The sequence below is a fragment of the Canis lupus genome, chromosome 38 (genome assembly GCF_003254725.2).
Source record: "Canis lupus dingo isolate Sandy chromosome 38, ASM325472v2, whole genome shotgun sequence".
Taxonomy (NCBI): Eukaryota; Metazoa; Chordata; class Mammalia; order Carnivora; family Canidae; genus Canis; species Canis lupus.
Window position 1 is genome coordinate 15,868,190 of NC_064280.1, and position 247,203 is coordinate 16,115,392.

A 247,203-nucleotide genomic window follows, 5' to 3' on the forward strand; every position below is an offset into this window, starting at 1 on the left:
CAGAGACAGACCAGGCTCTCGGAGGTGCGCAGCCTCCGAAGCTTCCATTCCCGGGCCAGTCACCGAGCTGAGTGTGGGCTCGCCTGGCACCCAAAGGCGACTCCTGCGGGGCAGCGAGGAGAAGAGAGCCAAGCTCTCAGTGATGGGGGAGCGGGCAGGCTGGATCGGAATCTGGCAGCGCCCGGACAAAAGCACGCGCAGCGCTCAGCCCCGTGCTTGCCCCCCTTCCCCTGCGCAGGGGGCGCGCAGACAGGAGGGAGCATCCCGGCCCCCGGAGCATCCCGCACAGTGGTCCAGCCCCAGCCCGGCCGGAGCCGCACCCTGAGGCTGTGCTCCCAGCCCGCCCACCCACTGGGTGCCGACAAGATCCAGGCCTCCGGGCCCTTGACCCTGGTGGCCTAGGAGTTGGGGTGTGGGACTAACCGGGGGCGAACTCACCGGGGCCGCGGGCGGGCCCAGGCCGGCTCGCTGCACCTGCTGGGCTCCCGAGTCAGCCCCTGGCGGTAGCCCCAGCCCGGGAACACTTGGTCTCTCTGGGAAAGGGAAAGCCAAATTTCGGAAGAGACTTCAGAATTCAAGAGAAACTATTCATAGAGGATACCTGGTTTATGATTGTACCAAATCTCAGCCGTAGCATCCTTCGAGGGGGATCCCGTGGTTTTTGCTGTGTCTGCCTGGACTCTTCGCTCTTTAGCTTTGGTGAAGAAACCCAAGCCCCGAAGGGAAATAAAAATGTCATGTGCCGGGCAGCCTGGGTGGCTCAGCCGCTTAAGCACTTGACTTCGTCCCAGGGTCTGATCCTGGAGTCCTGGGATGGGGTCCCATGTCGGGGTCTCTGCATGGGGCCTGCTTCTCCCTCTGCCTGTGTCTCTGCCCCTCTCTGTGTGTCTATCATGAATAATTAAATAGATAAAATCTTTTTTTTTTTAAATGTGCCTTAAATTCCCAATTTTGGGGCTCCTGGGTAGCTCAGTGGTTGAGAGTCTGCCTTTGGCTCAGGTCATGATCCCGGAGTCCTGGGATCGAGTTCAGCATCGGGATCCCCCCAGGGAGCCTGCTTCTCCCTCTGCCTGTGTCTCTGCCTCTCTCTATGTGTCTCTCATGAATAAATAAATAAAATCTTTAAAAATAAAATCCCCCCCCCAAAATTTAATTATTTAAAAATTCCCAATTTTGCATCCTGTGGGCTCTGCACAATAACCACAGGTAGATATTTTTAAAGAAAATACTTTAAAACATGAATGTGGGAATCCCCGGTGGCTCAGCAGTTGAGCGCCTGCCTTTGGCCTAGGGCGTGATCCTGGAGTCCTGGGATCGAGTCCCACGTCAGGCTCCCTGCATGGAGCCTGCTTCCCCCTCTGCTTGTGTCTCTGCCTCTCTCTCTCTCTCTCTGTGTCTCTCATGAATAAATAAATAAAATCTTTTAAAAAAATAAAATAAAATAAAATAAAACATGAATGCAGACGTTAAATTTCTCCCTTCTGTTATGTCATTTATTTTTATCACCTTTTGAATTACAAAATATTTAACATAGAAGACTTCAAATTAAAAATAATCTTGAAAGAAATGAAATAAATAAAAAAATAAAAATAGTAAAAATAATCTTGAAAACATGTTTTTTAACCTTAGAAGAGGTGGAGGTTGACCATCCTCCCTTCTTGAGCAGCTCAAGAACTGAGACATGGCTGAAATTCCTGCACTGTTTCAAGTTCAGTCCTTGGAAAATTAAACTTGTTACATCTGTTTCATGGTTTCTAACCAGTTATTATCTGCTCCAGAGATATATTTCTTTTTTTCAAAAGATTTATTTATTTTATTTTAGAGATCAAGAGAGCACAAGCAGAGAGGGGGAGCAGCAGAGGGAGGAGAGAGATTCCTTGGGCAGACTCTCCACTGAGCGCAGAGCCCGACATGCAGCTTGATCCCAGGACCCTGAGATCATGACTTGAGCTGAAATCAAGAGGTGGATGCTGGGGTACCTGGGTGGCTCAGTGGTTGAGCATCTGCCTTTGGCTCAGGTCGTGATTCTGGGGTCCTGGGATCAAGTCCGCACTGGGGACCCTGCTTCTGTCTCTGCCTCTCTCCCTCTGTCTCTCATGATTAATAAGTAAAATATATTTCTAAGATTTTATTTATTTATTCATGAGAGACACAGAGAGGCAGAGACACAGGCAGAAGGAGAAGCAGGCTCCCTGCAGGGAGCCCGATGTGGGACTCAATCCCTGGTCTCCAGGGTCACGCCCTGGGCTGAAAGCAGGTGCTAAACCGCTGAGCCACCCAAGCATCCCAATAAGTAAAATATTTTTTAAAAAGAGTTGGATGCTTAACCTACGGAACCACCCAGGTGCCCCCAGACATACATTTCTTCTCGAGCCTAAGCTTTTTTTGTAAAAATAAACCAAGGGTTTTTAACAACTTGGATTCGTAAAACTTTAGGTCTATACAGATTCCATCCCCCTCTATTTTCTTTCTTTCTAAATTCACACATGCATTACAAAAGATTAAAACAAAGTATTAAAAAAATAAAATAAAATAAAACAAAGTCTTTATATGTCGACAAATGGAAACTTTGTTTTCAGTTAAATATCTTGCAATTTATTCCAAATATGCAGTTATTTTTTTTTAATTTTTTTAAATTTATTTATGATAGTCACAGAGAGAGAGAGAGAGAGAGGCAGAGACACAAGCAGAGGGAGAAGCAGGCTCCATGCACCGGGAGCCTGATGTGGGATTCGATCCCGGGTCTCCAGGAACGCGCCCTGGGCCAAAGGCAGGCACCAAACCGCTGCGCCACCCAGGGATCCCTTTTTAAATTTTTTTTTAATTTTTATTTATTTATGTTTGGCGCCATGTTCCAGAGTGTTTTGAGCACTAGAGGGAACTTGGCAAGTTATAATCAGGTGCACCCTGGAAAGCTCTGGAAGGCAGAGTGGGGTGAAAGCTGTGTTTCTGCTATTTTTGCTGTTCTGATAGCACAATCCTGCAGGTGTTGGGTTTTTCTGTGCCAGAGACCAGTGTCTGGCACAGAGACAGGTGTGTGGGGGGGGTGTGTCCGTGGTTGGAGCCGGAGCTCCCCGTGGGGGGTGAGGTGTCCTTGCAGCCAACAGCTCACAGATGGCTTCCTGCTGCCCCGGCTCCTTGACAGTGCACAAGTGACAGCTCTGTTCTAGCAGTTACTCTGGAAGTGGCCCAGCATATAGCCTGCTCTCCCAGCCCTTCTGGTCATTTGGAAGCCCTGAATTCCCTCTGCTGCATTCTGTCCCATGTGGCCATCCAGACGGGCACACGGTGGGTGGGAAAGCCGGAGACGAACCACAGGACTCCTGGGGCTTGAGGAGGGAGTGGGCAGTGGGGGCCTAGAGGGCACCTGCTGGGCCTGGAGAAGCAGAATAGAATGGTCCCAGTGAGGGCTCCTGCAGAACTAAGGGAAGAACGGAGAACACCTGCCAGGCCCAGAGGGCGGAGACAGCAGCGTGGGCACGTGCCAGGGAAGGAATTTTTCTGTTCTCTTCTCTGTGTTGGCCTAGGAAGGGTCAGGAACCAGTCTGCAAGCTTGGGGAGCTCAGTGGCATTAGGTGGGGGAAACAAAAGAGAAACTTAATGCTTCCTCACTCCCCTTTACGCACACGTGTGCGCACACACACACACACACACACACGCAGAGCCTCTATCAGGTCTGAAGGAGGAGAAGGGATGAACTTTAAATCAAGTTCAAGGTGGGGCGCCTGGTTGGCTCAATCAGTTGGTTAAGCATCTCACTCTTGATTTCAGTTCGGGTCCAGAGCTTGAGATTGAGTCCAGCAGGGAGCCAGCCTGAGGTTCTCTCTCTCTCCCTCTCCCACTGCCCCTCCCTCTGCTTGCGTGTACAAGTGTGCACACAGTCTCTCTAAATAAATGGATAAAATCTTTAAAACAAAATTCAAGGTCAAGGCTCTGAGTATTACGTGGCATTGAACATTGTAAGATTTAAAATTATGTAAACCAAGGGGCACCTGGCTGGCTCAGTCAGAGGAGCATGTAATTCTTGACCTCTGGGTCACGAGTTCAAGCCTCATGTAGGGCATAAACCCTACTTAATAATAAATAAATAAATAAAATTATATAAATCAAGACCACGTTTGCAACCTTGGAACTTTTTGTTACCACTGTGTGATCAAAAAACCTAAAAGACTGCCTAACTTCTCACCCAGGAGCAAAGGAAGCACTTTCCATACTGAATAACCTCTAAAGAGACGATGGCAAGCAACGTAAAGATGGTTTCTGACTACACCTCTTCAAGTCCTGCTTGCTCACTGGTTGTAGAGATTTACTTGTGGATCAATTTTCAGTTATTCCAGTGTTTTCCTTTAACAGGCAAGCTAAATGTTGTGGTATTTGAAAGGTAAAAATGAATTTTGGGGACTTCATCAAGATAAAAAGCTTCTGTACAACAAAGGAAGCAATTAACAAAACTAAAAGGCAGCCTACAGGGGATCCCTGGGTGGCTCAGGGGTTTAGTGCCTGCCTTTGGCCCAGGGCGTGATCCTGGAGTCCCGGGATCGAGTCCCATGTTGGGCTCCCTGCATGGAGCCTGCTTCTCCCTCTGCCTGTGTCTCTGCTTCTCTCTCTCTCTCTCTCTCTCTCTCTCTCTGTGTGTGTGTCTATCATGAATAAATAAATAAAATCTTAAAAAAAAATAAAAGGCAGCCTACAGAATGGGAGAAGATATCTGCAAATGATGTAGCTGATAAAGGGTTAGTATCCAAAATATATGAAGAACTTATCAAAATCAACACCCAAAAAAACAAATAATCCAATTAAATAGGGCTGAAGACATGAATAGATAGACATTTTTCCCGAGAAGACACACACATGGCCAACAGACGCATGAAAAGGTGCTGGACATCGCTCACCATCAAATCAAAACTACAATGAGATATCACCTCACACCTGTCAGAATGGCTAAAATCAACAACACAAGAAATAACAGGGATTGGGAAGGATGCGGATGGAGAAAGGGGAGCCCTCTTGCACTGTTGGTGGGAATGCAAACTGGGACAGCCACTCTGGAAAACGGTATGGAGGTTCCTCAAAAAGTTAAAAATAGAGCTACCCTATGATCCAGCAATTGCATTGCTAGGTATTTACCCAAAGGATGCAGAAATACAGATTTGAAAACAAACTGAGGGTCACTGGAGGGGAGAAGAGTAGGGGGTTGGGGTGACTGGTGATGGGCATTAAGGAGGGCACATGACGTAATGAGCATGGGGGATTATGTAAGACTGATGAATTACTGACCTCTACCTCTGAACCCTATAATACATTATACGTTAATTAATTGAATTTAAATAAAATTTTTTAAAATACAGATTTGAAGGGGTATGTGTACCCCAATGTTTATAGCAACATTATTAACAATAGCCAAATTATGGAAAGAGCCCAAAAGCCCAACAACTGATGAATGGAGGGACGCCTGGGTGGCTCAGTGGTTGAGCATCTGCCTTTGACACAGGGCATGATCCTGGAGACCTGGGATCGAGTCCCACGTCGGGCTCCCTGCATGGAGCCTGCTTCTCCCTCTGCCTGTGTCTCTGCCTCTCTCTGTCTCTCATGAATAAATAAATAAAATCTTTTAAAGAAAACTGATGAATGCATAACGAAGAGGTGTTATATATATATACAATGGAATATTACTCAGCTGTCAAAAAGAATTAAATCTTGCCATTTGCAATGACATGGATGGAACTATGTTTTATACAAAGCAAAATAGAGAAAGACAAACATCGTAGGATTTCACTCATGTGGAATTTATGAAACAAAACAGATGAACATATGGGAGGAAGGTGGGAAACCCTAAGAGACTCCCCCCCCCCCCGCTTTTTTTAAGATCTATCCCATTTATTTGAGAGACAGAAAGCACATGAGTGGTGGGAGGGGCAGAAAGAGAGGGAGAGAAATCTTCAAGCGGACTTCACACTGAGACCGAGACCTGACCTGGGGCTTGATCACGGACCCCTAGATCATGAGCTGAGCTGAAATCAAGAGTCAGCTGCTTAACTAACTAACAGGTACCCCCAAACCAGCAGAGACTCTTAATGATAGAAAACAAACTGAGGGCAGCCTGGGTGGCTCAGCGGTTTAGTGCTGCTTTCGGCCCAGGGCCTGATCCTGGAGATGCAGGATCGAGTCCGACGTCAGGCTCCCTGCATGGAGCCTGCTTCTCCCTCTGCCTGTGTCTCTGCCTCTCTCTCTCTCTGTGTCTCTCATGAATAGATAAATAAAATCTTAAAAAATAATAATAATAATAAAAAAAACAAACTGAGGGTTGATGGAGGGAGGTGGGTGGGGGATGGGCCAGGTGGGGGATGGGTATTAAGGAGGGCACTTGATGTGATGAGCACTGGGTGTGGTATATAAGTGATGAACCACTCCTGAAACCAACATTATACTTTATGTTAACTAGCTAGGATTTAAATTAAAATTTGGAAGAAAAAAAAAGGAAATGTTGTGATATTTGAATAGTATTTCGTATGAACAAAAACCTTGCATATTTTACCTTTGTATTTGATATGCAGTCTGTGGGGAGAGGGGCTTCTGAAGTCAAGTTTTTGTTTGTTTGTTTGTTTGTTTGTTTTTTAAGTAATCTCTAAACACTCAGTGTGGGGCTAGAACTCACCAAGAGTTGCATGCTCCACTGACTAAGCCACCCAGGCACCCCTGAAGTCAGTTTTATACTCAGAAAAAGGACTGTTAAGACCTCTTTCTTTTGTATATATAAATTAATAGTTACTTTAGTTAAAAAAAAATCCACAAATCTAGCTTCCCTTAACCTTTGTTTTATTTACTAACCTAATTACTGTAAGGAGGATTTTTACCATTCACCCAATTTAATTATCTTAAACATTTTAAATGACTTTTACAAGCTTAATATATTTAATTTTCAAGTATTTCAGCTATGTATACAAGGCTATGTCCTTCTTACAAATATAGTTAATTAAATTTATTTTTTAAAATATTTTATTTATTTATTTGACAGAGAGCACAAGCCAGGGGAGCAGCTGACGGAGAGGGAGAAGCAGGCTCCCCGTGGAGCAGGGAGCCAGATGGCTTGTGGGGCTCCATCCCATGACCTAGGGATCATGACCTGAGCCACCCAGGTGCCCCTAGTAAATTAAATCTACTTTTATGATCCTTTGAATGCAAACGTGTAGCTCTAAATCAATTACTTGATTATACATTTTAAGTTGGAATCATAAAACTAGTATTTGAATATCCCTATAAGCTAAATTGTAAATATTTTATGTAGTTATAGCAACATATCCAAATCATTCTTAAATGTATCATGCACTTGAATACTATTAAAATATTAATGAAATAAAGAACCCATATTATTTTATACTTAATTCTTATTTTCTAAGCATTAAAAGATATTTACTGGCAGAGAGGGCCCCTGGGTGGCTCTTGATCTCAGCTCAGGTCTTGATCCCAGGGTGGGAAGTTCAAGGACCGCCTTGAGCTCCTGGCTGTGCATGGAACCGACTTTTAAAAAGAGAGCTTTTATTGGCATAAAACAGTAAGGCTTTCCCCAGAAGTTTAAGATTCACCGTGAAGGGGCGCCTGGGTGGCTCAGCGGTTTGGTGCCTGCCTTTGGCCCGGAGCATGACCCTGGAGTCCCAGGATCGAGTCCCGAGGAGACGCAGAGAGAGGCAGAGAGAGAAGCAGGCTCCATGCAGGGAGCCCGATGCGGGACTCGATTCTGGGACTCCAGGGTCACGCCCTGGGCTACAGGCGGCGCTAAACCACTGAGCCACTCGGGGATCCTCCCTTTCTTTCATTTCTTTATTTCTTTTATTTCTTTCCTTCTTTTTCTTTTTTTTAAGATTTAATTTATTCATTCCTGAGAGACACAAAGAGAGAAGCTGAGACATAGCCAGAGGGAGAAGCAGGCTCCATGCAGGGAGCCCGAGGGGGACTCGATTCTGGGACTCCAGGGTCACGCCCCGGGCTGCAGGCGGCGCTAAACCACTTTTCTTTCTTTTCTTTTCTTTTTCTTTCTTTTCTTTTCTTTTCTTTTCTTTTCTTTCTTTTCTTTTCTTTTTCTTTCTTTCTTCTTTCTTTCTTTCTTTCTTTCTTTTTCTTTCTTTCTTTCCTTCTTTCTTTCTTTCCTTCTTCTTTCTTTCCTTCTTTCCTTTCTTTCTTCTTTTTCTTTCTTCTTTCTTTTATTTCTTTCCTCTTTTCTTTTTTTTAAGATTTAATTTATTCATTCCTGAGAGACACAAGAGAGAAGCAGAGACATAGCCAGAGGGAGAAGCAGGCTCCATGCAGGAGCCCGGAGGCGGGACTCGATTCTGGGACTCCAGGGTCACGCCCCGGGCTGCAGGCGGCGCTAAACACTTTCTTTTCTTTCTTTCTTTCTTTCTTTTCTTCTTTCTTTCTTCTTTCTTTCTTTCTTTCTTTCTTCTTACTTTCTTTCTTTCTTTTCTTTCTTCTTTCCTTCTTTCTTTCTTTCTTCTTCTTTCTTTCTTTCCTTCTTCTTTTCTTTCTTTCTTCTTTTTCTTTCTTCTTTCTTTTATTTCTTTCCTTCTTTTTCTTTTTTTTAAGATTTAATTTATTCATTCCTGAGAGACACAAAGAGAGAAGCAGAGACACAGGCAGAGGGAGAAGCAGGCTCCATGCAGGGAGCCCGAGGCGGGACTCGATCCCGAGACTCCAGGATCATGCCGTGAGCCGAAGGCAGGCGCTAAACCGCTGAGCCAGCCAGGCGTTCTTTTCTTTTCTTTCTTTTCTTTTCTTCTTTTTTTCTTTTCTTCTTTCCTTTCTTTTCCTTTCCTTTTTTCTTTCTTTCTTTTTTCTTTCTCTTTTTTCTTTTCTTTCCCTTTCCTTTTCCCTTTTTTTTCCTTTTTCCTTTTTCCTTTTCCTTTCCTTTTCCTTTCCTTTCCTTTTTCCTTTTTCCTTTCCTTTTTTCTTTTTCCTTCCCTTTTTTTCCCTTTTCCCTTTTCCTTTTCCTTTCCTTTTCCGTGTGTATAATTTCCGACCGCCTTCCCCGAAGTCCGTCCCGGTGCGCACCCCGCGCATAGCGCGCCCTCACCAGCGCCCCACCACGGCCTCGGCGGCCCCCCTCTTCTTCCCACCGCCTCTGCCGACCCGAACGTGGCAAACGACGCCTCGTTATTTGGAGGGCGGGGTCGGCGTGTCGGGCACTTGGCTGCGCGCCCCGCCTTCGGGGTCCCCCGCTGGGGTCTCCAGGTGCGGGGGGTGGGGCGCGGCGGGGGCGCAGCTCCGAGCCCCGCGGCCTGGGGGCGCTGCCCCCGCGTTCCCCGTCTGTCCGTCCGTCCGTCCGGGCGGCGGCGCAGCTCCGAGCCCCGCGGCCAGAGGGCGCTGCCCCCCGCGTTCCCCCCACCGCGTCCGTCCGTCGGTCCGTCCGTCCGGGCGGGGGCGGGGCGCGGAGCCCGGCGTCTTCTCGCCGCGCCCTGGGCCGCAGCGGCCGCAGCATCATGACGGCGGGAGCCCGGCTGCGGGGCAAGGCGGCGAGCGGCTTCCTGCGCCGCGGGCCCCGGGGCCGAGCGCGGACGCCGGCGGACGAGGAGGCGGCCGCCCTCCTGGAGCCGCCCGAGCGCGGGGCCGAGGGGCGGGCGGGGCCCGGGGCGCGCGCGCGGTGCACCTGGCGGCGCTGCCCGAGCGCTACGAGCCGCTGGAGGAGCCGGCGCCCGGCGGGAGGCCCGCGAGGAGGTACCGGCAGAAGCTGAAGAAGTGTGGCAAGGTGGGGCCGCGGGGCCGGGGCCGGGGCCGGGGTCGGGGCCGGGGCGGGGTCGGGGCCGGGGTCCGGGCCGGGGCGGGGTCGGGGCCGGGGTCGCGTCCCCCGCCGGCGGTCGTCCCCGCGCACCGAGGAGGGCCCGTCCCGCGCCGGGAGGTGACGGGGCAGCAAGTCCAGGTAGGGAGAGGAGCCAAACCAGAGCCCGGGGGGGGGGGGGGGGTGCCCGGGAGCCGGCCCCCTGGGACATTCCCAGCAAGCCCCCGCGAGCCCCCCCCCCCCCCCAGGTGCACTAGGTGGGACAGAAAGCCGCGTCCCTATTTTACAGCTGGGAGCACGGAGGCATTCGAGCGGTTGGGTGACCCAGCTGGGAAGCAGGAGCAGCTGCAGGCCGGTCCCGTCGGGTCCCCGGGTCTCCGGCGACAGCCTCTCCAGGGTATCCCACCCGCCCGGAGCCGTGTGGGTTATTCTCCCCCCAAGCGCGTTCCCCGAGGTTATTTCCAGGGCCTGGGAGCTCAGCAAATACACAGAGAGGCGCTTGTTGGATCTACTTTTCCCTCTGGCAGCTGGCTGTCGGGGTGCTCTGGGACCTGCAACGTCCTTGCAAGGCCTTTTGCCTTGGAGCATGGGGGGCGAGGGGGGATGTAGAGGGGGGCGAGAGAGAATATGAATATGGGCTCAAAGGACAGTGTCCTTCGCAGGGATCAAAGCCCAAGGCAGTGCCCAGGTCCCTCTGCCTGGAATCGCTGGAGGCTACTTCTGGCCCCGCTCCCTGGGGCCTTGAACAAGGCCACCCAGAAGATCACAGAACTCATTGTGTCCTGGCCAAAGGCCTCATCTGATTCAGTTCTCCTTATCTGTGTCCATCAGTGGCCTCTCTTATCCTATCTGAAACCATCCAGTCTCCACGCCTAGAAAATTCCATGCATCATCCCCCATAAAAGCACATCAGCAGCTCTGGGCGCAATATACGGCCCCGGCAGTGATGCAGTCTATTAGTGGCAACTCCGAAGTGGGGACTTCCAGGCTCAGGGTCATGCTGGAAGTGACCATCCTCTTCCTGGTCTCAGTGGAGCACAGATGCCACCGTTGGCCTCTTGGCCAGGTGAACCAGTAAAGGTGGACGTCTCAGGTCAGGGGCTGACACCTGAAGACGGGTTTCAAGTGCTCAGTTCGAGCAGGGATTGTGCTAACAGCTCGGGGTAGAAAAACAGATGGAATGCCACCTGCCCTAGTGAAGTCCACGCCTCCCGGGGAGCTCCTGGCATAGCCGGGGCACCCCACAGAGCCCCATAGTCCAGAGTCCTGAGGAATGAGGGTTTAAAGTCAGGAGCATTTTGAAATCAATGGTGACATGAAACTTGGCAGAGAGGATTGAGGTTTCACAGGTAAATGACAAGGTATTACTCACACTCACTAGGATGGCTGCTATTTAAAAAATAACAAATGGGGCAGCCCGGGTGGCTCAGGGGTTAAGCACCTGCCTTCAGCCCAGGGCATGATCCTGGAGACCCGGGATCCAGTCCCACGTCGGGCCCCTCTGCCTGTGTCTCTGCCTCTCTCTCTCTCTCTCTCTCTCTCTCTCTCTCTCTTCTCTGTCTCATAAATAAACAAATAAAATCTTAAAAAGAATAAATGTTGGCAAGGATATGGAGAAATTGGAATTCTGTGAATTCCATTGCTAATGGAAATGCAAGATGGTACAGCTGCTGCGGTAAACCGTTTGGAGGTTCCTCAAAAAAGTACGCATAGAACTGCCATGATTCAGCAACTCCACTCCTAGGTATACACCCCAAATAATCGGAAAGAAGCACTGATGTATACACACATATATTCGAGAGAGAGAACATATCGAACAGTCCCATGATCATAGCAGCGTTACCCAGAGTAACCAAAAGATGGGAACCACCCATATGTCCATCCGCTGATAAATGATGAACAAAATGTGGTGTGTGCATAGGATGGAATGCTATTCGGCCGTAAAAAGGAATGAACTACTGTTCTGTGCCACAGCGTGGGTGAGAGGCAGGCTGGCTGGGTCCAAGGAGTGTCCTTGGCTCTGTGCAGGATGACACTCAACACCCGAGCCAAGAAGAGTCGTGAGAGCAGAGGGTTGTTTTTTTTTTTTTTAAGATTTTATTTATTTATTCACGAGAGACAGAGAGAGGTAGAGACACAGGCAGAGAGAGAACCAGGCTCCATGCAGGGAGCCCGATGTGGGACTCGATCCCAGGACCCCAGGATCACGCCCTTAGCCAAAGGCAGATGCTTAACCGCTGAGCCACCCAGTCGTCCCCAGAGCAGAGTTTATTGAAGATGGAGAGAATATAGATAAATACAGAGTGTCTTGGAGACCCGGGAAGAAAAAGGAGTTTTGTCTGTGCTTGGGGCCTGGAGCCTGAGGATAATGGTCTGGTGCAAGTGTCTTCTCAGTAATCCAGGAACAAACAGGTGTGTTTGTGTGTCCTCCTCCGTTAGACAGGTAGACCCTGGAGCCAGGGATCTCGATGAGTCAGTGGTCTTGGTCGGGTCCCTCCTTAGGTGTTACCTGTTGTGCTGGAAGACTCCAAAGCAATGATTAAATGCTTGCCCTTTACAGGGACGACATACAATATCTGTTCTATAAGGTGTGTGTAGGGCGAGGGTGTGGGCCTGGCGAAGATAGAAGCGGGAAAAATAAAGAACACTTTTTCATGGGACCCCTTTATTTCCCTGTCTCATACGAACCTTTAAACATTATGCTAAGTGAAAGAAACCAGACACACGAGATCATACTGTGTGTGTGTAGGATTCCGTTTATATAGAAGATCCAAAATTGGTTAAGTGCAGAGGGAGGGAAGGAGATGGGTGGTTGCCAGGGACTGGGGAGAAGCAAAAATGATGGGCAAGTGGGTAACAGGTGTGTGCGGCTCTTCCTTTTGGGCTGATGGAAATGTTTCCGAAGTAGGTAAAGTGCTGGTCACACAACACGGTCCATGTGCTGGATGCCACTGAATTTTTCACTTTAAAATGGCTAATTTTTGTTTTGTGAAATTTTTTTTTTTTTTTTAGTTTAAAAGATTTTATTTATTTGAGAGTGAGAGAAAGAAGCACAAGCAGGGGCGAGGGGCAGAGAGAGAGGGAGAAGCGGGCTCCCTGCAGGAGCCTGATGCGGGACTCGATCCCAGGATCCCGGGGTCACGACCTGAGCCAACGGCAGACGCCCAACCACTGAGGCACCCAGGCGCCCCTCCGCGTTCTTGGAGGTGTCGGGGAAGGTACCCGGTTAGGTTCCAACAGGGAGGAAGGAAATAGCCCACCCCTCTTTGCTGAAAATCCAGGGGAACCGCCAAGCCTCCCTAGCAGTGTGGGGAGGTGAGTCTTTCCCTTTCGGGGCCCAGTGGAATAAGGAGTGACTCAAAGGCTCCCCATTGTTAACGAGTGGCTTTTCCTTCAAGGAAGGGGGTTTGCAGTTCCTATTCATGTGTTAACCGTTCAAGTCCTGCGCCCAAGTCCCTTCCTGCGTCTGTTTAAAGAAAGGCATTTGGCCTTTGTGGGCCACAAAAGGATTTCTTCTCTCCTGCTGCCCAGGGGTCCCAGCCCGTCCCTGTGTCCTGCAGCTCCAGCCTCGGGAAGGAGGCTGGGGGCTCAGGGGCTGTGTCCTGGCCTCTGGCTCATCCGTCTGAGTTCCCTGGGGACTTGTCAGGAATGACACTAGTGTTCACCTGGTGCTTTCACTGTCGTGGAAGTGCCATTTTCTGGGAGGAGGGAAGGGAAGGGAGCAGATGTTTGCTGTTCTGCTTCAGCATGCCAGGTGCTCTGCTGCACATTGTGTGGGACCTCTGAAGTGTCCCTAAAACCTTGGAAAGCTGGGAGGGTGAGGCAGGAGTCTCGCCTGGCACTGCCTGTGCAGGAGCACATGGGTTGAGGCGACTCACCCCCAAAACTTAGCTTAAGAGGAGAGCTGGCTTTTCCCAGGCACCCCTGAGAGCCACAGGGGCAGTGTGGATAAGGGAAGTAAGTAAATTTTGTTCCTCAGGCAGCTAGGAGGGGGTGAGGGGGGGATACAATGTGTGGAATAATAGCCTTTAGCTCAAGAGGGAGAAAAATTGTCCGCATGTCCTCAGTTGGTGGCAGCAGGAAAGGCCAGGAGCGCTGGAGCCAGGCCGCCCGGCTCAAGCCCCGTCCTGCTGCCTGTTGCTTTTGTGACCTTGTTCTGGGCCCACGTCTTTGCCTCCATTTCCTCATCTGAGACATGGGCTAAAACTAGGGTTCCGGGCAGGAGCAAGCGGGTTCGTGCACACAGAGATCTCCGAGCTCACCTGGCTCGTGCCAAGGCCTTTGTGACTGTTTGGCTGTTGTCCCAGGGGGTGAAGGAGAGACCTCTCAGGACGGCTGATTTTCTGATTCGTTTTTTAATCAGGCCTCAGCAGCTCAGAGCAAAACCTCGGTCTGTAGCCCACCGCCGAGCTCAGCTTTGTGCCTGCGTCCTGCCCACATCTCAGAACCCAAGACGTGATCTTCATATTCAGGCGGAAGCGATCCTTCCCCCTGTGGATGGGTTTTGGTTTGGGTTTTTGTTTTATTTTTTAAATATTTTATTTATTTTGAGAGAGAGAGAGAGAGCACGAGCAGGGGAGGGGCAGAGGGACAAGGAGAAGCTGACTCCCCTCTGAGCAGGGAGCCCGACTCTGGGCCCCCTCCCAGGACCCCGGATTCATGACCTGAGCCAAAGGCAGATGCTTCACGGACAGAATCACCCAGGCATTTTTGGTTTTGGCTTTTCTGAAACTGGAGAGGGCAGGGAATCCCTGGCTTCCCTGGGGGTTAGTTGAATACAGAGGACCCCCAGAAAGTGTGACATCCTGTGACAGCTGTGACAGATTACCGCCAACACAGTGGTTTTAGGACACCAGCAGTTGCACATGTCTGGAGGCCAGAAGTCCGAAATCCATATCCCCCCTGCTGACGTCAGCAGGCCGGTTCCCATGGAGGCCCAGGGAAAAACCAGTTTTGTTGCTCTTTCTTGCTTCCCGAGGTCCCCATCCTCCAGCATCACCGCCAGCCGCGTCGATCTGCAGATCTTTCCCTCTGCTTCTGTCGTGACATTGCCTCCTGTCTGACTCCTCTTAGAAGGACAGTTGTGCTCCTTCGGATCCGTGTAAATATATAGGAGGCCCACCTGCATGATCCAGGAGCATCTCCCCATCTTAAGACCCTTAGTTTTTTCTTAAATCGTAAGCTATCCATTATTACTTTTCATTCTTTTTTTAAAAATTGTTTAAAGATTTTATTTATTTGAGAGAAAGAGAGAGCAGAGGGAGAGGGAGAAGCAGGCTCCCCACTGAGCAGGGAACCCGAGAGGGACTCCATCCCAGGACCCCGGGATCACGACACCTGAGCTGAAGGCAGATGCTTAACCAGCTGAGCCACCCAGGCGTCCCCTTAAGACTCTTAATTCAGTCACATCTGCAAAATCCCTTTTGCCATATAAAGCCACGTATTTATAGGTTCTTGGGATTGGGGGGGCATTCTTCAGCCTCCCACGCTCCCCTGCGTCCCCCACTGCTTCTCTGACAGATTATTTGGTCTGAAAACTTGACTCCCATCAAATAATTCAAAACCTCCCTCAAAGGACACAGAGATGGCCTTTGATGGACATCTCACATTTCTTTCTATCACTTTTCTCGAACCTGCGTTCTTCTGACAGTGTTCCAGCTAATGAGCTATTTTAGTAGCTTTTTTCTAAATTGCAAAGATGAAGTGACTCACAGCTTTTGAAAATATCACGCTGGGGAAAATGGATGTACAAATGCCAAAAATGTCAAGTTTAACGCAGGCCATCCGTGACTCCGGCGGTACTGCTTATACAGGACTGTAAAGCGTAACAGTACTTGCTCCCAGAGAACGGTCTTTTGTTATTGTTACTTCAAGGAGGTAAGTAAAATTCTCCCACTGAATCTTCCTACACATTTATAGACATGTCTCTCGGCAACATCATACTCCCCCCGCCCCCCCCACCCTCCGCATGCACCCTAATACCCCACTGAGAAGTTGACAGGCCACGTGCCAGGAGTCAGGGTTTGGAGAAGCCATAGATGTTACCTGGCTCTCTCCCAGGTTTGGTTTCTTACTTAGCCTGAGAGTTTCCAATGGAAAGTCCCAGGCCCTTTCTGGGTGCTAGGGATACAGTAGTGAGCCCAAGAAAGTCCCTCCGTCCAGGAGAGGGGGAGGGTCAGCCTACTAGACAGACAGGTTTGCTGGGCAGTGGTGGCTCTGAGGGTTGTGATCATGGTCAGGGATTGTAAGTGAAACCAGGGATGCTAGGTGCTTGTCGGAGTTGGAGAAGTCGGGGGGCTGAGAGACAAGGTGTGTGGTCAGCCTGCAGGGATGTCGACATTGAGAATGACGATGGGAGTTAGGGGTGGGAAGAGGAAGGAGGGTTGAGTGGGCAGCAGCACGGCTGCTATTGGTGGGATGGTGGTCTCGAGTCTTCTGTTGCTGTTCCATTTGAACCTCGTGGATGCCCCCCCCCCCCTCCAGAGCCAGGCCATGCAGAAAAGGAGTGGGTAGCAAGAAAGCACAGTGGAGGCCTCAGCCTTCAGGAGTTTATACTTGTGCTGGAGGACGCAGCAATCAGAGAACAGCGGGAGCCTCTAGAGCCAAACATGCCTTTTGGACCCGAGTCCGTCCTGGGAGATGGAGGGACGGCAGGGTGGGCTTTCGGATAAGGTCAAGGAGGGGACCCTTGACCCCCCTTCAGATGATGCAGTGACTTGGCTGGAACAGAGAAGAGGAGTAGGCTTTGGTTTAAAAATAAAACCAAGGGTACCCAGCTGGCTCAGTCACTAGAGCATGTGACTCTTGATCTCAGGGTCACAAGTTCAAGCCCCATGTTGGGCATGGAGCCTATTGTGAAAACAGCAAAAAGACACAACTGGCTTGGTTTTAGAGCTAGCACCCTCACCACTGTTCCCAGGATGTCCCAACTACCTGGACATAGGCAGTGCTTGAAAGGACTTCGCAGCGGGGCACCTGGTGGCCCAGTGGGTTACGCGTCTGCCTTTGGCTCAGCTCATGGTCCCGGGGTCCTGGGATCCAGCCTCGCATCGGGGCGCCCTGCTCAGAGGGGAGTATCCCTCTCTCCCCTCTCTCTCCTTCCCTCTCAAATAAATAAAATCTTTAAAAAAAAAGAAAGAAGAAAGAAAGAAAGAAAGAAAGAGTACTTTGCAAGATGGTAATGTGTCTTCTGAACCCCCACATGTTCTCGAAGTGGGGGTGGATGTGGGAACATGTGCTAATTTGCCCTGAGAGGCTGAGGGGGAATGGTCCTTTGTGCAGGGATCAGAGTTGCCTCACCCGGCCCTTTGCTTTTCTCTTGTCTTCTCAAAAATAGAACGTCGGGAAGGTGGTCATCAAAGGCTGCCGCTACGTGGTCCTGGGCCTGCAGGGCTTCGCTGCTGCCTACTCCGCCCCATTCGGGGTGGCCACCAGCGTGGTCTCGTTCGTCCGCTAATGGAGCTGCGCCCGGGCCCCGACGTACCCTGAGGATGGGAGCCCCGCGGATCCAGGACCATCTCCAACCTGAACCCACCAAATCCTCGCAGGAAAACCATGTCTCTCTTTGCTGAACTTGGATGAGTGCTATGAACGGGACGTCCCTGCCCATCCGCTGAGCTTTGCACGACGCCAGGACACAGGTGGCTCCGACGGACAATCCCGCAGAGAGTTAGGCCCCTAATTCTGGTTTGGTAGCACCGGAGCCTTCAGGGGGTGGGAGGGTGGGGGGTGGGCATCGAGGCAGACACCTGACAGATGGGAGCACTCTGGGGGGGGGGTCGCCGAGCGGTGCTTACAAGCGGGGAGAAGGGATTTAGACCTGGACTAAGATGATCTGTTATGTTCTGGAAAGATCACGGGCTGATACAGTGCTCAGCACTCCTGGCCCCCGGCTGCCTCGGTTCTGGGGGCAGCAACAGAGCTGCTCGTCTGTCGTGCGCCCCATCTCCTTCCTCCACCCCGTTGTCGCCAGGAGTTTAATTATGGGCTTGAGAAGAAGGAAGGAAGGAAAATCTCTTTGAAGGTTGTGATGCCTTGAAAACTGTTGATGACACCATGTGACTGTGGAAAGCAGATAAAGCTTGTGATTCCCACCCCGACCCGGGCCCCGAATGTGCAGCTGGCGGTGAGGGAAGCAGGGAGCTCAGGCGCAGGCTGCTGGGCTGGAGAGGGTGCTTGGAGGAGTCGCCCCCGTCGTGCCCAGTCCGGCCCAGTCCGGCCCAGTCTGGCTGGGGGTTGGGAGCTGCCCGCCTGTGGCTGGCTGCTGGGGGGGCCACTGTCGCCTGCTCCTGCCAGCTGTTGGCCGCCTCTCCACCAAGCCACCAAAGGTGCTCTGTCTTGGGAGAGAGGGAGACACTATGTCTGGCAAGGAGAGTGTGTGATTTAGAGAAGGACCCAGTAAGTAGGAGATTGAGGTGCTGGAAGTTGAAACGAGAAAGTTGATGGGAGGAGAAGAGGAAGTATAAACCAGGCCTGGTTTATCAGCCCTGGAAACTCTTAGGTGACTGGGTTTTTGGCTCCGGGTGGGGACCAGGGATGCTGGGTGGCTGCAGGTGACATGGCTGGTGCTTAAAACCCCCCTGAGGCCCATGAGCTCTCACTGGCTGCCTTGGTGGCATCCTTCCTCTTTGGGGCTGCCAACCTTTGTCCACATCTCACTTGGATTCAGAGGCTGGCGCCTCATGGGTCCTGGGCTGGATGCTCCCCCGCAGATGACCCAGGGACTGCCACCGGACCGTTCGTTGGCAAGGGAGGTGAAAGAACGAGGGGGCTCCTCTTACCACACCCCTCCGCCAACCCCCGTGAGAGGCCCCGTCCCCCCGTTTCCAGAATATCCAGAAGTCTGGATAGTCGTTGCTGATCAGTCTGCAGGGTAGGTGGCAACACCTGCGTGTTGCCCCAAGAAGTTTCCCGGGCCTTGCCCAGGAGGCCTCAGGGCTGCTGCCTTGCTGGTCAGGCCAACCAGCTGGCACCAGGGAGTGGAGAAGGTAGGAAAGACAGACAGATGGACAAGAAAAAGGCACCCCCCGTGTAGGAGAAGGTGGTAGCGAGGCGCTCTGGAGGCCCATGTCGAAGATGAACTTGGATCCCGTTCTGCATCATTAATATTTGTGAGGAAAAGAGAAAACAGATGGTCTTATTTTAACTCAAATGATCAAAGTTGATAGTGGCACATTTTCACAAGATAATTACAGATTGCCTGGTCACACTGGGACTTGGGGGGGCGGGGGGTGTCGGAAAGAGACCTCAGTGGAAGAAAAAGCCAAGCATAGTTTAGTGGGAGAGCAGGGCCTGGGCAGCCACCGGAGATGGGAGACGGGAGATGGGAGGAAGGGGCTCAGGGTGGGCTTGGAGGACGATGCAGTCCCGCCCCGGAGAAGCCCCCCTGAGTCCCCAGAGGGATGGAAAAGTGACCAGGGAAGAGACTGGAGCTGCCAAGGCCTGGCCCACGGAGACCTTCCCCACCCCACCCCCAAATTGGAGACACTACCAGGCCCTAAAACCCGAGTAGTCTGATTAGGAATTAACCTAGAAGTTTCACCAGTCGGAGCCTTGCGGGGATTGTCCCGGGAGCCAGATTCACATGTACAGTGATGAGCTTGTCCGCAGGGTCACCGGGTGCTTGCTTCCCCGCCGACAGGACCTGCAGGTTGCAGATTACCTTTTTGCTTTTTTCTCTGTCTTCAGTTTTGATTTTTTAAAAATGTCCGGATCCACGCCCTACTGAGGATTGAGGTTTAGAGCTTTGCCTTTAGCGCTTGACCAAGAGGCTCCTTTTGTATCCTTTGCTTGCCCTATGATGTAAATAAAACCCTTAATTTGTACAATGTTTCTGTGTGTGCAGAGTTTTTCTCCAGCCTTGCCCAAGAGATGTCTGCAGCCTCCAGTGAGGCGGACCTTGTTGGGCAGGAGAGGTCAGGGACCTCCTTGGAGCACCTGTGCCACCCCGGGGCCCAGGGGGAGGAAGAGAGGCCCAGATTCCTCTAGAACTCGGCTGAGGTGTCAAGGTAGGGGGTGGAGAGTTCTCTAGAAACCCTTCGGCGTGCAGGAGGAGCCTCAGCTCACGCATCGGTTGAAAGTGAAAAAAAATTTTTTTTCCATATCATTATTTTTAATGTCCAACGTTTATAATATGAGGGCCAGGGCTTTCTCCTCAACTCAAGTTTATAAATTTTTGATTGGCTTGTGAGGCCAATAGGGATACTTCTTCTTGTCTAATTTGGTTTCTGGGAAGACTTCATTCAGGTCCTCAATGGTCATCTGATCAAATGGAATTATGTTCTTCATCTTCTCTAGCTCTTTTTCATATTCTTCAATCCTGGCCTTTGAGAGGGATGAAAACTCAGCACAGCTTTTCACATCTTCTTTTTCCCCAGCATCCACCTGGACAGTGTATTTATCTCTGGCACAGGAACCTTCAGGGCATTAAACTTCTTCTCAAAGTCATCTACCAAGCCAGCCTTTGCCACATTGGCCTTGTAGTAAGCCCAGTCGATAGCAGGTGGTTTCTCAGGAAGAGTAGCCAACCTGGAGGTAAGCATCTCATTCCAGGATTTCAGGGAGTTGGCAATGACCTTCTGGTTTCGGGGTATGATCTCCCCAAAAGCTACCCAGTCAATGGTTTTTAGAGCAAGTTTTCGCCCAGCCATCTTGAGATCCTTCACGGACCCCAGCGGCCCACAGTCCTGAAAGTGAAAATTGCTAGAACCTCCAATTGTTGAAAAAACCGCCCTCTGTGCTCTGGAGCCAAAAAAAAAAAAAAAAAAAAAAAAAAAATGCAACTCGAAGACCAAGTCTGGGTGGAAAGAAGGAAGATAGTGTATCACTTTGCTGGGGGAAGGAGGCTGCAGCTGGCTGGTGCCTCCCAGACCCCACGCCCACCCAGAGTAGAAAGGCTGAGGGGTTTTTAGAGGAAAATACAGGATCTGGGCAGATTTGATAGGAACCTGGGCCGTGCTCTGAGCCGTGGTCACCAGGTCTCCAGGTGGCCTGGCGACTGGCACTGGCTCTGACCATGGGGTGTTGTTACCAACTCTCAACGTCTATCCCAATCCCGAGCTCTTGGAACAAAGGATTTTACAGAAAAACTGTGAGGGGGAAGGGGGAGAGGCTTCAGGAACAAGGAAGAGAAAGACTGGTTCAATTTAAAGTCCAGGGGATCCCTGGTGGCTCAGCAGTTTAGCGCCTGCCTTTGCCCTGGGGTGTGATCCTGGAGACCCGGGATCAAGTCCCACACCGGGCTCCCTGCGTGGAGCCTGCTTCTGCCTCTGCCTGTGTCTCTGCCTCTCTCTCTCTGTGTCTTTCATGAATAAATAAAATCTTAAAAAAATATTTAACAAAAATAATAATAAAGTCGAGCTTTATGTCCCTATTGCAGGGTTTTGATTGAGAGCCTCCTGTGGGACCAGGAAGCTGCGCTTTTCACTCGTGGCTTAGGAGGTGGTGAAGCACCTGTTCCTTCTCTCTGAGTTGGGAAATGCTGGCCCTTGGGGTGGGAGGTGGGGGGTGCTGCAGGTTGCAACTGCCAGTAGACTCCCCAGGTGGGAGTCTCAGGTCTGGGGGGGGTGGTGGCTGGCAGGTGCGGGTCCCATGTAGGGCATCTGTAACTTGCCCTTTGACTGAGTCCCCACAGAAACGGTGGGAAAGGGCTTGCAGTAGAACAAGTACTTCTTTTTTTTTTTTTTTTTTTGAGATTTTATTTATTTATTCATGAGAGACACACAGAGAGACCGAGGCAGAGACACAGGCAGAGGGAGAAGCAGGCTCCATGCAGGGAGCCTGATGTGGGACTTGAACCTGGGTCTCCAGGATCACGCCCTGGGCTGAAGGCGGCACTAAACTCCTGCACACAGTTGTGCTGTGAGTCTTCCGATGCCACCAAGCAGGTGTCTGACACCGGTTGGGTGTTCAGCAGTTTAATTCCGTTTAACACCGTTCCCAGGAGAGAGCATCGGATCCCACAGATTGAAGGGCTTAGTCCTCCTACCAGACGGACCCCCACTTCAGACCCCACTAGCAAGTCCAAGTTGCCAGCTGTGCTTTTGGTTGACCAGCTGCAGATCGGAGGTTCCCACGACACCTTCCTTGGCTTCCGTTAATTTGCTAGTGGGGCTCACAGAACTCAGAGAAACATTTTACTCACTAGTACCTGTTTATTATAAAAGGATATGACTCCGTTATAAAAGGACATAACTGGATGGAAGAGATGCACAGGGCAAGGTCTGAGGAGAGGGTACGGGGCTCCCAAGCCTCTTTCCCCAAATCTCCAGTGTGTCCACCCACCTGGGAAGTCCCTCGAACCCTGTTTTCATGGACACTTTGTTATGTAGGATGATTAAGTCAGTGCCCATTGCTAATAGAATTCAATCTCCAGGGGATCCCTGGGTGGCTCAGCGGTTTAGCACCTGCTTTGGCCCAGGGCGTGATCCTGGAGTCCCTGGATCGAGTCCCACGTCAGGTTCCCAGCATGGAGCCTGCTTCTCCCTCCTCCTATGTCTCTGCCTCTCTCTCTCTATGTCTATCATAAATAAATAAATAAATAAATAAATCTATCTTTAAAAAAAAAAAAAGAATTCAATCTCCATCCCGTCTGTCTGCCCTCCCAGGAGGGAAGTTCCAAACCTCTAATCACAGGGTGGCCTCTCCTGCCAACCTGGTGGCCTGCCTCGTTAGCATAACAAGACACCTTGGCTCTCCTCTGGAGTTAGAAATTCCGAAGGGGTTTTTTGGGAGCTTGTGCCAGCATCAAGGACCAACACCGACTATGTGCTTCTTATTATAAATCACGATGGCCCAGGCAGGTGAAGAGAAGCCTCTGGACTCCCCTCCCCGCAGGGGGGGGGGGCACCTGTGTCCACCTGCTGTTGGGCCTAGAGCAAGGCAGCCCATGGGAGACCTTGATGTCTTCAGCCACTTGGGAATCGCCCCCGCTGTCCCCCTCTGCCTGGCACCTGCACTTGGTCAGAGGACCAGGAAGCCTCCAGAAGCAGGACTAGAGCTCAGGCCGCCTGCACCTCGTCGTCCTCCTGGGCTTGGCTGCGAAACCCTCCCAGCAGGTTCAGCTTCAGGGAGCTGCTGCTGCTATGGGGTTTGCCCCCACAATGTCTTTTTTTTTCCACTCCTGACTCTGCAGGAGCCCCGATAAACCGATGTAACTCTGTGATGCCATCATCCCCAAACTGTTTTTGAAAACTTTATAGATCTCTCCGTAAATGTATTTTCTAATACAAATTATATAGAGTTATAGGGGGCGCGGGGAATGCCCTCAGCATCCGTGTGACGGCTGTATTTGAGAAATTCTGTGGTTTGGCTAAAAGCCTGAGGGTGGGGGGAATCTCAAACTCCCTTGACCCCTCGTGGGTAAATGTGGGGAAAAAATAATACATGAGATTTTTTTTTTTTTTAAGAGCCAAGTTTTTGAGCCAAACCACTCCACCCACTGAACTTCATAACCAAGGGGAAAGGAGGTCTCTTCAGATTTTCTAGAAGCCTCAGTGCCAGAGCCTGGTAGGTATGAAAGCCACGAAGGGGCAGGGCTGGGAGGGGTCAGGGAAGGGCAGGACAAAGATTTGGTTGCGTGGGGGGGATGTGCCAGGCCCAATCTCCCTGCGGGGGTGCTCGGGAGTGCTCGGCACCTTGCACCCTACAGCTCCACCCAGGACGCAAATTAGGGGCAGAATTCAACACCTCCAGGACTGGCTCTGCTGTGTTTTGCTGCAGGCGGTTTTCAGGTGATTCACTTGCATAACCTGTTGACAAGGCCCTAAACAAGTGCGTCTGGCTCAAAGCTGACAGAGAAATGAGGCCAAAAGTACAGACCAGGGTCAGAGCGTGCCCCTCCTTTCACTTGCTCTTTAACTCCACGCAGATCCCTTCCATGCAGACCCGCTTTCTTCGCCCAAAATGGGGGGAAACAATTCGTGTCTGTTCCCCTTCCTACAAGAGGTGGTTAGAATCACTGCTGGAGTAGCAAGTAGCACCTTTCCTTTAAAAAAAAAAAAAAAAGGATTTTATTTATTTATTCATGAGAGACACAGAGAGAGAGAGAGAGAGGCAGAGACACAGGCTGAGGGAGAAGCAGGCCCCATGCAGGGAGCCCGACGTGGGACTTGATCCCCGGACTCCAGGATCAGGCCCTGAACCAAAGGCAGATGCAAAACCACTGAGCCACCCAGGTGTCCCATGACTCAGGTTTTATTAGACGGTAATAAGTGACCTGTTTCCAACAATAGCTAGGACCCCCTCAAGGTCCTGGAAACTTTGCTTCCAAAATTCCTTAGAGAATAAGGAATCCTTATTCTCAGTCCTCAAACCCCTCCCAGCTCCCAGGGGTGTAATCAGCCACCCATCAAGGCAGCCGCTCTTCCTGCCCAGGGATCCTGTCCCCGAGGCTTTAATAAAACCACCACTTTGCACCAAAAATGTCTCAAGAATTCTTTCTTGGTCGTCGGCTCCGGACCTCCCCCCACCAGACGTCGCCTCATTCCAAAACTTCATCAATCCTGTGGCCCGGAGGCCCCGCCACCAGGGCCCAGGCTGTGCTTTCAGCCACTTCCAGCTGCCGCTCGCTGCCCTCTGGGCCTGTTACCCCCGAGGGACCACGAGGGAGAGGGAACTAGCACCATAATCACAGCCCACATGCACCCCTGAGCCCCTAACACGATCAGGCGGGGAGCTAGAAGCCCCCAGGGAAAGTCTCAGCGGGGCCACCAGCCGTCATACCATGGATGTCTGAGATGCTGAGATTACTTAGCTGCTGCTTTACCACAGCCAAGGCACAGGATGTACAGACTGCTTCTAGTCTATTCCTTATTTTATTTTATTTTATTTTATTTTATTTTATTTTATTTATTTTATTTTATTTATTTTATTTATTATTTTTAAGATTTTATTTATTTATTCATGAGAGACACAGAGAGAGGCAGAGACACAGGCAGAGGGAGCAGCAGGCCCCATGCAGGGAGCCCGATGAGGGACTCGATCCCAGGACCCCAAGATCACCACCTGAGCCCTCTGATCCCTTGGTGTATCCCACAAGCTTCTCTTTTATTCTGCATTGGGTGAATCACTCCACCGCCTGTGCCACCAGCCCCCACCCAATCAGGATGCCCCCCACCTGATCTCAGCACCCCACACCGAGGGCAGGACATGCAGCTGGGCCGGGGAAGGGATCCGGGACCCCAGGTCAGTGTGGTTGAATTTACTGTCTGTTGCCACACTTCCTTCGTGGGATTCCTGCAGCCATCGTCGCTGTTCCCACCGTGTTTCCCCCCAGCGCCCAGGGCCCGTGTACCCGAGCCCCCAGGCTAGCAGGAAGCCGCCCTGCATGACGGCACTGGCATCCGACCACCTGGCTTCCCGTCCTCCAGCCCCGTGACCTCGGACAAGTTCCACAGCCCCTTGGAATCTTAGGGTTTGCTTTCTTTTGTCGAGTCGAGGGAGTAGGGGCACCTGGGTGGCTCAGTCGGTTGAGCATCTGCCTTGGGCTCACATCGTGACCCTGGGGTCCTGGGATCGAGTCCCACATCGGGCTCCCTGCTCAGTGGAGAGTCTAGTCTGCTTCTCCCTCTGCCTCTGCCCCAACTGCTCTCTCTCTCAAATAAATAAAATCTTAAAAAAAAAAAAAAAAGTAGAGGAAATAGTGTCTATTTCAGAGGCCTATTTAGAAGATCAAATATGTTAAGACCTGAGCGTGCAGGAATTGACTAGCGTCCTTAGGATGGTCTCTGCCCCCAGTTGAAAGTCAGCTAGTTGTCCCAGAACTGGACCTGGGGGGACATGTGCCTGGGTGTGTGTGTGGGGGGGGAGACCCGGGGCCAGCAGGGGTGGGGATGCAAGAGGAGCTTCAGCTGCTTGCGTTTTGATTTAGTTCGGTTCTGGTTTCCAGCTTGTCTGGGCTCAGGAGCAAGACCCTGTGGGCAAAGCATCCCCTGATGGGAACCCAAACTGTCCCCTCAACTGGCAGGGAGAGGGTCGGCCCTGAGCCAGCAAGACCCCACCCACCCGGGATTCACCCCCAGTCAACGATGTAACTGTCACTGCCTACCTACACGTGGGTGGCACCCACCTCTGCCCCACGTTTTCCTTCCATAAACCTAGAACTATTTTTGGTCTTTTGGAAAGTCTTTGAAATGCTAGTCGAGGGGCGCCTGGGTGGCTAGGATGGTGAGGCGCCTGCCTTCAGCTCAGATCGTGATCCCTGGGTCCTGGGATCGAGCCCCACGTTGGGCTTCCTGCTCAGTGGGGAGTCTTTCTCCCTCTGCCCCCTCTCCGCCCCCCATACTCTCTCTCAGATAAATAAATACAGTCTTAAAAAAAAATGCTAGCCCACTGTCTTCCCTGGGGTGGCCTCACTGAAATAAATTCCTCTCTTGTTTCACCAGCGCTCCTCTCTCCGCCTCTGGATTTTGTCAGCGGCCAGTGGCCCCACCTGGTCTGTTTGGACACTCCCCTTCCCCAGCCAGGTGTTCCCGCACCCCAACCTGCTACAGGGGCGGGTGGGGGGCACACAGCCTGCTCGGCCTCCACTCTTAGTAGTTCTCTCTCCCCCTCAACTCCTCCTTTACCTGCCGGAATGCCTTCCAGCTACCTGGTGGGAGCAGAGCCCCACCTTCCCTTTGCTTAGAACAAAGGAGCTGCCGCAGAGCCGGCGTGGGGGCAGGGGCTCCTGAGCAGCTGACCCAGGCAGGTGGCTGGAGGTGGCCGGAAAAGGTTTGTTGTAGCTCCCGGGCTTTCCCAGCCCTTCCAGGTGGGGAAGGACTCTGCACTTTCACCCTGAACTCCATCAGGTTTGCAGCTGGCTGTTTCCCAACACCCAGACTGGTCTTATTTGTGGCCTGGGGGGGAGGTGCAGGAGTCTGTCAACTCCTTGGCACAGTGTTCCAAGGACACACACCGGGAATGCAGCTCAGGGCTCTCAGGAGGGTGCCAGGGGCCCTGCAAATTCACTAATAACAACCATGAGGCCCCGCAGAGCAAGTATGCACTTTCATCAATCACCCAAGGAGCCTCCTCATTTGTGTTCTGCTCACGTATTCAGCAAATCAGCTCTGTGCACCTGCCGTGTGCCCGCACCGTGCTGGGTGGCCCGGCTGCTCCACTGGGAGGGGGTGGTTGTGGCTGTGTGTCCTGGTGTCACACTGTCCCGGGCTGGAGGCTTACATGCTGGTGGCGGTGAGGAGGTTGTAGAGAGCAAGATGGAGTGACTCATGTCAAGCAGGGGCCTGTGCCGAGCAGTGACACAAGGAGTAAAGGGTACGGGAGCGACACCAGCACCAGCTGACGACACACCCAGGCCCAGATTGACCCCAATCCCTCCCAAAGAGGAGCACGTTTGCAGTAAACCGTCATGCTCTTCGGACGTGACCTCGGTCAAAAAGGCAGCTGCGGCCAAAGGCTCTGCCCCAGGGATCTGCGAACAGAACCCAGAACCTTCCCTGCTCAAGCACGAGATGCGGGAAGAGGCCGGAGCTGACCCGGACTGGACCGAGGCCTGGTCTCCACCGAGCCCCCAGACTGACTTCACGTTGGGTTCTTGAACTTTCTGAACCCCTTTTATCTCGTTTCTTGTGTGACTTGCCTTATGCTCTGCTCTGCGTGCTGCCCCAGAAGGCAAGTCTTTGGACTTGGAATCCTGGACCCGCTTTGTGATGATGTCACCCCAGCCTTGGACCCAACTCCGCCGACGCTGCGGAAAGACCCAGCTCGGGCGTGGTGCTTGGAGCTGGCTCACGCATGACAGGGGCGCCGTGGGATCAGCCCCCCAGGAGAAGGAGGCAGGACCAGGCAGCAGATGCAGAGCCACAGTGGGGGCCCGGCCCCAGGACGGCCAGGCCTCTGTACCCGCGCTGGCCCGTCTGTGGATGTGGGCTGCCCTCTGCGCAAGGTGCCTCTCCAGAGCTCAGGCGGGGCTTCAAGGTGCTCGGAGCTGGGGCAGCCCTGGTGGCTGGACGGTTTGGCGCGGCCTTCGGCCCAGGGCCTGATCCTGGAGCCCCGGGTTCAAGTCCCACGTCAGGCTCCCTGCATGGAGCCTGCTTCTCCCTCTGCCTGTGCCTCTGCCCCTCTCTCTCTCTGTGTGTCTCTCATGCATAGATAAATAAAATATTTTTAAAAAATAAATAAATAAAGTGCTCGGAGCTGACAAGCCCTCTGCAGACACCGCAGCAGGTGGGGCTGAATCCCCCCAGGAAGGCGGATCTGGGCAGTAGCACATCTGCGTGTCCACCGCACTGAGTCCGCATCTCGCTCCCTGCGTGGCCTTGGGCAGGAGGCTCAGCCTCTCTGAAGGACAGTTTGCCTATCTGACAAGAGGGGGTGATAATACCCACCTCGGGAGGATAGGAATTCCTACCATAGCAAAACCCGTAGACCGAGCTCAGTAGGTCGTTGTTTCTGGAAATCATTAAAAAAAGAAGTAAGGTCTGCACTTGAGGGAACTTCTGTTCACTTCCGTAGTTCCAGCCCATGCTGATCCGGTGTGAGGAGTGCAAGCCTCGGGAGACCAAGCGGCCCCTCAGCGGCGGCCCCTGGCCCTATCTCGGGAAGGCTCCCCCGAAGGTAAGGGACCCTCAAAGCTGGGACCTGCGCCAGGAGCGGGAGCTGTCTCGGCAGAGGGGGAAGAGAGGGTGGGAAGGAGGGAGGGTTTCAGGTGATGGGAGAACATGTGCAAAGGCCCAGAGGGGAGAGAAAAGTGAGTGGTGGTGTGGCGGGCCAGGGGCCTCCAGGGGGTGGTGGGGAGAGGGCAGCAGCCCCCCGCTTGGGGCCTTTGCAGAGGAGGCGGTTTCTGCTACAAGCAGGGCCCGGCCTGTTCTCCTGGCCGCGGGTGTCCAGGGCCCTGAAGGTGGGGGCTGCTGCTGGCCAGAGAAGTGCTGTGACTTCCAAGGCCAGGAGGTCCTGGGCCACGAGGTCTTCCTGGGCCCTTGGGCAGGGGATGTCCTGCCTGGCTGGGACCTGGGCGGCACCCTCTGCTAACACAGAACTTCGGAGGGAGAAGGGATCTGGGTCTTCCTCTGCGCTTGCTCTCAGCCCCAGAAGTAATCAGAGCACTGTACAGAGAGTCCAGAAGGCAATCGGCTCTGTGGCTTTGACCCAGTCACTTCACCACTCTGGACCCGGGGCTGACAGTGTGCGTTATTAGGATCCCGCTGCTCTGGGGCCCTGAGTCTGAGGGATTTTCTTGCAGCTTTCCTCTGACAAAATCCTGTCTCGTTTACTTTGATCTTGCTTATCTTTTCTTTCTCCAGCCCCTTCCTATTCTTCCTCCCTCTCGACCTCCTAAGGAGCTCTCAAGGCCACTCTGACAATCGGCCTGCCTGCCGGCTCCTCTGCACGCCCCCCTCCCCCAGAAGGAAACAGAAACAATAGGAATCGCTTCCCCAGCAGCCTGTGTCCCAGGTCAAGAAGAGGGATCAAGTTGTTTTCTGGCACTGCTGGTGCTTTCCCCAACCCCACCACACCCTCTGTCCTGCCTCCCTCGTGACTTGGCTTCCCCACTAGCAGAGGCCGAGGCCTGGCCTTTGCCCCAGGCCTTCTGTCAACCACCCAGCCCTGTCCTTGGAATCTTGCTTCTCAGCGCAAGGCCTCCTCCTCCAGGAGACTTTCCCTGATCTCAGCAACATCCTGCAGGTCCTGTGTCTTAGCCTCCATTTAATTCTGCTCTGGGAGAGCATGAGAATGGGTTGTTAACACGTGTGACTCCCCATGCTGTGACTCCCCAGCCTGATGTCTGCACATAGTGGGTGCTGGATACGTGGGGGGCAGAAAAAGAAGGAAGAAAAGAAAGGAAACAGCATGAATCTTTTTTTTAAAAAGATTTTATTTATTTATTCATGAGAGACACACAGAGAGAGGCAGAGACACAGGCAGAGGGAGACACAGACTCCATGCAGGGAGCCCGATGCGGGACTCGATCCCGGGACCCCGGGATCACGCCCTGAGCCGAAGGCAGATGCTCAACCGCTGAGCCACCCGGGCGCCCCCGCCTGAATCTTTATAGGAATCTTTGTGGTGTGTCTAGAGCAAAGCTGGTCCCTATTTATTGTTTTATGTCCAACAAAAAAATCACAAAACATACATCCCTGGAGCGCGTGTGAGCCCGACGACCTGACAGGCCTGCTGGGGACCAAGGAAGAAAGCTCCTAACGAGGCCTCCCTGGGCGACTGTTGCCCAGCACTGGCCACTTGGAAGGAGGCTGCTGCCGCGCTCGGCTGCCCCTGGTGCGCAGGGTATGGAGTGCGTGCGGGTGGCAGGGAGCGGGGACACCGACCAGGCAGCTCGGGGGGTCTGGGCGCGGGGCCTCCCAGGAATGATCTAGAAGTGAATGGAGTTTGGCCCGAGTGCGGCCTGGCCTGGATGAGGAGCAGTGGGCCGGCGGGGCGCAGGGGGAGAGGGGCGGCATGTGGGGGGTCAGGCCTTCCTGCAGCCCGGGCCTGGGGCCTGGTGATGACACGCTGTCACTCGGACCGAGTGAGGCGCCACTGAGGCTGCCGACCACGAGGGCCAGTGAGGGGCTGTCATCAGCCCCCTTCCCGGATGAGGAGGCTGTCTCAGGGAAGGTGAGGAACCCCCCCCGCCCACCGTGGGAGGACGGGACTCCCTCCTGGCCCGGACCCTGCCGGCCACTCTGTAGTTCTGGGCACCTGCTGGCTGAGGCCCCCCACCCCCGGGAGGTAGGCTCCGCGGCCACAGGACTGTGGTTCGCAGGGTCACCCTAGTGCCTCGCCCGGTGCCAGTTACATAGCAGGAGCTCAGTGAACCTTTGCTGATGAGCAGACGGAGGCCCAGACAGCCAGGGCGGGGACAGAGGCCCAGACTGCCCAGGGGGAGGTGGGGACAGAGACCCAGATCACCCAGGGGGGGACAGAGGCCCAGATCTCCCTGGGGGGAGAGGGGGATAGAGACCCAGACCACCTGGGGTGGGGGACAGAGACCCAGACCGCCTGGGGTGGGGGGGCAGAGACCCAGACCGCCTGGGGGGGGGCGGACAGAGACCCAGACCGCCTGGGGTGGGGGGACAGAGACCCAGACCGCCTGGGGGGGGGGATAGAGGCCCAGACTGCCTGGGGTGGGGGACAGAGGCCCAGATCACCCTGGGGGGAGGGGGGTGCAGAGACCCAGACTGCCCGGGGGCGGGACAGAGACCCAGACCATCCAGGCTGCAGGCACTGCTCTGCTGGGTGATGAGCTGGGTGGTGAGCTGGGTGATGAGCTCAAGGATCCCTGAGGTATTCCTGGGGCTCCCCCACCAGCCTGAGGTCACATGTGTGAGTCTCTGCTTGGGACCTTTGCTGCCCCTGTGCTGTATCTAAGGAAGTCTGAGCAGGGTGCCTGGCTGCATGGTGTCTTTCATTTATCAATTTCTTCCTCTTTTTTTTTTTATTTTATTTATTTGAGACAGAGAGAGAGCATGAGTGGTGAGGGGAGGGGCAGGGGGAGCAGGAGAAGCAGGCTCTGCATGGAGCAGGGAGCCTGACTCAGGACTCGATCCCAGGACTGATCATGACCTGAGCTGCAGGCAGGCACTTCACCAACTGAACCCCCCAGATGCCCCCAGTTTCTTCCTTCTTTCACAGGCCCAGTCACCCGTGGCTGTCCAGCAGGGGTTCCCTGAGCTTCACTCTGTGCCTGACACGGGGCTGGGATGGCACGCTAGGGGCTAACACGGTGGCGCCCGCTCCCATGGATGTCGGCAATGAGGGTAAATGAAGGGGAAACTCCTGATGGGTTCTTAGTCTGGGGTGAGGGAGTGGCATTGGGGTCCACTCCACAGTGAAAAGTCCCCCCGAGCCGCCGTGGGGACAGAGTGGGCCTGGGGTGGGCATCACTGCCTCTTGCCTGGGCCATGAGAGGAAAAGAGAAGGAGGGAGGGGAAGAGAGGAATCAAAGGATTCCCTCGGATTCTGGCCTGAACAACGGGGAAGGGGAAGGCACGGCTGGGGGGAGAAGCCTAAGAATGCCAAAAGTCTTTTGAGTTCAAGGCCAAGACTGTTTATTTGTTGAATTTCTACAATGCCTCTTTGCCGGGCCAGAAAATACAAAGTGCAAGGCCAGGCCCCGGGGTTTTCTGCTGCAGCCTTGGCATTTCCTGCAACGTTGTTGTCATTTTTACCCTGGAACCCAGGGGTCACGTGACTCCCCAGTCCCTGACCTTGGCCTCCTGGGGCAGGCCGGGACTCACTGTATGCACTCTCCCTGCTGGTGTCTCCTGGCACTGGGGTCTGCTGAAGGGCACGTCCCAGGCCCTCCAGGCGGGGGTGTGTGGCGGGAGCCTCCTGTGCACGCACATGAAGCAGGGCTGTGCAGAGAAGAGTAACGCGCTGCCTTAGTAAATGCTTGCCCTGCTAGGTGTTTATTTTATTTTTTATTTTTTATTTTTTTTGCTAGGTGTTTAATATCACAGGCATTTAATTCTCAGAACAGCCCAAGACAGATATCCCCACTATTTAAACAGGAAAACAGAGGCCGAGAGGCCTCGCCACGTGCAGAAAGCCTTGAGGAGACTGTTCAGAGGTAGAATCCTAACCCTCCCTCCTTGGTTGTGTTTTTCTTTCCAGGGGAACCTGAAACACTTTTTCTGCTCTGGTCCCCCACCCCCACCCCACATATCTAATTCTGATTATCCAAGTGGACTTTACGCCAGATAGCCCTGAACCAGTACCTGTCTTCCCCTTGGAGGGTCACTGGGTCCTCCGTGTCGGTTTTTCCCAATCTTAAGCCAGAAGCTTGCAAAGTGACAATTGGCTCTTGCACCTGAGCAACAAAATGTCTATGCTGTGGTTAACATCACCTGCCATGTCCAGATTTACTCGCTTAGGTTTCATGTTAGGTCACTGAGCAAGCCACTTGCCTTAAAAGGGTGTGATGCTTTCAGTGGGGTCTTTGATAGGTGTGGGTCTCAGGACCATGGCTCTGAAGTTCACCCCAAATATTGGGAATTACCCTGCTTATAGTTATCGTAATCATCTCCCTGGTGCATTGTATCCTCTCGAAAAACTTTCAGTGCCTGTTTGCAGCCGCTAAGTACCAAGCAGGTGATCTCCCCAGCCTGGAATGTCAGAGAAGTGAAGGAAGCAGCTGACAAGGTGTGTGAGGTTGTGGCCTGTGAATATCACAGAGAACCAGCAAAAAACATCATAACCTGTGAATATCACACAGAGGATCCATAAAAGCTGTGAGAACCACAGGGTGTAGCTGAAAGTGGCTCCAGTGCCTTCAATTTTGATCACATCTCTCCATTATGTGGAGAATCTGATCAAAGGGGGGAAATCGTTAAAAAGAATACGACAGGCCCCCAAATGGCATTGCTTGGGCCAAGTCACCAAACCAGGGTTTACTACCCAACCTAACTGCAGTTTCAACCTTCCCCAGAAATTTAAGGATCCTCTCCACCCCCCCCCAAAGGAAGACAAAGTAATCTGCATGGTAAGACCCCCTGCACCTTCCTCATGGGAAAGAGAGGCTGCCTGGGGTAAACCTTCACTAATGTAACTCCTTGTCCCACCTCTGGGATTCCGTTTCGGATGTGGTACGCATATATAGTGGAATGGTACTCGGCCATCAAAAGGAATGAAATCTTGCCATTTGCATCGATGTAGATGGAACTAGAGGGTATTGTGCTAAGCAAAATTAGTCAGAGAAAGGCAAATATCCTATTATTTCACTCATATGTGTAATTTAGGAAACAGAACAAATGAATGTGTGGGAGGGGGGAAAGAAAAGGAGAGAGAGAGAAAGGCAAACCATGAGATTTTTTAAAAACATTTTTTAAAAGATTTATTTACTTATTTTTGAGAGAGACAGACAGACAGAGAGAGAGAGAGAGAGAGGGAAAGGATGGGCAGAGGGAGAGAAAGAATCTCAAGTGACTCCCTGCTGAGCATGGAGCCCGATCGGGGCTTGATCCTATGGCCCTGAGATCATGACCTGAGCTGAAACCAAAGGTTGGATGCTCAACCGACTATTGCCAAAGACTCTTACTTACAGGAAACAAATGGAGGCTTGATGGTGGGAGGTGGGCCTGGGAGTGGGCTAGATGGGTGATGGGTATTAGGGAGGGCACTTGATGTGATGAGCACTGGGTGTTAAATATAAGTGAGGGATCATTAAATTCTACTCCTAAGACCAATATTACACTACATGTTAACTAACTAGAATTTAAATAAAAATTTGGAAGTAAAGAACAAAAATAAAATCTTTCCATTTTATACAGCTCCTCAGACCACTGCCTGCTAACTTGCTAGATGGGATGCTACCCAATTCATGAATTGCTCAATAGAGCCAATTAGAGGGTTTTTTTTAAGTTTTAACAATAAAGCCAATTAGATGTTAAAATTTACTTGGTTGAATTTTGGTTTTTGTTGTTTTCTTTTTGTTTTGTTTTGTTTTGGTTTTTTGTTTTACAAAGGACAGCCAAGGAATTTCTACTTGTTTTACTTTAGTAGAATCTTGTTTATAAATTAAGGTTTATAAAATCTCCCATGAGTTTCACCAGAACTCAGAGAGATAATAATTCTTGGAAAAGCATCCACCTCATGGAAGTCACATAATGTTTGCTGCAATATGTTTTTTTTTTTAATTTATTTATGATAGTCATACAGAGAGAGAGAGAGAGAGGCAGAGACATAGGCAGAGGGAGAAGCAGGCTCCATGCACCGGGAGCCCGACGTGGGATTCGATCCCGGGTCTCCAGGATCGCTCCCTGGGCCAAAGGCCGGCGCCAAACCGCTGCGCCACCCAGGGATCCCCTGCAATATGTTTTAAAATTTCTGCTCTATGGTTTAATCATAGAGTATGTGCATAATACGTTTGATGATTGACGAAAATATTCTTGTTGTTAACCTTAATCCCTTGGTAACTAGTGTTGGGAAATGGATAAAGGGGAAGAGAAGAGGGGTTGATTTTGACACTTCTCTTCTGTGTCCTTATGGGCTTTTAGGATTTTCTCATTAATAGTCCTAATGATGTGGGGTTGCTGAGCGTAATGATCAAGAAAGAATTCTTGAGATGTTTTATGGTGCAAAAAGGGGCCTTTATGATAGCACAGGGGCAGGACCCATGGGCAGAAGGAGATGCACTGTGATTGTGAGGTGGGACTGATTATATATGTTTAAGCTGGGGGAGTAAAGAGAATGGAAGTCTCTGAAGGGATTTCTGTATGTTAAAGATTACAGGATTCTGGAGGTCTGGCTATTGTCAAGCTAAGGTTGCTTTTAGTTTCTAGCAAAGCATTAACATTAAGGCGGCTATGAGCTCCTTGAGGAATGCCAGGTATTTATCCATGGGCTGCCAGTTGTGAGGAAATTTAATTTTATCTACATTTCTCTTGGCTTTGTTCTCCATATCACTAATAATTGGCTAGAAAGGTCCCAGTCTCTAGACTTACGGGCTCCCAGCATGACACTTGAAATCCACAAGGCTTTCCCCACAGAATATTAAAATCCTAAGGTACATACATCACTATATATATATGAATGGAGAAAATGGGTCTTTTTCTCATTGTTCTTAAACATTAAAACAAATTGCAAGAACTCTGAACTCGAAGGAAATATCTAGACGCAATGTATTTAGATTAGGAGAAAAGCAGGATGTGAGAGTGTTTGTTATCATGGCGGCTTTTAATTAGGGGAATGAGTTGGATGGAAGATGGGCTTTCAGGCCTTAAAATATAATTATTCCTCCAGCAAAAGGAAGTAAACAAGGTCTAGATGTGGCAAGGTCATCTAACTGGGTATCCTAACCAGATCACCCCAATTCTGACTGGGCATTTCCTCCTTACACAGCTCTTAATAGCTATCCTGGTACCATGGTGAGCTCCCCATTCCGAAGTATGCTTTTTGGAGGCCTTTCTCAACAAGGAAGGACTCTTTCTCTCAGCTCCAGGCAAAAGTTAATTCTCCTTTCTCTGAATCTTCACGTCACTAGACTATTCCAACTTCCCACAGGGCCTTTTTCACTTTTCACCTTATACGTATTTGCTTGTAGATTTATTTATACTGTAAAAAACCCAAACAATCCCAGAGGCCCAAGATGGAGTCACTTATGCCAGGCCCAGAATGCCTCCCAGTTTGTTTTGTCAACCTAGGGAGTTTGGCAGGTAATAAATGCTCAGTCGTAATTCATACGTATCAAGATAACAGGTTACGGTGAGCAGACGACACTAGAAGGGGTAAGTGCATGGTGTAGGGTTGGGCTGGGCATTACTAAATCTGCTTGTTCCCCATCCTGGTTATTGAAGGAGAGACCGACAAAGGAAAATGTTTTTCACACTGTCAAAGGCCACAATGGTTTATCCAAAGCAAGAGAGTTTATTTGGTTTTTCCATTTGTCGTGAAAAGCTTTAAATAGCAGCAATTGTGGAATTTGGTTATAAAGACGTGTTCTCCACCCAAGAGCATTCCTTCCCCAGAGCTTCTCTGTTAGAAGTTTTCATCTAAAATCAGTCAGAAAAAAAAATAAAATAAAATAAAAATAAAAATAAAACCAGCCAGGATTCCTTCTGTTTATGTCAACAACTCTTTTAGCACATCATCCAGATGAATTTGTTTCCTGTTGTGGGAGGGAGGATCGAGTTCAGGCCCAGATGGTTGACTCCCCACCTAGTGTTTCGTGATCTGTATGTATCCATGAAAACAGACACCTCTGGCCTACATTTCAATAGACAAGCTGTGCTGTGTGTGACTTCTCTGTTACCCGGTTGGGTTGATGGGATCTCTATAGCAGGACTTGGTGAACCCAATTTATTTTATAAATTAGTTAATGATATCAGGGTTGTGCTTCATTGTCTACTCTGACAGGAACACGACAAAAGTTCTAGAGAAAGATTCCGCGCCACCACCACCCCCAACACTCTTCCTCATTTTGTCTGAGCAAACTGCTCCCAGGTTCTTCTGGCTTGACTAGCCTCAACCTTGGCCTAGAAAGACATGAACGAGCACTAGCAGTTTGTAACAGCTCAGAGCTACATCTCTTGGATGATCCTCACTCCCCTTAAAGTGCCTGCCTGAGGAAACTCAAGGGTGGCAGAAGAACTTGCTGTTTGTTCCCACCAAGGCAGAAAGACAGGGCCCCTGCCTTGCAGCAGCTATCGTGGGAGCCTAACTCGATGAGCTCAGGTAGTGAACTCAGGGGGTTTCGTAGGGATCAATCCCCTTTCCCACTTGGTTGTACTTTCTCACTTCCCTGACCAGTGGTCTAGCATTCTCCCCTAAAGGCCCACTCACGGGGTGCCTGGGGTGGGGGGCTCAGTCCATGAAGCACCTGCCTTCTGCTCAAGTCATGATCCCAGGATCCTGGGATCGAGTCCTTCACTGGGCTCCCTGCTCAGCGGGGAGTCCACTTCTCCCTCTCCCTCTGCCACTCTCCCTGTTTATGCTCTCTACCAAATAAATAAATATTTTTTTTAAAAAAATGACCACTCAAAATAAAATAAAAATAAAATGACCACTCACTTCTGTGCAGATTGAAGTTGAGGTCAGTTATGCTGGACTCTCTTCCTTATTGCAATAGTTGCTACTGATTAAAATCTGTCCTTACCAGTCAGTGTCCTTTGGTGTCTGATTTTATTGAACATCTTTATTTTTTTTATTTTTTAAAAGATTTTATTTATTTATTCATGAGAGACACAGACTCAACCATTGAACCACCCAGGCGTCCCTAAACCTTCAGTTTTAAGGTAAACATGTTGTGCGGATATCATGGACAGTATGGCAATTATAGTCAACCCTACTATAGCGTATATTTGAAAGTTGTTAAGAGAGTAGACCTTAAAGGTGTTCATCACAAGAAAGAAGAAAATTCTATGTGAGGTGATTTTTTTTATGTGAGGTGATTGACGTTAACTTATTGTGATCATTTCAGAATACATACATAAATCATTATGTGGTCTACCTTAAATGAATACATTGTTTTGTTTTTTTTTAAAGATTTTATTTATTTATTCATGAGAGAGAGAGAGGCAGAGACACAGGCAGAGGGAGAAGCAGGCTCCACGCAGAGAGCCCGATGTGGGACTCGATCCAGGGCCTCCAGGATCATGCCCTGGGCTGCAGGCGGCACTAAACCGCTGAGCCACCCAGGCTGCCCAAATGAATACATTGTTATATGTCAAGTATATCTTGATAAAACTGGGGGAAAATGGGAGGGATCGCACACATTGCTGGTGGGAATGTAAAATGGGGCAGCCACTGTGGAAAAGACTTGGCAAGTCCTCAAAACCATTAAATGTAGAGTGACATAGGACCCACTCCAGCATATACCCAAGAGCATCAAAGACATATACTGGGGCAGCGCGGGGGGCTCAGCGGTTTAGCCACCTTCAGCCCGGGATGTGATCCTGGAGTCGCAGGATTGAGTCCCGCATGGGGCTCCCTGTGTGGAGTCTGCTTCTCCCTCTGCCTGTGTCTCTGCCTCTTTGTCTCTCTCTCTCTGTGTCTCTCATAAATAAATAAATAAATCTTAAAAAAAAAAAAAAACATATGCTGTCACAAAACTGACACACAAATGCTTACGGCAGCATGATTTATAATATAATACCCCAAAGTGGAAGCTGATGAATGGACAGACAAAATGTGGGATATCCATACACTGGAATATTATTCCTCCACAGGAAGGAATAAAGTACTGACGCACACCACACCAGAGAAGGACCCTGAAAACATTCCACTAAATGAAATAAAGCAAACACAGAAGCCACGTGTTGTATGATTCCATGAATACAGAATGTCAAAAACAAACAAACAAACCAGCAAAAAAACAAAAACGAATGCCCAGAATAGCTAAATCCATGAGGATGGAAAGCAGACTAGTGGTTGCCAGGGAATGAGGGCCGGGGAGAGGTGGGGGGCTTCTCTTTGCAGTGATGGAAATGTTCTGGAATGCGGTAGAGGTAAGGATTGCACCATACAGCGAAGATACTAAAACCCACTGGGTTGCACACTGTATTTACTTTTTTATTTATTTTTGTAAAAAGATTTTTATTTATTTATTCATGAAAGACAGAGAGAGAGAGAGAGAGAGAGAGGCAGAGACACAGGCAGAGGGAGAAGCAAGCTCCATGCAGGGAGCCCTATGAGGGACTCGATCCTGGGTTTCCAGGATCCCGCCCTGGGCTGAAGGCGGCACTAAACTGCTGAGCCACCAGGGCTGCCCCATTTACTTTTTAAAAAGATTTTATTTATTATTTATTTGAGAGAGAGAGTGAATGAGCGAGAGTGAGAGCGAGAGAGAGCACGCACAAGCAGGGCGAGAAGCAGGCTCCCCGCTGAGCAAGGACCCAGACCCGGGGCTCCATCCCAGGACCCTGAGATCACAACCTGAGCCACAGGCAGACACTTCACCGACTGAGCCACCCGGGCGTCCCTGGATTGCACACTTTAAAATGGCAAACTTTAGGGCACCCCGGGTGGCTCAGCGGTTTAGCACTGCCTTCAGCCCAGGGTGTGATCCTGGAGTCCCCGGATCGAGTCCCACATCAGGCTCCCTGGAGCCTGCTTCTCCCTCTGCCTGTGTCTTTGCCTCTTTCTCTCTCTCTGTGTGTCTCTAGTGAGTAAATAAATAAAATCTTAAAAAAATAAAATGGCAAACTTTATGTTATATGAATTGCATCTTAATTTAAAAAAAAAAAAACAAGACTGTGCTTGCAACCCAAGTGTTGGAGAGTACTCACACCTGTGCCACTATTTTCCGGCCATACTTACTAAAAGTGTTCAAGACTTTTGCAGTTTAAATAAATACACAGAATGAAAGGCATCCTGGGAAAGAGAGGTTATTTTGAGGCTAACCCCGGGTAAGGAGCCCGCTCGCCTAATCTTTTTCTTGGGGCAGTGAGTGGAGAGAGGGAGGTGAGGGCGATGGCTTTCTAGGGGCTGCGATTGGGTTTGCAGAGGAGGCCCCAGCAAGGCCAGTCTCTCCCCTTCCCCCGAGGGCTGTATCCTGCTGTAGGGCTGTATCCTGCTGTAGCCTTCGGCCCTCACTCGGACCAGGGCACATGCTGCTCAGATGAGAAGCAAATCTGCCCACAGCAGCCAAAGAAAACAAACGCAGAGAGAAAGCAACGGAAAACAGAGAGGAAGTAGGATTCGGCATCCTGGCTGATGACATCCACAGGATCAGAGCCGCAGAGACACGCGGCCCTGGCCACCAAGGCTGCCCGGGGACTTGGGGGACACCCAGGACCAGACTGGCCAGACGCGAGGGGGGCCCTGGTCCTCGGTGTCCTCGGCCCAACCCCCCAGCTTTGCCCTTGACCGCAAAGGGACATCGGTGTCCTTCCTGTATAGGGGTAGAGGCCAACTCACCCCTTGGGTCGTCTCTTTTTATAAAATATACACTGAGATTTCACTGGGCCCAAGAGACACAGGTGGTCCCCCAAGTCCCGGCTGGTGGAAAGCCACCTGACTAGGAGTAAGGCGGGAAACAACGGCAGAAGGAAATGCAGATAAAAATTAAATGTCCCTGGAGCACCTGGGTGGCTCCGTGCTTGAGCATCTGGCTTTGGCTCAGGTCATGATTCCAAGGTCCTGGGATCGAGTCCCGCATGGGGCTCCCTGCATGGAGCCTGCTTCTCCCTCAGCCTGTGTTTCTGCCTCTCTCTCTCTCTGTCTCTCATAAATAAATACATAAAATCTTTAAAAAAAAAAAAAAAATACTTGGCCTGCAGCTGGCTCTTAGTCCCGACCCTTCACTGTGCTGCGCCAAGGGAAGTTGTGCCTTAGCACTTACCCTCCAGGAAGGAAAGGAGGGCCTCCTTCCATTGCCTGCAGAACCTGCTCCAAGCACTTCCTCCCCACCCTGCTCTCCAAAACGCTGATCACACTGCCCCCTGGTGGAACCTCTGGCAGATCCAGGGCAACCCCAAAGACCCAGAGGGGCTGGGGTGAACCCCGCAAGCCTGGGACCCGGGGGTGATGCCTGAAGCGACAGGCTCACAGTCAGGTCCCGCTGATGGTTGTCATGCAGAACACAGACTCCACATTACCTGCTATTTCAATGTTTGAAGACAAGCTAGAAGCTGTCCTATTGGAAAACCAAAACTAAAACTGGAAACCAACGGTGTAAGCCAAAGAAAACAAGCAGTGGGAGAGTTTGGGCTGCAAACCAACAGGAAGCCTTGATTTCTGTGGAAGAGACCAAACATCCATAACAATTAATTCCAATACGTAAACAAAGAACAATCTTGGTAATGGAAATATCGTCCATAAAATATAAAAATCAAAACCATGAGCATATTTCACAAGGGGAAAAAAAAACCAAACTTATTCACCTGCTTCTGAATTTTTCCCATATATTTGCTCATTACACCAATTTTTTTTACTTCTTATATTAACCAACAGAAACTAGGTTTCTTTTTTTTTTTTTTTAAGATTTTATTTATTTATTTATTTATGAGACACACACAGAGAGAGGCAGAGACACAGAGGGAGAAGCAGGCTCCACTCAGGGAGCCCTACATGGGACTCGATCCCAGGACTCCAGGGTCACGCCATGGGCCGAAGACAGGCGCTAAACTGCTGGGCCACCCGGGCTGCCCAGAAACTAGGTTTCAGTAAAAATTATGGGAGGACAAATACAAGATAGAAAAAATTATTCTTTTTAAAAAATATTTTATTTATTTGATGGAGAGAGGGAGGGAGCATAAGCAGAGGGAGAGGGAGAAGCAGGCTCCCTGCCGAGCAGTGAGTCCGCAGTAGGACTCGATTCCAGGACCCTGGGATCATGACCTGAGCTAAGCTTAACCAACAGAGCCACCCAGGTACCCAGAAAAAATAATTTCCATAAGTTATCTTTTCCTGCTATTTGGGTGGGGGGAAGTCAATTCATCCTCACATACTCTTTTTTTTTTCTCATTTAAAATCACATACTCTTTCCTGTGCTGCCCTGATCATCACACCAAACTGTTTCTTTCCTCCGAAAGCATTGCAGGGCTTTTCAGGACTTTCTATTCCTCTTGGGGGTCTTCCTCTCTTTTCTGTTTGGTAAAGCTCCTGTGCATTCTTCAAGACCCCGTTTACATGTAGCCTCCCACCAAAACCCAGATGACGGGATGTGTCCGCAAGTTTTCAGGCCATCACAGGCTCATCGCCCCCCAAGCTGTGCTTTCAACGTTCCAAACCCCCATCTCTAGTATAACAATCATTTTGCTCGGATTGTAATGATTTGTTTGCACATCTTTTGACGTGGGGAATCCACCCAGAGGTGGGCTGTGTCTCGGATGAGGCACAGAGCTTTGAAAACCCTTTCTAGGTTAGAAGCTGGTAGGGGCCGTTTGCCGTCCGTTTTGCTTCCCCAGAGCCTAGTACACAGCCAGACTCATCTAAGTGGGGGGATTTCAAAATATACTGTAAAAACACTTTTACTTTTGAATTTTTGGAATTTTTTTGAGTACTTACTCAAAGTGCTTTTCATGGCTCAGAGGGCAAAAGGTGTAAATGTCCATACAAGTGAAGTTTCCACCTCTCCCTTGTTTCCAGCCGCTCAGTTTCTCTTCTTATCAGTAAATAGTTAACTCATTTTTAAATATCTTCTGGATGAAGTTCATGTTCTTTGACACAGTGAAATTCTTTCTGCCACCTGGGCTTGTTTGCCTTCCCAGCCCTCTCCCTGCACCCAGCTTTTGCCCTCTCCTCTCCAGCCTGCACTAAATTTAGTTCCTCAGAATGCTGTGATCTCTGTCACCCCGTCTTGCCACCCTTTCTGTCATTAGCAGAACGTTTCTGGTCAGCCCGGCCTCAGCCTCTCTGTCGCAGTGCGGACCCCGTGTCCCGAGGGCTCCAGGAGCCCCCATCCCTCCAGTTCTGATTGCCTGTTTCCTTTCTTTTCTTTTCTTTTCTTTTCTTTTTTTAAGATTATTTATTAGAGACACACACACAAGGGAGGAGGGCAGAGGGAGAGAAGCAGGCTCCCCATGGAGTGTGGAGACCAATGTGGGGCTCGATCCCAAGCACCCGGATGATGACCTGAGCCCAAGGCAGACCCTTAACTCATTGAGCCCCCCAGGTGCCCCAGATTGCCTGTTCCTAATGTGTGTTCCTAGCAGGCTCCTGGGCCTGGAGGTCTAAGACTCCTTAGTCATTATTAAAAACTAAAGACCAAGGGTGTCAAATAAATAAATAAAATCTTTGAAAATAAGTGAAGATTAAAGACCAGAATCTGGGGCCCCTGGGTGGTTCAGTAGATTGGGCCTCTGACTCTTGGTTTTGGCTCAGGTCATGGTCTCTGGGTTATGGGATTGGGCCTCACATCGTGCTCTGAGCTCAGCTCAGAGTCTGCTTGTCCCTTGCCCTCTGCTCCTCCTCCTGCCCACCCCCCCCTTCTCTCAAATAAGTAAATAGAATCTTAAAAAAAATAAAAATAAAAAAAATAAAGACCAGAGTCTAGCACACTGCAGGGCTGGAATGAAGGTTGCTGTCTCCTGGGCAACAATTGGCCATTGTCCTTGTTCTGGAAACCTCCTGACCGCTCAGCCTCAGGAAGTTCTGGGACTTGGGTTTGGCAAGCGAAGCATAACCTTGCCGGGGTCCATCCCAAACCATCGGGTCACATCAGTGTGCACGCTCGTGGGCACGAGGCCCTATTTCTTAGGATGAATGAGAAAAGCAGCGCAGACGTTTTCGTTATCGGCCTGCTGTGACTCTCAGCAGCAGAGGTCAGGGTCCCCGAGTCCAGTCACCCCATGGACACAGCGGAGTTAGACTTTCTACTCTAAAAAGCTACAAGGCAGAGATTCTGAACCTTGATCAATCCTCCTGATGTAATTTTTTAAAAAAAAATATTTCGTTTATTTATTCATGAGAGACACAGGCAGAGGGAGCAGCAGGCTCCATGAGGAGGCCTGATGTGGGCCTTGATCCTGGGACTCCAGGATCACGCCCTGGGCTGCAGGGAGGCACCAGACTGCTAAGCCACCCAGGGGTCCCTTGATGTAGTTTTTGAATGTGGGTGAGGTCCAGAGCCTACAGCCAAGAAAGAATTCTTGAGATGTCTTTGGTGCAAAATGGTAATATTATGAGAGCTCGGGGACAGGACCCGTGGGCAGGAAGAGCTGCTGCCTTGGGGTTGTGAGGAATGGTTGATTATACACTATGGGGGCGGGGGGGGGGGGGGCGGGGGGGGTGGTAAAGAGAAGGGAGGTGCCCTGAAGGACTTTCCTATGTTGATGGAGCACTCAGGATCCTGGGCCTGGCTATTCTGAGGCTAAGATTGTTTTTCCCTCTAGCAAAGCATTAACATCAAGATGGTAAGACTTCTGGGGCACCTGGGTGGCTCAGTGGTTGAGCGTCTGCCTTCAGCTCAGGGCGTGATCCCGGGTTCCTGGGATCGAGTCCCTGCAGGGAGCCTGCTTCTCCCTCTGCCTGTGTCTCTGCCTCTCTCTGTGTCTCTCATGAATAAATAAATACAATCTTAGGAAAAAAAAAAAAAGAGAGAGCTGGAAGTTTCCTGGAGGAAGGTCACACAAATCCCACCCAAGAGTTGGTGGGGTGGTTGTGGGGTGGCAGCTTGTGCTTTGTCCTCGGCTTGCCTTCTGCTCCCTCATTGCTCTCAGTGGGGACGTTGCAGATGGACAACCCGCTATGTCCAGAGTCTTCGCCACTCCCCCAGCCTTTCCAGCGGAAGGTACAGCTTTCTCTCAAACTTCAGCCCCTACACTGAATGCCAAATTATTCCATAGGATTGTGAGTCCTGTAAAATGCAAGGTGTTATGAACATTTACCATTATTATTATTATCATTACTCAGACTTTTTTTTAAGATTTTATTCATTTATTCATGAGACACACAGAGGGAGAGACAGAGACACGGCAGAGGGAGAAGCAGGCTCCTCATGGGGAGCCCGATGTGGGACTCGATCCCAGGACCCCAGGATCACGACCTAAGCTGAAGGCAGATGCTCAACCACTGAGCCACCCAGGCGTCCCTATTATTACTCAGATTCTTACACAAAACTTACACATAGTAACTCTAGGATGTCACAAAAGTCCACCTATGTATATATTTTGTACAAGGACCCAAAAGTACTAAAAAGAGGCTACTTTGTGTGTGTGTTTAATTATCATTTTATTTACTTAAGTTTCAAGTTCAAAAATTTCCTTAAACTTTTTATTTTTAAGATTTTTTTACTATTAAGTAATCTCTACACCCAATGTGAGGCTTGAACTCGCATCTCCTGATCTCAGGGTTGTGGTCTCAGGGTTGTGAGTTCGGCTTCCATAGCCTCTGAGCTCAGTGTGGGGTCCGCTGGAGATTTTCTCTCCTTCTCCCTCTGCCTCTTTCCCCACTTGCACGCGCTCTCTCTCTCTCTCTGTCTCTCAAAATAAATAAATAAATCTTTAAAAAAAAGTCACCCACTGAGCCAGGCAGGCACCCCAAAAATCACCTTTTAAACTCACTCTACATGGTTTATTATTCTTCATCATTCTTTGTTTTTTAACAATCACTTTTACATAGCCTTTGATTAATGTTTAGCCTTAAAGACTTCTAAATTGCATTGGTAAATTTAATGTTTTTCTTCTAAATTCTTCAATTATTTGACTAACAAAGTCAACTTTCCAATGATTTCAAAAAGTTCTTATAATCTAATAAATGAAAAATATTAATATGGAGATTTTTAAGTTCCCAATAGGATTATTTACAAACTCAGGACATTTTTTACTTATGATGTTTAGTCACCCAAAAAAAAAATCTAAGTCAAGTAAGCAATTACGTAACTTAATTGGAATCTCAAGGTTAATCTTTTAGAAATTCTTTTTTCCCCCAAGTTTTTATTTACAGTCCAGCTAGTTAGCCCACATAACAGATGTAGAATTCAGGTGTAGATTTTTTTTTTCAGGTGTAGAATTTAGTGATTCATCATTTCCATGCAACCCCTGGTGCTCATCACAAGTGCCTTCCCTAACGCCTATCACCTATTTCAGCCATTGCCTCACCCACCTCCCCTAATCTTTAAGATATTTTAATATTTCCCACTATTTTCTAATATATTAAACTCTCTTAAGTGTTACAAATACTTGAGATACCAAGTATATGAATATTCCTCTGATTAACACTAGTATAATAACTCACTACTGCATTATGTCCCGGATAAATTCTAAGTCTTCCTGTTTTTTTTTTTTTTTTTATGATACTCAGAGAGAGAGAGAGAGAGAGAGGAGCAGGCTCCATGCACCGGGACCCCGACGTGGGATTCGATCCCAGGTCTCCAGGATCGCGCCCTAGGCTAAAGGCAGGCGCTAAACCGCTGCGCCACCCAGGGATCCCCTAAGTCTTTCTGTTATTTCATTGAGTAAGTTTGAGTTTTGGAGTTCTTATTGCAGGTGAATGAGATTTTAAGTTGAACAATCATTTTGATTAAGATACGGGGCTCTGGAGCTGTGGCCACCCGCAGACTAGCAGGTGGAGTCCTTTAACCAGCTATTATGCCAGTAAAGAACTTCAAGTACATGCCCTATTTTTTTTTAAAGATTTTATTTATTTATTCATGACAGACACAGAGAGAGAGGCAGAGACACAGGCAGAGGGAGAAGCAGGCTCCCCGCAGGGAACCCAATGCGGGACTCCATCCCTGGTCCCCAAGATCACACCCCAGGCCAAAGGCGGCCCTAAACCGCTGGGCCACCGGGGCTGCCCAAGTATATATCCTATTAATAGGGTAGTAGCCTCTTCCCCTGTTCCTCAGGATTCAAGGTGTGTAATAGCTGATTCTTACTACTGATGATTTTGTAATTTCAGCCAGGTTGCCCCAGTGCTTGATTGATCTCAAGCAATCAGTGTACTGCTTCATTCCATTTTTTATTCTTTTAGGGGCACCTGTCTGGCTCAGTCAGTAGAGCATGTGACTCTTGATCTTGGGGTTGTAAGTTCAAGCCCCATGTTGGGTGTAGAGATTACTTAAAAATAAAATATAAAGGGCACCTGGGTGGCTCAGTTTGTTAAGCGTCCAACTCTTGGTGTTAGTTCAGGTCTTCATTTCAGGGTTGGGAGTTCAGGTCCCCCATCGGGCTCCATGCTGGGCATGGAGCATGCTGGAAAAAATATAATAAAATAAAATCTTTAAAAAAAAAGTGAGCTTAGAATAACTTGTGCTAGAAAGCAAGAAAGTGCTCCAAGATTAATGAGGTCATAGAATCCATACTGAGAGGCCTTCTACTGGTTAACCCTGGACAATTTTATTTTTTTATTTTTTATTTTTTTAAACATTTTATTTTATTTTATTTTATTTATTTATTTATTTATTTTTTTATGATAGTCACATAGAGAGAGAGAGAGAGAGAGAGAGAGGCAGAGACACAGGCAGAGGGAGAAGCAGGCTCCATGCACCGGGAGCCCGACGTGGGATTCCATCCCGGGTCTCCAGGATCGCGCCCTGGGCCAAAGGCAGGCGCCAAACCGCTGCGCCACCCAGGGATCCCTAAACATTTTATTTATTCATAGAGACACACACACACACAGAGAGAGAGAGAGAGAGAGGCAGAGACACAGGCAGAGGGAGAAGCAGGCTCCATGCAGGGAGCCCGACGTGGGACTCGATCCCAGGTCTCCGGGATCACGCCCCAGGCTGGAGGTGGTGCTAAACCCGCTGAGCCATAAGGGCTGCCCACCCTGGACAATTTTAGCATCAAAAATATTAATGGTACTTTGAAAGTAATCCATGAGTCAATAATGATACCAGAAATAGAAATGGGGGAGGGGAACCTGCTCTTTACAGAGAACATGCCAGTTATAAATGTGGAAGTGATGTTTTAAAAATCACTGTTTTATAATCATCAACATAATTCTTGTTACAGCATGGATCATGGATGGATGGTACACAATCAAGTGAAAGTTTTCTGTAATACAAAGAAATTTAGTTAAAATGTCCATTTACAAATTCTTTCATAATTATATAGATAATTAACAAACTTAAGCATTTGACCAACTTTAGCATCCCTATAATTGGACAAAATAATCTTAGATGTCTCCTAATGTGTTGCAATGAAAAGTGCAAAATTTCCCCTGTGTGTTCCTCTTACAAAATGTTTCGCCTGAATCTAATCATGGAGAAACAAATCACACCGATGCAGATTATGGAACATTTCATGAAAGAATGACCCGGACACTTCAAAAACATAAATGTCAAAAGAGACAAAAAAGGAAAAGAAAAGGAAAAAATTGTGCAGGTGAAAGAGTCTATTTTAAAGGAGACTATAGACATGGGAACCAAATACAATGTATAATCCTTGATTGATTCTGAATTTTAAAAAATATCTATAAAAGTCCGGTAATATTTGGAGACAGATATGGGCTGTATATTAGATAATATTATATTAATGTCAAATTTCTTAAATGTGATGATGGTTTTTTGATCATGTAGGAGCATGTCCTAATTCTTATGAGATACTAGAATACTTAAAAGTGAGTGTCATGATGTCTGCAACCCATTTTCAAATGCTTCAGGAAATATATATACATACATGAAGGGAAAGAGAGATAAAGAGAAACAAATGTGGCAAAAGTTAAACATTTATAATTTAGATGAAGGATGTATAGGTAGGTGTTGTATCCTATTTCTAACTTTTCTGTAGGTTATTTTTTTAGTTCTCTCTACTCCCAACATGGGGCTCAAATCACAACCCCAAGATCAAGAGCCCCACATTCCACGGACTGAGCCAGCCAGGTGCCCCTTCTCTGTGGGTTTGAAATATTTATAAATTGTAAATCACTGATCATCAGGGCAAATATAACTATGGGGTCCTATAGAAACAGAACAGGGAAGAGAGAGACATGTCCTTTGGGGTGCATGGCGGCTTGGTAAGGAGCAATTCAGGGCATTGTGAAGAAGGAAGGCAGGGTTGCATGGAGTAGTGAGTGAGGGGGTGAGGAAGTGTTCATAGACAGTCTGTAGACAAGCAATTCGAAAGTGTGATTGTAAAGGGGAAGAGAAGGGACGGGTCAAGGAATGTTTGTAAAAGATGGACAACCCTTCACTGTGGTTAAATGTATTTTAGTCAGTGGGAGAAAGAGTTTGAAGGTTCAGGAGAGAAAGGAGGGGATGTGCTAAGTCAGTAGATCCCAAGGCAGGAATGGGATCCTGAGGACAAAAGGCTGGTAAGTCTCAGGCAGAGAGTAGGACATTCTACTCACAGAGCAGGAGGAAAGAGAAAAGCTTGCACCAAAGGAGTTCATGAAAATGTGTGCACTTAGGAGCAGGGGAGTGAGGAAGCCTTTCCTGGTGCCTTCTATTGCTTCAAATCTGGAGGCCAGGTCATCTTCGCACGGAGAGACAGGGAGGTGGATGGAGGAAGATTCGAGCAGAGTGGAATGTAGAAAGCCGGAGAAATGACTGCTAAGAAACATGGGGCTGCTGGGGATTGTTCCGTGAGTCTCCTTTCCTGTGTGCACATCCCACTTATAATTTCTTCGAGTTGGGATCCCTGGGTGGCGCAGCGGTTTGGCGCCTGCCTTTGGCCCAGGGCACGATCCTGGAGACCCGGGATCGAATCCCACATCGGGCTCCCGGTGCATGGAGCCTGCTTCTCCCTCTGCCTATGTCTCTGCCTCTCTCTCTCTCTGTGACTATTATAAAATAAAAAATAAATAAATAAAAATTAAAAAAAATATAATTTCTTCGAGTTCTAATTTGGCTACACACAAATAAATTCAAAATGGATTAAAGACCTAAATGTCAGACCCAAATCAAAGTCATGGAGAAGAACACAGGCAGTAAACTTCCTTGACACTGGCCATAGCAACTTCTTTCTAGGCATGTCTCCTAAGGCAAAGGAAATAAAAGCAAAAATAAACTCTTGGGACTACATCAAAATAAAAAGCTTCTGCACAGAAAGGACACAATCAACAAAACTAGAAGGCAACCTACAGAATGGGAAAGGTATTTTCAAATGACATGTCTGATAATGGGTTAGTATCCAAAATCAACACCCAAAACCCAAATAATCCAACTAAAAATGGGCAGAAGACACAGACATATTTCCAAAGAAGACACACAGATGGCCAAGTGACACATGGAAGGTCACTCACCATCAGGAAAATACAAATCGGGACGCCTGGGTGGCTCAGTGGTTGAGCACCTGGCTTTGGCCCAGGGCGTGATCCTGGAGTCCCGGGATCGAGTCCCACATCGGGCTCTCCGTATGGAGCCTGCTTCTCCCTCTGCCTGTGTCTCTGCCTCTCTCTCTGTGTCTCTCATGAATAAATAAAAAACACCTTTTTTTTTTTTTTTAAAGGAAAATACAAATCAAAACTACCATGGGATATCACCTCACACCTGTCAGAATGGCTAAAATCAACAACACTAGAAATAACAGGGATTGGCAAGGATGTGGATGGAGAAAGGGGAACCCTCTTGCACTGTTGGTGGGAATGCAAACTGGTGCAGCCACTCTGGAAAACGGTATGAAGGTTCCTCAAAAAGTTAAAAATAGAGCTACCCCAAGATCCATCAATTGCACTGCTAAGTATTTACCCAAAGAATATAAAAATACCAATTCAAACATGCACCCTGATGTATGTATGTATGTATGTATGTATTTATTTATTTATGTATATTTTTTTATTTTTAATTTTTTTGCACCCTGATGTTTATAGCAGCATTATCTACAATCAACCAGTCATAGAAACAGCCTAAGGGTCCTTCAACTGACAGATAAAGATGTGGTGTCTATACACAATGGAATATTACTCAGCCATAAAGTGAATGAAATCTTTCCATTTGCAATGCCATGGATGGAGCTAGACTATATTACGCTAAGCAAAGTAAGTCAGTCAGAAAAAGGCAAATATCCTACGATTTCACTCATATGAGGAATTTAAAAACAAAACAAATGAACAAAGAGAAAAGAGAGAGAGGGGCAAACCCAGAAACAGACTCTTAACTACAGAGAAAAAACTGCAAGTCACCCAAAGAGGTTGTGCAGGAATGGGTGAAATAGGTGATGGGGGTTAAGGAGTGCCCTTGCCGTGATGTGCACTGCGTGACCTATGGAAGTGTTGAATCACTAGATTATACACCTGAAACCAATACTACACCGTATTTTTTTAAAAGATTTTATTTATTTATTCGTGAGAGACACAGAGAGAGAGGCAGAGACATAGGCCGAGAGAGAAGCAGGCTGTCTGTGGGGAACCCAATGTGGGACTGGATCCCAGGACCCTGGGATCATGACCTGAGCCAAAGGCAGACACTCAACCACTGAGCCACCCAGGTGCCCATATTACACTGTACCGTTAAGTAACTGGAATTTAAACAAAAACTTTATTTTTTATTTATTTATTTATTTTTTAATATGATAGGCACACAGTGAGAGAGAGAGAGAGAGAGGCAGAGACACAGGCAGAGGGAGAAGCAGGCTCCATGCACCGGGAGCCCGACGTGGGATTCGATCCCAGGTCTCCAGGATCGCGCCCTGGGCCAAAGGCAGGCGCCAAACCGCTGCGCCACCCAGGGATCCCTAAACAAAAACTTTAAAAAAAGAAAATCTAATTGGGCCACTTTGTACTATCCAATATGGATTTTTCCTATTAAATAAGATTTTGGATTGAGTTGCTTCATAGATGTTCAGTTCCCTTGTTGTTACTTCTGGTTTCACACCAGGGTAGTGAAGATGGATTTGTACAACCCAGGAATATAACAGCACAGTTTTACAGGAATAACCCCGAGGGGCTTTGCTCAGAAAGGGCTCTCGGTGTGGCACCAGCAGGAGAAGAGATGGCTAGCACTGTCAGTGCCAGATTCTCCTCTGCTTGCTGGGGACAGATAGACTAGATTTCGTATCCCTTCTCCTCTCTTATGCAGCCACAGAACGTCTCACATGACCAGCATCCAGCGTCTCTTGACCTCTCCCCACATGTGGCTCTGTGGTTGGCTTCTGGCTAACGGCAGTAAGTAGGTGGGCCGGGCACCACTTCCAGGACCACTCAGTATAAATCTCCCACGCAAGAGGTCTCTCTCCCTCTGTCCCTCCTCCTCCTTGTGCTCTCTCTCTCTCTCAGATAAATACAATCTTTTTTTTTTTTAAAGATTTTATTTATTTATTCATGAAAGAGAGAGAGGCAGAGACACAGGCAGAGGGAGAAGCAGGCTCCATGCAGGGAGCCCGACGTGGGACTCGATCCCGGGACTCCAGGGCCAAAGGTAGGTGCTAAACCATTGAGCCACCCAGGGATCCCATATAAATAAAATCTTAAAAAAAACCCAACCAACCCACAAAGGTCAAGTTACCTGTCCAGGTAACCATTCCTTCTTTGATGTCTCACAAATAACCCACACTCATGGTCTACAACATCATCCTTCTTCCCAGATCAGCTTCTTCCCTTGAATTTTTTGATCTCAGAGAATGACTAGCCCCACCTGTACCCGGACAGCCAGGCCAGAGAGTTGGGAGTCACGGGGGACTCCTTCTCTCCCCCGACCTCACTGTTCTGTCTGTCACCACCTCTTGAGAAGGGTCTCCCCGCTATCTCTCCTGTCCACGTCCCCGTCTCCCCCCCACTGTGATTTCCCCTGATTCGGGATCGCTTAGGCCCAAACGCCAGCATTTGCTTCTCATCCACCCACTTCTGCGGTTGCCCCTTCCCAGAGTGGTCAGTGTCGCCTTCTAGCACCCAAGTCGGACCATGCCCCATGCTGTTCAGAATTCCGATGTGTCTCCACATTAAGATGAGACAAGGAGCATCTCGATTTGGCCCCCGCCCAGCCGTCCTGCCTCGACTCCTGCCACCTGCTGCATCCACAGGGACAAGCTCATAGAGCTCAACAGCTGGTGGTCACACCTTCCTCATGCTCCTTCCGTTTCTCCGTGCATTGCACACGCCTCTCCTTTGGCCCAGCATTCCCTTGTCTGCCCCTCTCCCAACCCTCCATGTGTTCCAGTCTCAGCCCAAAGCTCCCTCCCCTGAAGATACCACTGTCCTGAGTTACAGCTGCTCTTTTGTCTCTACTTCAGTGCCTCTTGTCCAGGCCTGCGCTGTCATTCTCCTGGTAGGGGATCCCTAAGCTCCTGGGTGCTGGGCAGCTTCTTTGAAATTTTGCATACCTGGTGGCCAGTCTAGGGCAAAGCCCGGCGGATGACCAATAAATGTGTGAAAGAACAATGTTAATAAGGAACATTTTTCCCTGTCTGGGAGCTCCCGTCAAGCGAGGAGGATGGACTTACAGACAAATCCACCTTACAGTAGACTCCTGCTGGACGGAGGGCTCTGACCCTCTTGGAGAGTCTGGAGAGGAGGAGGAATCAGGTGCCTTCCGCATTCGCAGCACCGCGCTGGAAAAATAAATCTGAGGCTTGGCCACTGAGCATGATGAGAACGTGTGGTTACTGAAGAGGCTGATTCCACTGGGCTGGGATATCATTCTTTTTTTTTTTTTTTTTAAGATTTTATTTATTTATTCATGACAGACACAGACATGGGCAGAGGGAGAAGCAGGCTCCCTGCGGGGAGCCCCATGCAGGGCTGGATCCCAGGACCCCGGGATCACGACCTGAGCCAGAGGCAGATGCTCAGCCACTGAGGCACCCTTCTCAAACGTTCCCAGAACAGCGTCACAATTTAAGGAACGGTGTTTTGAAAAATAAACAACCTGAAACCTGAACTTGTCTAAGAAAAGCCCCTGTTCACCCAACAGCCTGCGTGATGGCAGCCGGGAAAGGTGAGCACAGCCCTGAGAACAAATTGTATCCGGTAAGCGGGCGGCTGGAGGGGCAAGAAAGAGCCGGGCTCGGTCCCATCTGTGCAGAGGTGACCGGCCCGTTAAAGGGACGATGTGTGCAGGTGGGGAGCTCAGGGGAGCACCGACCACAGATTGGTCCCTAGAAACGCGGTCGGGCCCCTATGCCCGCTGGCTGGCGACTACACAAGCCTGGATTGGGATCCCTGGGTGGCTCAGCGGTTTGGCGCCTGCCTTTGGCCTAGGGCGCGATCCTGGGGTCCTGGGATCGAGTCCCGTGTCGGGCTCCCGGCGTGGAGCCTGCTTCTCCCTCCTCCTGTGTCTCTGCTTCTGTCTCCATCATGAATAAATAAATTAAAAAAAAAAAATTAGAAGCCAGGATGGCAGCCTCCCGCGGAGAGGTGGGGACAGGCCCCGGCTCTCGGCTCTCAGTCCGGGAAAGGCGTTTCTGCAGGAGATACGCGCCTCAGAGCACAGAGGAGGGACCCCTAACGCCGCAGCCCCCCGCCCCCCGCCCCAGGGCGAGCTCTGGAAGGTGGGGGCCCAGCCTCAGCCGAGGCCCGGAGGGTGTTTATGGCAGGTGGGGTGCGGGGCACTGGGGGGCACTGCGGAGGGGCTGAGGTCGTCCCCTCAGGGGCCGGAAGTCACAGCCGCCCTCGGGGCTTGTCTTTTTTTTTTTTTAAGATTTTATTCATGAGAGACACAGACACAGGCCGAGGGAGAAGCAGGCTCCCTGCAGGGAGCCCGACGCGGGACCGATCCCAGGTCTCCAGGGTCACGCCCTGGGCCACAGCCAGGCGCTCAGCCGCTGGGCCACCTGGGCACCCGGGCTGCCCTCGGGGCTTGTCTCTCCGCAGACGCTTCCACCCGGGGCGCGAGAACGCTGCGTCCGTCCAGCAAGCAGCTCCCGCCTTGTAAAGCCTCCGGGTCCGCCGCCCGCCGGCCGCTTCCCGGGCTGGGTCCCGAGCGCCCCATCCGGGCCCCGAGGCGGGGCGGCCTCCGCACCGGTTCTCGCGCGGGAGCAGGCGGCGGAGGGGCCGCGTTAGAAACGGGGTTAGGGCAGCCCCGGTGGCTCAGCGGTTAGCGCCGCCTGCAGCCCAGGGCGTGATCCTGGAGACCCGGGATCGAGTCCCACGTCGGGCTCCCTGCGTGGAGCCTGCTTCTCCCTCTGCCTGTCTCTGCCTCTCATTCTCTCTCTGTGTTTCTATGAATAAATAAAAATCTTTAAAAAAAAGAAAGAAAAAAGAAACGGGGTTAAGGGGGGGCCGGGGGAGGAGTAGGGGTAGGGGGCGGGGCGGGGGGGGAGGTAGTGGGGGGCAGAGGGGAGAGCGAGTGGGAGGGCCGGGGACGGGGGGGTGGGAGGGAGCGGAGGGGCGGGAGGAGTGGGGCGGGGACGGGGGGAGGGAGGAGACCGGGGGAGGGAGTGGGGGCGGGGCGGAGGGGAGAGCGAGTGGGAGGGCCGGGGACGGGGGGGGGAGGGAGCGGAGGGGCGGGAGGAGTGGGGCGGGGACGGGGGGGAGGGAGTGGGAGGCTTGGGGGCGGGGCCGGAGGGAAGGGCCGGCGGGGGGAGGGGGCGGGGGCGGGGCCGGGGCCGGTGCCGGGAGGCGGGGGAGGGGTGGGGGATGGGGCTGGAGCCCGCGTGGGGCGCGGCCGGGGACGGGGCTGGCAGGGGGAGTGGCGGAGGCGGGGGTAGGGAGTAGGGGGCCTGGGGGCGGAGCCGGGGCAGAGGGGCGGAGCCTGCGGGGCGTGGCCCGATGGGGGCGTGGCCGGGGGCGTGGCCGGGGGCGTGGCCGGGGCCGGGGCCTGTCCTGCGCGGGGGGCGGGCGCAGCGAGGGGCCGGCGACCAACCCCGGGAGAGCGGGCGGGGAGGGGGCGGCGGGCGCGGGCCTTCCCGCTCACGTCCGGTGACGGCGCGGGCCGCAGGGAGCGCAGGGCCAGCCCCGAGCCGCCGCGCCCGCCCCCCGCCCCCGCCCTCCGCGCGCCCCCCGCGCCCCCGCGCCCCCGCGCCCCGGCCGGAGCTGCAGGCGTCGCGCGCCGCGCGCTGGGCCATGGGCGCCGCCGGCTCGTGGGCCCCGCGCCGCCTGGGCCTCCCCGCGCCCTCCCGGCCCGCCTGGCTGGCGGGGGCGGCGCTCGGCCTGGCCGCCGCGGCGCTGGGGACGGTGGCCTGGCGGCGCGCGCGGTCCCGGCGGCGCGGGCGGCTGCGGCAGGTGGGCACCGTGGCGCAGCTCTGGATCTACCCGGTCAAGTCGTGCAAGGGCGTGCGGGTGAGCGCGGCGGAGTGCACGGCCCTGGGGCTGCGCTGCGGGCACCTGCGGGACAGGTAGGCCGGGCTGCGCGGGACCCGCGGGGCGGGGGTGGGGGCCGCAGCTCGCGGGAAGGGGTCTCGAGGTCGGCCGCTTGCGTCTCCTGGGCTGCTGGTTGGACGCTTGGTCTTGGAGCCTTCAGCGGGGAAGGTCAGCTCGGGTCTGGTTCAGATTTGGAAAGGTAGGTGGGGGCCGACCCCTGCCCCTGTCTAGAGAGGTTCCACCTGCGCAGAGGGGCAGGGGCGACCTGGTTATTTCCAAGGTTGCCCCTCCGAGTCTCCTGCTCCTTCTAAACTTTCTGATTGTCTCTTAGGCCACAGCACAATAGTAGGACATAAAAATGCCGTGAGCCCTCGTGGCGGACAGGAGCAACGCTGAACCGGGTCTCGTTCAAGGACACTGGCTTCGGTCTTGCTGGGGCTTGTTCCTCCCACGTCCCCAGTCCCGGAGCAGGTGCCTCAGGTCCTGACCCAGGAGGTGGGGAGACTTGATCCACTTTCATAAGTAACGAGCAGAGTGAAGTTTTGTGTTGGGAAGACGGGGTGTCTGGGGCACTGCAGATGTAATATTTGCCATTAAGGAAATAGTGTGTCCCCTCTCCCCAGAGGCAGAGAGGTTCTTAGTGAAGGACTCTGGCTAAAGTCTCTACCCACATAAGGCCTGGTGTATGCAAATTCCACCCCCCCCTCCCCAAGAGAAGAGGTGTCCTGTCATTTAACTCATCCCAAAGGTGAGGCTGGAGACACTCACGGACACAGAATTGTGCAGCCAGATATCGGGGAGGTTCACTTGATGGTGAAGGCTGCTAAACTCTAGAAAGAGCAACAGATTCCCCTTCTTTGGTTCATTAGGGATAAGATGCCTTCCCCTCTGGCTGGGGTGGTTTTGTTCCTTTACATAGAGGGAGGGGAGGGTTGTTTGCACGTTGGTCACTCAAGGAATCTTCTAGCAGAGGCTGCCTGCTGCCCAGATTTCATTCCAGGACACACGTATTCACTCTTCACTGCGGTCTTCTTTAAAAAATGTGGACTCGGGGCAGCCCTGGTGGCGCAGTGGTTTGGCGCCGCCTGCAGCCTGGGGTGTGATCCTGGGGACCCTGGATCGAGTCCCACATCGGGCTCCCTGCACGGAGCCTGCTTCTCCCTCTGCCTGTGTCTCTGCCTCTCTCACTCTGTGTCTATGAATAAATAAATAAAATATTTAAAAAAAATAAAAATAAAAAATGTGGACTCAAAAAAAAAAAAAGTGGACTCACAGCTTTGAAAAAACTTCAATTTGTTTTAGAGAAATGCTGTGTATGCAGATCATGTAACTCTCGAGGATTTTCCATCCTCCTTCACCCCTGATTTCTAATCCCGGAGAGATTTTTGTGTTCTGTTTTTATTTTTAGTAATCTCTACCCCCAGCGTGGGGCTAGTACTTAGAACCCTGACACATCCGGAGTCACATGCTGTACCAGTGGAGCCAGCCAGGCACCCATAATCCCGGAGAGGTTTTTATTTTCACTCACTCATTCATTTATTTATTTAAATCTGTATTTTATTCAGATTTCCTTGGTTTTCACTTAATGTCTTTCTTTTCCTATCTTCAGATCTCAGCCAGGATACATTTATAATTATATTTAGATGTCGGGACTCCTGGGCTTCTCTAGACTGTAGTAGTTTCTCAGGTTCTTATTGTTTTTTGAGAGCTTGAGAGTTTTGAGGAATCCCAAGCGGGCATTTTGTAGAGAGTCCTTCAGTTTGGGTTTATCTGATGTTTTTCTTGTGGTTGACAGGGATTATGGATTTTTGGGAGGAAGAGCAGAAAGTTCCATTCTCCTTGTGTCACATCAAGGGTGCACAACTTATCAACAGAACTTAAAAAAATTATTTAAATTCCAGTTAACGTACAGTGCAGTATAAATTTCAGGTGTACAGTGTAGTGATTCAACACCTCTATACAACATCCAGTGCTCATGACAAGTGGGCTCCTTCATCCCCATCCAACCAACCGTCCACTTCCCCTCTGGTACCTGTCACTGAGTCTGTTTCTTGGTTTGTCTGTCTGTGTCTTTTTCCCTTTGCTCATTTGTTCTGTTTCTTAAATCCCACCTATGAGTGAAACCCTACAGAATTTGTCTCTGTCATATTTCAGGAGAGGAGTGAGTCACCTGAGGAACCGTAACATTTAAAGAGCCACTGGAAAGATTTTTAAAACTTAAAAAAAACCAAAAAAAACCAAAAACCCTACTTTAATTTTGGGGATGTCTGGGTGGCTCAGTAGTTGAGCATCTGCCTTCGGCCCAGGGCGTGATCCTGGAGTCCCGGGATCAAGTCACACATTGGGCTCCTGGCAGGGAACCTACTTCTCCCTCTGCCTGTGTCTCTGCTTCTCTCTCTCTCTCTCTGTGTCTCTCATGAATAAATAAATAAATAATCTTAAAAAAAAATAAAACTTTAATTTTTCCTGAGAGTCCCATCCCAGACCTATGGAATCAGAATCACCAAGAGCTGGGGCGCTTGGGTGGCTTAGTCAGTTGAGTGTCTGCCTTCAGCTCAGGTCTTGATCTCAGAGTCCTGAGATCGAGCCCCTGAAGTGGCTCCCTACTCAGCGGGTGCCTGCTTTTCCCTCTCCCCCTGCCTGCTGCTCCTCCTGCTTGTGCTCTCATTCTTTCTCTCTCTGTCAAATAAGTAGATAAAATCTTAAAAAAAAAAAAAGTCATCAAGTGTGAAGACAATGCATGTAGTGTTAAAATCTCCCCAGGTGAACCTGATGCTATAATTAAAAGACTATATCTGGGGTCATTTAAGACAGAGAAGAGCATGTTCAGAGCTTATTCAAGTATGAAGGATTAGAAAAGCCTTCTTACTGCTGGGAAAACTTTAGGCACAGTGGACCTGGACACCCTCCAGAAACTGGAAGAAGCAAAGACTCATGGTGCACAGTTAGAGAAAGTGGCCTTGTGCTACTTCCCCACTTGAAGCACTGAAGTTGTTTCTCAGACAGATTTCCAGCTCTTATCTGTCTCTCTTCTGATCATCTGAATGACTGTTTCCCCACTTCTCGTCACGACTTTGCTGTGATGATTGCTCTTGAGGAACAAAAGGATTTGTCTTTGGCTTTTCTGCTCCTGTGGGTATCTTACAATAAATGGAACTGTATCAGTGTCCCCTTTCCCCTTGTTTTGAAAAATAACTGCTTGGGATGGGGAAGGTGAGGTGTGCACCTCCTGGGAGGGGGTGGGACAAGGCCTGGTTCAAATCCATGGATTTGGTGCATCATGTGCCTGGGACATCGAGCTGAATCCTGTCCCATAGACGATCTTACACAAGCCTCGGCACAGTCATGAGGCCTCGATACGATCTCCACTCTGCAAGTAAAAAACAACAGTATCAGAAAGGATGAGTGTCTAACCCAGGGCAGTTGTGTGCTAGAGGGATGTGAACTCAGTCTCTGGGGGCACAGCAATCATGCACACTTTTTTCAATGTGATTTAAAAGAGCGAGGATTGCACAGAGGATCAAGAGACCCGCACACAATCATCTAAACTTTCCCAGCCTCATTTTTTTTATTTACAAAAGAAAGGGGTTGGACTTCATGATCTCAAAGACCCTAATTAATCGAGGTTCTGTTTATATTTTTATTTTTTAAAAGATTTTATTTATTTATTCATGAGAAAGAGGGAGACACAGAGACACAGGCAGAGGGAGAAGCAGGCTCCATGCAGGGAGCGCGACGTGGGACTTGATTTGGGATCTTCAGGATCATGCCCTGAGCTGAAGGTGGCGCTAAACCGCTGAGCCACCCGGGCTGCCCTAGGTTCTGTTTTTTAATTTTTTTATTTTATTTTTTTTTAATTTATGATAGTCACAGAGAGAGAGAGAGAGAGAGAGAGAGAGAGAGGCAGAGACATAGGCAGAGGGAGAAGCAGGCTCCATGCACCGGGAGCCCGACGTGGGATTCGATCCAGGGTCTCCAGGATCGCGCCCCGGGCCAAAGGCAGGCGCTAAACCGCTGCGCCACCCAGGGATCCCTAGGTTCTGTTTTTTAAAGGGTAATTGAAACTCGGAAGCAAGCTAGAAAGAACTTTGCTAAATGACTGCTATTCTCTCAACTTAAGACTTTAATAATAATGAAACTGCAAACAGTCTAGAAGGCAGGAAGAGGCCTCTTGGATTTAATTCCATTTTTTAAAAATATTTTATTTATTTATTCATGAGAGACAGGCAGAGACATAGGCAGAGGGAGAAGCAGGGTCCATGCTGGGAGCCCAATGTGGGTCTCGGTCTCGATCCTGGGACTCTGGGATCATGTCTGGGCTGAAGGCAGATGCTCAACCACTGAGCCACCCAGGTGTCCCTAATTCCATTTTGAACCTACATCTTTGGAACCATTCTAGGAAGCTGGGCTCTTCCTCCATTAGGGCTTTTGTCTTCAGATTTCTAAAACTATTTGGTCCAAAGCTCGTTCGTTCGTTCGTCTTTTCTTTTCTTTTTTCTTTTCTTTTCTTTTCTTTTCTTTTCTTTTCTTTTCTTTTCTTTTCTTTTCTTTTCTTTCTTTCTTTTCTTTTCTTTTCTTTTCTTTTCTTTTCTTTTCTTTTCTTTTCTTTTCTTTCTTTTCTTTATTTTTTTCTTTTTTTTCTATTTATTTATTCATGAGAGACAGAGAGAAGGAGGCAGAGACATAGGCAGAGGGAGAAGCAACCTCCCTGTGGGGAGCCTGATGCGGGATTTGATCCCAGGACCCTGGGATCATAACCCGAGCCTGCTGAGCCACCCAGAGGTCCCTTGTTCAAAGCTCTTAACACATTTGTGAATGTTTGGCGTGGGCACCCTGGACTTTGAGCTGGTTCAAAGTCCACCTCGCAGAGCAGAGCTCTGGCATGGCCTGATTGGCACAGAAGGTGGGAGGGTTGGTTGCCCTCTTTGACCTTGTAAATCCCGCTCTCCTTGGTGGGTACATATGACTCAGTCGGTCCTAAATCTTCGCTGGCCCTTCTGAAGCCAGCCTTTGATGTTTTCTGCACAGACTGTGATCTCCTGGAGAAATGCGCTCTCTATGCTTATCATCCTGGGTGTCTTTACCTCTTGCCTGCCCCCTCTGCCCCCCTTTTCAGGCACTTCTGCTTCCCAGTTCACTTTCTAAGTTTAGCCATGAGGTGTTCCAGCTGTCCTGGGCTCTGCTCCCCCCACCTCTGTGATCACTCACTGTTGTTCTTCTGGAGAATCTGAGCTCTGGCCTCCACACTGATCCTCACACTGCACACTCCTGTTTTAGGTGGAAAAGAAGGTGTTAGTTTGGGGACAGCTCGGTCATGAAAAATCCACCCGTCAGACTTACTCCTTAATTTCAGATCTGTCAGAACAGAGATACTTATTCACTGGGCATCATTTGAGTGCAAGCGGTGACAAATGTCATTACCCCAATAGACAGGGTAATGAGGGTGGTCGGGGTATGTTACAGGCAGCAACTTTTTATTCTTTTTTTTTTTTTAAGATTTTATTCATTTATTCATGAGAGAGAGAGAGAGAGAGAGAGGGGCAGAGACACAGGCAGAGGGAGAAGCAGGCTCCATGCAGGGAGCCCAATGTGGGACTCGATCCCGGGACTCCAGGATCACACCGTGGGCTGACGGCAGGCGCTAAACCACTGAGCCACCCAGGGATCCCTATTTTTTGTCTTTTATTGGAGTCTCTGTCCTATCCTGGCATTTGATTTTCTGCAAGCCACCACCTGACTTTCCCTTTGCAGCAGGTAGCACAAAATGTCCAGCCCCCACTTCTCCCGGTTAACGCCCAGGGGAGGTTGGAGCAGGTTGGAGGTTACAGCAGGTTGGAGCTCAGGGTGGGGCTGGTGAGCCCGAGTGAGGGCTGAGGTGGAGGTGGGTAGAAGCCCAGGAGACTTAGCCCAGGGAGGGCCTGGCCTCACTGTCAGAAATGAAGTGCAGACTCCTGCTGGGACAAGTGTCTGGCTGTGTGTAGATCTCGGAAGGAGTCCTGTTTGGTGCCAAGGCACGCTGGAAGTTTAAGGTAAAGGCTTTGGTAGGATTAAACAGCAGGGTCATCCAGAGCTCTGCACCCCAGGATGAGGCTGGAGATAGGAGCAGGGCCCAGCCTCGAGGGAATGGAACTGCAGCAAAGTAGCAGGGATCCCCTTGGTCACAGAGCCCCGTAGCTGAGCTGCCACACAACCCTGGGAGCCAAAGACATCTGAAAGGAATAAGGTGGCTTCTCAGGAGGCTGGGGGCCTGCTGCTGCCCAGCATCCCAGCTCTTGGATGGGAAGAGCCAAGACAACTCCTCAGATGCCTTTGCACTGTCATACCCCCACTGCCATACCCTGACGCCAGGTGGCAGGCACAGGTGGCAGCCAGCGTGCTGCTGGGCTGCAGGGAAGGGACACCTCCTGGGGTCAGGTGAGGGCCGAGATGGACCTGCCTGCACTCTGAAATCAGGTTTCCTCATCAGGGCATTGCAGGCATTCCCATTTGGTTCCAGTCATATTTGGAAATGTCTTCCTTAGAGGAGCCGCCCCTCATTCTGGAAGAGGCTGTCCTTTTTATCCTGCTCACATTTGGAAAGCCCGAGCTTTCAGCTGCTGCTCATAACTCAGGGCCTGTGGACATCCCCACGCACCGCACTTGTGTTCTGTCTCAGACAGGTGGTATTGAGCTTCCTTTCTCTAGGGGACAGAATGCTTTTTTAAAAGATTTCATTTATTCATTCATGAGAGACACACACAGAGAGAGGCAGAGACACAGGCAGAGGGAGAAGCAGGCTCCACGCAGGGAGCCCGACACGGGACTCGATCCCCGGACCCCAGGATCAGGCCCTGAGCCAAAGGCGGCGCTAAACCACTGAGCCACCCAGGCTGCCCTTTAAATATCTTTTCAGAATCAGGGATCCCTGGGTGGCGCAGCGGTTTAGCGCCTGCCTTTGGCCCAGGGCGCGATCCTGGAGACCCGGGATCGAATCCCACGTCGGGCTCCTGGTGCATGGAGCCTGCTTCTCCCTCTGCCTCTCTCTCTCTCTCTCTCTCTCTCTCTCTCTCTCTCTGTGACTATCATAAATAAATAAAAAAATTAAAAAAAAAGACTTAAAAAAAATATCTTTTCAGAATCAAATTGTTTGTGTGGTGTAACCCCAACCATACGCTCTGTTATAGATAAAAGCATAACCGACGTACCCAGGCCAGCCTCCCTTCCCCTTTCTAGGAAAGGTTAGCTGATCTCCCCACTAGATAGGATGCAGCGTGAAAACCCATCTAGAACCATGGGCTCTCCAGAGGTAAGTGGAGTTCTGAGCTAAGTCATGTTCGTGGGAATCTTCATTCTCTGAATCAGAACCTGCATACGAAGAGGAGAGGCTGCTTGGGGGTCTCCCGATGTCAGACCCCAGTGCCACCGCAGGTTAAACAGAGTGGAGGCCTGTCTGGATCCTTTGGAATCCCGAACATCACAAGACCCTGTCTAGAGTTGTAGTTCACTTGGGCCGGTGGTTTGGGTCCCATCGTGTTCCACAGCAAAAACACCTGGAAGACATTCGCTTCGACTGGGAGTGTTTAAGGAGTGTGGGGAAGTTTATGTCCAAAGCAAAGCCCCAAAAGGAGGCACCAAGATTACCTAAGAGGAGAGGAGGGAAGCTCCCTCAGCCCATCTCATTTTCTGGATTTGCAGAATCAGGGATTTTCACACATTGGCCAGATAGTCTCTCCCAGGGCTGTTTCTTCCAAGCAAGGTGCTTTTTGGGGGCACCCACATTGGGATCCAAAGAATTTGACCAGGTCAGGATAATTATCCAGAGAAAATTTGCTGGATCCGGAGTCTGAGCAGGGGGAAAGTTTTGATGAAACAGAAAGCTGGCAGGGGGGGTGGGGGGGGCGGATGGGGGGGGGAAGCCTCTGAGAGGGTGGAGGAGGCTTTCCTGAGCATGTTCCTGTGTGTTTTTTGGCAGGTTTTGGCTGGTGATTAAGGAAGATGGGCACATGGTCACCGCCCGGCAGGAGCCTCGCCTGGTGCTGGTGTCCATCACCTGTGAGGGCGAGTGCCTGATGCTCAAGGCTCCGGGCATGGACCAGCTGGTTTTGCCGAGCAAGCTGCCTCCCTCAAACAAGGTCCACGATTGCAGGTGCTCTCCTTGGGGCCCCTGGGGTGCTGCGAGGGACGTGATTGTCCTGTAGACTCCCCGTCCCTGCACGCTGTCTGGCTACAGTTTGTATAGTAGGTGATGGGTTTGGTGAAGGAAAAATTTAAGAGAAGCCTGGCCGGGCCTGGGATCGAGCCAGTGGTCAGGCATGAGTGGGTGAGGCAGAGTGCTGTTTTAGGGGGTCCCCGGGATTTGTTTCTTAATTTTAAAATTATTTTATTTTTTAAACTTAAATTGCCAACGTAAAGTATGACACCCAGCGCTCATCACATCACATGGCCTCCTCAGTGCCCGTCACCCAGTTACCCCCTACCCCCACCTACCTCGCCTTCCACAACCCTGTTTCCCAGAGTCAGGAGTCTCTCATAGTTTGTCCTCCTCTCTGATTTTCCCCCACTCAGTTTCCCTCCTTTCCCTTATGGTCCCTTGCACTAGTCCTTATATTCTGCATATGAGTGAGACCAGATGATAACTGTCTTTCTCTGATTGACTTATTTTACTCAGCATAATACCCTCTGGCCTGGGATTTGTTTTAATCAGGTATGGTAAGGCATGCAGAGGTGCAAATGACCGTGATGAAGAAAGAAGTTTTTTTTTTTTTTTTAAGATTTTATTTGTTTATTTGAGAGAGATCGAGAATGAGCACAAGCAGAGGGAGAGGGAGACGCAGACTCCCCGCTGAGCAGGGAGCCAGACATGGGCTCAATCCCAGGACCTTAGGATCATGATCTGAGCTGAAGGCGGACGCTTAACAGACTGAGCCAAACAGATGCCCTGAAGAAAAGAAGTTCTCTGTACTCACAATCCCTGGAAATAGGGGGCTTGCATGTCATGCAGGGCCACACCGAGGAGCACCAGGCTTGGTCAGGAGGTGGGCTGGGGTACGGTGCAGGGTTGGGGGACAGGAGCGAGAGCCTTTACTGTCGTTTCCACAGGAAGTACCAGGTGAGACGACGTAGACAGCCTCAGGATTGGCTAGTTTGAGTAATTTCATTGTGGGGCGGAGAGGCTGTCTCTGGGTGTCTGATACCAGGCCCTGGGTGATTAGGGCTGGGGACAGTGGGCCTGAGTGAAAGAGCCCATAGAGGAGGCAGTTGGGGCGGAGGCTCTGCATTGCTTGGCATGCATGCAGAAGGTGAGTGGTTTCCTACCTGTAGGATTGGACTAGCCTGGGAGGGGCAGTGCTTTCCACATGAGCAAGGCCCCAGGATGCCAAAGCATCAAAAATACAGGAAATCCAAAAGCATGGTTGATACCTGTAGAGAGGGGCTGCAAAGGGCCAATCTTTAGAGTTTGTCTCTGTTTATTCAAGTTGGGTGGACTTCTGTTCAGCATTGGCAGCCCCCCAGCCAGGCAGACAGGAGGATTAGTGGACTCTAGCAGCCGTATTTCAGGGTTGGGTGACAAGGGTGCTAGAGCTTTCGAGGTGACTGCAGCCTCTCAGGTCTCTGCAGCGGTCAGGTGTAGGAGATTCCCACCTCTGGCCTAGATAGGCCTCAGGCCTGGGCTTCCCTTCAGTCTATAGGACTCCTGCAGGGCGGTCACATTCTAGGCCTCATGGGGGCCTTGGCCTGTGCAACCAGGAAGTCCTAGAAGCTCGGGTACTCCTCATGGGGTGCTCTGGATCCCTTTGTAACACCTGAGCATTTTCAGCTTGTGGAAATTGGGGTTGTCCAATGGTCCCAAGGCTCAGGGGAAAGAGTATCTGAGCTGAAAACCATCATTCAAGGTTCTGAAATTTCAAGGGTCTGAAGTAATAATTCATTGAGTGTAAAATTTAGTTAATTAACAAGTATTTTGGGGGTGCCTGGGTGGCTCAGTCAGTTAAGTGTCTGACTTTTGGTCTTGGCCCTGGTCCCGATCTTAGGGTTGTGAGTTCAGCCCATGTTGGGCTCCAAGCTGGGCATGGAGCCTTCTTAAATAAAAAAAAAAAAATTTTAATGAATTATGAGCAACAGTTTGATTAGTGGCTTACGAGGTAGATATCATTAATTCTGCTTCACACGAGGAAGACAGGACTCCTATCCTTGTCACACAAGGCAGAGCTGGAATTTGAACCCACTTGCCTCCTAGCATTTGCTCTTAACGCCTCTGCACAGGGAGGGGAAATGCTTTGCTGTATAGGATTTGATTAGTTTTTGTTTTTTGATTATGGGAAGAACTTTCCCATAAAACTGTTTTTTTTTTTTTTTTTTGTAAAAATCCATTCACAGGGGCGCCTGGGTGGCTCAGTTGACTTAAGCATGGGACTCTTGGTTTCAGCTCAGATCATGATCTCAGGGTCGTGCTGAGCTCAGGGCTCTGTGGGGAGTGTGTTTCTTTCCCTTTCCCTCTGCCTTTCTCTTTCTCTCTCTCTCACAATAAATAAGTCAATCTTTTTTTTTTTTTTTAAATTTATGAGAGAGACACAGGCAGAGGGAAAAGCAGGCTCCATGCAGGGAGCCCGAGGTGGGACTTGATCCTGGGTCTCCAAGCTCACACCCCGGGCTGAAGGCGGCACTAAACCACTGAGCCACCCAAGGCTTCCCAATAAGTCAATCTTTAAAAAGAATCCACTTGGGGGTGCCTGGGTGGCTCAGTGGTTGGGCGTCTGCCTTTGGCCTAGGTTGTGATCGCAGTAACAGAGATAAAAATAGTTTGCAAGTCAACTCACCATCCTATGAGGGGTACGTAGCTTTTAAACGTTTGGTTCGTGGTTCCCAGGCAGACAGCCTGCTGTGTTACCCCAGGCCCTGCCCACCTGTGAGTGGGTGCTGTATCACCCTCTCCAGGTCACAGCTGCAGACCAGGGTCAGGGCACTGTGTGAGGTCACAGGCTAGAGAACGGTGGGCATTCCAGTCTGAACCAGTTCTAGCAGACTCTACGCTCAGGCTGCATCTACCACACGGTCGCCCTGCCCCCTTCTGAAAGCCTCGTGAATCCTCGCTACTCCAGGTGTGGCCCAAGGACCCGCAGCTTAGGCATCCAGAAGCTTCTCAGGCAGGTGGCATCTCTGGCTCCAGCCAGGCCTTCCGAAGCACAGTCTGCATCTTTTTTTTTTTTTTTTTTAAGATTTTATTTAGTTATTCATGAGAGAGACAGAGAAAGAGGGGGGCAGAGACATAGAGAAGAAGCAGGCTCCATGCAGGGAGCCTGATGTGGGACTCGATCCCAGGACCCCAGGATCACGCCCTGGGCTGAAGGCGGCCCTAAACTGCTGAGCCACCCAGGGATCCCGCACAGTCTGCATCTTAACACGATCACAGGGATTTGTAGGCATATTAGGGTTGAGAAGCTCCTCCCTGGAGCACCTTCTGCTCTTTCCCCTTCTGTGTCTGCCCAGCCTCGGCCCCGGGCCTGAGGACCCCCTCCTGGCCCCCTGGGGTGGTCATGGTCAGGTCCCAGCCGTCCAGCTGTTGCGGCTTGGACGCCATCCGTCAGCATGTCAGGGCAGGACAGTAACCCTGGCGCTCTCTTGTGACCCTTCCAGGCTGTTCGGCATGGACATTAAGGGCAGGGATTGTGGCGACGAGGCAGCTCAGTGGTTCACCAGCTTCTTGAAAACAGAAGCTTTCAGGCTGGTTCAGTTTGAGAAGCACATGAAGGGAAGACCGTCGAAGGAAATTTTCTCTCCTGTGGTACCGAATTACCAGGTGAGCTCCCAGAGCGCTGCCCTCCTGCCAGTGGCCTGTCACCCCCGTGTGTCCGGCTTCCTTCTTGACCCACAAAGGGCCTTGCTTGGGACCCCAGTTAAGAAAGTGCAGGACTGGCCCAGGTGAGGGGGGCCGAGGGTACGTCCTGGGCAGGTATTGGGGTTGGAGAGGGAAGTGGCTCCAGGTGGAGTGTGTTCTTCAGCAGGTGTGGGGTGTAGAAGGTGTCAGGTCCTGTGGAGGGAGAAGCCAGGGGTGACCCCCAGGGACACGGGGCTCGGGAGGCATTCAGATTGGGAAGGTGAAGTGAGAAGTCCATTTGGGGCTGAGCCAAGTTTCCTGAAATCACCGAAGCAGACTTCCTCCTGGGTTCCCTTTGCCATCAGTGTGGTCTGGTCATTTGAGGCACTGAAAAGGCGCTTTCTGAGGAAGCCAGGCCTCTGGGCCAGCTCCAGCCCAGACACCAAAGCCTTTGATTCTGCAGCGAGCTAGGGTTTAACATGCAAGCGCCTCAGGTGGCTCCTGCTTCCTCCCTGAACTATGAGCTCTTGGATCGCAGGGGTTTTTATCTGCTTGTTCCCTGCTGTTTGCCTGCCTAGAACAGTGCCTGGTACGGAGCAGCTGCTCCATAAATGCTTGTTGAGTGAGTGGGTGTCGTCCGAGGAAATTGGGACCAGAGCGTAGCTGATCGGCAGCAGATCCTTCCCCTGTTTGATGAGGATGTTGTGGGAAGGGGTTAGTGCTGGGCGCTCGAGGGAAGAACGGGGTGAGTCCTGGGAGGTGATGATGGCTCTGAGCCTTGCCTGCTGCCTTCTGTGTGGTGGGGGGACCCCCAGCGAGGCCCCGCCGTGGGAGCCGGCCTGGCCCTGACTTGTCCGGTTCCAAGACCGCGGTGTCCCCTCTCCTCCCGGAACACCACTGGCCCTCTGCACTGCACGCCCTCTGCGCACCACTTCTGGACTTGGCTTCGCTTTCGGTTGGGCTGAGGCGTTTCATGGGGCAGGGAGGCCTGATGGCACCGTGTTCTTGGCTCAGGTGGCCTACCCAGACTGCAGCCCCATCATGATCCTCTCCGAAGCCTCCCTGGCGGATCTGAATACCAGGCTGGAGAAGAAAGTGAAAATGGACCAGTTCAGACCCAATATTGTGGTGACAGGCTGTGATGCTTTCGAGGAGGTAAGAGGCTCACTGCTCTTGTGCAGTAAGCTCAGGTGTGCTGTTCAAGATGCTAACGGAACGGCTGTTCCCTTCATGTAGCACCAATGCAGACCCTCCACGGTCAGCTGCGAGGAAGACTCTCCTCTCCCAAGAGCCACCTTAACCTGGTGGAGTTGCCCACTTACTGCTGCCACCATCACCTCGCTGGCCTCAGGGGGGCGCTGCTCACCCTTTCATGCTTAGGCCCCAAAACAAGCAGTCAGAACTTGGAGTTGTATCAAGTCCAGAACCAGGCTAGAATGTATCCTTATAGCCCAGAGATAACTAAAAGAAAATGAAGATGAGGAGAACAGCTAGGAGTGCAAGGATTTGAGAGTCACGAAAGGCCCAGCCCCCAAAGTGGAGGCCACGAGGAATCAGGAGATGTGCCTGTGAACAGGGCCCGGGTTCAGTCCCAGAGGATCCGCATGCTCTCCTGTGTGGCTCAGAGCAGGAATTTCCACCCTCTCCAGGCAGAGCCCCTTGTCGCCCTAACAGGTCAGCCACACCAAAACCCAGTTGTCCTGTGATCTGTACAGAAATACATGGCTGGGTGTTGCTTTGTGCTAAGAGACATGGGCAGTCCTATTAAACATCGGGGATGGGCTAAACCTCATGAGCCCTGGAAGCAGCGATGACAAATCCATTTGTTGGGTGTTTTCTGGGTATCAGGCACTGAACTAATGTCTTATGTCATACGAATTACTCTGCATGATCCTGACGACAATCCTGTGAGGTCTGTATTACTGTCTCCTTTTGATAAGGGCATTGGAGCCGGAGGGCCTTATATACTTGTAGGACATGTGATTGTAAGTTCTGGCCTGAAAACCTCAGACTTGGACCTGCAGCTCCTGAGATAGTGAGGTCATGCTTCCAAGATAGAAATCCCAAGTAGCTAACTCCGAGGGGAAAGGCTCTTCGTTCTTTGTTCCCTTGAGTGGCCACATTTCCTTTTGTGTGAGTAAAATGTGCCCCTATTTGCTGGTAAGTGTTTTCCTTTATTTATTTTTTATTTTTATTAAAAAAATTATTTGATAGAGCACAAGCAGGCAGAGGGAGAAGCAGGCTTCCTGCTGAGCAGAGAGCCCGATGCAGCGCTCAATCCCAGGACCCCAGGATCACAACTGAGCCAAATGCAGACACTTTTTAAAAAAAAAATATTTTATTTATTTATTCATGAGAGACACAGAGAGAGAGGCAGAGACATAGGCAGAGGGAGAAGCAAGCTCCCTGCGGGGAGACTGATGTGGGACTCGATCCCAGGGCAACCACACCCTGAGCCCAAGGAAGATGCTCAACCACTAAGCCACCCAGGCATCCCAAGTACTGTCCTTTATTTTTTAATTTATTTTTATTTTATTTTTTTAGTACTGTCCTTTAGAATAAACCTTTGCAGGGGCACCCAGGTGGCTCAGTTGGTTAAGAATCAGACTCTTTGTATCAGCTCAGGTTGTGATCTTGGGGTCGTGAAATCAAGCCCTGCATCAGGCTCTGGGCTCAGCGGGAGCCTGCTTGAGGATTCTCTCTCTCTCTCCCTCTTCTTTTACCCCTCCTCTCACTCATTCTCTCTCTCTCTCTCTCTCTCTCCCCAAATAAATAAAATCTTAGAAAAATAACCACAAACCTTTGCACCAAGCCTAGAACAAATCTTCACACGTGTAGGCACTTATTATCTTTTTATTTTTTATTTTTTGGCACTTATTTGGTAATTTAAAAAATAGCAGTGTTCACAGAAGTTGTCTCCTTGTTGATGCTATCCCGTTGTTTGTTATGTTTTCTATAATTCCTCTTCATATTCATTAAAAATATATTTTTTTAATTGATAATCTATACTGGGCCAGGCACTATGTCTAGGAGCCCTGGATACAGAGGTGAAAAGATACAGGTCCTGCCCTTTGGGATTCCCTGATCTGAGAGGAAGAGCCGAAGGACGACAGCCCAGGGCCAGAAGCGCTGTGATGCACACGCTTAGCAGGTGCACAAGGATGCTTAGAAGCAGAAGTGCCTCAATCTGCCTGGAGAAGGGAGTGTGAGGGTGGAGAGGGGTCAGATCATGCCACCCAGAAGCCGTGCTGGGGTATGTGGGTAGTTATGTGTGCTGTGTGTGCCAGCGAGGGTGAGCGAAGGTCACTGTGGGTATCAGAGGCAGCCCACTGAAGACCTCAAAGCACAAGAGGCCGTGACTTTAAGGGGTGCCCGGGAGCCTTTCAGAATTGCAGGAGATCCAGGGGCAAATAAGAAGTGGCAGGAAGAAGCTGGACCCAGAGCTGGCTGGAGCTCACCAAGGCCGAGGAGTTTGGATTTGATATTGTGGATATTGAAGAGCAGGTCATGATTTTGAGCAAGGAGGTCGTTAAGGTTTGCATTCATCCAGCAAATATTACTGATGCGCACAGCGTGCCAGGCACAGTATTACTCTGGCAGTTCTCTAGGACGTGCACTGAGAGGGAGGGACACGTGGGGCAGAAACACCAGCGCCAGGCTCCATCACCAGAAGGTCTCCTTGAAAAGCTGCAGCTGAGCCAGGCCTTGTGTGAAACCTGCATCAGGTTCGAGACCAGGCGGGTGACGGGCTCGGCGGCACCATCCCGTGTCTCCGGCGGCGCTTGGAGAAGCCCTGGCTACAGAGGGCAGGACAGGCCGGGGCCCTGACATCCTGGGGCTGTCAGTGCCTTGAGGAAGAGACCCAATTTTTCTCCCCAGGAGTAAATCCAGATTTGGTGGGACTTCAAGTTTATACAATGTGGGGGGGCCTCCTTCAATAAAGACGATAGCAGGTGCAGAGCCTAGAAGGGGACTAGCCTGCCTGTGTCCCCGCTGCGGGCCAGGACTGTGCACAAGCGTGGAGTCAGTCCTTAGACACTCGCGAAACACCCATGAAATCCATGCTCGGTGTTGATGCAAGCGGCTGAGATTCAGATTAGAAATTAGTCCACGAAGCAAAAACTCTTTCACAAGAATCCTGTAATTGCACCATTATTTTCTGAGAAATTTTCTTTTAGGGAGTACCATTGCTCCCACATGGTCTCCACTGAAGGTACTCATTTAAGTAGGATTTTGAACCAAGAGGAATGAGAAGGAAAGATCCTCCCTAGCCACATTCCTGGCTAAAGAATTTTTGCTTTCCTGCAATTTTCCAACTAAGGAGTTTTGCTCTTCTGGGACTTATCAAAGTGAACCTGAGGTGATTGTTCTCTTAGGCAATTTGAATGGGTGGAGTCTTTTTAAATTTAATTTTATTTTTATTATTTTTATTATTTTTTAAAAATATTTTATTTATTTATTCATGAGAAACACACAGAGACACAGGCAGAGGGAGAAGCAGGCTCCATGCAGGGAGCCCGATGTGGGACTCGGTCCTGGGACTCCAGGATCACACCCTGGGCCAAAGCAGGTGCTAAGACTTTTGTTTATCTGGTGTGTGTGTGTGTGTGTGTGTGTGTGTGTGTGTGTTGTGTGGGTGTGAAAGAACATTGGGTGGCTCAGTGGTTGGGCACTTGCCTTCAGCCCAGGGCGTGATCCTGGAAACCCGGGATCAAGTCCCTCATCGGGCTCCCTGCATGGAGCCTGCTTCTCTCTCTGCCTGTGTCTCTCCCTCTCTCCCTCTCTGTGTCTCTCATGAATAAATAAATAAAATCTTTTAAAAAAATTAAAAAAAAACAAAAACCCTTAGTTTTTTTTTTTTTTAAATAAAAACTCTTAGTATAAAACGATGCTGACGTTACTGATTTATTCTCCCTGAAATTAGGAAGGCTAATAGTTATGGGCCTGATGCATTAACCTGTCTACCTGGCACTGTTGCACAACCATCACCTTTTCAATTAGTGGGACTCTATTAAATATTGATGTAAAATGATGACGTACATAAATATTTAATAGAGCAACTAATAATAAAAAAGAGCAAATCTAAGCATGGTGCAAAAAGTCAGGCCATTTTTTATTGCAAAAATATAGAGCAATAGTAGAATGCATTGTGCAACATTTACACTTTGTGACCCAGAGTACTTTATACTTTTTCCATGTAACTCAGAATGTTACGCAAGTTTTAAAAGGTGGCCTCCCTTGGGCCGGTGTGGTGTGTGTGAGTTCTGGGAATGTGGAGCAGTGGAATTTAAAAATAATACAGTTGACCGATGCTTCTTGTCTGTGTGCTTGGCCATTGCTAGTAGAGTCAGGGGTCAGGGGTCAGGTGTTTCCTGAACTTTGCTCACTTTCCTGGTAAGCAGGACTTGACTCTTTTTTTCTCTTCCTTCCCTTCCCTTCCCTTCCCTTCCCTTCCCTTCCCTTCCCTTCCCTTCCCTTCCCTTCCCTTCCCTTCCCTTCCTTTCCCTTCTTTCCCTTCTTTCCTTTCTTTCCTTTCTTTCTTCTTTTTTTGCAATCTTTTGTTTGTATCATTTCTTACCCTGCAGTATGAAAGAACTATGGAGAAGCTTGCAGAAAACCTTTGGTGTATTGTCACTCAGGAAGTGATTCTTCAAGAAGCTTCTAGACAGGTGGTAGATCTTGAAGCCAGGCAGCTGTGGTTGGACTCGAAGTCCCATCACTCACTGGTTGTGTGAATAGGGTCCTCTCTGTACTATCCTTTGCAGCTGTTGAGAAGCAAAGATTTTATAAACCATCATCACCAAAATTTCAGTCCCTCAAATCTAAGTGGGGACGACTTAGGATTTTACTTGGGAGCTTAGATTAGAAATGTCTGTCCTGAGGGCACCTGGGTGGCTCAGTCCATTAAGCATCTGCCTTTGGCTCTGGTCATGATTCCAGCCAGAGTCCTGGGATCGAGTCTTGAGCCCAGCTCCCCACGCAGCGGGAGGTCTGCTTCTCCCCATCCTCTGCCCCTCCCCCTGATTGTGCGCGCTCTCTCTCTCTTAAATAAATAAAATCTTAAAAAAAAAAAAAAAAAGTTCTCTGTCCTGGAATAAGAATATCCTATCTGTCTGGCTTTGGGGATTTCTGAAGAAGCAATGCCAACAGCAGCATATAGAACAATAACAAAGTAACAGTAACAACCTAGTCTCCCAGTTATCAAATGTGCATTATGTCCCAGACACTGTGCCAGGCATTTCATGTGCTGGATCTGACTTAATCCCCCTACTTTCCAAAGTGCAAGTCATAACCCATTATTGGGTTATAATTTCAGTTTCAAGGACCCTGACTAGCATTAAAAAAAAGAAAAAAAAAAAGACTAAACAGGATAAAAGATATTGGAGTAGACTATACACAGTAAGGTTAAGGATTGATTTGTGAGCGGCTGGCTGGCTCAGTCCTAGAGCAGGAGACTCTTGATCTCAGGATTGTGAGTTCAAGCCCCACACCGGGTGTGGAGCCTACTTAAAACAATTGTTTTGTAAGACTTTTGTTTATCTGGTGTGTGTGTGTGTGTATGTGTGTGTGTTGTGTGGGTGTGAAAGAACATTGGAAAACAATGTAAAATGTAATTTTTAAAAAGTACTTTATTGGGGCATCTGGGGGGTTCAGTTGGCTAAGCGTCTGCCTTGGGCTCAGGTCACGTTCCCAAGGTCCTGGGATCGGCCCCCACATCAGGCTCCCTGCCCAGTAGGGAGTCCACTTCTCCCTCTCCCTCTTTGTGCAGGCTCCCTCCTTCACTCTCAATCTCTCTCTCTCTCTCACACTCAAATAAATAAATACATACATACATACATACATACATATTTAAAAATAAATAAAAAAAGACTTGATTTTTTTTTTTTTTTTTTTTTACAGCAAGTAGAGGTTTGCAATAAAATTGAGATGACAGTACAGAGATTTCCCATCAGCTCTGGTGTGCGCAGCCCCCCTTCATCAGCACATCGCTCGCCAGAGTGGTATGTTCCCAAGGGTAAACCTATGCTGACACGTCACGGTCACCCACAGTCCATAGTTTACCTGAAGGTTCGCTGTGTTGTCCATTCTGTGGGTTGGGGCAGATGTCTGAGGACACATCCAACATTGTAGCATGGTGCAGAGTATTTTCACTGCCCTAAAGGTCCCCTCTGCTCTGCCTTCTGCCTCCACCTTCACCTCCTCTCCAACCCCCACCCCTCTGACAATTTTACAGTCTCCATAGTTTTGCCTTTTCTAGAATGTCTTCTGTTTGGAACCATACGGTGTGTAGATTTCTCACATTGGCTTCTTTCAGTTGGTAATACACGCATTTGAGTTTCCTCCACGTCTTTTCATGATTTAATAGCTCGTTTCTTTTTAGCACTGAATAATTTTCTGTTGACTGGATGTGCCGCAGTTTAATTTATCCATTCGCCTACTGAAGGGTATCTTGGTTGCTTCCAAGTTTGGGCAAATTATAAAAGGTAATGTTTTACTGTGGTTCGTTGAGAAGTGTCTGGTAGTCATTGAAGCGAATGGTGTTTTCACCTCCCTCCATAGCTGTGGAAGCTCAGGGAGGTTGAGTTACTTGCCTAACGTCACACAGCTGGTGTGTGGCCAGGCTCTCTGGGTGTCTGAAGTCCATGAAGTCCAGCCATTTACAGGGCTATCCCTTGTTTATTTTTTTTATATTATTTTATTTTTTTTTAAAGATTTTATTTATTTATTTACGAGAGACACACACACAGAGAGAGAGAGAGAGGCAGAGATACAGGCAGAGGGAGAAGCAGGCTCCATGCAGAGGGCCCGATGTGGGACTCGATCCCAGGTCTCCAGGATCAGGCCCTGGGCTGAAGGCAGGGCTAAACTGCTGAGCCACCCGGGCTGCCCCTATCCCTTGTTTAAACCACTGCTGGGCCATATAGCAAAAACCATATTGGGTCCTCAGTCACCATGTGGTCAAGGGGAAGAGGTATGTGCTTCTGGAAGAAACAAGACAGAACAAGCATCAGGTTTGGCATCATGAAGATAAGCCCAAATTTCATGTTCATTGACTTTGCTAGAAGGAAGCTGAAGGCATCTAAGAGTCATTTTTCTTTCAAATGAATGAAAAGCACCAAGAAGAGGTCTATCCTAGGCATATATAGTCCTCCTTTCAAGTAAGGGCTCCCCTGTGCTCATCTGGGGAGCTTTGCTGACAGGCACATTTTGTTAGGAGCCTTAGCCAAGTCTGTCCTTGTTTAGAAAAGCCAAAATGATGAAAGCACGGGAGACAGGACTGCTGGGTGGAGGGGAATAGTAACACACTCATGTTCCTTTTTTTTCTATTTTTTATTTTCATTTTTTAAGATTTTATTTATTTGAGAGAGAGAAAGAGAAGGACCAGGGGTAGGGGCAGAGGGAGAGGGAGAGGGAGAGGGAGAAGCAGGCTCCCCACTAAGCAGGGAGCCTGGAAGTGGGGCTCCATCCCAGGACCCTGGGATCATGACCTGAGCCAAAGGCAGATGCTCCAACTACCTGAGCCACCCAGGTACCCCCCACACTCATGTTTCTAAAGTTGAGGGACGCCCGGGTGCCTCAGTGGTTGAGCATCTGCCTTCGGCTCTGGGCATGATCCTAGGGTCCTGGGATCGAGTCCCAAATCAGGCTCGCAGGGAGCCTGCTTCTCCCTCTGCCTGTGTTTCTGCCTGTCTCATGAATAAATAAATAAAATCTTAAAAAAAATAAAGTTGACAGGTTTTATCTATCTATCTATTTATTCATTTTTTAAGCTGACAGCTTTTACTAAAGGATTTTAAAGGTTCTTTGCAGCCCTACAGTAATATAATTCCTTTTGTCTTTTTCTTCTGTTAATATGTATGTGTGTGTTCAATAGAGAGTTTATCACAAATCTCTCTCAGACTCTCTCTCCGATATGACCTCTTGGTTAGCTTTTCTTTCTTTTTTTCCTTTCTTTTCCTTTCTTTTCCTTTCTTTTCTTTTCTTTTCTTTTCTTTTCTTTCTTTCTTTCTTTCTTTCTTTCTTTCTTTCTTTCTTTCTTTCTTTCTTTCTTTCTAACAAACACTTCAGTTGTACAGTCTATGTCCTGATTTATTTATTTATTATTTTTTTATATGTCCTGATTTAAAAAAATAAAATAAAATAAATTACTTTCATACTGTGTTCCTTACAGTAAGTAGCTTCCAGGGAGTGGAAGCTAGCTTTGCAAAAGCCTGAGGCTTCTGTCCTTCCCTTTTGCCTGGATTTTTCTCAAACAACAAATTCCTCCTGGCACATTTATTATGCACTTGGGTTTACAGAAATGTGCCTCCTGTGATTCTGTAGGAACACACACACCAGCCACTGTGTGATGGGAGGAGATTGACACTTTTTTTTTTTTTAAGATTTTTATTTATTTATTCATGAGAGACACACAGAGAGAGGCAGAGACACAGGCAGAGGGAGAAGCAGGCTCCATGCAGGGAGCCGGATGCAGGACTCGATCCCAGGTCCCCAGGATCACACACTGGGCTGATGGTGGCACTAAACCGCTAAGCCACCAGGGCTGCCTGAGACTGACACTTTAAGGATAAAGTTTACTGCTTCTCTACACGGTGTTGCCCAAGCTCAGGGTCATGAGAAAGCCACGAGAGAGAAGTGGACACCAGGGCTGCAGAGATGTGGCAAGCTTTTGAATGATTCAATTCAAGAATCTTTCAGATAAAGTTAATTTTTTCAATTATAAAAGTAATTTTTTGAAGTACCACTTCCCCTGTGCAAAGAAAAACTTGAATAAAAATCCTTCCCCATCCTACCATCAAAGAATAACCTATGATAACATTATATTGTGTTTCCAGTATTATTTATATGATCCTGTATGGGTGGTATCGAATCCCACCATTTTTGCGTAATGGTACGTGGCGAACACAGCTCTTGTCTTTACAAATTCTTCATTAGGATATTTTTTTGTGGTTCTGTATTAGTCCATTTTGAACTGTGCCATAACAGTATAATCGAGCATGTAGGCCATTTCCCTTTAATAATGAACAGCTTGGTAAACCAGTCTTTTTTTTTTTTAAAGATTTTATTTATTTATTCATTATGAGAGACACAGAGAGAGGCAGAGACACAGGCAGAGGGAGAAGCAGGCTCTATGCAGGGAGCCCGACATGGGACTCGATCCTGGGTCTCCAGGATCACGCCCTGGGCCAAAGGCAGACGCTAAACTGCTGAGCCACCCAAGGATCCCCTGGTAAACCAGTCTTTATCTGCACTTCTCAACTTAAGAAGTGCAAAGTCAAGGACGCCTGGGTGGCTCAGCAGTTAAGCGTCTGCCTTCGGCCCAAGGCATGATTCTGGGGTCCTGGGATCGAGTCTCACATCAGGATCCCTGTATGGAGCCTGTTTCTTCCCTTTGCCAGTGTCTCTGCCTCTCTCTCTCTCTCTGTCTGTCTTTTGTGAATAAATAAAATCTTAAAAAAAAGAAGTGCAAAGTCAGAATCGTAAGGGCTTGTCATATATATTGCCAAGTTGCTTTGCAGAAACCTCGTACCAATTTCAGTTGCCACCAGTTGAGCAGAAGCGCACCCTTGTCTTTGTACGCCTGCCAGCATCGATGCCTGTAATCTTTACGAAAATCCGATTAAGTGCAAAGTCATGTCTCCTGTACATTGGTAATTCTTAGTGAAAGGAATCTTGTGTTCTAGTCAGTCTGTGAAGGAAGTTTGGCCATGAGATAGAGTTTTACTTCAGCTGAGGAAAATGATTTTCTGCAAGTCTATACATTGGCCAAGGTTCCGGAGGCTCATGCCTGCAACAGATGTTTACTGAGAATTCGCTGGGTGCTCACCTCTGAGAGAGATGCTAACCTTGCAGAAATGAACTCCCTGTGTTTGCCTGCAAGGGTCTCATGATGAAGCAGGATCCGAGGGCTCAGCAGCTGGAGGGTTGAGGGACGTGACATTGCGCATAGGAGACCAGAGAAAGAAACACTTAGCACAGAGTATGTGTGTGTTTGTAGGAAGGTTGCTACAGGGTTTCTTGAGAGGGAGAGCCTTTAAATAGTGCAACAGGGCATTAAAGAATATTGTTTTGCATGTATATCTTAAAAACAAAATTTTTGGTTTGAGATAGTTGTACTGTGTGGTGTAATGGGAAATATGTACTTGGCGTTTGTTCCCTAAAACAACTCCTAAAACCCTTGGCATTTCCTGAGTGATAGAAGTGATAGGAACACTTTTTTTTTTTTTAAGGTTTTATTTATTTACTCATGAGAGACACACAGAGAGAGGCAGAGACATAGGCAGAGGGAGAAGCAGGCTCCACTCAGGGAGCCCAATGCAGGATTCGATCCCAGAACCCCGGGATCACGATCTAAGCCGAAGGCAGACGCTCAACCACTGAGCCACCCATACACCCTTGAGTCAGGCAGTTGATTATGAATTCCTTCAAGTTTTCTTTTTTTAATTATTATTTCTAATTTAAACAAAGCAAAGCAAAAAAAAAAAATTTAAACAAAGCAAATGGAAAATGTATATTTTGATGCGCTAGGGTGTTAATTTTTTTTGAAAGTCAGCTGAAGGATGATTAGCACAGCGAAGGCTGCTAAATGCACTGAACCCCTAGAATGTGATTTTTGTTACTTTTCTATGTGTGTGGGGGGGCTTTTTGTTTTTGTTTCAGTAGACTTCAAATTTGGTGGTTTGGAGGAATGAACATCATTGTTTTATTCTGGAGGGAAGTTCTTTGATGGTGTTTCTTTCCCCCAAAATTGACCTAGATAGTAAAATTTTGTGCTTATAAGAAAGAGTTAAAAAATGAAGAGCAATGCTTCGATTAAAATTGTGAATGAGAAAAAAAATGACCGAAATGATTTTAAAAATGTGTTGTTGAGATGATAATGCTTCTCAGAAAAAATAACACAAAAAAGGGAAATGAAAAAGTTAAAAACTCATTATAAAAATACTGTTTAAACTTGAGGGGCCTGGGGAATCCCTGGGTGGCTCAGCGGTTTAGCGCCTGCCTTCATCCCAGGGTGTGATTCTGGAGACCCGGGATCGAGTCCCACGTCGGGCTCCCTGCATGGAGCCTGCTTCTCCCTCTGCCTGTGTCTCTGCCTCTCTCTCTCTGTGTCTCTCTTTTGAATGAATAAATAAAATCTTTTAAAAAAATAAGTGAACTTGAGGAGCCTTCCAAAATATTGCTATAAATATATATATTTACATACACCTATATATACACATGGCTGTACCTACAGGGTTTTTTTTCTTTTTTTTATCACATAAGCGGACTTATCCTATGTATGGTATCTATACGGATGTGCTTTCTTCACTCAGTAACATCCTGCACATGAGTCAGTTGCTAGAGACTCACATCGTCCTTTCCACTGCCCAGTGATCATCCTATAACGGGCCACATGTAGCCAGTCCCTTGTTCGTGGCTTCCCCAGCTCGCTGTGCACTTGTGGCATCGTTGATACCAAACCAGAAAAACAGCTAAGGATTTCTAAACCACAAATTTGTTTCTTTACTCATTCATCTTTACTCATATTTCTAATTTCTAATTTGAAGCAATTAGAAATTGCTTCTAATAACCGAATGTGTGACATAAGCTACTAAACTTAGGAGTAGCAGTTAGAGAATCAGGAGCAGGGTATGAACAGGCACCGATCTTGTGACTGAGGTTCAGGAGGTAGAAGGTTCGGGAGCTGTCCTGGGACCAGCGGAGACCCCGGCTGGAGGTGTAAGTGCCCGGAAGCTCTGTAGCTGTTGGTTGGGTAGACTTGCTGATCCAACCTGTGTTCTTCAGGATAGTTCTTTGGATGACCCATGGCAACAGCGGAGCACTCAGGCTTTTGTCACCTGGCTTTCCATCTTACTCTCAGATGTCTTCTTGTCCATCTCTGGTGCCTGGATATTTAAGAGCCCATGTTGGCCTCCCTTCTCGCCTGGTGCTCCCCCACCCCACACGTGTGTGTATGTGTATATTGTGTCTGTGTGTGTGTGTGTATACGCACATATATACAACGTGTAGAATATATACACAAATATGGGATAGATGTATTGTTTTCTCTCTTTAAATATATGTGTGTAGCTGTGTGTGTGTGTGCGTTGTGTGTATGCACAGAGAGAGAAGGAAACGGAAGGAAAGAGAGGAGGGATTAGAAGCTCTTGTCATACATTTATTTATTTTAGAAGATTTTTATTTGAGGCACCTGGGTGGCTCAGTGGTTGAGCGTCTGCCTTTGGCTCTGGTAGTGATCCCAGAGTTCCGGGATTGGTCCTGCATCCGGCTCCCTGCGGGGAGCCTGCTTCTCCCTCTGTCTGTGTCTCTGCTTCTCTCTCTGTGTCTCTCAGGAATAAATACATAAAACCTTAAAAAGAAAAAACCTACCCATTAAAAAATAAAAGATTTTATTCATTTATTTGAGAGGGAGCACAAGCAGGGGGAGCTGCAGAGGGAGAGAAGCAGGCTCCCCGCTGAGCAGGGAGCCCAATGCGGGGTTGGATCCCAGGACCCCGGGGATCATGACCTGAGCCAAAGGCAGACACTTAACCCCCTGAGCCACGCAGGCGCCCCTCCTGTCATACATGTGATTTTTTGCTCAGCAAGTGCCTCTGTGGGCTCTAGTGAAGATCTCAAAGAAGCAGACCCCCTCCCCTGCACATCTGTCCCATGTGCCCCACAATAATTACCCCGAACCTTAATTTATGTCTTTGGGTGCCACTTGTCCCAGGACACCATGTAATCCTAATTTAGGGTTTACAAATGTGAACTGCAAATTCAGGGTAAAATCTCAGGCTGACTCCACAGAGCCCATTGTGTGCAGAACCCCCCCCCCCCCCCGCCGCCTTTCTCTCTCCCTTTCTTTTCTTCCACCTCAAAAGCCCCATGGTTTGTCCCTTCATCGTAAGTAAATGTGTAAGTAACTGTCCGAGGGGCCTGGGTTTTGCCAGACTGCACAGAGGCAGCCCGCCCCAGGGGGAGCAGCGGGCTCTCCGGGCTGTGTCCGGGGTGGAGGGAAGGCCCTGGGACCCCGCGCGTACCCGGCAGAACGTAATGGAGGATGCGCGAACCCGGTAGAACGTAATGGAGGATGCGCCTATCCACTAGAACGTAATGGAAGATGCGCGTACCCGGTAGAACGCAATGGAAGATGCGCCTATCCGGTAGAACGTAATGGAGGATGCGCCTATCCACTAGAACGTAATGGAAGATGCGCGTACCCGGTAGAACGCAATGGAAGATGCTCTATCCGGTAGAACGTAATGGAAGATGCGCTATCCGGTAGAACGTAATGGAGGATGTGCCTATCCGGTAGAACGTAATGGAAGATGCGCTATCCGGTAGAACGTAATGGAAGATGCGCCTATCCGGTAGAACGTAATGGAAGATCCACGTACCCGGTAGAACGCAATGGAAGATGCGCCTATCCGGTAGAACGTAATGGAGGATGCGCTATCCGGTAGAACGTAATGGAGGATGCGCTATCCGGTAGAACGTAATGGAGGATGTGCCTATCCGGTAGAACGTAATGGAAGATGCGCTATCCGGTAGAACGTAATGGAAGATGCGCCTATCCGGTAGAACGTAATGGAAGATCCACGTACCCGGTAGAACGCAATGGAAGATGCGCCTATCCGGTAGAACGTAATGGAGGATGCGCTATCCGGTAGAACGTAATGGAGGATGCGCTATCCGGTAGAACGTAATGGAGGATGCGCTATCCAGTAGAACGCAATGGAAGATGCGCCTATCCGGTAGAACGTAATGGAGGATGCGCGTCCCCGGTAGAACGCAATGGAAGATGCTGGTACCCGGTAGAACGTAATGGAGGATTTAATTTCATGCATTCTTAATTCAGGTTAACTTTTAATAACTTAAGGTCTTTCATTATTTTCATCTAATAACTGAAAACTGAATAATTACATTAAAACAATTCTCTTGGTGGTTGTTTTTTGTTTACTGCAAATAATGGTCTGCACTCAAATGCCAGCCGTGATCAGAGTAGGGTGAGTGATGTTATGATATAAACTGATTAATGTTTCCAGAGGTAATTAGAGCTGGCATTTGGGGAGCTTAAGACAATTTCTATGAAGGCAGACAGTTTGTTATTCCAAACTGGGTAGTGCAGTTCTCAAGAGTGGAAGAGCAGATGAAATCTGTTTTATTTATTTTCTGCTAAAGATTTCTAGTTATTTATTCATGAGAGACGTAGCAAGTGAGAGGGGCAGAGACACAGGCTGAGGGAGAGGCAGGCTCCATGCAGGGAGCCCAATGGGGGACTCGATCCTGGAACTCCAGGATCATGCCCTGGGCTGAAGGCAGACGCTCAACCACAGAGCCACCCAGGCGTCTCAAAATCTTTTATTAAGCTGGGAAACCTAATTGAACTTTTTAGACTTTCCTGCTTCATGCCGTAGCCACAGGGCAGAGTTTCCACAGATCTGTGGCTTCCAAATATGAAATTCTGGACGCCTGGGTGGCTGGTTTGCTAAATCACCCCTGTTGGCCCTCGGGGGTAAGCATACTCTGGAAGAGAACCAGAGCGTGACTGGAGGCTGGTCATCAGTGGTTGGAGGGGAAACACTGTGTTAGCCTCCCGCAGAAACAGAGTGGGCTCTCATGCCCCCTGGGAGGTGGGCAGGAGGTGGGGGGAGTCAAGGACCAGGTGCCTTATGTCCTCACTTGGTAACTGACTTCTCATCAAATCCCTTAGACCCAAGGCCTCCAAACCTCATCTGAGCTGAGGTCAGAAAACAATTTTTCTTTCTTTTCTTCTTCTTCTTTTTTTTTTTATATAAACGATTTTATTTATTTATTCATGAGAGACACAGAGAGAGGCAGAGACACAGGCAGAAGGAGAACCAGGCTCGCTGTGGGGAGCCTGATGCTAAACTTAATCCCAGGCCCCCGGGGGTCATGCCCCGAGCCAAAGGCAGATGCTCAACCGCTGAGCCACCCAGGTGCACCAGGAAACACTTTTTCAAGGGACATACTTATTGCATCTGATTACAGATACTGTTGTTGGTTTCTGGAGCCTGTAGTGAAGTGCCTCCTCTACTGCCTCTCACCTGCCCCCCTGAGGCCCGGACAGAGGGTTGTCCTGGGAAATGCAAACTCCACAGGTAGCTTCCCTATCAGCAATAGAGTCCTATAATACACCCTCGTTATATACATGTGTGTGTGTCTGTGCAGAGATGTGTGTGAATATGTACCTCAAGGCATATATAACATCATCTATATAATCTCCATATGTGTGTGTATATGTGTGTGTGTGTAGACAGATAAATAGAGATGGAGATAAATTTAAGAGCTGGGTGGTTAGAAGTCCTCCCTTCAGAATCTGAACTTTTTGAACCTAGCTGCTGCGACCCTGAGAAAATTTTGCAATCCCTCCAGGTCTTCATTTCTTTGTGCAAAACGGGGGACATAATAGTAACTTCTTCAAAGTCGTGAAGACTTATTGAAGCCCTGAGGCGGATGTTGGCGGTGCCCACGGTTCAAGGGTGGGAAAGCAGAGCAGGGCCAGTGGCTGGAATGCCAGGCCCCAGGGGCAGGCTGCCTCTCTGGAGATGGGAGTGCTGATTGAGAGTCTCACAGCTGACTTCCCCTGCGTGGCGTCCCATTAATCAAACAACTGTCAGATCTTAACTTGGCTTCCATCGTGGCTTAGCTCTAAGGACAAAGTGGGCTTGTCTTGCAAGCTGTACATTCCTCATTATATGTCAGTACATTGGCCTGTAGTTAATGTGTGATTCTCATGGCAAACTGGCCCCCGAGAAGGTCTGCTCTTGCGGTGCTGACAACCAGGCTTCTGAGACCGTGCGTCAAGGGGTGAATGGTTCCGGGACCCACCAATGTGCCATCTCTCTTTGTGTCCCTTTGGGAGATGCTTCTTGGTGTCTGGCTCTGCTTTCTTCTGCTAGCTTCATAGTTAGTACCAGCCAAAGATTAAACGGCTTTAAAGACTAATGAAGCCTTGATTCAAAAGATAACTTTTCTTTTTCTCTTAGGACACCTGGGATGAGCTCCTCATTGGCAACGTAGAAATGAAAAAGGTTTTGTCTTGCCCCAGGTAAGGATCCTCTTGAGTGTCAACCTCTGGGGTCTGTTCATTGGTTCCTAACACCACCTAACTGCTGGTCCTTGAATGGCAGGTGCATCTTGACCACCGTAGACCCAGATACTGGAATCATAGACAGGAAGGAGCCCCTGGAAACCCTGAAGAGGTAAACAGCAGTGTGTCCAGTGTATTTTTAATATCAGCCCCATCCCAGAGCTACCTGCAGGTGTAGTGCCCTGTCCGAGCACTTCTCATTCTGCCTTCTGCTTGGCATGGGTCTGTTGGTAAGTTGCTTCCTCTTTTTTTATGGATGGATCTTTAAGTGCTTTTCTTTCTTTCATTTTTTTTTTAAAGACTTTATTTATTCACGAGAGACACACAGAGAGAGGCAGAGACACAGGCAGAGGGAGAAGCAGGCTCCCACAGGGAGCCTGATGCGGGACTCGATCCCGGGACCCCAGGATGACGACCTGAGCCAAAGGCAGATGCTCAACCACTGAGCCACCCAGGTGTCCCCTTCGAGTGCTTTTGTTAGATTTTTCATTGTTTAATCCTGTGTTTTGAAATTTTCATATCTCTCACATCGAATTTTAAGGTCATTCACGTGTGTATTTCCAAATTAATACCTCAAATACTGTAATTATTTTTATTGCAGCTTACATTTCTTTATTAGACTTAACATCAAGGATGATGAGACTCATTGAAGTTGTGTAATGAAATATTAGAAAAATAGAAATGTAACGAGTTGTCAGGAGTTGGTTCATTCAGGAGCTTCTTTGGTGCCAGGGTGGTTTTCTTTTGTTCTGTTATTAGCCGACTTTAGTTATCAACTAAATGTGTTTTTAAAACTAAGTCAAAACTAAGTCAACATTTTGGGGAGGATATATTCTTTTTTGTTTCCCTTTTCTCTGTTATTTGTTTCCAATGGTTTTAAGTTAGAGAAGAGGTTATTTCTTGAAGTCTTCAGATATGCAGTTCTGTTTTTTGATTTTTGAGATGTGGCGAAGTTAATTTTTTTTTTCTTTAGACAGGGCTTTTGAAAAAGATTAGCTTCATCAGTAGTCCAGCCCCATGCCAGTTGCATCTGTATCTTCATTTTTGTTCACCAAAGAAGCTCAGCTTTGGGCTTGTAAACCTGACGGGGTGGAAAGCAGATTACCTACATGCGTTGAACGGAAGGCTTAGAGGGGCATCTGGGTGGCTCAGTCGGTTACGCATCTGACTCTTGATTTCAGCTCAGGTCATGATCTTGGGGTCTGGGATTGAGCCTCTCCTTGGGCTTCCTGCTCAGCAGGGAGCCTGCGTGTCTCCCTCTCCCTCTGCTCACTTTCTTTCTCTCAAATAAATAAATAAAATCTTAAAAAAAAAGTTTTGGAGAGTTCCGGCAGTTCCATTTTGAGATTGTACGAGCATTTATTTGTTTCAGGGAATTGTGAAGTGGGAGGTATACATGCAAACATACCACCTATTTTTTTTTTTTTTTTTTTTTTTTTGGAAACATGGCACTCATTTTGAGTAACACTTAAAGTTTTTTCAAACTGAAGCCATGGAAAAATTGTATGGATTCTCAGGATGCTTCTAGAAAAGGCAGGATTTTGTGCAGTTTGACTCCTTGCCCACAGAGTTCTCTGTCCATGTTGTAGAAAAGGTGTGCTAAGAAGGTAATTTATAGGTAATCTGAGAATGAAAACTTGAGTCTATGGAGAGCACTTGGATTCTTATTTCCCTTTTGTGCCTGATGGTAAATTTTTGCCTCTTTCAGTTACCGCCTGTGTGATCCTTCGGAGAAGCAAATATACAAGTCATCCCCACTCTTTGGGATCTATTATTCAGTGGAGAAAATTGGCAGCTTGCAAGTTGGTGACCCGGTGTATCGGATGGTTCCATGACGTGGTATGGTGAGCAGCATACTCAAGTCAGCAGCTTTGCTGCTGGAATGCATTGCCTCCAAGCCACTGCCACATTTCTTGTGCTGAGATGTTATGTTTTGCTGCTTTAAATCTTAGGAGAAGGAGCGGTTTGTGTTCTGCTCTTTGGAGTTGGAAAATGCCTTTTAGTTTTCTTTCCCCAACAGTCTGATTTATTCCACCTCGGGTTCTCTCCCACTTCCCATTCAGTTATAAAATGCTGATGCAGGAGCCCCGGCAAAAGATAGGTAGATGTTCTCAGTTCATTAAGGAATAAGGAAATTGAGCAGGAAGGTGAGCAGCTCTCAAGAGTTCTGTATTGATTTTTTCCTGTCTCTGATAGAAAAGTGAGGGGAAATGTTTAAATTATTCAAAATCAACTTGAGAAAAACATTGAATACTTTTTATAAAATTTATTTTTAAGAGATGCCTGGGTTGCTCAGTGGTTGAGCATCTGCCTTCAGCTCAGGCTGTGATCCCGGGGTCCTGGGATCGAGTCTTGCACTGGGCTCCCTGTGGGGAACCTGCTTCTCCCTCTGCCTGTGTCTTTGCCTCTCTCTGTGTGTTTATTCTCATGAATAAATACATAAAATCTTTTTAAAATTTTTTTTAAAAATACGATTTAACGTTTGAAAAATATTAGGGCATTAAGGCACCTGGATTCTGAGTCATAAGGTAGAAAGTAATGTTCTCACACTGATTTCACTGGGCTAAATAAAATCCTGATGCCTGGAGCATAAGGCCTAATCCTGAAATTATAGAAATAAAGTCATTTGGAAGAAATAAAGTCATTTGGAAGACTTCAAATTGAGCCTTTTAAGCAACTCTTCTCCTAAAATCTATAACCCAGTCTGAAAGTCCCCTCATGTCTGAAGAATTTTTTTTTTACACTTGATTCCCAGACCCACAATCACACCCTGTGCTGTAGGCTGACGCTCAACTGCTGAGCCACCCAGGTGTCCCCAAATTTACATTGTTGAGTTAAAAAGGTTCTCCCAATGGGGTTTCGTTGTTCAGGATTCACTACTTTTGACAGGTCCCTGTTTCCCTAGTTAGGAATAAATGTAAACGAGGCTAATTTCTGGGGCGCCTGGGTGACTCAGTCAGTGAAGTGTCCGACTCTTGATTTCAGCTCAGGTCATGATCTCAGTGGTGAGATTGAGCACTGCGTCTGGCTCCATGCTGAACGTGGAACCTGCTTAAGAGTCTCTCCCTTTCCCTCTGCTCCTCCCCTGCTAGTCTTCACTCCTGGTTCATGCTTATGCTCAAGCACATTTTCTCTCTCTCTCTAAAAAAATAAAAATAAAAAAAATAAAAAAAGGCTAATTTCTTAATTCTTTTTTTAAAGACTTTATTTATTTATTCATGAGAGACACAGAGAGAAAGAGAGAGGCAGAGACACAGGCAGAGGGAGAAGCAGGCTCCATGCAGAAGCCTGACGTGGGACTCCAGGACCACACCCTGGGCCAAAGGCAGGCGCTAAACCACTGAGCCACCCAGGGATCCCCTAATTTCTTAATTCTTAAAATTATTACAGAATCTTCTGCTTAAGCGATAGCTTCTCAATGAAGATCCTTAGAGTTTCTGCCAAAGTAGCTCTTGATAAGAAGGCAGCTCTTGAGTATCTTTGAGCTGAGCAAGGAGGTGTCTGGCTGTGGCCACCACCACCTGCTGTACCTGGATTGACAGTTCTGGGGAAACTAAAACTCAGTTACCTACGATCATTGAGCAAGCCACTCGGCTTAACGGGTGACCCCTTCTGTGGGGGTCTTTCTTTGACTTATTTGATTTTGATTGGTTTGGGTTTGGGGCACCAAAGTTTCACAGTGAACTGCAAACCCTGGGGATTATCCTGCTTGTAGTGATTATAAGAATCTTCCTGGTGCATTGTATCCTCCCCAAAACTTTAATTGCCTGATTGAAATCCCTAACCACCAAGCAATTGATCTCACTGAGATTACAACAGAAAAGGAACAGAAGACGACGGCCTTAAGGAAGGCAGATATTGAGTTGTAACCCGTGAATTTCACAGAAATAAAGAAAACCTCATGACCTGTGAGTTGCATTCACAGGATCAACAGGAGCTGTGAGCACCACAGGGCATAGCGGAGAGGGGCACGGATGCCTTAAGTTTTGAGCACAACTCTCAGTTTAGCAGAAAGTCTTACTCAAAGGGGGGAAATTGTTAACAAGAAAACCACAGCCCTTGGGATGCCTGGGTGGCTCAGCGGTTGAGCCTTTGGCTCAGGGCGTGATCCAAGATCCTGGGATCGAGTCCCACATCTGGCTCTCTGCATGGAGCCTGCTTCTCCCTCTGCCTGTGTCTCTGTCTCTCTGTGTGTGTCTCTCATGAATAAATAAATAAAATCTTAAAAAAAAAAAAAAAAAAAAACCACAGCCCTAAAATGACTTCACTTAAGGCTTCAGGTCGGTAAACCAAGACTTAATACCTAATTTAACTGCTGTTTGATTTCATCAGGAATGTAACCTTTAATCAGGCAACATGGAATTTCCTGATGGATTGACCACTCCTTGGAGGAGGGCAACCTTGCCTAAACGGTGCATTCCAGCCTAATAAAGTCTCTTTCTTCCTTTCTTTCTTTCTCTTTCTTTCTTTCTTTCTTTCTTTCTTTCTTTCTTTCTTTCTTTCTTTCTTTTTTCTTTCTTTCTTTCTTTCTTTCTTTCTTTCTTTCTTTCTCTCTCTCTCTCTCTCTCTCTTTCTTTCTTTCTTTCTTTCTTTCTTTTCTTTCTTTCTGTCTTCTCTCTGCCTTTCAAAGCCTTTCTTTTGTTTAGCTCAGTGGAGCTTGCTAGATGGGATGCTGCACGATTCATGAATCATTTAATAAAGTCAATGAGATCTTTCAAGTTACTCAGTTAAATTTTGCTTTTTAACACATGCGTGGGATGGACTAGAGCTGAGAGGGGACGTGAAAGGCCAGGTGGGTTGGCTACGTGTGTCATAAGCAAGGTTCAAGATATGGGTGTGGTGAGGGATGTGAGTGCCCCTGGGCCCTGAGCCTCCCTTTCAGCTTTATTTTTTATTTCTTAAAAGATTTTATTTATTTATCCATGAGAGACACAAAGAGATCCCGAGAGAGAGGTAGAGACACAAGCAGAGGAAGAAGCAGGACTTGGGACTCGATCCCAGGTCTCCAGGATCACGCCCATGAAGGGAGCCCGACTTGGGACTCGGTCCCAGGTCTCCAGGATCACGCCCTGGGCTGAAAGTGGTGCCAAACCACTGAGCCACCTGGGCTGCCCTACCCTTTCAGCTTTATTATCCAGCATTCCCCGACACAAACCCAGGGCGCTTGTCCTGCCGCCCATCCCCTAGAAGCATGGAGAACTTTCCCCTCTAGTGGGCGTTTCTGTTGCACTTTAAAAATAACAGTAATGTTACTCATCTACATTGTGAGCCTACTCTAGTTCCTGCATTTTGGATTCTTCATGTGACAGGTTGAGTAAAGCCTTACAAAGATAGCAGTTAATAGTTGCACTGGGGTTACTTATCCATTTAAAATTTAAATTTTAATTATGTAAAAGTTCATCTGTTCCATGATAGATGCAGTCCATGTTCCTCACGGTGAATTTAGAAAATGCCAGCAAAGTTGGGGAAAGAAATCACCCATTGTCACTGTGTACAAATTTTATTGTGATTGGATTTTTTGTTTAATGTAGCCAGGATCTGTATGATATATATATATTATGTACATATATAATGATATAAAATATATATCATCCAGATATATGTTGTATATCATATGATATATATGCAGATATATATATCATCCATATATCATATGGTAAATATATGCAGAAGTATGTATCATACACACTTTCATAGACCTCCGATCTTTCCAAAGGTCATTTCTGATGGCTTCATAACATTACGTGTAGAAAAAAAAAAAAAAAAAAAAAAAAAACATTACGTGTAGACATAGACGACATGTTCTTTTTTTTTTTTTTTTTTTTTTTTTTTTTTAGACGACATGTTCTAAACACCATTTTATAGTATTTGACACTTGGGATATATTCCTTTTTTTTTTTTTTTTTCCTATTTGAATAAGATTAAGTATATATCTTTGTATGCAGAATCATGTTATTTTATTTATTATTTTATTTTTTAAAAAAATATTTTATTTATTAGAGAGAGAGAGAGCATAAGCAGGGGGAGGGGGAGAGGGAGAGAGAGAAGCAGGCGCCCAGCTGATCAGAGAGCCCAATGAGGGGCTCGATCCCAGGACCCTGAGATCATGACCCGAACCAAAGGCAGATGCCCAAGCAACTGAATTACCCAGGTGCCCCCCCTATTTATTATTTTTTAAAAATATTTTATTTATTCATTTGATAGAACACCAGCGAAGGAGGGGGGCAGAGGGAATGGAACAAGCAGACTCCCTGCTGAGTGGGGAGCGTGTGGGGGGACTCGATTCCAGGACCCCAAGACCACAACCCAAGGTGAAGTCAGATGCTTAATCAACTGAGCCACCAGGTGCCCCCAGAGCCATCTTATAATTAAGTCTTTTCCTGTAAGTTAGATTGTTAAAGTGGAATTATTGATGCGTGGGATCCAGGCATATTTATTAGCATCGTTGGCCAATGGCTTTTAAAAGCGTTCTTCCCCTGTGTCTCTGTCGTGTCATGTGGGAGAGATCTGGGCTCTGGGCTCTTGCCAGGCCTGGTGGGATGCTCAGTCTTAACAGGCTGCTTTTTCCCCTCTAGGGTAATTTGGTGCAGGACGTAGTTTAGGTTTCCTGCATTTTAACCCCATCAAGTGACTGCTTTGAGTGCTTGAGGTATTTATGACTTGTAGGAGAAATAACCAAATAATCAGAGGTCCTTGTCATTTATTCAGGTTTCAGCGTCCGGGAGGCTTTCATTAGGACTTTTGCCGAAAGCAGCAACACCAACCACCTCGGCGCCGCCTTGCTAACCAGCCTTTGGCCACCTTCACCCCAGAAATGAATCTCTGTTTTTAATTTTTTGAAATTACTCATGCTCCCAGTTAATGCAGAGAATTAGAGGTGATCCAGAAATAAGAAGGTATATAGATTTTAGGTAATGAGAACTTTTGAAATAAAACTGCCTATGAAATTATTGTGAATGTTACTACAGCGATCATACTTCTCAATGCCTGATGTTAATGTTGATGAGTAAAGAAAGCTTAAATAATCAGTTAAAAAGCTGCAAAATTTTTTCTGACTTTATATTTGATTACCTGTCATTCATGTTTTTAGGGGAAATGGGAAACGAGATTACTGTTTTCTAGTTTGCTTTTTACATGTAAACAGATTCCTGTTGTTGATCTTTACATGACTGTTGAATCCTATAACTTTTTTTTTTGCTCATATGTTTTGGGATCAGGTTATACTTGAGTATGGAAGTTATTTTTTAGATCTTGTTTTTATGTTCGATTAAACTTCTATTAAGCCATATGGAAGTAATCTGTGTGTAACTGCCAGATACGCCAACTGGAATTCCAAGTATGATGAAGAAAAAATGAGATTTTAAAAAGAATGGAATTTTGAGAGCAGGAGGGAGAAGGATGAAAGCACGGGAGCATTTTTTTAAGTGCAAATAATTTTTTTTTTTTTTTTTTTTGTAACCAAGAGCAATGAGCTATTTTGGTATGACTAAACAAAAATCCTCACTGAAGAAATACATGGATGAATTAACCCACTTCTAATTTTTGTGGTTTCTTTAATATCAATAAATGTGAATCTCAATTGTACTTTTTCTGTAGTATTTATGAGTCTGCTTTGGGGCTTTTTTCATTTTATATCAGAACTTGGATCACTGTCATTCATTATTTTTTTACTTTTTTCTAGTCGCCTAGCAGAGGGCTTCCCTCTGGAGATCCAAGTGGACTCCGCAAACATTACCTCCCATGGTTGGTGGGGCCAGCGGGGGTGGGGGCACCGTGAACTGCACAGGTGGCCCACTGAGGCAGGATGGCCAGTGACTGTGAGGAGACTGTCCAGTGACCAGTGAGGAATAGCTGTTCCTTTGCTGGCTTCTGGGACTAAAATCAACCTCCACTGCTAGCTCCCTGTGAGGTGCAAGGGCTCAGTTAACTTGATCCCTGGGTAAGTTTTAGAAATGTTGAAATTGAAAAATCCTGCTAGCTTTGAAGCCAGCCATTGGAATAGAGAAGGAGATTTTTCCTTTTAAATTTCTGAAGAGAGCGGCCCCTGGCTGGCTCAGCCAGAAGAGCAAGTGACTCTTGATCTCGGGATTGTGAGTTCGAGCCTCACGTTGGGTTGGGTGTAGAGATGACGTAAATGAATACGTAAAAAAACCCCTAAATTTCTGAAGAGAAATTAGGGAGAGAAACAGTAATACACAAAATGTAGGGCCATGAGCTGTCTGTCCATGGAGAATATGGAGCTCGAGTCCTGTGTCATGCTGAGGTACGCTGCTCCTCGTTCCATTGCCATGGCACATGTCACTAACAGTCAACATTTATTTGTGGGAAGCTAGATTTACCCAAGCCCTTTCTCCCCCCAGCTCATTCCTAGAAGAGGAGTCATTGATGTACTACAACAGTGGAAGTAACCTCTGACCTCTGGGCCTGAACACAGTTCCTGGCTTTCACAGGAGCGGGGAGGGAAAAGATGACTTGAGGTTGGAAGAGAGGATAATAGGATGGATGTAATCCGTTTCAGCCTAAATATCTATGGTGAAGAACAATGTTCGAAGACAGATCTTCCCTGAGCACTAAGGGGCTGGGGAGAAAGGATTTGCTTTGCTTTTGGAGACTCTCCCTCTACTGATTTAAGACATTTTCCATTTGTGTGCACAATTCTGGTGAGATCTCGGGTCGTACTGTTCTAGGCTGACAGTGCCTCTACCCTGGGCCAAACTGGTCAGGCTCCTTTGAAGCCCCTTCTCTACCAGGGCTCAACCTTGACTCTGGCCTCACCAGGCCTGCATCGTGGATTGAGTTCTTCATCTGCACCTCGAGATGTGTAAGACCTGGGCTTGCTTTCTGCAAGTCGGTTTAGCCAAAGTCCTCCTACCCTTGATGTTTCCATTTGAGAAAATTTCCATCCACTGGTCCTCTCTCTGTGCATCTTGGCTATAAATGCCCACTTGTCTTGAATCCTCTTGCACAGTTGGTGGGAATGCAAGCTGGTGCAGCCACTCTGGAAAACACTATGGAGGTTCCTCCAAAAGTCGAAAATAGAGCTACCCTATGACCCAACAATTGCACTACTGGGTATTTACTCCAAAGATACAGATGTAGTGAAATGACGGGACACCTGCACCCCAGTGTTCATAGCAGCCATGTCCACAATAGCCAAACTGCGGAAGAAGCCCTGATGTCCTTCAACAGATGAATGGATAAAGACGATGTGAGATATATACACACACACACACACACACAATGGACAATGGAATATTAGCCATCAGAAAGGAATACCTCCCATTTGCTTCGACGTGGATGGAACTGGAGGGTATGATGCTGAGTGAAATAAGTCAGTCAGAGAAGGACAATCTTATGGTTTCACTCATGTGGAATATAAGAAATAGTGAAAGGGACCATAAGGGAAGGGAGGGAAACTGGGAAAAAATTAGAGAGGAAGGCAAATCATGAGACTCTTGACTCTGGGAAATGAACAAAGGGTTGCAGAAGGGGAGGTGGGGTGGGGGATAGGGTGACTAAGTGATGGGCATAGAGGAGGGCACTTGATGGGATGAGCACTGGGTGCCATACTATATGTTAGCAAATTGAATTTAAATAAAATATAAAAAAACAAATCCCCACTTGTCTTTGCTATGTTCAGAGTTGAACCCTATATAATATCTCCATTGGAATGGTCTTCTTTTATTTTTTTAAAGACACATTTATTCAGCGTCATGATCAGACTATTACATTTAGCAATCAACAGCATGGGTGCAAAAAAAAAAAAAAAATCTACATTAAAACCCTTTGTTGGAATGCTTTCCACTTTCCACAGAACAGAAACTAAAATAATCTGTTATACAATTAGTCACAAATACAGTCCTCGAGTTTTTTGCCCGTACCCATGAGTATTGTCTAAAACATGTCTTCTATGTAGCAGCTAGGCCCTGCCACCACTGTGCTTGGCTGAGTTCACAGATCTGTTGTAACCTGTAGCTTCCCTGTCCCTTCTCTGGCTCTCCTCTCCTGCTAAGCTTTGTTTCCTGGCAGTAATTAAAACCTTCTGTCACTGCCACAGCTGCTGCTGTTGCTGCTGGAACCGCCATAGCCACCTTGGTTTCGTGGTTTGGCAAAGTATTGGCCTCCACCACGATAGGGGTCAGAGCTTCTGCCTCCAAAATTTCCTCCTTTCATGGGTCCAAAATTTGAGGATCGATTGTTGTAATTGCCAAAATCGTTATAGCTTCCGCCACCTCCAAAGTTGCTTCCGTCATTACCAAATCCGTTATAGCCATCCCCACTGCCACCCTGTCCACCACCACCTCGACTGCCACCGAAGCCACCTCGACCACTGAAGTTCCCTCCACGACCAAAGTTGTCATTCCCACCAAAACCACCTCCACGACCACCACCAGAGTTTCCAGAACCACTTCGGCCTCTTTGGCTGGACGAAGCACTAGTCATCCCTTGCTTTGATGGGGCTTTCCTTACTTGACAGTTGTGGCCGTTCACAGTGTGGTATTTTTGAATGACAATCTTGTCTACAGAGTCATGGTCGTCAAAGGTCACAGAAGCAAAACCTCTCTTTTTGCCACTACCTCGGTCAGTCATGATCTCAATCACTTCAATTTTCCCATACAGTTCAAAATAATCTCTTAGATGATGTTCTTCAGGGTCTTCTTTGATGCCACCAACAAAAATCTTTTTCACACTTAAGTGGGCACCAGGTCTTTGAGAATCTTCTCAGGAGACAGCCCTCTGGTTCCACGACTCTTCTGTCCACCTTGTGCGGCTGAGCGTTCAAGGCCGCGTCCACCTCCTCCACGGTGGCCTACGTGAGGAACCCAAAGCCTCTGGAGCACTTGGTGTTGGGGTCTCTCATTACCACACAGTCCGTAAGCGTCCCCCATTGCTCAAAATGGCTCCTCAGACTCTCATTGGTTGTTTCGAAGCTCAAACCCCTGATGAAGAGCTTCGGCAGCTGCTCAGGCTCTTTGGGAGACTCTGACTTAGACATGATGGCGGTGGGAGGGGACACCTTAACGATGCTTACTCGGCGGCGTCCAGGGGCAGAAAGCCATTGCAATGGTCTTATTTTTATTTTTTTTATTGACCTATAACATTGTATTAGCTTAAGGTATACAGTGTAATGATTTGGTGTATGAGTGTATTAGGAGATGATCACATAGTAAGCTTAGTTAAAGTCCATTACCTCACACAGTTAAAATTTTTTCTTGAGATGAGAACTTTTAAGATGAGCTCTCTTACTAACTTTTAAATTCACAACTCAGCATTGTTAACTATAATCAATATGCTCTACATTACATCCCCAGAACCTATTTCTCTTACAACAGGAAGTTTGGGTCTTTTGACCACCTTCATTTATTTTGCCCACCCCCCACCCCCTGCCCTAGGCAACCACCAGTCTCTTCTCTGTATCTATGAGTTGTTTTTGTTTTAGATTTCACATATGAAGGAGATCATAAGGTATTTTGTCTTTCTCTATCTGACTTACTTCATTTAGCATAATGCCCTCAAAATCTATGCACTTTGTCCGGCATGGCAGGATTTCATTTTTTAAAATAAGGCTGAATAATACTCCATGGTAGGTGTGCACCACATTTTCTTTATCCGTTCATCTGTCCAGTGGACACTGAGGTTGTTTCCATGTCTTGGCTATTGGAAAAAAATGCTGCAATGAACATGGGGGTGCATAGATCTTTTCAAGTGAGTGCTTACTCTTTCTCTGGATAAGTATCCACAAGTGGAATTGCTGGTTCGTATGGCAGTTCTGTTTTTAAATTTTTAAGGAAAATTCATACTGTCTTCCATAGTGGCTGCACCAATTTACATTCCCGCCAACAGTGCAGAAGGGTTCTCTTCTCTCCACATCCTTCCTAACACTTGGTATCTCTTTTTGATAATAGCCAATCTGTTGCATGTAAGGTGGTATCTCTTTGCGGTTTTGATTTGCATTTTCCGGATGATGAGTGACGTTGAGCACTTTTCCATGTACCTGTTGGCCATTGTAGGTCTTCCATGGAAAGATGTCTATTGGTTCTGCTGCTCATTTTAAATTGGATTTTTTTCTTCTATGATTTCATTGTATGGGTTCTTCTTATATTTTGGTTATTAACCCCTCATCAGATATATGATTTGCAAATAATGTCTCCCATTCTGTAGGTTGCCTTTTCATTTTGTTGATGGTTCCTTTTGCCGTGCACAAGCATTCTAGTTCCATGTGGTCCTGCTTATTTACTTTTGCTTTTTTTGCCTTTGCTTTTGGTGTCATATAAAAAAAAATCATTGCCAAGACTGATGTCAAGGAGCTTGTCCCCTGTGTTTTTTTTTTTTTTTCGTGTCTTGAAGTTTTATGGTTTCGGGTTTTATGTTTAAGTTTTGAATCCATTTTGAATTGATTTTTCTGAATGGTGTAAGATGGGGTCCAGTTTCATTCTTTGCAGGTGACAGTTTTGCCCCTGCCATCTTTTGAAGTGACCACCCTTTCCCCTTTTTATATTCTTGCCTCCTTTGTCATATATAATTGACCACCTATGCATGGGCTTCTCTCTCTCTCTCTCTCTCTCTTTCTTTTTAAAAAGGTTTTACTTATTTATTCATGAGAAACAGAGAGAGAGGCAGAGACATAGGCAGAGGGAGAAGCAGGCTCCCTGTGAGGAACCTGATGTGGGACTTGATCCCAAGACCTGGGGAACATGACCTGAGTCAGAGGCAGACACTCAACCTCTGAGCCACCCAGGTGCCTTGCATGGGTTTATTTCTTCTCTCTATTCTGTTCCATTGATCTACATATCTGTTTTTATGCTGATACTATATTGATTTGATCACTATAGCTTTCTAAGAGTTTGAAATTAGGAAATATGATGCTTTCAGCTTTTTTCTTTTTTTCTGAAGATTGCTTTGGCTATTCAGGGTCTTTTGTGGTTCCATACAAATTTTAGGATTTTTTTCTTTTCTTTTTTTTGTAAGATTTTATTTTTTAGTAATCTCCACACCCACTATGGGCTTGAACTCACAATCCCAAGATCAAGAGTCGCGTGCTCCACTGACTGAGCCAGGCAGGCACCTTAAGATTATATTTTTTCTATTTCTTTGAAAAATGCCATTAGAATTTTGATAGAGATAGCATTGACTCTGTAGCTTGCTTTGTATTTTATAGATATTTTAACAATATTAATTCTTCCAATCCATGAGCACAGAACAATTTTGCATTTATTTCTGTCTTAATTCCTTTAATGTCTTATAATTCTCAGTGTATAGATCTTGAACGTCCTTGGTTAAATTTATTCCTAGGTATTTTATTCTTTTTGATATAATTATAAATGGGATTGTTTTTCTTAGTTTCTCTTTCTGGTAGTTTATTGTTATGTATAGAAATGCATGGGGCCCCTGGGTGTTTCAGGTAGTTAAGTGTTTGCCTTCAGCTCAGGTCATGATCTTGGGGTCTTGGGATAAAGCTCTGTGTTGGCTCCCTGCGTGGTGGGGAACCTGCTTTTCCCTTTCACTCTGCCACTCTTTCGCTTGTGCTCTGTCACTCCCTCTCTATGTCAAATAAGTAAAATCTGTTAAAATTAAAAAAAATGAAACTGATCTTTTTTTTTTTTTTTTTTTTACTGAATTCAGTTATTCTAATAGTTTTGATGGTGTTTTTTGGGGTTTTCTATATGGGCTCTTCTGTTACCTGCAACGCAGATGGATTTGCTGCTTCCTTTCTGATTTGGGTGCCTTTTATTTCATTTTCTCGCCTCGTTGTTCTGGCGAGAAACATTTTTCCAGAACTCTGTTGAATAAAAATGGGGGAAGAGTGGACATCCTTTATTCCTGATCTTACATGAGCAATAGTCCCCAGTGAAGTCTTCCTAACGTTTTTACAAGTCTCAGAATACTTTTTTCTTTAACAGTCTGGCACATCAAAGAGAAGCCTGAGACTGAAACCACCCTGCCCCTCGTGGCTGTGTTGTGGGAAACATGGCCCGATCTGAAAGAGGCAGGGACTGAGGTCAGTGAGTGCAGGGTGGGTGGATGTTCCCTTCTTTTTTAAAAATGATTTTTTATTTATTTTTCAATTTATTTTTTAATAAATTTATATTTATTGGTGTTCAATTTGCCAACATATGTTATAACACCCAGCGCTCACCCATCAAGTGCCCCCCTCAGTGCCCATCACCCAGTCACCCCCACCCCCCACCCACCTCCCTTCCACCACCCCTAGTTCGTTTCCCAGAGTTAGGAGTCTTCATGTCCTGTCTCCCTTTCTGATATTTCCCACTCATTTTTTCTCCTTTCCCCTTTATTCCCTTTCACTATTTTTTATATTCCCCAAATGAATGAGACCATATAATGTTTGTCCTCCTCCGATTGATTTATTTCACTCAGCATAATACCCTCCAGTTCCATCCACGTTGAAGCAATGGTGGGTATTTGTCGTTTTTAATGGCTGAGGAATATTCCATTGCATACATAGACCACATCTTCTTTATCCATTCATCTTTCAATGGACACCGAGGCTCCTTCCAGTTACCATACCTATTCTAGTAAGCTGTTCGGAAAGATAGAAAGAGATGGAATACTTCGCAACTCGTTCTATGAGGCCAGCATCACCTTAATTCCAAAACCAGACAAAGACCCCACCAAAAAGAATTACAGGGCAATGTTTAAAAAAAAAAAAAAAAAACATTAAAAAAAAAAAAACCACAAACGGAGAATTATAGACCAATATCCCTGATGAGCATGGATGCAAAAATTCTCAATGAGATACTAGCCAATAGGATAGAACAATACATTAAGAAGATTATTCATCATGACCAAGTGGGATTTTTTTTAAAGATTTTTTTATTTATTTATGCATGAGAGACAGAGAGAGAGAGAGAGAGGCAGAGACACAGGCAGAGGAGAAGCAGGCTCCACGCAGAGAGCCCGATGTGGGACTCGATCCCGGGTCTCCAGGATCCCGCCCTGGGCTGAAGGCAGGTGCTAGACCGCTGCGCCCCCCAGGGCTGCCCTGGACGTCCCCTTCTGCCCCGAGGCCTCAGGACCCGAGGCCGGTGCCCGACTTCCAAACCCGGGATCGAATCCCACGTCGGGCTCCCGGTGCATGGAGCCTGCTTCTCCCTCTACCTGTGTCTCTGCCTCTCTCTCTCTCTTCACTGTGTGCCTATCATAAATAAATAAATAAATAAATAAATAAAATAAATAAATAAATAAATAAATAAATAAATAATATATAAAAAAATAAAAATCAAACCCGGGAGAGCGCGCCAGCCCTAGCGCTGCAGGGGCGCCTTCGGCCGCCCGCGCGGCTCCGACCTGCGGCTGCGAGAGCCCGGGGGCAAGCGCCAGCTCCGCGCCAGCCTGGGGGGCGGGGGGGGGGCGAGTGCGTCTCCCCGACTCCCATTCCCGCAGCTCCCGGGCCGCGGAGCAGGCGGGGCGGGGGGGGGGGGGGGGCGGGAAGGGCGGCGCCCCCTTCTCCCCAAGGCAGGGCTCTCCCCGCTGCCGGATTTCTTTTCTTTTTTTCTTTTCTTTTCTTTTCAAGATTGTATGTATTTATTCATGAGGGATACAGAGAGAGAGAAGCAGGCCCCATGCAGGGAGCCCGACGTGGGGCTCGACCCCGGGTCTCCAGGATCACGCCCTGGGCCACGGCAGGCGCCAAACCGCTGCGCCACCCAGCTCTCCCCGCTGCCGGATTTCTAGTGGCGAAGTCCACGCTCTGTGCCGCAGGGGTGGCATCCAGGTTTAATAAAACCCCACAACTGGGTAAGGAGAGGGGTCACTCGTGGTGACCTTGGGGAGGGGTGACCCGGGGCCGCCGCTCGGGCGAAGGGCGGGATGCGGCGAGCGGCCGGGAAGGGCTCCGGGCTCGGGCTCCGGGCTCCGGGCTCCGCGCCAAGGCCGCACCTCCCCGGGCCCGGCGGGCGGCGGCCGGAGCTGCAGGCGTCGCGCGCCGCGCGCTGGGCCATGGGCGCCGCCGGCTCGTGGGCCCCGCGCCGCCTGGGCCTCCCCGCGCCCTCCCGGCCCGCCCTGGCTGGCGGGGGCGGCGCTCGGCCTGGCCGCCGCGGCGCTGGGGACGGTGGCCTGGCGGCGCGCGCGGTCCCGGCGGCGCGGGCGGCTGCGGCAGGTGGCACCGTGGCGCAGCTCTGGATCTACCCGGTCAAGTCGTGCAAGGGCGTGCGGGTGAGCGCGGCGGAGTGCACGGCCCTGGGGCTGCGCTGCGGGCACCTGCGGGACAGGTAGGCCGGGCTGCGCGGGACCCGCGGGGCGGGGGTGGGGCCGCAAGCTCGCGGGAAGGGTTCTCGAGTTCGACGCTTGCGTCTCCTGGGCTGCTGGTTGGACGCTTGGTTCTTGGAGCCTTCAGCGGGGAAGGTCAGCTCGGTGTCTGGTCAGATTTGGAAAGGTAGGTGGGGGCCGACCCCTGCCCTGTCTAGAGAGGTTCCACCTGCGCAGAGGGGCAGGGGCGACCTGGTTATTTCCAAGGTTTGCCCCTCCGAGTCTCCTGCTCCTTCTAAACTTTCTGATTGTCTCTTAGGCCACAGCACAATAGTAGGACATAAAAATGCCGGAGCCCTCGTGGCGGACAGGGCAAACGCTGAACCGGGTCTCCGTTCAAGGACACTGGCTTCGGTCTTGCTGGGGCTTGTTTCCTCCCACGTCCCCAGTCCCGGAGCAGGTGCCTCAGGTCTGACCCAGGAGGTGGGGAGACTTGATCCACTTTCATAAGTAACGAGCAGAGTGAAGTTTTGTGTTGGGAAGAACGGGGTGTCTGGGGCACTGCAAGATGTAATATTTGCCATTAAGGAAATAGTGTTCCCTCTCCCAGAGGCAGAGAGGTTCTTAGTGAAGTACTCTGGCTAAAGTCTCTACCCACATAAGGCCTGGTGTATGCAAATTCCACCCCCCCCCTCCCCAAGAGAAGAGGTGTCCTGTCATTAACTCATCCCAAAGGTGAGGCTGGAGCCACTCACGGACACAGAATTGTGCAGCCAGATAATCGGGGAGGTTCACTTGATGGTGAAGGCTGCTAAACTCTAGAAAGAGCAACAGATTCCCCTTCTTTGGTCATAGGATAAGATGCCTTCCCCTCTGGCTGGGGTGGTTTTGTTCCTTTACATAGAGGGAGGGGAGGGTTGTTTGCACGTTGGTCACTCAAGGAATCTTCTAGCAGAGGCTGCCTGCTGCCCAGATTTCCTTCCAGGTGACACACGTATTCACTCTTCCACTGCGGTCTTCTTTAAAAATGTGGACTCGGGGCAGCCCTGGTGGGCGCAGTGGTTTTGGCGCCGCCTGCAGCCTGGGGTGTGATCCTGGGGACCCTGGATCGAGTCCCACATCGGGCTCCCTGCACGGAGCCTGCTTCTCCCTCTGCCTGTGGTCTCTGCCTCTCTCACTCTGTGTCTATGAATAAATAAATAAAATATTTAAAAAAATAAAAATAAAAAATGTGGACTCAAAAAAAAAAAAGTGGACTCACAGCTTTGAAAAAACTTCAATTTGTTTTAGAGAAATGCTGTGTATGCAGATCATGTAACTCTCGAGGATTTTCCATCCTCCTTCAACCCCTGATTTCTAATCCCGGAGAGATTTTTGTGTTCTGTTTTTATTTTTAGTAATCTCTACCCCCAGCGTGGGGCTAGTACTTAGAACCCTGACACATCCGAGTCACATGCTGTACCAGTGGAGCCAGCCAGGCACCCATAATCCCGGAGAGGTTTTTATTTTCACTCACTCATTCATTTATTTATTTAAATCTGTATTTTATTCAGATTTCCTTGGTTTTCACTTAATGTCTTTCTTTTCCTATCTTCAGATCTCAGCCAGGATACATTTATAATTATATTTAGATGTCGGGACTCCTGGGCTTCTCTAGACTGTAGTAGTTTCTCAGGTTCTTATTGTTTTTTGAGAGCTTGAGAGTTTGAGGAATCCCAAGCGGGCATTCTTGTAGAGAGTCCTTCAGTTTGGGTTTATCTGATGTTTTTTCTTGTGGTTGACAGGATTATGGATTTTTGGAGGAAGAGCAGAAAGTTCATTCTCCTTGTGTCACATCAAGGGTGCACAACTTATCAACAGAACTTAAAAATTATTTAAATTCCAGTTAACGTACAGTGCAGTATAAATTCAGGTGTACAGTGTAGTGATTCAACACCTCTATACAACATCCAGTGCTCATGACAAGTGGGCTTCCTTCATCCCCATCCAACCAACCGTCCACTTCCCCTCTGGTACCTGTCACTGAGTCTGTTTCTTGGTTTGTCTGTCTGTGTCTTTTTCCCTTTGCTCATTTGTTCTGTTTCTTAAATCCCACCTATGAGTGAAACCCTACAGAATTTGTCTCTGTCATATTTCAGGAGAGGAGTGAGTCACCTGAGGAACCGTAACATTTAAAGAGCCACTGGAAAGATTTTTAAAACTTAAAAAAAACCAAAAAAAACCAAAAACCCTACTTTAATTTTGGGGATGTCTGGGTGGCTCAGTAGTTGAGCATCTGCCTTCGGCCCAGGGCGTGATCCTGGAGTCCCGGGATCAAGTCACACATTGGGCTCCTGGCAGGGAACCTACTTCTCCCTCTGCCTGTGTCTCTGCTTCTCTCTCTCTCTCTCTGTGTCTCTCATGAATAAATAAATAAATAATCTTAAAAAAAAAATAAAACTTTAATTTTTCCTGAGAGTCCCATCCCAGACCTATGGAATCAGAATCACCAAGAGCTGGGGCGCTTGGGTGGCTTAGTCAGTTGAGTGTCTGCCTTCAGCTCAGGTCTTGATCTCAGAGTCCTGAGATCGAGCCCCTGAAGTGGCCTCCCTACTCAGCGGGTGCCTGCTTTCCCTCTCCCCCTGCCTGCTGCTCCTCCTGCTTGTGCTCTCATTCTTTCTCTCTCTGTCAAATAAGTAGATAAAATCTTAAAAAAAAAAAAAGTCATCAAGTGTGAAGACAATGCATGTAGTGTTAAAATCTCCCAGGTGAACCTGATGCTATAATTAAAAGACTATATCTGGGTCATTTAAGACAGAGAAGAGCATGTTCAGAGCTTATTCAAGTATGAAGGATTAGAAAAGCCTTCTTACTGCTGGGAAAACTTTAGGCACAGTGGACCTGGACACCTCCAGAAACTGGAAGAAGCAAAGACTCATGGTGCACAGTTAGAGAAAGTGGCCTTGTGCTACTTTCCCCCAATTGAAGCACTGAAGTTGTTTCTCAGACAGATTTCCAGCTCTTATCTGTCTCTCTTCTGATCATCTGAATGACTGTTTCCCCACTTCTCGTCACGACTTTGCTGTGATGATTGCTCTTGAGGAACAAAAGGATTTGTCTTTGGCTTTTCTGCTCCTGTGGGTATCTACAATAAATGGAACTGTATCAGTTGTCCCCTTTCCCCTTGTTTTGAAAAATAACTGCTTGGGATGGGGAAGGTGAGGTGTGCACCTCCTGGAGGGGGGTGGGACAAGGCCTGGTTCAAATCCATGGATTTGGTGCATCATGTGCCTGGGACATCGAGCTGAATCCTGTCCCATAGACGATCTTACACAAGCCTCGGCACAGTCATGAGGCCTCGATACGATCTCCACTCTGCAAGTAAAAACAACAGTATCAGAAAGGATGAGTGTCTAACCCCATGGCAGTTGTGTGCTAGAGGGATGTGAACTCAGTCTCTGGGGGCACAGCAATCATGCACACTTTTTCAATGTGATTTAAAAGAGCGAGGATTGCACAGAGGATCAAGAGACCCGCACACAATCATCTAAACTTTCCCAGCCTCATTTTTTTATTTACAAAAGAAAGGGTTGGACTTCATGATCTCAAAGACCCTAATTAATCGAGGTTCTGTTTATATTTTTATTTTTAAAAGATTTTATTTATTTATTCATGAGAAAGAGGGAGACACAGAGACACAGGCAGAGGGAGAAGCAGGCTCCATGCAGGGAGCGCGACGTGGGACTTGATTTGGGATCTTCAGGATCATGCCCTGAGCTGAAGGTGGCGCTAAACCGCTGAGCCACCCGGGCTGCCCTAGGTTCTGTTTTTTAATTTTTTATTTTATTTTTTTTTATTTATGATAGTCACAGAGAGAGAGAGAGAGAGAGAGAGAGGCAGAGACATAGGCAGAGGGAGAAGCAGGCTCCATGCACCGGGAGCCCGACGTGGGATTCGATCCAGGGTCTCCAGGATCGCGCCCGGGCCAAAGGCAGGCGCTAAACCGCTGCGCCACCCAGGGATCCCTAGGTTCTGTTTTTTAAAGGGTAATTGAAACTCGGAAGCAAGCTAGAAAGAACTTTGCTAAATGACTGCTATTCTCTCAACTTAAGACTTTAATAATAATGAAACTGCAAACAGTCTAGAAGGCAGGAAGAGGCCTCTTGGATTTAATTCCATTTTTTAAAAATATTTTATTTATTTATTCATGAGAGACAGGCAGAGACATAGGCAGAGGGAGAAGCAGGGTCCATGCTGGGAGCCCAATGTGGGTCTCGGTCTCGATCCTGGGACTCTGGGATCATGTCTGGGCTGAAGGCAGATGCTCAACCACTGAGCCACCCAGGTGTCCCTAATTCCATTTTGAACCTACATCTTTGGAACCATTCTAGGAAGCTGGGCTCTTCCTCCATTAGGGCTTTTGTCTTCAGATTTCTAAAACTATTTGGTCCAAAGCTCGTTGTCGTTCGTCTTTTCTTTTTCTTTTTCTTTTCTTTTCTTTTCTTTTCTTTTCTTTTCTTTTCTTTTCTTTTCTTTTCTTTTCTTTCTTTTCTTTTCTTTCTTTTTTTCTTTTCTTTTCTTTTCTTTTCTTTTCTTTTCTTTTTCTTTCTTTTTTTTTTCTTTTTTTTCTATTTATTTATTCATGAGAGACAGAGAGAAGGAGGCAGAGACATAGGCAGAGGGAGAAGCAACCTCCCTGTGGGGAGCCTGATGCGGGATTTGATCCCAGGACCCTGGGATCATAACCCGAGCCTGCTGAGCCACCCAGAGGTCCCTTGTTCAAAGCTCTTAACACATTTGTGAATGTTTGGCGTGGGCACCCTGGACTTTGAGCTGGTTCAAAGTCCACCTCGCAGAGCAGAGCTCTGGCATGGCCTGATTGGCACAGAAGGTGGGAGGGTTGGTTGCCCTCTTTGACCTTGTAAATCCCGCTCTCCTTGGTGGGTACATATGACTCAGTCGGTCCTAAATCTTCGCTGGCCCTTCTGAAGCCAGCCTTTGATGTTTTCTGCACAGACTGTGATCTCCTGGAGAAATGCGCTCTCTATGCTTATCATCCTGGGTGTCTTTACCTCTTGCCTGCCCCCTCTGCCCCCTTTTCAGGCACTTCTGCTTCCCAGTTCACTTTCTAAGTTTAGCCATGAGGTGTTCCAGCTGTCCTGGGCTCTGCCCCCACCTCTGTGATCACTCACTGTTGTTCTTCTGGAGAATCTGAGCTCTGGCCTCCACACTGATCCTCACACTGCACACTCCTGTTTTAGGTGGAAAAGAAGGTGTTAGTTTGGGACAGCTCGGTCATGAAAAATCCACCCGTCAGACTTACTCCTTAATTTCAGATCTGTCAGAACAGAGATACTTATTCACTGGGCATCATTTGAGTGCAAGCGGTGACAAATGTCATTACCCCAATAGACAGGGTAATGAGGGTGGTCGGGGTATGTTACAGGCAGCAACTTTTTATTCTTTTTTTTTTTTTTAAGATTTTATTCATTTATTCATGAGAGACACAGAGAGAGAGAGAGAGGGGCAGAGACACAGGCAGAGGGAGAAGCAGGCTCCATGCAGGGAGCCCAATGTGGGACTCGATCCCGGGACTCCAGGATCACACCGTGGGCTGACGGCAGGCGCTAAACCACTGAGCCACCCAGGGATCCCTATTTTTTGTCTTTTATTGGAGTCTCTGTCCTATCCTGGCATTTGATTTTCTGCAAGCCACCACCTGACTTTCCCTTTGCAGCAGGTAGCACAAAATGTCCAGCCCCCACTTCTCCCGGTTAACGCCCAGGGAGGTTGGAGCAGGTTGGAGGTTACAGCAGGTTGGAGCTCAGGGTGGGGCTGGTGAGCCCGAGTGAGGGCTGAGGTGGAGGTGGGTAGAAGCCCAGGAGACTTAGCCCAGGGAGGGCCTGGCCTCACTGTCAGAAATGAAGTGCAGACTCCTGCTGGGACAAGTGTCTGGCTGTGTGTAGATCTCGGAAGGAGTCCTGTTTGGTGCCAAGGCACGCTGGAAGTTTAAGGTAAAGGCTTTGGTAGGATTAAACAGCAGGGTCATCCAGAGCTCTGCACCCCAGGATGAGGCTGGAGATAGGAGCAGGGCCCAGCCTCGAGGGAATGGAACTGCAGCAAAGTAGCAGGGATCCCCTTGGTCACAGAGCCCCGTAGCTGAGCTGCCACACAACCCTGGGAGCCAAAGACATCTGAAAGGAATAAGGTGGCTTCTCAGGAGGCTGGGGGCCTGCTGCTGCCCAGCATCCCAGCTCTTGGATGGGAAGAGCCAAGACAACTCCTCAGATGCCTTTGCACTGTCATACCCCCACTGCCATACCCTGACGCCAGGTGGCAGGCACAGGTGGCAGCCAGCGTGCTGCTGGGCTGCAGGGAAGGGACACCTCCTGGGGTCAGGTGAGGGCCGAGATGGACCTGCCTGCACTCTGAAATCAGGTTTCCTCATCAGGGCATTGCAGGCATTCCCATTTGGTTCCAGTCATATTTGGAAATGTCTTCCTTAGAGGGCGCCCCTCATTCTGGAAGAGGCTGTCCTTTTTATCCTGCTCACATTTGGAAAGCCCGAGCTTTCAGCTGCTGCTCATAACTCAGGGCCTGTGGACATCCCCACGCACCGCACTTGTGTTCTGTCTCAGACAGGTGGTATTGAGCTTCCTTTCTCTAGGGGACAGAATGCTTTTTAAAAGATTTCATTTATTCATTCATGAGAGACACACAGAGAGAGGCAGAGACACAGGCAGAGGGAGAAGCAGGCTCCACGCAGGGAGCCCGACACGGGACTCGATCCCCGGACCCCAGGATCAGGCCCTGAGCCAAAGGCGGCGCTAAACCACCTTTAAATATCTTTTCAGAATCAGGGATCCCTGGGTGGCGCAGCGGTTTAGCGCCTGCCTTTGGCCCAGGGCGCGATCCTGGAGACCCGGGATCGAATCCCACGTCGGGCTCCTGGTGCATGGAGCCTGCTTCTCCCTCTGCCTCTCTCTCTCTCTCTCTCTCTCTCTCTGTGACTATCATAAATAAATAAAAAAATTAAAAAAAAGACTTAAAAAAATATCTTTTCAGAATCAAATTGTTTGTGTGGTGTAACCCCAACCATACGCTCTGTTATAGATAAAAGCATAACCGACGTACCCAGGCCAGCCTCCCTTCCCCTTTCTAGGAAAGGTTAGCTGATCTCCCCACTAGATAGGATGCAGCGTGAAAACCCATCTAGAACCATGGGCTCTCCAGAGGTAAGTGGAGTTCTGAGCTAAGTCATGTTCGTGGGAATCTTCATTCTCTGAATCAGAACCTGCATACGAAGAGGAGAGGCTGCTTGGGGGTCTCCCGATGTCAGACCCCAGTGCCACCGCAGGTTAAACAGAGTGGAGGCCTGTCTGGATCCTTTGGAATCCCGAACATCACAAGACCCTGTCTAGAGTTGTAGTTCACTTGGGCCGGTGGTTTGGGTCCCATCGTGTTCCACAGCAAAAACACCTGGAAGACATTCGCTTCGACTGGGAGTGTTTAAGGAGTGTGGGGAAGTTTATGTCCAAAGCAAAGCCCCAAAAGGAGGCACCAAGATTACCTAAGAGGAGAGGAGGGAAGCTCCCTCAGCCCATCTCATTTTCTGGATTTGCAGAATCAGGGATTTTCACACATTGGCCAGATAGTCTCTCCCAGGGCTGTTTCTTCCAAGCAAGGTGCTTTTTGGGGGCACCCACATTGGGATCCAAAGAATTTGACCAGGTCAGGATAATTATCCAGAGAAAATTTGCTGGATCCGGAGTCTGAGCAGGGGGAAAGTTTTGATGAAACAGAAAGCTGGCGGGGGGTGGGGGGGGCGGATGGGGGGGAAGCCTCTGAGAGGGTGGAGGAGGCTTTCCTGAGCATGTTCCTGTGTGTTTTTGGCAGGTTTTGGCTGGTGATTAAGGAAGATGGGCACATGGTCACCGCCCGGCAGGAGCCTCGCCTGGTGCTGGTGTCCATCACCTGTGAGGGCGAGTGCCTGATGCTCAAGGCTCCGGGCATGGACCAGCTGGTTTTGCCGAGCAAGCTGCCTCCCTCAAACAAGGTCCACGATTGCAGGTGCTCTCCTTGGGGCCCCTGGGGTGCTGCGAGGGACGTGATTGTCCTGTAGACTCCCCGTCCCTGCACGCTGTCTGGCTACAGTTTGTATAGTAGGTGATGGGTTTGGTGAAGGAAAAATTTAAGAGAAGCCTGGCCGGGCCTGGGATCGAGCCAGTGGTCAGGCATGAGTGGGTGAGGCAGAGTGCTGTTTTAGGGGGTCCCCGGGATTTGTTTCTTAATTTTAAAATTATTTTATTTTTTAAACTTAAATTGCCAACGTAAAGTATGACACCCAGCGCTCATCACATCACATGGCCTCCTCAGTGCCCGTCACCCAGTTACCCCCTACCCCCACCTACCTCGCCTTCCACAACCCTGTTTCCCAGAGTCAGGAGTCTCTCATAGTTTGTCCTCCTCTCTGATTTTCCCCCACTCAGTTTCCCTCCTTTCCCTTATGGTCCCTTGCACTAGTCCTTATATTCTGCATATGAGTGAGACCAGATGATAACTGTCTTTCTCTGATTGACTTATTTTACTCAGCATAATACCCTCTGGCCTGGGATTTGTTTTAATCAGGTATGGTAAGGCATGCAGAGGTGCAAATGACCGTGATGAAGAAAGAAGTTTTTTTTTTTTTTTTTAAGATTTTATTTGTTTATTTGAGAGAGATCGAGAATGAGCACAAGCAGAGGGAGAGGGAGACGCAGACTCCCCGCTGAGCAGGGAGCCAGACATGGGCTCAATCCCAGGACCTTAGGATCATGATCTGAGCTGAAGGCGGACGCTTAACAGACTGAGCCAAACAGATGCCCTGAAGAAAAGAAGTTCTCTGTACTCACAATCCCTGGAAATAGGGGGCTTGCATGTCATGCAGGGCCACACCGAGGAGCACCAGGCTTGGTCAGGAGGTGGGCTGGGGTACGGTGCAGGGTTGGGGGACAGGAGCGAGAGCCTTTACTGTCGTTTCCACAGGAAGTACCAGGTGAGACGACGTAGACAGCCTCAGGATTGGCTAGTTTGAGTAATTTCATTGTGGGGCGGAGAGGCTGTCTCTGGGTGTCTGATACCAGGCCCTGGGTGATTAGGGCTGGGGACAGTGGGCCTGAGTGAAAGAGCCCATAGAGGAGGCAGTTGGGGCGGAGGCTCTGCATTGCTTGGCATGCATGCAGAAGGTGAGTGGTTTCCTACCTGTAGGATTGGACTAGCCTGGGAGGGGCAGTGCTTTCCACATGAGCAAGGCCCCAGGATGCCAAAGCATCAAAAATACAGGAAATCCAAAAGCATGGTTGATACCTGTAGAGAGGGGCTGCAAAGGGCCAATCTTTAGAGTTTGTCTCTGTTTATTCAAGTTGGGTGGACTTCTGTTCAGCATTGGCAGCCCCCAGCCAGGCAGACAGGAGGATTAGTGGACTCTAGCAGCCGTATTTCAGGGTTGGGTGACAAGGGTGCTAGAGCTTTCGAGGTGACTGCAGCCTCTCAGGTCTCTGCAGCGGTCAGGTGTAGGAGATTCCCACCTCTGGCCTAGATAGGCCTCAGGCCTGGGCTTCCCTTCAGTCTATAGGACTCCTGCAGGGCGGTCACATTCTAGGCCTCATGGGGGCCTTGGCCTGTGCAACCAGGAAGTCCTAGAAGCTCGGGTACTCCTCATGGGGTGCTCTGGATCCCTTTGTAACACCTGAGCATTTTCAGCTTGTGGAAATTGGGGTTGTCCAATGGTCCCAAGGCTCAGGGGAAAGAGTATCTGAGCTGAAAACCATCATTCAAGGTTCTGAAATTTCAAGGGTCTGAAGTAATAATTCATTGAGTGTAAAATTTAGTTAATTAACAAGTATTTTGGGGGTGCCTGGGTGGCTCAGTCAGTTAAGTGTCTGACTTTTGGTCTTGGCCCTGGTCCCGATCTTAGGGTTGTGAGTTCAGCCCATGTTGGGCTCCAAGCTGGGCATGGAGCCTTCTTAAATAAAAAAAAAAAAATTTTAATGAATTATGAGCAACAGTTTGATTAGTGGCTTACGAGGTAGATATCATTAATTCTGCTTCACACGAGGAAGACAGGACTCCTATCCTTGTCACACAAGGCAGAGCTGGAATTTGAACCCACTTGCCTCCTAGCATTTGCTCTTAACGCCTCTGCACAGGGAGGGGAAATGCTTTGCTGTATAGGATTTGATTAGTTTTTGTTTTTTGATTATGGGAAGAACTTTCCCATAAAACTGTTTTTTTTTTTTTTTTTTTGTAAAAATCCATTCACAGGGGCGCCTGGGTGGCTCAGTTGACTTAAGCATGGGACTCTTGGTTTCAGCTCAGATCATGATCTCAGGGTCGTGCTGAGCTCAGGGCTCTGTGGGGAGTGTGTTTCTTTCCCTTTCCCTCTGCCTTTCTCTTTCTCTCTCTCTCACAATAAATAAGTCAATCTTTTTTTTTTTTTTTAAATTTATGAGAGAGACACAGGCAGAGGGAAAAGCAGGCTCCATGCAGGGAGCCCGAGGTGGGACTTGATCCTGGGTCTCCAAGCTCACACCCGGGCTGAAGGCGGCACTAAACCACTGAGCCACCCAAGGCTTCCCAATAAGTCAATCTTTAAAAAGAATCCACTTGGGGGTGCCTGGGTGGCTCAGTGGTTGGGCGTCTGCCTTTGGCCTAGGTTGTGATCGCAGTAACAGAGATAAAAATAGTTTGCAAGTCAACTCACCATCCTATGAGGGGTACGTAGCTTTTAAACGTTTGGTTCGTGGTTCCCAGGCAGACAGCCTGCTGTGTTACCCCAGGCCCTGCCCACCTGTGAGTGGGTGCTGTATCACCCTCTCCAGGTCACAGCTGCAGACCAGGGTCAGGGCACTGTGTGAGGTCACAGGCTAGAGAACGGTGGGCATTCCAGTCTGAACCAGTTCTAGCAGACTCTACGCTCAGGCTGCATCTACCACACGGTCGCCCTGCCCCCTTCTGAAAGCCTCGTGAATCCTCGCTACTCCAGGTGTGGCCCAAGGACCCGCAGCTTAGGCATCCAGAAGCTTCTCAGGCAGGTGGCATCTCTGGCTCCAGCCAGGCCTTCCGAAGCACAGTCTGCATCTTTTTTTTTTTTTTTTTTAAGATTTTATTTAGTTATTCATGAGAGAGACAGAGAAAGAGGGGGCAGAGACATAGAGAAGAAGCAGGCTCCATGCAGGGAGCCTGATGTGGGACTCGATCCCAGGACCCCAGGATCACGCCCTGGGCTGAAGGCGGCCCTAAACTGCTGAGCCACCCAGGGATCCCGCACAGTCTGCATCTTAACACGATCACAGGGATTTGTAGGCATATTAGGGTTGAGAAGCTCCTCCCTGGAGCACCTTCTGCTCTTTCCCCTTCTGTGTCTGCCCAGCCTCGGCCCCGGGCCTGAGGACCCCCTCCTGGCCCCCTGGGGTGGTCATGGTCAGGTCCCAGCCGTCCAGCTGTTGCGGCTTGGACGCCATCCGTCAGCATGTCAGGGCAGGACAGTAACCCTGGCGCTCTCTTGTGACCCTTCCAGGCTGTTCGGCATGGACATTAAGGGCAGGGATTGTGGCGACGAGGCAGCTCAGTGGTTCACCAGCTTCTTGAAAACAGAAGCTTTCAGGCTGGTTCAGTTTGAGAAGCACATGAAGGGAAGACCGTCGAAGGAAATTTTCTCTCCTGTGGTACCGAATTACCAGGTGAGCTCCCAGAGCGCTGCCCTCCTGCCAGTGGCCTGTCACCCCGTGTGTCCGGCTTCCTTCTTGACCCACAAAGGGCCTTGCTTGGGACCCCAGTTAAGAAAGTGCAGGACTGGCCCAGGTGAGGGGGGCCGAGGGTACGTCCTGGGCAGGTATTGGGGTTGGAGAGGGAAGTGGCTCCAGGTGGAGTGTGTTCTTCAGCAGGTGTGGGGTGTAGAAGGTGTCAGGTCCTGTGGAGGGAGAAGCCAGGGGTGACCCCCAGGGACACGGGGCTCGGGAGGCATTCAGATTGGGAAGGTGAAGTGAGAAGTCCATTTGGGGCTGAGCCAAGTTTCCTGAAATCACCGAAGCAGACTTCCTCCTGGGTTCCCTTTGCCATCAGTGTGGTCTGGTCATTTGAGGCACTGAAAAGGCGCTTTCTGAGGAAGCCAGGCCTCTGGGCCAGCTCCAGCCCAGACACCAAAGCCTTTGATTCTGCAGCGAGCTAGGGTTTAACATGCAAGCGCCTCAGGTGGCTCCTGCTTCCTCCCTGAACTATGAGCTCTTGGATCGCAGGGGTTTTTATCTGCTTGTTCCCTGCTGTTTGCCTGCCTAGAACAGTGCCTGGTACGGAGCAGCTGCTCCATAAATGCTTGTTGAGTGAGTGGGTGTCGTCCGAGGAAATTGGGACCAGAGCGTAGCTGATCGGCAGCAGATCCTTCCCTGTTTGATGAGGATGTTGTGGGAAGGGGTTAGTGCTGGGCGCTCGAGGGAAGAACGGGGTGAGTCCTGGGAGGTGATGATGGCTCTGAGCCCTGCCTGCTGCCTTCTGTGTGGTGGGGGGGACCCCCAGCGAGGCCCCGCCGTGGGAGCCGGCCTGGCCCTGACTTGTCCGGTTCCAAGACCGCGGTGTCCCCTCTCCTCCCGGAACACCACTGGCCCTCTGCACTGCACGCCCTCTGCGCACCACTTCTGGACTTGGCTTCGCTTTCGGTTGGGCTGAGGCGTTTCATGGGGCAGGGAGGCCTGATGGCACCGTGTTCTTGGCTCAGGTGGCCTACCCAGACTGCAGCCCCATCATGATCCTCTCCGAAGCCTCCCTGGCGGATCTGAATACCAGGCTGGAGAAGAAAGTGAAAATGGACCAGTTCAGACCCAATATTGTGGTGACAGGCTGTGATGCTTTCGAGGAGGTAAGAGGCTCACTGCTCTTGTGCAGTAAGCTCAGGTGTGCTGTTCAAGATGCTAACGGAACGGCTGTTCCCTTCATGTAGCACCAATGCAGACCCTCCACGGTCAGCTGCGAGGAAGACTCTCCTCTCCCAAGAGCCACCTTAACCTGGTGGAGTTGCCCACTTACTGCTGCCACCATCACCTCGCTGGCCTCAGGGGGCGCTGCTCACCCTTTCATGCTTAGGCCCCAAAACAAGCAGTCAGAACTTGGAGTTGTATCAAGTCCAGAACCAGGCTAGAATGTATCCTTATAGCCCAGAGATAACTAAAAGAAAATGAAGATGAGGAGAACAGCTAGGAGTGCAAGGATTTGAGAGTCACGAAAGGCCCAGCCCCCAAAGTGGAGGCCACGAGGAATCAGGAGATGTGCCTGTGAACAGGGCCCGGGTTCAGTCCCAGAGGATCCGCATGCTCTCCTGTGTGGCTCAGAGCAGGAATTTCCACCCTCTCCAGGCAGAGCCCCTTGTCGCCCTAACAGGTCAGCCACACCAAAACCCAGTTGTCCTGTGATCTGTACAGAAATACATGGCTGGGTGTTGCTTTGTGCTAAGAGACATGGGCAGTCCTATTAAACATCGGGGATGGGCTAAACCTCATGAGCCCTGGAAGCAGCGATGACAAATCCATTTGTTGGGTGTTTTCTGGGTATCAGGCACTGAACTAATGTCTTATGTCATACGAATTACTCTGCATGATCCTGACGACAATCCTGTGAGGTCTGTATTACTGTCTCCTTTTGATAAGGGCATTGGAGCCGGAGGGCCTTATATACTTGTAGGACATGTGATTGTAAGTTCTGGCCTGAAAACCTCAGACTTGGACCTGCAGCTCCTGAGATAGTGAGGTCATGCTTCCAAGATAGAAATCCCAAGTAGCTAACTCCGAGGGGAAAGGCTCTTCGTTCTTTGTTCCCTTGAGTGGCCACATTTCCTTTTGTGTGAGTAAAATGTGCCCCTATTTGCTGGTAAGTGTTTTCCTTTATTTATTTTTTATTTTTATTAAAAAAATTATTTGATAGAGCACAAGCAGGCAGAGGGAGAAGCAGGCTTCCTGCTGAGCAGAGAGCCCGATGCAGCGCTCAATCCCAGGACCCCAGGATCACAACTGAGCCAAATGCAGACACTTTTAAAAAAAAAAATTTTATTTATTTATTCATGAGAGACACAGAGAGAGAGGCAGAGACATAGGCAGAGGGAGAAGCAAGCTCCCTGCGGGGAGACTGATGTGGGACTCGATCCCAGGGCAACCACACCCTGAGCCCAAGGAAGATGCTCAACCACTAAGCCACCCAGGCATCCCAAGTACTGTCCTTTATTTTTTAATTTATTTTTATTTTATTTTTTTAGTACTGTCCTTTAGAATAAACCTTTGCAGGGGCACCCAGGTGGCTCAGTTGGTTAAGAATCAGACTCTTTGTATCAGCTCAGGTTGTGATCTTGGGGTCGTGAAATCAAGCCCTGCATCAGGCTCTGGGCTCAGCGGGAGCCTGCTTGAGGATTCTCTCTCTCTCTCCCTCTTCTTTTACCCCTCCTCTCACTCATTCTCTCTCTCTCTCTCTCTCTCTCCCCAAATAAATAAAATCTTAGAAAAATAACCACAAACCTTTGCACCAAGCCTAGAACAAATCTTCACACGTGTAGGCACTTATTATCTTTTTATTTTTTATTTTTTGGCACTTATTTGGTAATTTAAAAAATAGCAGTGTTCACAGAAGTTGTCTCCTTGTTGATGCTATCCCGTTGTTTGTTATGTTTTCTATAATTCCTCTTCATATTCATTAAAAATATATTTTTTTAATTGATAATCTATACTGGGCCAGGCACTATGTCTAGGAGCCCTGGATACAGAGGTGAAAAGATACAGGTCCTGCCCTTTGGGATTCCCTGATCTGAGAGGAAGAGCCGAAGGACGACAGCCCAGGGCCAGAAGCGCTGTGATGCACACGCTTAGCAGGTGCACAAGGATGCTTAGAAGCAGAAGTGCCTCAATCTGCCTGGAGAAGGGAGTGTGAGGGTGGAGAGGGGTCAGATCATGCCACCCAGAAGCCGTGCTGGGGTATGTGGGTAGTTATGTGTGCTGTGTGTGCCAGCGAGGGTGAGCGAAGGTCACTGTGGGTATCAGAGGCAGCCCACTGAAGACCTCAAAGCACAAGAGGCCGTGACTTTAAGGGGTGCCCGGGAGCCTTTCAGAATTGCAGGAGATCCAGGGGCAAATAAGAAGTGGCAGGAAGAAGCTGGACCCAGAGCTGGCTGGAGCTCACCAAGGCCGAGGAGTTTGGATTTGATATTGTGGATATTGAAGAGCAGGTCATGATTTTGAGCAAGGAGGTCGTTAAGGTTTGCATTCATCCAGCAAATATTACTGATGCGCACAGCGTGCCAGGCACAGTATTACTCTGGCAGTTCTCTAGGACGTGCACTGAGAGGGAGGGACACGTGGGCAGAAACACCAGCGCCAGGCTCCATCACCAGAAGGTCTCCTTGAAAAGCTGCAGCTGAGCCAGGCCTTGTGTGAAACCTGCATCAGGTTCGAGACCAGGCGGGTGACGGGCTCGGCGGCACCATCCCGTGTCTCCGGCGGCGCTTGGAGAAGCCCTGGCTACAGAGGGCAGGACAGGCCGGGCCCTGACATCCTGGGGCTGTCAGTGCCTTGAGGAAGAGACCCAATTTTTCTCCCCAGGAGTAAATCCAGATTTGGTGGGACTTCAAGTTTATACAATGTGGGGGGGCCTCCTTCAATAAAGACGATAGCAGGTGCAGAGCCTAGAAGGGGACTAGCCTGCCTGTGTCCCCGCTGCGGGCCAGGACTGTGCACAAGCGTGGAGTCAGTCCTTAGACACTCGCGAAACACCCATGAAATCCATGCTCGGTGTTGATGCAAGCGGCTGAGATTCAGATTAGAAATTAGTCCACGAAGCAAAAACTCTTTCACAAGAATCCTGTAATTGCACCATTATTTTCTGAGAAATTTTCTTTTAGGGAGTACCATTGCTCCCACATGGTCTCCACTGAAGGTACTCATTTAAGTAGGATTTTGAACCAAGAGGAATGAGAAGGAAAGATCCTCCCTAGCCACATTCCTGGCTAAAGAATTTTTGCTTTCCTGCAATTTTCCAACTAAGGAGTTTTGCTCTTCTGGGACTTATCAAAGTGAACCTGAGGTGATTGTTCTCTTAGGCAATTTGAATGGGTGGAGTCTTTTTAAATTTAATTTTATTTTTATTATTTTTATTATTTTTTAAAAATATTTTATTTATTTATTCATGAGAAACACACAGAGACACAGGCAGAGGGAGAAGCAGGCTCCATGCAGGGAGCCCGATGTGGGACTCGGTCCTGGGACTCCAGGATCACACCCTGGGCCAAAGCAGGTGCTAAGACTTTTGTTTATCTGGTGTGTGTGTGTGTGTGTGTGTGTGTGTGTGTGTTGTGTGGGTGTGAAAGAACATTGGGTGGCTCAGTGGTTGGGCACTTGCCTTCAGCCCAGGGCGTGATCCTGGAAACCCGGGATCAAGTCCCTCATCGGGCTCCCTGCATGGAGCCTGCTTCTCTCTCTGCCTGTGTCTCTCCCTCTCTCCCTCTCTGTGTCTCTCATGAATAAATAAATAAAATCTTTTAAAAAAATTAAAAAAAAACAAAAACCCTTAGTTTTTTTTTTTTTTAAATAAAAACTCTTAGTATAAAACGATGCTGACGTTACTGATTTATTCTCCCTGAAATTAGGAAGGCTAATAGTTATGGGCCTGATGCATTAACCTGTCTACCTGGCACTGTTGCACAACCATCACCTTTTCAATTAGTGGGACTCTATTAAATATTGATGTAAAATGATGACGTACATAAATATTTAATAGAGCAACTAATAATAAAAAAGAGCAAATCTAAGCATGGTGCAAAAAGTCAGGCCATTTTTTATTGCAAAAATATAGAGCAATAGTAGAATGCATTGTGCAACATTTACACTTTGTGACCCAGAGTACTTTATACTTTTTCCATGTAACTCAGAATGTTACGCAAGTTTTAAAAGGTGGCCTCCCTTGGGCCGGTGTGGTGTGTGTGAGTTCTGGGAATGTGGAGCAGTGGAATTTAAAAATAATACAGTTGACCGATGCTTCTTGTCTGTGTGCTTGGCCATTGCTAGTAGAGTCAGGGGTCAGGGGTCAGGTGTTTCCTGAACTTTGCTCACTTTCCTGGTAAGCAGGACTTGACTCTTTTTTCTCTTCTTCCTTCCCTTCCCTTTCCCTTCCCTTCCCTTTCCCTTCCCTTCCCTTCCCTTCCCTTCCCTTCCCTTCCCTTCCCTTCCCTTCCTTCCCTTCCTTCCCTTCTTTTCCCTTCTTTCCTTTCTTTCCTTTCTTTCTTCTTTTTTTTGCAATCTTTTGTTTGTATCATTCTTACCCTGCAGTATGAAAGAACTATGGAGAAGCTTGCAGAAAACCTTTGGTGTATTGTCACTCAGGAAGTGATTCTTCAAGAAGCTTCTAGACAGGTGGTAGATCTTGAAGCCAGGCAGCTGTGGTTGGACTCGAAGTCCCATCACTCACTGGTTGTGTGAATAGGGTCCTCTCTGTACTATCCTTTGCAGCTGTTGAGAAGCAAAGATTTTATAAATCATCATCACCAAAATTTCAGTCCCTCAAATCTAAGTGGGGACGACTTAGGATTTTACTTGGGAGCTTAGATTAGAAATGTCTGTCCTGAGGGCACCTGGTGGCTCAGTCCATTAAGCATCTGCCTTTGGCTCTGGTCATGATTCCAGCCAGAGTCCTGGGATCGAGTCTTGAGCCCAGCTCCCCACGCAGCGGGAGGTCTGCTTCTCCCCATCCTCTGCCCCTCCCCCTGATTGTGCGCGCTCTCTCTCTCTTAAATAAATAAAATCTTAAAAAAAAAAAGTTCTCTGTCCTGGAATAAGAATATCCTATCTGTCTGGATTTGGGGATTTCTGAAGAAGCAATGCCAACAGCAGCATATAGAACAATAACAAAGTAAAAAAAATAAAAAAAATAAAAAAATAAAAAAAAAAAAAAAAAAAAAAAAAAAAAAAGAACAATAACAAAGTAACAGTAACAACCTAGTCTCCCAGTTATCAAATGTGCATTATGTCCCAGACACTGTGCCAGGCATTTCATGTGCTGGATCTGACTTAATCCCCCTACTTTCCAAAGTGCAAGTCATAACCCATTATTGGGTTATAATTTCAGTTTCAAGGACCCTGACTAGCATTAAAAAAAAGAAAAAAAAAAAGACTAAACAGGATAAAAGATATTGGAGTAGACTATACACAGTAAGGTTAAGGATTGATTTGTGAGCGGCTGGCTGGCTCAGTCCTAGAGCAGGAGACTCTTGATCTCAGGATTGTGAGTTCAAGCCCCACACCGGGTGTGGAGCCTACTTAAAACAATTGTTTTGTAAGACTTTTGTTTATCTGGTGTGTGTGTGTGTGTGTGTGTATGTGTGTGTGTTGTGTGGGTGTGAAAGAACATTGGAAAACATTGTAAAATGTAATTTTTAAAAAGTACTTTATTGGGGCATCTGGGGGGTTCAGTTGGCTAAGCGTCTGCCTTGGGCTCAGGTCACGTTCCCAAGGTCCTGGGATCGGCCCCCACATCAGGCTCCCTGCCCAGTAGGGAGTCCGCTTCTCCCTCTCCCTCTTTGTGCAGGCTCCCTCCTTCACTCTCAATCTCTCTCTCTCTCTCACACTCAAATAAATACATACATACATACATACATACATACATATTTAAAAATAAATAAAAAAAGACTTGATTTTTTTTTTTTTTTTTTTTTTTTACAGCAAGTAGAGGTTTGCAATAAAATTGAGATGACAGTACAGAGATTTCCCATCAGCTCTGGTGTGCGCAGCCCCCCTTCATCAGCACATCGCTCGCCAGAGTGGTATGTTCCCAAGGGTGAACCTATGCTGACAAGTCACGGTCACCCACAGTCCATAGTTTACCTGAAGGTTCGCTGTGTTGTCCATTCTGTGGGTTGGGGCAGATGTCTGAGGACACATCCAACATTGTAGCATGGTGCAGAGTATTTTCACTGCCCTAAAGGTCCCCTCTGCTCTGCCTTCTGCCTCCACCTTCACCTCCCTTCACCTTCTCTCCAACCCCCACCCCTCTGACAATTTTACAGTCTCCATAGTTTTGCCTTTTCTAGAATGTCTTCTGTTTGGAACCATACGGTGTGTAGATTTCTCACATTGGCTTCTTTCAGTTGGTAATACGCGCATTTGAGTTTCCTCCACGTCTTTTCATGGTTTAATAGCTCGTTTCTTTTTAGCACTGAATAATTTTCTGTTGACTGGATGTGCCGCAGTTTAATTTATCCATTCGCCTACTGAAGGGTATCTTGGTTGCTTCCAAGTTTGGGCAAATTATAAAAGGTAATGTTTTACTGTGGTTCGTTGAGAAGTGTCTGGTAGTCATTGAAGCGAATGGTGTTTTCACCTCCCTCCATAGCTGTGGAAGCTCAGGGAGGTTGAGTTACTTGCCTAACGTCACACAGCTGGTGTGTGGCCAGGCTCTCTGGGTGTCTGAAGTCCATGAAGTCCAGCCATTTACAGGGCTATCCCTTGTTTATTTTTTTTATATTATTTTATTATTTTTTAAAGATTTTATTTATTTATTTACGAGAGACACACACACAGAGAGAGAGAGAGAGAGGCAGAGATACAGGCAGAGGGAGAAGCAGGCTCCATGCAGAGGGCCCGATGTGGGACTCGATCCCAGGTCTCCAGGATCAGGCCCTGGGCTGAAGGCAGGGCTAAACTGCTGAGCCACCCGGGCTGCCCCTATCCCTTGTTTAAACCACTGCTGGGCCATATAGCAAAAACCATATTGGGTCCTCAGTCACCATGTGGTCAAGGGGAAGAGGTATGTGCTTCTGGAAGAAACAAGACAGAACAAGCATCAGGTTTGGCATCATGAAGATAAGCCCAAATTTCATGTTCATTGACTTTGCTAGAAGGAAGCTGAAGGCATCTAAGAGTCATTTTTCTTTCAAATGAATGAAAAGCACCAAGAAGAGGTCTATCCTAGGCATATATAGTCCTCCTTTCAAGTAAGGGCTCCCCTGTGCTCATCTGGGAGCTTTGCTGACAGGCACATTTTGTTAGGAGCCTTAGCCAAGTCTGTCCTTGTTTAGAAAAGCCAAAATGATGAAAGCACGGGAGACAGGACTGCTGCGTGGAGGGGAATAGTAACACACTCATGTTCCTTTTTTTTCTATTTTTTATTTTCATTTTTTAAGATTTTATTTATTTGAGAGAGAGAAAGAGAAGGACCAGGGGTAGGGGCAGAGGGAGAGGGAGAGGGAGAGGGAGAAGCAGGCTCCCCACTAAGCAGGGAGCCTGGAAGTGGGGCTCCATCCCAGGACCCTGGGATCATGACCTGAGCCAAAGGCAGATGCTCCAACTACCTGAGCCACCCAGGTACCCCCCACACTCATGTTTCTAAAGTTGAGGGACGCCCGGGTGCCTCAGTGGTTGAGCATCTGCCTTCGGCTCTGGGCATGATCCTAGGGTCCTGGGATCGAGTCCCAAATCAGGCTCGCAGGGAGCCTGCTTCTCCCTCTGCCTGTGTTTCTGCCTGTCTCATGAATAAATAAATAAAATCTTAAAAAAAATAAAGTTGACAGGTTTTATCTATCTATCTATTTATTCATTTTTTAAGCTGACAGCTTTTACTAAAGGATTTTAAAGGTTCTTTGCAGCCCTACAGTAGTATAATTCTTTTTGCCTTTTTCTTCTGTTAATATGTATGTGTGTGTTCAATAGAGAGTTTATCACAAATCTCTCTCAGACTCTCTCTCCGATATGACCTCTTGGTTAGCTTTTCTTTCTTTTTTTCTTTTCTTTTCTTTCTTCTTTCTTTTCTTTCTTTTCTTTCTTTCTTTCTTTCTTCTTCTTTCTTTCTTTCTTTTCTAACAAACACTTCAGTTGTACAGTCTATGTCCTGATTTATTTATTTATTTATTATTTTTTTATATGTCCTGATTTAAAAAAATAAAATAAAATAAATTACTTTCATACTGTGTTCCTTACAGTAAGTAGCTTCCAGGGAGTGGAAGCTAGCTTTGCAAAAGCCTGAGGCTTCTGTCCTTCCCTTTTGCCTGGATTTTTCTCAAACAACAAATTCCTCCTGGCACATTTATTATGCACTTGGGTTTACAGAAATGTGCCTCCTGTGATTCTGTAGGAATACACACACCAGCCACTGTGTGATGGGAGGAGATTGACACTTTTTTTTTTTTTAAGATTTTTATTTATTTATTCATGAGAGACACAGAGAGAGAGGCAGAGACACAGGCAGAGGGAGAAGCAGGCTCCATGCAGGGAGCCGGATGCAGGACTTGATCCCAGGTCCCCAGGATCACACACTGGGCTGATGGTGGCACTAAACCGCTAAGCCACCAGGGCTGCCTGAGACTGACACTTTAAGGATAAAGTTTACTGCTTCTCTACACGGTGTTGCCCAAGCTCAGGGTCATGAGAAAGCCACGAGAGAGAAGTGGACACCAGGGCTGCAGAGATGTGGCAAGCTTTTGAATGATTCAATTCAAGAATCTTTCAGATAAAGTTAATTTTTTCAATTATAAAAGTAATTTTATGAAGTACCACTTCCCCTGTGCAAAGAAAAACTTGAATAAAAATCCTTCCCCATCCTACCATCAAAGAATAACCTATGATAACATTATATTGTGTTTCCAGTATTATTTATATGATCCTGTATGGGTGGTATCGAATCCCACCATTTTTGCTTAATGGTACGTGGCGAACACAGCTCTTGTCTTTACAAATTCTTCATTAGCATAGTTTTTTGTGGTTCTGTATTAGTCCATTTTGAACTGTGCCATAACAGTATAATCGAGCATGTAGGCCATTTCCCTTTAATAATGAACAGCTTGGTAAACCAGTCTTTTTTTTTTTAAAGATTTTATTTATTTATTCATTATGAGAGACACAGAGAGAGGCAGAGACACAGGCAGAGGGAGAAGCAGGCTCTATGCAGGGAGCCCGACATGGGACTCGATCCTGGGTCTCCAGGATCACGCCCTGGGCCAAAGGCAGGCGTTAAACTGCTGAGCCACCCAGGGATCCCCTGGTAAACCAGTCTTTATCTGCACTTCTCAACTTAAGAAGTGCAAAGTCAAGGACGCCTGGGTGGCTCAGCAGTCAAGCGTCTGCCTTCGGCCCAGGGCATGATTCTGGGGTCCTGGGATCGAGTCTCACATCAGGCTCCCTGTATGGAGCCTATTTCTTCCCTTTGCCAATGTCTCTGCCTCTCTCTCTCTCTCTGTCTGTGTCTTTTGTGAATAAATAAAATCTTAAAAAAAAAGAAGTGCAAAGTCAGAATCGTAAGGGCTTGTCATATATATTGCCAAGTTGCTTTGCAGAAACCTCGTACCAATTTCAGTTGCCACCAGTTGAGCAGAAGCGCACCCTTGTCTTTGTCCGCCTGCCAGCATCGATGCCTGTAATCTTTACGAAAATCCGAGTAAGTGCAAAGTCATGTCTCCTGTACATTGGTAATTCTTAGTGAAAGGAATCTTGTGTTCTAGTCAGTCTGTGAAGGAAGTTTGGCCATGAGATAGAGTTTTACTTCAGCTGAGGAAAATGATTTTCTGCAAGTCTATACATTGGCCAAGGTTCCGGAGGCTCATGCCTGCAACAGATGTTTACTGAGAATTCGCTGGGTGCTCACCTCTGAGAGAGATGCTAACCTTGCAGAAATGAACTCCCTGTGTTTGCCTGCAAGGGTCTCATGATGAAGCAGGATCCGAGGGCTCAGCAGCTGGAGGGTTGAGGGACGTGACCTTGCGCATAGGAGACCAGAGAAAGAAACACTTAGCACAGAGTATGTGTGTGTTTGTAGGAAGGTTGCTACAGGGTTTCTTGAGAGGGAGAGCCTTTAAATATTGCAACAGGGCATTAAAGAATATTGTTTTGCATGTATATCTTAAAAACAGAAAATTTTTGGTTTGAGATAGTTGTACTGTGTGGTGTAATGGGAAATATGTACTTGGCGTTCCCTAAAACAACTCCTAAAACCCTTGGCATTTCCTGAGTGATAGAAGTGATAGGAACACTTTTTTTTTTTTTAAGGTTTTATTTATTTACTCATGAGAGACACACAGAGAGAGGCAGAGACATAGGCAGAGGGAGAAGCAGGCTCCACTCAGGGAGCCCAATGCAGGAATTCGATCCCAGAACCCCGGGATCACGATCTAAGCCGAAGGCAGACGCTCAACCACTGAGCCACCCATGCACCCTTGAGTCAGGCAGTTGATTATGAATTCCTTCAAGTTTTCTTTTTTTAATTATTATTTCTAATTTAAACAAAGCAAAGCAAAAAAAAAAAAATTTAAACAAAGCAAATGGAAAATGTATATTTTGATGCGCTAGGGTGTTAATTTTTTTTGAAAGTCAGCTGAAGGATGATTAGCACAGCGAAGGCTGCTAAATGCACTGAACCCCTAGAATGTGATTTTTGTTACTTTTCTATGTGTGTGGGGGGGCTTTTTGTTTTTGTTTCAGTAGACTTCAAATTTGGTGGTTTGGAGGAATGAACATCATTGTTTTATTCTGGAGGGAAGTTATTTGATGGTGTTTCTTTCCCCCAAAATTGACCTAGATAGTAAAATTTTGTGCTTATAAGAAAGACTTAAAAAATGAAGAGCAATGCTTCGATTAAAATTGTGAATGAGAAAAAAAAATGACCGAAATGATTTTAAAAATGTGTTGTTGAGATGATAATGCTTCTCAGAAAAAATAACACAAAAAAGGGAAATGAAAAAGTTAAAAACTCATTATAAAAATACTGTTTAAACTTGAGGGGCCCGGGGAATCCCTGGGTGGCTCAGCGGTTTAGCGCCTGCCTTCATCCCAGGGTGTGATTCTGGAGACCCGGGATCGAGTCCCACGTCGGGCTCCCTGCATGGAGCCTGCTTCTCCCTCTGCCTGTGTCTCTGCCTCTCTCTCTCTGTGTCTCTCTTTTGAATGAATAAATAAAATCTTTTAAAAAATAAGTGAACTTGAGGAGCCTTCCAAAATATTGCTATAAATATATATATTTACATACACCTATATATACACATGGCTGTACCTACAGGGTTTTTTTTTCTTTTTTTTATCACATAAGCGGACTTATCCTATGTATGGTATCTATACGGATGTGCTTTCTTCACTCAGTAACATCCTGCACATGAGTCAGTTGCTAGAGACTCACATCGTCCTTTCCACTGCCCAGTGATCATCCTATAACGGGCCACATGTAGCCAGTCCCTTGTTCGTGGCTTCCCCAGCTCGCTGTGCACTTGTGGCATCGTTGATACCAAACCAGAAAAACAGCTAAGGATTTCTAAACCACAAATTTGTTTCTTTACTCATTCATCTTTACTCATATTTCTAATTTCTAATTTGAAGCAATTAGAAATTGCTTCTAATAACCGAATGTGTGACATAAGCTACTAAACTTAGGAGTAGCAGTTAGAGAATCAGGAGCAGGGTATGAACAGGCACCGATCTTGTGACTGAGGTTCAGGAGGGTAGAAGGTTCGGGAGCTGTCCTGGGACCAGCGGAGACCCCGGCTGGAGGTGTAAGTGCCCAGAAGCTCTGTAGCTGTTGGTTGGGTAGACTTGCTGATCCAACCTGTGTTCTTCAGGATAGTTCTTTGGATGACCCATGGCAACAGCGGAGCACTCAGGCTTTTGTCACCTGGCTTTCCATCTTACTCTCAGATGTCTTCTTGTCCATCTCTGGTGCCTGGATATTTAAGAGCCCATGTTGGCCTCCCTTCTCGCCTGGTGCTCCCCCACCCCACACGTGTGTGTATGTGTATATTGTGTCTGTGTGTGTGTGTGTATACGCACATATATACAACGTGTAGAATATATACACAAATATGGGATAGATGTATTGTTTTCTCTCTTTAAATATATGTGTGTAGCTGTGTGTGTGTGTGCGTTGTGTGTATGCACAGAGAGAGAAGGAAACGGAAGGAAAGAGAGGAGGGATTAGAAGCTCTTGTCATACATTTATTTATTTTAGAAGATTTTTATTTGAGGCACCTGGGTGGCTCAGTGGTTGAGCGTCTGCCTTTGGCTCTGGTAGTGATCCCAGAGTTCCGGGATTGGTCCTGCATCCGGCTCCCTGCGGGGAGCCTGCTTCTCCCTCTGTCTGTGTCTCTGCTTCTCTCTCTGTGTCTCTCAGGAATAAATACATAAAACCTTAAAAAGAAAAAACCTACCCATTAAAAAATAAAAGATTTTATTCATTTATTTGAGAGGGAGCACAAGCAGGGGGAGCTGCAGAGGGAGAGAAGCAGGCTCCCCGCTGAGCAGGGAGCCCAATGCGGGGTTGGATCCCAGGACCCCGGGGATCATGACCTGAGCCAAAGGCAGACACTTAACCCCCTGAGCCACGCAGGCGCCCCTCCTGTCATACATGTGATTTTTTGCTCAGCAAGTGCCTCTGTGGGCTCTAGTGAAGATCTCAAAGAAGCAGACCCCCTCCCCTGCACATCTGTCCCATGTGCCCCACAATAATTACCCCGAACCTTAATTTATGTCTTTGGGTGCCACTTGTCCCAGGACACCATGTAATCCTAATTTAGGGTTTACAAATGTGAACTGCAAATTCAGGGTAAATTCTCAGGCTGACTCCACAGAGCCCATTGTGTGCAGAACCCCCCCCCCCCCCCCCCCGCCTTTCTCTCTCCCTTTCTTTTCGTCCACCTCAAAAGCCCCATGGTTTGTCCCTTCACCGTAAGTAAATGTGTAAGTAACTGTCTGAGGGGCCTGGGTTTTGCCAGACTGCACAGAGGCAGCCCGCCCCAGGGGGAGCAGCGGGCTCTCCGGGCTGTGTCCGGGGTGGAGGGAAGGCCCTGGGACCCCGCGCGTACCCGGCAGAACGTAATGGAGGATGCGCGAACCCGGTAGAACGTAATGGAAGATGCTCGTACCCGGTAGAACGCAATGGAAGATGCGCTATCCGGTAGAACGTAATGGAAGATGCGCTATCCAGTAGAACGCAATGGAAGATGCGCCTATCCGGTAGAACGTAATGGAGGATGCGCGTACCCGGTAGAACGCAATGGAAGATGCGCTATCCGGTAGAACGTAATGGAAGATGCGCTATCCGGTAGAACGTAATGGAAGATGCGCCTATCCGGTAGAACGTAATGGAAGATCCACGTACCCGGTAGAACGCAATGGAAGATGCGCCTATCCGGTAGAACGTAATGGAGGATGCGCTATCCGGTAGAACGTAATGGAAGATGCGCCTATCCGGTAGAACGTAATGGAGGATGCGCGTACCCAGTAGAACGCAATGGAAGATGCTCGTACCCGGTAGAACGTAATGGAGGATTTAATTTCATGCATTCTTAATTCAGGTTAACTTTTAATAACTTAAGGTCTTTCATTATTTTCATCTAATAACTGAAAACTGAATAATTACATTAAAACAATTCTCTTGGTGGTTGTTTTTTGTTTACTGCAAATAATGGTCTGCACTCAAATGCCAGCCGTGATCAGAGTAGGGTGAGTGATGTTATGATATAAACTGATTAATGTTTCCAGAGGTAATTAGAGCTGGCATTTGGGGAGCTTAAGACAATTTCTATGAAGGCAGACAGTTTGTTATTCCAAACTGGGTAGTGCAGTTCTCAAGAGCGGAAGAGCAGATGAAATCTGTTTTATTTATTTTCTGCTAAAGATTTCTAGTTATTTATTCATGAGAGACGTAGCAAGTGAGAGGGGCAGAGACACAGGCTGAGGGAGAGGCAGGCTCCATGCAGGGAGCCCAATGGGGGACTCGATCCTGGGACTCCAGGATCATGCCCTGGGCTGAAGGCAGACGCTCAACCACAGAGCCACCCAGGCGTCCCAAAATCTTTTATTAAGCTGGGAAACCTAATTGAACTTTTTAGACTTTCCTGCTTCATGCCGTAGCCACAGGGCAGAGTTTCCACAGATCTGTGGCTTCCAAATATGAAATTCTGGACGCCTGGGTGGCTGGTTTGCTAAATCACCCCTGTTGGACCTCAGGGGTAAGCATACTCTGGAAGAGAACCAGAGCGTGACTGGAGGCTGGTCATCAGTGGTTGGAGGGGAAACACTGTGTTAGCCTCCCGCAGAAACAGAGTGGGCTCTCATGCCCCCTGGGAGGTGGGCAGGAGGTGGGGGGAGTCAAGGACCAGGTGCCTTATGTCCTCACTTGGTAACTGACTTCTCATCAAATCCCTTAGACCCAAGGCCTCCAAACCTCATCTGAGCTGAGGTCAGAAAACAATTTTTCTTTCTTTTCTTCTTCTTCTTTTTTTTTTTTTTATATAAACGATTTTATTTATTTATTCATGAGAGACACAGAGAGAGGCAGAGACACAGGCAGAAGGAGAACCAGGCTCGCTGTGGGGAGCCTGATGCTAAACTTAATCCCAGGCCCCCGGGGGTCATGCCCTGAGCCAAAGGCAGATGCTCAACCGCTGAGCCACCCAGGTGCACCAGGAAACACTTTTTCAAGGGACATACTTATTGCATCTGATTATAGATACTGTTGTTGGTTTCTGGAGCCTGTAGTGAAGTGCCTCCTCTACTGCCTCTCACCTGCCCCCCTGAGGCCCGGACAGAGGGTTGTCCTGGGAAATGCAAACTCCACAGGTAGCTTCCCTATCAGCAATAGAGTCCTATAATACACCCTCGTTATATACATGTGTGTGTGTCTGTGCAGAGATGTGTGTGAATATGTACCTCAAGGCATATATAACATCATCTATATAATCTCCATATGTGTGTGTATATGTGTGTGTGTGTAGACAGATAAATAGAGATGGAGATAAATTTAAGAGCTGGGTGGTTAGAAGTCCTCCCTTCAGAATCTGAACTTTTTGAACCTAGCTGCTGCGACCCTGAGAAAATTTTGCAATCCCTCCAGGTCTTCATTTCTTTGTGCAAAACGGGGGACATAATAGTAACTTCTTCAAAGTCGTGAAGACTTATTGAAGCCCTGAGGCGGATGTTGGCAGTGCCCACGGTTCAAGGGTGGGAAAGCAGAGCAGGGCCAGTGGCTGGAATGCCAGGCCCCAGGGGCAGGCTGCCTCTCTGGAGATGGGAGTGCTGATTGAGAGTCTCACAGCTGACTTCCCCTGCGTGGCGTCCCATTAATCAAACAACTGTCAGATCTTAACTTGGCTTCCATCGTGGCTTAGCTCTAAGGACAAAGTGGGCTTGTCTTGCAAGCTGTACATTCCTCATTATATGTCAGTACATTGGCCTGTAGTTAATGTGTGATTCTCATGGCAAACTGGCCCCCGAGAAGGTCTGCTCTTGCGGTGCTGACAACCAGGCTTCTGAGACCGTGCGTCAAGGGGTGAATGGTTCCGGGACCCACCAATGTGCCATCTCTCTTTGTGTCCCTTTGGGAGATGCTTCTTGGTGTCTGGCTCTGCTTTCTTCTGCTAGCTTCATAGTTAGTACCAGCCAAAGATTAAACGGCTTTAAAGACTAATGAAGCCTTGATTCAAAAGATAACTTTTCTTTTTCTCTTAGGACACCTGGGATGAGCTCCTCATTGGCAACGTAGAAATGAAAAAGGTTTTGTCTTGCCCCAGGTAAGGATCCTCTTGAGTGTCAACCTCTGGGGTCTGTTCATTGGTTCCTAACACCACCTAACTGCTGGTCCTTGAATGGCAGGTGCATCTTGACCACCGTAGACCCAGATACTGGAATCATAGACAGGAAGGAGCCCCTGGAAACCCTGAAGAGGTAAACAGCAGTGTGTCCAGTGTATTTTTAATATCAGCCCCATCCCAGAGCTACCTGCAGGTGTAGTGCCCTGTCCGAGCACTTCTCATTCTGCCTTCTGCTTGGCATGGGTCTGTTGGTAAGTTGCTTCCTCTTTTTTTATGGATGGATCTTTAAGTGCTTTTCTTTCTTTCATTTTTTTTTTAAAGACTTTATTTATTCACGAGAGACACACAGAGAGAGGCAGAGACACAGGCAGAGGGAGAAGCAGGCTCCCACAGGGAGCCTGATGCGGGACTCGATCCCGGGACCCCAGGATGACGACCTGAGCCAAAGGCAGATGCTCAACCACTGAGCCACCCAGGTGTCCCCTTCGAGTGCTTTTGTTAGATTTTTCATTGTTTAATCCTGTGTTTTGAAATTTTCATATCTCTCACATCGAATTTTAAGATCATTCACATGTGTATTTCCAAATTAATACCTCAAATACTGTAATTATTTTTATTGCAGCTTACATTTCTTTATTAGACTTAACATCAAGGATGATGAGACTCATTGAAGTTGTGTAATGAAATATTAGAAAAATAGAAATGTAACGAGTTGTCAGGAGTTGGTTCATTCAGGAGCTTCTTTGGTGCCAGGGTGGTTTTCTTTTGTTCTGTTATTAGCCGACTTTAGTTATCAACTAAATGTGTTTTTAAAACTAAGTCAAAACTAAGTCAACATTTTGGGGAGGATATATTCTTTTTTGTTTCCCTTTTCTCTGTTATTTGTTTCCAATGGTTTTAAGTTAGAGAAGAGGTTATTTCTTGAAGTCTTCAGATATGCAGTTCTGTTTTTTGATTTTTGAGATGTGGCGAAGTTAATTTTTTTTTTCTTTAGACAGGGCTTTTGAAAAAGATTAGCTTCATCAGTAGTCCAGCCCCATGCCAGTTGCATCTGTATCTTCATTTTTGTTCACCAAAGAAGCTCAGCTTTGGGCTTGTAAACCTGACGGGGTGGAAAGCAGATTACCTACATGCGTTGAACGGAAGGCTTAGAGGGGCATCTGGGTGGCTCAGTCGGTTACGCATCTGACTCTTGATTTCAGCTCAGGTCATGATCTTGGGGTCTGGGATTGAGCCTCTCCTTGGGCTTCCTGCTCAGCAGGGAGCCTGCGTGTCTCCCTCTCCCTCTGCTCACTTTCTTTCTCTCAAATAAATAAATAAAATCTTAAAAAAAAAGTTTTGGAGAGTTCCGGCAGTTCCATTTTGAGATTGTACGAGCATTTATTTGTTTCAGGGAATTGTGAAGTGGGAGGTATACATGCAAACATACCACCTATTTTTTTTTTTTTTTTTGGAAACATGGCACTCATTTTGAGTAACACTTAAAGTTTTTTCAAACTGAAGCCATGGAAAAATTGTATGGATTCTCAGGATGCTTCTAGAAAAGGCAGGATTTTGTGCAGTTTGACTCCTTGCCCACAGAGTTCTCTGTCCATGTTGTAGAAAAGGTGTGCTAAGAAGGTAATTTATAGGTAATCTGAGAATGAAAACTTGAGTCTATGGAGAGCACTTGGATTCTTATTTCCCTTTTGTGCCTGATGGTAAATTTTTGCCTCTTTCAGTTACCGCCTGTGTGATCCTTCGGAGAAGCAAATATACAAGTCATCCCCACTCTTTGGGATCTATTATTCAGTGGAGAAAATTGGCAGCTTGCAAGTTGGTGATCCGGTGTATCGGATGGTTCCATGACGTGGTATGGTGAGCAGCATACTCAAGTCAGCAGCTTTGCTGCTGGAATGCATTGCCTCCAAGCCACTGCCACGTTTCTTGTGCTGAGATGTTATGTTTTGCTGCTTTAAATCTTAGGAGAAGGAGCGGTTTGTGTTCTGCTCTTTGGAGTTGGAAAATGCCTTTTAGTTTTCTTTCCCCAACAGTCTGATTTATTCCACCTCGGGTTCTCTCCCACTTCCCATTCAGTTATAAAATGCTGATGCAGGAGCCCCGGCAAAAGATAGGTAGATGTTCTCAGTTCATTAAGGAATAAGGAAATTGAGCAGGAAGGTGAGCAGCTCTCAAGAGTTCTGTATTGATTTTTTCCTGTCTCTGATAGAAAAGTGAGGGGAAATGTTTAAATTATTCAAAATCAACTTGAGAAAAACATTGAATACTTTTTATAAAATTTATTTTTAAGAGATGCCTGGGTTGCTCAGTGGTTGAGCATCTGCCTTCAGCTCAGGCTGTGATCCCGGGGTCCTGGGATCGAGTCTTGCACTGGGCTCCCTGTGGGGAGCCTGCTTCTCCCTCTGCCTGTGTCTTTGCCTCTCTCTGTGTGTCTCTCATGAATAAATACATAAAATCTTTTTAAAATTTTTTTTTAAAATACGATTTAACGTTTGAAAAATATTAGGGCATTAAGGCACCTGGATTCTGAGTCATAAGGTAGAAAGTAATGTTCTCACACTGATTTCACTGGGCTAAATAAAATCCTGATGCCTGGAGGATAAGGCCTAATCCTGAAATTATAGAAATAAAGTCATTTGGAAGAAATAAAGTCATTTGGAAGACTTCAAATTGAGCCTTTTAAGCAACTCTTCTCCTAAAATCTATAACCCAGTCTGAAAGTCCCCTCATGTCTGAAGAATTTTTTTTTTACACTTGATTCCCAGACCCACAATCACACCCTGTGCTGTAGGCTGACGCTCAACTGCTGAGCCACCCAGGTGTCCCCAAATTTACATTGTTGAGTTAAAAAGGTTCTCCCAATGGGGTTTCATTGTTCAGGATTCACTACTTTTGACAGGTCCCTGTTTCCCTAGTTAGGAATAAATGTAAACGAGGCTAATTTCTGGGGCGACTGGGTGACTCAGTCAGTGAAGTGTCCGACTCTTGATTTCAGCTCAGGTCATAATCTCAGTGGTGAGATTGAGCACTGCGTCTGGCTCCATGCTGAACGTGGAACCTGCTTAAGAGTCTCTCCCTTTCCCTCTGCTCCTCCCCTGCTAGTCTTCACTCCTGGTTCATGCTTATGCTCAAGCACATTTTCTCTCTCTCTCTAAAAAAATAAAAATAAAAAAAATAAAAAAAGGCTAATTTCTTAATTCTTTTTTTAAAGACTTTATTTATTTATTCATGAGAGACACAGAGAGAAAGAGAGAGGCAGAGACACAGGCAGAGGGAGAAGCAGGCTCCATGCAGAAGCCTGATGTGGGACTCCAGGACCACACCCTGGGTCAAAGGCAGGCGCTAAACCACTGAGCCACCCAGGGATCCCCTAATTTCTTAATTCTTAAAATTATTACAGAATCTTCTGCTAAAGCGATAGCTTCTCAATGAAGATCCTTAGAGTTTCTGCCAAAGTAGCTCTTGATAAGAAGGCAGCTCTTGAGTATCTTTGAGCTGAGCAAGGAGGTGTCTGGCTGTGGCCACCACCACCTGCTGTACCTGGATTGACAGTTCTGGGGAAACTAAAACTCAGTTACCTACGATCATTGAGCAAGCCACTCGGCTTAACGGGTGACCCCTTCTGTGGGGGTCTTTCTTTGACTTACTTGATTTTGATTGGTTTGGGTTTGGGGCACCAAAGTTTCACAGTGAACTGCAAACCCTGGGGATTATCCTGCTTGTAGTGATTATAAGAATCTTCCTGGTGCATTGTATCCTCCCCAAAACTTTAATTGCCTGATTGAAATCCCTAACCACCAAGCAATTGATCTCGCTGAGATTACAACAGAAAAGGAACAGAAGACGACGGCCTTAAGGAAGGCAGATATTGAGTTGTAACCCGTGAATTTCACAGAAATAAAGAAAACCTCATGACCTGTGAGTTGCATTCACAGGATCAACAGGAGCTGTGAGCACCACAGGGCATAGCGGAGAGGGGCACGGATGCCTTAAGTTTTGAGCACAACTCTCAGTTTAGCAGAAAGTCTTACTCAAAGGGGGGAAATTGTTAACAAGAAAACCACAGCCCTTGGGATGTCTGGGTGGCTCAGCGGTTGAGCCTTTGGCTCAGGGCGTGATCCAAGATCCTGGGATCGAGTCCCACATCTGGCTCTCTGCATGGAGCCTGCTTCTCCCTCTGCCTGTGTCTCTGCCTCTCTGTGTGTGTCTCTCATGAATAAATAAATAAAATCTTAAAAAAAAAAAAAAAAAAGAAAGAAAACCACAGCCCTAAAATGACTTCACTTAAGGCTTCAGGTCGGTAAACCAAGACTTAATACCTAATTTAACTGCTGTTTGATTTCATCAGGAATGTAACCTTTAATCAGGCAACATGGAATTTCCTGATGGATTGACCACTCCTTGGAGGAGGGCAACCTTGCCTAAACGGTGCATTCCAGCCTAATAAAGTCTTTCTTTCCTTCTTTCTTTCTTTCTTTCTTTCTTTCTTTCTTTCTTTCTTTCTTTCTTTCTTTTCTTTCTTTTCTTTCTTTTCTTTCTTTCTTTCTTTCTTTCTTTCTTTCTTTCTTTCTTTCTTTCTTTCTTTCTTTCTTTCTTTTTTTCTTTTCTTTCTTCTCTCTGCCTTTCAAAGCCTTTCTTTTGTTTAGCTCAGTGGAGCTTGCTAGATGGGATGCTGCACGATTCATGAATCATTTAATAAAGTCAATGAGATCTTTCAAGTTACTCAGTTAAATTTTGCTTTTTAACACATGCGTGGGATGGACTAGAGCTGAGAGGGGACGTGAAAGGCCAGGTGGGTTGGCTACGTGTGTCATAAGCAAGGTTCAAGATATGGGTGTGGTGAGGGATGTGAGTGCCCCTGGGCCCTGAGCCTCCCTTTCAGCTTTATTTTTTATTTCTTAAAAGATTTTATTTATTTATCCATGAGAGACACAAAGAGATCCCGAGAGAGAGTTAGAGACACAAGCAGAGGAAGAAGCAGGCTCCATGAAGGGAGCCCGACGTGGGACTTGATCCCAGGTCTCCAGGATCACGCCCTGGGCTGAAAGTGGTGCCAAACCACTGAGCCACCTGGGCTGCCCTACCCTTTCAGCTTTATTATCCAGCATTCCCCGACACAAACCCAGGGCGCTTGTCCTGCCGCCCATCCCCTAGAAGCATGGAGAACTTTCCCCTCTAGTGGGCGTTTCTGTTGCACTTTAAAAATAACAGTAATGTTACTCATCTACATTGTGAGCCTACTCTAGTTCCTGCATTTTGGATTCTTCCATGTGACAGGTTGAGTAAAGCCTTACAAAGATAGCAGTTAATAGTTGCACTGGGGTTACTTATCCATTTAAAATTTAAATTTTAATTATGTAAAAGTTCATCTGTTCCATGATAGATGCAGTCCATGTTCCTCACGGTGAATTTAGAAAATGCCAGCAAAGTTGGGGAAAGAAATCACCCATTGTCACTGTGTACAAATTTTATTGTGATTGGATTTTTTGTTTAATGTAGCCAGGATCTGTATGATATATATATATTATGTACATATATAATGATATAAAATATATATCATCCAGATATATGTTGTATATCATATGATATATATGCAGATATATATATCATCCATATATCATATGGTAAATATATGCAGAAGTATGTATCATACACACTTTCATAGACCTCCGATCTTTCCAAAGGTCATTTCTGATGGCTTCATAACATTACGTGTAGACATAGACGACATGTTCTAAACACCATTTTATAGCATTTGACACTTGGGATATATTCCTTTTTTTTTTTTTTTTCCTATTTGAATAAGATTAAGTATATATCTTTGTATGCAGAATCATGTTATTTTATTTATTATTTTATTTTTTAAAAAAATATTTTATTTATTAGAGAGCATAAGCAGGGGGAGGGGGAGAGGGAGAGAGAGAAGCAGACGCCCAGCTGATCAGAGAGCCCAATGAGGGGCTCGATCCCAGGACCCTGAGATCATGACCCGAACCAAAGGCAGATGCCCAAGCAACTGAATTACCCAGGTGCCCCCCCTATTTATTATTTTTTAAAAATATTTTATTTATTCATTTGATAGAACACCAGCGAAGGAGGGGGGCAGAGGGAATGGAACAAGCAGACTCCCTGCTGAGTGGGGAGCGTGTGGGGGGACTCGATTCCAGGACCCCAAGACCACAACCCAAGGTGAAGTCAGATGCTTAATCAACTGAGCCACCAGGTGCCCCCAGTGCCATCTTATAATTAAGTCTTTTCCTGTAAGTTAGATTGTTAAAGTGGAATTATTGATGCGTGGGATCCAGGCATATTTATTAGCATCGTTGGCCAATGGCTTTTAAAAGCGTTCTTCCCCTGTGTCTCTGTCGTGTCATGTGGGAGAGATCTGGGCTCTGGGCTCTTGCCAGGCCTGGTGGGATGCTCAGTCTTAACAGGCTGCTTTTTCCCCTCTAGGGTAATTTGGTGCAGGACGTAGTTTAGGTTTCCTGCATTTTAACCCCATCAAGTGACTGCTTTGAGTGCTTGAGGTATTTATGACTTGTAGGAGAAATAACCAAATAATCAGAGGTCCTTGTCATTTATTCAGGTTTCAGCGTCCGGGAGGCTTTCATTAGGACTTTTGCCGAAAGCAGCAACACCAACCACCTCGGCGCCGCCTTGCTAACCAGCCTTTGGCCACCTTCACCCCAGAAATGAATCTCTGTTTTTAATTTTTTGAAATTACTCATGCTCCCAGTTAATGCAGAGAATTAGAGGTGATCCAGAAATAAGAAGGTATATAGATTTTAGGTAATGAGAACTTTTGAAATAAAACTGCCTATGAAATTGTTGTGAATGTTACTACAGCGATCATACTTCTCAATGCCTGATGTTAATGTTGATGAGTAAAGAAAGCTTAAATAATCAGTTAAAAAGCTGCAAAATTTTTTCTGACTTTATATTTGATTACCTGTCATTCATGTTTTTAGGGGAAATGGGAAACGAGATTACTGTTTTCTAGTTTGCTTTTTACATGTAAACAGATTCCTGTTGTTGATCTTTACATGACTGTTGAATCCTATAACTTTTTTTTTGCTCATATGTTTTGGGATCAGGTTATACTTGAGTATGGAAGTTATTTTTTAGATCTTGTTTTTATGTTCGATTAAACTTCTATTAAGCCATATGGAAGTAATCTGTGTGTAACTGCCAGATACGCCAACTGGAATTCCAAGTATGATGAAGAAAAAATGAGATTTTAAAAAGAATGGAATTTTGAGAGCAGGAGGGAGAAGGATGAAAGCACGGGAGCGTTTTTTTAAGTGCAAATAATTTTTTTTTTTTTTTTTTTGTAACCAAGAGCAATGAGCTATTTTGGTATGACTAAACAAAAATCCTCACTGAAGAAATACATGGATGAATTAACCCACTTCTAATTTTTGTGGTTTCTTTAATATCAATAAATGTGAATCTCAATTGTACTTTTTCTGTAGTACAAAAAAAGGGGCTTTGGGGCTTTTTTCATTTTATATCAGAACTTGGATCACTGTCATTCATTATTTTCATTTGGGGCTTTTTTCATTTTATATCAGAATCAGAACTTGGATCACTGTCATTCATTATTTTCTTTACTTTTTTCTAGTCGCCTAGCAGAGGGCTTCCCTCTGGAGATCCAAGTGGACTCCGCAAACATTACCTCCCATGGTTGGTGGGGCCAGCGGGGGTGGGGGCACCGTGAACTGCACAGGTGGCCCACTGAGGCAGGATGGCCAGTGACTGTGAGGAGACTGTCCAGTGACCAGTGAGGAATAGCTGTTCCTTTGCTGGCTTCTGGGACTGAAATCAACCTCCACTGCTAGCTCCCTCCTCAGTTAGCTTGATCCCTGCGTAAGTTTTAGAAATGTTGAAATTGAAAAATCCTGCTAGCTTTGAAGCCAGCCATTGGAATAGAGAAGGAGATTTTTCCTTTTAAATTTCTGAAGAGAGCGGCCTCTGAAGTGACTCTTGATCTCGGGATTGTGAGTTCGAGCCCCACGTTGGGTTGGGTGTAGAGATGACGTAAATGAATACGTAAAAAAACCCCTAAATTTCTGAAGAGAAATTAGGGAGAGAAACAGTAATACACAAAATGTAGGGCCATGAGCTGTCTGTCCATGGAGAATATGGAGCTCGAGTCCTGTGTCATGCTGAGGTACGCTGCTCCTCGTTCTATTGCCATGGCACATGTCACTAACAGTCAACATTTATTTGTGGGAAGCTAGATTTACCCAAGCCCTTTCTCCCCCCAGCTCATTCCTAGAAGAGGAGTCATTGATGTACTACAACAGTGGAAGTAACCTCTGACCTCTGGGCCTGAACACAGTTCCTGGCTTTCACAGGAGCGGGGAGGGAAAAGATGACTTGAGGTTGGAAGAGAGGATAATAGGATGGATGTAATCCGTTTCAGCCTAAATATCTATGGTGAAGAACAATGTTCGAAGACAGATCTTCCCTGAGCACTAAGGGGCTGGGGAGAAAGGATTTGCTTTGCTTTTGGAGACTCTCCCTCTACTGATTTAAGACATTTTCCATTTGTGTGCACAATTCTGGTGAGATCTCAGGTCATACTGTTCTAGGCTGACAGTGCCTCTCCCCTGGGCCAAACTGGTCAGGCTCCTTTGAAGCCCCTTCTCTACCAGGGCTCAACCTTGACTCTGGCCTCACCAGGCCTGAATCGTGGATTGAGTTCCTCATCTGCACCTCGAGATGTGTAAGACCTGGGCTTGCTTTCTGCAAGTCGGTTTAGCCAAAGTCCTCCTACCCTTGATGTTTCCATTTGAGAAAATTTCCATCCACTGGTCCTCTCTCTGTGCATCTTGGCTATAAATGCCCACTTGTCTTGAATCCTCTTGCACAGTTGGTGGGAATGCAAGCTGGTGCAGCCACTCTGGAAAACACTATGGAGGTTCCTCCAAAAGTCGAAAATAGAGCTACCCTATGACCCAACAATTGCACTACTGGGTATTTACTCCAAAGATACAGATGTAGTGAAATGACGGGTCACCTGCACCCCAGTGTTCATAGCAGCCATGTCCACAATAGCCAAACTGCGGAAGAAGCCCTGATGTCCTTCAACAGATGAATGGATAAAGACGATGTGAGATATATATACACACACACACACACACACAATGGACAATGGAATATTAGCCATCAGAAAGGAATACCTCCCATTTGCTTCGACGTGGATGGAACTGGAGGGTATGATGCTGAGTGAAATAAGTCAGTCAGAGAAGGACAATCTTATGGTTTCACTCATGTGGAATATAAGAAATAGTGAAAGGGACCATAAGGGAAGGGAGGGAAACTGGGAAAAAATTAGAGAGGAAGGCAAATCATGAGACTCTTGACTCTGGGAAATGAACAAAGGGTTGCAGAAGGGGAGGTGGGGTGGGGGATAGGGTGACTAAGTGATGGGCATAGAGGAGGGCACTTGATGGGATGAGCACTGGGTGCCATACTATATGTTAGCAAATTGAATTTAAATAAAATATAAAAAAACAAATCCCCACTTGTCTTTGCTATGTTCAGAATTGAACCCTATATAATATCTCCATTGGAATGGTCTTCTTTTATTTTTTTAAAGACACATTTATTCAGCGTCATGATCAGACTATTACATTTAGCAATCAACAGCATGGGTGCAAAAAAAAAAAAAAATCTACATTAAAACCCTTTGTTGGAATGCTTTCCACTTTCCACAGAACAGAAACTAAAATAATCTGTTATACAATTAGTCACAAATACAGTCCTCGAGTTTTTTGCCCGTACCCATGAGTATTGTCTAAAACATGTCTTCTATGTAGCAGCTAGGCCCTGCCACTGTGCTTGGCTGAGTTCACAAATCTGTTGTAACCTGTAGCTTCCCTGTCCCTTCTCTGGCTCTCCTCTCCTGCTAAGCTTTGTTTCCTGGCAGTAATTAAAACCTTCTGCCACTGCCATAGCTGCTTCTGCTGCTGGAACCGCCATAGCCACCTTGGTTTCGTGGTTTGGCAAAGTATTGGCCTCCACCACGATAGGGGTCAGAGCTTCTGCCTCCAAAATTTCCTCCTTTCATGGGTCCAAAATTTGAGGATCGATTGTTGTAATTGCCAAAATCGTTATAGCTTCCGCCACCTCCAAAGTTGCTTCCATCATTACCAAATCCGTTATAGCCATCCCCACTGCCACCCTGTCCACCACCACCTCGACTGCCACCGAAGCCACCTCGACCACTGAAGTTCCCTCCACGACCAAAGTTGTCATTCCCACCAAAACCACCTCCACGACCACCACCAGAGTTTCCAGAACCACTTCGGCCTCTTTGGCTGGACGAAGCACTAGTCATCCCTTGCTTTGATGGGGCTTTCCTTACTTGACAGTTGTGGCCGTTCACAGTGTGGTATTTTTGAATGACAATCTTGTCTACAGAGTCATGGTCGTCAAAGGTCACAGAAGCAAAACCTCTCTTTTTGCCACTACCTCGGTCAGTCATGATCTCAATCACTTCAATTTTCCCATACAGTTCAAAATAATCTCTTAGATGATGTTCTTCAGGGTCTTCTTTGATGCCACCAACAAAAATCTTTTTCACACTTAAGTGGGCACCAGGTCTTTGAGAATCTTCTCAGGAGACAGCCCTCTGGTTCCACGACTCTTCTGTCCACCTTGTGCGGCTGAGCGTTCAAGGCCGCGTCCACCTCCTCCACGGTGGCCTACGTGAGGAACCCAAAGCCTCTGGAGCACTTGGTGTTGGGGTCTCTCATTACCACACAGTCCGTAAGCGTCCCCCATTGCTCAAAATGGCTCCTCAGACTCTCATTGGTTGTTTCGAAGCTCAAACCCCTGATGAAGAGCTTCGGCAGCTGCTCAGGCTCTTTGGGAGACTCTGACTTAGACATGATGGCGGTGGGAGGGGACACCTTAACGATGCTTACTCGGCGGCGTCCAGGGGCAGAAAGCCATTGCAATGGTCTTATTTTTAATTTTTTATTGACCTATAACATTGTATTAGCTTAAGGTATACAGTGTAATGATTTGGTGTATGAGTGTATTAGGAGATGATCACATAGTAAGCTTAGTTAAAGTCCATTACCTCACACAGTTAAAATTTTTTCTTGAGATGAGAACTTTTAAGATGAGCTCTCTTACTAACTTTTAAATTCACAACTCAGCATTGTTAACTATAATCAATATGCTCTACATTACATCCCCAGAACCTATTTCTCTTACAACAGGAAGTTTGGGTCTTTTGACCACCTTCATTTATTTTGCCCACCCCCCACCCCCTGCCCTAGGCAACCACCAGTCTCTTCTCTGTATCTATGAGTTGTTTTTGTTTTAGATTTCACATATGAAGGAGATCATAAGGTATTTTGTCTTTCTCTATCTGACTTACTTCATTTAGCATAATGCCCTCAAAATCTATGCACTTTGTCCGGCATGGCAGGATTTCATTTTTTAAAATAAGGCTGAATAATACTCCATGGTAGGTGTGCACCACATTTTCTTTATCCGTTCATCTGTCCAGTGGACACTGAGGTTGTTTCCATGTCTTGGCTATTGGAAAAAAATGCTGCAATGAACATGGGGGTGCATAGATCTTTTCAAGTGAGTGCTTACTCTTTCTCTGGATAAGTATCCACAAGTGGAATTGCTGGTTCGTATGGCAGTTCTGTTTTTAAATTTTTAAGGAAAATTCATACTGTCTTCCATAGTGGCTGCACCAATTTACATTCCCGCCAACAGTGCAGAAGGGTTCTCTTCTCTCCACATCCTTCCTAACACTTGGTATCTCTTTTTGATAATAGCCAATCTGTTGCATGTAAGGTGGTATCTCTTTGCGGTTTTGATTTGCATTTTCCGGATGATGAGTGACGTTGAGCACTTTTCCATGTACCTGTTGGCCATTGTAGGTCTTCCATGGAAAGATGTCTATTGGTTCTGCTGCTCATTTTTAAATTGGATTTTTTTCTTCTATGATTTCATTGTATGGGTTCTTCTTATATTTTGGTTATTAACCCCTCATCAGATATATGATTTGCAAATAATGTCTCCCATTCTGTAGGTTGCCTTTTCATTTTGTTGATGGTTCCTTTTGCCGTGCACAAGCATTCTAGTTCCATGTGGTCCTGCTTATTTACTTTTGCTTTTTTTGCCTTTGCTTTTGGTGTCATATAAAAAAAAATCATTGCCAAGACTGATGTCAAGGAGCTTGTCCCCTGTGTTTTTTTTTTTTTTCGTGTCTTGAAGTTTTATGGTTTCGGGTTTTATGTTTAAGTTTTGAATCCATTTTGAATTGATTTTTCTGAATGGTGTAAGATGGGGTCCAGTTTCATTCTTTGCAGGTGACAGTTTTGCCCCTGCCATCTTTTGAAGTGACCACCCTTTCCCCTTTTTATATTCTTGCCTCCTTTGTCATATATAATTGACCACCTATGCATGGGCTTCTCTCTCTCTCTCTCTCTCTCTTTCTTTTTAAAAAGGTTTTACTTATTTATTCATGAGAAACAGAGAGAGAGGCAGAGACATAGGCAGAGGGAGAAGCAGGCTCCCTGTGAGGAACCTGATGTGGGACTTGATCCCAAGACCTGGGGAACATGACCTGAGTCAGAGGCAGACACTCAACCTCTGAGCCACCCAGGTGCCTTGCATGGGTTTATTTCTTCTCTCTATTCTGTTCCATTGATCTACATATCTGTTTTTATGCTGATACTATATTGATTTGATCACTATAGCTTTCTAAGAGTTTGAAATTAGGAAATATGATGCTTTCAGCTTTTTTCTTTTTTTCTGAAGATTGCTTTGGCTATTCAGGGTCTTTTGTGGTTCCATACAAATTTTAGGATTTTTTTCTTTTCTTTTTTTTGTAAGATTTTATTTTTTAGTAATCTCCACACCCACTATGGGCTTGAACTCACAATCCCAAGATCAAGAGTCGCGTGCTCCACTGACTGAGCCAGGCAGGCACCTTAAGATTATATTTTTTCTATTTCTTTGAAAAATGCCATTAGAATTTTGATAGAGATAGCATTGACTCTGTAGCTTGCTTTGTATTTTATAGATATTTTAACAATATTAATTCTTCCAATCCATGAGCACAGAACAATTTTGCATTTATTTCTGTCTTAATTCCTTTAATGTCTTATAATTCTCAGTGTATAGATCTTGAACGTCCTTGGTTAAATTTATTCCTAGGTATTTTATTCTTTTTGATATAATTATAAATGGGATTGTTTTTCTTAGTTTCTCTTTCTGGTAGTTTATTGTTATGTATAGAAATGCATGGGGCCCCTGGGTGGTTCAGGTAGTTAAGTGTTTGCCTTCAGCTCAGGTCATGATCTTGGGGTCTTGGGATAAAGCTCTGTGTTGGCTCCCTGCGTGGTGGGGAACCTGCTTTTCCCTTTCACTCTGCCACTCTTTCGCTTGTGCTCTGTCACTCCCTCTCTATGTCAAATAAGTAAAATCTGTTAAAATTAAAAAAATGAAACTGATCTTTTTTTTTTTTTTTTTTTTACTGAATTCAGTTATTCTAATAGTTTTTGATGGTGTTTTTTGGGGTTTTCTATATGGGCTCTTCTGTTACCTGCAACGCAGATGGATTTGCTGCTTCCTTTCTGATTTGGGTGCCTTTTATTTCATTTTCTCGCCTCGTTGTTCTGGCGAGAAACATTTTTCCAGAACTCTGTTGAATAAAAATGGGGGAAGAGTGGACATCCTTTATTCCTGATCTTACATGAGCAATAGTCCCCAGTGAAGTCTTCCTAACGTTTTTACAAGTCTCAGAATACTTTTTTCTTTAACAGTCTGGCACATCAAAGAGAAGCCTGAGACTGAAACCACCCTGCCCCTCGTGGCTGTGTTGTGGGAAACATGGCCCGATCTGAAAGAGGCAGGGACTGAGGTCAGTGAGTGCAGGGTGGGTGGATGTTCCCTTCTTTTTTTAAAAATGATTTTTTATTTATTTTTCAATTTATTTTTTAATAAATTTATATTTATTGGTGTTCAATTTGCCAACATATGTTATAACACCCAGCGCTCACCCATCAAGTGCCCCCCTCAGTGCCCATCACCCAGTCACCCCCACCCCCCACCCACCTCCCCTTCCACCACCCCTAGTTCGTTTCCCAGAGTTAGGAGTCTTCATGTCCTGTCTCCCTTTCTGATATTTCCCACTCATTTTTTCTCCTTTCCCCTTTATTCCCTTTCACTATTTTTTATATTCCCCAAATGAATGAGACCATATAATGTTTGTCCTCCTCCGATTGATTTATTTCACTCAGCATAATACCCTCCAGTTCCATCCACGTTGAAGCAATGGTGGGTATTTGTCGTTTTTAATGGCTGAGGAATATTCCATTGCATACATAGACCACATCTTCTTTATCCATTCATCTTTCAATGGACACCGAGGCTCCTTCCAGTTACCATACCTATTCTAGTAAAGCTGTTCGGAAAGATAGAAAGAGATGGAATACTTCGCAACTCGTTCTATGAGGCCAGCATCACCTTAATTCCAAAACCAGACAAAGACCCCACCAAAAAGAATTACAGGGCAATGTTTAAAAAAAAAAAAAAAAACATTAAAAAAAAAAAACCAAAACGGAGAATTATAGACCAATATCCCTGATGAGCATGGATGCAAAAATTCTCAATGAGATACTAGCCAATAGGATAGAACAATACATTAAGAAGATTATTCATCATGACCAAGTGGGATTTTTTTTAAAGATTTTTTTATTTATTTATGCATGAGAGACAGAGAGAGAGAGAGAGAGGCAGAGACACAGGCAGAGGGAGAAGCAGGCTCCACGCAGAGAGCCCGATGTGGGACTCGATCCCGGGTCTCCAGGATCCCGCCCTGGGCTGAAGGCAGGTGCTAGACCGCTGCGCCCCCCAGGGCTGCCCTGGACGTCCCCTTCTGCCCCGAGGCCTCAGGACCCGAGGCCGGTGCCCGCCTTCCAAACCCCGGGATCGAATCCCACGTCGGGCTCCCGGTGCATGGAGCCTGCTTCTCCCTCTACCTGTGTCTCTGCCTCTCTCTCTCTCTCACTGTGTGCCTATCATAAACAAATAAATAAATAAATAAATAAATAAATAAATAAATAAATAAATAAAATAAATAATATAAAAAAAATAAAAATCAAACCCCGGGAGAGCGCGCCAGCCCTAGCGCTGCAGGGGGCGCCTTCGGCCGCCCGCGCGGCTCCGACCTGCGGCTGCGAGAGCCCGGGGGCAGCGCCAGCTCCGCGCCAGCCTGGGGGGCGGGGGGGGGGCGAGTGCGTCTCCCCGACTCCCATTCCCGCAGCTCCCGGGCCGCGGAGCAGGCGGGGCGGGGGCGGGGGGGGGGGCGGGAAGGGCGGCGCCCCCTTCTCCCCAAGGCAGGGCTCTCCCCGCTGCCGGATTTCTTTTCTTTTTTCTTTTCTTTTCTTTTCAAGATTGTATGTATTTATTCATGAGGGATACAGAGAGAGAGAATCAGGCCCCATGCAGGGAGCCCGACGTGGGGCTCGACCCCGGGTCTCCAGGATCACGCCCTGGGCCCACGGCAGGCGCCAAACCGCTGCGCCACCCAGCTCTCCCCGCTGCCGGATTTCTAGTGGCGAAGTCACGCTCTGTGCCGCCGGGGTGGCATCCAGGTTTAATAAAACCCCACAACTGGGTAAGGAGAGGGGTCACTCGTGGTGACCTTGGGGAGGGGTGACCCGGGGCCGCCGCTCGGGCGAAGGGCGGGATGCGGCGAGCGGCCGGGAAGGGCTCCGGGCTCGGGCTCCGGGCTCCGGGCTCCGCGCCAAGGCCGCACCTCCCCGGGCCCGGCGGGCGGCGGCCGGAGCTGCAGGCGTCGCGCGCCGCGCGCTGGGCCATGGGCGCCGCCGGCTCGTGGGCCCCGCGCCGCCTGGGCCTCCCCGCGCCCTCCCGGCCCGCCTGGCTGGCGGGGGCGGCGCTCGGCCTGGCCGCCGCGGCGCTGGGGACGGTGGCCTGGCGGCGCGCGCGGTCCCGGCGGCGCGGGCGGCTGCGGCAGGTGGGCACCGTGGCGCAGCTCTGGATCTACCCGGTCAAGTCGTGCAAGGGCGTGCGGGTGAGCGCGGCGGAGTGCACGGCCCTGGGGCTGCGCTGCGGGCACCTGCGGGACAGGTAGGCCGGGCTGCGCGGGACCCGCGGGGCAAGGACAGCGAGGGCGGGGACCCCGGGGCCTCTGGGTCCCGACCCGGTGCGCGGAGACAGCCGCGTCTCCACCTGCGCCGTCGGCCCCGGACGTGCTCGTCTCCGCCGGGCGGACGCGTTGCCTCCCCCCCCGCCCCCCCGACGCACCTTAGTTTTATGAATCGTCCCGGGACAACCCGGGGCGGCGTGGGGCCGCGGAGCCCAGCCCCGGGAGAGCGCGCGGAGTGGGGCCCGGGACCGCACGGGCGGCAGGTGAGGCCGAGGCTCCTTGCGGCTGCACCGGCGCCGTGGCGAGCGCTGCTCACGCCGGTTCCCGCAGGCGATCCTTGCAGGATACCGGGACCGAGGCCGCGCCCCCCAGCGGTGGAGCCGGGACCCCCGTGTTCTTCAGCACACCGGGCCTTTGTAAGAGTCGTGTTATTAGGCCCGACCTGGAGAGCCTCGAGCTGCGTGGATTCTTGGGGTTCAGGGCAGGTTGCGGAGGCCCGAGCCGGCCGCGCTCTTCCCCGCTGGCTCCGGGGTCAGGCCAGCCCGGAGCCTCCCTGTAAGGCTGCGCTTGAAGCTCTTTCCTCCCAGACCAGCCCTCCCAGCCCCTGCGGGGGGACACAGAACCAAGGCGGGTGCCGTAGCTTTCCCCCCTTGCCAGCACCCTGACAGAGGACAATCCACAGCATTAGTGAAAGGTGAGCTATGCATCTTTGCTTCGGGAAGGAAGCCAAGAGTCCTGGATATTTCATGGTTTGTACAGGGTTCACTAACTCTGAAAGATGAGAGTGTTTTTTGAATTCGTTTTATAGGCCCCAGAGCCAAAGGGTGTTGTAATTTCACTCTATCGACTGGGAATATTGACTGAGCTCATGTAATAGTAAATAGCCATAAGAGCTGGCATTTATGGCAGACACTATATTCGTCAACCCCCTACCACCAGCTGGGATCGGGAGAGGCAAAGGCTCACTGGAGTCAGTGTGACAAGTGCCAGGGAGCACAGGGAAGGGGCACCCCAAAGCATCTGGGGTGGTCAGGAGTGACATAGCTTGAATTGAAAATTTAAAAATAATTATGAACTTTCCAGGCAAGTTAATTGGGAGAGGAACATTCTAGACAGAGATGGGTAAAGACCCTGGACTTGGATGAAGGTATGCCTGGGGGAGAGGCGAGGGCACCCGTGGGGAATTACCAGAAAGAATTGAAACTGGCTGGATATGTGTACACCAGTGTTCACCCGGTGAGCATTACTCACCCCCTGAAAGGTGGAATCAACCCAGATGTCCATCCACAGGCAAATGGATAAACAGCACGTGGTATATACACACGATGGAATATAGTTTGGCCACAGAAATGAACGAAGTTCTGATACACCCTACAGCATAGATAGATCTTGAAAACATTATGTTAAATGGAATAAGCCAGACACAAAAGGACAAAGACATGATCCTAATTATAGGAAGCTGCTATAGTAGGCATGCTCATAAGGACAAGAAGTGGGGTAGAGTTTACCAGGCCTCAGGGAGAGATGGGGGTGGGGTGGGGAGTTATTGCTTCATGGGTCAAAGTTTTTATTTGGGGTGATGAAAAAGTTTTGGAAATAGTGGTGAGAGTTGCATAACACTGTGAAGGTTACTTAATGCGGCCGAATTGTCCACCTAAAATGATTGAAAACGTACTTAAAAAAATATCCATTCTCTATTGGTGGACAGCTTGGGCTGTTTCCACTGTTTGGTGGTGGGAATAATGCTGCGGTGAACATCAGTGTACAAGTATCTGTGTGAGGCCTCTTTTCAAGCCTTTAGGATATACCAAAAGAGCTTGCCAGGCATTTTATGTTGTGTATATTTTACCACGATAAAAAGATTGAAGAGAAAAAGGTTGGCCTGCATGAGGGCACAGGGATTGTGAAGGGCTGGGAGAGCAGCTGAGTTTTGAAGGGTCTTGCGTGCCTTGTTGGAGTTAGAGTTTCGGAACAAAGTTCTGAAAACAGGAACCGCAGGGGGATTTTTCATGAGGGGGTAACGTGATTATCTGGTTTAGAAAGATTACTGTCAGGATGCCAGCTGGCTCAGTGGGAGGAGCCTGCAACTCTTGATCTCAGGACTGCAAGTTGGACCCCCCTCCTCTTGGGCACAGAGATTACTTAAAAATATTTAAAAGAAAAAAAAGAAAGAAGAGAAAAGGATGATTCAATTGCCATCATTACCTGGAAGAATTAACACCTGAAGAAGAATGTTCATGTGCTGGTACCCAGGATTTGGAGCAGGCCAGAGCTCAGTCTGGGTCCAGGATGAGGACCCATAAACGGACAGTTCAGGAAAGGGCTCCCACTAACCTTATTTTTCTAGTGTAGCTGCAACATCTCAACCATGATGACCTGCTGGAGGTGAGGCAAGGAAGCTCTTTAACACCTAACATATTTGCCAGCATTTTCTGTTGATGGATTCCCAAAGCACAAGCTCACTTCTCTAACTGTAATCATTTGATCCTGTGTGACTTGAAATGACTAAAATGTCACTGTGTTTAACTTCTTCAGTAGCTGAGAAATAACCTATATGGATGACTCCCCACCTCCCACCCCTGAACAGTTTACTATTGCTTTTATGTGTCCATTTATCTTTTTTTTTTGGGGGGGGGAGTACCTCTAGATGAGGACTATTGTACCAGAAAAAATATTGTCCGTAGTGTAACGATAGACCTTTGAGCAAATTGCAGAGTTCGCTGTGCTGAATATTGAAACATTAATTTTTTTAAAAGGTGGGGGTGGACGTGGCCAGGCGAAAGTGGCATGGGATGCCACTCCACTGAACTCCATGCTCTGAGAGCAACAGAGCCACAATCGTGTTATTTCAATCTGCAGGGGCCATGTGTCTGCTGTATGCCAGGGCCTGTGCTTCCTCCTGCCTTTTTATTTTATTTTTTTATTTTTTTTTTTCATGACCTCCTGCCTTTAAAGTCTTTCCAGGAAATAGTTTCTTGTCATCTCTTTGGGGCATGTTTAATGAGAGTGGTCAGAATTTTGGGCACTTGAGATGAAAATATACTAACATCTTTGATTTCGTGCCATCAAGAGGAGCTCAAAATGTTCTGAAGATAATAAATATGTTGGATGCTTGAGTGATTATGAAACCCTTTGAAATTAACTCACAGACTCTTGCTGCTGAGTTGATGTTTAGGATGGACGGATTGACAGACAAGACAGATACACACACACGCACACAGACTCACACACACCAGGCTTATAGGGAGCACATCAAAGAGGATAGTGCAGGCCTGAAGCTCCCACAGGAGACTGGTGGCCTAGCATGGTGGGTCATGTGTATCTTGTGTTTTGAACTTGGCAGGTTTTGGCTTGTGATCAACGAGAAGGGGAACATGGTTACGGCTCGGCAGGAACCTCGCCTGGTCCTGATTTCCCTGACTTGTGAAGGTGATGTCCTGACCCTGAGTGCAGCCTACACGAAAGACCTGCTGTTGCCCATCAAGACACCCACCACGAATGCAGTGTACAAGTGCCGGTAAGGAAGGGATGGGTCTTACTCCTCGAATGAGTGTTTATTCACGCAGTTTTGAGGAAGGGTGAACTATGGAGGAATCCTGAGAAATGTTGTCAGTGATTAATCATTGATGGCATTTGTAGGGCAAAGTCCTCAACATCACGATGATGTAAAAGACAGAGGAACAAGGAAGCAGCTTCAGAAATGTATGTGAATGTGGGGTTGAGAGACGTAAAAGTCCTAGGTAGAAAACCATGGGAATAAAAGCATGTCTGCAAGAGAAAAATAACACACTCAAAGGATGAAGGACAAAAGTGAGGTGGGAGTGACAGTGGACGAAGTCCAGGAAGAGGTGAGGTTAGATCCATGTATTCCCATTGGACTTGCCCTAATTCACCTGGGAAGACTGGGAACCTTCCAAAGCTGAGTTGGGAAGGGAGTCGCAAATGTTTTTGTGAACTAATGAAAGGACATTCTGTAATAGAAAAGACAGATACGGGATCCCTGGGTGGCGCAGCGGTTTGGCGCCTGCCTTTGGCCCAGGGCGTGATCCTGGAGACCCGGGATCGAATCCCACATCAGGCTCCCAGTGCATGGAGCCTGCTTCTCCCTCTGCCCATGTCTCTGCCTCTCTCTCTCTCTCTCTCTCTCTCTCTGTGACTATCATAAATAAATAAAAAAAAATTAAAAAAAAAGAAAAGACAGATACAAAAAAACAAAAACAAAAAGAAAACAACAAACAAAAGAAAAGACAGGTGTAACCAGGAGAGTGACCCGACTGGCACATGCCCAGGGGGGTCTGCTGGATAGTGAGGGTGGAGATTTCAGCCAGGAAAGTGCATTGCTCAGAGGCTCTTTCCCTGACATTAGAAGGAAGGAAACTTTAGTTTGGGAAAACTAGCTTTGCTTCTGAGAACTTTAGTTCAAGGAAACTTTAGTCTGGGAAAACTAACTTTGCTTCTCAGAACTCTTGTCTTCCCGAAGTGATTTTTTATCGCATTATGGGGAAATTAGAATTTGGTCTAATTATACTCTTGTCATCATTTCTGCGTTTTGAATTAAGATGTGTGGTGAACGCTGAATGTAGTCCATAAGTCTGTCATAGAAAATAGCATCACGTCAAAAAAATATAGATCCGAGTTAGCTGGAAAATGTCTAAAGACCCCAAAAAGTTTATAAGATACAATACCCATATAATTTCTGCAATCTTTTATAGTTGCAGACATAATGTTCTTATTTTAATTTGATGTTTTTAAAATTATAAATGTAATATAATTTTTTATATATAAAATCATATATATTATATATATAATTATATATATAATTATTATATATATTTTATATATAAAATTATAAATGTATATATAATTATATATATAAAATATAAAATTATAAATGTAATATACATTCATAGTTGAAAAATTGGAAAATACTAAAAAAAGGAGTAACAGAAACCTATGAGATAACAATAAGTAATATTCTGATGTTTTCCTTGTAGTTAATACCTTAAAAGAAGTAATATAAAAATCAGAGTCTTGAATACTGTCATATACTCGATATATTGAGTACTTTTTCATATTGTTAAAAATCTTCAAAAATAACAATTTTCATGTTGACCTAATAGTTCCTTCTGAGAGTGTGTCCTACAATGCATCTTAACATGTTCCCACAATTAAATATTTGGATTGTTTTCCATTTCTTTCCAGGTGTGAAGAAGACCGTGACGAAAATCTTGGTGTAAATCTTTGTTCAGAATGCTTATTATTTCCTTAGGGAAAGATTTTTAGCAATGGTTTTGCTAGAAACAAGAAACTTTAGACTTCTGATATATGTTGCTAAATAGTTTTGCAGAATGGTTATACCAACTCTATAGCCACCAGTATTTTATGGGTGGCTAATTGCATTCTGACCACTATGTTCAAAAATATTTGACCATTTTTATAGGAAAAAAGATGGCAATTTCTTGTTGCTTTAATTTGCATTTAATGTGTTGTCCGAGGCAAACTTTTTATTTTTACCATTTTTTAAGTACGCCCTACACCCAACATGGGGCTTGAACTCATGACCCTGAGATCAAGAGTTGCATGCTCTACCAACTGAGCCAGCCAGGTGCCCTTGAGGCAAACTTTTTAATTTGTCTGTTGCAATTTGTATTATATGTTTGCTCAAATCCTGGTTTCTGTTTATTTGCCGTGACTAGGTATCTACCCATACTTTCTTGTAGTTATTTTTTCCCATGTAATTATTAATTCATTTGAAAGCTTTTTTCATGGTCCCATGCAGGCTCTTTGGTTCACTCTCAAAGACTAAACAAGAGCCTGTTTAGAAATTACAAAATGAGAAGGTTTAGACACATTACGATAGTTCACAGATATATCAAAAGAAAGAAAGTAAGAAAGAAGCCCATGCATATGTGGTCAATTATTTATGACAAAGGAGCCAAAAATATAAAAAGGGGAAAGGATGGTCTCTTCGATAGATGGCAGAGGCAAAACTGTCACCTGCAAAGAATGAAACTGGACCCCATCTTACACCATTCAGAAAAATCAATTCAAAATGGATTCAAAACTTAAACATAAAACCTGAAACCATAAAACTTCAAGACACGAAAAAAAAAACAGGGGACAAGCTCCTTGACATCAGTCTTGGCAATTATATATATGTATTTTTGGATATGACCCCAAAAGCAAAGGCAAAAAAAAAAAAGCAAAAATAAATAAATGGGACCACACAAAACTAGAATGCTTGTGCACGGCAAAAGGAACCATCAACAAAATGAAAAGGCAACCTACAGAATGGGAGAAATTATTTGCAAATCATATATCTGATGAGGGGTTAATAACCAAAATATAAGAAGAACCCATACAATGAAATCTTAGAAGAAAAAAAATCCAATTTAAAAATGAACAGCAGGACCAAATAGACATCTTTCCATGGAAGACCTACAATGGCCAACAGGTACATGGAAAGGTGCTTAATGTCATTCATCATCCGGAAAATGCAAATCAAAACCGCAATGAGATATCACCTTACATGTGTCAGATTGGCTATTATCAAAAAGACAAACATTATATGGTCTCATTCATTTGGGGAATATAAAAAATAGTGAAAGGGAATAAAGGGGAAAGGAGAAAAAATGAGTGGGAAATATCAGAAAGGGAGACAGAACATGAAAGACTCCTAACTCTGGGAAATGAACTAGGGGTGGTGGAAGGGGAGGTGGGTGGGGGGTGGGGGTGACTGGGTGATGGGCACTGAGGTGGGCACTTGACGGGATGAGCACTGGGTGTTATTCTATATGTTGGCAAATTGAACATCAATAAAAAATAAATTTATATAAAAAAAAGAGAGATACCAAGTGTTAGGGAGGATGTGCATTCTGCACTGTTGGTGGGAATGTAAATTGGTGCAGCCACTATGGAAGACAGTATGAGTTTTCCTTAAAAATTTAATAACAGAACTGCCATACAATCCATACGAAGTTGCTCAGAACACAGAAATGTGGGAAGAGAAAGGAAGAAGGCAGAGAACAAATTGTGCTAATTTATTTAATCTTTAATTTTAATTTAAAAAAAATTTATTTATTTATTTATTTGACAGAGAGCGCGAGTAGGGTCAGTGGCAGGCAGAGGGAGAGGGAGAAGCAGGTTCCTTGCCAAGCCTGACTCAGGGCTCATTCCTAGGACCCTGAGGTCATGAGCTGAGCTGAAGGCAGACTCTCAACCAGCTGAGCCACCCAGATGCCCCCAAATTGTACTAAATTATTTTTATTTTTTATTTTTAAAGATTTTAGTTATTTATTCGAGAGAGAGATAGTGACAGAAAGCAGGAGTGGGAAAAAGAGGGAGACGCAGACTCCTTGCTGAGCAGGGAACCCGACGTGGGGTTCAATCCAGGACCCTGGGATCATAACCCAAGCCGAAGGCAGATGCTTAACTGAGCCACCCAGGCACCCCAAATTTTGCTAATTTAAAGACCTCATATTTATGAATCTTCTCTACCGAAGGCAGTTGGAAAAGACTGGAGAAGGTAACTCCTACTCAAATATGAAGGCAGCAACACAGAAACCCCAAGGAACATGAAAAGTCAATGAAACATGACATCACCAAGAGAGCAAAAGAACCTAGTAACCCATTTCAAAGACATAGGGGTATGTGATTTACCCAATTAAGCATTCAAATGCTGTTTTAAGGAAACTCCATAAGATACAAGAAAACATGAAGAGACAATTCAGTGAAAACAGGAAAATGATAAATGGACAAAGAAGTTAAAGAGATAGAAATTATTAAAAAAAAAACAATAGAAATTCTACAGCTGAAGAATAAAACGAGTGAAATGAAAAATGAGTATTATCAACAGCAACATGGGTCAAGCCAAGGGAGGAATCTGTGGGGTTGAAGACCAGACCTTTGAAATGATCCACTCAGAGGAGAACAAATTAAGGTGAATGAAAAAGAGTGAAAAAAGTCCATGTGCACTACGGGTTACCATTAAAAGAAACTATTGGTGAATTATTGGAGTCCCAGAAGAAGAAGAACAGTGGAAGTGGTAGAAAAGTTATTTAAAGAAGTAATGACTGGCAGCTGCCTAAATCTGGGGAGACCTTTGCATCCAAGTTCATGAAGCTTATAGGTCACTAAATAAACTCAAATGAAGCCCCTCCGAGATATTATAATAAAACTATCAAAAAATCAAAGAAAAAGAATCTTAAAAGCAGCAGGAGACGAGAAGCCTGTAACTTTCAAGGGAACCCCTGTAAAGCTATCAGCCAACTTCTCAGTAGACACCTTACAGGCTAGGAGAGAGTGGAATGATCAAGAATATTGCCATTCAAGAATATTCTCTTTGGCAAAGTTATCCTTTAGAAAATGAAGGACAGACAGATAAGGACTTTCTCAGACAAACACAAGCTTAGGGAGTTCATCACTGCTACATCTGCCTTACGAGAAATGCTAAAAGACCCCTATGTCTTTGAAATGGGTTACTAGGTTCTTTTGCTCTCTTGGTGATGCTAAATTCTTCAAGCTGAAAAGAAAAGATGCTAATTAGTAAGATGAAAGCATATGAAAATATACAACACACTGATAAAAGTAAATGGAGAATTGGGGCGCCTGGCTGGCTCAGTCGGTAGAGCATGTGACTCTTGATCTTGGGGTTGTGAGTTTGAGCACCTTATTGGGTGCAGGGATTAGTAAAAACAAAAACAAAATGAAACGAAACAAAAAAAAGTAAACAGAGAATCAAATTCGGAATACTTTAATACTGTAACATGTAGTGTGTTCATCACTTAACTCTAGCATAATGGTTAAAGGATAAGAATATTAGAACTGTAGCCACAATAATTTGTTAATAAATACGCAATATAAAAACAGGTGAAATATGACATCAGAAACATAAAGGGGAGTGGGAAGTAAAAGAGTAGGGTTTTTAAAAAAAGATTTATTTATTTATTTATTCATAGAGACAGAGAGAGAGAGAGAGAGAGAGGCAGAGGGAGAAGCAGGCATCATACAGAGAGCCTGACGTGGGACTCGATCCCAGGTCTCCAGGATCACGCCCTGGGCTGCAGGCGGTGCTAAACCGCTGCGCCACGGGGGCTGCCCGAGTAGGGTTTTTATATGGGATAAAAATTAAGTTATCAGCATAAAATAGACTGCTATATCTTTAAGATGTTTTAATTAAACCATATGGTAACCAAAAGCCAAAAAACCTGCAGTAGAATCATAGAAGATAAAGGGAAGGGAATCAAAGCATCCCACTATGGAAAATCATCAATTTACCAAAGAAGATAGAAAAAGAGGAAGAAAGGAACAAGGGAATTACAAAATAATAAGATGGTATTAATTTGTCCTTAGTTATCAATTTTTCATTTTCAGAGAAAGAGTGTGCTTGTACGCACCTGTGCACAAGAGCTGTTGAGGAGGGGCAGACGGAGAGGGAGAGAGAGAGAATCTTAAGCAGGCTTCACTCCCAGCCCAACATTTGGCTCGATCTCATGATCCTGAGATCATGACCTGAGCCAAAATCAAGAATCAGGTGCTTGACTGACTGAGCCTGAGCCACCCAGGCCCCCCTAGTTATCAGTAATTTAAAGGAAATGGATTAAATTCTGCAATCATAGACACAGAGGCTAGATGGATAAATAAGATATATATATATATACTCTAAGAGACTCACTTCAGTTTTAGGGACACACGTAGGCTCTGGGTGAAGGGTTGAGAAAAGATACTCTACACACGTGTAAACCAAAAGAGAGCAAGGGTTGCTATATTTAATCAAACAAGGTAGACTTTCAGCCAAAGACTATGATAAGAGACAATGAAGATCATTATATAATGAAAAGGGATAAATTCATCAAGAATATATACCAATCGTAAATATATATATATGTGTATATATATATATATATACATATATATATATATACCTCCACCTTGGAGTTCCTAAATATAGTAAGCAAATAGTAACGGAAATGGACAATATAACAATAGTTAGGACTTTAGTATATCCCACTTTCAGTGATGGATAGATCATGCAGAGAGAAAATCGATAATGAAATGTTGGCCTTGAACCCTGCTTCACACCAAGCGGAGCCTAACAGACATTGACTGGACATTCTCTCCAACAGCGACAGAATATACGTTCTGCTCAAGCACACAAGGAACATTCTAGGTCACGAAACAAGTCAGCAAACCTGGGATTGAAATCGTATCAAATAGTTTTACAACCACAATGATACGAAACCGGAAAACAAAATAGGGGGAAAGCTGCAAAGTTTACAAACATGCAGACGTTGAACAGTACACTTCTGAACAACCAGTGAATCAAAGAAGAAATCGAAAGGGAAACTTTAAAAAAATCTTGAAACAAACGAAAATGGAAACACAATTTACCAAAACCTGTGGGATGCAGCAAAAGCGGTTCTCAGAGCGAAGCTTACAGTGATAAATGCCGACATTAAAAAAAAACCTCAAATAAACAGCCTCATTTTATACTTCAAGGAGTTAGAACAAGAGCACATGAAAGCCTGAAGTTAACATAAGGAAGGAAATAGCAAAGATCAGAGCAGAAATAAATGAAACAGAGGCCAGAACAATAATAGAAAAGATCAACAAAATGAAGAACTGGTGTATTTATTTTCATTTTTTTTTTATTTTCATTTTTTAAAAAAAATTTGAATATAGTTGCACACATAAGAGCTGGAGCTTTGAAAAGATAAAATTGACGAACTTTTAGCTGGGTTAATTAAGAAAAAAGGAGCGCAGACTCAAGAACGAAAGAGGAGACAGTAAAACTGATACCCCAGAAATACAAAGGATCATAAGAGAAGAAAGTGAACTTGAAATAACTGGGGGGAAGAAACAACCAAACTAGAGTGATGACTACCACCTACTGAGCACATCCGGGACCTGAGAGTTGGCACGATACTAAGACACAGAGTAAGAAATATCTGCAAGGTCACTGAGCTAGTCCTCTGTGGAGAAGGATGCAGGTTGAGTAGGTCTATCTGACTCTTTCCTTTTTCCCAAACTTCGGGCATTTGCACACCACAGCCGTGCTTTATGCTGGGTCTCAGGCCACCTCAACTCTTACAGCTGACCCTTGAGTAACGAGTTGGAACTCTGTGGGTCCACTTACATGCAGATTTTTTTTCAATAAGTATAGTACAGTCCTGCAGATTTATTTCTTCTTTATGACTCTCTTAATAACATTTTCTTAAAAAAAAAAATAACATTTTCTTTATGGAACTCCTGGGTGGCCCACTGGTTGAGCGTCTGCCTCCGGCTCGGGTCGTGATCCTGGGGTCCCACATCAGGGTCCCCGCAGGGAGCCTGCTTCTCTCTCTGCCTGTGTCTCTGCCTCTCTCTCTCTGTGTCTCTCATGAATAAATAAATAAAATCCTAAAAAAAATTAAAGCTCTCTTTTCTTTAGCTTTATTGTAAGAATAGGGTAGATAATACAAATAACGTACAAGATATGTGTTCATCACCTATTTGTTATCCGTGAGGCTTCTGGTCAATAGTAGGCTATTAGTAGTTAAGTTTTGGGGGACTCAACAGTTATCTGTGGGATTTCCACTGCATGGAGAGTTGACACCTCTAACCCCCACGTTGCTCAAGAGTCAACTGTATTAATGTATTTCTTCAAATTGGTTCAGTGTCTTAAAAATACCTTAAAGGCATTTATTTTTATTTATTATTATTATTATTTATTATTTTTACATTTGTTTTTAAGTTCAATTTGGCATTTATTTTTATTTTTATTTTATTTTTGGGAATTATAAATTTTATTGTATTTTATTTTTTATTTTTATAAATTTATTTTTTATTGGTGTTCAATTTGCCAACATATAGAATAACAGCCCAGTGCTCATCCCATCAAGTGCCCCCCTCAGTGCCCATCACCCAGTCACCCCCAGCCCCTGCCCACCTCCCCTTCCACCCCCCCTAGTTCGTTTCCCAGAGTTAGGAGTCTTTCGTGTTCTGTCTCCCTTTCTGATATTTCCCACTCATTTTTTCTCCTTTTGGCATTTATTTTTAAAAAGGAAACTTGGGGTGCCTGGGTGGCTTAGTCAGTTTAAGTGTCTGATGCTTGATGTCAGCTCGGGTCTTGTGAGTTCAAACCCTGCACTGGGCTCTGTGCTGGGTGTAGAACCTACTTAAAAGGAAACCTTACATGGGTACCTATACAATTTGCCGTGTGGAGAAGGCAATTGAAATAGTAAATATGCTAAAGGGGCCCCTGGGTGGCTCAGCTGGTTAAGTGTCTGCCTTCAGCTCAGGTCATGATCCCACAGTTCTGGGACTGAGCCCCGTGTTGGGCTCCCTGCTTCTCCCTCTGCCCCTCCCCTGCTTGTGCTCTCACTCTCTCTCAAATGGTTAAATAAACTCTTTAAAAAATAAAATCTTTAAAAAACAGAATGTTACCTAATTCTAGCTAGAAATATTGCCTGCAGAGGTGTCTGGACCCGAGGTCTGTTTTTTTTTTTTTTTTTTTTCTTTTTAAAAAGAGATTATTATGCTGTGCTGCTAGAAGTTAGAGCCTTACTAGCGTGAAACTGAACAGAAGCTTTCCTGTCGTCGGCACGTACCGCTCTCACCTTGAATACCCGCAATAGCAATGGTCCTACACTTGGGGAACACTTGCCTACACGGTTCCTTTCCTCTCTGCATCTGTGAGACACACGCGACTCCTATGCAGTCCTGCGTATTGCGTGTCTGGGGCAGGGGAAGGCTTCAAATCCTATGTTTATTGCTAACAATCAAATCAAATTAGATGATTATTGTTGTCTATAATGTTTTAGATTTTATAGAACATTTTCACATACTTTGCTGTATCTAGTTTCATTATCATCATACGGATAACGTATAGCTGGGCCCATTCAGATTTCTGGTTCCCGTCCAGCTGGGTGAACCAGATGTTGCAGTAATTGTGAGTTTACTTCATAGATGCATTGGTTTTCTTCCAGACAACTCAGCATCTTTTCAGGCACGGGATCTTATTTTATTCTCCCGTGCGTTCCTTCCAGATGGGAGGCACAGGTAGGTACCCCTCTGTTGTAAAACGGGGGAGAGCAGGACTTGAAGCTGTGACTTCACTGAGGCTTACCCAGGGGTTCGGAGGCAGGGCCAGGCTAAAATTATGTTTCCAGGTAATTAAGGAACCACAGGGACATCACAGCTTTTCGGGTATGTTGTAGACGGTGGTGGGGTGTCTGGATTTTCAAAGCCACCGGCCTTCTTTGCTCCCGCCACCCCCTGCAGAGTGCATGGCCTGGAGGTCGAGGGCAGGGACTGTGGAGAGGCTGCGGCCCAGTGGATAACTAGCTTCCTGAAGACGCAGCCCTATCGCCTGGTGCACTTCGAGCCTCACCTGCGACCGAGATATCCTCACCAAATGATGGACGTGTTCCAGCCCACAGACCAGGTCAGAGGAGCCTCCCTTGGCTTTGGTCTTTGGTGTGTCCAGGTTTTGTCAGGAGTGCAGGGCCCATCAGGCAGGGCAGCCTGTCCTCTGAGCTCCGCTCTGTCATTTTGCCAAGCAGCTCCCAGGCAGTTTGGGATTATGAACAACAGGCAAAAATAAAGCCCTTCCTTTGGGGGCTTCATCTGTGCTTCCTGATTTGGGGGACTCTTGCATTTTGACCATGGCCATCTACCTTCCTCCTTATGTAAGGCGTCCAGTGCCTACAGGGCTTCACAACTGTTCTGCGTCTGGATCTTTTCCACACTATTCTGTAATTGAGTGTGGAGTCCAACCTTTGTACTGTGTGATTGCAATTGCCGGGTGACAGGTGGGCAAGTGAGTGTGGGTATGGAGATGCACAGACTTAAAGTGATCAGGTTGGCTCTTCCAGGAAGAAGGCTGCAAGGGTTCATCATAAAAGGAGGGTTGGTAGCACAATGCTGTGGCCATTAAAAAAAATTACATAAATGGTCAGTAAATGGACTGGATGTTGATATGCAGGTTGCATAAAAAATAGGAATCCATGGAATCAGTGAGCATTTTTATCACCTGTATTGAGGCCATCGAGCCCATCAATCTTGGGGAAGTTGAGGCAGAGGAAGGTGGAGTGGCTTCCTTAAGGGCACTTGGCCAGTGGCAGCTCTCGATCCCAAGGCCATGTTGTCCTCATTCCATCACATAATTCCTGTCTGCAAGGCTACTTATGACTTCTGAACTACTCTCATTTTTCTATATAAAGAACTAAAGAAATATTTAGAAATATTGTGTGTGTGTGTGTGTGTGCACATGCAGGTGGAGGGAGGAGAGGGTTCCAGGAACTAGACACACGTGACTTCTGTATGCCACGTTCTAACCATTTCTATTTCCTTACCAGATTGCGTATGCAGATGCCAGCCCATTCTTGGTCCTTTCTGAGGCATCGTTGGCAGATCTCAACTCCAGGCTGGAGAAGAAAGTTAAAATGACTAACTTCAGGCCCAGTATCGTGATTTCAGGATGTGATGCATATGCAGAGGTAGTACGATGTTTTCCTTGTCCCTTTCTTAGGATTTAACTATTTATTTATTTATTTATTTATTAATTTATTTATTTATTTATGATTTTATTTATTTATTCATGACACACACAAACACACACACACACAGAGGCAGAGATCCAGGCTCCATGCAGGGAGCCTGATGTGGGACTCGATCCCAGGTCTCCAGGATCAGGCCCTGGGCTAAAGGTGGCGCTAAACCGCTGAGCCACCCGGGCTGCCCCTTAACTTTCTATTTTAAAGAAAGATTTTATTTATTTAATCAAAGGGAGATTGTGGACAAGACCTTGCACCCCTCGAGGCCTCTGCTCCTTGCAGTTAGAACATACAGATGATTTCAGCTGGCTCCTCCCCTGATGGCAGCTGTAAGAATCAAGGCCGATAATCTGCGGAGAAGCTCTTGGGTGTAGAAAGTGTCCTAGAGCAGTGGGGGATGGTTTCTGTCCTACAATCAGAGTGACCAGGGGCCTGGCTCAGGCATTCCCCCAAATGTGACCGGCTTTTTTTTTTTTTTTTAAGATTTTATTTATTTATTTATTTATTTATTTATTTATTTATTTATTTATTTATTTATGAGAGACACCGAGAGAGGCAGAGACACAGGCAGAGGGAGAAGCAGGTTCCCACAAGGAGCCCGATGCGGACTCGATCCCAGGACCCTGAGCCGAAGGCAGACTTGCAACCGCTGAGCCACTCAGGTGCCCCTGTGACCGACTTTAAATTTCCTTCCCTGGCGATCCTTGTGCCCTGGGTCGTGTTTCCTACCGTGAAGTTCCAAGATGGTCATAAATAGATGACATTGAATGGGAAGGACCCACCCAGAGTAGGACCTCCGATTTAGACTGGTTTGCACTGCATCTTGTCCTAGAAGCCCTCGTTTCCAACTCTGAGCACCCCCTAACTGGGAACATTTCACATTTTCAGTCGGATGTCCTACAACACTGGCAGAGCACACGTTGTACTAGCGTGTCACTTGTGCACTGTGAGTTGGTTCCTCTGCTGCCTGTGGCCTCTGGATAGACGCGTAGGCAGCACGGTTGCTTCTGCGGAGATCACAGTCCTGGGTGGTCAGGTGGTGAGCAGGCCAGCGAGGCAGGCCGGGAGGGCGGTGAGCGCAGGGTGTTAGGTGGCCCGGGGGTGTTCCTGACCCAGACTGGAGGGGACGTGAGGGCCACCACGGGTCTGCTCCTGCTCAGGCCCCAGACCCCATCACATCTCTGGCTTTCCTATGGTGGAATGTTTTTTTTTTTTTTTTACCTTATTTATCTTGACTCAATCTTCAGCAGTTGCTAGTGTCCATAAAAGGGGCTCTGGAAATACTTCTTTAATTAATAATAAGTTAATTTCTTAACCAAAACCCACATTTCTCTTCTTTTGTTTTTCATGACCGTAGTGCCCCCTGGTGGGCAAAATGGGCTGGGGCTGCCCTAATCCAGGTGACCAGCTTTATGGACCATTGTGACACCTGCAGTTAAGAGACCTATTTATTTTATTTTATTTTATTTTATTTTATTTTATTTTATTTATTTTATTTTATTTTATTTTATATTTTATTTTTAAATTCTATTCTATTTTTACTATTTATTATTTTATTTCATTTTGAAATTTATTCTTAAAATTTTTCTTTACTTATTCATGAGAGACACAGAGAGAGGCAGAGACACAGGCAGAGGGAGAAGCAGGCTCCCTGCGGGGAGCCCGATGTGGGACTCGATCCCAGGACCCCGGGATCATGACCTGAAAGGCAGATGCTCAACCACTGAACCACCCAGGCGTCCCGAGACCCATTTTATGATTAAACACTGCAACTTATAGCAAGAATGATACATCTTCTCAGAGTTAAAATTCTGAGTCTGCAGGTCTCTGGCTTGTGACCAACAAAGGAGTGGGTGGGTTGGTTTTAATTCAAGAATTTTTGTCTTAAGCCCTCGGGCAGCTGGCACTTCTCTCCCGGGGTAAGAAGTTCAAGACTATGATCAGATGTCCTTTGTCTCCTGAGTGTCTTCCTTCTAATTATTCCGAGTCTTCTCACCCTTCTTTTGTGCCTTCCAAAGTCTCTGTTCTGGAAGGTTCCATTCAAATCCTATCTTTTCCGTAAAACATGCCCTGACCAGAGCAACCTGAGGCTTTGTTCCCCTAAACCTCCAGATCCATTCTTGCTTGTGCAGGTAAACCTACAACAGGGCTTTCTCTCAGAATGTCTGAAACTTCAGAAAACATCATGATCATTAGCTTTTCCTATCTCCCCTGATGGCAAGTCCATCGATTTGATTTGTCCCGAAAAGTAGGCACCAGTGACCCAGGCTGTGGGCAAATGCCCGAGGAGCCCCCTGGGCTGGAGCACTTTGTTCCCAGGCCAGTGGGGATGCAGAGAGAAGGGCGTTGGGATATAAAACCCCCTGAGGCATGCACAGTGTAGACTGATCCCCCTCCAAACCCTCTCTCTCTGTCATCCACACCCGCTATCAGCCTGACCCTTCCATTCCTACCCCCCACCCCACTCCACTGGCATCCCTCAGGGGAAGTTTGGCCAGTGAGAGCAGAGGGAGCACTGCCCTTTGGGAGGATGAGCTGACATGTCACAGGCAGAGAGGGGACCAGAAGGTATGTGGCTTCTGAGGGTCCATGTCCTCAACTGCCATCTTTGGCCTAAGTGGCTTTGTTGGGGACGCACCTCCCGTGGAGTCCCTACCCAGGTGTGTGTCAGCCCCAGGGCTTGGAAGTGCTCATGTGAATTTTGTGCTTTGTCCCCCAGGATTCATGGGATGAGATTCTTATTGGGGACGTGATACTGAAAAGAGTAATGGCTTGTTCTCGGTAAGGAGCTTCCACCTGGCGGGGTGGGGGGCAGGGTCGGTCGGCGTTGTCCCTCGTATGATGCTCTGTGTGTGTGCGTCTAGGTGCATTTTAACCACGGTGGACCCAGACACCGGCGTCATGAGCGGGAAGGAGCCGCTGGAGACCCTGAAGAGGTGAGTCTGGGCCGCTTGATCTCTGCAGTGAAAACACCAGGGACACACAGTCTGGGAGCTGCAGGGGATCCTAGTGACGGGGTAGCTTGGGTTACCGTGCTTGTGAGAATGCCTGGCTGCACAAATAATTTTATTTCTTGTTTAGAATTCACGATTCAAACGGACCAATTTAAGAAATGCATTGTTTAGGTATTTTGGCGAATTATATATATTATGATGCTACCAACCGCTGGGCCACCCGAGTGGCGTCCCGAGTAAAGCAGATTTTAAGCCTAGGGCCTGCCTGACACGCCAGCTGAGCTGTTCAGAGGTGAAGTCCCCTGATGTCTGTCACTTATTTGAAAACACTTGAGGGCAGCCCGGGGCGGCTCAGCGGTTTAGCGCTGCCTTCGGCCCAGGGCGTGATCCTGGAGACCGGGGATCAAGTCCCATGTCAGGGTCCCTGCATGGAGCCTGCTTCTCCCTCTGCCTGTGTCTCTGCCTCTGTGTGTGTGTGTGTGTGATGAATAAATAAAAAATCTTTAAAAACAAAAACAAAAAACACTAGAAAATGAGAATTGATGGCTAGATAAAGGTAGGATAAAGGAAATACAGTCAAGTGCTAGGTGTAGGGTCCAGGCGGTTGTAAGTGGACGTTTGCTACAAAGCTCGGCTCGTCTGCGTGTCTGGGAGGCCTCATACGCGGCGTGTGTTGGAACAGCAGTCAGGGGAGTGGGGCTTTGAGAAGCAGCGAGGCCCCGCTGGCTGTTGCTCCAAATGCTCTCACTCTTTCAGCGTCAGGACAAAGCGGAATCCGGTCTTGCTCCTTCCTGGGGCCACAGAGGCGGGAGGAGGCCGGGGGGAGTCAGGAACCCTGGCTCTGCTGCCCACTCTTGAGCTCCTCAGCAGACGGGGGTGTTCGTCCCTCTGAAAGGAGGCGGGTAGGACAGATCTGGGTGATTCTGTGTGCAGACCAGCTGGGTGGTTTTGGGGACCGACCAGCACGGAAGGGTGATGCTACTCGGTGCCTGCGGCCCCTTCCCTCTGGATTCAGGAAGTGCCTCTGCCGCCAGGAATAGCTTCCTGAAAGCCTTCGTGTTTCCATCCATCCTCTGACTCTTTAGGGCTCGCCTCCCTGGGAAGCCGTGTTTGTGGGACGGGACGAGTGACCCCAGTGCAGAGTGAGGGCCAGCAGGTGGGGGGCGCAGCGCAGTTCCCCTGATCTTCTGCGGGCCCTATCCTGGCCAGTGGTCACCCCCGCCGGCTCCTGACACCCCAGGAGACGCAGCAGCCGGCCCAGGTGTCCTGTCCTGTCTGCTCTGGGGATGGAGATGGCCAAGATGCAGTAATCTCTGTGCTCTCGGGGACAGGTGGCCGAGAGAGGCCCAGCCCCCTGACATAAGTCATGGGAAGTGAAGCAAACAGTGGTGGCCAGAAGACCTTCCCCGCTCTCGGGCAGGTTGCTCGGAGCCAGTCTGCGTTTTCCTGTGTCCTCAGGGGCTGTGAATGCAGCTTCTCGGCAGGGAGACCTCTGCCAGCCTGACCTAGTGAAGCCTGCGCCCCCCTCGCAGAGGGCAGGATGGCAAAGCAACGAGGGGAAAAGAAATGCGTCTGGCTCCGCTGAGCATCTGCCAGACGGAGGCTCAGGGGACACTTGGTCTACAAAATCCTCCCAGTGGGCGGCATTTGGGAGGCCTGCTGGCTAGTGGGGAATATGAAGATGGGATTACTGTTTTCTGTTCTCTGTTCTCTTTCTTTCTTTCTGATTTCATTTATTTATTTTATTTTAGAAAAGGGAGGAGGGACGACAGAGGGGCGGGGAGAGAGAGTCCCAAGCAGACTCTGCGCTGAGTGTGGAGCCCGACACGGGGCTCAATCCCGGGATCCTGAGATTGTGACCTGAGCCAAAACCAAGAGTTGGACCCTCAACCGACTGAGCCACCCAGGCACCCTCTACTCTTTTCTTTTTCTTCTTTCTTTCTTTCTTTCTTTCTTTCTTTCTTTCTTTCTTTCTTTCTCTTTCTTTCTTTCTCTTTCTTTCTTTCTTTCTTTCTTTCTTTCTTTCTTTCTCTTTCTTTCTTTCTTTCTTCTTTCTTTCTCTTTCTTTTTCTTTCTTTTTTTGAAGATTTTATTTATTTATTCATGAGAGAGGCAGAGACACAAGCAGAGGGAGAAGCATGTTCCCTGCTGGGAGCCCGATGCAGGACTCGATCCCAGGACCCCAGGATCACGACCTGAGCCAAAGGCAGACGCTCAACCAACGAGCCACCCAGGTGTCCCTACTCTTTTCATCCTTAAGGGAGAGTGACTTCCATATTGATCCCTCTGGCTTAAGAAGTGGTGGGAGTCTTTCTTTGCTGCTTCCGTGACGTCTGGCTCCTAATAGAAAGGGGAAAGCATGTTTGCTTAGTAGATGCAAAAGTTTTGTTGGACATGTGAATACTTGGACAGTAAGGACGTTTGCCACTTGTGTGAGGCTGTGTTGAGCTAAAGACAGAAAGATATAGCGGTAATACCGTGGGAAGAGACAGACAGCCCCCACCCCCAGCTCCATCTGGCTCTGTCACCAGCTGATTAGGTGACCTTGGCAAGTCACTTAGCTTCTTGATGCTTCAGCTTCTTTATTGGTAAAAACTAGACTAATAAAAATTAGACTAATAATACCTCTCTTGGTTGATCAGAATAAGGCAGGAAATATGATTTTAGAAAATAGATGAGGGCTGCTTGGATGGCTCAGTGGTTGAGCATCTGCCTTTGGCTTCGGTCCTGACCCCTGTGGGATGGAGTCCCACATCGGGTTCCGCGCAGGGAGCCTGCTTCCCCCTCTGCCTGTGTCTCTCATGAATAAATAAATGAAATCTTAAAAAAAAAAGAAAATAGATGGTAAAATATTGTACACAATGGCCATGTGGGTGCTGGTTGTTGATAGTCTATGAACTTGACGCCTTCTGGGAGAAGGAGAAGCCTGGATACGCTTCTCTCTGCCCTCTGAAGCTGCATTAAATAAAACCCAGCTCAGATCTGCTCAGCCTCTAGGGCTCCCCTCCTCTGAGCTACCTTCAAGTGCTGCATCATTCTTAACCTGGCCATAGGGATAGTAGGTTGTGAGGCCTCAGAAGTGACCTGTTCCCTAGGGTAGGGACCCAGCGGTGAACCAGACACCCTGTTTGTAATCATGCCCTGGGCATTGGCTAGTAACCAAGCAGACCAGGCAGAGAAAATAATGAGGAGCCCTCATGGTGCACAGGACTTTACAGGTAGTGGTGTTTGCACTCACACACCACCCTTTCAGTTTGGAGACCTTTGTTTATGTTAAACGAAGTGGCTTGGACCTCTGCTCATTGGAGTAGTCATATGTTTCCTATTCATTGGAAAACAAAATGCATTAAGAAAGGATTTTGTTTTTTTTTTTTTAAAGATTTATTTGTTTATTTGACATTGCATGAGAGAAAGAACACGAATAGGGAGAGCGCAGAGGGAGAGGGAGAAGCAGACTCCCCATTGAGCAGAGAGCCCAACACAGGGCTCGAGCCCGGGACTCTGAGATCATGACTTGAGCAAAAGGCAGATGCTTAACCGACTGAGGCTTCCAGGTACCTCAAGAAAGGAGCTTTTGTTTTTTTATTTCTATTTTTTTAAAAGATTTGATTTATTTATTCATGAGACACACACACACACACACAGAGGCAGAGACACAGGCAGAGGGAGAAGCAGGCTCCCTGTGGGGAACTTGACAAGACTTGATCTCAGGACCCTGGGATCCCAACCTGAGCCAAAGGCAGATGCTCAACCCCTGAGCCACTCAGTTGCCCCCAAGAAACTAGCTTTATTTTTTTTTTAAGATTTATTTTTATTTATTTATGATAGACAGAGAGAGAGAGAGAGAGAGAGAGAGAGAGGCAGAGGCAGAGGGAGAAGCAGGCTCCACACAGGGAGCCCAACGTGGGACTCGATCCTGGGACTCCAGGATCGCACCCTGGGCCAAAGGCAGGCACCAAACCGCTGAGCCACCCAGGGATCCCCAAGAAAGGAGCTTTTAAATGAGTTTGTAATTTATTAATCCCAACCAAAAAATATATATTTGAAAAAAATCAGGAGCACCTGGGTGCCTCAGTGGTTGAGCTCAGTGGGTTAAGCGCCTGCCTTGGGCTCAGGTCATGATCCTGGGGTCCTGAGATCCAGCCCCACTTCGGGTTCCCTGTTCATTGGGGAGTCTGCTTGACCTTCTCCTTCTGCCCTTGTCCCTCACTCGCACTCAAATTTCTGTGTCAAATGAATAAATAAAATCTTAAAAAAAAAAAAGAAAAAAGAAAGAAAATCATAGAGGATCCAGGTAAGATAAACAGCGTGTGTGCAGGGGGTTGAACAAAGCTAGGTGTGCCTGTGGTCCCAGGCCGCTCGCAGTACCGCTCAGCCCCACAAGGGGCCGCCGCCGACCTCCCTTACGGGGCTCCCCACGGTCCTGCCCAGGTGTTAGGGGGAGCTGCAGGTGGGGGAAGCCTGGGGAGGGAGGTGGGGAATGGAAAGCTGCCCCTTTCCATTCCTAGGCGGAGAAATGGACTGCCACCTGCAGACCAGGTGACCCAGCCTGCGCTCCTACAAACCAACTTTTCTTGCCTCACTTTGTGCTGTTTCCTGGGCTGGGCTGGGCTGGGAGGGGCCCTCCCCTCCAAGTTACCTGGTAGGGGAGTGAGTGTCTATGTGAGTGGCTGATGGGAACAGGCAGGTGAAACCTCTGAGTAGCCAAACCCTGTGTACAAGAATTAATAATATAAAATTTTTTACGATTTTAAAAATTTAATTAACAGAGAGAGAGAGCGCACAAGCAGGGGGAGTGGCAGGCAAAGGGAGAGGGAGAAGCAGGCTCTCCACGGAGCAGGGAGCCTAGTGCAGGACTGGATCTCAGCACCCTAGGATCATGATCCCAGCCAAAGGCAGACACTCAACTGACTCAGCCCACCCAGGTGCCTCAAGAATGAATAATATTGACCTGCCCAATTTTTCTCAAGTTTGTGCATGGACCCAGAAGGCATATAGGTGACCAGGGACCCATCGCATCCTGGGTAGGAAGCATGGTGACTGCAGGTAGGGTGGCCGGACCCGGCCTGACCCCGTAGATCTGTGCTCTGGGGCACTCTGGTTACTCCTCCGAGACTCACCTGCAAGGGGAGGTAACTCACGTTGTCACCTGCGCCTGTTGTAAGGATTAGGAGATTCCCGTGTGAGAAGAGGCACCAAAGTCCCACTTTCAGTACCCGCCCTCCTCCACCCGAGATAATCAGAACCGAGGACCCAGGCTGTAGAACTTGGCAGAAAGGAGAATTCCCAAGCCATAAAAGTAGCCCATCTGGCCCCATCCTGAAGAGGCTGCTCTCTGATGGACCCAGATCCTAAAATGTCACTGGTATTGCACACTGACCGGAGAGGCAGGTGAGGGCAGGCGCCTGGGTTCCCAGGGTCCAAGGTCATTGTGGGTACCCGAGTGCTGAGCCAGGGAGTCCTGGGGGTGAGGCAGGGCAGTCCGGAGCAGCAGCTCACGCCTTTCATCCACTCGATTGCCCCTTTGTTCGTTCAGTCGACCTTTCTGGAGGGGCCACAACATGCCAGGCAGCGTACCAGGCTGCAGGCCCGCCGCTGTGAGCAGGCCGCGCAGGGCACCTGCAGTCTGGCGGGGAGCCCAGAGTCCGGGAAGGAACCTCTGGATTTGATCCTCTCCTGTTCTGGTTGCTTATCCCCCATTTCTGATTTGAAGAACAAAATAAGGCCCAGGTCGCCACAAAGACTTTTTCCCCCTTTTTTATTTTTTTAAAGATTGATTGATTGATTGATTGATTGATTTATTTATTTATTTATTTATTTATGATAGACATAGAGAGAGAGAGAGGCAGGACACAGGCAGAGGGAGAAGCAGGCTCCCTGTGGGGAGCCTGATGCGGGACCCGATTCCAGGACCCTGGAGGCAGATGCTCCACCACTGAGCCACCCAGGCCCCCTCATGCTGGTTCTCATGGGGCTTTTACTCACCCGCACAGCTATCCATTCCACAAGTGATTCTGGGTCACTGGTGACCGTGGGGCCCAGCGCTGGGTGTGAGCAGGATAAGTTTGTTACAACTGCTGCTCTCCAGGGACCTTCTGTCTTGCAGACAGACAGACAAGTGCCCTGACTGCAGGCCAAGGCATGTGAGTGTTCCGGGGGCAGGCAGGGAGGTCTCAGGCTTCCCTCCTATGGGTCGTGGGATGTGAGTCAGGCCTTGAAGGGAAGGTAGGATTTTAACACGTGGGGGAGTGGAAAGGAGGCATCCCACAGGCCTCTCGGAGCCTGTAATATGCGAAGCAAGACAAGAGGACACTGAGGAATCTAGGGGAGAGCTCTGCAGGTGCAGGGGAGGGGCAGAGGGTGACAGGTTGGAAAAAGCTGCTGGGCCAGGTAGAGAGGCTTGCACACCCCGCTGAAGAGCTGGAATGTTCTTTTTTGGGCACTGGGGAACCATTGACAGTTCCCGAGCCCAGGCCTGAGAAGACCAGAGCAAACCTGAGGAAGTAATGTGGCGTAGTACCAACAATGAATTAGAAGTCGGGGAGTGGAGAATGGGGAAAGGAGGCCGGTTAAGATGACAAGAAGTTGTGACAATGGTCGGAGTGTGCTGGAAGCAAGGTTGTGGCCGTGGGAGAAACAGCGAGCGAATTCAGTGATACGGTGCAGGAAGGACCTGAGGACTTGGCAACTATGGACAAGCGGTGGAGACTGAGGGGTGTACTAGATGCTTCCAGGGTTCCAAGCCTGAGGGACTGGTAGGATGGTGGCTCTGGTGAGCAACATGGAAAAGCCAGGAGGAGAGATGCCAGGGAAAAGGAAGGTGGTAAAGTATGTCTAAACATCTCAAGTCCCTCATCACTTCATGCTGAAAAAGGGAATGTTCCATGGGGGAAAGATGTGGGGGTGTGGCCATCAGGTGCACTTCGGTAGTTTGTGCCCTGGGCTCACTGCTCACCGCACAACTGCAGGGGGCGTTGTTCTGTTAGACTCTGGTGGAAATGACGCTGTCCGGAGTGGGACCACCTGGCGGGTGGCCCTGTTGGGTCGGGGGGTTGGACATTTACTTGAGCTGAGAAGGAATCATATGCTGTTGGAGCTCTTGCTTCTGTTTGTGACTCATCGTGATCTTCCTCCTCTTGCAGTTATCGTCTGTGTGACCCTTCTGAGCAGAAGCTATATGGAAAGTCACCACTCTTTGGGCAATATTTTGTTCTGGAAAATCCAGGGGCAATCAAAGTGGCAGACCCTGTGTACCTACTGGGCCAATGATGGGAATCATGTCCTGGAAGATCAGATACCTTTAAAAAAATGTCCTCAAAAACACCAACACTGGAAGCACAGTTCTGGAACTGACACCTCAGCACTTTCCTTAGGTCTGTGACTTCAGGTTTTTGGTCTTTCGGACGTCCTTGTGCCTCAGTGTTCCCCAGTGTCTTTGCACAAGGTGAAGAAATACAGTCTTGATAACTTAAGAGGACTTCAGTAAGTCATTTAAGTGACAAGACAAAATTCTACAAATCCCTTGTGTAACTACGACTGTGGGATTCATTTTCCTTCTTTTCCATTTAGCCATCCAGAGGGCTAACCTCCCTCATCTCAATACCACTCTGTAGGGAAAGAGAAGAGAAGAGCAAGGGGAAAAGTGGGCAAGAGAGAAGAATGTTCTGGAAGAATGCGATGGGAATGAACTAGCTCCCCAAATAAGGCTTGGAGTGTCACATCACTCTTCTCCTCGGGCCCTAGACTAGCTTTTGAGAAGCCCGACCTTCAGGAAATGCTTGAGATGTTACTTTTCCATAGATCTCTGGGATCTGACCCTCTTGCATCTCAGACAATGTCCCTGAGGATTTGATGGATTCTTCGTAGCACACGGTGTTTCTGGGCTGGAGAATGGCAGACAGGTTAGGGTAGAAAGTCAACTCATGAGAGCAGCGTTGCTGTCAGACTCTGATATGGAACGTGTGAAAAGCAAGACACAAACTTCCTCCCCTTGAGACAAAATATCAGATACATCTTGGTTTTCCAAAAGTTTTCCAACATAAGACAGTGGGCAGTAGCCCTAGCGAGGGGAAGACTGCTAGTTCCATGTTGTCTGAGGTGCCCTTTAATATCCCCCAGGGAAATGATGGTGCCCCCTCGGCAGAGGAGCAAAAAGAAGCCAACTGGAGAGCATGCCACCTAGTGGTGTTGACTGATAGCTCAGCCCATGCTGTGGAAAAGATTGAAAAAAATACTGTCGATGGGTTTTAATTTTCCATTCCTGAAATTTTTTTTTTTTATAGAAGTGAGGGGTACCCCCTCCAGGTGCTCTTTGCTTCTCAGTTATAGGTATCTGATTTCCTAAAAGCTCTCAGGAGGGTGGCTGTGCTGTCACAAAGCCCTCCAGGATCCTTGCTGGGCCCGTCAACTCATGACTGGGTACACCTCTTCACATTTGGGGTGAGAAAGTTCTAGAGTCCATGGATGAGAAGCAATGTGATTTTGTGATCTGAAATAAACCACCAAAAACCTTTCAGAGGAGAAAAGGAAAGCGTGTTCTAGTTCATTAAAAACCAGTATCTAATCTTTCTACTGATCCAATGATTTAACTCTAAGATCTGATGAGCCATTTGGCATTTTGTTCTTAGGAAGCTGACCAAATCATGAAAAAATGTTCCCAAACTGTAAGTAAATGGAAGCTACTTTGACTAGTTTCAGATCTTACTAACTTCTTGGCACAGAAATCAGACTCTGAGGCTGACTGATGTGAACGGGCAATAATTCTGCTGCCTGACCAGGGCCCGGGCTCTTACAAATGGACCTGCTCACACACGGCTTCCCCAGGCGAACACCCATCTTTGACGGGCTGTCAAGTGAACATGCTTTTTACCAAAAGCCGTGCATTTTCCACATCGGGTTTATAAAAGAGGATAGTAATCATTGGAATCTAGCCGAGCTCTGAGGTAACGTTAGAAGTTAACAGGTGCACACGTATATGTTTTCTGGTTGGCGGATGATCGCAGTATGTTTTCCGCACACATGGTGTGAAGCGGAGAATGAAAACGATTAATCGGGTGATCTGGCCCATCACCTTCCCTGATAAATCCACTTTATGCTGAAACTACAGATGACTTGAAGCAAAAATAAGAGTTCAGCGAGTCACGTTTCTAATGGGACCTTGGGAACCCATGACAGGATGCACACAGGATTTAAGAAACTGTGTGAACATTGACTCTGAGGGTGGCCAGTGGTTAGGCACCGGTGAGAAACCCAAGGCTGGTTTGGTGGCTGTTCCCAGAGATTTGTAATCAGTGGCCAGCTGAATGCCTTGGACCCAAATTTCTAACCCTTTGTGAATAGTAACATTGACTTCCCCAGTGACCCATTCGGTGTCAAAGGCCATACTTCCTGCAGACCCTGTCATTGTCATGCAGAGGGGGTTCGGACACCATCATTTGTCGAGAGTCCCCTTCTGCCCCTCAGAATGTGAGGAAGATTCCTGTCTGGACAGAGAAGTTCCAATGACCTCTAGAATCTCAGAGCAGTTGCCAAGCTTTCCGTCAGCGAGATTTAAAAGCCATTTACTTGTGTTTATTTTATATTTAATGAGTTGGTTCATGCCAAAGGCCGGGCTGATGTCTCGTTCGTTTATTTTGGATATTGAACATTTGCACACAATTCCACTTGAAATATAAGATCGGGAATATAGACGGTCTCAGACTCTCAGAAAGGTCTTACAGCTTGTGGGTGATGGACATTCGAGGTCAAGCCAAAATATCCACTCCTGATGGGTGTTGTGTTTCATTCTGGGTGGCAACTTTGTGCTGTAATCACAGCAGAGAGTTACCAACCAGGAGCTGGAGATCCTGAAAAGAAAACTGTGAGAAAAGCTCCGCCGGGCAGACTGCTCCAAGGCTCACTTTCATGGCTTTTCCACAGAGAAAGTTGGAGCTTCACAACCAGGAGACAGAGCAACGACTTCTACACACAAGGGCAGAAAAGAATCAGATTAGGCCCGACGGAAATCCGGCAGTTGTGTGGCAATGAGAGATCCTCCTGTCTTTCTGCCCTTAGAGCTGTGGGGGCAAGGTGAGGAGGTGTGCTTGTTGGGGGCTGCCAATTTGGTAAGAGTGTGTGGAGGCCAGGCCAGCTTGTGACTTTGGGAGACTATCTGTGAGGCTGTCACCGACAGCGATGGCAGGCCGGAGCTCCTGGCATGTGTCCCCAGAATTCCGATAGTGTCACAAATTGGAGTGGTCCTTGATGGTGGAGAGCAGGTGGTCAAGAGTCACTCAAATGGCTGGAGTGCCTCTCACACCAGGCTTCGATTGTAGGTCTAACCAGTGGGTTGGTGCTCTACCCTAACACTACACTTCCCTAGGTTTTGTTGGTCCCTGAAATTCTGGAACTTTGCCTAAAAAGGATCCATGGGCCAATAACTCTGGGAAGTCCTTCAGGCCTCTCTTTAGGATTTCTTCAAAGGCCTAGCAACTCACTGGAGGCTTGGGACCTGCAATGAAGAGTTCTGTTTAACACTGCCCTTCCCCAAACTCATATCTGATGGCCTCCTGAGAAACGTGTTCTGACCCCCAGATCTCTAGAGGGAGCACCAGCCAGGGGCAAGGAGTCACGATGAGCAGGAGTGGTGCCCCCATGAGAAGGCTGAAGAAGTTAAAAGAACCCCCAACCACATGAAGGAGACCTCTCTTGGGATGCTTCCTCTTGTCTTATCCCTGGTCCCTGGACTGAGGCTTAAAAGGCTAAAAAAGGAGGTGTGGCGAGAGCGTCTTAGACCAGCTCTCCTTTCATGGGCCTTGGGGAGATGCATTCCTTTCCTGTGACTCATTTTCCAAACCTGCATTCATGGGTGGATAGGGTGGTGGATCAGGGTTGAGGGGGTGGACACAGACTCTAGCCTTGGCCTCACAACAGCACCACACCAGTTCTCCAGGATGCTTTACGCACCAGGGAGGGGCACTATCTTCCCATCTGTTAGCTTTTCCTTTCCCTCGTGACTTGTCAACTAGAATTGCTCCCCACTACATTCAGCAGGACAACCCCAGGGGTCCTATTGCCCCTGCCCATACAAATATACTCACTTTATCCCACGATCTTACATTTGCAAGAACAGTGTTTGCTTCTACCACTTTCTTAGAAATGGACAAGTGAGTTATGATAGTGTCTGAAGTTGCCCAACTTCAAGCAAGAGGAAGAATCTGGTCGAAGGATTCAACAAATGCTCTTGGAATTGGGATAATAGAAGTGTACCTGAGGTATCCCTTTGTCTGCTTTGACTGTACTCTATGCAGAGGAAGGGGCCCAGGCAGCCGTTCTGACGGTGATCCTGTCCTCCCTCAAAACAAAGCTGATAGGGGACCGGCCATCTGGTCCCGTCCTCTTTGGCCTAGCTCAGAAAGAGGAGTTGCCCTAATCACATTATTAGTCTTCCTGGACAGGCTGTAGTAACCAAAGGGGCTGAGAAGTATCTTCTCATCTAGCTTCTTCCAAGGCTGATTTGGATGGGTAGGTCAAGTTCACTCATGTTGGCTATTGACCAACCTAATCTATTCACCCTTGGTGGTCCTTGGTCATGTTCCCTTACCCTCACAGAGCATTCTAGACTGCTCTTGCTCCTACCTCCCTCATGAAACCCACGGCCCCTGACTCTTTCCCTTCATTTCCTGCTCTATGCCTTCTCCCAATACCCGACCAGTATTCCAGACTCCGGTTCTGGTAGTACCCTGTGGGATAGAAGTCAAGGCTCACTTCTCTCTCTCTCTCTCTGTCTCTCTTTGGGATTTGCTGGGAGTATTGTAAATAAAGTATTGTCGTAATTATTTCTGATTAATATTTTTACACCTGATGAGGTTTCAAAGGGATGGGGTTTACTTGGCCTAGGGGAGGGGCACCTTCCAGATGACTTGCCCAGCAATTAAAGTGGCTTGTTAGTTGGAGGCCCAGGATGGCTGAGGACAGCTGGAGAGCTCTTCTCTGCAAGCAGCTCTGGTTAACATCAACCGGGAAAGCTCTTTGTAAACACATGAATAATTGATCGTCCAGCGCTCACATAGCTACTGAGGATCTGAGCCTGTATGACTCATTTGCAAGCCATTCCTGTCGTCTGGATGCCATAACATTGGAGGAATGATGATCGTTTCTTGGAGATTCTTCTGTGGCCAGAGTTGCCAAGACCAAGGCTGTAATGGTTTGTTATGATGACCTTTGTTATTCCATTAGGCTCAATTGCTTTAAAAAATGATGTGTGCATACTTTAGGAACGTTTTTACCCTTTACGTTGACCTGACATCATAGTTTATATTACAAAATGTATTAATGACAGAGGAGTGTTTTCATGTCCCAAGGACAAATTTTAACAACCATAATCTGCCCTTAGTCATCATAAATATAAATGTATTGGTCAAACAGATCTCGTTAATGTGGCCAAGATAAATGCAAGTCTATATTTTAAGGCATTTGAAGTTCTAGAGAATAGTTGGAGCTTTTTGTGGGGCTAAGAGATCTTGTATATGTGCTATCAAAAGGCTGAGAAAATTAACATGCTTCCCCCTCTGGTTTTTCCTTGGACAGATATAAACGTCTTGGGGATGTCAAGATTGTTCACATAGTTTCTGGCCTCCGTTAATGCTTGGTGGGGTGAAGCTTAGTTCTTAAAGCTGTATTCTTTTCATGATGCTCGCAGTGCTTCTGAAAAGAAACAAAATAAAGATTTCAAGACTTAGCAATGTGTTGCTCAACCACATTTTCCTGTATTACATGGTGCCTTGAAGTTTTAATTATATTAGTGCCCCCTGCCCCACCAGCTCGCTTCCTGTAGGAGGAGCCCCTTTTCAACAGATGTGTGGCTGACATTTTGCAATCTATATGCTGGCAGATGGTGTTCTGGGCATGGGCTGGAGGACTGGGCGAACCTTTGTCTTCCTCTCCATTACACCGTGCTCACAAGCATTGGCTGTTGCTGGTGGTGTCCACATTTTAAGCTTCTCAGGCAGAAAATAAATCCTTGTTTAGAATCCCTTTTAGCCGTGTTCTTATTTTGAACCATGACAATGTGCAGCAATGCCTCAACTGCTACTCTGTGAGAGAGCAGACTGCAGGGTGAGGTGGTCTCCCCTAAATATGGTAAACACGGTGCCGTAATTAAACTCTGGATTGTGATCACCTGGCAATGACGGGTGAATGCTTCAAATAAAACCGTTTGCGCTTCTTCCCTTAGAAGCGTCTTCTAAGAAGAATTTTTCCATTCTGAATCTGTTATGGCTTTTGGCAGCACCACATGTTGGGCTTTGGAATCATGATTTTGCCTCGATATCCTCTCTGGGATTGGGGATTGAATTATTTTCTAAATTTGAGGGTGTAGAGATAGTTCTTTTGATAATCTCCTGTGTGGTTTAAACCTTTTGATCCATTTAGAGAGTGAGGCACATACACCCAGGTCCATAGCAGCACTCTTGACGATGGCCAACAGGGGGAAGCAACCCAAGTGTCTGACGACAGATGAATGGAATAAGCAAGAGGTAATAGATGTACAGAATGGAATGTTATTCAGCCTTAAAAAGGAAGGAGATTTTGGCCCATGCTGCTGCATTGAAGACATGATGCTAAGTGAAATAAGTCAGCCACAAAGGGACAAATACTGTATGATTCCAATCACAAGAGATACCTCCCTGACTATAGTCAGACAGACTCAGAAGCAGACAGTAGAATGATGGCTTCTGGGACCCCGGGGAGGAGGAATGGGAGTGTTACTCTTTACCGGGACATAGTTTCAGTTTTGTAGGATTTATTTTTTTATTTTTTAAAAAGATTTTATTTATTTATTCATAGAGATGCAGAGAGAGAGAGAGGCAGAGACACAGGCAGAGGGAGAAGCAGGCTCCATGCAGAGAGCCTGACGTGGGACTCAATCCAGGGTCTCCAGGATCACGCCCTGGGCTGCAGGCGGCGCTAAACCGCTGCACCACGGGGGCTGCCCAGTTTTGTAGGATTTAAAGAGTTCTGGAGATGGATGGTTGTGATGATTGCACAGCGGGGTGAACGTATTTAATATCACTGACCTATACACTTCAAAGTGGCTAAGAGAGTAAATTCGAAGTGATGTGTATTTTGCCACAATTAAAAAATAGCAATAAAAAAAGATAAAAAAGTGGGGCACATCAGAGACTTGGAGTTGATTTAATTCAATCTCCAAGGCCCCTTTTCTGGAAATAGCCTGCCTGTAGTCACTGAGAGAACCCCACCCCCATCCAGAACATCAAGAACTCTTGCTGAGACTAAGAGAATAAGAAAGCGAAATGTACTGACTTTAAACTTTGAGCGAAAGTGAGATATTTTAACTTTGGACTTCCATTTTTTTTTTTGTTTTAACTTTTTGGACCTTAACTTGTTTGGGTTTTTAAAAGATTTTATTTATTTGTTTTAGAGAGAGAGCTTGCAAATGGGGAGAGGGGCAGAGGGAGAGAAAGAATCTCAAGCAGACTCCACTGAGCACAAAGCCCGATGCAGGGCTCAATCTGATGACCCTGGCTGAGATCATGACCTGAGCCGAAATCAAGTCGGGTGCTCAACTGACTGAGCCACCCCAGCGCCCCTGGACGTTAACATGTAAGGGGATTTCGTTTTGAGCTTTGGAGTCCCTGATAATTTGATATTTTGAGAGGAGTTAAGTTCTAATGTAGATCATCTGGCTGCTGGTGTTTTATTGTTGGGGTGCCTTTATGATACCACTGGGTATCACTGCCTAATTTCTTTCTTTCTTTCTTTTTAAGATGTCATTTATTCATGAGAGACACACACAGAGAGGCAGAGACACAGGTAGAGGGAGAAGCAGGCTCCCTGCGGGGAGCCTGATGCGGAACTTGATCCCAGGACCCTGGGATCACAACCTGAGCCAGAGGCAGACATTCCACCAGTGAGCCACCCAGGCACCCCATCACTGCCTAATTTCTAATAGTTATGTTGGCTGATGAGGCTGGAAATAGATTGAGATGGAAAATAGAAGAGTCTACGTGTTTTGTCTTGATGACAGAGAAGCCTTGAAGAACATAATGTACTGTACTGACCTAGCTCAGGAACTTAGAGGGCAAAAATCCATACTGCCTGCCCAGGAGGATCTGGAGGGGAGCTGTGGCTGGTGTTGGGGGGAGCTGAAGATACTGTCCCACTTCTGGTTGACCACAGGCACAATGGGTAAACACGATGGGGTCCCAAGAACAAAAACAGTAGAGGAATTTTGGGGCAGAGATGGTAACTTCCCAGCAATAAACTGCTTCAGTATTAAAATGGCACATAACCCTAAGGTACCAGAATAAAGGATGTTAATTCGTCTTGGCCCCTCTCTGCATCTTCACACTGTCCTACTCAGGAGGGACCCGAGTGGCAAATTTGGGAGCAGTAGTTGAGCTCTGCCCCTCCTCCTCCACCTTTCTTCTTGGGCTCTGCTCATTTTCGAAGAACAGGGTCCTGGGCCTCTTTGAGCTGGGAGATGAGCTTGGTTGGGACCCAGCCCTGGTTGGGAGAAGACTGTGGGCCTATCGAGTACTGCCTGAGGTTGCGTGGAGAAACTCAAATGCTGGGATTCAGCCTGACAAATTCCATTGCTTCTATATTTCTAAACCACATCCTCCAAGCTAACTTTTATCAGTAATAAAATAGATAGTTTGATCTAAAACAAGAGGATTTGTCTTTGATCTAAAACCACATCCACATTCTCATTATGCCTTCACATTTGTAGCATGTCATGAAGTCTGCAGAACACTGTTGCCCGTGCTCGCTCTTTGATCTTCTGGCAACCCAGGGGGGTTGGATGGATGTGAAAGCTTTTGGTAAGCTGCTTTGGTGTCATAGTCACACGTATCTAATTGCCTAAGTCCTGTCAGTGAGCTTGGAAGAGATGAACTAACTTGCCTGTGTTGTAGGTGAAGGGCTAGAATTAGAACCCAAGGCTTCTGGCTTCGAATAATGTGCTCCTAAAGAATCTGTTAGCAAGAATACTTGCAAAGAAGGGTGGTATCTGCAACTGGACACTGACTGGCTTAATCCCAGAATCTTGTTTTGAGACATCTGCTTTATGACTTCATGAAGGGACCTTTAGGATCAGTGTCCATAAGCTCTAGTGTGTATGTAACTCACGTGGGAACCTTGATTAAAGTTGATATTCTTGTAGCTGACACCCAGAGAGGCCGATTGGGGTCCACAGTGGGACTAGGGATTCACCTTTTTATAAAGACCCAACTGTTCTAAACTCTTATCTGTTTTCTGTAGACCAAGTTCTCACAATCCTCACCCCACTTTAATGTGGGTGTGCTCCTTAATGGTGACACAGACTTGGATGATGGTTTACACTGATGCAAACACACAGAGGCCCTTCTAGCCCTCAGGGTACCCTAGGACCCCCTTCTGGATGCAGTGGCCCTGAAAGAGAGAGGATCTCGGAAGGCACCAAACCTACAGCCTGAGCCTCCAAGCAACCGAGTTAACTGCTACATCATTAATTCATCCTGAATTAATTTACCAGGAAGGGGCAATGCTTGGGGCTTCAGTATTGCCTGTGTGTACATGGATGCATGAGGGAGTAAACGAGAAAGTATGTTTTGTAAGAATATTTGCTTCTTTTGTTAATCAATTAGTGCCTTTCAATGAATCAACAAATAAGGAGGAGGCCCCAAATACAACAGTAACAGTGTAAAGAGTATGGGAGCCGATGGTATGGTTTAAAAAAATATTTAAAGACAAGGTGAGGATTAGGAATGCTGATGAGTAATTGCTACATTTTCTAAGGGCACAGGGAGATGCTGTGAGCCTACTGGTTTTTCTCTCTTTCTACCTCCCAGCCAAGCTTCAGAGGAAACTCCACGTGAACTGGAAAAGATGAATTTCAAGCTTCATTGAGAGCTCTAAAACCTTAAATCCTTCTTGAAAATAACCTGCCTCTCAGGAATCTTTGGTCCCCCCCACCCCAAATTATAAAGCTTTTTCCTTGGGCTGTGGAATGGCTGCATTATTAACTATGATTACTTAAGTCTCTGAATAGAAGGATGTAATAAATCTGAAAGTATTTGTTCTGGTTTGTGACTAAGCAAAACTGTATAATATTAAATCAGATGTTGTTATAAACATATGAAATAGCACATTTTTTTCCTAACTTAGGGCATTATGGCATGAAGCTTCTGGGAATCTTAAAAAAATGTTTTTACATTCTTGGATCTTGAGATTGGCTTCTGCTAAGTTTTCTTCTTTCTGAGCACTGATGCCATCTAATAGTGCTTCTGTTTAGATCTCCGTTTTCACAGTGAGTTAGGGAGGTTGAGTAGAGGTGTTCTTACTTCTTTGCAGGCTATTTTTCTGGGGTCGAATTGGTGACCCAGGCTCTGTGTGTGTGTGTGTGTGTGTGTCCATGTGTGCCTGTCGGGTGGAGAAGATGAATGGCATCCGAGTACCCTGGAATGTTTGGGTTGGAAGGGCTCTTAGACACAAACTAGTTCACCAACCTCCTCATTACCGAGGTCATTTTTTCAAACTTAGGTTCAAACGTGTGGGAGAGAGAAAGCCATAGAAATCTGGAGGTTGGGAGGAATTTTGAAATTCAAGTCCAAGTTTCTAGGTTAGGCCTCTGTTGCCTCTAGCTTTGTTAGAGCAACTGGAAGGTTGTCAGCAAGCCCTGGGTAATGACAGATAATCGTGATCCTGTGGAAAGCTCCACGTTCGCCTGTGGACAGTGGTCAGGTTGGCTTTCATTTCGCACCCCAACCCAGTGGTAATGCCTCTGAATGGTGTACACAATCACGAGGAAAAAGCCACCAAGAAGTTAACATAGGGAGGGTTAGAAAGTGATGACAGTGTTTCTTGTGTTGGCACTGATGGGCAGTTTTTCTTTCTAGAGTTTCCAAATAATATTGTTCTTTTATAATTAAGATAATACATTTATACGAAAAATAAAACTACAGCTTCAGAACATTTGTGTATTTAATAATCACCTTTTAGAAAGATGAGTTATGATATTTAATGACATTCTACAAATTCTTTAGAGCTACACTGTCCAAGATGGTAGCCATTTGGGGTCACTGACATGTGCCCAGTCCAAATTGAGATATGCTGTATGTGTAAGATACATACAAGATGTCAAAGAATTGGTAAAAATGAAAGAGTGTAGGGTATTTCTGCAATCATTCTTATAAAGACTATGTGTTGAAATGATAACAGTTTGGATAAATAAGGTCAAGTAAATTATTAGAATTAATTTCATCTGTTTCTTTTTTTTTAAATATTTTATTTATTTATTCATGAGAGACACAGAGAGAGAGGCAGAGACACAGGCAGAGGGAGAAGCAGGCTCCATGCAGGGAGCCTGATGTGGGACTCGATCCCAGGACCCTGGGATCATGACCTGAGCCAAAGGCAGATACTAACCACTGAGCCACCAGGTGGCCTTCATCTGTATCTTTTTAATGAGGCTACTAGAAACTTTATTATTTATTTATTTATTTTTATTTATTTATATTTCCTTAAGTCATCTCTGCACCCAACGTGGGGCTTGAACTCACAACCCTGAGATCAAGAGTTGAATGCTCTACTGACAGAGTCAGCCAGGCATCCTGCTACTAGAAAATTTAAAATTATATATGTAGATGTTGTATGAAGGAAAGAAGGTTAGCATTCCCCTTGACAAGGACAGATAGACCCTCGGGCCTGTACAACACACACAGAGTTAAGGCATCATCGCCTACTTGGTGGCATCCAAACATCGTTTTGAGAAAGGAGAGTGGTTGCTGAGTGGGTACAAGTATCCCTTTGGGTTAATAAACACGTTCTGGGTAGACAGTGGTAGTGGTTGCATAATATTATGACTGTTCTGAACGTCACTAATGATAAATTTTATGTGACGTGTATCTTACCACCATAACAAATTGAGGGGGTGCTTGAGTGGCTCAGTCAGTTGAGCATCCCACTCTTGATTTTGGTTCGGGTCACGATCTCAGGGTGTTGGGATCTGGCCCCCTCGTCAGGCTCCATGCTCAGTGGGGGAGTCTGCTGGAAATTCTCTCTCTCTCTCCTTCTGCCCCTCCCCTGGCTTGCATGTGCTCTCTCTCTCCCTCTCTCTTGAATAATAAATAAATACATCTTTAAAAAATTGCATATGTGCCTCATGTTACAATTCTGTTTTCAACGCTTGTTTCAAGCAAAGAGGTGGGGGTGTGGCTTTGCTGAAAACAGTGACTCTAGAAACAGAAACAGAGAAGGCAAAGATGGGCTGAAAGCTGGTGGGAGAGGTTGGAACACTTTTCTCTGAAGGCCCCTATCTCTTCATAATGCCTTCCTCGGATCTCATTCTCCTTTCCTCCCTGCTTGGCCCCCTGCCCGTTGCTGGGTTGCTCACTAAGATTACTTTTTCCCTAAAATTCCTCACAGTTTATGTGGCGTTAAGGAGTTAGGAATCTTGAGGGTTGGGAATAAAATACAACACCCAGATCAGGTTCGACAAGCCCTTCCACCTCCCAGATATTATTGATTGAAAATAAAATCCTTTCTGTGCATCTCTGGAATCCAGCTTCTTCAAAGGAAACCCCATGAGGCAAACTGATGTGTGGAGTTGGAAGTCAGGACAGTGGCTGGGGGGCTCGGGGTTGGGAGGAGGTGGGGCAGCCAGGCCAAGGGGTTGTGGGGGTTACTTTGTTATAGATCTGGTGACTGATGATCTCAGGGTATCCATTTAGTGAAACCCTATCGAGCTTGTGACTTGTGTACTTTTCTGAATGCCCTTTATACCTAGAATAAAAAGTCAAAACAAAACAAAACAAAACAAAAACCAAACCATCCTGTGAGGTGCATACTTTTTTGAGTGGAAAGGTAAGAGTTCTGGAGTGAGTGAATGCATAGGGGTGGGTGCATGTTCTGTGAGCATGGCTACTGGGGGATGCTCTCTTCCCTTCCTTATGGGACTTGAATTGTCATGATAGGATCACAGAGAATCAAAGAGGATCACCCGGACAGGGTGGTCTTTGGAGATCCTTCCCAGACTAGAGACCTGTGAGTGACCCACCTAGAAAAATTCACCTTCGCACCTTATCTCTTGTCTCTCCATCTGGGGCATCCACACGGTCAGAAACCAGGGAGGAGGGGTGTCAAGGGTGAGCTGTTGCTTACCAAGGGGCCAGCTCAACTATTGGTGAGGGGGAGACAGCTAAGGATGGTCACATCCATGTGGGAGAGTAGAATTTCTCCCCTGCTTACTCAGCCATCCAGGAGAATGGAATCTTGCCATTTGCTGTGATGTGGATGGAACTAGAGGGTAACTGTGCTAAGCGAAATAAATCAGTCAGAGAAAGACAATAACCATATGATCTCATTCATATGTGGAATTTAAGAAACAAAACAGATGAACACAGGGGAAGGGAAGGAAAAATAAAATAAGATGAAAACAGAGAGGAAGGTAAACTATAAGAGATGCTTAACTCTAGGAAACAAACAGGGCTGCTGGAGGGGAGGCGGGTGTGGGGGGATCACTGGGTGATGGGCATTAAGGGGGCACGGGATGGAATGAGCACTGGGTGTTAGATGCAACTGATGAATTGCTAAACGCTACCTTTGAAGCTAATAATACAGCCTATGCTAATTACACTGAATTTAAATAAAAAATTAAATTAAAACATAAAACAGAATTCTTCCCTTGGTGTAAACAGATGCTTGCAAGAACAGGAGGGACCGCTCTGCAGTGAGCAGGCCCTGGCTGCAGTTATCACCTACGGAAATCCTGTGTGGTGGTAAATTCCCCCCTCAGTGAAGCCTGGAGAAGAGATGACAGGGAGCAGAGGGGCCGGGAATGCTAATGGGGGAGCTTGTTAGTCTGATAGCGGCTGGGGAGAGGCAATGGGGGACGTGGCTTGGAGAAGCATACGTGGAAACAGGGAAGGAAAAATAAATAAGTGAGATAAGCAACTTCATTTGCTTCCTCCCTTCTTTCTCTTCTATTTTGTTCTGGGGACTGTGGTCTCCCCAGGATCTCCTTTTCTGGGGACAACAGCCTGGAGACCGATTTTGACAACCAGGCCTGGCTCCTCCCTCCCCACCCTGTGCCCACCCCACCACAGTGCACTTGCACACCACTGGCTGGATGAGCTTCCCAGAGCCAGCCCCCCAACCCACACCCCTTGCCAGGGCCACCAGCTCAGACCCTGGTCCCCACCTCTCAAGTACAAAGAACACAAGGCTACACAGCCAGCTGGACCCCCTTGGGACTCCCCCACACCAGAGAGACCAAATGCTGGGGTCACTATGAGGGAGCCAGGTCAGGAGAGCTTAACAACCACGTTGTTGGCTTATGGGGATGTTTTTCTTTTGTTGGAGCACAACTGGAGCTGGTCAGATTGGCCCCGTTGTTGGCTTATGGGGATGTTTTTCTTTTGTTGGAGCACAACTGGAGCTGGTCAGATTGGCCCCATGCTGAAGCGCTAAGGTTCAGGTCCGCCCACCTGCTGGAGGGCAATGCTCCAGGTTCCAACATCACCATCAATGGGTTCCCCTAGAAGGACTTTGGACGTTGGGTGCCTGGCGGGGCTCCGTCAACTCAGGTCATGATCCTGGGGTCCTGGGATTGAGCCCCGAGTGAGGCTCTCTGCTCAGTGGGGAGTCTGCTTCTCCCTCTCCCTCTGCCCCTCCCCCCACTCATTCTCTCTGTCTCAAATAAATAAGTAAAATCTTAAAAACAAAATAAAACAACACAACTCTGGACCTCACTTGGTGGGCAAAAGGGAACAGGCAAGAGGCTGGAGAGCAGCCTGTCCACGCCCCAGCTCCGGTTCCACTGACCGTATGACCGGGGCTTTGCCAACCTCTGTTGGGACATCCCAGAATAGGTATGTAGGCCTCACATGTATGTAAGGATCTGATAACACGTATGTAAAAAGCAGTGTGCCAACTGCAGAGTGTCCGAGTGCTGGCTCTCCGGTAGGGGCTTGCAGGCAGCGGGCTGTGAGCGGTGCGCACAGTGAACTGTTGGCCAAAAACTCAACTCCAGTCTGCAAATGGTTAACTTTTACTTGACAGAATCTTTAAGGGAAGAATCAGGATTCCAGTTAAATCAGGGAAGCCCTACCACTTGCCCAGAGCTCGCGCTGTCTAGTGACCCAGGAGAGAAACAGTTCAGCAGAAGTTCAAGTCATGTAATTCAGAGGAACTGTCCTTTGAATGGCACTTTGGGGCTCACATCCAAAATCACGTTTCCCAGTCTGGCCTCTGGGCCATTGCTATCCTGCTCACCTCACCTCCACTCCAGGGAGGGGATCCGTGCCCTGGGCTCCCGTCTACAGCAGTCGATGCCTTTAGAAGCTTTTCTCCATCACCGGTTTAAGCCCAGGCCAGTGGATTCCCCTTCTGCTAGACCTGCCTCCTCAAGGGCACTCCTCAGTTTGGAGATGAGATGCACCAGGGCAGACTCGAAAGGGAGGGGAGGTTGAAAGTCTGTCCAGTGCTTAGCTGCCCTGGGAATGTTCTCAGGATAGATTGTGAGGTTCTAGAGGCAGGGAAGAGAACCAAAGCCATTCGCTAGATACTTCTGGAGCACGTACTATGGGCTAGGCACCATTCGTCATGAGTCCAACAGATACACGCACTGCAATCACTAATGAGTCTTACTGTGCATTAGGAGCCTGGCATCAAGCAACTAGCGATGCACGTAATTAGTTGCAAGTGTGATGAGTGCCCGAAGGGGAAGTGCAGGGTGCCCAGGGAATGTTTCAGTCGAGCCCTGAAGACTAATGGCCTCAGCCCGGTGCAGGGTGTAGTGGTGATCAGGGTCAGACGTGGGGAAAAGCATTCCCAGCAAAGGGCACAGACCTAGTGCGTATTCCTCTATGAGAAGGGCCATAATGCCACATTTGGCTTGCCTATCCCCAGCCCGCTCCTAGCCTCTCATCTCAATGCCTCTGGGACTCTGCAAATGTCATTTCTTGACTAGACACAGAGAGGCCACGCTGAGTTACAAAACCATCCCAAAATTTGTACATTTTCATGATATGCGTAAAACTTGCCTATTCCCTTTTGCCGCCCCCTTCCTGCCCCTTACATAACTGACCAAAAGAGAAACCCGAAGAAAACACACACTCCCAGAGTTTATTATAGTCATTATGACTCAGACAGATTCGAAGACTAGAATTTAATGGAGTTTTTTCTAACATTCCTTGGGGACTCGAAGGACTTTTTTCCCACCAGCCATTGAAGTAAGATTATAAAAACACATTTCTTTCTTAAAAGAAAAGAGAAAAAATAAAAAAACACCCTTCTGAATTCAAAGTCAGTTAGCCTAAAAGCAGAGCACTTGTTCCATATTTTCATGTCTCCCTACACCTGCCTCTGCCTTCTCCTTCCCTCTTTCTTTATTTCGCTGGTAGTAATAAGCGAAATAAAGAAAGGGTTGATTTCAATCTCTTGACCTTGCCATGTGACTTTGGCTAACCCACTTCCCCTGTCTCAACCTCAGCTCTTTCAAATGTAAAACATGGGCATGGATCATGGGACATGGGCATGGATCATGGGACATGGAACCCTAACATTTCTCGTTTCTCCTGGGAGAACCTCAACGGAGGGGTACTTCATCCAGCAGCTCCAAGCCCTGTATTGAAAAGCCAGCATCAATGGAAAATCTCCTTTCTCAGGAGGGAAGCTGGAGGCAAGTCCTTCCTCGTCTTCTGGGATCACCTTGGTGGAGCCAATTGAAGTAGGGTTTCCTCTGTTTCAGGTCACCTGCCCTCTCTCCAGCTTGCCCTGTCCCCACATCCACCTGCCTGGGCTTCTAAAGGCCTTTGGAACTCGAGAAATCTCTCCTTAGTTTTCCCAGCTACACCTACTGCTCTCCACGTGGATTCCCACTCCTGTGACTGTCCACACCAAGAATCAAATGCCTCCAGGGTCCTGGTCTGTAACACAAATGAGAGAAGATGTCCCGGTGAGGTGCACAAGCCCACACATGATAGGAGGGACCACCTCTGGTCTCATGATTGATTGAAGGGGATCTAAGTTTCACTTAGATCTGACTGGTTGGCATCATTCTGGAATGAGCGTGCAGTGTTGCCAGATAATCTGCCACTCTTACAAGAGAATTGGTATCTATAAGTCAAATGTGGCTCAATTTCTAAAAATCATGACAAGGGGCAAAGACAAAAGTCTATGGATCAGATTTAACCTATGGTTGTTGGTTGTGACCTGTGTGTGTAGACACAGCATTGGGTCCTTTATACAGTCTACCTGGTATTTACAAAACCCGTAATACTTATCTGTGCATTCATTCACATAATTAATATTCGCCACCTACCATGAGCTGGTCCTGCCTAGGAAGATAGGGAGCGTAGGTAACTAAGATGTGATACACTGAAAATTAGGAATGCCAGTGTGACCTTGAGCTTGGGCTGGGCGCAGACTAGCCCACTGATTGTATGTCATTCAGGGCTATGAAAGCAAGGAAGGGCCTTCTTGTACCCTACCTCTTCCTCTCTTCCTCAGCTTTAGAAATATCTTTGTCCTGGGGCACTTGGGTGGCTCAGTCAGTTAAGTGTCTGCCTTTGGCTCAGTCCATGATCCCAGGGTTCTGGGATTGAGTCCCACGTTGGGCTCCCTGCTGAGCGGGGAGCCTGCTTCTCCCTCTCCTGCTGCCTCTCCCCCACTCATTCTCTTTCTGTCTCATAAATAAAATCTCAAAAGAAAAAAAACCACTTATCAAAAAAAAAAGACTAATGCAAATTGTTTCAAATCAGGTTACCTTTTTCTACCTTTTACTCACTGCTGCCCCCCTGTACCCTCCCCCCAAAATAAAGAAGCAAAACCATAGAAATGAATAAGAATAAAAGTTTTATCTCTGAAAGCCAAGGTCATTCATTCATTCATTCAGGATGAGACACCTAACCATTTAACAGATGAGAGCTTTATTTTTATTTATTTATTTTTTAAATAGATTTATTTATTTATTTATGATAGACACAGAGAGAGAGAGAGAGAGAGAGGCAGAGACACAGGCAGAGGGAGAAGCAGGCTCCATGCTGGGAGCTGGTTGTGGGACTCGATCCCGGGACTCCAGGATCATGCCCTGGGCCAAAGGCAGGCACCAAACTGCTGAGCCACCCAGGGATCCCCCAGATGAGAGCTTTAAAGGGCAGATTTTAACCATCAGTATTAGTGGGAAAACCATTGGTTAGGGTTCAGATCACCTGGCTTCCAGTCCATCACTGCAACCATGAGATCTTGAGCATACTGCTGCTGACTCTATCTAGACCTCAGTTCCTCCTCCATCCTAATACCCTCACCTCCCTTTTCCCACCCTCAAGTTAAATTAGAAGATTTTCTGATTGAGTCCTGGCAACTTAGTGGAAGGAAAACATAAAGAAATATGAACAGGGGTGCCTGGGTGGCTCAGCTGGTTTAAGTGCCCCACTCTTCATTTCAGCTCCGGTCTTGTTCTCAGGGTCTGAAGATCAAGCCCCATGTTGGGCTCTGTGCTGGGGGTGGAGCCTGATTGAGAGTCTCCCTCTCCCTTTGCCCCCTTCCCCCACGCTTTCTCTATCTCCCATTCTATTTTTTTTTTTGAAGATCTTATTTATTTATTCATGACAGACACACACACACACACAGAGATGCAGAGACACAGGCAAAGGGAGAAGCAGGATCCTTGCAGGGAGCCTGATGCGGGACTCATTCCCCAGACCTTGGACCACAACCTGAGCCCAAGGCAGATGCCCAACTGCTGAGCCACCCAGGCATCCTTCTCTCCCTCTCTAGAAAAAAAAAAGAAAGAAAGAAAGAAAGAAAGAAAGAAAGAAAGAAAGAAAGAAAGAAAGAAAGAAAGAAAAAAGAAATATAAGCAAACCTAAACCTAAGCATGCTCCCTCTACAGGAGTGGCCAGAGCTCTGCTCCACACAGGACAGAACGAAGGACGGTGTGGTGGAAATCTCACCTCCTCTGCCCTTCCTCAAGAACCAAGAGACTGGTTAAAAGCATACTGAAATGCAGCATAAAACACAGGCCACACCAGAGTCCAGGGCAAGGTTTTAACAGCACTCTAATACTTGGCAATTTATTTGGATTTCCATTTTCTTAGGCGGAACCTCTGCATCCCCCCATTCACCAGGCAGGATTCTCTAACTGGGGCTTTGGAGACATTCATCAGGAAAAGGGGCCTGGGGGAGCAACGGGATTTGGATGAAGAGCCGGGAAATGCTTCCTTGGGGGAAAAGGAAATCTGGCACCATCAGTAAGGTTGAGTCTATAAAATCATCGTCCTCTGGGATTAAAAGCTTGCTACATGTACTATTTTAGCAGTCAGTGAATCTCATTAACTGCCTTATTCAGAGATTCCACTTCCTATAGCTGACTTCTTTTGGCCCATGACCTGTCCTAGTTCTTATATGGCTAATCTATTGAATGTTAACTATCAGAACTTGCTAAAAAGAAAGCACAAAAACCCAGCCAAACAAAACTTGGTTATAGCAAGTTTCATAAACATCAGAGAAGTGTTAAGAAAGTTGTTCTTGAGGCTTTCACACTTTTTGAAGAAATGTCTTAAAGCAGACCCGCAATCAAGGGTTTTCTAAATAAGGTGGAAATTAAACACTTTGAGAGCTTCCTGTTCCATTGAAGATAGTAAACTAGCACAGGGTGCTGGCTTTCTCCCAGAGCCCAGTCTGGGAGAAGTGAGAGAGAGTTGCTGGATCCTGGAAACAAAGAGAAAAACTTCTAGGGATTGTGGTGAGGGTGGGAGATGAGAATGCAGACTAGAAGGGGCAAAGCGTCACAGACAGGGCATGATGACAATCATCTTTAGGTGTCAACTTGACTGGGCCTTGGGGTGCCCAGACATTTGGTCAAACGTTCTGAGTGTGTCTGTGAAGGGGTCTGGATGAGATTAATAGCTGAATCTGTAGACTGACTAAAGTAGATTGCCCTTCCTAATTGAATGGGCCTCAATCAATCAAAGACCTGAACAAGACAATAAAGCCTGAATTAGAGGACACCCCTTCTGCCTCACTGCTGAGCTGGGACATCAGATGTGAACTGAAATATAACTCTTCTCAGGTCTCAAACCTGCCCATTTTTGGACTAAAACTTACATTAGCTTGGACATTAGCTCTCCTGGTTCTCAGGCCTGAATTCAGATTGACATTGGCTCTCCTGGATCCCCATCTTGTTGACCACGGGTCTTGGGACTTATAAGCTTCCATAACTGCATGAGCCAATTCCTTATAAGCTATTGATTGATCAATTGATCTATCTCCTATTGGTTCTGTTTCTCTGGAGAACCCCAAGGCACAGGGGTTGTGCTGGGAAAGTGCTTTCCAGTTAGATTCTCTTCTCTCCTTCATAGTTACTTAGATGAATCACATACACCACATGGACCTTATAGAAAAACAAAACAAAACAAAAATGTGCATCCCAGAAGCAGGAGACTATGATCCTAGATCTTGCCTAGGATGGTAAGTGGAGGCTAGCTAGCCTCCTCTGAGTACTCCCTCACCAAAACATTCCTGCTGATGCTTTGGGTTTGGGGGTTGCCACAGAGAAAGATCATTTCTGAAAAAGAGCAGTGCCAGGGTAAAGGCTCTAGGCCCTTCCTTGAGGGTGTTAACATAGGTAGTGATGATAGTGAAATTGTAACATCATTCTGAAGTGCCTGGAGGGATACTCCCTTTTTCAACTCACTTGGAAGTCATGAAATCTAGGGCTTTTGGAGTGTCTAGTGGATTTAAATTCAGAAGGAAAAAAAAATGAGACCTCCAAGGAACACAAGCATCATGAAAGGAAAGCCCAAAACTGAACATATACCAGAGGAAGCAGGATTAATGAACTGGAAAGAATAGAAATATAAAATAAACTTAATGAATATCTTCAAAGCCCTAATGAAGAATATTGAAAACATGAAACAGGAATGAGAACTTACGAGTATGAGCCATATTTCCATTTGGCAATACTGCACATGAAAATAATAGTTGAAATAAAGAACTCAGTGGTTACACTGAAAGTACCCTTTTGTCTCTCAATTTCTTGAAAACATATGACTGTTTAAAGCAAAAATTATAGTATTGGATTTAGGGATTAGGATCCTATATTTAGGATGTGATATGTATATAACAATAGCACAAAAGCTGGGGTAGGTAAATGGAACCCTACTGTTATGCTGTTTTTATATTTCGTGTTATATTTTATATTAACTTATATTTCACATTAACTCTAAGTGATTAGCCAAGGATCTTTAAAAACAACCACTCAACAACAACAACAAAAACAAAAACAAATGCAAGGAGGCAAAGTTTAAAAGCCAGTAGAGGAGTAGAATGCTAAAAAAAAATGTATTCAATCAATCAAAAAGAAGGCAGAAAAACAAGAACAGAGAAATAAAAAACAAATGGGAGAAATAAAAAACAAAGAGCAGATGGTAGATCTGAGTTGAAGACATCAATAATTAAATTGGATGTAAATGGATCAATTTCATAGGCAGTTTGTAGGAATGGATAAAAAAGCAAGATTGAACTATCTACTGTCTACACGAGATGTACATTAAATATAAGAACACAGATAGAGGGGATCTCTGGGTGGCTCAGTGGTTTAGCACCTGCCTTCCGCCCAGGGCATAATCCTAGAGTCCCGGGATCGAGTCCCATGTTGGGCTCCCTGCATGGAGCCTGCTTCTCCCTCTGCCTATGTTTCTGCCTCTCTCTCTCTCTCTCTCTTTCTGTGTCTGTCATGAATAAATAAATAAAATCTTAAAAAAAAAACCACAGATAGATTGAAAGCAAAAGAACAGAGAATGATTTACAATGCAAACAATAGGCATAAGACAGTTTGAACGACTATATTCATATTAGGTCCAATAGACTTCAAAGCAAGGCATAGTGTCAGAGCTAAGAGAGGAATTTCATAATCATAAAATGGTGAATTCATCAGGAAAACCTAACAACCTGAAACATGTATGTATGTGATCGCAGACCCACAAAATATATTTAGCAAAAATTGATTGAATTAAAGGGAGAAATAATCGCACAATTAAAGATACTCTTACCTCTCTCTCAGAAATTGATGGAACAACTTATACAAAAAAAATCACTAAGGATATGGAAATCTGAATAATATTATCAACACATTTCAACCTAAATGATGTTTACAGAACATTACAACCAACACCTGTAGATTACACATTCTTTGCTTTATGGAACATTTATTAAGACTACATGCTGGGCTATATAATAAGTCTGAATACATTTTAAAAGATTGAAATCTTACAGAATATGTTTATTATAATTAGATTATAAGTTATTGTCATTTGTATAATATATAATTACACATATATTACACATATATAATATGTATAATGTAATATTGTATTACATGTAATATACATGAAATATTTATACATACATGCATATATACTAGGGTGCCTCAGAGGAAAAGCTGAATCCAAGGCTGGGGCAGGCAATACCTCAGGTAAGTCCAGAATATCTTATTGTGATGGAAATTCAGGAAGCATTCGAGCCCCGATAATGGGGATACATCAAAATGATATTGACGCTGGTTTGAAGTGGTTGTCATTAACCAAATCTGTGACAATTTTATAATCAAAATAAGAAACAGTAAAAGACTGAACTCATTGAATAAAATGAGAATCCACCAATCCACACTGATACAAATAGACAAATACATAACATGTAGATAAAGAGTAAGCTCTTTCTTACAATGGAAGGAACAACGGAATTAGAAAACACTCAATGGGACACCTGGGTGGCTCAGTGGTTGAACGTCTGCCTTTGGCTCAGGTTGTGATCCTGGGGTCCTGGGATCTAGTTTCTGCATCAGGCTCCCCATGGGAAGCCTGCTTCTCCCTCTGCCTGTATCTCTGCTTCTCTCTGTGTCTCTCATGAATAAATAAATGAAATCTTAAAAAAAAAAAAGAAATCACTCAATGGATACTAAAAGCAATGAGTGGAAATTTAGAGAGGAACAGAATATTTACAGAGTCTCAAAGGATCAGGGGTGTGCTTACCTGATGCGGAACATCTCAAGTAATCTTCTCACAAAGGCTTCTCACTGGTCACAGTGAGCCTTACTTCTCCTAGCACACCCTGTCCTGCAGACTGTAATACATGGTGGTGGGGGCTGTGATTTCAGACCTGTCCCTTTACAGTGTCCTAGTGATATGACTGTGGATGTGCCATAGTGCCTAAGCCCCCACCCCCACCTAATATGTTACTTATTATTTGTAAAGGAAGAAATACTACTGTTATAGTGGAGAAATATGGCAGGCAACCACCTTATATCAAGAAACCTTAGATAAGCCCAGATTGAAGAATATTATACAAATTGGTCTGCACTCTTCAAAAATGTGTAGGTTGAGAAAAGGGCTGAAGAAATATTCCCAATAAGAGGAGATTAAAGAGGGAGGGCTTGGCTGGCTCCATTGGTGATGCATGCAACTTGATCTTGGGGTTGTGAGTTTGAACCCCATGTTGGGTGTAGAGAAGACTTAAAAAATAAAAGGAGGGGTTTCTGGGTGGCACAGTCTGTTAAGTGACCATCTCTTGGTTTCAGCTTGGGTCATGATCTCAGGGTTGTGGGATTGAGGGCCCCTCCCACCCCCAAGGGCTCCTCAAATAGCAAGGAGTCTACTTGGGACTTTGTCTCCCTCTCCCTCTGTCCCTCCACCCTGCGCTCATGCACTCTCTCTCAGATAAAATAAATAAACCTTTTTTTTCTTTTCTTTTTAAGGGAGCTTAAAGAGACACAAAATGCATCACACTGCATTGGGTACTGGATTGGGAAAGCACAATAGCTCTACGCCATTAGTGGGCCCACTGATGAAATATGAATATGCACTCTGAATTAGATAACTGCATGATATCAATGCTAATATTCTGATTTTGATCATAGAATTATGAAACCTAAGAGTATGTTCCTGCTCTTATTTTAGTATATATGCTGCCAAACAGAGCACTATACTCTTGCTGTTAAAGAAAAAGACACTACAATATTTAGGGATAAAGGGGTCTGATGACATCTCCAAACTTACTGTTAAATGCTCTAAAAGCCCCATACATATAGAGAAAATAGATAAAGCAAATGGGGCAAAATGTAAATAATTGGTGAATCTGGGTAGACTCTCTGAGAGTGCCTTGTGCTCTTTCAATTTTTCTGTAAGTTTGAAATTATATCAAAATTAGAAATTAAAAACAAAATCAATAAGGAAAGAGTTGTTTAGTATGAGGAATTGAAATAGTGGAGAGCTAAAGGCAGTCATCTGTCCGTTCTTAAGGGAATGGGTGAGTCTAAGATGGTCTATATACACAAATAATGGAATACAGCATGGTAGTCAGAAATAAAAATACATATATATGTATAGCAATATGACTAGATCTTTATCACATACTATCACATGACAGGAGATCCACAGCCAAATACTATCCGTGTGAATTAAACACACATACCCAATAATACCATAATATTTACCAGCGTGCACATAAGTAAGAACATACATTAGATATCCTGGGTGGGTGAGGAGAGAGGAACGAGCGTCGGGCTGGAGGAGTAGGGGAAGAGTGATTAACGTAAAATTTAACTAAAGAAGGAAACTTTCAAAGACTGATGATGATGGTGGGACACAGACAGAGAAATAGGATTAATTTAAATATTTGCCACTGGTGTCTAAACAACAATAACAGCAAGAATAAATCAGGGAGTTGATGGAAAAAGGGAAAAGAGATGCTAAAGTACCTCTTAGACTCAGGTTTTTATTAATCAATTGATTCATACAACACATACTGTGCACCTGGCACCTTGCTGGGCTCTGGGTGAAGTTTTGACTCATGTAGGAACATTCCCGGCCCTCACTTTACCGTCCAGGACACTACGTACGCCAGATGAGTGAGTGTTGATCACATGCCAGTGGAGAAGGCCAAGGGTGGTGTTGGAGATGAAGAAAATCCGGAACAACCACATCTGGCTAAGTGGGCACTAGTCATTCTGCTTCTGTGAATGGATCTCAAAAGAACCAACATTATTCCCTCTCAACGTACGCTTCTTTGCCATCTGCAGTATTCTCTCTTCATTTCTGGTGTCTATAATGTATTGTCAGTTTTGTTTTGATGAATTTGCTCTGTGAAGCTAGCTGCATGTATGTTAAGAGCAATCTATGGAATTGTGAGGCTGGAATTGGGTCTAAAATCCACTTGAACTTCACACTCGTCCACACCATTCATTGGCCTCCATTACCGTCCATTTTTCTGGAGTCTGGTGGATATATCAGGCCCTTCCCATGAGAATCTAGGCTCTTTCCACTCTCCTCACACCAAACAACACTCAGTTATACTGAATTAATAATTAAACAAAGATGTTCTAACATTAAGTCTAGAATAACTTGCATGTGACCTCTGGCCCTTGGTCTCTACTGATGCCCGCAGTGAGGTCTAATCAGTGCTACCGTATGTTACAGTAGGAGAAAAAAAGAAGTTAAAGCCTTTTGACAAATCTTACCATGAATTACTCTATCATTTTTGTCAGTCATAGTGGCTCAGGATGCAGCTAATGAGAATTACATTTTCCCACAGACGTTCTGGGATGCAAAACACATTGTTCATACTTTTGGGAAAAAAAAAAAGAAGAAATAATAAAAATAAGATCTTGTGAGAGCTTTGAAGTGCTTGGGGCACAATGGCAGGTTCCTTTGTGGAACAGCGGATTTTCCTATGCCACTCGAGGAGATTCTTATCAAAGGTTTCTGAGCAGGAGACAATGAGAATGAGCCAGCGTGAATAAAAGAACAGATGAGGAATGTGCTGTGATAAAGGCAGAAAGGAGTCCAGCCTGGGTCCTCATTGAAAACAAATACCTCGAGGTGGGGAGAGAGGCACACTTTATCTTCAGCATTCTTTTTATAGCTCTGATCCAGAACTGTTTTGCCTTGAAAATGAATGGAGTGCCGGGGAGAGCTGCTCAGCCTCGTTCTCTGGCCTTTGTTTTGTACCCTACTGCCATTTTCATGAGTTATTTCTCAGAGTCACCCTACCAGGCAGGTCATCATCAATATCCCTGCTTTAGAAGCAGGGCTGAAGTGATGCAAGGGTTGAGGAGTGACTCAGTCATGGGGCCTTAAATATGTGAGGGTCATGTGGCTGAGGATGGGGAGCAGCTGTCCTGAGAGTCTCTCCTGAGTTCAGAGGAGAGGATGTGAGCAGAGCGTCAGCAGGGAGCCAGGAATAGAGAGGGCAAGAGTTTCCAGTCTAGAGGGTAGTGTTCTCTGTGATACCAAGAAGCTTTCTAGGGGCAGGGATCTGTCTCCTACCCCTTGGTTTGCACCACTACAGCATCTACGAGATGTATGTTCCCAGAAGCAGATGCTTGATTGGTTGATTTTTTTTTTCAATTGGTTGATTAATGAATGGTATGGACAGCTACTTATGTATGGATCGTTTAACCAGGACTGGAGACACATTGATCTTGGCTGACTCAGTCTACTAAGAAGAAGGATCAGATGATCCTACATGGTCACCACAGTTTCTTGGGTTCCATAATTAGCCCTATCTGATACTGACTCTGTTTAATTTAATTGAAAAGTTGATCGAGTCACTATTTCTTGATCATTTGCTAGGTGGAGGGCAATGGGCAAAGCTTTGTGTGTCTTGCAGAAATGAATTAGTCATGGCTCCTGTGCTCGAAAAAGCAAAAGCTAGAATGGGAGAGAAAGAAATGCGTATAAATTATTACAGGACATGTGTTGCAGAATGTGAGGAGTGCGATCTTAGCAATCAGAGTTCATGAGATCATGGAGCAGGACATGGTGCACTCCAGTTTGGGAACTGGGAAACGGGTGATAGAACACAAAGTAACATTACGGTGTGCTGGGCAGGTGATAAGGGCTTTACTTCGATTATTTTCCTGAATCCTTACAATAACCACGTACAACAAGTACTAGTGCTATTTTCATTTTACTCCTCATACCTTGGAAGCACAAAGCTAATTGATTTACCAGCGATCAGCAGAGGCAGTAATAAGCTGGTGATCCAACAGAGCTCAAGCTAAGTCTTGGTGAAAATTAACAAATTTAGCACCTGTGGTAGTCCAGTCTCCGGGCCAGGTGTTTCATCTAGATCATTCATTTACTACTTGAGATAACTCTGGAAATTATATTATCTTCTCCATTTTCCAAGTCCAAGACTCAATGAGATTAATCGAGTTGACCAAGTTACATGGCTAATTAATACCAGGCAGGACATTTAAACGCAGGTGAGTGTGGTCTCACAGTGTGCCATTTCCCCCACTAGCCACAATGGTGCCTCAAGAAAAAAAAAAGTGGCCAGTGGTCCCTCAGGGCCTCAGGAACTCCAAGAAGGCAGGCATGTGCCATTGAAGACAGTTGAGAGATCTCAGACCCTGAAATGAGACATAGGTACATCCCCATAGAGGAACCGCCACTGGTAGACCTGCAGCAATCGCAGATTTCCCAGGCAGAGCTTCTACCATTTAAGAACTGGTCAAGGAAAAAAAAAAAAAAAAAAGAACTGGTCAAGGGCAGCCCGGGTGGCACAGTGGTTTAGCGCCGCCTTCAGCCCAGGTCCTGATCCTGGAGACCCGGGATCGAGTCCTGCATCGGGCTCCCTGCATGGAGCCTGCTTCTCCCTCTGCCTGTGTCTCTGCCTCTCTCTCTCTCTCTCTCTCTCTCTCTGTGTGTGTGTGTGTGTGTGTGTCTCATGAATAAATAAATAAAGACTTTAAAAAATAAATAAAAATAAAAACTGGTCAAGCGGTCCATATGGCAGTTGTATTAGTCATCTACTGCTGCGTAACAGATCACCACAAATTTTGTGGCTTAAAGCAATACCCATTACTATCTCACAGCTACTGTGTGTCAGGAGTTTGGACATGGGTTAGCTGGGTCCTCTGCTTGGGGTCTCACAATGCTACAAGCGAAGTATTGACCTATTGCATTATCATCTGGAGTTCAGGCTCATTCTTCCAAGCTCATTCAGGTTCTTGACAGAATTTGGCTCATTGCAGTCGTGGGCCTCCTCAGCTCCTAGATGCTGCCCTTCTCCATGGGCAGTTCACAGCATAGCTTTTTGCTTCTTCAAGGCCAGTAGGAGAATATCTCTTTTCTGAGGAAGGATTGAGGCTTCCTTTTATTTTTAATTTATTTATTAAGATTTTATTTATTTATTCACAAAGAGAGAGAGAGAGAGAGAGGCAGAAACATAGGCAGAGGGAGAGGCAGGCTTCCTGTGGGGACCCTGATGCAGGACTCAATCCCAGGACCCCGGGATCATGCCCTGAGCCAAAGGCAGATGCTCAACCACTGAGCCACCCAAGTGCCCCTGAGGCTTCCTTTTAAAAGGTGTTCTCTTGATAAGTCAGATCCACTCAAGATAATCTCCCTTTTGATTAGCTCAAATTTGAGAATCTCAGTTACATTTGCAAAATCTCTTTATCTTTGCTAATATAATTACCTTAATGCCAAGAGTGATACCCCACCCTCCTTAACAGGTTCTGTCCACACTCAAGGGGAGGGGACTGTACTGGACACACACACCTAGGACACACACTCACCTTGTGTTGGCCTCCTTCAGGTTAAAACAGGATCCCATTCCATTGTGTAGGCAGCACCGGAGGAGAGTGAGTCTCTTTGTAAGCTACACACACTTTGGACTTCTGTGTGTCCATTTCCTCTTGTGTAGAGCTCACCTACCATCATTAGTCACTTTTGGTCACGAGTCAACATTTCCAATGAACGATTTCATGGGAAAACAGCGACATTTATATCTAAAGTTGATTTGGTGATTAGCTTTGGTCATTATCTTTTAATTATCTCTGCTTCCCCTCTTCCCCCATTGTTGTTGACAGTTGAGACTTATTGTACATATTATTTATTGAAAGAGCTAAAGAGGAAAAGGCCAAGGTTAAGTCCAAATAACTGAAAGGAAGCGAAATGTCTGAGGACATCTAAATGCCAATTGATAGAATCAGCTTCTAGACTTGAAGATTTTATCTTTAAACAGTCTTGGGAAACTGCTATTCAACCAAGGGACTCTTATAAATGAAACTGGATTGCCTTTCCAAAGGTTGTCTATTGAGACCCCACCTTAAGGTTGGGGTTTTTTTTTTTTTGGTTTTATTTTGTTTACCGATTTCATGTATTCCCGCTTAGCCTAAAAAAGGCTTGAGTAATGAAAGAAGGCCAAGACTGTGACAGTAAGCAAATATGTAAGAAAGCAATTTAGGGATTTCATTCCCCTTTAACAATGTCCAAGGCTTCAATATCCTTAGACAGTTAACGCAATAGTATTGCCAAAATAGGGAAGACTTCTGCTCCAAAGTCAACTCTGATGGTGAGCCAGCTTTTACTGAATGAAAGCAAAGACAAAAAACCCAAACAAAACCCCACCATTCTGATCAAAGGCTGATCCTTCGGATGCCCTCAAGACTGAAAAGGAGTTTATTCCTACCCATCCTCCATGGCTTCCATGGTGAAGTCTGCTCAGGACACAACTAGCTCTCAAAGGCTCAGTTCGTACAGCCGGGTGAGAAAGGTCTCACTGAGGAAGCAGGGCTGAGAGACTTTTGTGGACTTGACATCTAGGTCCACACTAGGACCAGGGTGAGCCTGGAATAGGCCTTCAGGCCCTGTCTCCTCCTCCTCATCCACCCATTCCAAGTTCAGCCTCAAAGGCCTGGTGACTTTAAATATCTTTCTGGGTCTGTAATGAAGATGCTTATAAATATTACAAGAGATTTATCACTTCAGTGTGAAATTCTCTGATACCAGCAGGGAGTTTTTAAACACAACTGGCAACAAGAAGCATATGGTCAGAGATTCAAGTTACAGCCCTTTTTTTTTTTTATTGTTGTCTGCCAAGGACAATATATTTTTTTCCCTTCTTCAAAATAAACATTGTGCAGGAATGTGCCTCAGCAAATGGCTGGGGTTCTATTATATTTCATGCAGCTTTCTAAACAATTTCCAACCCTGGGCTGGCCTGGTGTCAAACAGAAGGCAACCAACAATAGCAAAATCCCATTAAAGCCGAGAAGGTTCCTTCCTGAGGTGAGCCTGGCCAGAAATAGTCATCTTGGCTCATTCTCCAGTTTGGCACCGGGGACTAATAATGCACGGTCTCCTAATGGAAATTATCTAATTTCATCCAAAAGCTCCTCCAGAGAGAGCCGGGCTGACGCACTAGCAGTCAATATAACAACATTCTTCTTGAAGTGCTGAACAATGGGCCTTTGGAGAGACCGTGATAAACCACGTCAGACTCCGGACAAACATGAGTGTAAAAATAGGCATCAGAGGCATTGACCCAGCCACCTAATTTCTCAGGAGGGAGGCCCACAGAGGAGGGTTTGTTCAGAGTGCTTGCTGGGAATACATCAGACCTGGAGGGAGAAGGATAGTGGGGAAAGAAAGGAAAAGGAGTGGGAGAGAGAGAGAGAAAGAAAAGATGGAAGGAGACTAAGAATGGGGGGGGGGTGATTAAGAAAGTGGTAAATGAATGAAAGCAGAGTTACTTCTCCATCTGTGGTCCAAAGTATCAGCCACTGTATATGGTCGGTTAATATAAATCATGCTTTGGATGTGATTCCCATAAAAACCAGAGGGTTGTTTTTCAAATGCTATGTGCAAGGAATAGCCGGCAGGAAAAATGCTCCATTTAAAGATATATATTGGATTTCTGTGAAATATTTGTATATACACACATATACACACATAGGACTTCTATAATACTATATAATATATATTATATATAGAATGTACCTATAACTGTGTGTAACTAAACTCTATTATCTATCTATCTATCTATCTATCTATCTATCTATCTATCTATCTATCTGTCATCTACCTATCAGTTATATAAACTATCCCAATAGCATTTTTCTCAAATCAACAAAGTCATCCTGAGGCATAGAGCATGTTTTTCATGTTATTTTTTGTTTCATGAGTATTTTTAGCTCCATGTAAATTTTAAGCTCCCCAAGGGAAGGAACTAGCTTGCATCTATAATGGTTATGTTTATCAAGACAATAAGCATCAAAACTGGTGGTTGATTGATCGGTTAATTATTGAGTCCCATAGTCTTGAAATATCAGAAAGTCTCTCATGTATGGGCATTTCAGGAAAAACTGGAAAACTTCAAGATGAGCTAAGTCAAGGCTCAAACCTATGTCAGCGTTTCCATATCCACTACCCCTTATTCTCTCTCCTGCCACCAACAAACTAAAAACAGTCTAGGTCCTAGAATATGGAAGGGGTGCCTTAGACCACCAAGCCCTGAGGTAGAGAGATCACAAGAAATTCTCTTTGTGTATGATGTGAGAATTTGCAACTCTAGACTTGATTCAGAGACTGAATCAAGATGGCAGGTTGAGCTTGAGAACTGGCCTTTCTGGCCCCTTCCTAAATCTGGGTATCTATAGTTAATAGACTGAGAACATTTGTGTCTGGGGAGAGAAACTCTGTGGCTAGGGAAAACCAGAGTGAAAAGGCAACCTCTTGGAATATGCTTTTGTTCCTGTTTGGAATATGTGAATAAAACACTATCAAAAAAAATTTTTTTTTAAGAGAGAGCATGATGTGGATGAGGGGCAAAGGGAGGGGGACAGAGAGAGGGAGAATCTCAAACAAGCTCCACACCCAGCGTGGAGCCTAACCCAGGGCTTAATCTCACAAGCCTGAGATCGCGATCTGAGCTGAAATCAGGAGTCAATACTTAACCCACTGAGCCACCCAGGTGCTCCTACACTATCAAAAATTTTTAATGAAGTTTAAATTAGAGTATTTCTATGGGATAAAATGGAATTTAGGACCAAAGTTTAAAGGAAAAGGAAATGGTTTTACATTGATTAAATGTACAGTCCACCAAGAAGTTATTAACCTCAGTATCTAACAACCTAAAAAACAAAAAAAAAAAACAAAATAAAACTAATAGAAATGCAAGGAGAAACTGATGAAGATACACAAAAAATCAGATTAAATATACAAAAATAAGTAACAATATAATAATGGCTTTTGAATAACATGTACATACCTAATAGATACGTGTAAAACTTGGCGTTCACCAGAGTCAGATTATTTTTTAAAACATTACACAAATGAGAACATATGTTGAGTCACAGAGAAAATACCAACACGTCCCCAAATAAATGGAATCATACAGGTTGCATTTGCTGTGTGAAATGCAATGAAAATAAAGGTTAACAAAAATGACCATCACATAACATATTAATATTTCCATTTGGAAATTTTAAAATGTTTCTAAGTTTGGGGGGTTAAAAGTAAATCAAAACTATTTAGAAATAAGTGATAAGAAGAAAAAATATCAAAAAAATATTACAGCCAAAGCAAGATTCAGGAAGTTTTGGAGTTTTAAAATATTTTTTAGGAAATAAGAGATTAAAAAAAATAAAGCATTCAACTCAGGAATAAAAACAAACACAAGGTTAAGTATAAAAGAAGAAAATCATACAATAGAAAAATATTAATGTGCATATACATATTTGACCATTTTAAAAGGAACCTATTGTGTTTTGCAGGGATTTCTTCTGTTGACTATATTAAAATGGTTGCTGTCAAATATCTATTTAAAGAAAGTATCCATGATTTCTACTGAGAAATCAGTTATTTATTCTGAGAATTCCTTATGTGTTGAATACTTCCTCTTGCTGCTTTCCAGATTTTTGTCTGTCTTTCAACAGTCTTAGTATGATTGGTCTGGGTGTAGATCTCTTTACATGTATCCTACTTGGAATTGGGGGAGTTTTGGGGTGTGTAGATAATTGTGTTTTGATTTGTTTTTTAAAGCAAATTTGAGAAGTTTTCAAAGATTATTTCTTCAAATATCTTTTTTGCTGTTCCCTATTCTCCTTCTTGGACTCTCATTATGCGTATGCTGGTGCAGTTGGCCATGCCCCCTACGTCTCTGAGTTTCTGTTCATTTCCTCTGTTAATTTTTGTTTTTGTTCCTCAGACAGAACCTCAGATAGGTAACCTCAGTTGACCTATCGCCAAGTTCACTTTTATTTTACAACTCAAACCTGCTATTGAAACTCTGTAGTGAATTTTATCTTTTTATTATGTATTTATTTATTTTAATTAATTTTTTTTTTTGAGAGAGAGAGAGTGCAAGTGAGTGGGTGAAGTGCAGATGGAAAGAGAGAATTCCAAGCAGGCTCCACGGTCAGTGCAGAGCCCAACTCAGGGCTTGATCCCACAATCCTGAGATCATGACTTGAGTCAAAATCAAGAGTTGGACGCTGAACTGACTGAGCCACCCAGGCACCTCATAAAACTATGTAGTGAATTTTTAAAAAAAGTCAATTATTTTATTTTTCAACTTCAGAATTTACATTCAATTCTTTAAAATAATTTCAATTTTTTTATTGACATTCCTTATTTTTGTGACACCCATTTCTCATATTTTCCTTCTGTCCTTTAAACATGTCCTATAGTTCTTTAAACACATTCATAATCACCAGTTTTGAGTCTTTGTCTAGTAAGTCCAAAGTATGACAGTTTCTATTGACTACTTGTTTTGCTTGAGTATGAGATATACTTTTAAGTTCCTTTACATGTCTTATAATTTTTTTTTCAAAATTTTAATTTATTTATTTATGAGAGACACACAGAGAGAGGCAGAGACACAGGTAGAGGGAGAAGCAGGCTCCCTGTGGGGATCCCAATGTGGAATTCCATCCCAGGACCTCGAGATGCCTCAGGCATGCCCTGAGCAGAAGGCAGATGCTCAACCACTGAGCCACCCAGGCATCCTGTCTTACAATTTTTTTTTTAACTTGACACTGAAAAAAATATAATATGGCAACTCTGGATTTCAGATTCCACTCCTCAACAGGCTTTGCTGTCTTTTATGTTTGTTGTTGGAGTTGTTAGTATTTAGTGACTTTCCTGATTAATTATGTAAAGTCTTTATTCTTCATCACGAATAGTCACTGAAGTTTCTGCTTGGTTAGCTTAGTGGTCAACTAACGATTGGACAGAGATTTCCTTATACGCCTTATACCAGTAAGTGTTCCTGCCTTTGCCAAGAGGCTCTGTGTATGTGCTGGGGTGCATCTTTAATGCCGTGGCAGGCAATTAACAATCATATCTTAGCCTTTATTTCCTGCCTTTGCACATCCTCAAGTTCAGCCAGAGATGAGAGATTAGGGCCTCAGATTTTCCTGAGCATGTGCCAGCCCTTGCATGTGCGCATGACCTTCCAGAATCTCAGGATTATGTCAGAGTTACAAAGCCCCCTGTAAACATCTCATTCCCCAACGTTTTTAAAACATTTTTTAGTCAGGTTCTTGTTTGCCCAGTCTGTTACTGCAGACTCAGATGGCTGTGATGTTAAACAATTGTTGTTGATTGTTTTAATAAATGCCCCCAGGAAAAGGCTGTTCATGCTGCTTAAACTCTGAATCAAGTATAATAATGTTATCCCCATAAGTGGAAGTTTTTAGAGAACTGCCAGAGAGGTCAAATAGTGACAATTCTCTGGGGATAGGACTTCTGGGGAATGCTACAGTTATTTAGCTTACTCTAATGACTGCCAGGCTGCTGGTTTTCATGGTACTACAATTGCAAAGCTGTTGGTTTTCTCCATAACTGAGGGGAGGAGGATCAGAATGGGGCAAGCTGAAGTGTCATAAAGCTCACTATTATTAACAAGATTCAGCCCATTTCTTTTCTTTACTTTTTTCTCTTCTCTTCTCTTCTCTTCTCTTCTCTTCTCTTCTCTTCTCTTCTCTTCTCTTCTCTTCTCTTCTCTTCTCTTCTCTTCTCTTCTCTTCTCTTCTCTTCTCTTCTCTTCTTCTCTTCTCTTCTCTTCTCTTCTCTCTCTTCTCTTCTCTCTCCTCTCCTCTCCTCTCCTCTCCTCTCCTCTCCTCTCCTCTCCTCTCTCCTCTCCTCTCCTCTCCTCTCCTCTTCTCTTCTCCTCTCCTCTCCTATCCCCTCCCCTCCCCTCCCCTCCCCTCCCCTTCCCTTCCCTTCCCTTCCCTTCCCTTCCCTTCCCTTCCCTTCCCTTCCCTTCCCTTCCCTTCCCTTCCCCTCCAGTATTGTTAGCATAATGTTATATTAGTTTCAGGTGCATGATGTAGTGATTCAACAATTCTATACATCACCCAGTGCTCATCAGGACAAGTGCATGCCTTAATCCCCATTAGCTATTTCACTTCCCCCTCCCCTCTGATAAGCATCAGTGTGTTCTCTATAGTTAAGAGTCTGTCTTCTTCGTTTGTCTCTCTCCTTTTTCTTTCTTTTGCTCATTTGTTTCCTAAACTCCACATATGAGTGAAATCATACAGTATTTGTCTTTCTCTGACTGACTTATTTCACTTAGCATTATACTCTAGCTCCATCCAAGACTCAGTCAGTTTTCTCAAATAAATACTACTCAAATTGTTGTGAGGTTTTGGTTAATTTCTAGAGTTCTGAAAACATTGATTTTGACCATTTTTGCCAATGTTCTTGTTGTTTTTTATAAAGGGGTGGTTTTGGAGGCACCTGGGTGGCCAACTCTTGATTTTGACTCAGGTCATGGTCTCAGGTCCTGGGATTGAGTCCCACTTTGGGCTCCTCAGCAGGGAGTCTGTTTGAGGATTCTTTCTCTCTTTCTGCCCCTCCTCCCACTTGTGCGTGCACTTGACTTCTCTCTTTCTCTCTCTAAAATAAATAAATCTTTAACAAAAATAAAGGAGTGGATTTTCAGAGGTCGTTATACTATCATTTTGCTCTGTTTTTAATTTTTCCATCGGCTTCATCTGATAGTCCTTTTTAGCTTTTTCTGCACTGCATATTTGGTAAGGTGCCTTCTACATTTCCATCTAAATCATAGATACTGTGGATCAGGACTGGGCCAGGCATATTCCTCAGCCAACTTGAGTCTATGTCAACTATTGGATGTCAGAGTTGGAGACTTCAATCAACTAACATCAGATCAGTAATTCACGTTTTAGTGTCTTGTCCTGAAGTATATCATGCAGCGGCTGCTGAATGTTCTGCTTATATCAAAATATAGTTTTACAGTGCTATTCCTCTTATTTATTATCCCTTTATTCTGCTAGATATTTCTCTATAACATTTATCACTATTAACATATGATAGATCTATTCACTTTTTTGCCAGCTTCACCTCTACAATGTGTGTTTCTAAAAAAGCAAGGACCTGGCTGTTTTGTTCTGCTATGTGGTCTGCTAAAGTTATCTAGTTGTCTGGGAAAGTTCCTGGCACAAAGTACCTGACTTAATAGATATTTGTGAATGAATTGAATTAATTATTTATCAACTTAGGAAAAATAAATGTCATTAGTTTGACACAACTTATTCTTTAGAAAAAATCCATTTGCAAATCTTGCCATTTGCAACGATGTGGATGGAATTAGAGTGTATTTTGCTAAGTGAAATAAGTCAGTCAGAGAAGAACAAATACCATATGAATTTACTCATATGTGGAATTTAAGAAACAAAACAGATGAACTTAGGGGGAGGGAAGGAAAAATAAAATAAGACGAAAATAGAGATGGAAGCAAACCATAATAGACACTTAACTCTAGGAAACAAACTGAGGGTTGCTGGAGGGGAGGAGGGTGGGGGGTTGGGGTAACTGGGTGATGGGCGTTAAGGAGGGCGCTTGAAGTAATGAGCACTGGGTATTACATGCAACTGATGATTCACTAAATTGCACCCCTGAAACTAATAATGCAGTATATGCTAACTAAATTGAAATTAAAGAAATAATTTTTAAAAATCCATTTGTTTCAAGGAACCCTATATGCTTTTCAAAAAATCAGACAGATTATCTGCTTAATATTCCAGTCTAGGATTTCTAGAGAGTAATGTCACACTTAATAGTCTGAAATTTAAAAATCCTTTACCATTTGGCCTAGTTTTTGCCTCTTGGGTTTGGCACCTCTCCCATTTCTCACAAATTCCCAAAAATATCTTTAACAATGAATCTAAGATTATATATGAATACTTTTTAATATTTTGGGACATAGGGAATCTGAGCTCAAGGACTAAATGTATTTAAAGTAATTACTTTTTGTTTTAGTATCTTCAATACTATTATTATTATTTTTTAAAGACTTTAAAAAAAAACTTTATTTTTTCATTCATGAGAAACACAGAGAGGCAGAGACATAGGCAGAGGGAGAGGCAGGCTCCTTCCGGGGAGCCTAATGTGAGACTCAGTTCCAGGACCCCCAGGTCACAACCTGAGCCAAAGGCAGATGCTCAACCACTGAGGCACCTAGGTGCCCCGGTATCTTCAATATTAAAGGGGGTATAGAGGAGTGTATTGTATTGGAACTCCAAAATTTACATTAGCTACTTAAAAATTATTTGCAATTTGAAACCCATTCTTTCTTAGAAGACTTGAATAAAGAGTTGAATAACTCTGACTTCTCTGGTGTCTGCTGACATCATACAATTTTCATGGAAGCCTGGTGCTTTTCCACTTTTCTTTTTAGACATAGATTTAGAAGTCTTCTTTGCATTCTAGAAAGTTTCCATGGGCTTTAGGTATTATGCAGCTACACATAGAGGTTTCTGCCACTCTTTTGGATTTGATCTTGGTGACTTGATGTGATTTTTAAAAAAATCAAAGCCTATTGAAGAGCCCTCACCTCCCTGTTTAGCCATATTGGCTAAACTTCCTTTCTATCACTGAGGTTATGTACAGTTGTTAAGTTTGGAGTTTGCTTTGGGAATCTTCTCTCCTCTCTGAAACATATTCCTTCTTACAGTCTCTGTCTATATGATTGAAGTTACATTGCTCCCACAATAGTTCCATAAACACCTACATGCTTTTCTAGCTATTAGGTAATGTCCAAGTTAACAAAGCACTGAGATATTTCTGCTTCGAACAAAGAAACAAATAGCCCTCATCATGGAGCTTATATTGAGAGTATTAAGAAGGGGAATTTCTTGAGAGTAATTTGGTAAACAAATTAAGAATAACGTTACCACCAAATTCACTACACAATTATGCTAAACATATATTTCAAGGCAAACTATAATGAGCTGTGACCAGCAATCCCTGTGGATCATAGGATTGGTTGTAGATTTTTGTTTGGGTATATATTAAGTATCACCGCCTCTTCTCTCTTTTTTTACATTCTTGGTGTGTTTAGCCTTGAGAGGGTTAACTGAGAAGAGCTGAAACAGAAAGTAAGCAGTCTCAGCCACCGGGAAAGAGAGGTGGGCAAGGAGACTGGGCGGGCTGTTGAGGTGCGCAGAAGTTGTGACCTTGGACTACTGGTGGCGGCACAGGAAATCAGACGTCACTGGAGACAGTCTGACACGGAGGGAGGGAATTGTGTCCCAAGTGTAGGGAGTACAGCAGTGGCTGTAGGGGTGACATGGCACTTTAACATCCAGGCCTATAGAGCAAGGCCTCAAGTTCTCCTGGAAGTTTAGAGACAGAGCCCAAATAGGTCAAGGCAAGCCACAAACTGAGAAAAAAGAAATATGACCATAAGTCATAATACATCTTCAATATATAAAAGTTCACAGCCAGTAATAAGGAAAGCATTAAAATGTTATCAGAAAGAAATGAGTGAGGACCAAGAAAAGGTAATTTTGATAAAGGGAATTAAAAACAACCAAAACCATGTGAAGATGTCAATTGTATGCAGGGCCAAATACAGAATTAAAATAGTGACCTTGAGAAGCATCTTTACCCTAATAAGACATGTTTTGTTTTAAACCACTAAATTTGTGGTAATTTGTTACTCAGGATAGAGAACTAATATATCATAGATTCATGGCAAATCTCAAGTGGGTACTGAGGTAAATATAGGGAGAAAACCAGATCTGACTTCATTAGTTAATATTTATAATCTAAGAAATAACCATACCAAGTTAGAGAAGTACACTAGTAAGTCCTATAAAATTATTCTTATGTTGACACTGAGCCCAAGTATCTGTTGATACTAAGTTCGGTATAACCATTTACACAATCACCTCTCATGCTCAGCTCTATACTTACAAATTTTCTCTGGGAAATACTGAAAGATTGTTTAACTGTTGAATATTTCTTGGTAAAATGATGAAACATGTTAGTGGAGCACAGCTATCTCCCCAGTGTTTCCTTTTTTTTTTAATTTTTATTTATTTATGATAGTCACAGAGAGAGAGAGAGAGAGAGGCAGAGACACAGGCAGAGGGAGAAGCAGGCTCCATGCACCGGGAGCCCGACGTGGGATTCGATCCCGGGTCTCCAGGATCGTGCCCTGGGCCAAAGGCAGGCGCCAGACCGCTGCGCCACCCAGGGATCCCTCCCCAGTGTTTCACTAACTCAATGTAATCCCTTAGATTTTGGAATTACCTGCTATTGACATTGGCTACAATGGAGGACCAGTGACATTGGGGCCTTCTGCATATTCTGAACATCCGCCACCAAAGACTGAGAATCAGACTTCATAGGAAGGAGGGGCACTGCGGGACCATTAGGATAAACTAATAACGTGTTAACTCATTTTTCAAATAAAGTGCTGAGACTGACAGTGTTTCTTGGAGTGTGGAATCAAAACTGTGGGCAAACTGCTTTGACGACTATACTTATATTTTCCTTTTAAACTGGTATGGCTCATCTCCTTGGAATATTGGAGAAAAAACTCCCACAGAAATAGAGTGCATGAGACAAACAGTGGCACATATGGAATAGCATCAGAAGAGCAATAAGACGTGAGGGATGTAGTTAGGTGTGAAATGAGAGAGTTTCTATAGATTTTTCAAAAAAGGACTCTGAGGGTACCTGGGTGGCTCAGTCGATTAGGTGTCCAACTCCTGATTTCAGCTCAGTCTCAGGGTCCTGGGATTGAGCCCTGGCTTGGGCTCCACGCTTACTACAGAGTCTTCTTCTCCCTCTTCCTCTGCTCCTGCCCCCACTCACTCTCTCTGTCTCTCTCAAATAGCTAAACTTTATTATAAATAACTTTATTTATAAATAAATAAATAAATAAATAAATAAATAAATAAATAAATAAAATCTTTAAAAAAAGAAAAGGGGCACTGAACAGGTATCACAGGGAGGAACTAATCAAGATGACCTTCACAGCGTGAGCTTGGTTTGAATTGTGAAAGAAACAGCAAATGTGGATTTGGCAGGATAGAACTATTTCAGCAGGGATGACAAAATGAACAACAGGCTGAGATGCTTTCTGGTTCTCAGTCAAACCAACAAATGGTTATTGAACACTGATCATGTGCCTGGTGCAGTTTATGAGAGAGACAGTGGTGATCCTGCAGATAAAGACTTGATCTCAGAGAGTTTCCAGGCTGGTGGAGATAGACAGACAATAAACACGTGTGAAAAATTAATCCCATAGTTCCAGGTATCTATAAATGGTCTGAAGAAAGTAAAATAGGGTGGTGTTATAGAGAGTAACAAGTTGGTTTCAGGGATGGCCTCCTTTTTTTAAATTTTTTTTGAATTCTTTTTTTTTAAATAATAAACTTATTTTTTATTGGTGTTCAATTTGCCAACATACAGAATAACACCCAGTGCTCAAGGGATGGCCTCTTTTGAAAAATAACATTTAAGTTGAACTCTGAGTGGCCCAAAGTAGATAGCCACACAAAATTCAGGGAAGGGTGTTCTAAGTAGAAGGAACAACAAGTGCAAAGCCACTGAGCTTAGTATGTTGTAGGGACAGGAAGAAGGCCAGTGAGGCCAAAGTGCAGCGAATGGTAGAGAATGGAGGGAAATGAAGTCAGAACACTAGATCGTGAATACACCACAGTATTCCTAGGCCGGAGAGCAGAGAACAGACTTGATGAAGTAGAGGGAATCAGACTCAGTCAATGAAGATGGAGGATTTCAGATACAAAAGGCTGGAAAAGACTCCTGATCTCTGGATACTACTGTTCAAGGGGCAATGGTGTCTGGGAGAGGAAATTCTGGCTCCTTCTTCAAAGAAAGAACAAGAGCAAGGATGGCTGGAGAAAGGATGAGCCAGGGCCCTAGTGACCGAAAAAGTAGTTTCAAATCCAGCACACATCCCTTTCTAACCGTGAAGGCTGGCAAGTTACTTAACTGTTTAAAATTCTGTTTTTCCAAGTAAATGGAAATACTAAGGAAAGCTCTTTTCTAGGGTTGTGTTTGAAATCAACTGGGGATAATGTCTTTTAGCTTAGCACAGTGTTGGGCTCTCGTACTCACTGTTTGTATCTATCTAGGCATGAAGCAAGGAGCCTCTGAACCAAAGAGGTTGGCAATAGGTTTGGAAACTTTTAAGAGCAATTTCAGCAGAGTCTCCACGACCTTAATGACTAAATTGTATGTGTTACAGGGGAGGGGGAAGAAGGGCAAGGGGGAAAAAGGATAGCTAAAACCTTTTTACCTCCCAGCAGAGTGGGATCACTGGCCAGGCCATGTGTGTGCGGAACCTCCCTGCTGTCCAGGACGCCTGCTTCTGGGCATCTGCAGAAACCTCTTAAAATCCACTCCGCCTTCTTGGGCTCCTGCCCCTGGAGCATCTCAGATGCCCCCTGTCCTATGGGATTCTCCATTGGCTGCTGAGGAAAGAAGGGGTGAGGGGGTTAGGGGAGGGAGGGTGGGTACTAGAGAAAGGAAGACACATCTGAAGCTGAGAAGAATTTTTAGGTCCAGAGGGTCATGGAGGTCAAGTTGGGCACTTTGCCAGAAGTCAGAACTGACTCCACTCCCAAGCTGCAAAGGACAGAGGTGACCTGGATGTTAGGATTGAGGGCAACAGTGGAGGGTGAGCCAGTTGGGATAAATGCCTTCCGTGGCCTGTTTTCCAAACCGTACCTCATTGGTTGACTATTTTAAATATTCAGGGTGGTTCACTTTTCATAAGACACAGACACCTGCAACTAAACAGAGGGATTTCTTTTCACTTGCACACATGAATTGGACAGTCTCATGTCACTCATTGAATTCTGATGACAGACAGCCTGGATACAGAGGTGGTAGGTAGGTAGGCAAGGAAGTGTGTGCACTGAATGCTGGGGAGAGGAGATGTTTCAGGCTAGTGGGAGGAGCTGAAAACGGGAGAGCAATTGAAGAGTCATTGAGTCTTTATCACGCGGAGCAGCAAACGTTAAAGACTCGTTAGAGAGTGGGAGAATCATGAAGTCTTGCCACAAGTCCGGGAAATGCAAGGTGAAATGATAATGAGATACCAATTTATGTCCATCAGATAAGCAGAAGTTAGGGATCCCTGGGTGGCGCAGCGGTTTAGCGCCTGCCTTTGGCCCAGGGCGCGATCCTGGAGACCCGGGATCGAATCCCACGTCAGTCTCCCGGTGCATGGAGCCTGCTTCTCCCTCTGCCTATGTCTCTGCCTCTCTCTCTGTGTGTGTGACTATCATAAAAAAAAAAAAAAAAAAAAAAAGATAAGCAGAAGTTGGAGGGATCAATGGGATCTATCGTTGGCAGGGATGTGGGGGAGAAGATGAATGTCATAATTGGCAGCAGAAGTATGATTTGTTACCGCCTTCTTAGCAATTTGACATCTCCTTAAATGTATATGTATGTATATACATATTTATTTATAGTATATATACATATATATAGAGAAATTTACACACACACTATCTCTCCATATACATATAGAGAGATAGAGGGAGAGAGAAACCAGTATGTAAGGACCAGCACACAAGAGTGCTTATGGCAAAAAGATACCACAGATGATGGTGAAAAGACCCCTAAAACCCCCCCAAAATGACCATCAATATAGGAATGATATATTATCATACATTCACATTATGGAATATTATGCAAATACAAGCAATGGACAATGAAGGAAAAATTAAATTAGAGCCCATAATTTTCAGCAGGGAGGAACAAAGGCCTGGAAATAAATGGAACAGTAGTGAAGTTTGCAAGGTCATGAGCCTCAGCCGGGCATACGATGCCAGATGTTGATATCGGGACTCTCTCTCTCTCTCTCTCTCAGTTCTTCTTTGCTCTTCTCTTAGACAGGCTTTGTCCTCTTGAGGACAAGATGGGCACCCAGGCATATAATTTCCTCAGAACCAGTAATTCCAGGGAGAGGGAGAGATCCTCTCTCTCATTCACCTTCTCCACAAATCTTAGAAAAGGAGTCCGGTTGGTTTTGCTCTAGCCTCGTGCATCTGGTGGCATGTCTGCTTGTGACATACTCGTCCTGTGCAGGGTCCCATTATTTACCACCCACAGCTCTTGGGATGCAGTTGGGCCAGTTCCCGAGAGGAAAAGGTGTTGGGCAGGTCAACAAGGTAACCTGTGTCCACAATTTCTCCCTAATCTTTTCTCTCTGCACGCGTATGTATAAACAATTCAGCTTAAATTGTTGATGAAAAGATTTTAACATGTAAAGCATATTCCTATACTATTCATAAAAGTTCTCACAACCTTCTATTTCTCATGATACTGATTGCATACAAAAAAGGGGGCCTTACCTATTGTTTTCCATTTTTTCTGCCTTATATCAATACTATTATCTAAAGCCAGATATCTTGAATAAGGGGAAGACCCTTGTGTGAGAAAGCAGGCTTTCCCAGTAAATAAACAGCCCCATTCAGAGCCTGGAATGAAGGAAATTATCAAATTACAAGTAAAAGGAATGGAGGGAACATTGTTCCTTTTCTCTATTGATTCAGTTCTTTGTGTGGCCCATGGAAGATAGACAAGAGGATATGAAGACATCAGATGGATCCTAAGACGAATCAACTTAGATATGAAAGCCATGAGCCAGTCTGTTATGTGAACCATTCGTTACTCTGGCACTTTACTAGCTTCACAAACACAGGCCCGGTCCTCACACAGTTTATTTTTTTTTTTATTTTTTTTTAAGATTTTATTTTTTAATTCTTATTTATTTATGATAGTCACAGAGAGAGAGAGAGAGAGAGAGGCAGAGACATAGGCAGAGGGAGAAGCAGGCTCCATGCACCGGGAGCCCGACGTGGGATTCGATCCCGGGTCTCCAGGATCGCGCCCTGGGCCAAAGGCAGGCGCCAAACCGCTGCGCCACCCAGGGATCCCCCTCACACAGTTTAGAGTTTGTCGTGGATAGGTGGAGGACAGGTGGTAAACATGTGATGGGACCTAATTCAAAAAGGTGCTTAGAACTACAGGGGGCAGCCAAGAAGGTGCAGACCTCGCTTAGCTGGAATCAAGAGGGGCTGCTTTACAAAGTGTCCTGTACATCTGACGGCTGGAAGAGAAGTGAGAGTTGGCTAGATAGAAGGAATGAGAAGGAAGCCCTCTCCAGCATCAAAGGCTTCACAGCAGAGAGGGTGCTGTGTGCTCACGGAGTCTAGAGAAGGCCGACTCAGCTCTCATAGTGTAGAGGTGGAGTCAGATGGGGTTGCACAAAGGGACAGAGCCTTAATCATGTAGAACGTTTGTAGCTGATGTACAGGCTTAGGGCCTATGTGCTGAGGCTGGTGCAAAGCCACTGCAGGATTTTGGACACAGGAGTGCTATGGCTGGAAGTGAGTTGTTAATAGGACCATGGGTTTGTAGAATATGGAACAGATTGATGGGAGGCAAGAGTGGCTGCAGGGAGGCTGGTTAGGAGGCTGCTAGTTCAAAGGAGGGCTGAGGGTGGCCTGGACTGAGATGGTGACCAGGGGATAGAGAGAAATGGGAGGGTTCTAATGTCTTTGAGAGTTGGAAGACTGGTTGGATGTATGGAATGAGAGAAAGAGTCCAGGATGATGATCAGGTTTTGGTCTGAGAAAATCCAAACCAAACCAAACCAAAAAAAAAAAAAAAAAAGAAAGTAAGAAAAGTGTCTCTGAGGGGCGTGGGTGGCTCAGTTGGTTCAGTGTCTGTTGATTTTGGCTCAGGTCATGATCTTGGGGTTGAGAGTCTGCTTCTCTCCATCTCCCCCTCCCCCAATGTGCACCTGCTCCCTCTCTCTCTCTCTCTCTATAAATAAATAAATAAATAAACAAACAAACAAATAAATAAATAAATAATTTCTTAAAAAGTGCCTTTACAGGGGCACTTGGGTAATTCAGTTGGTTAAGTGCTTGATTCTTGATTTTGGCTCAGGTCATGATCTCGGGGTCGTGTGATGGAGCCCGGAGGTAGGCTCCAAGCTCAGTGGAGAGTCTGCTTCTCTTCCTCTCCTCCTCCTGCAATGTGCAACTGTTCTCTCCCCCTGCCCCTCTCATATAAATAAATAAATAAATAAATAAATAAATAAATAAATAAATAAAATAATTAAAAAAATTTCCTTTGCTGGGGCACCTGGGTGGCTCAGTTGGTTGAGCATCTGCCTTCAGCTCAGGTCATGATCCTAGAGTCCCAGGATCGAGCCCCACATCGGGCTCCCTGCTCAGTGGGGAGTCTGCTTCTCCCTCTCCCTCTGCCCCTCTCCCTGCTTGTGCTCTCTCTCTCTCTCTGAAATAAATAAATAAAAATCTTTAAAAAATAAAAAGAAGATGTGCCTTTACCAAGAACCCTGGAGGGGAAATAATTTGGAGTGGGAAATGGTGAACTCCACTTGGCACAAGTTCAATGTGAGGGACAGATGAGACCAACAGGTAGAAATTTTGAATAGGTAGCTAGACATACGTGGAGAAGTCAGGGAATCATTCACATGAGCTTATCACACTAAATCAGTTCTTTCTGAGAGTTTGGGCTTGAATTACATGGATAATTGTCAACCATTCACCCTATTCCATGTGTGAAGAGTCACATGTTCGTGTCAGCTTAATTTTTGTGTTTGCTCCTTCTCGCTCACGTGATTACTCAGCCAAGGTAAGTCTTCACTTAGTAATATAAGTCCTTATCTGAAATGTTAGTATTCTTATTTGAGAGATAGAGAAAGAGAGCGCGCACACAAGTGCACAAGTGGGAGGAGGGGCAGAAGAAGAGAAAGACACACACAGCCTCCCTGCTGAACAGAGAGCCTGGATGTGGGGCTTGATTCCAGGATCCCAAGATCACGATCTAAGCCGAAGGCAGACACTTCAATGACTAAGCCACCCAGGCGCCCCTGAAATGTTAGTATTTTTGAAATAAAATTTCTTTCTTTTGGAGATGTTGAAAAACCCAATGAGCAAACAATCCAGTGAGGCCCATTAGGGGATTGAAACTAATCTAGAAACTAATGTCTTAAAATGGCAGTTGGTTTTGTGATGGTTTTCTTTTCCATCACCTAGAGGTCTCACATTCAGAGTGATGCGATTTCTCATTTTACTGGTAAAGTGCTATTAAAGCTAACCACTAAATGAGAAGTAAGGTCAACCCCCTGAAGATTAAATATACCCTACTTGTGTTTTATTTTCTAAAAAGCGAGGGTCTTGTGATACTATTATATTCCAAACTTTGCCTTCCTTAACAGGCTAACGGCCTTCCCAACTCACCAAATGGTGCTTTTGTAAATATTTCTGTTTAGTAAATACTTTCTGCGTTTTGTAAATACTTCTGAATCTAACAGCTTATTTAAGTGTGCCCGATGACAAATAAACACAACCATCAGCCCTGAGCTCAAAAGTACAAACTCCCACACAACTGATCACTTCGAAGAATCATGCGTATTTTGTTGGCATCTCCCATGAAGGGAAGCAGCCCTGCAAGAGAAAAATCATAAAGCTTGGTGCTAACTTAGCATCAGCTTCTTCACCTAGAAATTTATGATTGAGCATGGTTATATTTGTGGTTAATACAACCTGTTCTTTAACAGGAACTCTTTTTTTTTTTTATGATAGTCACAGAGAGAGAGAGAGGCAGAGACATAGGCAGAGGGAGAAGCAAGCTCCATGCACCGGGAGCCTGATGTGGGATTCGATCCCGGGTCTCCAGGATCGCGCCCTGGGCCAAAGGCAGGCGCCAAACCGCTGCGCCACCCAGGGATCCCCTAACAGGAACTCTTTAAAGATGGTCTTTTCTATTTGTCCATTCTACCTCCTAAGCATCTTTAAATTCTTCTCCTGATCTCTAGCTGTACCCATCACCTCGGCTTTGGTTCAGGCTTTCCCTACGTGTGGTGGGACCAGAGTTCTTGGAGCCAGGGTGAGCTCGAGAGACACTCGTAAGTAGGCGGATCCCAGCTCCATTGACGCCTTCTGTAAACCCAGGCTTGCCTTTCTGCTTCTCTAAGACTCTGATTCTCTTTCAAGACCCATAGAGACTAGAATCATAAGCATTTGTAACAGCGAAGACTCAGACAAAAGAGCTTTCAGCCAGAAATATGTGTATCTAAAAGAAATAACTATACAATGCAGTTATACTCCTATATAACTGTGGGCTTCAAAAGTGAAAGATTGGGGACGCCTGGATGGCTTAGTGGTTGAGCGATTGCCTTTTGGCTCAGGACGCCATCCTCGAGTCCATATTGGGCTTCCTGCGTGGAGCCTGCTTCTCCTCCCTCTGCCTGTGTCTCTGCTTCTCTCTCTCTGTGTGTCTCTCATGAATAAATAAATAAAATCTTTTTTTAAAAAGTGAAAGATTATTCTTATTGTGCAGTTCAACAGGGCATGGAAATCCCACAAAACTGTTTAGTGCTGGTGGGAGAAAATGAGTGGCGAAGTTCCAGCCTGTGGAGCACCCATTTAGAGCATGTTTAGACAGAGGACAGACCCTAGACAAACTGAAATGCCATCCTCCCATCTCCCTCTTCCGTGCCCTGCAAGGAGCCCGTGTCCAACGCTCCCACGCTGCTCCCTGGGTGCCCCCCAAAGGCCTGTGTCCTTGCTTGAATCTCATGCTCAGAACCACCTCCTGGCTTCTCTTGGACAGAACAGCTCCTTGCCTTCAGGTATTCGCACGATGAGAAGGGTCAGAGACCTGCAGTCATAGAATGATGCCTCCTCTCCAAAGAAGGAATCCTCCAGAAGCAGAATTTCAGCTACTTCGAGAGGAAGGGGAGAAAAACATTGTGAACCCACGGTCTTCCTGACATGTGTTGTCACAAATCCACGATGCGTCACCGGTGTGCCCGTGCTTGACAGTGTTCCAGTGCCAGACTCCCGGTTAGACCTAGTTCTATCCTTCAGCCTCTGCCCGAAGCCAATGCACATTCTGATTGAGGGCAAGAGTATTTCCTCTAAAGGAACCGTTTCCCCTAAAGAAATTGGCTGATGAGTCAGAAAATGTAGCCTCTGCTCCCTGCAACACCATTTCCTAACGATGTAACCTCGGGCCAGCCACTTAACCTCTCTGAGGAGCAACATCCTAAACTCAAATCAGGATAATAATACCTCCTCTGCATCCTTACGACTGGTTATTTTAAAGAACGGGTGAGATAATAAATGAGAACTGGCCTTGAGATCTGTAAAATGTAAGATATTAGTACTGAAGGGTGACAGCTCCCCTCACCCCGTCCGGTTATTTTAAATATATAATACAGGATCTTTCCATATTGCTGGCAATATGGAAGGAAACAGCTGCTGGTCCGAGCCAATTTTAGAAACCCGTGTTTTCGGAAAAGGAAGAGTCAACTTTCATCACAACAACGTCGCTGGCATAGGACGGGCACTGCCAGACGATGTAGAGCTGGCCCAGCAGGTGTCAGCAGAGAACCAAGTTTTGGTGCTCTGCAGGCTCACCAAGGGGTGGAGGGGACACTGGGACCTGGTGGGCCGAGGCGGGGCTGGCAGGAGTCACTGTCCCAATCCCGGCGGGGTGCAGGTGGCCAGTCCTGGACCAAGAGCTGGAGACAAGCCTCCAGCTCTACCTAAGGAGCTCTCGTTGGCTTCTGAGGATCCTTCCCATTCCTGCCTCTTAGTTCCTCTCAGTCTTCAGAACCTGTGCTATAACTTGGAAAACTTGTCTCAAGGGAAAGAGAGGTTTTGTTTGTTTGTTTAGAGAAATATGACTTTGGGAGTGATTTCCTTTTTCCCTCTCAACACCAGACTTGTTTCAAGTGTATGATTTTCACCTACACCTCCTTCTCCTACCATATTATTACTCAGCTTACTCACTGGACGCCAAACCCCAGCTATTCGGATCTGATGATTCAGATAATCCCCCCAGCTTCCACAAGGCAAATGCCCTGAGAGTGGGCCAGTGCTGTTTCGGTTACCAGATGCAACCTGTTGGAGGAAGCACCAAATCTTAGGTGTTAACAGATGGTTTCTCAGAGTTTACTCTTATGGGGACATGATTTCACTGCAAATATAGGTGAGTCTGCTACGGTGCACATGCTGAAATGGATTCTACTATTAGGTTTTATGAGATCCGAGATCTCTCTTGGTTGGGTGTGCAGAAGGTGACTTGGAGAAACAGCAAAGTAGCTCTTTGCAACAGGAGAAAACCCCAAACTGTTGGCTTGCTCTTCTGTTCAGTCTCTGAGATCCACAGTGAGCACATGAGTGTGTGTGTATATGTGCGTGAGGGGGGCATGGTACACGTGTGAGCAGTGGTATATCCTAGTAATGGAGGGAAGGACATATGTGAGAAACTCTGTGAGAGCCAAGGGCAAATGCGAGCAGACCCGGAAGGTCGTCTGAGGCTCTGAAGCCACATCTGTGGGCAGGAGGTCAGGGGCACAGCCATGAGCACATAAAGAGTTGGCCACCTGCAAGTCTGTCACACCTGGGGGACGAGGAAAAGGCAGAAATCAGTGGCTATGGACCTGGTTTTCCTATCCCATTGTTATTTGTCTTTTCTAACCCGTATCAAAGTCTAACTATCTTCAGGAACATTCAGGGACTCTATTTAGTTCTGGAATAAGTAAAAGTCTCCAGGAAAAGGGAGTTGGGGCCTGCTTAGAATAATCCAAGGTATGTGTGTGTGTGTGTGTGTGTGTGTGTGTGTGTGTGTAGTCTGTAGAGTCCTCAACTCCACAAGATACTCCAAAGTATCTAGCATCCACACAAGGAACAGAGGTCCCATACCTACCAGTAAATGTGAGCGCTGAGCCCCGCAGTCTATAAATCTTCGGCTGGCAGGCTGACAGCAGAGTATACGCAGATTCCAACACTACTGCAAGTCTCTCATATCCTTAGCTAGGGAAGTTGTTTCCTTCTCTTTCTGACTGCGAATATTTAATTATTTCCTTCTTTTTCTTTGAAACCAGGAGGTACTGCGATTGAAATAATATTCAAAATAAAGGTGTTGGGGGGAGTCCCAAGTCCACAGAGCCGCTGCCTTGCACATTATTTTGCCCAGCGTGTACAAGAAAACAAAACAAAACAAAACCAAAAAAAAAAAAAAAAAAACCGCAGATAGCAGATCTGGGCAGCTTAAACCCTCGTGGAGTTATGTTACTGCAATAAACAACGGTAAGCATTCACTGTCTTTGACTTTTTCTGCTCTGTGGGTGTTTATCTGTGTCCCCAGGTTTAGGACAAAAATTTGCACTGGTGATTTCAGTATGGGGGCTGTAAAGACAGGGGCAACCAAAAGGTAAGGGCTGCTTGGGTCCATGCATAAACCTCTGATTTTAGGCCCCGTCTTTCAATCCCAGATTCCCATAAACGAAATTGTTCTATTATAAAAGGGACCTTCTCTGGCATTATCCACTCGCAGTATAGTGAAATAGTTTTTGGCCGTGTCTACCCAGCAAAAGAGAAGGAGAGAGTTGAATGCATTAAAGGCATCCCTCAGAATTGATCAGAAACCCCTGCCATTGTGGCTTTAGGGTAGAAACAACCACCTCTGTTGCTCCATTGTCAATTGTGATTTGCCAGCACAGCTTTGCGGCCTCAGAAATTGTCTTTACACTCGAGCTTCCTCAAAGACAGCGGGGCCACATTTAAGCTCGAGGTGATTTGGTTACAGGAGGCCCTCTCGCTGCTCCTGGAGCCCGAGCCTCGTGGCTCCCAGGCCCCGGGAAGCCCTGGCCTCGGCCCCCAGGGCCTCCCCGCCCGGCTCAATTGCTCTGGACCAGTTCATTTCGCCACAGCCCGGAGCCGCTCGGAAAGCAAAGATTAAAGGGGAAAGTCGCAGCTGTATATTTATATTTTCATTGCTAGAAGGGGATTGATTTCCGCGCATTTATTTTGGTGGTTGTAATACACAAGGGCGGATTTGCGTCACCCGAGCAACTTGTCGGTGGAGATAAAGTTGCACAAATATTGAAAGGGGAAGTGCTAGGAGTCATTATAGAGTTTTTCTCCGGAAGAAATAAGGATTTCTGCAGTATCCTAAAATACTAAGGCCGCTTCTATTTTGAGACCAATCTCGCAGGCACATCCGCTCATTTAGTACGGGTTGGAGCCCATCAAAAAACAGGAGATGACCTGAACTCCGGCGAGCCCGGGGTTTCCTGCTGCTTTCTTGGTTCTGAGGGGTGGGCAGTAAGGAAGAGGGGAGTCAGCGCGCCCAGGACAGGGCGAGGGGCCCGCGGCCGCGACACCTGATCCCGGGGAAGGGGTGTGAGCTGGCGGGAGGTCCGGGGAGCAGGGGGTCCTTGCAAAGGTTTCCTTTCCTGCGCTTCGCTCCAGGAGCTCGGGGTAGGCCGGGTGGCGCTGGTGCGGCCGCCCTGGAGCCGAGCGCCCGGGGAGCAGAGGGGCGCGCGCGAAGTTGCGATCCACGTCCCAGGCGCGGGCCTTTCGGGGACACCGAGGAGCGCGCGGCGGGGCGCAGAGTCCGCGGGAAAACCGCCTCCCGGCCACCCCCCAACCCCCCCACGCCTGCCCCGCGCGCTCCCGGGCCTTGAAATGCAGCAGATGCGGGTTGGGGACGCCTCGGGACACCCCGAGGGCCCGCGCGTTCCGCCCCCTGTGCACCCTGCACCCCCCACCCTCCTAGGGACCTGTCTTATTTGGGGGCGGCTGGCAGCAGTGAGGCCTAAATACGCCTCCTTTAGAACCTTGCGTTTGAAAGTAGGACGCAAGTCGGGATGTTTGCAGTCAAATTGCAATTAGAAGGGACACTGGGAAAGGGGGTTTAGGGCCGTCCCTGCACGCACTGGCGCCGGCGATGGTCCCTGGGAGCTGTGCAGTTACAGAGGGGCCGCGCCCTGCCAGCCCAGGCTCGCCACCGTCCCGGGCCTCTGCCCCGCAACACCTCCCCTGGAACACCTCAAGGAGGCTCCAACGCCCCAGGCCGCCTTATATCTGTCACTCTTTTGAGTGGCTAGAGGTCCGACTGGTCTTCCCTGTCTCTGTAGCCCCAGATGCCTGCCTCCCCAGGCGATCCAACACTCCATTCCATCTCTGGAAAGAACACCTCTGTCCTTGCTGCAAGGAGCAAGCTTTGGAACCCTTTAGTAAAAGGAGAGAGCGACCTAGAGAGGGAGAGAGAAAGACAGGGAGAAGGGGTAAGGGCAGGTGTAGGGGACGTTCTAGTGCTGCCTGGCCGGAAGTGATTGATCAGTGATTGATTACTTTCCAGGAGAAAGTCAAAAGCTTAAAATGACAGCATTGGCAACAAGAGGCTAGAAGCCACCAGAAATATATTTTAATTAGCCCAAATCCTGAATTTGACATAGGCATGGCAAGTTCAGTTGCCTTTCGGGGTTTATTTGGTAAGACCTGTTAGTTGGAATAAAACATGTCACAGAAGATTTAATGCAACTGTATTCAAAGTTTTTTTTTTTTTTTTTTTTTTGAGGGGAGGGAGAAGTGCTGAAGAAGCACAGAAGTTCAATTAGGAGATGCTTATTAGGGCAATCGAAAACAAAAGATTTCGTGGTTTCATTATTGTTATTATTTTATTTTCTTCCTGAAAATGTGCAAGAAGAGCTCATCTGGGTGGCCTGTGGTTTGTTTGGGAGAGGGGTGGGGAAATCCATTCTGACTGTAATTTAAAAGAGAACGAATTCTTAAAATAGAGATGTTGATGTTGCAGAAAACCCCCACTACACCCACCCTGCGCTCTAAAGATCCAAAGCACCAATGGAAGAGGGTGGCCACCACTGCAGCTTCTTTTGCGACCAGGCCCAAGGGGTTCCTGGGGAAACAGTCACTGAATTGAAGTAGCATTTAACCCCAAGGAAATGTGCTCTTGAGGGCACTTGCAAAACAATGGCCCCCACGTGACGCGGGGATGTGGTGGAGCCGGGAGGGTGACATTTCCTACAAGGTGCAGCAGAGGAGCGCACGCTCGTGCCGCCTTCCCGGGTTTCGGACCGGGCGGCCTGTTTTGTTGTCGCCTGAGGTTCGGGGGAGGGTTCGGCCGCGTCCACGGGAGACGTTCGGAGACATCCATCTTATTTTGTTTGCAAGCTTACTCGTCCAAGTGTCACCGTGTGACAGCTCGGGGACTCAAGCTAATTTGCGACGGCCCCTCCTGTCTTCCCCGAGGGTGTCCGAGGCAGCGCGGCGGACGCGGTGCTAAAACGTTGGGCGGGGACTCTGGACCGCAGCTGCCCCGCGCCACGGCTTGGCGGCGGGAGCCCACGGGGGACGCGGACGCGGGCTTTCGGGATAAAGGCCGAGGGAAGACGAATCAGGCCCGAGCGAAGCCAGGAGGAGGGAACCCAGGGGGCCGCCCCCGTGTTCCAGGGGGAGGGCTCTGCACCCGTGAAACTACACGGGAGCGTCAGCGCCCCCGAGAAAGCAGGCCAGGAGCTCCGGGACCACCTCTGTGCGTCCGATGTCGCTTTGGAGCCGCAGAGGCTCCGCGAGGCTCCGCAGCCCCGGGAGCCGCCGCCCGGGCCCCTGCGCCCCGGCCCCTGCGCAGCCCACGCGGCAGCAGCAAACACTTTGGCGTGGCCGGGGCGTGGCCCGCCTCCCAGGCCCCGCCCACCTCCCAGGCCCCGCCCCCCTTTCCCAATTCCCCTCCACTCCCCGCTCCCATTGGCCAGGAGGATGGCCAATGGGCGCTCGGATCGAGGTCCTACCCTGGGTCTGACTCCGAAGCTCCTGCCAAAACTTTGGGAGTTTTTAGAGAGGAGTTTTTTTTTTTTTTTCTTTTCTCTTATTACCTTTTTTTTTTTTTTTTTAAACTAACGGATTATTATTGTTGTTGTTTTAAATTTAGCTCTTCGGGCTTAGCTGTTTGGGTTTTCTTTCGGCTGGCCGGCCCCTGTCTCCCCGGCTTCCCCGCGGCCCCGCCCGCCCGCCCGGCCGCCCCGGGCCCCTCGCTCGCCTCCAGCCCGCGGGGAGCGCGGGCGCCGCGCCGCCTTTAAAGTGAGGCCAGGGGCCGCGGCTGGACCGGCCGGGATCCGGGCCTCGCCTCCTCCCTCGGGGGCGCTAGGGCTCCCTGGCCTGTCTCCGGTGCGGACGGAGAAGCGAAAGCGGATCGTCCTCGGCTGCGCTGCCGCTGCCCCCGGGACCCCGCGCGCTCCCCTCCGCGCACCCATCCACCCGCCCGCTCGGCCGGGCCGGGCCGCGGCGGCAGCTCGGCGCTCCCAGCCAGAATGTTCGCCGCCGGGCTGGCTCCCTTCTACGCCTCCAACTTCAGCCTCTGGTCGGCCGCCTACTGCTCCTCGGCCGGCCCGGGCGGCTGCTCCTTCCCGCTGGACCCCGCCGCGGTCAAGAAGCCCTCCTTCTGCATCGCAGACATCCTGCACGCGGGCGTGGGGGAGCCGGGGGCGGCCCCGGACGGTCTGGCGGGGGCCTCGGCCGCCGCCCTCACCGCGCACTTGGGCTCGGCTCACCCGCACGCGTCGTTCCAAGCAGCCGCCAGATCCCCGCTCCGACCCACCCCGGTGGTGGCGCCCTCCGAGGTCCCGGCTGGCTTCCCGCAGCGGCTGTCTCCGCTCTCAGCCGCCTACCACCACCATCACCCACAGCAACAGCAGCAGCAACAGCCGCCGCCGCCGCAGCAGCCTCCGCCGCCACCCCGGGCTGGCGCCCTGCAGCCCCCGGTCTCCGCGGCGCGGGTGCTCCCCAACCCCCCGCATAGCGGCTCGGCCCCGGCCCCCTCTAGCAAGGACCTCAAATTTGGAATTGACCGCATTTTGTCTGCAGAATTTGACCCCAAAGTCAAGGAAGGCAACACGCTGAGAGGTAGGTCTTGGGCGGGCGAGAGGCTGCAGGCCTCTGACCAGGGCCTTGGCGCACTCCCCCGTCCCAGGGCCCTTTGGGATGCCTTTGCGTATTTGCGCAATTAAGGACAAACCGGTAAAACGAGGGAGAAGAAGGTGAATTGTAAGAAGACTGTGAAACGTTAGGTTTAAAACTCACCTGCTCCGCGTTTAAAAAAAAAAAAAAAGGAATCCAGGGATGCTTTAAAAACACACGTTACAGAGTCATTATTCATAAAAATCGTTGGGGGTCAATATTTGCTGAAATGATTCTCATCTGTCTCTTGAATCCCGTATCTAGAGAGAGAGAACCATATTAATTTTGACAGGGGGGAAAAAACCCTCTGGGGGAACACTTTCCCTTCCATTTATCTGGTTTCTAGTGAAATTCCACTCGAGGAATGTAGATAAACAAAAATAGACCTTCGGCTCCCAGGAGACAGTGGAGTTGGGGCTCCTTCTCCGGGGAGGCGGTAAGTTTGTGGAATTCGAGGCAAGCACCTGAAAGTGCTTTTGCCCGTTTTCTATAAAGCCCTTCCTCGCTTGTATGTGTAGACGTGGACGTGTGGGCCACACACAGGAACATTTTGCGCATCACCCCTTGGCCACAGTCAGGAGAGAGGGGGTTTCGGCGGGGAGGCCAGGGTCTCTCCTCACTTTGCTCCAGGAAAACCGAATGGAGGAGGTGGGAAGGCACAACTCGGCCAGGGAGTGTGGGTTTGCCCGAGGTGTAACCAGCTCTTCTTTTCCCTGTCTGCAGACCTCACGTCGCTGCTGACCAGCGGGCGGCCCGCAGGGGTGCACCTCCCAGGCCTGCAGCCCTCCGCCGGCCAGTTCTTCGCGTCTCTAGATCCCATTAACGAGGCGTCTGCCATCCTGAGCCCCTTAAGCTCGAACCCGAGAAATTCAGTTCAGCATCAGTTTCAAGACACGTTTCCAGGTACAGAAACCCTCACCACCCCTCCACTCCCCGAGAGCGCCGGCCTAATGGGGGGCAGGTCTACTGATGCAAAACTCGGGACTGACGCTTCACGTGGCCACCTCGGTGCAGCGATCCCGGAGTTGGTGCAGGAGGCTACCAAGTGCAGAGACAGAAACCGAAAGAGTCCTCAGATAGCTAGCTCACTCTCCGGGCGGCTCCCGGGGGGGCAGGGGGTGGGGGACCCAGAGGGGGTGCCACAGAGAAAGCCTTTGCGTGGGCGCCTGAGCTGGGGTGAAGGGGCTTTCCCTAGTCTTTGCGCCAGAAAGTGGCTTGAAAATGCTGCAAGAAGTGTTGCTTTTTTAACATACACTCAGTTGGGAATGACCTCAAAGGCTTTGCCCAAGGAGGTTTTGTCTGTGCGCACGCTTGCAGGAACGTGCACACACACACACACACACACACACAACAGGAGAGTCAAAGCTGTCATCTCTGCATCCTTCAGGCCCAAGGGGCATTTTCGCCTCCTTCTTGCGTGCCCGAAGGCCATGCATTAGGTTGAGGTTTCTGCTTTGGAATTAATGGTCGAACTGCCCGGGTGTCTCCACTCCACTCTCCTGTAGGCCTTATGCCTAAAGTCCTCGGAGATGTGGGATTCCTCCCTCGACAGGCCATTCGGCATGTGCGTCAAGGGCTTTTGGAATGGGGGCAGAGCCCACGGCTCACACAAAAACAGTTTCAAGCAGACCACGGGTGGGACACTAATGCAGCCCCCCTGTCTTTCTCTTGCTCCTGCTACTGCCCGGTGGCAGGTCCCTACGCGGTGCTCACGAAGGACACCATGCCGCAGACATACAAAAGGAAGCGCTCATGGTCGCGGGCGGTCTTCTCCAACCTGCAGAGGAAAGGCCTGGAGAAAAGGTTTGAGATTCAGAAGTATGTCACGAAGCCCGACCGAAAACAGCTGGCCGCGATGCTAGGCCTTACAGATGCGCAGGTAAAGCGGGATATCCGGCTCGTGGCGGGGTAACGGGTTGGTGGGGGCACAGCGCGGCCTAGCCCCAGGTCTCCCTCCACCCAGGCCCACTGCCCGTTTGCAGGGGAAACGCCAAGTCCCGAATTTCTGGAGACCTTGTAGGCGTCGAAACTTGGGGCAGGCAGACGGGGTGGAGTGGGGTGGGTGGGGGTGGGGGAGAAGGATGGAAAGAAGAGCCCATCCCCAAAGATGTATGTCAACAAGCGCTGCGTGTTTATTTTGGCCAACAGGCCAAAGAACCGCGGAGAAAGCAAATAGGCCGCAGGAGATAATAATTATGTACTCCACTGTAGTGCAATTCGCTGTAGGAGGCAGTTTATTTCAGAAGAGATAAAAAATCCAAAGTCAAGAGATTGTTGTTGGGTTTTTTTTCCCCTCCTCCTCCGGTCCTTCCTCCCTCCTCCTCCTCCCGCTGCCGCTGGATTGTGAAATCCCCATTTGTGAGGAAGTGAAAACATCATTTCAAACGGAATGACTTAGCCCCAGCAGGGCGAGGAGTGCACTCAGCAGCAGTCAGAGTCAGGCCGATTTTCCAGCGGCATAAACTCTCATGAAAATCTCTGGGTGGGGAGGAGCGGGGAGGGGGAAAGAGAGAGAGAGAGAGAGAGGAAGAAAAGATTTTCTTGTAATACTCGAGGGCATTTCAGCAGCTTCTGCCTACTTGGAAGAAGCTTTTATTCAAGACCCCGGTGGATCTATCGTGTTTGAATTCGATTTCTGAATTCAATTTTTTTTCTTTTCTCGGATTCAAGAACTGGACTTTCTCTGGACTTTCTGGGGTGGGGGTTTGAACATAGAAGAGTCACCCTTCGTCCACACCCCACAGCAGTGGCCTTTCCTCCCTGGGTTCTCTGTCTTCTGAGTAGGGCTTCTAGAAGCCAAGGCAGGCCACCTTTTGAGAGCTCTGTTAGGTGCACCCCTGCCCCTGCCTCTTGCTGTCCTCCATTACACAACTCCCCTCCCCAACACACACTGGAAGAGCCCAGCCGGTTTCCACCAGCTGTGGATGTTATTTTTAAAAGGGAAGCTGGAACTTGTGTGAACAGCATTGGGTCCCCCAGGGGATTGTATATATTTATATAGATTCTCCACCCCATCCCTACCCCCTTCCTCCACTTAGCACAGGTTTAATTCCAGCATTTTCTAAGCCTGCAGAAGGATTAGTTTATCCCTGGCAGGGGCAGGGTCCTTATCAGCTTCTGAGTACACACGCTGCCAAGGAGATGCTCTTTTTTTACCATCGGTCCGGCAGTGCCCCCACCCCACTGGGATTAACTCTTTGAACCCTCTTGCCCCCCCTGTACTTCCCAGGGTTTCTCCTTAACAAGAGTTGCCTTTGTAGAAACTTGCCTTGGGTAATGGCAGTAGAGGAAGGGACCAGCTTAGCTTAGCAGAGATTCTTATTAACATTGGTTCTCCCAACCCTTGAAATCCGGGCTATATATATATTTTTCTGGGCCAGGGGTCCACAGTTTAATCAGATTCTCGGGGAGTCCCGGCTCAGGTGGGGTTAAGAAACCTTGGTTTAGAGCAGAAATCGTCCTTGGCGTGAGGGCAAGGTGCAGGACTCCGCCTTGCAACAGGCATCTGGGTCATTTCTGGGTCAGGTCTGGAGGGCCACGTTTTGAGGAGCCGTCCTCGTGGGTTCCTAGGCCCGGGCTTCGCTGGGCCGCCGTGGGGCCCTGAGCCGAGCCCAGGGCCTGGAGGTGCTGGGGGGGCCGCGGCTGCAGGCTGCGCGCGGGGCCCAGGGGCGCGCCCCCACCCTCCACCCTCCACCCCGGCTCATCTCGGCGTCCCCTCTTGTCTCCCCACGTGCTGCGGCGGCGCAGGTGAAGGTGTGGTTCCAGAACCGGAGGATGAAGTGGCGGCACTCCAAGGAGGCCCAGGCGCAGAAGGACAAGGACAAGGAGGCGGGCGAGAAGCCGTCGGGCGGGGCCGCGGCTGCGGACGGCGAGCAGGAGGAGCGGAGCCTCAGCCGCTCGGAGGGCGAGGCCGAGAGCGAGAGCAGCGACTCCGAGTCCCTGGACATGGTCCCCAGCGACACGGAGCGGACTGAGGGGGCCGAGCGGCCCCTGCACCAGACCACGGTCATCAAGGCCTCGGCCGCGGGCGCGCTGCTCCCGGCGGGCGGCGGCGGCAGCTTCAGCTTCGCCAGCATCGGCGGCGGCGGCGCGGGGAGCGGGGGCGGCGGCGCCTCGGAGCTGCCCCCCGCGCCCCAGCCCCCGCCCAGCGGCGCTGCGCAGAGCCCCGAGCCCGCCCCGGCGCCGCTGGGCGGCCTGTAGACTGCGCAACGCAAGGGGCCCGGGGCCCGCGTGCCGCCCGCAGCCTCCCAGGTGGGCCGGACTCTGCGCCTGCTTCGCGGCGGCGGCGGGGCCCCCTTCCCCGCGGTGCCACCCGCCCGTCGCCGCCGCGCCGCGCCCAGAGCCCGGGGGTGCGCAGTGCCCCCGCCCGAGGCCCCCCACCCCGCGCCGCCGGCCCAGCATCTTCTCCCGGGCCGCGAGCAGTTCACACTGTGACGTGTTGGACGAATCCGTTCCTCCCCGCACTCGGGGTCGTGGCGCAAAGACGAGCTGCACTTAGGACGCCACAAACTTGTAAATAAAATGTTTACTACGGTTTGTAAAGGCCGCTTGGCTTGCTGGGGGCCGTGCGGCCCTTAGGGCCGGGGATCCCCGCTCCCGGAGCGCCGCTGGAGGGGGTCTAGCGCTTTCGCGGAGGAGAGCGCTACGACCTCAGAGGCGCCTCGCTGCGGAGACGGAGATCGCGTCGGGGCTCAGCGTTCACAGGCCTCCTTGGCCACACAGCCTGCGCCCCGGGCGCCTGAACCCGTGCTCCGCTCCCCTGAGCGTGGCCAGGGGGCCGAGGTGGCCACAGAATCTGCTAGGCCCCCGGGGCAGACGGCCTCCCCACTCCCAGTCACAGTGCTCTGAGTGTGCCTGTGGCCTTGCTTCCCCTGGAGAGGGAGTTGGAAGTGGAGAGGATGGTGATGCCGGCAAGGTCCGTGGTCCCTTTCGCCACAGGCGGTATTTGAAGGCGGCCGCTCGCTAGATACCTCGGGAGTGGAAGCTTTGAGGCAATTCCTACACAATCTGCCCCTTGCTCAGGGATGCCTAAGGGGGGGATGTCGTGTCCTAGAGGAAAAGACGGAGGAATGAATCACAGTGGTTTAGGTCGAAAGGCCTGGCCTGAGAAGGCTTTAAAGGTGCCCAAAAGGGCCACAGCCAGGTAGAGCCCAAACCAGAGCTCAGACCTCCTAGCTCTCCTTGGGCCAGTGATGGGTCTACAAAAAACAAAAAAACAAAAAAACAAACCAAAAAAAAAAAAAAAAAAGGCGTCTTCCAACCCCACCCCCCACCCGCAGGCACACTCGCAGTTAGCAGTTAGGCCATGGCTGGGGCCCGGTGAGTCCACCCCCAAGCAGCCAGGAGTTGAGAGGCAGTTTCCCCATCACACTACAGCTGGAATACCTGTTTTGCCTCGAACCTGCAACTGGGACGGGCTATTTTGAGTTTTTTTGTTGTTGTTGTTGTTGTTGTTCTGGCTTGGTTTTTTTGTTTCTTGAAAGGCTGAAGCGTCCAGCCTCTCTCCAAGACCTGGCCTCTCAAGGCTCTCCTTTCCTCAAAACGATGCAATGTCCAGAGTTTGCAGAGAGCCCTGTTGAGAGATTTTTAAACAGACTTCCGACAAAGCTGACCACGCGGGGCTGTTTGGCACCGAGCTCCTTACAGGCCTACTGTCCATGTCAAGAGCTGGTTTTCTGGGAGGATGCTCTGTAGAGAGTGGTGCAACCCTGGAGATGCTCAGGTCAACAAACCCAGGACACATCCCAGTCCCCTGGCTGGAGTGACAAGGCTCCTAGCAGCTCCCTGATTTGGTGTAGCTGCTTCTCCATTTTGACTCGTTGATTTGAGCACATTAAAAGACCTCCGTTGTGGAGTAGAGGCCCCAGATTCAGCCTTTGCTGGCCTGGTGCAGCGTAGGGGTGCCAGGCTGACCATTCCCGGCCCCCAGTCAACCTCCCAGCCTCCAAATGGAGCTGAACTTCTAGAGGAATGTGCACAGTGGGGAGGAGAGTGGGAGCAACGAGGGTGGTCCAGTGTAGGAAAGAGAAGAGAGGGGTAGAGGGCTCTAGGAGGGACTTCAAGCTAAATGGGAATGTGAGCCAGCTATTATCTTTAAATGTGCCCAGAGTTTCTGGGCACAGCAGTCTCCACACCTGCTTGGGTTCTAGCCCAGGGTGGGAGTGATCCCTCCACCCTTCCGCAGGCTCTGCTACCCAAATAGCATTTTCCCTGTACTTCAATTTTGCCTTCATTATCCAGATTAGTTTCGTCTGACCTCTGAAATATTGAAATTCTGTAACCAGAACATTCCAAGGACATGGGATTTTTGGAGGCAATTAAATCCAGTGCTGGCATTAGGGAGAACAACGTGGCAGCATGTATATCTAGAAGAGGAGCTCAGCTGGAGAGGACAACTGGGGAGGAGTTGGTGCTTTAGGCACAGGGCAGCTATTCCACCTCTCGCCTCTCACAAGGCCCTTGAGGTGCCCGCTGCCCCAATCCCCCCCCCACCATTTCTTCCTTTAAAAAGTAAAGGAAATAATCACCCAGGGACTGTAATGATATGATTTCTGTACAGTTGGGCCTTAGCACGGCCAGGATCCGTTAGCCTGGAGGGCACAGCAAAACTGTGGTACTGGGATACTGGGAAGGAGAAGAGCTGGGCTGCGGGCCCCTGGGGTGGCATTGGGGATGCTCCTGGAGGGTTCCTAGGAGGCGCCCCTTCCTGCACCACCCACCTTCTCTCCTTGAATATTTCTCCCGGGAAACTATAGCAGGGCTCTGCCCTGGGCAGTGGAGTTCCTTCGCATTTCCAGCAGGAGCGAGGTGTCCCAAGCCCAGGAGAAGTTTAAAAGTTCGTTTGGAATAGGAGCAGCCGCAGGACAGAGAGTCCTTTCTAGGCCGGGCTGGTGCCGGGGAGCAAAAGCCGCATTTCGGGCCGGGTCGACTCGCGCCCGGACGGCTCCCTTGGGCCAGGGATCGCGTATTTTCCCGGTGGCGCCCGAGGCTTCCGAGAGCGGCGGGGGAGGCTAGGAATTCCCGAACGAAGACCGAGATTTCTAAGGCTCCGAAGAGCAGGCCGAGCGCGCTGAGCCGCACACGCCAGGCCCGCCGAGGCCCGCGGGGCCGGGGCTTGCAGGCGGCGGCGGGTGCGCGCGGGCCCCGGGGCCCAGTCCAGCCCCCCCGCCCCCCACCTCCGCTCTGGCCGCGCGCGGCCCGGGACTCGCGCTTCCCGAAAAGCAGCCAGAACTGGGCCGAGCCGGGCCCTGCCTCCCCGCCGCGGGGCTGCCCGCCGCGCCGAGCCCTCGGGGAGGCTACGAGCCCAGCCCGGCCGTGCCGACCGGTGGCGATCGCGCGTCTCGCGGGGGACCGGAGGGGTCGGCTCCCCCCTCGGGGGCACGCGCGCGCACACCACGGTTGCACACGTAGGATGCACAGCCACAGGCTCACAGAGGCGCCGGGAAACGCAGAGCCAGACGCACACAGGAGAGGCCCGCAGGCACTGGCCGTGTCCGCCTTTTCTGAGCAAAACTACGCAGAGGTCTCCCTTCTCCATCCCGCAAAGCGCCTTCTTCTATCAGGATGGGGGGTGGTGGTGGGGGGCGCTGGTCTCCAGAAGTTTCCTTGCGCCAAGCCTCGCCGACCCAAGCAGGGAAAGCCGGTGCAGATGCACGCGTGGGCCCCGGTCCAGACTGCGCGGGCACCCGGAGGCCCGAGTTGCTGGGAGCGCATTGCCATCGCTGCCCTGTCCCCTGTCCACGCCGTCCCCCCATCCACCCCCCACCCCAGGCCAAAGCTATCCTGGCCCCGACACCCTTCGAGGCGAAGTCTTCTGTTCTCACCCCACTACCCAGCAAGGATTCGTGGGTACCGCGCGCGTGGAGGGGGGAGCTTGCTCAGACTCTATGTGTCCCAAATCCCGCTGACTCCCTCGCACCTCAGAGGGCATCAGTGGCTCTGGATGTTTCCTGGGCCTGCTCCCTCTGGCTGGGGTCCCAAGCGGGGTGTGGTCAGGGGTTCTAGTTTGAAGCCCGCTCCCGAGCAGGTGAGCTCTGAGTGCCCCGCCCACTGGTCCCTTCTGTTCTGGGTACCCGAAGTCAATTCAATTGGAAGGCGACCCCAGATTCCCCTGCGGTCGCAGTCCCAGGCAATTTAAGTGTCCCCAGGGCAGGGCAGGAACCAGGACCTGCAGGGGGGGATATTGGGAGGGGTTCAGACTTGAGCTTTATCCAGACAAGTTTTAATCTATCCTCCCACCAGAGCAGCAGAGCGCGGCTTCCCCTCCAGCACGTGCAGACCTCAAGCAGACACCCCCCCAGGGTGCGGGTGGGAAGGGGGGCTGGGGCAGCTCTGGAGCAGGACGTGGGGGAGAGAGGCAGGAGGCTGAGGTCTTGCACCCTCCTCCCGGTTCTGCCCCTGTCTCCTCCACCTTTGTCTTCCTTTGAGGAGGAAAGGCTGGTTCTCCCAAAGGACATGATGACCCTACTTTAAAGAGGTTGGGGGGGAGAGGACCCCCAACATGCAGGGCCCTGGCAATCCCCCTTCTTTAGCCTTTGGGGAAGAGGTTGAACACTCCGTGGTCTTTGTGAAGATCCAACTCTTGGGGTTCATGGAGAACTTTAACTGCAGGTATTCCAGCTAGGGGAGATACACCCCGATTTAACTGCTCATGCATGCATCTGGCTCGCAGTCTTCCTGTCGGGGTTGTGAGGGGTTTGGCTGGTGTCCTAAAGACAAATGAACAGTCTTCTCTGCGGGTTCTCCCCACGCATGTGGGTATTAAAACTTGCAGCTCATATCCCCCCCGTGAGCCGCTCCTTGGACTTCCTGGCTGCTATGCAGGGCAGGGTGCACTTTCTAGGCTGTTCCCTCCCCTCCTCCCACCCGGACTCTAACAGGCACTGACTGCGCCTCTGATAGGTGAGCTCAGAGAATTGTTAGCCCTTGGGTCCCTTAAAGGTTCTGCCTTCGGCCATTTTATGAACAAGCACAGATGTTCTCCCAAGTGTGATAACTTCGGACTTCTTCATTTTAAGGATGGGGTGATGGAGTCTGGGTTCTTGACACTTGCCCAGCGTCCCCTGGAGAGCGAGGGCCAGGCCTTGGATAAGGCTGTGGGGTTAGTGCTTCTGGAGGAGCAAAAGGGGAGGGGTCCTCTGGAGCCAAGCTGGTTCCCATCTGGATGGTTACACTCATTTGCTTTCTAAAAAGGGCTTAAGAGATGCTGAGTCTTCCAGAACTGTGAGCTCCATTGGTCGGTCCTCTTGCTCTTCCTCTTCGTAGTCCTAGAGAGGTGTCCCTTCAAGGTTGATACTCTGCTCTTCAGCCTGTGCCCACCTCTAGCTTTACTAATATGTCTAAGGTTGAGACCACACCCTGCTCATGGGATAGGGCATCATCCTTGCTGTTTTTCCTCTCCCCTCGGTGGTTGCTGACACGTGGGGTTCTGGGCACCACAAGGGGTTCGAGGCTTCGTCCCTCTTCCCCCGCAGCCACTGCACTAGGTGCTCTCTCCCCCTGCCCTGGGACCTAGTCCCAGATACTGAGCCTCCTGCTTTTGCACAGTTCTCTGTGGGTGACAGACCAGGAATAGAAGGCCGTGGAGGTGACAGCGGCTATACCATTTGACCCATGCCCAGAGGGCAATGCTTTGGTGACCCCAACGACTCCTTCTGGGGGCTAGGTATGAGAAGAGGCCGGCAGGTGGAGCTCAGAGGGCTTCCGAAGGAGCATGCAGGACCCTAACCCAGAGGAGCCCAAGAAGCATTCATTCGTTCGCCAATTACTAAATGTGAGACCTTGGAAAATGTAACCACTTGGCTTCAGTTTCGTCATCTCTATAATAAGAAATAACCAAAATCACCTAACTTAGAAACTGCCGTGAGAATCAACTGCATTGTAAAATGTGAAATGAGAAAGCAGATGGCATACAAGCAGGACCACACACATATTATATTCCTCCTTCCTTCATTCATTAATTGCAGCATGTATTACCTTATTAGTATTTGCACAGTTGAAAAAAATGCAGGAAAAGCCTTACTCTCTCCAAAATTAAATCCTTAGATGGAGGCTCATGAATTCAGGGCAGTCACAATGTCCCTAGGGAAACCTTTCGAAGAATACACCAGAGTGTTTGGAAAGCGCATCCACAGAGGTTGAGCTCAGACCCACGGACTCCATGAGATGCCCCATGGCACTCCTTCCTCTTGGTCCTCCAGGCACTGCATCCAGTGCCCTGTGCACACAGCAGGTGCTCGGGATGGTGCTTGTAGCTACGGCTCAGAGTTTTCCTTGGGAGTTGGAAGGAGAAGGAGCTAGAGTTTTCCAATCTTTCAGGCTTGAGGAAAACTTAGGCAAGTATCTGGGGTCCAAGGAGGGAAAAATATGTGCCCACTGCTGAGATCATGTCAGGACAAATGGCATTTCGGGAGTTTTATTAAGTTCTTAACTAATCGCCTAGAGGGAAAATCTTCAAAACGGAAACAGAATATCAACTGGCCATTTAGCTGGGAAAAGGCACCCTCTGCTTCTTGAGGGCAGAGTTGGGCTCTGCTTCATGGTGAGATTAATTCTAGCACCTAGCACAGCGCTTGGTACAGGGAAGGTGCCTCAAGAAGTGTTTATTGAATAAATGAGTAACACATTATTGTGGTCCTTGGGGTTATTGATAGTCCCAGGGAATCCTCAGGAAGGGTGTGATGGGGTGGTGAGCGCTTCGAACATAGGAGGAAGCCGAGCAACAAGGCACCGGAGCTACTGAGGGGTGACACCTGGGGGGAGACGACCTGGAAGTCCCAGATCATCTGGATGAGGATACACACAAGGGTCCTTGATACTAAGTCCACTGCAGAGCAAGAAAGTGGGTTCACAAGCAATGCCCCACACAGATGACGGGCACACTCGTTCACGCACGTGCATCTGTACGATGTCGCCTGCAGCGGATCTCGTGACTGTCCACAGTCATTTCGGAGCAGTCGACATAAGGACCAGAAAAGCAGCCAGAAACTTCCTGTGCTTCCCTGATGACCGGCTTGGGGTGTTAAGATCAGCATGAGGGTATCTCGGCACAGGGGACAGTGGGGAGCTGGCTGCTGAGTCCGCACCTTGCCTTCTCTGCTGCACAAAAGCCTTGGGTAGTTTTGCCGAGTTCCCGAGCTACCCTTGCCTCCCACCCCCACTCGCCTCCCGTGATTTCAGGGTCAGCAAATTTCAGCAGGGCTTTGATTCTTTGATTCATCAGGGCTGTTTATTTTTGTTTGTCGGAATGGGGTGAAGAGTGCACCCCGCACTTTACAGCACGTGAGACGAGCTCAAGAAAAGAGCCAATGAATGAACGAAGGAACGAATGACTTAATGACCGAGTAGGATTCCTTATCTCGCAATCCCCACAGGCATCTGTTGATCATCTGGCCATTTTCTGGATCCGTCTATGGAGAGACTCACAGGCCGTGCTTGCGCTCCAAAGAAGCGTCCCTGAGACTCGGTGTGGCTGGGCTCTGGGCTCCCAGCTCAGGCCGTGCTTGAAGCCTCAAGCCTTTAGGGGGACGCCCACCCCTCACCCTGTTCACCGCTCCTTTGGGTGGTGGAGGGTCCCGAGTCCTCCGTCTTCTCGGATCCCCAGCGGGTGGCCCAGAGCCCAATCCAAGGTCAGCGAGGGCCCGCAGGTCGCGACCTCGCTCTGGTTGGTCCCAACATCAGCGCCCCCGCGGGTGCGCAGCACCCAGAAAAATCGTCCCATAAGGTGCCTGGGGTCCTTCGCGGGTGATCTAAGCCAAATCCCTTTGTTCTCGTCTCCTGCAAGGTCGCTGCCTGCTCTGTTGACTTCTCTCTTTCAGAGTGCAGTTTCGTGCTTGAAGAAATAGGCAAAAAAATAGAAAAGAGTCAAACCCAAGACGTTTCTGTGGCACACAATTTTAAAATGGAATGTCGACTGGAATGTACATGTTGGGACTTCCTTGGGTCTGGACTCTCCCCTGTCTTCCTTCCCGATTTGGGCATCCCTATCCCTTCCCATTTTTTGTTTCCCCCTCCACTCCCTGAGCCCGGCTCTCCCTTTCCCTTCGCGATTGTGCAAGCTTCCACTTAGGATTTTAAGGGGAGCTGGGCCACGGTGGCGGGATTCGGGGCAGCCAGGGCAGGCGATGTGGATGCGGTGCCCCTAAGGTGTGTGACTTGAGCTCTCCGGCAGCCAGCCAGGCTGCTCTAGAGGTGGTGGCCTCCAGTCTCCTCTACCACCCAAAATGAAATGAAAGGCAGTTATTTAATAATTATTTAATTATTATTTAAAAAGTGAATGGCCTCGTAAGATTAAAATTTAAAAAAAAGAAAAAAGAAGAAGAGCCGGAAAGATGCCATCCTCATCAGAAACATTGTTCAGGAGCCAAGCGAGATGTGCCGGTGCACAGGGGCCCCCAGAGCCTCGTGTCACCCATCAGCACACGCATACACCCTTTGAGCCCCTACTGCGTGCTGGCGGGTTCCGGGTTAGAGACCATCCGCGGCTGCTGGCGGGAGCCAGAGGAAGGTACCCTGAGGCGCGTGGTCTGAACCCACAGTTTTAGCCACCAGAACCTTTCTTTCTCACCTCTTTCCCCCTCTTTGGGTTTTCCCATCGCAGAGGAATGGTTGAGAGGAAACCCGTGGCTGCCTTCTGAGTCCTCTCCAGCTCTCCCACCAAGCCTTGCCTTTTGCGTCCCGGTGGGTTTGCGCAGCAACCTGCAGGCAGCTCAGCCTCCGGTCTGCAGAGGTTGGGGGACCTGATACCGCGCACAAGCACGGGTGCAGGCACGGTCTGGGGCACGCGCACCCTGGCAAACAGAAGGCGCTCACTAAGCGAGAATTGTTTAACTGTCACCACTATTACCACCATTACCTCGCTAATTTCTTCCGTCCCGGACGCGTCTTTGCTTGGAAAGCACCCAAGCTGGGGGCGGGGTGGGGGAGGCGTGCAAGGGAAAACGGAGGAAACAAACTCAGTCCCTTCCCACTTTGAAAGCAAGAATCGAAAATCCTGTATCTCATTTAACCTTCCCTGCACCCGGGGCGCGAAGATCCCATTTTTCCAGACGTACAGTCGCAGGAGCAGCGGGGTGGGGTAATCGGATCCGGGTACTGGCTGGCAAGGGGCGTGGCTAAGCCTCTGACCCCCCCAAGCCCTGGGGTCTCTGGTCCCAATCCTGAACTGGTGGGTTTCCCCGACTCTCCCTCTTCAAAGAAAAGATCAAAGTTTGAAGAACAGCTCTGCTCTCTCTCTCTCTCTCTTTGTGAATCACTCCATTCCTTATTTCAGATATCCACTTAACGTTGTGAGAGGAGACACCCCCACAGAGACATCCACGGAGAATCCTCTGGCTGCACCCCCAGGGAGAGCGCATTCCCGGTGCGCCCTGGCTGGTGCACAAGGTTGACGAGCGAAGGCGGGGAGAGCTCGCTACAAACACATCTGTAAGGGAATGGTGGCCGCGAACACTTGCTGTCCTCCTCCACCCCAACGTGGAAAGATCTGAGGGTTCTAGAAGGCTCAGAGGCTCCCCCCCCTCCCTTGTGCTCCTAATCGCTCCTTTCTCTTTCCATCCTCACCTGGCCTCCCGATGTGCGCATCCCTACAGGCCTCGCCTGCTTCCCGCTCCGCCCCCTCTCCCCGCCTCCTCCTCCTCCTCTTCCTCCTCCTCCTCCTCCTCCTCCCCCGCCGCTGCCGGGGAGCCTGTGACCCGAGTCCCCAGGCTGCCGGGGGTGCCCCTGCAGCGGCGGGACGGATGCGACCGGCCTGGAGCTGCGGCGGGTCCCAGCAGCGCTTTGCAGCCGGCCGCAGCTCCCAGGGCCGGAGCGAGGGGCCCGGCGCCGGGCGGGGCAGGAGATTTATGGTCTGTGTACACTTTCTGGCTCCAGAGCCCCGCGCACCAGCAGGACGGGGCCCCGCGCGCCCCGGGGCCGCGGCCAAGTGTGGTGCCCACGAGTCTCTCCTCTCCGCAGCGCCCAGCCCGTAAACCTCCCCGGGAGGGCGCGGCTGGAAATCAAAGTCCTGGGGGGGTGGGGGGGGGGAGGCGGGGGCGGCGACCCAGCTCCGCGAGTCTAGCCTCCCGGCTCCGGGGCCTGCGTTCCGACGCGCGGTGAGCCAGGCGCGTCTATACCGCCAGCGCGGCCTCGGTGCGGAGTGGGATTGGAGGCCCCGAGTGTGGACAGGTGCCCCCGTGCGCCCGCCGCGCCGTCTCCTCCCAGCTTCGCGGTCGGGGCCAGGGCTCGGTCCTCCGCCCGTGCGCCCGGGCTTCATTCTGTTCTCCAGGCTGCCGGCGGCCGGGTTAAGGACCCATCAGGAAGTCGGGGCGAAGGGACACAGTTCCTTGGGCCTGGGGTCCTGGAGGGGGCGCGGGCAGCGGCCGGAGCAGAGCAGGAGCTGAGGTTCCAGTGCTCTTGCTTCAATCCTGCTGGCTTAGCACCAGGCGGGTCCACACGGTCTTTCCGGGGGCCGGGGAGCTGTGAGTTAAGCCAGGCACCCATACATAGCAAGCAGGTCCCTTTATTTTTTTTAAAATTTTTAATTTTTATTTTTTGCAGGTCCCTTTATTTATGTTGTCACCAGCACTGGTGTCGTCGTGGAGTAACCACCTAGCCCTGGAAGGCGGGTTCAGCCTAACTCAGTTTAATTAAATAATAGCGGGGAACACCTGTAAACCCCACTTAGCGGATGGTGGGGTGCCTATGTGCCAGGCACTGTGGCAAAAACTTTCTATATCTTGCTTGCTTTTTCCCCCCAAATTCCAGTTAGGTGATTGCTGACATTATCCCCATTTTACAGATGAATAAGCCTCGGCAAAGAAAGGTTAGTTAAGTACCTGAAGGACAGGTAGCTGGCAAGCGGAGTTTACATCTCCCTCCCTCTGCGGCCTACAGTCATGGAACTAATGAAACCACTAGTTATTTCCGATAACCACGTTATTTCCAGAGCGGCTGAATTCCCGCAGAAAGCCCCGGGTGGGTGGGTTTACCCCCTCTTAATCCTCCTGGGAAGGATCGGCCCCTGGCCCCCTTCCCTAGGAGCCCGAGCTGTCCAGGTCCTCACCTCGGTGGCCCAGCCCTTAGAGACGGGCCATTCAGCGATCCCCCCTCCCTGGGGCGGTAGTGCTGGGTGGCAGTCACTGTGAGTCTCTCTGACACCCACTTCATGCCCTTGGGCCCGGGTGCTGCTCTGGGTGCGCTCCTCGGGAGGCTTGGCCAAAACGCGTCTGGGGCGCACCGGGCCCCTTTGGGCAAGCAGCTCGGAGCCTGGGCCCTTAGGGCTTCTCTCCAGGGACCTCAAATGACTTCTGTGGGTGTCTTCCCTTTGCACGGGGGAGGTGGGCAGTCGTGTCTCCGAAGCGTTAGCACCTCTCCGTGGGGTGCATCCAACCATGGAGGTGGTGATGCATTTGAAAATAGCAGAAGAGGTGGTGGGGGGCGAAGAAAATGGAGCAGGGTGGATTACGAAAGAATGGGGTGAATAAAGAGGAAGAAGAAGTAGGAGAGGGAAGATGGGGATCATGAAAATGAGTGGAATTTTGAAACATTTCTCACATTTTTTTTTTAAAGGCGGTGGGCGGGGTTGACACAACCGGTTTGGGGCTGGGCCATAAATTAATAGATTTATTCCTCAATCAGGAAAAAGCCATTAAGATATTCTTGGCTTCGTCTGTGGGAAAATAATTTCTTTGATTGAGTTGCCCCAGAAGACCCTCTGAAGCCCTCTCCTCTCCCCCTCCAACGGCCTCCTCTTTCCTGCCTGCCGGAAGGAGGGGAGAAGCGGGAGACCCCAGGGAGAAGAGGCCTTTCCATCTTTTCCAGCATCTTGAATTTCACTTTGCAAGTTTCTTTCTACTTCTTGATTTGATCCCCGCTGCCTTGGAGGCTTGGAACCTCTGAGCAGAAATGCTCCCGCAGCAAAGCTGTGCCACCATCTATGTTCTCCTTACTGCCAGCTCCCCCTCCTCCGCTTTGGGGGTGACAGGGCGCTTCACCCCTGGCCAGCCCCAGCACACCCCGAGCCTGGGTCTGTCAGGGAGAGAAGTCAAGCTGCGGGGCAGGCAGGACTGCCCCCAAATGTGGGGAAGGAGCCCAGGGCAGAGTGGGTGAAGAATGGATTCTCCTGAGCAGGAAGGAGCTGAGCGCCTGTCGGGCCCCCTTAAGACTCTGAGTGTGGTTCTGGGACCCCTCCGGGTCTCTAGGACTCGTTCAGAGGATCCGGGAAGTCAAAACCATTCTCACAATAAAGGGTCATTGACTTTTCCACAAGGGTGCAATGGAGTTTCCCAAAGGTCACATTAGGCGTGGTGATGTCATGGCTCTAATGGCTGATGCAGTGTGTGCATATTCTAGTAGATTCCAAAAATACGTTTTGGCTGTCCTTGTGTATCTGTGCAGTGTGGTTATTTACATTGAAATTAATTAGAATGAAATGAAATGCTGATTTCTTCAGCCACACTAGCCACATCGCATTGTTCAATAGCCACGTGTGGCCAGCGGCTGTCACACTGGACAGTACAGATGTGCTGATGTTCCTTCATCATAGGAAGTTCTCCTGGATAGTGCTAATCTGAGGTAAATGTAAATGGACATGATCACACAAATAAATGTCCTTTAGCTCCCTCAATACTTTTTAAGGTTGTTAAGGAGTTGTTTTTTTTTTTAATCAATTTATTTTTTATTGGTGTTCAATTTGCCAACATATAGACTATCACCCAGTGCTCATCCCGTCTGTTAAGGAGTTTTGAGGCCAATAATGTTTGAGATTCTCTCCTGAGAGCATTTTCAAGGTTACACCTTGGACATAGACAATGGACGTAGAGAGGCTAAATTTGTGTCTGGACTCTGCCCTTGTTATCTTCATGATGGTGGACCATTTTCTTAATCTGTGTCAATTTCTGCTTCTGCAAATGAGTGCGATAATTTCTGACAATAAACTATGGACAAGCAGTATGGCTGGTGGTGGGGAGCTTACGCTCAGGAGAAACTGAATGGGCTCATATCTCAACTTAGCCTAGAGGACTCTGGGTTAGTGTTGCAAGTTCTTCATGGCTCAGTTTCCTTATCAGGAAATTGGAATAATAATAATAATGATGATAACAATACCTTCTTTATATGGTTACTGTGAGAATTAAATTCGATCATAAGTGAAAAATGCTTGAGTACTTAAGTACTGGCATGTTGAAACTGCTAACTACTATATGCATTACATACTGTACATATGTATGATTATTATTATTGTTATTATTATTACATATACAAATACAAACCTTACTGGGTGAGAAGAAAATTTAATTCCCCTCCCCTTTCAGATATTTATCTGTATCTATCAGTTTGTCTACAAAATTGTGGGTGAAATAAACAAAACATTAATTTTTTTTCAAAACATAAAATTTATCATCTTAAGCATTTTAAGTGCACACAGCTCGATAGTGTTAAGATACCCAATCTCCAGAACTTTTTGCATCTTACAACACTGAAATTCTGTAGCCATTAAATAATAACTCCCCTTCAGTAATATTTTTATGTTGATGGGAATGGGATTCCAGGAGTTAGAATTTTAGTCCATACTTTTGTCTCCTGTTAACCATTCCAGTTAAGAAATCAATTAGTCAGTCATTCAAAATAGCTGAACTGGTTGGGAAAAGACAGCCGGAGTCCTCAAAATGTAACCAGGCTCCACCACATATGCCATTTCCACTGATGCCTCTGTCTCTAACCCTTTGGGTTCCAACAGCTGGCTGCTGCCTAAGCGCTGGATGTCCCCTGGGGTTGAAGATGATGTGATGTCCCCTAAATGCATGCTCATCATACATTTAGGGAGTTAATGATGGCTGGTGGGTTAAGTCACTGCATCTTTGAAATGTTTCCACTGTCTGAACAGTTGTTACAATAGCAGATAAAGAAAGATAAGCTACAGATTAGTCTCTGGTTTCATCTAAAACCCTGTGTTGGGCAGCTATCATGAAGAAAACAAAAAAGTCAGAATTTTTAGTAATGTTTTTGGCACAATGCAGCAGGAAGAGAGAAAACATATTCCCTAAAATAATTGTAGTTACCAAAAAAAAAAAAAAATCAAATGTTTCCTTTTGGTGAAGTTTATCTATCTCCAAGAATTTAGTTTTTTTTTTGTCATTTTTAATTGAAAAAAATCATCCATTGGAAATATGAGGTAAATACAATAGGTATACTACATATGCGTTCAGAGGTAAGTAAAAGAACTCAACGTAAGATGGCACATCTGATGAAGAAAACTTTATTGCTTTGCAAGATCAAAAAAGTATAGTGGTGGTGTGAGTTTCAGGCATGGTTTGATCAGGGCTCTGGCTCTGTTTTGTGTGGGTTTCTCACCTCTGTGTATCCGCTTCATGTTCAGCCTGGCCTCCCTCCTGGTATTAAGGCCTCCCTCGCATCTGCGTATGCTAGTATAGAAGATAGTGCCTGGCCATAGCTGGAAAGATATTCCCTTGGAGATTTTGTTAGGTCTTGAGATGATGGCTTTCTTCTTACATCGTTAACACTGTTGCCCTTGTCTACAATTCCCATATTGTGTTCCTATCTTACAGATTCTGTGAGCGGTCTAATTCCTCTTGGATATTCATTAAAATACAGGTTTGGACGGCTCTTCTACTAGGTTTCGCTTCAGTCGGTCTTGGATGAGGTAATGACTGGATATTTGGACGTTTAATAAGATATCCAGGAGATTCCTGCTGTCAGGCTGGTTTAGGAACTAGGAATCTAAAATTGGTCATGCCTTTCTCTGCATTGGATGCTGGGGAGCTCTGCAGGCCAGTTTCTGAAAAGTGTTCAAGGCTGTATGTATACTTGGTGTGGATTTTTTTTTTAAAGATTTTTTTATTCATTCATGAGAGACAGAGAGAGAGAGAGAAAGAGAGAGAGAGAGAGACAGGCAGAGGGAGAAGCAGGCTCCATGGAGGGAGCCGATGTGGGACTCCATCCCGGTACTCTGGGATCATGCCCTGAGCCGAAGGCAGAGGCTGACCCTGAGCCACCCAGGTGTCCCCTTGCTGTGGATTTTGAATACTAATACTCATCCAGGCATCATATTTTTTTTACCCTTATTTTCTTTTCCTCCCAAATTTTCTCATTAAATAAAACCTTCATGCGTTTTATATTTTTTGATATTCTATCTAAACTCTTTTTGAGTGAAATAGAATATATTGGATAGCATTCTGGCAGGAAACAGAAGGCACATTCAGCAGATTTTTGAAGACTTTTTCAAGAAGGACTATTCAGTGAGTTTTGGACAGGATTCAGAGGACCCACAAGAGATGTAGAAGGACCGGCGACAGTTGGAGATCAGCATCCCAGCTCTAAGGCGCTGGGGAAATGCATTCATTTCCTAAGGTTACTGTCACAAATGACTACAAACTTGGTGACTTAAACAATAGAAATGTATCCGCTTACAGTTCCGTAGGCCAGAAGTCCAGAATGAGTTTCCCTGGGCTAAAGTCAGGGGTTCCTTCAGGACGCTGCAGGGGAAAATCTTGCCTCTTGCAGCTCTGGTTGATGCTGGCATTCCTTGGCTTATGTTTGTGTCGCTCTAATCTCTGCTCTTCTGGTCACATAGTGTTTCCTTCTAGGTCAGATATCTCTCTGCCTCCCTCTTACTAGCATACTGTGTTGCACTGAGCGCTCACCCAGATAATCCAGATAACCCTCCATTTCAAGATCCTTAATCATATCTGCAATGTCTCTATGGCCATAGAAGGTAACAGTCACAGGTTCTGATGATTAGGGACTGGTTATGGTTGGGGGGTCTTTATTCAGTCTCCCACACATGGAGCAGAGCTGCTGGAGGCTGCAGTTGGGGAAGAGAGGGCATAGCTGTTGACATCATGGTGTCCCCTGTCCCTGTAAGGAGGGAATAGGAGGGAAAAAGGCTTTTTACCTCTCTGTGTTCCCCCTACCACGCTCCCTGCCCTCATCTCCTACCAGTGTGTCCCATGAACTAAGTCAGCCTCCTGGGAACAGAGCAGAGCATGGATGTGGAGAACAGCCAGCATGAAGGTGCCCAGAAATACCGGAGCACTGCTGAGCGGTGGGCACCAGTGTAGTCCTGGACTCAGCTGTGTTTCTCAGGGGAGGGTCTTGGGCTACAGTTAGGGGCTCATGTTCTGGTTACACACATGCTCCAGCGTTTTCATGGGGGCCTGGGTCTGGGTCCTGCCAGTTTAGAGGACATGGTCTGAGAGATTTGAGGCTGAGTTTCAGCCCAGGTTTTGGATTTCAATTCATATCCCCAGCGCCCTAGTCTAAGGTGGAAGAGGGCTGTTTTGGTTGACTTTAAAGGGACCGGAGCAGTAATGGGATCCCAGGCACTCAGGAAACCATGCTCTGAAATGCACATAGTTCCCTCTCATCCAAAGGTTCCAGCCCAAGGCATTTATGCTGCATATCTTGTCTTCAGGAACCCCATGCTGTTCTGGAGACTTGCAGTGGAACTGTGATACCTTGCATACCGTAGCTGCTATCTCCATATGGAAATTTAAAACCGGGCTTGGATCAGCAAGAGGCTGGGGCCAGGCCTGGGTTATGGTGAGCCGGCCCCAGGGGCTGCAAAGGCCCAGCCATCTGCTCCTGCTCCACAGCTCCTGGCCCACACACTTCACAGCTTCTCTTCCCCATCTGCCACTTCCAGAGGGTACCCCCTTCCCATCCTCCTCGGGACCCACCTATCCTCTGTGCCCACCACCTTTCTGCTCCGCCTCTCTCCCCAGTGAGACTTGAGCCACCCATCCTGGCAGACCGGCTGGGATCGACATCAGGTGTGTTGGGAAGGTCCCATGGACAAATTCCTGCCTTCTAATGATTGCCCTGATTTTTTCTTTTCTTTTTTTTTTGTATCGACATTTGAAACTAAAGACAAAACCAGCTGCCTCTTGAAGCGAAAAAAACAAAACATGAAAAGAATCTCCAGTATAACCCATTGCCCCCCAAAGCCCAAACCAATAAAATGAGTCTAACTAATAATTCAATCTCCTTGCCTGGTTCCCTGTGAGTAAAGCCAGCAGAGGCAGCACAGCAGGGAACCCTCATTGAATAGAAATTTATCATTGGTAATTTTATTAGGTTTAATGTAGCCAACAGGGGCTACTGATAGTTTCAGTATACTTTTTCCTGAGGGATATTTTTTCCCCCCAGAAGGACAACTGTTCTATAGTACTGACATTTGATTGTCTTTATAATTTAGCGTAGCTTGGTTGAATGGCAAACTTTTCAAAATGCTATCCCTGAGAAAAGCTTCCATAGTTTGTGATTTACACAAATTTACCACTTATGTCTTTCTTTTAAAAATTTCTCAGGGCTCAGAGGCATATCTACCACAATTATTATAATAATCCTCTAAAGGAGACATTCATCTGTCATGGTTGAAAGCAATTTCTTTTTAGTGGGAATGCTTTAACATATCTTGTTTGGACAGAAATGGCCATCCATTCGTTGGTAATTTAAGCAAGTGACTTAGAGTCAGACAATTAGGTTAATGAGACAGTTGGCCTTTTGAAGTTGAATGGGATCAGGGATGAGCTCACCACTCGTGGAGAAGACGTTAAATCTATTCGGAGTAAAAGGTGGAGGGACATAGCTGCCTCCTGCAGTTTCAAGGAAAGATCATGCACACACAGATTTAGTTCCAAGCATGGAAATCAGATGGTGGGCCCCTTAGACTTTCTGGCAACCACCATGCTATGGAGGAAGAAATAGCAGCTGCTCCAGCTATCACTGGGAAGGATGACAGGCCTGGATTAGGCCTTTCGTGGAGGCCAGAAACTCTTGAGGGAGCAGCCCCGGGCCCTGACATTACAGAACCAAGGACACATGGAATGCCCCAAACTGAAGCAGATGGAATTGCTGATAAATGAGTTGAAATGGTAGAGGTCCCTCCAGTGAGAGCTGGTGGGATTTACTGAGAGCTGCTCCATGGAGGGGCAATTTCAGGGCGGCCAGGCTCCCTTTAGATGTTAATCAGAGGCATTCATATATTCCTTCGTTTGTCCTTCAAAGGAAGGTGTCAGATGTCTTGATGAAATGCCTCTCCTGCTTACTCAGACATGGGGAGTCAGCCACCCTGTTGATAAATGACTCAGGGCGAATCGATAGCGTGAGGGTCAGGCTTGGCTAGACCCACGGTCACAGGGCAGGAGTAATTATGTCATAATCGGCCTGTGGGGCAAGAGCGCAGGCAAGGCCATGGTCCATGTGGAACTGGGGGGTTGGGGATTATAAGGGGTGGGAGCCAGGAGCTTAGGACAACTGCGCTCTGATAGCTAGCCCCTGGCCAATCATCTTACTGGGCCATTGGGGGGGTTGGGCACACATGGCCCTTTGGTTGTTAAGAAGTGGAGAGTTGCAAAATG

General features: G+C 47.4%; 4 protein-coding genes, 4 long non-coding RNA genes, 2 other non-coding genes and 2 pseudogenes across 20 annotated transcripts; 9 read left to right on the forward strand and 3 right to left on the reverse strand.

Annotated features, from left to right (window-relative positions):
• The first annotated feature begins 9,276 nt into the window (after positions 1-9,276).
• LOC112643112 (uncharacterized) lies at positions 9,277-19,598 on the forward strand. Its single transcript, XR_004812817.2, has 2 exons — positions 9,277-9,739; positions 17,106-19,598. It is a non-coding gene; the product is annotated as an uncharacterized LOC112643112 (transcript).
• Positions 19,599-26,157: 6,559 nt separating this feature from the next.
• On the forward strand, positions 26,158-53,140 carry LOC118353579 (uncharacterized). Of its 3 annotated transcripts, XR_007409169.1 has the most exons (7): positions 26,158-28,324; positions 31,340-31,464; positions 49,978-50,144; positions 50,339-50,506; positions 51,546-51,631; positions 51,771-51,884; positions 52,330-53,140. It is a non-coding gene; the product is annotated as an uncharacterized LOC118353579 (long non-coding RNA). The 3 variants fall into 3 exon arrangements; XR_004812821.2 differs by lacking the exons at positions 49,978-50,144; positions 50,339-50,506; positions 51,546-51,631; positions 51,771-51,884; positions 52,330-53,140 and adding an exon at positions 33,135-37,663 and having other exon boundaries at positions 26,160-28,324; XR_004812819.2 differs by lacking the exons at positions 49,978-50,144; positions 50,339-50,506; positions 51,546-51,631; positions 51,771-51,884; positions 52,330-53,140 and adding an exon at positions 32,321-37,663 and having other exon boundaries at positions 26,162-28,324.
• Positions 53,141-55,439: 2,299 nt separating this feature from the next.
• LOC125752112 (mitochondrial amidoxime reducing component 2-like) lies at positions 55,440-136,803 on the forward strand. 6 transcript variants are annotated; one of them, XM_025420961.3, is made up of 8 exons: positions 55,440-55,737; positions 63,654-63,827; positions 67,316-67,478; positions 68,511-68,651; positions 84,491-84,552; positions 84,635-84,706; positions 86,303-86,438; positions 135,930-136,071. In XM_025420961.3, exons 1-7 carry the CDS (start codon positions 55,466-55,468, stop codon positions 86,427-86,429), a joined length of 1,011 nt encoding a protein of 336 aa, XP_025276746.1. In that variant the 5' UTR covers positions 55,440-55,465; the 3' UTR covers positions 86,430-86,438; positions 135,930-136,071. The 6 variants fall into 6 exon arrangements, with proteins under 6 accessions (XP_025276746.1, XP_025276747.1, XP_048962925.1 ...); XM_025420962.3 differs by having other exon boundaries at positions 86,303-86,433; positions 135,930-135,948; XM_049106968.1 differs by lacking the exon at positions 135,930-136,071 and adding an exon at positions 91,303-91,321 and having other exon boundaries at positions 86,303-86,433.
• Positions 55,759-56,752, forward strand: LOC125754563 (uncharacterized). The gene is made up of 2 exons (XR_007409170.1): positions 55,759-55,901; positions 56,034-56,752. It is a non-coding gene; the product is annotated as an uncharacterized LOC125754563 (long non-coding RNA).
• Positions 74,409-78,542, forward strand: LOC125754564 (uncharacterized). The gene is made up of 3 exons (XR_007409171.1): positions 74,409-74,497; positions 74,878-74,980; positions 78,017-78,542. It is a non-coding gene; the product is annotated as an uncharacterized LOC125754564 (long non-coding RNA).
• LOC125754562 (heterogeneous nuclear ribonucleoprotein A1-like) lies at positions 92,026-95,650 on the reverse strand (annotated as a pseudogene).
• Positions 100,408-136,071, forward strand: MTARC2 (mitochondrial amidoxime reducing component 2). Its single transcript, XM_049106967.1, is given in 10 exon segments — positions 100,408-100,614; positions 100,616-100,709; positions 100,712-100,823; positions 108,676-108,849; positions 112,337-112,499; positions 113,531-113,671; positions 129,261-129,322; positions 129,405-129,476; positions 131,065-131,195; positions 135,930-136,071. Coding segments are annotated over 9 exon segments (1,137 nt in total). The 5' UTR covers positions 100,408-100,422; the 3' UTR covers positions 131,192-131,195; positions 135,930-136,071.
• Positions 136,804-138,946: 2,143 nt separating the features above from the next.
• Positions 138,947-140,608, reverse strand: LOC112643110 (heterogeneous nuclear ribonucleoprotein A1-like; annotated as a pseudogene).
• Positions 140,609-141,571: 963 nt separating this feature from the next.
• LOC118353580 (uncharacterized) lies at positions 141,572-146,544 on the reverse strand. 2 transcript variants are annotated; one of them, XR_004812822.2, is made up of 3 exons: positions 145,652-146,190; positions 143,631-143,786; positions 141,572-143,024 (listed from the first exon to the last, which is right to left on the reverse strand). It is a non-coding gene; the product is annotated as an uncharacterized LOC118353580 (long non-coding RNA). The 2 variants fall into 2 exon arrangements; XR_007409168.1 differs by lacking the exon at positions 141,572-143,024 and having other exon boundaries at positions 143,585-143,786; positions 145,652-146,544.
• MTARC1 (mitochondrial amidoxime reducing component 1) lies at positions 145,166-175,699 on the forward strand. 3 transcript variants are annotated; one of them, XM_025420958.3, is made up of 8 exons: positions 145,166-145,474; positions 148,837-149,010; positions 158,754-158,916; positions 159,830-159,970; positions 162,747-162,808; positions 162,892-162,963; positions 163,738-163,883; positions 170,124-170,264. In XM_025420958.3, exons 1-7 carry the CDS (start codon positions 145,203-145,205, stop codon positions 163,871-163,873), a joined length of 1,020 nt encoding a protein of 339 aa, XP_025276743.1. In that variant the 5' UTR covers positions 145,166-145,202; the 3' UTR covers positions 163,874-163,883; positions 170,124-170,264. The 3 variants fall into 3 exon arrangements, with proteins under 3 accessions (XP_025276743.1, XP_048962923.1, XP_025276745.1); XM_049106966.1 differs by lacking the exon at positions 170,124-170,264 and adding an exon at positions 164,733-164,923; XM_025420960.3 differs by lacking the exon at positions 163,738-163,883 and having other exon boundaries at positions 145,170-145,474; positions 170,124-175,699.
• Positions 175,700-181,604: 5,905 nt separating this feature from the next.
• LOC112643288 (U6atac minor spliceosomal RNA) lies at positions 181,605-181,729 on the forward strand. Its single transcript, XR_003125760.1, has one exon. It is a non-coding gene; the product is annotated as a U6atac minor spliceosomal RNA (small nuclear RNA).
• A 42,458-nt stretch (positions 181,730-224,187) lies between these two features.
• HLX (H2.0 like homeobox) lies at positions 224,188-229,063 on the forward strand. The gene is made up of 4 exons (XM_025420957.3): positions 224,188-224,794; positions 225,572-225,751; positions 226,543-226,727; positions 228,596-229,063. The coding sequence occupies exons 1-4, from the start codon at positions 224,203-224,205 to the stop codon at positions 229,046-229,048; spliced, it is 1,410 nt and encodes a 469-aa protein (XP_025276742.1). The 5' UTR covers positions 224,188-224,202; the 3' UTR covers positions 229,049-229,063.
• The last annotated feature ends 18,140 nt before the right edge of the window (positions 229,064-247,203 follow it).

What these genes read in the sequence shown, in the direction of transcription:
- MTARC1 (XM_025420958.3), top strand. Translation starts at nt 145,203, where the DNA reads ATGGGCGCCGCCGGCTCGTGGGCCCCGCGCCGCCTGGGCCTCCCCGCG. An exon ending in TGCGGGCACCTGCGGGACAG is followed by an intron (nt 145,475 to 148,836) that starts GTAGGCCGGGCT and finishes TGAACTTGGCAG; the next exon opens with GTTTTGGCTTGTGATCAACG. An exon ending in AATGCAGTGTACAAGTGCCG is followed by an intron (nt 149,011 to 158,753) that starts GTAAGGAAGGGA and finishes CACCCCCTGCAG; the next exon opens with AGTGCATGGCCTGGAGGTCG.
- HLX (XM_025420957.3), top strand. Translation starts at nt 224,203, where the DNA reads ATGTTCGCCGCCGGGCTGGCTCCCTTCTACGCCTCCAACTTCAGCCTC. An exon ending in GGAAGGCAACACGCTGAGAG is followed by an intron (nt 224,795 to 225,571) that starts GTAGGTCTTGGG and finishes CCCTGTCTGCAG; the next exon opens with ACCTCACGTCGCTGCTGACC. An exon ending in TAGGCCTTACAGATGCGCAG is followed by an intron (nt 226,728 to 228,595) that starts GTAAAGCGGGAT and finishes GCGGCGGCGCAG; the next exon opens with GTGAAGGTGTGGTTCCAGAA.
- LOC125752112 (XM_025420961.3), top strand. Translation starts at nt 55,466, where the DNA reads ATGGGCGCCGCCGGCTCGTGGGCCCCGCGCCGCCTGGGCCTCCCCGCG. An exon ending in AACAAGGTCCACGATTGCAG is followed by an intron (nt 63,828 to 67,315) that starts GTGCTCTCCTTG and finishes TGACCCTTCCAG; the next exon opens with GCTGTTCGGCATGGACATTA. An exon ending in GCTGTGATGCTTTCGAGGAG is followed by an intron (nt 68,652 to 84,490) that starts GTAAGAGGCTCA and finishes TTTTTCTCTTAG; the next exon opens with GACACCTGGGATGAGCTCCT.